The sequence below is a fragment of the Erpetoichthys calabaricus genome, chromosome 17, assembly GCF_900747795.2.
Source record: "Erpetoichthys calabaricus chromosome 17, fErpCal1.3, whole genome shotgun sequence".
Taxonomy (NCBI): Eukaryota; Metazoa; Chordata; class Cladistia; order Polypteriformes; family Polypteridae; genus Erpetoichthys; species Erpetoichthys calabaricus.
Genome location: NC_041410.2, coordinates 92,190,113 through 92,478,470, shown reverse-complemented (window position 1 = coordinate 92,478,470; position 288,358 = coordinate 92,190,113). Strand labels below are relative to the sequence as shown.

Here is a 288,358-nt window from a genome sequence, read left to right as displayed (position 1 = left end):
CATCTCCCAGACACACGTGTGACAATATATATATATATATCTCTATATATATAAAATCCCTATGTGCGTCCAGGTGTCCGTGTGTGGGTGTCTTCTGGTGAAGTGCGCATGCGCGGGGCACGGTACGATGCGCGATATTACTGTCAGAGAAAGTTAGAGGCGTTTTATGGAAATACAAACCAGTATTACTGCAAGAGGAAATTAAAGGTACACAATACAGTGACGCATATTACAGCCGCATACAAGTTAGTATTACTGTCAGAGGAGATTAAAGGCATATTACCGACGCGCACGCCTGTATTACCGCCAGAGAAAATTAAAGGTATATTACGGACGTACAAGCCAGCGGATGTACAAGACGGTATCCTTCAATAAGGGTGCGCACAAAAATGCGAGCCTCAAAAGGGCGACCTCAATTGGGCGCAGTGAATAAAGGCGCACGTAAATAAAGATCTGCACCTTTGTTGCTCTTCACATATTCCAGAGCCATTTGAACTAAATTATCTACGCGCCCTTATTGAATAGAGCCGTACAAGACAGTATTACTGTCACAGAAAATTAAAGACACACAATACACGGCGGCAGCCCACGAAGAACGGTCAGCTCAGCAAGTAAACATCAACAAAAGAAAGGCTGAAAGAAAGAAAAATACGACCAACAAAAAGAATGAGCTCAAAGTCCCTTGCCATTTAATAAAGACTGTTCCTACTAATGTTTATGCACTACTGTTCTAGCGCCCATTACTGTAACGGGCTAAATGACTAGTATATATACTGTATATATATATATATATATATATATATATATATATATATATATATATATATATATACTGTATATATTAAATATATATATATATATATATATATTGTGAAAATGGTACTATATGGGTGCCCGACTAGACACAGTCTGGACACGGAGGTACACGTAAAATAAATAAACTATTTATTTTTTCTTCAAATGTGGGTGCACGTCTTCCCCATGTCCCACAGGCAGTACACAGTCCCTAAGCACCAACACCAAATAAAGCATACAATAAAGCACTCTCTCTTCCTCCACCACTCCTCCCTGTCAACCTCGTCCTCCTCCTCCTCCTCCTGATTTTGGCTCCTCGAATGGTGGTTGCTGGCCCCTTTTATAGTTCACCCGGTAGTGCTCCAGGTGCTTGATTGCCATGTTTCAGCTGCACTTCTGGGTGTGGCGAATGCACTGCCCATCTGGGCTCAGGAGTTCCAGCTGCAGCCCCGCCCACCCCACCCCAATGGCGCCTGTGTGACCCAACAGGGCTGCCCCCAACTCCAACTCCCATGGAGCCCTGAGGGAAACCGAGGAAACGCTCCAACCCAGGGAGGCGCGGCCATCTAGTGTTCAGGGGGAGGTATTGAACCGTCCATGGCTGCTCCCCCTGAGCATATGACGAAGGGGCGTCTCGGCCTTCCACCACAATATATATATATATATATATATATGTATACGTATGTATGTATGTATGTATGTATGTATATATATATATATATATACTCATGCATACCAAGCAAAGCTGGTAGAAGAACACAAATCACAGAGAACAAAAAAATCTAAAAACCTCCAGTAAAAAAAACCAAAAACCAAACCAACCTCCATTGGACAAGACGTTTATTTGGCACCGGGCTGAGATGAGAACGTTCCCATGACTGGAAATCAGTTTTTTATATTACATTTCACAAATGCCTTTGTTCTGTTCTGCCCTTGGCGGTTCTTTTTCTGATGTTACTTTCTTTTTCTGTTTGTATGGACATACCATGCATTGCTTGTAACAAAACTGCATAAACAATGTGTTATTGTATCTAATGGGCAAGGTAAAGTCAGGTTTTATTGGTTGCTACCATACCATAGCAAACCATGCAATTTTCTAAGCTCACTTATCCTGAGCAGAGTCACTGAGGGATGGAATCTGTCCCAGCAAGCACTGGGTGTAAGGCACAAACAATCCCTGGACGGGGCGCCAGTCCATCGGAGGGGACGATTGATTGATTAATTATCAAAATGTAAAGATAAGACCTTCACAGTGCTGCCTCTGAGTATCTAGCCGTCAGTTACTGCTGTCTAACAAGACCTGCATAAAGGCTTCGGTGGGCCGCAATAAGACTTACAAAAGCACCGGTGATGCTTCAAAATGGGGGCCACTTCTGTCAGTCACTTTCTGTCATGTAACAAGACCTGAACAAAAGCTTTGTTTGAGCCACATGGCAATAAGTGACTAACAGATCCTGAAGTCCCTGCTCTAAAGAGCGATGATGGCACCTGCTGTTCCTCCATAATCTCGAGTTGTGGGATTGAGAATGTTACATTAGATCATAAATTTGAGGTCAGTGATTGACTGGCACCCAGTTCAGGGTTGGGTCCTGTCTTGCACCATGTGCTGCCAGGATAGGCACCATGACACCACTTTTGAGTAACTGGGAATTAATGATATTATGATATGTTAGAAATATGATGTTTGTAATGGGCGTCTTGTTCACAGGATGGTCTTGCCTTGTTCCTTATGCTGTTAGGTTAGGCACCAGCTTCCCATAACTTAAATGCTGAGTAAGTGGAATCCAGAATGTTATGTTATATGATCTGAAGTCTGTGACGGGTGTCCAGGGTCCTGCCTTGCAGAGCTGACAGGTCCCTAAGAAATTTAGAACCCAAGGACAGCTTAAAATTACAAATTTGTCCAAGAAAACAGCCCAATGCCTGATCAAGACAGAATTACACTGGAAAGGGTTAGGTACATACCATTAAAGCCCTGGTGGTGGGAGGAGTTGAAAATAGCCCAAAGTATCGCAATGTTTTTAAAAAGTAGCCCAAAGAACCCAAACCCATGAAAGCACATTTTTTCCCACAGACAACAATCAAAAATAGCCCATTTGGGCGAGAAAAGTTAAACTGCGGACATGCAACATTGCTGCCTTGTACCTTATGTTGTTAGGGTTAGGGTTAGGGTTAGGCACCAGTTCCCCATAAACTTAACTTTGAGTAAATGGAATCCAGAAAGTTGTGGTGTGTTACAAAGGTGAGGTCTGTGATGGACTGGCTCCTCATCTGTATATCTGACAATGCCCACGCTATGACCCGATCTGGACTGATCTGGCTCCTGCCTACCACACCCTGACTTGGATCAAGCAGGATTGAAAATGTTACAAACCTGAGGTCTGTAGTGGTGGTCTTTGTGCATTAAGAGTCCGCTGAAAGAGTTGCTAATGTCTGACCAAGGCTGAGCTGAGCTTGCGGGTTTTCTGTGACTTACTTGAGATAAGCGTCACCTTTGGTATTCCTGCTATATGATAAATGACGTCCTTCCCAAGTTCTTAGTTACTTGGATAATTTTAACAAATTATCGGGTTTTAACTCATACAAGGGTAAATCGAAAAGTAAAGGCAATTTGAAAATTACTGCAACGGATAGAAGCAGACTCACGGTGGCTTATGGGTATTTCGATCAGGCACAACTCAGCACTCTGCCATTAGTCTAATTGAATGAACATGGACGCTCTGCTGTGGGATTGCGCCATTGTTGAACAACGCGCCGTAATGAAATTTCTTTGGGCAGAGGGACTGAAACCTGCTGAAATTCACCAGAAAGGTCTGTGATGGGACTGGCATCCAATCTGGGGTGGGCCCCACCTGGCACCTTATGTTGGGATAGCTACCAGCCCCCCTGACTTTGAGTAATTGAGATGTTGGGCCATAAATCTGAGGTTTGTGACGGGTGTCCTGTTCAGAGGGTGGGTGATCAGGAGAAACGGCCATAAGGCAAAACAAAAGAAAATAAAAATAAACCGTAGCGGCCGTAATCCGCTGTGGACGCTAGGGGTCACTGTTGCCCTGCGAAACCCACCAGACATACGTCCAAGACACACTTGTAAAAAGCACCAAGAAGAATTTTAATATTTTTCTTCTAATACAGTGCACAAAGCACCACACTCGCCACAATTCTCCAACAATAATCAATAATCAATACAAATAGCAATCCTCCACTCCCAGCAGCTCCGTTACACCCCCTCCAAACTCCGGCTCAGCTTGCTGGGTCTGCATCAGTCCTGTAAATAGTCCATGACCCGGAAGTGTTCCTTCTCTTTTTCCAGGTCAAATACCACATCCTCAGTCCTCAAGTAGCCCAGAAGTACTGCGGGCTTCCGTCCTCGTGACTCCGAAGTACTTAAGGGTTGTAGTAAGAGTAGGAGTCCCCAGGTTATTTGTGAACTCCCCCTGGCATCACCCAACAGGGCTGAGGAAACGGACTCCATGTCCCAGGATGCCCTGAGGGAATCCGGGGGAACCGTTGCCGTCCAGGGGAGCTGCCACCTAGCGTCCCGGGGGAGGCAGTGTCCTGAAAAGGCTGCTCTTCTCCCTTCTTCCTGTCCTAGGACGATCCGGCCAGACTGAACTGCCGGCCGTCCATCACACTGCAATTAACAGACAATAAGTTGAAACCAGGCAATACGAGAAGAGAAAACACACAATAGATCAACATGAAATTGAGGATTTTATCTGCAGATCGGATAAGGTTCATAGCTAAAGGCTGACCTTTTACCCCAGTGGTTGATTAAGTCACAGACATGACCCCAGAGACTCCGCCCCTAGAAATGAGGGGCGTGACCCAGACAACAGTACACAACATGGCTTCTCTTAAAGGAAAAGGCTACAAAGCATCAGCTTCAGCCTAAATCATGAACAGTGTTAGAATGCACCGGCGTCCCACATCCCTGACTTTATGACGCACCACACTGGGGATTGTGTGCCATCGTTACAAGAAAGACAGAGCGGAACTGGCAGGCTCGGAGAATTAAACCTATTTAGTCTCAAGTGGAGGAAGCTAACCTCCGGTCATGAAGACCTAACTCAGGCCGAGGCATTAATAAAGTAGATCCACTTAAAGGTGAGTCACGCACTCAAATACACCACCGGACATTAAGGGCAAGTGCATTTAGAACTGAAACTACTCACAACTTGGTTCTCATGCTTTGAAGTTTGCGTCTGTCATATAATAATGAGATGTCTAATGGCTCAGGTTGGAAGTCATCTGTCGCTGAAAATAATTGGAGGGATCACTGGAATTGGTGTCAAAGAGTGTCATCAGTGCAGTGAGGTCCTCAGGTGTCTGTTCTTTATCTGTTTTATATTAACCTCCTTAGCGTTACATTTTATTTCTCAAAAAACCTGTGAAAAGCGTTGCATTTTTGGGCTTGAAAAATAATGTTTTTATTAGATCTCATCTTTCTGCTGTAAAATGTGAAAAACACTAAAAGTACAAAGTCAGAAAAAAGTATAATGATGTTACAAATAGTAATAATAATGAATCATAATAATAATACGAAAAGCACACTGCACATATGCAAGTGACACGAGTGTCACTGACCATTTCGGTTTCTCTGCCTGAAGACAGATTGACTTCATCATCACTGCTGATGAGATGCGTTTCTTACAAGACGCCATTATGAGGTTAGGAGAAAATCTGTGCCGCTGCCCGGGTAATGCTTGGACCTGATGCTTATGCCAGTTGCCAAAGTAACACGCGGCACTAACGCTGTTGGCACTTTTACAGCCTGAGTAATCCTTGGGCCTTGCATGTCCGTACTATTGGACGAGTGACGCTCGGGACTAACACTGAGGAGGTTAATGATATAGACTCCAATGCAGTTAGTAAACTTCTGAAATTTGCAAATGATACTAAAATTGAAGGAATGGAGAGTAGCAAAAACAATTCAGAAAGACATGGACAATCTTCAGAACACTTGGAAAGTGAAACTGAACTTGCATAGTGTTACATACCATCCAGAAGAACGTAAATACAAGAACATTGAGCTACAGGAAGCAACCTCTGGAAAGGGGATTATGTTGACATCACGCTTTCATTGTCTAAGCCGTGATGAAAACGTCAGGTTAAATCGTAAAAAACCGTTGAGTACAAATTGAGGGATATTATGTTCAGATGACGTGATGCGCTAGTAAGACCACATCTGGACCCCTGTGTGCCGTTCTGAACAACAAAAGACAAAGCAGCACATGAAGCCGTTCAGAGTAGAACAACCAGGACTTTAGGACACGTCCTACCGAACGTGACAGAATCTGAGAATTAAACGCGTTTCCAGCCCAATCCAGGTCTTCGAAATTCTCAAAGGCTACAATAGTGAAGATCCTACAGAATTTTTTCAACCTAAAGGTGAATCGCGTTGTCAAAGACACCATTGCAAATTGAGGGGGAGTTTATTCAGGACTGAAGCCAGGAATCTCTAATTTAGGCCAAGAGTTCTGGGATTCTGGAACAAACTACCAAGACATGGAAACCTTGAGAATCTGTAAGAAGGACCTGCATCAGATTTTTGAACAGCTTATCTAAACAAACAAACTCAATGGACTCAATGGTTTCCTGTTGTTTATCAAATTTTTTACGTTCTTACTGGGATTAAGAATGCTAGGTGTGAAAGAAACACCTTGACACCACAAAAAGATTTGGGGCAGCCACTCCGTATACTTGAAATTTCAGCTGAAAAGATCAAAAATATCAGCAGTGAGTTTTTACAGACAAGAGTCCAAAACAGAACTGACAAACAGAAGGAATATAGTGGGACCGGAAAGTGACGTCATCAGGCCTGGAACTGGAAGTGATGCCATCAAAGTTGGAAGTGATGTCATCAGACCTGGAAAACAGAAGTGATGTCATCGGGCCTGGAAAACGGAAAGTGACGTCATTGGAGACGGAAGTGTGGTCATCAGACCTGGAACCGGAAGTGGTGTCATCAGGTCCGGGCAGAATTTCCTGTGTTTGCTCTGCAGGGATAAAAGAGAAATGATTAATGCCCTCTGCCACCCCCTGGCCCAGTGTGGGATTACCTTTTTATGAGCCCTTCAGCTGGCTCCCATGCGCATATGTGTGACAATAAGTTACAAATCAGAGGCCTGTGATGGCTTGGCTTCCCATCTGGGTTGATGCCCAACTTGTTCCTTATGTTGGTTTCTCACTCCTTGAACTGTATGGGCAGGGTGATTAAATAATGGATGGAAAGAAGCTTCTGAAGCTGAAGGGGGCTTTCAAAAATAGAGAAACATCTCCATAATGTTAATTAGTTACAGGTAATTCAGGAACAACAGCTAGACACTTGTTGTGACCGAAAGGGGCCACTTCATCCAGGGGTTGTGAATTCCTAGAAGTGGATTTTCACTGCTCTTTGGAATAATTAAGTGAACTTTTAGGGACAGAACAAGCATTCACACCGGGGAAGTCCCGGGCCGCACAGCCTTACCCCGCATTAGTTTCAGCTCTTGCGCATATCCATTGGTCAATGGGATCATTCTGGTATTTCCCTTTACAAGACAAATGTTATGTTGTCCATTAAAGATCAACATAGAGAGGCCAGAAAGATAACCACTTAGCACCTTGAGTCACCGTTTCGAGGGGATTGCCCAAAATAGATTTTCCTTCTTGCACCAGAAAATAATTAACTTTCCTTCAGCTTGTCAGGCTGCCTTCTTGTAAATCCCTGACGTTCTGACAGTTTTGGCAGGCAGCCGCTGGTTAAGGTTAAAAGAACTTCCCTTTCACATTCCTGTTCTTGGGCACGATGGCTGCCTGGTGCCTCACAGCTCCAGACACTTGTGTCCAAGTCACCCGCTATGTGGTGTTTGCATGTTTTCCATGCCCTTATGGCTTTATCATCTGGGATTTCTTCAACATTCCAATGATGTGTGTATTGGCATAACTGGTATCTGTAAACTGGCATGCTGCCCATAGTCAAATAAAGTGGGCCAGCTGTGACAGAGATACTTCTGGTGTCAAACCTGCAGTCGGTCACTCATGATGAGGGCCTTCTTTTTTGGCTTGACTGGCTAAGCCTGATGATCTGCCTCTTCTGGCCTGAAGGGCAGGACCTGAGTTCTTGTCCTGGATGCCCAGAGGGACCCATATGAACAAAAAGCTAGTTACTGGTGGTAACTGAAGCTACATTATTTGGCATTTGGGGATACCCCGCACATCACACCTAGAAGGCTTGTTGGGCATCCCGTTCTAAAACCATGGGCATTGACATGGAGGTGCCACCTACTTTGTGGCTATAACAGCCTCCAGTCTCCTATCCACAAGGCTGTTGTGCCCATTTGTGATGTCATATCCTCACCTAAGAACGAGAAGACCTGGCTCACAATTGGAGTCTGTGATGCCCTGGTACCAGCAGCCATGGACACCACCTTCTGTTGGGACACCCCTTGTAGTCATGGGCCAGAGCGAGAGAGATGACAGGCGAGATTTTCAGTTCAACAGTGTAAGAGAAGTTTATTGGCAACAAAGATTTAAAGCGATAAAGTGCATCAGCGCTGCAATAAATGAAGAGCTTTATGTTTACTTGTGATGTTTACCCCGAGGTATTTAAACTGATCTGCGATGATAAAAGGGAATGTGTTCAATCTAATATTGTGTGCTTGAGAATTCACTAGAAAGAGCACACTTTTGTTCAAATTAATTCTGACACCTGAAATCTTTTGAAATTCTGTTAGTGCTGTTAGGACTACAGGCACAGTGATTTTGTGGGTCGGACAGATACAAAATCATATCATCTGCATATAGAGAAACTTTCTGTTCAAGTCCTTCTCTGATAATCCCCTTTATCTCATAAGTATTTCGACAGTGAGCTGCCAGTGGCGCAGTGGCTATTGCAAACAGCAGTGGTGACAAGGGGCATCCTTGTCTGGTACCTCATTCTAGTTTGAAGTAGTCTGAATTAATGTTGGTAATACAAACTGAAGCTTCTGGACTGGTATATAGTAGTTTGATCCATGCACAAATGTTCAGGCCAAACCCAAATTTCTCCAATATGGTGAAAATGTCAAATGCTTTTTCTGCATCCAACGATAATAATATCTCCTGGGTGTTAGACTTTGTGAGTGAATATATTACATTAAAGAGGCGTTGAAGATTGTAAGCTAAGTGTCTTCCTTTAATAAATCCAGTTTGGTCTTGTGATATTACCAAAGGAAGCACTTTCTCAATCCTTCTAGCTAGGACTTTTGGGGGTATCTTAACATCATTATTCAAAAGTGAGATTGGTCTGTGTGACGCACATTGTATTAAGTCCTTATTTTGCTTAGGAAAGACGGTAATAAAGGCTTGATGAAAAGTTTGAGGTAGAATGTTATTGTCTCTAGTTTCTGTAAATGTTGCTAATAAAAGAGGAGCTAGCTTAATTGAGAATTGTTTTAGAAAATTCGGCAGGGTAGCCATCGGGGCCTGCTGTTTTCCCATTGTGAAGTGAGTTTATAGTAATTCTAGTAATTCTGATACTGCCAGAGGTTAATCCAATTCCTCTGCACTGAGAGTATCTATTTGTGGTATCTGTAATACATCCAGATATGCATTAGATTGTGTGCTGTCTTCTTTAAACTCAGTAGAATATAAAGACTTGTAGTATTCTCTAAATGTGTGCATTATATCTTTATGGTCAATGATTTTGTCTCCGTCTGTGTTGGTAATTGCTGGGATTGCATTGCAAACTTCCTGCTTGTGGATTTGTTGAGCTAAGATCTTATTAGCATTCTCTCCGTGTTCATAGTAGTGATGTCTTGATTTAAAAATGAGTTGTTCTCTTTCTTTAGTTGTCAACAGGTTGAGTTCTGAATTCAGAGCCTGTCTTTTCCTATAAAGTGCCTCGCTTGGACACCTGGCATGTTCTTGATCTATTCTGGTAGCTCTGATATCTTCTTGGTTTCCAATTTATTTTTGTGGGTAAGTTATGAGATAATCTGTCCTCTTAAGAAAGCCTTCAGAGTTTCCCAGAGTATTCCTGCAGAAACCTCTGAGGGTGCATTTGTCTCTAAAAAAAAATCGATCTGCTTGGAAGCGCTGCAATAAATAAGTCTTCTTAAAACAAACCAAATCCTTAAAAAGCAGAGTGTTTAGGTGCACCCTAGAAAAGTGCATAAACAACTCAATGCTTTTGAAAACCCAGACAGTCCTCTTGAGGAATTCCTTTGCCTTTCTCTCTTCAGAATATCATAGCAGATCCCTTGTTACGAAGTCCTCTGCATCCTGATCTGCCACCTCAGCTGGTAACATGCCGACCTGAACTTCCAAGTCCATCGTGGATCACCACGGTGTTTTGTCCTCAGCAAGGTTGCTGTCACACTGTGGATCCTCCTGTCTGCTTCCTTCTGTGGTGGCTCTCCATTCTCCTCTGCACTCTTTTCTATTCAGCAGATTTGAACACAGCTGCACACTGGAACTTCTGTCCCCAGCCATCGGTCCTGCTCCTTAGGTAAATGAAGAGAGCTCATGCTTCATGTCTTCTCACCATCAAATACTCCAAGTCAAACTGATCTTCTCATGAGCCATCACTCCTGTGTTCTCATATTGTTTCTCCCCCACAGCCTCTTTTATATTGCAGTCACCACCGTGGACTCTAATTACATCATCCCTCTCATCCCATAATTAACTGGACATGGGTGGCTGCAGCCCCTGATGTATGATCCACTTGTCTGAAGCGGCTAAGCCACTGGGAAGGGCGCTCAGTGCAAGCTATTTGAGTTCCTCTGCGTCTTTATGGACCTTACTTTGCACTTCATGTAGAAGGAGTGGTGGTTCTGAGATCAGAAAGGTTTGCCGGTTAAAAATCCCGTCAATGCCAGAAGTGATTATACTCTGTTGGGCCCTTTAAACTGCAATTATTCCGACCAGGGTATGATGTTAACCTGCATCCAGCCCTACAAGCAGGTCCTCCAACTCGCCTCGGACGTGTGCACGAGAGGCAGCCGATGGGCTTAACTAAAGAGAATGATAAGCCGGAATGGGGGGTGACGATAAGCACTAATGGCACCTCTTCTTCTTCTTCCTCTCTAGACCCTCAGCAGAAGTCCTCCTGATACCCTCATTCCTGCCTCCAGTACTGGCCTCACTTCCGGCCCCTTGGAGATGACCTCACTTGTGTTTCCTACCCCCAAAAGCACGCCCTTCCTGCCATCCCTCTATAAAACGGACATACTGCAGATACAATTCCATTCAGTTGTGGACTCAGTCTATGGAGACAACTCATGGTGTTATTTATTTACTGGCCTCATCAGTCAAATATTAGGGGGTGCTTCCACCAAACATTTTGTCTTGGTTTTGTTCCTTTCTTAAAAAGGGAAAATAAGGGAAAAGGATTGGCACTCCAACCACTGTAATAAAACCTCACGCTGTTCCGTTACATTCAAGCTAGTTGCATGGCTGCCCTCAGGTCCTAATTTGACATCCTGAAGTGCTTCATCATGTCTCGTTTGCGGTGATACGCTATATCAGTGCAGGCCCCCGCTGGAACAGAAAAGGACCTCCAACAAACTGTTGCCACCATGTTGGAAACCCACAATGGTCTCAATTGTCTTTGTGTGCTGCAGCATTAACTTTAGCCATCACTGTAACCAAGGTGTCTGGCCCAAACTTTGGAAAACATCTCCAGATCATTCTTCCAGCACCACCAAACTTTACAGTACAGTAGGCCCTCTGCAGATTTGTCCGTCAGACTCCAGATAGTGAAGCGGGACTCCTGGGAACACAACTCCACCTCTCCAGAATCCATTGGTGGCATGCTCTATGTCACTCCAGCTGACCCTTTGGCACCGCGCATTTCAATCTTTAAGCTTGTGGACAGCGGCCCGACCATGGCAACCCATTTCGTGAAGCTCCTGACACCTAGTCCTTGTGCTGATGTTGCTTCCAGAGGCGGTTTGGAACTCTACTGGGAGTGATGCCTCAGAGGAGAGGTCCATTTTTATGTGCTTCAGCACTCAGCGGTTCTGCTCGGTGAGTTTTGAGGGGGTCCACCACTTCATGGCTGCTCCTTGATGCCACTTCACAATAACAGGAGTTACAATTGACAGAGGCTGATCTAAAAAGAGTAGAAATTTCAATGGCAAGGGTGGCATCCTATGAGAGTGGCATGTTTGTAGCCACTGAGCTCTTTAGTATGACCCACCGTGGTGCCAGCGTGTTTGTCACTGGAGATTTACAGGTGTACCCTGTTGCCAGGCTCTCATTTGAACGTGGACATGTGAAGAAGCTGCGCTACCCACGGTGCCCCCGTCACAAAGCATTGTGTCCTTTTTTTTTTTTTTTTTTTTTACAAGATTCTCCTTAAATCCTTTATTAGCAAGTGCTTGATTTTAGCTCCGAGGCATTTGTTGACATGCATGTGTGGCATTAACGTGCAGGTGCTCGAATGGGTGGATTCTTTCCTTCTTCGTCAGGATGCCTTCTGAACGCTGAGTAAACAGCAAAGCCTCAGAAGGCCTTTCATCCACCAAAGCTCTTTTCAGCGCGACTTTGTTTTATTTTTTTTGGCAAGTTGCTGCGTGTCCTCGGCGGTGTTTGTGTGCTGCGCCACAATGGCGGCAATCAAACGGCTGCTCCTGGTCAGCAGGTCCAGGGTGTGCTGCCTGTTCATGCGCTGATCCCTTTATTTGTAAAGGGGATGGAAATGCCACATCAAAGAGCGACACGGAAACAGCACCGCAATGTTCAGGCGGTCATTGAGCACGCGGCACTCTGGGGGCTGCTTGCTTAAAAAGCTGCACAAGTAATCTTGCCCAGAGGATGAGGACAAATGTGTTGGTACCCTGCCACAAAAACAATGAAGTAAAGTGTCTCTGAAATAAGCTGAAACTGACACAAGTCACTGGCACCCATCGCTCTTCATTCCGTATTTAACCAAAATCAAAGTTGTGATTCAGCAGAATATTTCAAATGATAACACAGATGAAAATGGCGTGGACAAAAATGATTTTACAGGAATGGAAGTGCACTGCTTGGACAAAATTAAACAAGACGTGCATTGATGGTCTACCATCCATCTCACAATAGCAGGGAGAATTAACACTGTCAAGATGAATATCCTCCTTAAGCTTCTTTTTCTATTTCAAAGCATCCCCATACACATTAACAAATCATTTTTTAAGAAATCAGTTTCAATCATAATCCCCATTTATTTGGAATTCAAAACATCCACATGTCCAAAGGGCGACTCTCCAACGACACAAATCAGAAGGTGGCACGGCACTACCTCACTTTCAGTTTTTCAAATATACAAGCAATAAAAACCTGGACATTGACACATATAGACGAACAGACACAGGCTTGGTCTGCAATAGAAATGAAATCCTTCAGCACTTCTTTATATTCCTTGCTTTGTCAATATACTAACAACCCAAATGTCCTCCATTCACTCAGAATATGGAACCAATGCACTTCAAGTTAGAGAAGCTTTCATCTGTGGCGCCTCTACATGATAACCATCTTTTTCCACCGTCTCAGACTTAAACAGTTTTTAATATTTGGAAAACATACAGGATTAAATCACTTTGAGATTTGTACACTGATGACGTCTTTGCATCCTACGAACAATGACCCTCCAAATTCAGCTTCCCGCCAACATAAATTTTTCCACTCTCTCCAAATTAGAAACTTTGCTAAACAAAATCTGCCCAGTTTCCCTCACCTCCCACCTACTTCTGTTCCAGTAGAGATACTGATCAGTCTTGAGGACTCAGACAGCATTTCTCTAATATATAAAAACTTGGGGGCTTCGCCTCCTTCTTGCTTCATTGCCTACCCCCTGCCTGTGCTACATGCCAGCAACTTCTTGTCTCTGCCACTCGCAAACAACAAAACTTTTAATTCTCGCGGATACGCCTCTTCATTGGGAAGAAACACGACTTTTCCCTGATGGCGACACGAATTAGACGATCTACAAGTCTCTGACTTAAAGTTTAAAGCCGAACAATACCTACATACTTCTATCATATCACCTGTGTCCATATATTTGATCTCTTTTTGCTTTTACCTTTACGTCAATATCGCATTGAATTTTGATTCCGTATTTGGAATGACATCGTGACAACGCAACGTATAACTGCCCGTGAGTGAATATCGTTTCTTTCTCTCTACACGAACTGTGTCTGACAATAGCATTCACACAAATGAGAAATGACTGAACCGTGTGTGTGGCTGTAAATGTTTAAGATGTGGGCAGAACTTTTTCAAATCTCTTTGTATAAAGTCTTGTCTTGTGGGGCTTGAAATTTTCTGTCGTGGGATTTCACTTTCACCAAACAACAAATCTTTTAATTCTCGCAGATACACCTTTTCATTGGGAAGAAACATTACTTTTCCCTGATGGCAACACAAATTAGACGATCTACAAGTCTTCAACTTAAAGTTTAAATCCAAACAATATATTCGATCTCTTTTTGCGGTTCTGTTATTTCACCGAGTAATAATTTCCGTTTGTTTGCGCTAATGTGATCTTTACTATTATTTTTTGAGACTTTCGAATTTTCATACTTACATTATCTCTAACCTACACTGCATGTGTATCGTGCCAGCGTTTTTGAATTCTTTACGACGTTCTGCTTTGTCATCTACTCTTTGTCTTTTATTTCCGGCCCCAGGCTGTGGTTAAATCTCTTGGCATAAAGTCTCGTCTCGCAGGACATGAAAGTGTCTCTCTTCAAAAAATCATGTCTTGTCACAAGATAAAAAGTCTTGTCTCTCAAGATTTTTTTATTATAATAGAGAGACATTTTAAAGTCCCTTCCTTTCAAAGATCCCAGAGTACAGTGGGAAAAGGATCTCTCACTCAATATCTCAGAAAAGGAATGGAAGGCAGCCATGCGCAGAATTCACTTGAGCTCCATATGTGCAAAGCATTCAATTAATCAACTCAAAATCTTTTATCGAGCACATATGTCTCATTTAAAATTGGCCAGGACGAGATTGAACCTGTGAACATTGCAATCGAGCTCCAGCCTCACTGGGCCACTTGTTCTGTACCTTCACCAAATTAACAACATTTTGGACCAAAATATTTAAATGCCTATCAGACAGCCTTGGGGTCACAATCTCTCCTATTATATGAAGAGCTGTGTTTGGTGGGCTCACAGAGGGGCTTAAAGTGCAAACAGGCTGTAATGGCCTTTACTTCACTATCAGCACGTAGACTTGTCAAAGTCAAAGCGAACTTTATTGTCATCTCAACCATATATTGTGAAGCTCAGGGTCCACAGTGTAACAACATGAAGTGCAAATAAAAAATTAAAATTAAAACACAAACAAGACAAGACATTGTGCAAAGACAAGATTGACGCAATGTACAGGTTAGGGTTAGGGTTAGTTTTAATGCTAGTTTTCCTGGTCAGCTCCATAATATCGTTATAGTCTTGGGTCACACAGCTTAGTCATGTAAAAGTTACATCTAAATAATCCTTAAAAACACACACACGTTAAATATTATGAGTGTAATTTAATAAATAGAAAAAGTTCGCTTTCGTTCTCATTTCACTCCATTCACATTACAGAACGTGAACAGCCCAGCAATGCAGAGCAGTCACCCATTTTTGAGCTGCCTTGTGCCAATGCTGTTTTTGTTCATGTGTGACCTGCAGTCAGTCAATCCAACATTATTTTTCTTAAGTAGCGAAATTGCGAAGCTCAGGGTCCACAGTGTAACAACATAAAGTGCAAATAAAAAATTAAAATTAAAACACAAACAAGACAAGACATTGTGCAAAGACAAGATTGACGCAATGTATAGGTTAGGGTTAGGGTTAGTTTTAATGCTAGTTTTCCTGGTCAGCTCCATAATATCGTTATAGTCTTGGGTCACACAGGTTAGTCACGTAAAAGTTACATCTAAATAATCCTTAAAAACACACACAAGTTAAATATTATGAGTGTAATTTAATAAATAGAAAAAGTTTGCTTTCGTTCTCATTTTACTCCATTCACATTACAGAATGTGAACAGCCCAGCAATGCAGAGCAGTCACCCATTTTTGAGCTGCCTTGTGCCGATGCTGTTTTTGTTCATGTGTGACCTGCAGTCAGTCAATCCAACATTATTTTTCTTAAGTAGCGAAATTGCGAAGCTCAAGGTCCACAATGTAACAACATGAAGTGCAAATAAAAAATTAAAATTAGATTAAAAATAGAATTAAAGTTAAAACACAAACAAGACATTGTGCAAAGGCAAGCTTGATGCAATGTATGGTATTATGAAATCTAGATACATAAATATAGTCAATAAATATGTAATATAATAAATAAATAAATAATATAGATAATACAGAAATGATCAGTGTATGATAATAGCTGTTTAAGATCTGTGTAAACAATGACAGGTCAGAATGTTTCAAAGAATGTCAAAATGCAATGTGCAAAATCTTTAAAGGACGGTATGAGATTTCCAGTTCTTCTCTACATGCACACTCGTCTTTACAGGACAGTGGCTCACATGTATAAAAGTTCTGTTTTTCGAGGTGGTTGAGGCCGTGTGGAAGGTCCCAGGGGGCAGCCTGGTGTTAAGGAGTCTAACAGCTTGGGGGTAAAAACTCTCCTGCAGCCTGGCAGATCTGGCTTTGATGCTGCAGTATCTTCTCTTGGATGGCAGAAGTGTGAAAATTCCCTGTGAGGGGTGTAAGGAGTCCTGCTCAATGCTGCAGGCCTTGCGGACACTGCGTTTGTAAAATATGTCCTGTAGTGAAGGGAGAGGCACCCCAATAATGTTCTCTGCTGTCTTCACTATCCTTTGCAGGCGCTTGCGGTCGGATATGTTGCAGTTGCCGTACCAGACAGTGATGCAACTGGTCAGAACACTCTCAATGGTGCCTCTGTAGAACATGGTGAGGATGGAAGGGGGAAGACTTGCTCACTTCAGCCGCCTCAAGAAGTGTGGTCTCTGCTGGGCTTTCTTGATTAGTGATGAGGAGTTATGTGTCCATGTAAGTTCCTCAGTTATGTGCACACCAAGGAACTTGTCTTGTTCAACTGGAAGAATCCTCGCCCACTTGTGTTAAGTCAGTGGGTAACTGATGTTATATACTCTTTGAAATTGGAAAAAATCAAATTCTCTCTTAGAGCGTCTGTTTGAAACTTTTTAAAAACCTGGTAGGCTCTGATCAATAATATGTTAGAATAAGCATTGATACTGGGGGAGAAAGACTCCTTTCCCTCTTTACTACTCTCAAACGTTTGACTCTGGCTGTTGGCCTTCCTCTCTTCCTCATGGGTGGGAGTTGAATTGAATTTAGTTTTGTTAAGTCTGACTCGATTGTATGGAATGTTACAGGCTTTAAATAAATTCAATAAAATAGAAAAGAAAAAAAAAAAACTTGTTATGATCAGAATGTCTTGGCACGTCCGGAACTTGGGGGTCTCCGGTTTGAAGGACGACTGTCAGGAGTGACCCTTCCCTGGTGGCCGTCACAGAGCAGTTTCTTGGCTGTGCTGAAGTGTTCTCTCCATCCATAAAGCCCTTTCTAACTTTTAAAGCTTCGAAACGAAGGGGACTGGCACAAGCATGGTGGGTCAGCCACGAAACACACAGGCGACCTACTAAAGTATGAAATCAACAACATCCTGTCCTGTTTTATATTCAGCCAAGGGGCGCAAAAACTGAAAACCTGCCATTAGTCTGTTAATTCTGTTTCCTTGAAATAGCTATAAATATTCAGATTTCTGCCGAAGAAATGACATCAGGATGTTATTGTAAGAGAATACCCGGGATCCTCCTGCTCGGCTTTTACAAATATTTTTATTGTTCGCATCAACAATTGTGCCATTTGCTTTCAATCAGCTCTCTCTTCTTTATGTTGTAGAGCCGTGACAGAATTTTTTTTTCTCCAGTATCCCAGAGGACTAGTGGTGCAACCTCCCTGCAGCATTTCGGTGGATTCCTATAAATTATTTTATTTTTTTCGGGTGGTCCCGTGTAACAGTTTGTCTCGTGTCAAGATCCCATATATTTAAAGCTTTGGAATGGATTTTTTTTTTCCACAAATTGATTTAATCCAGATCTCTTCAGGGAAAAAAACAAAACAAAAAACAAGGCTCAAATTCTAAGTTTTACAATAAAGAAACCCCCCCATACCCCCCCCCGCCCCACCCCACTGGCTCTTTTGTCTGATCTTGTAGCAATCGCAGCACCTTATAGTGACACGACATTCCAAAAACCTGGGTTCAAATTTTGTCTGTCTGTGTTGAGTTCCCACACGTGAACATAGGGGGACAGTTTAAGGGCTCTGGTGATGCTAATTGACCTGCGCTGGCCCAGTGACACATGCCATGCAAACATGACAAGCCCAAAGGCTGCACCTGTCGCTGGGCTGCATACCGTCCGATCCTGCGGATGTTGTGTAGAGTGAATCTGCAAGACCCGAAGAACCGAGCCTCAAGAGATAATAAGGCAAGCCGAACAGAAGTGGGGGGCCGAATAGATAGATAGATAGATAGATAGATAGATAGATAGATAGATAGATAGATAGATAGATAGATAGATAGATAGATAGATAGATGCTTTATTAATCCCAAGGGGAATTCACATACTCCAGCAGCAGCATATTGATAAAAAACAATATTAAATTAAAGAGTGATAACAATGCAGGTATAACGGACAATAACTTTGTATAATGTTAACATTTACCCCCCCGGTGGAATTGAAGAGTCGCATAGTGTGATGGAGGAACGATCTCCTCAGTCTGTCAGTGGAGCAGGACGGTGACAGCAGTCTGTCGCTGAAGCTGCTCCTCTGTCTGGAGATGATCCTGTTCAGTGGATGCAGTGGATTCTCGATGATTGACAGGAGTCTGCTCAGCGCCCGTCGCTCTGCCACGGATGTCAAACTGTCCAGCTCCGTGCCTATTATAGAGCCTGCCCTCCTCACCAGTTTGTCCAGGCGTGAGGCGCACAGACGAATAGACGCACAAGCTGGGATAACGAGAAGAAGCTCCATCTTTGCCAGGTTGTGTGGAAGTAAAAAAACTAAAAACTTCCCCGAGGAAGACAGGACAAGTTCAGTCAATTACATTTTTTATTCAGCCACAGATGAGTACGTGAGGCAGAAGAGCAAAATTACATTTTTGTCCATTGGTTTTTATACCTTTCTCTTCCTTCCCCTTATTTCTGTAAAGATTAACATGATATCGTTTACTTAAGCATTTTATTTAAGTCCGCTAATGGGCTCTTATTTTTTTTCACTTCTCAGATTGACCCTAAAGAAGGAAAGGTCAGCTGTCTTGTGTCAAATAGACGCATTCCTAAGAAACTGGAAATTGTCCCAGGTCAGCTTGCTGGACCCTGTCTTATGACAGACGCCTGTATGAATAACCTGCTGTTATAAAAAAACGGCTTTGTCGGCTATTAACCCTTAGTAGCTGGCAAGCAGTTAATTTTTCTTTCACAGTTGTCCTTCAGAGAAAGACATCTGGAGACTCTCACCGATGCAGGGTGGTCCAATGGAGGGAACGACAGGTGCGGATGCGTATCATCACTTGTCACGTTTCAGTCATCATTTCTCTTCTCCCCTGGCTGGGGGTTCAAATTTTCTTGTCTCTTTTGTGCCAATACTGATGCTCTGTGCAAGAGAGCCTTAGAAGGCTGGCGTCCTTCAACATCTGCAATAAGATGCTGCAGATGTTCTATCAGATGGTTGTGGTGAGCGCCCTCTTCTTCACGGTGATGTTGGGGAAGCAGCATAAAGAAGAAGGACGCCCCACGCCTGGACAAACTGGTGAGGAAGGCAGGCTCTATTGTAGGCACGGAGCTGGACAGTTTGACATCTGTGGCAGAGCGACGGGCGCTGAGCAGACTCCTGTCAATCATGGAGAATCCACTGCATCCACTGAACAGGATCATCTCCAGACAGAAGAGCAGCTTCAGCGACAGACTGCTGTCACCGTCCTGCTCCACTGACTGACTGAGGAGATCGTTCCTCCGTCACACTATGCGACTCTTCAATTCCACCGGGGGGGTAAACGTTAACATTATACAAAGGTATTGTCTGTTATACCTACATTGTTATCACTCTTTAATTGATATTGTTATTATCAGTCTGCTGCTGCTGGAGTATGGGAATTATTCATAAAGTATCTATCTATCTATCTATCTATCTATCTATCTATCTATCTATCTATCTATCTATCTATCTATCTATCTATCTACCTATCTATCTATCTATCTATCTATCTATCTATCTGTATTCGTGCTTCTCTTGTGTATTTTGTAAGACTTTTCTTTGGGACTGTTAGGAATTGGAATATGCCTAGATTATGTCCTGTGTTTCGAGGGTGGTCTCCCCTGAGAGGGACAGTCACCATCGGGAACACTACATATATCGGAGGGCCTTCCACAGTTCCTGGCAGTTCATTTCAAACGCGCTGGGGAGTCGAGTGTTTACTGGGCTTTGTGCTTCATTGGTTCACGTGATTTTTGAACCTGTGCTCGGACTTTGACTTCGCTCTTGGATTCTGTGTTGGGACTTTGGTTACTGTGGATTGCTTTGCATTCTCAGACCATTCCTTTGTGCCCATTGGAGCTTCATGCAGGGCAGAGCCTTTTATTTAACGAAGATTTTTCAACAACAACAACAATATTTATTTCTGTAGCACATTTTCATACAAATGATGGACCTCAAAGTGCTTTACATGATGAAGAAAGAGAAAAAAAGACAAAATAAATATGAATTAAAATAAGGGAACACTAATTACTGTATTTTTTGCTCCATAAGACGCACCTGACCATTAGACGCACCTAGGTTTAGAGGAGGAAAACAAGAAAAAAAATATTCTGAACCAAATGGTGTACTAATATGTTTAATAAAATATAGCAGAATAATATTTCAACCATGTAAATTCAACAGCGGTATTAAACATCATCACTGTCATTAACAAATAAAGAGAGACTTTAAGGTTCAAGCACTCTTCTAGTTTTATGGAAATCCCAAGAGCTCCTCATTGCTAGTGTCAGAATTTATGAAGCTCAGTTGCTCACAATCACTTTGCAGGAGCATGGACCTATCATCACGCACGTTTGGACCAATGCTCCCTGAAGTTATATCGCCAGTCTAGTCCCATCTATATTTGCAATGCCACAAAGCCCTTCATCTCGTGTTTTGTTGTGAGTTTCCAGTTTGAAAAATGAGAATGCGGTGCAAGCACAGCCCTCGATTCAAAAAATTGCTCTGCATACCCGTTTGTCTCATCTGACAGTAGCTGAAAGGCAGCTTCAGGAAAGAACAGCCTGAAGTAGTCCAGCGGCTGGTAATCTGTCGAGTCCAACAAGCCATACTGTCTTGTGAAGTCCGGTAGCCAGTTTGGCTCCCATGGATCAATGTCTAGGTATTCCTCCCACACGAACCTTGCCATAGGTGCATCGGCTGCAAGGATGAGCTCAGCTGGGGCGGCATCAGCTGGTGTCCCGATCGGCTGATGCCAGTTCCTCACTCTCTTGTTCGATCTCGTGATCACTCTCAACAAAAGTCTGACTCAGTGATAATGCGCAAAACATTTGTTTTCTGCACTCGCTTCGCTCCCTCATGAGATGTCGATGCCATCTTGGCTTTGTTTACATTTGTTTACATTTCGCAACTCACGCACTCGCAAGGATTAGATGCCGAGTCAATGAGTCTAACATTCCTCCAAGCACAGAGGGAATGCCTGTAATGTAACAGTGAGTTTTGTCGCCCTCTACCCCTGGATGTCGACTTGGTCATGGTCTGTGACGCAATATTCGCTCCATAAGATACACGGACATTTCCAACGTTCTTTTGGGGAAAAAAGTGCGTCTTATGGTGCGAAAAATACGGTAACATAGAATAAAAGTAAGGTCCAATGGCCAGGGAGGACAGAAAAAACAAAAAAACTCCAGACGGCTGGAGAAAAAAATAAAATCTGCAGGGGTTCCGAGGCCACGAGATCACCCAGCCCCCTCTACCTAACATCAATGACCTCAATCAGTCCTCATGGTATTCAGGGTTCTCATGGAAGAAACTTGATGATGACGGTCATGTGGCCTTTAATCCATCAATGGAGGGACATCACGGTGCTTTGATCAGGTGCTGGTGGTGCAGAGCGTCACCACTGAAAACCGGAAAAAGAACAGAAGAGAAAGTAGGGGTTAGTACAAGGCCCTTTTCACTTTCTCGTGTGGGGAAAGTATTGGAATTATCCAAAGATTCGATGCTGAGATTTTGATGAGTCTCCACATTTTAGACCTCTGTGACTTTTTCGTATACGAAGTATAAGGAAGGTATTGTAATCGTCCAAAAATTCCATTTCGAGATTTTGATGAACCTCGACATTTTAGACCTCTCCAAGTCCGAAAAATACCATTTTTAGAAGAATGTGTGTGTGTAAATCAACGATAACTTGAGTACGCTTTCACTTAGGTCAACCAAATCGTGCATTCAATTATTAGGTACAAAACGTAGAATTCTATCAACTTTCCGCTATTCCGCTACTTCCAACCAGAAGTGGTACTTTACCTTTTATTCAAGCAGCTGCAGAGTCCGATTTATTCAACTTTATAATAATTGTTCAATATATTATTAATTTCATTTGATTTGTTGTGGATGGTTCTTGAATGTAGATAATATAAAAAGAGAATCATTGTCTTGCGGTTTACTCCTCAAATATCCATCCCCATATCTGAGTATACGAGAAAGTCTAGGAGAGACCACTCCCGATTTTTTTGTATCTAGGTGGGATTTTGATGGTATATCCCCCCCTAGAGGGCAACCTTTGAAATGCTATTGGGACACCCGAGTCACGCCAGTCATGCCATATCTCTGGAGGTTGTAATTCCCCGCCACTCCAGGGGTTGGCGCTGTGTGCTAATTAATGCCTTTTCTATTCCTTTCCCTCTGAGAGCGGTAACACCTCTGACGTCACTTCCGGTGTCCATCCTCCTCTTCCTTCCTGAAGAAGTTAAGACCAGAAGATCCGCCATCTTGAGAGAGTCTGGAACAATGTTTTTATTTCGCAATTATTGCGTGTTTTGTCTGTGATTATTTCACTTCAGTTTTACGGGGTTACCAGGGTTTGTCGTGGTCTGTCTGTTCACTTACACAGTATAGAGTAGCAATGGGACAGGATGCTAGGGGCTGGTGAGATCCAGTAAAATCCAGGGGGGGGGGCTTACCCGGTGTACGCGTGACATCTCTTCTCACCAGGTCATCATATTCACATTGCCTCTGGACATTCCTTTGCTCTCCCTTTCGATATTGTTGCACATTCATTGTTTATTAAAATGAATTGTTCTTTAAAAAAAATTGGCACGGTCCAGTACAGCATGCTGGGAGCTGTAGTCCGGAAGGACAGCCCTGTCTGGGGAAAGACCTCCCTGTTTTGTGGGACTTCTGCTTGACCCGGAAATGCTTCTGTCATCCAAGCCTATGACACTGGACGTATTCCCCGGGTCCTCCATTAAGCAATTGTTCTACCTAAGAAAGACATGGAAGAGGTGGAGAGAGGAAGGAGCAAGAATTTGATGTGCTCACTAGAAATTATATTTTGAAGCCAGGACTGTCTTGGTGCACTTAGTACTTGGAGGCTCAATATTAAAATGAATTATTCTTTAAAATTCGATAACTAAATTACTTAAAGATGGTGGTGGTTATAACAGAGCAAGATGCCGAAGACAGGACAATATGGAAGAAGATGATCCACAGTGGAAACCCCTAACAGGAGCAGCTGAAAGAAGAAGAAGAAGAAGAAAAAGAATTACTTAGTGATCTTTTGACCGTGGCAGAGTTTTTCTTGGTTTTGGCTTTCCATTAAAATAACACGACACAAGTTTAAGTCCAGCTGTTACCCAGTCAGCCAATCTGCACAAAACAAAAAGAAATTACTTCAAAAAATAAAATGATAAAGTGTCCTTAAGTTAGAATGCAACAGAGAGGAAAGAAAGAGAGGCAGACGTGGGCCAGCTGGCTTTTCGGCAATCCGTGAGCTCATTTCACTCTCTCCTCGCGTCCCCCTGTGCTGTCCTGTGGTTTCTGCTTCGCGTTCGGCTCCATTTTCACTACAGGAGTCTTCCTTCCACTCTCATTTTTACCGCATGTTAACAATTACCTCTGCGCCACAAAGCCTGTGATGCCCCGATGTGCGCCACTTTGGCAGATAGTTACGGGGGTCAGTTGCTGCCAGCGGGGAAGTTTGAAATTAAAATTCCTAATGGCGCATTCCCAGGGTGGTACAGAATGGGAAGGAAAGCCGTCGTCATCCCCCACCAACCCCACCCCAAAAAAAAATTGCTCAGTTGGTGGCAGACCCCTTTGTGGCTTCTCCAGCCGCATAAGACCTTTGTGGCGTCACACTGGAGGTGTGAAGTAGAGAGTCTTGGCAGGGCAATCCGTGTCGACATTTGTAGCGGAAATCTCCTTAAACTTCATTCTGTGTACATTTAATGAGCCAGCACGTGAAGCTACTCGTGTTCAAGATTCTAGAAAATATAAGAGTGGGCAGAGGCCCCACTTGTGCGAGCAACACATTGTACACAGCCTGTTGGGTGGACTGGCACCTCAACTGGGGTGAGTTGTAAATTCTGGCCCCTCCAGGACGCCATATTGGATGGACAATATAAATGGGGGTATTTCTCGGTTACTATCTCAGTTGGGTTGACATAATGATGGATGGTCGAGGGAGACAGTCTTCCTTCCCCAATACGATAAATGGCAGTATTCCATTGGCCTGGCCCCAGTACAGCATGCTGGGTACTGTAGTCTGGAAGGACAGCCCAGTCAGGGTCTATGAGTGCCGCCAGAGGGTACTGACTGGGGAAAGACCTCCTTGGTTTGTGGGATATCTGCTTGACCCGGAATTGCTTCTGTCATGCAAGCCTATGACACTGGACGTATTCTCCGGGTCCTCCATTAAAGAAGTTGTTCTACCTAAGAAAGACATGGAAGAGGTGGAGAGAGGAAGGAGCAAGAATTTGACGTGCTCACTGGAAAGAAGGGATTTCCTTGAATAACTTAATATATATGTTGAAGCCAGGACTGTCTTGGTGCACTTAGTACTTGGGGGCTCAGTATTAAAATGAATTATTCTTTAAAATTCATCCATCCATCCATTATCCAACCCGCTATATCCTAACACAGGGTCACGGGGGTCTGCTGGAACCAATCCCAGCTAGGAATGGGCGCAAGGCAGGAAACAAACCCTGGGCAGGGTGCCAGCCCACCGCAGGGCACACACACACACACACACACACATCCACACACACACACACACTAGGGACAATTTAGAATCGCCAATGCACCTAACCTGCATGTCTTTGGACTATGGGAGGAAACCCACACAAACACGGGAAGAACATGCAAACTCCACGCAGGGAAGACCCGGGAAGCAAACCCGGGTCACCTAACTGCGAGACAGCAGTGCTACCCACTGTGCCACCGTACCACCCTCTTTAAAATTCGATTTTTAATGGTGGTAGGTTATAACAGAGCAAGATGCCGAAGACAGGACGATATGGAAGAAGATGATCCACTGTGGAACCCCCTAACAGGAGCAGCCATAAGATGAAGAAGAAGATAAGAATTTCTTAATGATCTTAAAGATGAGTTTCTCTTGGTTTTGGATTTCCATTAACACTCAAGTTTAAGTCCAGCTGTTGCCTAGTCAGCCAATCTACGCAATCTGTCTTGGTGCACTTAGTACTTGGGGGCTCAGTAGCGCCCCCACTGGCCACAAGATATATACCAATTCAAGGCACAGGGTTTCACAAAAGTCAGAGGGGTACATCAAATAGTGTTTGGGGGGGGGTCCCCTTTGTGTTTCATGTAAATTTCACATGTGTATTGTCACACATGTGTACATGATAGACGGTTTACGGGCTCAAATACTTGTATTTCCCTGCCAGACCAGAGGTTGGCGCCGTCGTCTAACCATTTCTCCTTCTCCCCTGCGGACCAGCAGAAGAATCCTCCTCATAAACCCTTTTCCAGTTTTCCATCACTTCCTTTTCTGCTATTCACCTTACCGTGATGTCATTTCCGGTCCCCAGGATGCCACCCATCAATTACATCACTTCCTGTCTGCCTGTCGTTTGGATCGCGTGTCTTTAAAGGCCTTCTTTTTCAATCTCATATTTTTGGATCCCCAAACCTTTTTATATATTTGAAGAGCGGGGGCATATCGGTTCCCCCTTGAGGTGTCAAGCATGTTTTACTAAGGATTTCACACAATGATCAGAACCTGGGGTGAGCAAAATGATCAGGGGCTTTGCACCACTAATCTCGTGTATATCCAGGTCGGAGAGACCCCGCGTGAGGCCAGGGGCTGAGGTGACACTCCATGTGTAGAACTGCTTCTGCTCCTGATCAAAAAGAGCCAACTGAGGTGGTTTGGGCAGGTTGTAAGGATGCGCCCCCCCCCCCCCCCCAATCCGGGTGGCTCCCCCTGTATCTGCTCTGGGTGCGTCCCAGGACACACTTGGAGAGATTATTATATCTCACGGCTGCCTTGGGACCACCTGGGAAATCCCCAAGAAGAGCTGAAATCTGTAGCTGACGGGGGGACAGGGACCTAATTGGCCTGCTGCCGTCGGGACCCTCACTAGGAAGAGCATTTTCAGAAAATGAGACGACAGGAGAAGAAAACCGGTTTGGTTTGCTGCTGTTTGTCTTCCTTTAATACGCCGGATTCAAGAGGCCATGGCGGCCCCTGACAGGTGCACTTCGGTAGCCCATTCTGATGCCTCCTTGATGTGTCGGATTCCTGAATGACAACATCAGGCCTACTTGACATTTGGCTTTGTTTTTTTTTTTTATTTATTTTTTTGTTAGAATGACTCTTAACCTAGAAATGTAATAATTGTTTTTGAATGTTTATTTTTAGCACCGCGTACCTAAAATTTTCTCACAATGAATATTGACGAAGCATTATGCTGCGTAACAATCCTTCTTTGTTGTTTCTTTTTTTTTTTTATATTGCGCTCAGAGATTTAATGAGATGGGCTGCCATCTCGCCCAGGGTTGGGCTCCTCCATTACATTTATTCTTACAACGAGCAGGATATGCGAGTTTGAAAAATGTAGGGACGAACAGAGGAACAACTTCAGCTTTGGATTGCAAGAAAAGCCCTTACAGCTAATGAATCAGTTAGTTGTGAACGCGTCAAAGAGCCTTAGATATGGGGTGAGAAGTGCCGACCTCCAGGAGAGGCTCGGAGTAGAGCTCCGCATCAAGAGGAGCCGACTGAGGTGGTCTGGGCATCTGATATGGACGCCTCCTTGTGGAGGTTTTACAGGTGCAACCAGCGTGGGAGGAGACCTCAAGTAAGACCCAGGGCTCGCTGGCTCGCAGATGGCCGGTGAACCCCCTTGAGATTCCACAGTATGAGTTGGCGAGTGTGGTGGCTGGGGAAAGGGACGTGTGGGCCTCACTGGTAAGACTGTTGCTTCTGTGACATTGCTTCGGATGAATGATAGAAGACAATTACAGAAGACCTTGGTTCTCGATTCGAGTAGGCCTACGGAAAAAAAAAATCTGGGGTGGCCTCCCCTCGACTTTCTCACATACTTAGATATGGGGATGGATATTTGAGGAGTAAAGTGCAAGACAATGATTCTATTTTTATATTATGTACATTAAAGAACCATCAACAACAAATCAAATCAAATGAATAACATATTGAACAATTATTATAAAATAATAGCATAAGCCGCAGGGGACTGTGCTTTCTCCAGTCCTGTTCAGCCTATATACATCGGACTTCCAATACAACTCGGAGTCCTCCCACGTGCAAAAGTTCGCTGATGACACTGCTATGGTGGGCTGAATCAAGAGTGGGCAGGAGGAGGAGTATAGGAACCTAATCAAGGACTTAGTTAAATGGCGCGACTCAAACCACCTACACCTGACCACCAGCAAAACCAAGGAGCTGGTGGTGGATTTTAGGAGGCCCAGACCCCTCATGGACCCCGTGATCATCAGAGGTGACTGTGTGCAGAGGGTACAGACCTATAAATACCTGGGAGTGCAGCTGGATGATAAATTGGACTGGACTGCCAATACTGATGCTCTGTGTAAGAGAGGACAGAGCCGACTATACTTCCTTAGAAGACTGGCGTCCTTCAACATCTGCAATAAGATGCTGCAGATGTTCTATCAGACGGTTGTGGCGAGTGCCTTCTTCGACGCAGTGGTGTGCTGGGGAGGCAGCATAAAGAAGAGGGACGCCTCACGCCTGGACAAACTGGTGAGGAAGGCAGGCTCTATTGTAGGCACGGAGCTGGACAGTTTGACATCCGTGGCAGAGTGACGGGCGCTGAGCAGGCTCCTGTCAATCATGGAGAATCCACGGCATCCACTGAACAGGATCATCTCCAGACAGAGGAGCAGCTTCAGCGACAGACTGCTGTCACCGTCCTGCTCCACTGACTGACTGAGGAGATCGTTCCTCCGTCACACTATGCGACTCTTCAATTCCACCCGGCGGGGTAAATGTTAACAGTATACAAAGTTATTTTCTGTTATACCTGCCTCACACTCTCCACCTTGCACTTTTTAACTTGCACTATGTTTTTATCACTCTTTAATTAATATTGTTTTTATCAGTATGCTGCTGCTGGAGTATGTGAATTTCCACTTGGGGATTAATAAAGTATCTAGCTATCTATCTATCTATCTAGAATGTGAGATCAGTCTTCTCCTCCTTTTTTCGGCTGCTCCCGTTAGGGGTCGCCAAAGCGGATCATCTTCTTCCATATCTTCCTGTATCTTGCTCTGTCACACCCTTCACCTGCATGTTCCCTCTCACCACATCCATAAACCTCCTCTTAGGCCTTCTTCTTCTCCTCTTGCCTGGCAGCTCTATCCTTAGCACCCTTCTCTCAGTATACTAAGCATCTCTCCTCTGCACATGTCCAGACAAACACAATCTCACCTTTCTGACTTTGTCTCCCACCTGTCCCACTTGAGCTGACCCTCTAATGTCCTCATTTCTAATCCTGTCCATCCTCGTCACACTCAATGCAAATCTTATCGTCTGTAACTCTGCCACCTCCAGCTCTGTCTCCTGTGCCACCATCTCCAGCCCATATAACATAGCTGGTCTCACTACCGTCCTGTAGACCTTCCCTTTCACTCTTGCTGATACCCGTCTGTCACCAATCACTCCTGACACTCTTCTCCACCCACTCCACCCTGCCTGCACTCTCTTCTTCACTTCTCTTCCACAATCCCCATTACTCTGTACTGTTGATCCCAAGTATTTAAACTCATCCACCTTTGCCAACTCTACTCCCTGCATCCTCACCATTCCACTGACCTCCCTCTCATTCACACACATGTATTCTGTCGTGGTGGTCCTACTGACCTTCATTCCTCTCTTCTCTAGAGCATATCTCCACCTCTCCAGGGCCCCAATCTGCTCCCTACTCTCGCTACAGATCACAATGTCATCAGCAAACATCATCATGAGTTTGTGAAAAGTGCAGTGGCATAAAGGGGAAAAAGCAGAAGATGCAGCGGTGGAACCCCACAGACAGTCAGTGACACAGCAGAGGTGGAATTTAAAGGTCATACAAAATCAGAGTGGGTCATTAAGGTTTGTTATCTTGGTGATATGCAAAGCTCTACTGAGGGGGTGCCCACCAGGATGTGATGTGGTTGGCAAACGTTTAGAGAAGTACGACCATTACTAAACCCTATGGAGACTTCACTAAAAATGAAAGGGAGGACGTATTCCACTTGTGTGCATGCGCCTGTAGGCTGTATTGAAGTGAGACCTGGGCGCCACCTATTGGGCATGAGCATGTGATACAAATGGAAGATGACCACTGGGTAAAGCAAACTCTCGATCTATTAGTAGATGATTAGAGGCCTAGAGGTAGACCAAAGAAACACTGGACTAATGAAGTGAGAGGAGATATGAAGAAAATGCAGTTTACAGATATGCATGATAGAACCTGATGGAGAGGAAGAATCTATAAATATTAAATGCTAAGGGTTGTGTCTGTCTGTCGTGTGATTAAAATACGGAAAATACTGGGGCAAGAACCTTGATCTTGGTCCACTAGGCCATGAATGTAACCATCACTACATGCTGTGGACTGAATTCAAAGAAAGGGCGTCTGCTGTAATGCTGCCCTCTAGTGGACTAAAAGTAAGATGCCGATCCAGCTCATCTGAAGAAATGATCCTTTAGACTGGGTGGGTTAGGAAGTTACGAATCCATGAATTTCCAGTATACTTTTAGACATTGTCATGCATGTGTCTCTGAAGATCACCTTTCAAGTTCTTCAAGGGCATGTAATACCACCCCAGGCCGAGAGGGGGTGCTATCGCTAACAGTGTTGTCATTTTCTTCCTCCACAGCCTTGAGAAACTACCTAGTGAGGTCAACTGACCCTTCCCCTTCCAGTCCTGAGGCTTCAAAAAGATGACTTCCTTAGAAGGAGGCATCATTGACCAAAGAAACGACCATGAGAGAGGAGCTCCAAGCTAAAGAATAGTCTAACGGCAGAACCAAACAAATAGAGACTACTTGGCCATGTTACATTTATTTTATTGATTTCACGCCATCAGGTTTTTTTTTTAAACTGAATGGGGTCGTGTTGGCCCGAAACTACTCCTGTTTTTGTTGACCCCTCTTCCCTCGATCACCACAACGTGTACTTCTTGTCATTTATCCAAAATTCTAAAGGTTGTGTCTGTCTGTCACCTGTTTACTCGCAAACCACTGGGGCTAGAACGTTGACCTTGGTCTTAATCAAAAGCTTATGACGTGGTGAAGCACAAAATTTGGATAGCCACAACCTCCGCAAAGTTATTGGAGTTCGCAAAGGAGAAAGGAGAAGGGCAGCAGCGACATCTGCTGAGCATGAAGCGCATTGCTGAGGCCGCTCTCAGGAAGAAGAAGAAGATGGCGAAGAAGAAGAACAGCGCCAACTGCCAATCAGCAAGTACGGGAAACAGAATGCACACACAAAACACAGTGCTACACACGTGATGGCACAAACAAGAACTTCAGCGGCGACATCTCCTGAGCATGAAGCCAAACACAGGAGCTGACAAACAACAACGACAAGTAAGCCTGAATACAGAGCCATCAAGCAGCTGGCTAATACTACATGCCAGGCATAGTCCATGATACAGAAAGCAAGAATGACAATGACAGAGAAAACAAGGAGATTATCAAATACTTGCAACTTCCATCCATATGCAAACATTGCTTTCACATCCACACGTCACTGCCCTGCTTTGGAAAGTTCGACTGATGACGTGCTCACTGTGGAGAGCTATTTTTGTTCATACTGGAAACAAAAGAACGTAACAAAATGGAAACGTGCAGCGTGTTCTGTATAACCTGCCTTTATCTGAGGACTACAGTCTGTCTGTGCGTTTCTTACTTTGGGGTAAAATGACAGACCCACGTTATCCTGGAAACTAGTTGTAAAACTGAACTGTTGATGATGATGATGATGATGAGACAGACCAATTTACTTATATCACCACATTTGACAGATTTTCTTAGCAGATGCCGGAGATGGCAGTTTGGCTCCCTAGCTGTTCAGCCAGACTATTAACTTTCTAACTGTGCTAAAATGACATAAAAAGTGAATAAAACGCGCAGTAAAGCCGTCATTAATAAAAGCCATGGAAAGTGCTTTGTGCCAGCCTGCCACACCCATACTGGCCGGACCAGCCCATGCTAAACACCCGGCTCCCTCATGACGTCGCTAATTAAACATTTTCTCGCTGCACACACACACACACAACGTATGCTAAATATTTTGGCTCTTTCTTGCCCTCCGGCTATTCTAACTTATTCTTTCTATAGAAAACAAAGCAGGAAGTTTCATAAATCTGTCAGGATCAGTCAACACCCAAACGCGACAGTCCATAATACACAATGTGAAAATAATTTGTCTTCTGTTTTCATACATTTTTTTTAAATCCTAAAAATAGCCTACCTCTCTGTTAATCAGAATGCTGTTATGTGTTGAAATTTTTTTGCTGGTTTAACTGCTTGCAAATATTTCATTTATTGATTGATGTATTTATTTCATTTCAGACGTTGTCTTCCCTTGCTCTCTCTGTCTCTCATGTCTTTTTCTTTTTTTTGGCTGGTCTAAAGTTCAGAAGTATAATCCCGCATCGTGCGGTCATTACGATGCATTGTTGTGCGGCCATCGGCAGCCCAAATCATAAATTGAAGGAATCAGAAATATAAACTGCTCAAAAAAATTAAAGGAACACTTTGAAAACCCATTAGAGCTCAATGCTGTCTATCTCTACTGCTATGGACTGACATGGTGATGTGTTAGGAACGAAAGGATGGAAAGGAAAATGATCAACCGACAGAGAGAGGGCTGACCTCAAAGACACCCCGAAAATCAAAGGGAACAAAATGATGTGGCAGGCAGGCGAGTCCATTTGGCCAAAATTTCATTGCAGCAACTCAAAATCGTACTCAGCAGTTTGTATGACCCCCACCATGTCTGACAACGTCCTAATGAGACGACTGATGGTGTCCTGGGGGATCTCCTCCCAGATCTGGACCACTGAGCTCCTGGACAGGCTGAGGCGTCAGAATGATAATGTCCCACCCAGAGGTGTTCTACTGGATTGAGATCAGGCGAGTGAGCGTGGTGGGGGGGCCAGTCAATGGTATCAATTCCTTCATCCTCTCGCTACATGAGGCTGGGCATTGTCATGCACCAGAAGGCACCATATAAATGGCACACCTTGAGAAATAACGTTGGATTGACTGAATGCGGGTCACACATGAACAAAAACAGCATCGGCACAAGGCAGCTCAAAAAATGGGTGACTGCTCTGCATTGCTGGGCTGTTCGCGTTCTGTAATGTGAATGGAGTGAAATGAGAACGAAAGCGAACTTTTTCTATTTATTAAATTACGCTCATAATATTTAGCTTGTGTGTGTTTTCACGTTCCGTAATGTAAATGGAGTGAAATGAGAACGAAAGCGAACTTTTTCTATGTATTAAATTACGCTCATAATATTTAGCTTGTGTGTGTTTTCACTTTCCGTAATGTAAATGGAGTGAAATGAGAAGGAAAGCGAACTTTTTCTATTTATTAAATTTCGCTCATAATATTTAGCTTGTGTGTGTTTTTACGTTCCGTAATGTGAATGGAGTGAAATGAGAATGAAAGCGAACTTTTTCTATTTATTAAATTACGCTCATAATATTTAGCTTGTGTGTGTTTTCACGTTCCGTAATGTAAATGGAGTGAAATGAGAACGAAAGCGAACTTTTTCTATGTATTAAATTACGCTCATAATATTTAGCTTGTGTGTGTTTTCACTTTCCGTAATGTAAATGGAGTGAAATGAGAAGGAAAGCGAACTTTTTCTATTTATTAAATTTCGCTCATAATATTTAGCTTGTGTGTGTTTTCACGTTCCGTAATGTGAATGGAGTGAAATAAGAACGAAAGCGAACTTTTTCTATTTATTAAATTACGCTCATAATATTTAGCTTGTGTGTGTTTTCACGTTCCGTAATGTGAATGGAGTGAAATGAGAACGAAAGCGAACTTTTTCTATTTATTAAGTTACGCTCATAATATTTAGCTTGTGTGTGTTTTCACGTTCCGTAATGTGAATGGAGTGAAATGAGAACGAAAGCGAACTTTTTCTATTTATTAAATTACGCTCATAATATTTAGCTTGTGTGTGTTTTCACGTTCTGTAATGTGAATGGAGTGAAATGAGAACGAATGCGAACTTTTTCTATTTATTAAATTACGCTCATAATATTTAGCTTGTGTGTGTTTTCACGTTCCGTAATGTGAATGGAGTGAAATGAGAATGAAAGCGAACTTTTTCTATTTATTAAATTACGCTCATAATATTTAGCTTGTGTGTGTTTTCACGTTCCGTAATGTAAATGGAGTGAAATGAGAACGAAAGCGAACTTTTTCTATGTATTAAATTACGCTCATAATATTTAGCTTGTGTGTGTTTTCACTTTCCGTAATGTAAATGGAGTGAAATGAGAAGGAAAGCGAACTTTTTCTATTTATTAAATTTCGCTCATAATATTTAGCTTGTGTGTGTTTTCACGTTCCATAATGTGAATGGAGTGAAATGAGAACGAAAGCGAACTTTTTCTATTTATTAAATTACGCTCATAATATTTAGCTTGTGTGTGTTTTCACGTTCCGTAATGTAAATGGAGTGAAATGAGAGCGAAAGCGAACTTTTTCTATTTATTAAATTACGCTCATAATATTTAGCTTGTGTGTGTTTTCACGTTCCGTAATGTAAATGGAGTGAAATGAGAACGAAAGCGAACTTTTTCTATTTATTAAATTTCGCTCATAATATTTAGCTTGTGTGTGTTTTTACGTTCCGTAATGTGAATGGAGTGAAATGAGAACGAAAGCGAACTTTTTCTATTTATTAAATTACGCTCATAATATTTAGCTTGTGTGTGTTTTCACGTTCCGTAATGTAAATGGAGTGAAATGAGAACGAAAGCGAACTTTTTCTATGTATTAAATTACGCTCATAATATTTAGCTTGTGTGTGTTTTCACTTTCCGTAATGTAAATGGAGTGAAATGAGAAGGAAAGCGAACTTTTTCTATTTATTAAATTTCGCTCATAATATTTAGCTTGTGTGTGTTTTCACGTTCCGTAATGTGAATGGAGTGAAATAAGAACGAAAGCGAACTTTTTCTATTTATTAAATTACGCTCATAATATTTAGCTTGTGTGTGTTTTCACGTTCCGTAATGTGAATGGAGTGAAATGAGAACGAAAGCGAACTTTTTCTATTTATTAAGTTACGCTCATAATATTTAGCTTGTGTGTGTTTTCACGTTCCGTAATGTGAATGGAGTGAAATGAGAACGAAAGCGAACTTTTTCTATTTATTAAATTACGCTCATAATATTTAGCTTGTGTGTGTTTTCACGTTCTGTAATGTGAATGGAGTGAAATGAGAACGAATGCGAACTTTTTCTATTTATTAAATTACGCTCATAATATTTAGCTTGTGTGTGTTTTCACGTTCCGTAATGTGAATGGAGTGAAATGAGAATGAAAGCGAACTTTTTCTATTTATTAAATTACGCTCATAATATTTAGCTTGTATGTGTTTTCACGTTCCGTAATGTGAATGGAGTGAAATGAGAACGAAAGCGAACTTTTTCTATTTATTAAATTACGCTCATAATATGTAGCTTGTGTGTGTTTTCACGTTCTGTAATGTGAATGGAGTGAAATGTGAATGAAAGCGAACTTTTTCTATTTATTAAATTACGCTAATAATATTTAGCTTGTGTGTGTTTTCACGTTCTGTAATGTGAATGGAGTGAAATGTGAATGAAAGCGAACTTTTTCTATTTATTAAATTATGCTCATAATATTTAGCTTGTGGGTGTTTTCATGTTCCGTAATTTGAATGGAGTGAAATGAGAACAAAAGTGAACTTTTTTCTATTTATTAAATTACGCTCATAATATTTAGATTGTGTGTGTTTTCACGTTCTGTAATGTGAATGGAGTGAAATGAGAATGAAAGCGAAATTTTTCTACTTATTAAATTAGGATCATATTTATATTTATAATATTTAGTTTCTGTGTGTTTTTAAGGATTATTTAGATGTAACTTTTACGTGACTAAGCTGTGTGACCCAAGACTATAACAATATTATGGAGCTGACCAGGAAAACTAGCATTAAAACTAACCCTAACCCATACATTGCATCAATCTTGTCTTTGCACAATGTCTTGTCTTCTCTTGTGTTTTAATTTTAAATTTAAATTAAAATTTAAATTCTTTATTTTCACTTCATGTTGTGACACTGTGGACCCTGAGCTTCGCAATTTTGTCGATCTGTTTACTTGTATATGGTTGAGATGACAATAAAGTTTGCTTTGATTTTGATTAAAAAACAGAGGAGTTTAGTTAAAAGCTTTGTAGATGAGCTGTTGCAGGCCCACTGTTAAGGAGGGACCGGAGATGAGGGGGGAGAACCTGCCGGGGCCGACTCCACACGTGAGATGGAAACAATGGGCTTGCAAGGCTTTAGAAGTAAACGTTTTCAAAGACATTGTGGGCCAAGTTTAAGACCACTATGAAAAAGAGGTCTGTTAGATCTGTTCTTCTTTTGAACCATCAGCTAAACAAATTGATGGGAATAACCGATGTGTTTGAACAGAGTGTTCAATTTTAGGAGGCAAATACGCAAGAATTCTGGGAAGGAGAAGCAAATCTAAAGCAAATGTTAGGAAGGAGTATTCTTATCTATTAGAGTGTTCAGGTTTAAGCTTTGGTAAACTATCCAGTGGGTATATGCCTGTAAGAAGATGTGAAAAAGGAGCTTTTGAGGACTTGTTTAACTTGTATCTCATAATTAATTTGACATTAGTTCAGGTTGAAAGGACTGTAGTGAGAAGTTAAACAAAATGACACCTTTTATTGGCTAACTAAAAATATTACAATATGCCAGCTTTCGAGGCAACTCAGGCCCCTTCTTCAGGCGAGACGTAATAGAGAGACTGGAGTTCCCTGTGTTTATATACACACCAGGACAAGTAACAACATTGGAAAACCTTTAAGTGAGACATCTTAAATGTAAAAAATTAATAGACCTCTTTAGGCTAAGATTCATTTAGCAAGAGAGGAGAACAATGTATGGTCAAGACCTTTGGATAAGATAACTGTCCAACAAAGTCTTTTGAAGTTTCTGATGAGTTTGTCAATACAATGTGGGTCTTAAATGAATCTCGGTACATTCATAATAACTAACATGGTACAACACCCTAGTACTACAGGTTGAAAGGAAGGACGACCCGAAGAATTTATCAGTTGTCCAAATCTGACTCATATAAGTTACTAAAAGCAGCCATCAAGCCATCAAGTATAAAAGAAAGCACCCCATTAGAACATTTCGGAAAATTAGAAACATTTAAACAAGAACAGGCCATCAGTCCAACAATGTTCGCCAGCACTATCTGTTGAATTCTTCTAAAATATCATCAAGTCGAGTTTTGAAGGTCCCTAAACGTCTACAGTCCGCCACACTACTTGGTTGCTTGTCTGTAATTCTCTGTGTGAAGAAACACCTCTTAACGTTTGTGTGAAATTTACCCTTAATAAGTTTCCAATGGTGTCCCTGTGTTCTCGATGAACTCATTTTGAAGTCCCCGTCTCGATCCACTGGACTAATCCCCTTCATCATTTTAAACACTTCACTCAGGTCTCCTCTTCATCTCCCTAAAGCTCAACTCTTTTAATCTTTCCTCATAACTCATCCCCTGTAGCCCTGAATCAGCCTCGTCGCTCTTTTCTGGACTTTCTCTTGTGCTGTTATGTCCTTTTTGCAGTCTGGAGAGCAAAACTGCACTCAGTACTCCAGACGAGGCCTCACCAGTGTGTTATAAAGCTTGAGCAGAACCTCACACATCAAGGCGCTATATAACCTGACATTCTGTGATCCTTCTAAATGTCTTCTTATCACTTACTGCCTGCAGGTTGTTAGTGATGGGTCCACTATGACTTCTAATTCCATCTCATAAGCAACACTTTCAATTTTCAGACCTCCCACTGTGCATTCAAACTTAACGTTTTTACTTCCTACATGTAACGCTTTACAGTTACATGAATTCAATTTCATCGTCCACAAATCTGCCTAAGCCTGCATGCTGTCCAAGTCCCTCTGCGATGACGGATTCTCGATTATCTGCCAATCCACCTAACCCGGTATCCTCTGCAAACTTTACCAGCTTGTTATTTCTATTCCTATCCAAATCATTTATTGATATTAAAAATAGCAGCGGCCCTAATGCTGACCCCTATTGGATGCCACTTCTTAACGTCGGCCAATTCTGATGAGGTTCCTCACACCATCACCCTCTTCTTCCTGTTTTTTTGCACATATCCACACACCACACCTTGAGCTCCCACATTTTTTTAGTTTGACTCCCAACTTCTCATGTGAGATCCCATTAAAAGGGCCAGGATCAGTGATCTAATATGCACCACTCTGATCGAATTGTTTTGTTGGGACCACCAGCTTCTTAGTAAAACATGACCTCCCTCTTCTGAACCCATGCTGACTGCTCACTAACACTCCTGTCCTTGCCATGTGCTGCTCAATCTTATCCTTAAGGATTTCTTCCATTAATTTAGCCATGATGCTTGTTAAGCTTACTGGCCTATAGTTGCTTGGATCTGCCTGGTCACCCTTTTTAAATAATGCGATAACATTTGCCATTTTCCAGTATTTAGAACTTTCCCCAGTGTGCAGTGACTTCCCAAAAATGTGCATCAAGAGTTTCTATTTGCATTCTCTAACCCCCTTAAGCCCTCTTTGATAAATATCATCACGTTCTGGTGATTTGTTACATTTCAGCCTGTCTAATCGGAGCAGCACTTCTCTCTCTAAATCGCTCAGTGCATCCTTAGTAGTCCCTGTTACTGCAGTTTGGTTATCCACTTCATCACAGGTGTGGACATCACAAAATTTAGCATGTGGTAGATGTTATACAGCTTTTGAGAGAGGCAGGCGTGAGGAAGATGACATGCAGCTTTTGATATGACAATGCCGTGTTGGTATGAGAAAGACAGAGCCGCGTAGGCCGCACTGAAAACGTTCAGCTGTCCAAGGATGAAATTGCAGCCGAACAAAGAACAGGACAAAAGTTGCACCCTGATGGTGGCACATACCTTTAAGATATTGGAGTAAGAAGAATGGACTCTCTGCTGGTTCTACCGGACTCTCCCTACATAGTCCAACACATCTTTATATTGTTTTGAATGTGGAAGTGTCGTCTTTGAAGGCTTTCATGAGAGGTCTGGTATATTATAGGTGAAGAAAGAAAGAAAGAAAGAAAGAAAGAAAGAAAGAAAGAAAGAAAGAAAGAAAAAGGCCCTTGGCTACACTGTAAGTAGCAGGTTCAAAGGTGGCGAAACCGCAGAAAGCAGACTTTGATGTCCAGGAAATATGAGCACTGGAAAGACATCAGACGGATGAGCGAGTCGCTATTCAGTCGGATTTTATTATTTTTAAGCAGTGTTATAAAATGCAGCAGGTACACGGGCGCCTTTAGGTTGGCTCGGGTTTAACTTTCATCTTCTCGTGCCAGCCTCCACCGAGAGGGTGGGCCCGAAGTGGCCTGCCTTGTCGTTACAGTGGCCAATTGTTAATGGTGAAAGGGAGTCGGGAAGATTGGGTGACACCAAGGAAGAATATCAGAATCCCATCTTAGGGAGTAGGAATGCGGCCGCATTGTGAGGCGTTGGAAGGATCCTTGTCCAGAGCCGCGCTCGAATGGAGAGGATTGAATAACCAAACAATGTTTACATTTCCCCTCTTGGCCTAAGCGGATTGTTCACAGGGCACACGGAAAGCCTGAGTGCTTTCGGCGGCAACGTCAATGTCAGCTTTGTTGAACAAAGCACTTAGTATGAACAGCGCTGTCTGTGTGATAACAGAGACGAGGACCTAGTTGGGATCTTGTTAAGTTAATATTCCTTAACACTGGCTGAATGGCAGCATGGTGGGGGGGGGGGGGGGGGGGGAGAAGAGGAAGACTAAATATGGGAAGACAAAGCCAACGGTGTGATTCTATGCTGCTTGCTCTCTGGGTTCTGCCCAAGTTAAATGAAGCTGACTTGAAAATCATCATTTGGGATTTGAACCTGTAGCTTCTACATTCGAGGAGGTAGTTTATCCTATGTCTGTACAGACCGAGGGGTTCAACCTGATCGTTACTGGCTGCAATGGCACATCCTTACACACGGTGATCCAATTCAAAGGCCAGGCCTGTCCCACCGCTGCCACCAACGCAGTCGTCTCAACACTTAATGGACTGACTTCAGACAAAGGGCTTCTGCTCTAATGCTGCCCTCTAGTGGACTAAAAGTAAGCAGCCCGTCCAACTGGTCTAAAGAAATACTCTTTTAGCCTGGTTGGATCAGCCTGTCATGAATATGCCTTGTGAGTTCCCAATATATTTTTAGAATATTTATCTATAATTGTAAAATGGTAAGGGGTGTATTGGTCTATTGATTACTCACAAGCCACTGGGGCTAGCACTTTGAACTTAACTGAAAGCTTATGACATGATGCTCACTGGTTAAGCACAAAACTTGACAAGCAGCATCCTCCGAAAAGTTATTGGAGTTGGCCCATTTCTTACGGCAAACTGTGACATGGTGGAAAGGAAAAGAACAGAAGCGACATCTGCTGAGCGTGAAGTGCATTGCTGAGGGTGCTCATAGGAAGGAAAAGAAGAACCGCAGTGCCATCTGCTGAACGACAAGTAAGGGAAACAGAATGCCTGCACGAAATAAAGTGCTGGTAAAGCAAACAACGAGGGTGGCGGCAGCCTCAACAGAGTCATCGGGGTCCGCATTCTCCTTATGGCAAACGGCTCGAGATGGTGACATGGCAGAAAGGTTGGTCATGCCCTACCTGTCGTGCCAACACAGCCCACCAGTGGTTTAAGGCCAATTAGCTGTCCCGTCCCAGTGATGATTTAGAGATGTCATATTTAGGAGAGTGTATTTGTAATTAATTTAGACCACCATGCAGGGACCTGCTTTCACTTTGACATTAAAGGGTCTTTTTCTGTAGATCAGCATCAAAAAGCCAAATTAAACTCATTGTGATTCAGTGTTGTACATCAATAAAATGTGAAAACGTCCAAGGGGGTGAGGACTTACAAGTGCCTTAAGCATGGGAAAGGCGCTATACAAATAAAATGCATTATTATTACTCCATATGCATTTAACTGCCTCACAGGAGGGCCAATCTTCTTGGCTTATAAATCTTCCTGGTCCTTCTCTTTATGAAATATTTCTTTAACCTGAGGGAAACAATTGGGTGCAAAGAATGTAGAAGAAAAGCAGAACCCCCCCCCCCCACCAAAACACATAGGAGGCAGCGCCCAAGCTGCTCCCAAACCACAAAAATGTTGAGAAACGCCGCTCTCGAGGCCCTCTTGTCAATGTAAATCAAGCCAGGAGCGGCCACTACGCGTAGGAGGCGTCCGTTAACATGGGAGGCTCGCAGACTGGGGGTCCGTCCAGAAACCCTGTTACTAATCTATTGATGAGGCCCTAGAGAACCGAGTGTGTGTTACGACAGTGAAAAAAGGCACGAACACGCTCGCCGTTGTCAGCCAGAAGAATCTTTTGCTGTTTGTTTGACATGGGGATTTGTCTCAAAGCCTTGATGGAGCACAGCTTTGTAGCTGCTGCCTTCTGCCAAACGGCTCCAAGTGTTTGATTCATTTTTTTTTTTTTTTTGTTAAAGAGGGCCTTGAAGGTCTCATGGTTGGTGGGGGGGGGGGTCTCAAAGCTGGAAACGCTCGATAGGGATGTAACCCAGCTGGTTTGCACACCTCACTTGTCTGTCTGATCTCTTGGAGGTCTCTGCCTGCTTAGACCATGAAATTCAAACAAATGACTTCTACAGTTAAGCTGCCCTCGAGTGAAAGGCTTTAAGTTGAAGGAAAGGTAAATTCCTGTGAACCCAATGGCTACGTAGCTTTAAACAGAAGAAAGTAAACCCTAACAAGCTTCACCTTAATCAAAGTCCCTGCTTATGACAACAGGAAAGGTCGATGGCACCGCTGCCACCAGTGTACTCAACTCTGAAGTCCATCGGCTGAATCCAACAGCAAGGCTTACGTTAGAGTGCTTCCCCCTAGTGGATGAAAAACAGGCTGCGTAATACAAAGCTAAACTTGAACTTGATGTTAGCACGTTGGTCGAACTGCGACACTGTGCCGAACGACTGTCCACACGTCTAACTCAAACAGTAATTAAAACAAAACTACACGCTGAAACTGGGCTACAGATGGGCTGCACCCCCCCTCCACAACGATGTGTGCTCTCACTCTCCCGCTATATCACAATTCTGGGAACTTTTTGACTGCCCCTCGTATGTTGTATTGTGTTATGTTTTGTTGTGTTGAGTACAGTTGATTTCATATTATGTGATGTTGTATTATTTGATATGATGTTATTTGATTTTGTGTAATGCTGCCTTGCATTGTGTTGTGTAATGTTCTGTGATTTTGTGCTGTGTCCTTATGTACTGTTGTATTTGTCTTCCTAAAAATGTGCATCAAGAGTTTCTGTTTGCATTCTCTAACCCCCTTAAGCCCTCTTTGATAAACATCATCACGTTCTGGTGATTTGTTACATTTCAGCCTGTCTAATCGGAGCAGCACTTCTCTCTCTAAATCGCTCAGTGCATCCTTAGTAGTCCCTGTTACTGCAGTCTTGTGGTGTTCTATTGTTATGTTATGTGATGACCTATGGAGTTGTATTGTTATATAATGTGACGCCGTATTGTTTTACTGTGTTGTGTTATGTAATGTTATTTTATTTTGTGTTGTGTCCTTATATAATCCTGTATTGTTCTGGTTTGTTATTTTGTGTGTGTTGTGTTCTATTTTTATGTTATGTGATGATCAATGGCGTTGTATTGTTATATAATGTGACACCGTGTTGTGTTATGTGATGTTATCTTGTGTAATGTCATATTTCCTTGTCCCGTGTTGTGTTATGTGACATTATTTTATTTTGTGTAAGGTCATGTTTCTTTGTCCTGTGTGGTGTTGTGATATGTTCTGCGATTTTGTGTTGTCTTGTATCCTTATGTAATGTTGTATTGTTTGGGTTTGTTATTTTGTGTGTGTTGTGTTCTATTGTTATGTAATGATCTATGGTGTTGTATTGCTATATAATGTGACGCCATATTGTTTTGCTGTGTTGTGTTATGTAATGTTATTTTATTTTGTGTAATGTCATGTTTCTTTGTTCCGTGTTGTGTTGGGTGATGTTATTTTATTTTGTGTTGTATCCTTATGTAATGCTGTATTATTCTGGTTTGTTATTTTGTGTATGTTGTGTTCTATTGTTATGTTAAGTGATGATCTATGGTTGTTGTATTGTTATATAATGTGACACTGTATTCTTTTGCTGTGTTGTGTTATGTGATGTTATTTTGTGTAATGTTGTTTCTTTGTCCCATGTTGCGTTGGGTGATGTTATTTTATTTTGTGTTGTATCCTTATGTAATGCTGTATTGTTCTGGTTTGTGTATGTTGTACTCTATTGTTATGTTATGTGATGATCTATGGTGTTGTATTATTATATAATGTGACACGTATTGTTTTGCTGTGTTGTGTTATGTAATGTTATTTTATTTTGTGTAATGTCATGTTTCTTTGTCCCATGTTGTGTTGGGTGATGTTATTTTATTTTGTGTTGTATCCTTATGTAATGCTGTATTGTTCTGGTTTGTGTATGTTGTACTCTATTGTTATGTTATGTGATGATCTATGGTGTTGTATTATTATATAATGTGACACGTATTGTTTTGCTGTGTTGTGTTATGTAATGTTATTTTATTTTGTGTAATGTCATGTTTCTTTGTCCCGTGTTGTGTTGGGTGATGTTATTTTATTTTGTGTTGTATTCTTATGTAATGCTGTATTGTTCTGGTTTGTTATTTTGTGTATGTTGTGTTCTATTGTTATGTTAAGTGATGATCTATGGTTGTTGTATTGTTATATAATGTGACACTGTATTCTTTTGCTGTGTTGTGTTATGTGATGTTATTTTTGTGTAATGTCGTTTCTTTGTCCCATGTTGCGTTGGGTGATGTTGTTTTATTTTGTGTTGTATCCTTATGTAATGCTGTATTGTTCTGGTTTGTGTATGTTGTGTTCTGTTGTTATGTTATGTGATGATCTATGGTTGTTGTATTGTTATATAATGTGACGCTATATTGTTTTGCTGTGTTGTGTTATTTTGTGTAATGTCATGTTTCTTTGTCCCGTGTTGTGTTGGGGGATGTTATTTTATTTTGTGTTGTCTTGTATCCTTATGTAATGCTGTTGTTTTGCATATGTTGTGTTCATTGTGGTGCTGCATTGTTGCATTATATGATGACATATTTTTATGTTGCATTGTTTGGCTGTGCTGTGTCATGTGACGTGATGTTATTTCATTTTGTGGATTGTTGCTTTACATTGTGCTGTCTTGTGTTATGTGATTTTGTGTTGTGTTGTGTTCCTATGTAATCCTGTATTGTTTGGTTTTATTCTTTTGTGTATGTTGTGTTCCGTTGCTACATGATGTGATGACATATGGTGTTGTATTGTTATGTAACGTGATGTTATGTTTTTTATTGCATTGTTCTGTTGTGTTATGATGTCATGTTGTTATTTCTTTATGTTGTGTCATGTCAGGTGGTACTGTGTTGTGTTGTTTAAACCGAGGGGTCTCACTTCTGCACGTCCTCTCAGAGCGGTTTCTGCACCGACGTGCCACCAAGGAGCTGCCATGACATTTTCCTTCAGGCTTTCAACATTTTATGTGCTCATTGACCTTAATAAAGTTTTCAAATTGTCCCAGAAATGAGCTTCTAATGAGTTTTTCTTCCCAGGAAAACATAAGTTGCATATGTGTCCACTCCACGGCACGGAATCCATTTTTGGCATTAGCGTGAAAAATGTGGTACAAATCCGAAGTAAGGTTAGGGTAACAAAAAAAAAAATGACATGTGCTCGGGCCTTGAAAGGCAATAAATCTGTCAGAGACGCTCTATAAATTCAAGCCGGGGCTGGGCCCCAGATACAGAGTGCATGATAGAATGATTAGCAAAAGATGAAAAGCCAAATGCTAATAATAATAATAATGAAAGCAAGAACGAGAAACAGATACACGAGAGACGGGGGAGAGGAGCGGAAAGGAGGGCTGGCAGCACATTTGGGAATGGACAGGGCCGATAAGATCAGGCTGTTCTCAGAGAGGGAAGACCGCCACAAACCACCAGATGTCATTTCCTACAGTGAGTGCCCATTGCAAGGCACTGTAGGTTAAGTGGCACATGTAGGGTCCCATGGGGGCTCTGAGGTGACGATGGTCCTCTCTCTTTTTTTTTTTGTCATAAGCGCCTCGGGTTTATTCTCCGATGACACCTGCATGTGCTGTGTTGTCACACTGCTTCCCATGAGCTCACAGGGGCTTTTCAGATTCTATTTCCTTGAATGTATCAAGTCATCGTGTGCTCCTTTATTTCATCACGTTCTGTTCTTTATCTGATTACTTGGAAATTGCGTTCTTGTCTGTTGAGGCAGCACAGGAAGATCTAATTGGAAACTTTGCCTTGACTGTCTGGGAAGGAACGGTCTCCCAGTGGTCTGGCAGGGTTAACGCGGGTCCTGCAAGGTTTTAATGCTGGCAAAATTTCATGGATTGATGGAATTTCAGTTGAAGTTCATTAAAATGTTGTGACCACTTTCAGATTGGAAATACCAGGAAAGGCACCTGTGTCTGAGAAGAGGACCAGGGCAAGACGGAGATCTGGAGGCCTATATTCCTTGTCAGTGTGGACTGTAAGATTTGGTCTAACAGACTTGAAAAGGTGTGTGGCCTGTTAAGGATGTCACGGTGCCCATTCATTTCTTTAGCTTTTATTGTCTCAAACTCATTTAGGAATGAGTTGAATTTATTTGAAATTTTTCCTGTTTTATTATTTACACGACACAAATCATGGGTCACGTGACCACAGTCATTACAATCTGTAACGACACTATGACCTCCAGTATAAATATGACTGCAATTATCTTTCAGTTGGGTAAAAAATGAAAACACAACACTCTCTACTGTTAGTTTCCATTCACAGTGATTGGTTTGTTTCGGTTTCAATCTGTTCTCACTCTTTGACTTTGATTTTTGGTTTGCCCCCAGTGCTTCGGTTGCTCGTTATATTCTGTGATCATCCTTTCCCTGGCACTAACCACAGTTCTGGTTTACTTATTATCTTCCAGTCCTTCCATCACTAAGTCCAGAGACTATGTCTCATCACACTGGATGCTCGGCTGGAGAGCAAAGAGTCCATGGGAGGCCAGCAAAAGAAAGTGAGCAGGAGTTTGGACTTGTTATACAGGGGAGACCTAAAAAAGGCAGAAAGGGGTGGGAGACATCCATAAGCTCCACAAGTGGGCCCAGAGCTTCATGGACATGCCCATAAATGGCCTGACCCCAGACTGCCAGCCCCCAACTGCTACCTTACCTGCAGGCTTCATGTGTGAATCTATCTATCGTATAGTGCCTTTCATATTTATCTCTCTATTGTATAGTGCCTTTCATATCTATCTATCCTATACAATGCATTTCTTGTTAATCTATCTACATTTTTAATCTTGCCTACTATACCATCTATTTATCATATAGTGCCTTTCATGTCAGTCATATCATGCCTTTCATATGTATCTGTCATATACTGCCTTTCATATTTATCTATTATAATTGCCTTTTATATATATCATATAGTGCCTTTCATATCTATCTAACTATCTATCTATCCTATATCATGCTTTTCTTGTTAATCTATCTACATTTTTAATCTTGCCTACTATACCATCTATCATATAGTGTTTTTAATATATGTCATATCATGCCTTTCATATTTATCTATTATAAATTGCCTTTTATATCTATCATATAGTGCCTTTCATATCTATCTATCCTATATCAAGCTTTTCTTGTTAATCTAGCAACATTTTTTAATCTTGCCTACTACTGTAGATATACCATCTATCATTTAGTGCCTTTTCTATCTGTCATATCATGCCTTTCATATCTATCTCTCTATTATATATTCTTTATTTCCGGTTGTCTGTGGTGGCGATCTGCGCCACCACCACCTGATCAAAGCACCGTGATGTCCCTACACTGATGGATTAAAGGCCAGAAGTCCACATGACCGTCGTCATCATCAGGTTCTTCCATGTGAACCCTGAATACCATGAGGACTGATTGTGAGTTCATTGATGTTAGGTAGAATTCCTAGAAGGGGCTGGGTGGTCTCGTGGCCCCCTGCAGATTTTTTTTTTTTCTCCAGCCGCCTGGAGTTTTTTTTTTTTTCTGCCCTCCCTGCCCATTGGACCTTCCTTTTATTCTATGTTAATTAGTGTTCCCTTATTTTAATTCTTATTTATTTTGTCTTTTTTTTTTTTCTTTCTTCATCATGTAAAGCACTTTGCGCTCCATCATTTGTATGAAAATGTGCTCTAGAAATAAATGTTGTTGTGGTTGCCTTTCATATCTATCTCTCCTATACAATGCCTTTCTTGTTAATCTATTTACATTTTTAATCTTGCCTACAATATCACCTATTTATCATATAGTGCCTTTTATATCAGTCATATCATGTGTTTCATATGTATCAGTCATATAATGCCTTTCATATCTATCTATTATAAATTGCCTTTTATATATATCATATAGTGCCTTTCATATCTATTATAAATTGCCTTTTATATATATCATACAGTGCCTTTCATATCTATTATAAATTGCCTTTTATATATATCATATAGTGCCTTTCATATCTATCTATTATAAAATGCCTTTTATATATATCATATAGTGCCTTTCATATCTATCTATTATAAATTGCCTTTTATATATATCATATAGTGCCTTTCATATCTATTATAAATTGCCTTTTATATATATAATCATACAGTGCCTTTCATATCTATTATAAATTGCCTTTTACACATATCATATAGTGCCTTTCATATCTATCTATTATAAATTGCCTTTTATATCTATCATATAGTGCCTTTCATATCTATCTATTATAAATTGCCTTTTATATATATCATATAGTGCTTTTCATAGCTATTATAAATTGCCTTTTATATATATCATATAGTGCCTTTCATATTTTTTATATATATCATATAGTGCCTTTCATATCTATCTATTATAAATTGCCTTTTATATCTATCATATAGTGCCTTTCATATCTATCTATTATAAATTGCCTTTTATATATATCATATAGTGCCTTTCATAGCTATTATAAATTGCCTTTTATATATATCATATAGTGCCTTTCATATTTTTTTATATATATCATATAGTGCCTTTCATATCTATCTATTATAAATTGCCTTTTATATATATCATATAGTGCTTTTCATAGCTATTATAAATTGCCTTTTATATATATCATATAGTGCCTTTCATATTTTTTTATATATATCATATAGTGCCTTTCATATCTATCTATTATAAATTGCCTTTTATATCTATCATATAGTGCCTTTCATATCTATCTATTATAAATTGCCTTTTATATATATCATATAGTGCCTTTCATAGCTATTATAAATTGCCTTTTATATATATCATATAGTGCCTTTCATATCTTTTTATATATATCATATAGTGCCTTTCATATCTATCTAATGCCTTTCTTGTTAATCGATCTACTTTTTTAACCTTGCCCACTATACCCTTTATCTGTTTATCTATCATATTGTGTCTGGATCTGAATTTGCCAGTGCTGTGGCAGTACTGCTCTTTTTTTTTTGTTTACTTCTCTTAACAATGCAACAATTGTTTTGCACCAACGGCTGGATAAACTGGTTTTGAAGACTGAAGCCCTAAGTCGGTTTCAATTATCTTTCCATTTTTTTCTTTTTTTTTAAAACAATCGTTTCTAAGTCGCCATTGTTTTGTGGTGTTGCAAATGAGACATGAGAGGGTGCTTCATTTTCCTCTCCACGATCTAGAAGTGAATATTTTTATGTAATTCTTCCCATTGTCATTTTGAAGATCAGCGTTCCTGTTAACTGATTAAAAGGAAACAAATAACAGCAACAATGAGCGCTCAGCCAGGGCCATGGCCACAGGGTGTATAGGAGTGCCAACCGGACAACATTAAAGAAAAGCACCATGCGAAGGAGGATACTGAAGCAAAGCTTGAGCTGGGCATCAAACATGTGGGCTTTGCCTAGGTCAGTGTTGGCTTCTCTCTGGGCACTCACAGCCTAAAGATGTTAAGTAGGTGCTTTTCATTTACTCAGTGAATCCCGAAATGGGCTGACAGAGCTGGTGCCAGCTTCACACTCAGGGTTGGATATGTGATGCTGAAATTTTGTAAGACAATGGGCCTCCAATAGTATGACGTTGCTTTGCTGGGTGTATCAGAAGTACTGTGTAACTGACTTACTGCTTTGTAGGTTTTTTACAAAGGGTTGATATTATTGTCAAGCAGTGTGGTGTAATGGTTATAACTTCACAAACATCACAAACATTAACACCGCTTTTACAAAGCCCACACCAAAAAGCCATATAACAGAGACATATACACTGTATTTGTAATTCCAATAGATGGCACATCTCAAACAATAACATTGCTTTTATGAATCCCATACCAAATGGTATTTAACAGAAACATATGCATTACGTGGTGCACTGCAAACGTTAAGGCCGAGGTCTAAATTGATTATTTAGATTTCAATCCATCTTAGATGGGTAGCAAAGCTAGTAAAATCAGTAGTGCCTTTGTATCTGTGACGTCCATCTGGTTTCTATGTCTCTGTCATTCCAACAGATGGCACATCACAAACATTTTTAGAAATAAAATGTATTGCATTTATCATTCCAACAGAAGGATGATTTACAAACATTACCACTGATTTTACGAATTCCATACTAAATGGTATATAACAGAAACATACACATTGTATGTGTCATTCCAACAGAAGGTGCATCACAAACATTAACACTGCTTTAATGAATCCCATACCAAATGGTACATAACAGAGACATATGCATTATATGGTGCACTGAAAATGTTAAGGCTGAGGTTTACGTTGATTATTTAGATTTCAATCCATTTTAGATGAGTAGCACAGCTAGTAAAATCATCAGTGTCTATGTATCTGTGATGTCCGCCTGGTTTCCATGTCTCTGTCATTCCAACAGATGGCACATCACAACCATTTTTAGTAATAAAATGTATTGCATTTATCATTCCAACAGATGGCGCATCACAAACATTAGGCCGATTACTGTGTCCCTCTCATTCCAACAGATAGCACATCACAGACATTAACACTACTTTAACTAAACCCATACCAAATGGCATATAAAAGAGACATATGCACTGTATTTGTCCTTCCAACAGAAGGCGCATCACAAACATTACCACTGATTTTACGAATTCCATACTAAATGGTATATAACAGAAACATACACATTGTATGTGTCATTCCAACAGAAGGTGCATCACAAACATTAACACTGCTTTTATAAATCCCATACCAAATTGTACATAACAGAGACATATGCATTATATGGTGCACTGCAAATGTTAAGGCTGAGGTCTACGTTGATTATTTAGATTTCAATCCATCTTAGATAGGTAGCACAGCTAATAAAAGATCAGTGTCTATGTATTTGTGATGTCCGTCTGGTGTCTATGTCTCTGTCATTCCAACAGATGGTGCACCACAAACATTAACAGTGCTTTTTTGAATTTCATAGCAAATGGCTCATAATGGAGACATATGCATTGCATGGTGTGCTGCAAACGTTAACGGTGTGGTCTACTTTGATTACTTAGATTTGTACCCCTCTTGGACGGGTAGCACAGCGAGTATAATATGAAACAACTGCCACCTTATAGATCCTGCACCCTCGGTTTAACTCCCGCCTCTCGTTTTTGTCTGTGTATGGGTTGCATGTTCTCTCTGTGTCTGCCTGGCTTATCTTTTGGGCATTCCAGCTTTCTTCCCACCTCCCCTAAAGATGTGCAGGGTACGTGTGTGAGTTGGTTACATGTGCACGATCTGTAATTGCCTGCCATCTTGTCCAAGGTTGGTTTGGCAGGAGAAGCTCAGGTGTGACAGCCACCGTACATGGGATGACGCGAGTTTGACAAAACCTGAAATGAGGATGCTGAGGCGAGGTGGTTCAGACTATAAGGCAGAAGTATACGGACGCTGGAGGAGAAAAGATGGACGGGAGCCATAAAACAAGATCTCAAGGCGTGCCACCTCACAGCAGAAGTTATCGGCAGACTGAAGTGAATGGAGAAAGAGAACCCGTGTGGCTGACCCCTCTCCAGTGTGGGATTTAACAGCCTGCAGGCGAGCAGAAGGAGACCCTGTGATGGCCTTGCACCCTGTTCAGGGGGTTGTCCTGCCTTGTGCCCTATGCATGCTGGGATAGGACAAAGTATCCCCATGCTGTGACCCTGCTCTGGGTTAAGTGGTTTAGAAAATGGATGGATGTTTGAGGGCCTCTCAGCTGCAGTCTTTCTGGGTTCACTGGTTTGTATGTTCTCCCTGCGTCCTGGTGGACTTCATGTGGATCCTCCAGTTTCGGCCCACATCCCCTTCCCGTGTCATTTCAATGGATGATTAGGTGGGATGAGATCTGGAGCGTATTGTAAAGGGTGTGAAAGAGTGACGTGAACTCTGGCAAGGTAAAGTGCCAACAGGGCATCACGGGGAGCTGCGGCGGCTGTCCTGTGTGGGGCGCCTTTGCTCTGGTGTTGTCCGCGTGTTCATTTCCTGCCTACAAACACCATGGCTCTCGCTCAGCTCTGAGTTATCCTTCTGATGACAAACAAAAGAAACATAAAATTGCGGTATTTCGCATATTTGGCTTTAGCTCCGATTCCTCGTGCCACATGCAAATTAACTTCCCTTCATGTTGTAACTGGCACTAATTCTGTTTTTCTGGATGGAATGACAGTGCCACCCCAAGAAAAGGAAAGGATTGTTTTCATGACACGCCACATTCTGTACGTCCCCCTGTGTTTGGGTGTGTTGCTAATTATCAAGACCATTAAGATGCAAAATAATAAAACTGCTGGTTCAAATGTGTACCTGGGCGCAGCTCTGTGAGTGGGGGCACAGTAGGCTGGCATCTGCCAGACAGCAGCATAATGAACCAGCATCCCAGGATATTAACATGGATGTGTGCGTGTGTTTAAGTGGACTTTGCAAATGGCTGGCGTCCCACCCACAGTTGCTTCTTGCCTTACACCCAAAGCTGCCAGTGAAGGCATCAGCATCCTAAACTGGATTAAGTGGGTCTGGTAATGGTCTGTTACTCTTCCCAAAGTCCTTCAGTGCCACCAAAGTCGTTCTTCTGCACCATTCTGCCACTCGGCCCAATGGAGGGTCACTGGGGTCAGAAGCCATTACTGGCAGCTTTAGGGATAAGAAAGGAGGCAGTCCTGGAGAGGACCCCCTGACACACACACACACACACACACGCAAACAGAGCCGGTCTGGGACTGGCACACGAGTCAAACCTGGTGGGTCTGGGGGGCAGCAGCAGCACTAACCAGTGGGCCACCCCGACAGAAGAAAGAAAATGAAAACAGGACACCCGAGTGAACTCGATTCAAGTGCATTGTGAAAAACAGGAATGCCGACACACACAAATCCAAAGAAAGGACTCTAAATGTTAACACAACAATCATTCGATAATTAAAACGCCGCGCCTTCCAAAGAAAAACAAGCGACGGTGGCTTATGAAGTACTCAGAAATGCATATGAATGACGCAGCCTGCTTACGGGTCCATTATTTAAAGCGACTAATTGCCCAACTTGATCTTCTCATGTACTGTATAATGTCACCAAAAAATATGCTCGATTGTGCATTGTTACAAGAACAGAAAATAAAAATAAACACTGAGTCAACGCCACACGCTGACAAGCACAAATGGGGCTGCACTGCCCAGCCAGAGTGGCACAACTGAAGGCAGAAAAGGGGCAGAGACGTGAAAAGACACCCGGGAAGACCTGCCTGTCCGACACCACATTGGTGAAGTAACAATAATAATAATAATAATAATAACATAATTCATTAGAATATCTAATCAGGGTAAGCCAGACTAAAGCAGTGAGGCTGAAGTAGCATCTTGTACATAAGCAGGCACATCGATCCAACGTCTTGAGATCTTAGTGCACATCTATCTATTATATAGTGCCTTTCATATCTATCATATACTATTTTTCATATATCATTTACTTCCTATATTATAGCACCTTTGTCTCTCTATCTATATATTATGGCGTTCATACCCATTCATTATCACCTGTGCACGTGAGAGGCAGTCAACGGGCTTGACTACATCGGGTACGCCGGACCGAGGGTTGACTAGATGAACTAATGCCTCCACTCTCTCACCCAGGTCCTCTGAACAGAAGCCTACCTAATCTTACAGACCCCACCCAGTGGACCCTCCCCTTCCTCCTCACCACCTATCAAACCCAGCCACCCTCCTCTTCAGTCAGTCCGATCTTGGACGCAGCCCCGACAGACTACTCGCTGTTTGCTTGATTGCCTTTCCTTTGGAACCCTAAATCGTTTTTCTTGTTTCTTGGTTTTCTTTCCACACCATCTATAATATAGCACCTTTCATATCTATCCATCATATAGTGCCTTTCATATAACATATAGTGCCTATGATATAGCAATTCTACTTATCTATCTCTATATGGTGACTTTCACACCTATCTATCTGTAATTGACTGACATTCCTATGTACATATCTCTATATAGTGCCTTTCATATCTGTCTTTTAATCTGTCTATCATATAGTGCTTTTCATATATCAGAGTTTGTAAATTACAGCACCTTTATCATTCCATCTATAAAATTGTGCCTTTCCTATCCATCTATACTGCATTTCGTATCAGTTCATCTAAATACCCATCCATCTATAAAGTGCCTTTCCTATCTATCTGTCCATCATATAGTGCCTTTCATATCTATCTGTCTAGTGGATATAGTTCCTTTCATGTCTGTCTCTATCTATCTATCTATCTATAATATAGTGCTTTTCAAATATGCCAATAGGGACGCTGCTCTGTTGGGCTCTTTGAGCGAGACCCTTAACCTGCAATTGCTGAGTGCTTTGAGTAGTGAGAAAAGCGCTATATAAATACAAAGAATTAATTCTTATTATATAGTGCCCATATTATAGTAATCTATCATATAGCGCCTTTCCTATCTATCTATAATATAGTGGTTTTCAAATATCATAGAGTGCCCATATTATAGTACATCTATCATATAGCGCCTTTCCTGTCTATCTGTCTATAACATAGTGCTTTTCAATGTCTATATTACAGCACATCATATAGCACCTTTCCTATCTATCTATAATATAGCTTTTCAAATATCATATAATGTCTATACTATAGCACATTTATCATAAAGCACCCTTCCTATCTATCTAATGTAATGCCTTTTTGTTAAGAATAAATTTTGAATCTTGCCTATTATACTATCTATCTATAATATAGCGCTTTTCAAATATCATATAATGTCTTATATTATAGCACATCTATGTATCATATAGCACCTTTCCTTTCTATCTTTCATGCTTTTCATATCTATCCCTCAATAATATAATGCCTTTCATATCTATCTATTATATAGTGCTTTTCATATACATATGGTGCCTATATTATAACTCCTCTATCTATCCATTTATAATATAGTGCCTTTCATATCTATCTATTTATTATATGGTGCCTTTCCCTTTTATCTGTCTATCTGAATATAGTGCCTTTCATAACTATCTTTTTCTTTCTTTCTTTCTTTCTTCTCCACAGACAGTTCAGACACTTCAGCTCCGCTCCAAGCCCTTCCACTTCATTCTTGTTAGTCCAAGACCTGCCCCTGGAGCGTCCTTCAGGAGTGGAGACCACCAGTCCGCTGTGTTTTGACACATCCCCTGGACATGTTGAGCAAGTCTGTGGGAACGCTGCTGCCAGGCCAGAGACAAGGACTTCAGTAAACAAACACGATCCAACATGAAAGATTTATTTATGTGTGGAAGTGGAGTTCTGTGGGAAAAGAAAAGCCCTTCAATTATTCACCAAAAAGCGCTGGGTGAGCAGAGACAACTTCAGCAGCTGCGTCAAGTCAAAGAGGGCCGTCTGAAAACAAAGCTCGAAGAAGTGAAGCTGACCGCCCGCCCGCCCTGTTCGTGTCTGTGCCACTGTGCACGTCAGAAGGAGCACATACGTGTGAGGTGCAGCATTAGTAGTTCAAAATCTCAAGCCCACTCAGTCCAGTTTAGGGACTTGGAGGGCTGGATCTCACCCCAGGAGCATCTGGTACAAGGCAGGAACCTGGCCTGGTTGGGGAGCCAGTTTATCAAGCGCATCACAAATTTTAAGCAGGGCAGTGACAGTGGGAATATTCACAGGATTTTAGAGTTGCCGTCTAGAATTCCACACAAAGCGACGCGGGGTCCCGGTTATGTCAGAATGTTAGGACTGATTTAGGAAGTGCTGATGTATCCTTAGGGTGGCACGGTGGCGCAGTGGTAGCGCTGCTGCCTCGCAGTTAGGAGACCTGGGTTTGCTTCCCTCCCTGTGTGGAGTTTGCATGTTCTCCCCGTGTCTGCGTGGGTTTCCTCCGGGCGCTCCGGTTTCCTCCCACAGTCCAAAGACATGCAGGTTAGGTGGATTGGCGATTCTAAATTGGCCCTAGTGTGTGCTTGGTGTGTGGGTGTGTTTGTGTGTGTCCTGCGGTGGGTTGGCACCCTGCCCGGGCTTTGGTTCCTGCCTTGTGTCCTGTGTTGGCTGGGATTGGCTCCAGCAGACCCTCGTGACCCTGTGTTCGGATTCAGCGGGTTGTAAAATGGATGGATGGATGGATGGATGATGTATTCTTATTCATTTTTTGTTGTACCGGTTATATTACAGGCACCATTATTCTTGTGTACTGGTCGCTAGGACTCTCCATGTTCCTCTCGCTGTGACAGACTGCTTTTTAAGGTTGAGCCACATGTTAAAGGGGGTCTGAACTTTCTCATGTCACGTGCATTAACCTGGGAGGAGTCTGAATGGCCCAACTGAGGTAAGAACACCGACCACAGGGGGTAGGTGACCGGGCGATTACTAACCTTAGAAGACGAGTCCTGGGACGGACCACAACGTCACTTCCATTACACTTCTGGAGTTCTCAATTTAAACAAAGGTGGCGCTGGAGAGCAGAACTCTACCACCACCATGGAGTCTTTTTGCCAAGCGCTTACAAGAACCCAAGATGTCCCGAAGGTTGCCGGTTCGAATCCCCATCACTGCCAAAAAAAAGAGATGCTACTCTGCTGGGCCCTTGAGCAAGGCCCTTAACCTTCAATTGCTCCAGGGGCGCTGTACAATGGCTGACCCTGCGCTCTGACCCCAAGGGGTATGAGAAAAGATGCATTTCACTGCGTGTTGTCCTGTATAACTATATATGTGACAAATAAATAAAGAATTATAAAGAATAAAGAATTATGTCCTACGATTTCTATTTTTTCATGATTACTTTCCGTTTCATTGTTAAACGGGACACCTGGGAAGTCCCCCACCCTTTATGGTTTTCTGTCAGTTTCATTCACAGAATTACTCTCTACAATCAAGAAATGATGCCGCTCAAGAATTCACTTGACAGCAGTAAAATTCCTTAGGAATCGTTTTCAGGTTCAAATCACAATTCCATCCTCCAGGTTGCTGCGTCTTCAGCGACTCTCTTCGCCGGCCCCTTTGTCGGTCATTCCTGAAGATCGTCGCCCATCATCGTCTTTTTCCTTCCTCTTGGATTTCACCTTAAGACTCTTCCCTCGATCACTTCCGCCATACTTTCTTCTTCTTCACGATTGACAGGATGAGACCTCACACTTCTCCGACCTGATGTTGGACGTCTTCGCTTGCCCAACATATTTTCATCACACTTTGCCAGAGTTAATATTCGTAAGCTTTTGATTTCCTTACAAAGTCCTTTCACGTTGTCCACGACACACACCCCATGTGTTGCCACACTCCAGATGTTAACTTGTTAGTTTTCTTTTCTTTGAGCTTTGGTCACGGTGTGTAGTTAATACCTCTTTGTTTTCTTTTTGAAGGCTTCCTTGGCCATTCCAAGTTCCGATTTCTTTAGAACAACTTCCATCTGAGGGGATGAGGCTACCCAAACTCTTCCATGTAGTCAAACCTATCATTTTGGTTTTCCATCTTCTCTTTGACCAACACTCCTTATTCTAGAGCTGGATCTTTTCAAGCAGATCCACCATTAGGTTCTGTTTTTTTTTTTTTGACTTTGACCCTAGTTTGGGTCTCCAACTTCGAGTTTCTCTTGACAGTTGCTCATTTCTCTTTCCTGGTTTTGACGTTGATTTTCCCTGTGACCACATCTTCAGTTTATCATCTCATCCTCATGCTAATATCATTTAGCATGCTGCTTGACTATGATCTGATCTTAATGCTAGGCTTCCAGAGTCATCCTGCTTCTTTCCAGGTATATCGTCTCCTCTTTTCATGTTGAACCAGGTGTTCACAATGCACAGCGTCCTCAGTCTACAGAATTTAATCCAATTTTCGTCGATTGTACTTCTAGCTCCAAGACCGTACGCACTAACCACTGCATTCTAATTAACCCGTAATGACTATGTAATCACCACCATTTCCACTGTTAAGCATCTCTTCAATCTGCTCATAGACATCATCACCCTTCTCTTATTTGTGATCGGTTGTCGACCGTCCAAACATCCATTGGACTTTCAATCTAGCAAGTCTATGTGCTAGTAGTGTAGGAAAGGAAATTACAATTTGCTTGTCCTTCTCTAGTTTAAGCCCCTCTGGGAGCCCACCAAACACATAGGCATGCAACGATTTTTGTCCAAAATGTTGTTAATTTGGTGCAGGCCCAGAACATATAGCCCAGTGAGGCTGGAGCTCGATTGCAATGTTCACAGGTTGAATTCTGCCATTTTGGACCATTTTAAACGAGATAAACACGCTTGATTAAAGATTTTAGATTGAATGACTGAATGCTTCACACATATGGAGCTTGTGTGTATTCTATGCATGGCTGCCTTCCACTCCTTTTCAATTTGTTTAATATCCATTCTTCATTTTAGGCCTGCTTAGGCCAAAGCCTGCAGGTAGCAGTTGGGGGACTGGCCTGGATTGGGTTGAGACCAATCTCTATATTTCAAATATTTTGGAGTGAGGACAACCTTTGTATTTCACATTTTTAAGATTGGTTCCTCATTTCTAGGCCTGCTTAGGCCGAAGCCTGCAGGTAGCTGTTGGGGAACTTACTGGACTGGGTTGAGACCAATCTCTATATTTCAAATATTTTTTGGGGTGAGGTCGATCTTTGTATTTCACATTTTTAATATCGGTTCCCCACTTTTAGGTCTGCTTAGGCCAAAGCCTACAGGTAGCAGTTGGGGGACTGGCCTGGATTGGGGTCAGCCTCTTCTGCGCTGCCAGTGAAGGTCCTGGCCTGCTTTACAGGTCGCTTGGAGGCCTCACACACCCTTTCATCATGTCTGTGACTCACAACACAACAATCTGGTGGTTAGCGATGACAGGAACTTCTCCTTCTCCTCCTTGTTGTCCTTTTTCAGTCCACTGCCCTTTTCGATTAGTCACTTTCTCCAGTTATGTTTTTTTATTGTTCCTCACAGGGTTGGGGTGGAGGGTGGTGCCGATAGCCAGTGTTTTTTTTTTTATCTTGTAATTTCACACATTTTGTTTCTTTTTATAATTCTTCTTTTCCTTTTTAATGTTCACCAAAAACAGATTGTCCTAACACTCCATATTCCAGTCCACACTGCAGCTTCCTTCTCTTTACCTCATAAGAATTTTTCTTGATGACGGCCTTCCCTGCGGAACGTGGCTCCTTTAAGATACGATTGTGAGACCCCCACTTATGTTGTTCATCTCAATGCCATTTAGAGTGGTGCCATACCAAGGACAGAAAGTTAGCGTGGTTTCCCTTTGCCTTCCTCAACAGATGTGGCTTAACGTCGTACCCAGGGTGTGCCCTTTAAGAAGTTTACCAATCTCAGACCTTTTAGTGTTTTGACCCTTGCTTAGTCCGACTTCTCTTTTGAGTTTGTTCCAACATTTCTGGCACTCGGTTCTCACATTTTTGAGATCAAACAGTCACAGCAGTGGGCGAACCAAAAATCAAAAAATGAAACGCTGGGTCTACTTGAGCTACCGTTAAAGATCTATAAAGTTTATCCAACCGAGCGATACCGAAACACAGAACTACTGCCACACTCCTAGCATCGCGACCGCTACTATTATTTAGCGTCCTCTTCGTTACGCGCCGGTCATGTTACGAGACACGCCCACTTTCTCTGTATGCCCATTTCAAGACGTTCCTCACGCATGGTTAAGGTTAGGGTTAGGGTAGAGTTATCTTACTCTGGAGTAATGGCGACGATCGAGCAGGGTTATTGGTTATAAATTTACAAAACGTTCGGAAAACAGGTTTTCATTTTGTCATTATGGGTTATCAAGTGTAGATTGATGGGCAAAAATGACAAATTCACCCATTTTAAAATGAAATGTAAACACAATGAAGCAGTGCTGTGCAAGTTCACCCCTCCCAAGAACTCGCTCCAAGTTCAGTTCACGCAGATTCAAATGAATCCATTCACGTTCCTACTTCCCCATTTCAGTTTTGAACTCCTTCATGTTCAGTTCATTTTGTGTTTTTTAAGGAGTGAAAATAAATGACCCACAAAGTTTACTTTTTTCAATTTTGCATGCCTTATATTAGGCTATTACATTGTTATTTAATAAAATACAATAATTATGAAGACTTCTGAATTTAAATACACTTTATTGAGTTATACCCAGCAACAATCACGTCTAGCCATATATGCTAATATCCATCCATTATCCAACCTGCTATATCCTAATTACAGGGTCACGGGGGTCTACTGGAGCCAATCCCAGCCTGCACAGGGTGCAAGGCAGGATACAAACCCAGGGCAGGGTGCCAGCGCAGGGTGCACACCCACACACCAAGCACACACTGGGGCCAATTTAGGATCGCCAATGCACCTAACCTGCATGTCTTAGGACTGTGGGAGGAAACCTACGCAGACACGGGGAGAACATGCAAACTCCACACAGGAAGGACCCGGGAAGCAAACCTAACTGCAAGGCAGCAGCGCTACCCACTGAGCCACCGTGCCTCCCCTATGCTAATATCCTCCCGGTCAAAAAAGAAATGAAATAGATGCAAGTAAACATATAAATTACAGCTCTATTTTCAACCGTGTGACACAAATGGTGGGTCAGGGGTGGCGAACTCCAGGCCTGGTGGGCCGCAGTAGGTGCAGGTTTTCATTCTCACCCTTTTCCTAATCAGTGACCAGTTTTCACTGCTAATTCACTTTTTCTCCATCACTTTAATAGCCCTGTTAGAAGAGTTCAGCCCTCTGAATTGATTCGTTTCCTCATTAAATGACAGCTGAGCAGAAATGAGATGTGAAACGAGCCAACAAATGACCAGCTAAACTGGGGCTTCAAACTCCAACCACTTTCTTAATGAGAAGCCAATTCTTGCTGTTCATTAACCCCGTCATTTACTTCCATACCTTGTTGCTGCTGTCATTCTGCCACAGCACACATTTCGAACACTGCTGTTTTTCTGTTCTTTATAGGAGCACCGTCAAAATGTTTTGGTGACCTGAGAGATCAACCTTACCAAGGCCATCACCTCTCTGTAATTTCAGATATTGTGTGATGGGCACAGGGTAGCTGGTCATGTGGTGGCTTGTTTTCTGTCTCATTATTGTCTGGCTGCTAATTAAAGAAAAAGAAACAACTATGGGGCCTGAGTGAAGTTAATTAAAACAAGTAATCAGCAGCAAAAACTGGTCACTAATTAAGAAGATGGTAAGAATGAAAACCTGCAGCCACTGCGGCCATCCAGGCCTGGTGTTTGCCACCCCTGGTGTAAATGAACTAACCTGTTAAGCTGCTGGTCAAATTATGCTGCCCGTCAAAATTCGCATCACATATTGTGTGTCCAATGGGGAAAAATATAAAGTGGCCTCACAAAGTCCAACATTTTCCTAAAAGCGAAAGCAGAGCTTCACTGCGTGGGTGCAGCTTAAGCACAAGCAGGCGGTACACAGACAGGGCCGATATGATTTGATGTTATTTTTTCCGAATACAAATACATGGAAAAACATTCGAATGAAATAAATATTCATAAAAATCCACTATTTCTGCTTATCCGAATTAGCGAATTCGGCTCTGGCTCCACCCTTACATTACAGGATTAAGGCCAAACGTTTAATCAGGACCTAAACCCGATCCAGAGTGTCACGTAAAACTGAAGTCGCGCACGTTCAAGTTCTTCACTTGAAAAATACGTTACGTCAAGTTCACCGTTCTTAGAAGAAGGCGCTCTTTTGAACGGGTTTGTAGCGGTCAGGGGCCGCTAAGATTCACACCGTCCAGGCTGACGGTGATTTATTTATTTTAATATAAGAGATCCCAGGAACGTCCCCAGCCTTGGATCAACCCACACACACTCACAACAGAGACAATAAAGCACACTGGGAAAGGCAAACAATTAAGAGTACAGTAATCCCTCCTCTATCACATTGGTTGCGTTCCAGACCCCCCCGCAAAAGGTGAAAATCCGCGAAGTAGAAACCATGTTTATATGGTTATTTTTAGAATGTCATGCTTGGGTCACAGATTTACACAGAAACACAGAAGGTTGTAGAGAGACAGGAACGTTATTCAAACACTACAAACAAACATTTGTCTCTTTTTCAAAAGTTTAAACTGTGCTCCATGACAAGACAGAGATGACAGTTTCGCCTCACAATTAAAAGAATGCAAACATATCTTCCTCTTCAAAGGAGTGCGCGTCAGGAGCAGATAATGTCAGAGAGAGAGAAAAGCAAACAAATCAATAGGTGCTGTTTGAGCTTTTAAGTATGCGAAGCACCGCCAGACAACGCAGCTGCTAGGAAGGGAGCAATGTAAAGGTAGCCTTTCAGCATTTTTTTAGAGGAGCATCCGTATCGTCTAGTGGTGCGAACAGCCCCCCTGCTCACACCCCCTCCGTCAGGAGCACAGAATGTCAGAGAGAGTGAGAGAGAGAGACAGAGAAAAACAAACAATTAAAAATCAATAAGTGCCGTTCGAGCTTTTAAGTATGCGAAGTATCATGCAGGAAGCATATCGCTTGACAAAACAGCCAAATTTAAGCCCAGCAAGGAAGGGAGCAATGTGAAGGTAGTCTTTCAGTGTTTTTTGAGGAGTGGCCGTATCTTCTAGGGGTGCGAACAGCCCCTGTGCTCACAATATATTTGAGGAGTTTTATTTAATACGTAATACGCGCTCTGATTGTGTAGCTTCTCAGCCATCTGCCAACAGCGTCCCTTGTATGAAATCAACTGGGCAAACCAACTGAGGAAGCATGTAGCAGAAATTAAAAGACCCATTGTCCGCAGAAATCCGCGAACCAGCAAAAAATCCGCGATATATATTTAAATATGCTTGCATATAAAATCCGCGATAGAGTGAAGCCGTGAAAGTCGAAGCGCGATATAGAGAGGGATTACTGTATAATGAAACACAATTAACTAAATGAAAACAGTAATACCACCCCTGACCCCTTCGGCGATATTACATTTAACATATATACACACAAACACCACCCAGCAGAGTCCATGAAAACCAATCTGGATGAAAAATGGGAAGTGACGAAATTAAGCCCAGCGATCTGTAGGTTGAAAGGGTGAAGGAAAAACACAGTCCTACCGGTAGTTACTGAAAGGATGAAATCAGATGGATGGTTCAGGAGCGCTCCACTCTTCCGGAAAACCAATGAATCCAACACAGTCCTCAGTGCACAGGTAGACAGACGATCCAGACCCCAACAAACGAATACAGTCCGGGACACAAAGATTAATTAGAGTTCCAATAACAGCAGGCCGCACGACAGATGAACGCAACACACAACGCACCAAACAAAACAAAACGTTTTTCCCATTTGCCCTCTGCCCTCTTTTAAACCTCCTTTGACCCCAGGAGCCCCTGCAAGGACTGCTGGGAGATGCAGTTCTTACAAACTAGCACTGCTACAAGTTCATGCATGACACAGCAATGCAGTGTGTAGGACGTGAAGGGGTCTGAATCCTGTTCGGAGTCCTCTGTTTAAGCTTCCCTCGGCCACTGCATTAGTTAGTTCGCTCTTCAGCTCGTCTAGCGTTTTGCAGTCGTTTTGATTATTGCATTTATTTCTGGATTTCTATTCGTTTTCAACTTTTTAATTGTGGATGAAGGGTGTCAGCTTGGTTTACTTCATCAATTCCAATATTTCTGGAGTTTGTCGTATTTTGAATGAAGTGTTATTTATATTTTGTTTATATATATTTGTTCGTCTATTAATTCAACGACTAATTTTTCCACTAAAGTAAAGTTTTTTAAAGCCACTTCTCCTCAGATATCCACGGAGTGAAGAGCTGAGAGGAGAGCAGGAAGAAGAACTCAGCAGGTAAGAGAAGGAAAGGCCGAGATCTGGACAAAAAAAACAAAGATGGTGGGAGGACTTCTTATTCATCTGTATGCTGACCACTAGGTTCAAAAGAGAGGAACTTCTGTTCACCCGGTGATTGTCTTTGGATGTGGAGGAGGTCATACACCACATTCCCCAAGGCCTCACTGGAAATATCGGGTCATATTCTACTCAGGAGGCTGCATGCCTTCTCTCGTCTTTTCATCCTTCTTTGACGCTGTGCAGGGATGCTGCTGGTAAGGATTATGGAAGTTCTTCGTGATGGTGGTCGTCTAATTTCAACTGTGAAAGTCAGTTCATTTTTGCTGACTCACTCACGTCGTCGGTCTGCACACATGACTTGGGGTAACTTCTACAGGGAGAATGTGGTGACACGATTTTTGGAATGCAGACACTGAATGGAACAGACAGGAGAATGTCGAGGATGTGGCGCACTCGGCACATGTGATCGTTAATTTTTTTTTTTTTTCCAAAGCTTGATTTATTTTAAGAACAATATGATGCTAATTACATTCTTAACATTCTGCCAGAGCAGACCGGCTAGACAACACATGGAACTACGCAATCCTACTTTAGGTCTCTGTTTTGGCACGATGAGCAGTTGTGCCAAGTTTCCTGGCTGGAGGGTATATAGGAGTGAGAAGTTTGGCGTGCATTCATTTTCGGTGGTTTGTGTTAAAATACACAACTACGTTATGTACGGTATGTATGTGCACGTGGGAGACAACTTCAGAGCTCGTCGATTGGTAATACCACCCTGAGTCGAGTGCTGGCACTGCCACCTAATGGCTCTCCTCTTCTTCTACCTGCAAACCAGAAGATCAACACCACCAGGATATCTAATGTCACTTCTGGTGTCCGCTTACCTGAACCCTCCTCTTCTGCCCACCCTGTCTTATAATCATCTCCACCACCATCTTTCCTCAGCCTGTGTCTGGACTCACAACAAACCATTTCTACAAGTTTCAACAATTATACGGGGATCATCAGCCAAATCCCTTTATGATCTGTGTGTGTGTGTTATTTCTTACAAGATAGATAGATAGATAGATAGATAGATAGATAGATAGATAGATAGATAGATAGATAGATAGATAGATAGATAGATAGATAGATAGATAGATGCTTTATTAATCCCAAGGGGAAATTCCCATACTCCAGCAGTAGCATACTGATAAAGAAACAATATTAAATTAAAAAGTGATAACAATGCAGGTATACAGACAGTAACTTTGTATAATGTTAACGTTTACCCCCCAGGTGGAATTGAAGAGTCCATAGTGTGGTGGAGGAATGATCTCCTCAGTCTGTCAGTGGAGCAGGACGGTGACAGCAGTCTGTCGCTGAAGCTGCTCTTCTGTCTGGAGATGATCCTGTTTAGTGGATGCAGTGGATTCTCCATGATTGACAGGAGCCTGCTGAGCGCCCGTCGCTCTGCCACAGATGTCAAACTGTCCAGCTCCATGCCAACAATAGAGCCTGCCTTCCTCACCAGTTTGTCCAGGCGTGAGGCGTCCCTCTTCTTACTGCTGCCTCCCCAGCACACCACTGCGTAGAAGAGGGCGCTCGCTACAACCGTCTGATAGAACATCTGCAGCATCTTATTGCAGATGTTGAAGGACGCCAGCCTTCTAAGGAAGTATAACCGGCTCTGTCCTTTCTTACACAGAGCATCAGTATTGGCACAATACAATTGATGACACAATACAACACGTTCACGGAGGCTCATGGGTCATTGGAACACACACAGAGCTGCGTCTCTGCCTGTTAGTCTCGTTGAAGCCAGGGGTCAAATGAACATGGACGCCCCACCGCAGGATCACAACACTGTTGAACGACGAGCCGTTTCTGAAGGCAGAGGGAGTGAAACCTGCTAAAATTCACCGAAAGGACGTTGGTTTGTGCAGATCACTAAGCTGTTTGCGTGCCTGTCTTGTGCAAACGTTTCGATACCCCAAATCGTCATACACAATGGCGTGTGCAGATCCATAGCTGATATCCAAATGTGCAGCATTGGTCATCTCTGACGAAGACATGTCGATGTGGGCGTGTGTGCGCGATGTCAACCAAAAGGTGCTTCGTCGGTTACACTTGTTCTTGCCGCGTAAAACCTTTTTACCCGTTCGTGCCGTTTTCACTTCTGTGCCGAGCCAACATCCTTTGTTGAATTTCAGCAGGTTTCACTCCATCTGCCCAAATAAATCTCAATTATGGTGCCTTGTTCATCCATGGTGGAATGCCGCAGTGGGGAGTCCATGTTCTTTTGACCCTGGCTTTGACCAGACTAATGGCAGAGGTCTGTGCTGCATGTGCGTTCAAACTACCCATAAGCCACTGTGACCGGGTTGTATTGCGTCAGCTTCCATCCATTGCGGTGACAACGTAATTCTCAAATTCATCCATCCATCCATTTTCCAACCCGCTGAATCCGAACACAGGGTCACGGGGGTCTGCTGGAGCCAATCCCAGCCAACACAGGGCACAAGGCAGGAACCAATCTCGGGCAGGGTGCCAACCCACCGCAGGACACACACAAACACACCAAGCACACACTAGGGCCAATTTAGAATCGCCAGTCCACCTAACCAGCATGTCTTTGGACTGTGGGAGGAAACCCATGCAGACACGGGGAGAAGATGCAAACTCCACGCAGGGAGGGAAGCAAACCCAGGTCTCCTAACTGCGAGGCAGCAGCGCTACCACTGCGCCACCGTGCCACCCTAAGGATACATCAGCACTTCCTAAATCAGTCCTAACATTCTGACATAACCGGGACCCCGCGTCGCTTTGTGTGGAATTCTAGACGGCAACTCCAAAATCCTGTGAATATTCCCACTGTCACTGCCCTGCTTAAAATTTGTGATGCGCTTGATAAACTGGCTCCCCAACCAGGCCAGGTTCCTGCCTTATACCAGATGCTGCTGGGGTGAGATCCAGCCCTCCAAGTCCTTAAACTGGACTGAGTGGGCTTGAGATTTTGAACTACTAATGCTGCACCTCCCACGTATGTGGAGACCTGCTCCTTCTGACGTGCACAGTGGCACAGACACGAACAGGGCGGGCGGTCAGCTTCACTTCTTCGAGCTTTGTTTTTAGACGGCCCTCCCAACTGCGAGGCAGCAGTGCTACCCACTGCGCCACCGTGCCGCCCATTCATTCTCAAATTGCCTTCACATTTTTGATTTCCCCTTGCATATTACAGTTAAGCCAACTTGACATACCAAGTTTTTGAAGTTTCATATGGAAGGAACAACACAAAACGTGATACACGCCGTGTCAGTGATTCAATCATTCCACAAGCTAACCAATCTGTAATATGATTAAACATCGACAGGTATTTATGAAACCGCAGGAAACCAAGAAATACAAAGAAGTGGCGTTCAGCGTTCAAACCCAGCAAGGAGTTACCACAATTATGGGATTCAATCAGACACAACAAATGAGAGCAGAGACGGTGATGGAGAAGTAGTGGAGATGACAGATGGGTCTATCTGCAATGACCAAAGGGTCGACATTGGAAAAAAAAAAAAAAACAATGATTGTTTTTATTTTTAACTTAATCAATTAAACACATATAATACCGGGTACTTTGGTTATATTAAATATGATTAACAGGATGCCCCATTTTTGTAAAGTGAGCCCATCCTTGACAAATCTCTCCACATAGTGAACGTTCACAAAATCCCAGTATCTTTCCACATCGTTCTACCTTTCAGATGTTTCCACAGACAAGATCTGTCCGGTTTGAAGCTCTTCTGCTTACGGATACACGAGACAAAACTCATAAGAAGAGAAATGAGAAACCCTCGCTGTCAGCTGACGTCTGTTGCCCCCCCCCCAGTCTGGATAAGTCCGTCCTCTGTCTATGGCCATCCACCCATCTCAAATTAAATTCTTTGATCTCCTCCGTAACTTTCCGCCAAGTAAAGGAACGTCCAAGTCAACGACGGGCTGGGAAGTTCCACAATGGCGCTACTGTTTAGGGAGACCCGAGGAGCAGAAGGACCCTTTATGTTCAAAATGAAGGCGTGTAGTGTACAAACGTGACCGATGGCTTGAGATGCACCCGAGAAGGCACACGTTTCCTGTCTGGTTTTGTCTTTCAGGCGCACATTTTCTTTTTTGTTTTTATATCGTAGATCCAGGAGACCTACTGGTTCTTGTCTTGCATCTGATGTCGCTGGGGACAGACTGTGGCCATGAACTGGATTAAGGTGGCTCAACAACAGGTGGACCTGCTACTCAGGGATCAGTTCTGGGGTCTCTACTATTTAACATTTACTTGCTTCTCTTATGTCACATTGGTCACGCACATGACCTGGACTCTCATCACTATGCTATACTGTTGGATCGGTACTACAAATTTGACTTCAGTATGGATACCAGCTTTCATACGTCAGCACTGGTACCAAAATGGTTCATGAGCAAATAACAGATAGCTCCAAAATCTCCTTTTAACTTTACAACCTCCCTGGTGCACCGCACTACACAAAACTTCCCTCCCGATATCCATGAAGTCCCAATCGGATTGAAGCAATAAGGAAGGGGGGTGTGTCCCCTATATAACCCTGATCATTTAGTGGAGTGGGTAACGGGGTCTCCCGGGAAGTCCAGATCACATCAAAGCATTAAGGGGGTCCCCAGGGCTGTAGAGTTGGAGTTGTGGAGTCAGAAGCAATCATCGAGTTGTTGGAGTCGGGGAAAAATGTACCAATTCTAACTAAATGTAAATGGTAATATAATGTTCTAAAATTTCCAATTTCAATTGTATGGATTCGTTGGAACTATTTCTTCTTCTAGACTTTTGATAAAATATAGCCTCTTTTTTAATTTTGTAAGTTTTGTCTATGAAGAGGATGAAAAATGGAAGAGCCGTTGGTCCAGATGACATACCTGTGGAAGCATGGAGGTGTTTAGGAGAGATGGCAGTGGAGTTTCTAACCAGATTGTTTAATGGAATCTTGGAAAGTGAGAGGATGCCTGAGGAGTGGAGAAGAAGTGTACTGGTGGGCCGATATTTAAGAATAAGGGGGATGTGCAGAACTGCAGTAACTACAGGGGGATAAAATTGATGAGCCATAGCATGAAGTTATGGGGAAGAGTAGTGGAAGCTCAGTTAAGAAGTGAGGTGATGATTAGTGAGCAGCAGGATGGTTTCATGCCAAGAAAGACCACCACAGATGTGATGTTTGCTCTGAGGATGTTGATGGAGAAGTTTAGAGAAGGCCAGAAGGAGTTGCATTACGTCTTTGTGGACCTGGAGAAAGGATATGACAGGGGGGGCTCGAGAGGAGCTGTGGTATTGTATGAGGAAGTCGAGAGTGGCAGAGACGTAAGTAAGAGTGGTACAGGATATGTACGAGGGGAGTGTGACCATTGTGAGGTCTGTGGTAGGAGCGACGGAGGTGGGATTACATCAGGGATCGGCACTGAGCCCTTTCTTATTTGCAATGGTGATGGACAGGTTGACAGACGAGATTAGACAGGAGTCCCCATGGACTGTGATGTTTGCTGATGACATTGTGATCTGTAGTGATAGTAGGGAGCAGGTTGAGGAGACCCTGGAGAGGTGGAGATATGAGAGGAGATGAATGAAGGTCAGTAGGAACAAGACAGAATACATGTGTGTGAATGAGAGGGAGGTCAGTGGAATGGTGAGGATGTAGGGAGTAGAGTTGGCGAAGGTGGATGAGTTTAAATACTTGGGATCAACAGTACAGAGTAATGGGGAATGTGGAAGAGAAGTGAAGAAGAGAGTGTAGGCAGGGTGGAGTGGGTGGAGAAGAGTGTCAGGAGTGATTTGTGACAGACGGGTACCAGCAAGAGTGAAAGGGAAGGTCTACAGGACGGTAGTGGGACCAGCTGTGTTATATGGGCTGGAGACGGTGGCACAGGAGCTGGAGGTGGCAGAGTTAAAGATGCTAAGATTTTCACTGGAGGTGATGAGGATGGATAGGATTAGAAATGAGGACATTAGAAGGTCAGCTCAAGTGGGACGGGTGGGAGACAAAGTCAGAGAGGCGAGATTGTGTTGGTTTGGATACTGGGTATATTGGGAGAAGGGTGCTAAGGATAGAGCTGCCAGAGAAGAGGAGAAGAGGAAGGCCTAAGAGAAGGTTTATGGATGTGGTGAGAGAGGACATGCAGGTAATGGGTGTGACAGAGCAAGATGACGAGGACAGAAATATATGGAAGAAGATGATCCGCTGTGGCAACCCCTAACGGGAGCAGCCAAAAGAAGGAGAAGAAGTCTTTAATGTTTCTCAGTGTTTGTAGACCCCAACAACACTGCTACATAGATGACATTCTTATAATCTGGACCACAAGCGAAAAAGACCTTCTTTGCTTCCATAGGAATTACAATTCATTCCACCCCAACATAAAACTTAAATGAAATTATTCACTAACAGAAATCAGCTTTCTGGACACTACTATTTGCATAAAGGACGGTACCCTTATGACCTCAATTTTTCAGAAACCAACAGACAGACGGACATATCTAAGAAATGACAGTTTCCACCCAAAGCATATATGGAACTCCATCATCTAGAGCCAGGCAATACGTTACAATCGTATTTACTCAGACCCAATGGATCGGGACACACAACTGCAGAAACTCAGGACGGACTTCATCAAACAAGGATACAATCCCAAATCAACAGACCTACAAATCAGGAGAGCTACGGCTATACCCCAAGAAAACCTTCTGGAATACAAAGGTGCACAAACCAAGAACCGGGTCCCACTAGTTGTAACTTATGTGGCGAGCGGCTGGGGGCTGTACCCAGCCGGGACGCCTGGAAGGACCGGGAAAAAGACTACGTCTCCCCTGGACCACGAGGGGGCAGTCGCCCTGGTTGGTATGGGGACCACGGGAACAGAGCATGGAAGCTCAACCCTATTGGGGCCCGTGGTCACCGCCAGGGGGTGCCCGGATGCCTGAAAAGCCCTGGATGTCAGCACTTCCGCCACACCCGGAGGTGCTGGCGGAAAGAAAACCAGGGACACCCAGAGTGGGTTCATCAGAACCCGGAAGTTCATCAGGAGGCACCTGGAGCACGTCCGGGTGAGCATAAAAGGGGCCGCCTCCCTCCATTCATCAGCTGGAGTCGGGTGGAAGTGAACAGAGCTCGGAGGAGAGGAGTGGAGGCGGTGAAGAGAGGCATTATAGGAAGAGGCCTGGACTGAGGGTGCTTGGTGCTGGGGCACTGGGTTGTGCGTGGTACACTTGTAAATAGAAGAATGTATAATAAATGTGTATGTGGTTTTGAACCATCGGTGTCTGCCTGTCTGTGTCCGGGCTGTTTCCCACACTTATCATCCACATCTGGAAATACTTTGCAAAATTATGGTACAGAAAGACAATAAACTGAAGGATATATTCCCAGAACCTCCTCTCCTTGCATACAGACAACCACCAAACCTCAAACAACTGATTGTCCGAAACTCTATGTGTGGCTCAGCAGCAAGTGGCACATCTCCCTGCCTACAGAACTGGTGTGGCACCTGTGCACATATCTACACGACAGATCAGGTAGTTATAGCACGTTGCCAGCAGGAGCATAAAATAAAGGGTTCATTCACATGCAAATCTGCTAATGTGGTCTACCTAATCATGTGCATAAGGTGCCCGATGCTGGACTGACTATGTAGGGGAAACTGATCAGACACTGCGCCAGCGAATGAACTCACATAGATTTCATATCAGTCAGAACAGTGTTGATCTTCCAGTGGCAGCTGTGGCACCCAGCTGGGGTTCATGCCCGGCCGGGATGCCCAGGAGGACCGGAGGAGGGCTTGTGCCTCCTCCAGAACACGAGGGGGCGACTGCCCTGGTTGCTTTGGGGGCCACGGGTACAGAGCATGGAAGCTCTACCCTGTAGGGGCCTGTGGCCACCGCCAGGGGGCACCCCAATGTCTTGGGAGCCCTGGACCTCAGCACTTCCGGCACACCTGGAAGTGCTGGGGGGGGGAAGAGGAGCAGGGACACCCGGAGTCCTTCCGGTTGCGCGGCCGGCACTTCCGCCACACAAGGGAGTGTCGGCAGAAGAGTGTCGGGGAAGCACCTGGAGCCCATCTGGGGTGTATAAAAGGGGTTGCCTCCCTCCAGTCAAGGGCAAGATTTGGGTGAAAGTGGACGAAGCTCGGTGGAGAGGAGTGGAGGTGGACCAGAGACTGAGAAGGCATTGCATTGTGGTGGCCAAGGACTTAAGGGGTGATTGGTGCTGCGGCACTGGGTTTGTGCTCACCGATAATTATAAATAATGTATAATAAACGTGTGTGTGGTGAAACCATCTTGTCTACCTGTCTGTGTCCGGGCTGTACCCCACACAGCACACGTTAACAGTAATGGCCACAGCATAAAGGATCTGAGGGCCACTGTGCTTATGGGTAATTTCAAGACCCAACAGGAGCGGAGAGAAGGGGAATACAAACTTATGCTTACATGCAATACTCTACAAAATGGTCTGAATAGAGAAAAGAGTTTTATGACCAGATATGTGGACTAACAGACCGATTGACCAGCTGACCACATCAGAGGCCTATCTTACAGACAATGCACTTCAAAAAGAACCGTACAGGACTTACTCTAGTGATGGTAACCTTATCTCTACATTTTATTAGTTCATTGTTCTCTTCTTTCAGGGCTAATTCACCTAAGGTTAATGAATTTTGCTAACATTTGAACAAAAAAGTTGTTAAGATGAAAAAAAAAAAATCACTTTGCTGTCCCAATATAAGTGGGAGGATTTTTCAGTTTCCATGCCTGATGAAGGGGCCTTAGCTGCCTCGAAAGCCTGCATTTGGAATCTATTTAGTTAGCCAATAAAAGGTGTCATTTCACCCTACTTTCTCCTGTAACACACTTGAACTTTAACAGTAATGTGGTTTGATGATTCACGCTGGCGGTGATAAAGCGCCTTGCATTGTAAAAGGAAATGTTAACACGTTTTGGTCATCACTTGGGATTAAGTGACAAGCTCCAGGCTGTCCGAAGGAGGCCGGATGTGCAGAAAGTCCAAAGAGCAGAGAGACTACAATTCCTGTTTCTGAACCTCGGAGGCATGGAACAGACAAAGTGAGACCCTACACACACACACAGAGCTTCAAACAGCATTGGAGAATGAGCAGGCTGTAAAGCTCATGCACACCAAGCTCAAGCTAACTGGGCAGATTGAGACGCTGCGCGTACGTCAAGGTGATTGTGAGCAACAGCCCACCAGCTAACAAGGAGAAGGAGTGTCGATGGGGGAAATGAGGCTTTAACCAATCAGAATAAGGAATGTGAGGTACGCCACACGTGACCAGCGCGTGATTTTTCTGGTTTAACAAATCAGTGAAGTATTATCCTGTGTGATCAGGGTGCCTAATTTTTTCTAGCCAATAAGATGTATTCTTTTGTATTTTATAATCAGAATATGCAAATCTATTATATAAGCTGAGTGAGTATAAATGAGACTTGGCAGTGGTGTAGCAAGGTCTGGTGGCACCCGGTGCAGAGTTTAAACTTGTCACCCCCATGTCCACCAAAATATAAAATGAAATTTATTGAGAAAGCAATTTTTTTATTCAATTGGTTAAGTAAAGAGGGCATAATGTTAATTATTTTGTAAAGAATTTTTTATGAATTAAAAAAAAAAAAAAAAAAAAAAGTAAAATGCCTTTTTATTAATAAGCCAGTTTAATGTACAATGTAAGAAATCTTTTTTCATAGTGATAGTACCTAGTGCATAACTTTATTATTATTATAATACAATTTAATGAAAACTCAATTGTTTCGTTCTCTAGGCTCTAACCCAACAAACTGTACTTTAACATGATACTTAGAATCTCTTCTTTCTAACTTTTTGTTCAGCAAATTTTGAAATTGCTTTATCAAAATCGATACCTTCAGCTACACTATTTTTAATTGACAAAATGGCAAAGCTAGAGAGTCGTGCTTGGTTCATAGTGGATCTGAGATAATTCTTAATTTATTAGTTTGAGTTTCAAAAAACTCCTCTCACATGATGCAACAGAACAGATCAAGAGAACGGCAATGATAATTTCCCAATACTGCCCCTTCTTGGCCTCTGATTTGTCGCCAAAAATGACGCCAAATTGCCAATTAACCAGAATTGTGACACATGATTTCGTCGTGTGTCCCGGCTCGTATATATAGGGGCCTTAAGATAGTGGGATGGGGAGGGAGATATTGTCCGTTCGCTCGTAGAACGATCCTAAAGTAAACTTGTTTATGGTCGGTTCTAGAGCGGACAATACCTACCCACCCCACTGTCTAAAACGTTTCGCGCCGACTATATTATTATGATGTTCGGGTTAAAAATATCATCTTGTTGCACAGAACGACTTGGGGTGATGATATATTTGTGGCAGGGATGAGACAATGAGTCACAGGACCGGTTGTTTGTTTACTTGAGCGCCAGCACAGTTCAAAAGAGACGAGACAGAACACCCCCTCCAACCCACGCACCACACATCCATCCATCCATTTTCTAACCCGCTGAATCCGAACACAGGGTCACGGGGGTCTGCTGGAGCCAATCCCAGCCAACACAGGGCACAAGGCAGGAACCAATCCCGGGCAGGGTGCCAAACCACCGCAGGACACACACAAACACACCCACACACCAAGCGCCAATTTAGAATCGCCAATCCACCTAAGCAATACTACTAAATCATTATCATACATCATTCACCCGCAATTTGCTGCAATTAGGGATTGTTAATGCCCATGTAAATTATTTGACATGTTAATTTATGTAACAAAAAGGCGCATTAATACAAAACCGGCAATTTTTTGTCACCCCCTCAGAGCTGGTATCCGGTGCAGGCCGCACCCGCCTTCCTACGCCACTGAGACTCGGTACCTCTGCTCTGGGACCATCCCTCATGTTAGCTGCAGGGATATCCCTTTTCACAAAAACAAATAAAAATGGATGACAAGCTTCCTCCTGCCTGGTTCTCCGGTTTGATTATTTGCATCGATTACCTTTCTACCACAGTACAGTGATCCCTCGCTATATCACGCTTCGAATTTCGCGGCTTCACTCTATCGCGATTTTTTTCTCATACACGCTTACGTCACTACGCATGCGCTTTCTGAGAACTTTTATCTAAGCCCCACGATGGCTCCTAAACGTGCTGCTTTTTCTAAGCCTTCTGACAATAAAACTAAGCGCCGGAGTAAGATGCTTACCAACTCTTAGATATGATCAAAGATGGCAAGACCCTACAAAAGCCTCCTCACGCATATGAAAAGACCACGCCAGCAACTGCCTATCAAGATGTTCTTCAGCCACCCACTGCCTACTCCTAGTACTCCTTCAGCAGAAGAAGACAACGACGCACCTGCTGAAGATACTGCACCACCTGAAGACTCTCCTACTGAGGTCGTGCCGTCATAGGTTAGTGGTTGTGTGTAACAACTGTGTGTGTGTGTAATTAAATGTACAGTACAATAATCTACTATATAAAAGCGGTCGGGATTGTCCTTCCGTAGCGTAGCGGTATTCCGCTTCTCACAGACTTACTACTTGCGGTACGAAGCGACGCGATGTGAGCAGAGCTCTGGTGCTCCCATCGTTCCCTTGCTTTTGTGCGCGATGCGCTGGAAAAATAGACAAAATTATGTCTCTGGAAATAATTAATGTTGATGGAGTACAAATGCCTCACCGCGTAGTAAATATCAGGGGAGATGGTGCTTGCTTATTCTCATCTATAGCTTATTTAGTGCATGAAACTCCGTCTTTAGCGGTACAGATTCGGGCTGACATTGTACGACTTTGGACAGGCACTCGGGAGATGTTATAAATGGGCACTTTGATGTTCTCATTCCCTACACTTACATGCCTGATGTACACATGGAGCGCACACAAATTGAGGATAAAAGTCGGTTGCCTTAAAAGGCAGGTGAGCCTAGTAATAATATGATATTTGTAACGTCTAATAGGTCTTATTTTCTCTTATTTTGTCTAATATATTGGGTAATACGAGTGTAAAGGGTGTTACTTCATGTCTAGAGGGCTCTAATAATGTTAAAAAACGTATTCAGAAGGTCGTAAACAGGTTTTCTATACTCTTAACTGCGAAAATATTCGATTTATAAATAAAGAATCCTACTTCGCGAAAATTCATTTATCACGGTAGAGTCTGGAACGGATTAACCGTGATAAACGAGGGTTCACTGTATCTCGTCTCTCATGTGCTACACCTTATTAAATATAGACGTCTAATTACAAAGTGGAGTCGGTGGTACCATAAACTGAGGGGTTGGAGTTGAAGGTTTTGTGTTCTGACTCCACAGCCCTGGTCCCCCGTGAAGTTCTGGTTTGCGTCAAAGCATGCAAATTCATCTCTGCTAAATTACAGAGCCTTAAAACAACCAAGCTGCATCTTATCTCTCTGATCTTCTACTCCTGGATGTTCCTGCCCACCAGCTCCGACCACCTGAAGTCGGTCCTCTGTACTTACCATTCCTAGGACTGGGAAGAGTACAATGGCTGACGGAGTCTTTTCAGCTCCAACCTTGTGGAATGCTCTTCCTCGGAGGCTCTGACAAGTCAAGTCATGACTTAAAACTCATCTGTTTGCTAAATCTTTTGTATCATCTGTTTCGTTATTCTTTTGTTATGTATTTTAATTATTTTTTGTTACACTTCCTACCCCATCCCTGGGCTGTGAAAGGCATGTCTCTCTGAAATTGGAACTTGGATGAAGGAGCACCATGTCCAGATGAACCTGGTAAAGATGAACCTTCTTGCTATCCCAACATGTCCATCTATTGAGCACCCCACTTCTGTTCAGCTTGGCTTATTATCACCAACACCAGCCAACCTTAGGGTAGTGATCGATGCCCAGCTGTCCTTCACCGACCCATATTCGCTATGGTCTCCGGGTCTTGCAGGTTCACAGACCTCAGACTGTAGCTAATGGAGTATGTAGGACAACTCTTAATCCAGGCTTTGGCCTTGTCATGTCTTGCACACACTCTCTGCTGGCAGGAGTACCGACATGTGTCACGAAGCCGCTGCAGATGATTGAAAAAGGTGTTCAACCAGTTGAGGTGGGAACTTGTCACTTTTCTTTTCACATCCCTGTAGGCATCACACATGGAGTTCAAATCCCAGAGTCCTCAAACAAGCCTGAGTAGTCAGTGGGTCTGCACCTATAGAGGCACAGGTGAGGTCCTCCTGCTCCTTCTCAACCACTCGGGTCTGCTGATGCCACCTCTACGTGGTATCGAATCTCAATCCTGACTCTTCTTCCTGGCTGGTGTAATGAGGCGCCCACCTCCATTTGAAACTCTGACTCCCCCAGATGTGTTCAAGAAGTGCTTGAAGACCCTCGTTGTTTGGTCAGTTTCAGTCTAACTGATATTAGGTGTAACCGCAACTTTGTGGCATTTTGCTCACTTGTGAAGATCAATTTTGTCACCTTGTCCTGTCACACTTGTTCCCAAACAGTCCCCCAGACTGATGTTTACACGATTATGTTGACCTCTTTTGTAAGTCGCTTTGGGTCAAAGCATCGGACAAGCAAACAGATGTAAACATTTCTTCTTATTATCCTTATTATTGTACAGATGAACCCCGTCCAGAGTTAATTCCTGCCTTACACACCTGATGCCATTGATATGACACCCCATCCATGATGGGTTCCTATCTTGCTAGGTTCAAACTCCGGATGAAGGAGCTTTAAACAATGGAAGGTTATTGTTGGAAGGTTACATGTCATCAGATGTTAAGTTCAAATCTGTAATAATGGGTCAGGCTACCTACGTATATGGAGCCTCACGTGTGAGGTCCTCTACCCCTTCTTGACCACTCGGTTCTGCTGATGAATGGCGTCTGGTGACGCCACCTCTGCTTGTGTAGCTCCAAGCTGGTGGAACGAGCTGCCCACATCCATTTGAAGTTCAGGACTCCCTCCATGTGTTTAAGGGGTGTTTGAAGAACCTCTTGTTTGGCTGAATTTCCATGCTAAAAACTGAACCTGGATTCCAAGAATTGTCAGTGACCACCAAAAGTGACACTAAGTATGCATTGTCAAGATGAAGATTAACTAAGGCAAGCTCCAGCTGCAGAATATGCTGTGACGTCACAGCGACACTCATCCGGCTGGTTTAGGTGTGCTCCAGTTTGGAGATTCAGCACATTTAGCTGACGAGACTTCAAGTGACGTCATGATGACTAAGTGCTGCCACGGCCAGAAATATCCACATCAACAAACAAACAAGACAAGAGCCTGCATCCCAGTTTCACAATGAGGAAGCCAATTATTTAGAAAAGATTTTGCAATGCTTTGTTTACAAGGCCCTTCGTAAAGTAAATGTTTGTGAACTGAGCAAGACGCTCCAACGATAAGATGGTTTACAAAAAGGGGGCCGTGTGTGTGTGAGGAGCAGGCCATCCATTCTTTTATTAAGCAACCCGATGCAAATCACATAAGGAGCTGCTGGAACCGTCCAAGGCGGGAGCAACCCTGAACGGGATGTCAGGCTGTCACACAATCATTCAGAATTTAAAGTTAGCAAGTAACCCAACCTGCATGTCCAAGTAGAAAAGATGGAGGGTCTACACGGACACTGCAAATTGAATGTGGAGTGAGTCCGGAGGGGGGAATTCAAAACAAAAATGCCCCTGCTGTCGATACACAGAGAATTCGGTGAGTACTTGCTTTATGGTGGAGCCACACTAGTAAGAGGAAGACAGGTAATGAAACCCGAAAATGGGATCAGGTCGGAAAACCAAATGTGATTCGTTAGTGGGAGGTCAGTGAGATGGAAAGCGACAGAGCCGGGACGCAAAAAACAAATTCGAAGTCAAAGCGTCGGGAAATCTGTTACTAGAAAAACAAAATAAAGAATCGTTGAATGAAGCTAAGCTTGTTTCTTTGAATATCCTAACATGGATAATGAGATGAGCGTTATGTGGCATCGATGGCATCACACATCTTGGCACAACCCTGGCATCAGGCTGGCGCCTGGACAACCGGAAACCAAAACGGTGCGGCGCGCATCAAACAACCAAACAACGGCGTACACAAAGCTATAAATGAGGTCTAATCATAACGATTCACAGCCCCCCCCCCCACTCTCTGCACACTTTACAGAAATCTAAAAATCAATGCAATGTACAGATGGACACACAAGACAAACATGTGAACCCCTAGCTGAGATGTAGCAGTGACTAGCTGGGGGTTTGATGGCAATCCCCCACCCCACTATGAGCTCATGGCTCTCGGTAATTTCTACAAGTGTTGCACACCTGGATTTGGGCAGCTTATCCCTTCTTTCTTCCTGGCAGGTCGTCTTCTGGTCTGTTAACGTGGATTGGAAGCATTGGTGAACTTCTACCTTCAGGTCACTTCACGGCAGGGCTTTGACTGGGCCTCTCAAGGATCACTGGGCCCCCCCTGTTAAAAACTTAAAAAATAAAAAAGGGGTTTGAGCAATCCAGAATTTTCAAAGAAACAGACAATAATAATAATTCTTCACATTTATATAGCGCCTCTCTCATTGCTCAAAGGGCTTCAGTGAGTGTGGAACCCTCCCCCCAGATAATGCGATGGCAGCCATTTTTGTGCTCACCACACATTAGCTGTTAAGTGGAGAGAGACAGATAACCAATGTCACACATGTGTGCTTAGGAGGCCGCCAAAAAGCCCCAAGGTGAGTGATGCCACAAAAGATGAAGGGCTGATTGTGTGTACTAATGCGCCCCTCTCTCCATCAACAGAACCAAAGAAGACAAACCCTAACTCACCCCAATACTTCAGCTCTTCTCAAAATGGCTTCCATACAACAATCTCATCTCCAGACTCCACCGACGACGTCACTTCCGGCTCCTACTGATGATGTCACTTCCAGCCCTCCTTGATGATGTCACTTCCGCCTGTCTGTCTCCTCACAGGTGGCATTGCAGTGGTAGTGCTGCTGCTTTGCAGTAAGGAGATTGTGGGTTCGCTTCCTGGGTCCTCCCTGTGTGGACAGCGCTTTGAGTAGTGAGAAAAGCGCTATATAAATGTAAAGAATTATTGTGATGCCATTTCCCGTCATGATCATTTCCTGCCTCCATTTTTCTCAATATAAACTACTTGCATCCAGCAATATACTGTCAAATGCTCTCGTTTTTGATCACCATTGCCTCATGGTGTCCGACGTACATTATACGGGGTGTGATGAAATAAGATCACAAACATAATATAAAGTGTTGGGGAATTGCCCCGTATATTGCTTGCACGCAATAGATGGTCAAACGATTCAAAATTAAATCAAACATTCGACAAAAAACATGGGTATGAGCAGTTCGTTTTATACAGTAGGACAAAATGGCTACAGGAACTTTAGGTGGATGCGGAAATGTCGTCATCCGGAAGTGACGTCATCATCAAGGGACTGGAAGTGATGTCATCGGGGCTGGACAGAAGTCACGTCATCATCGCGGGACCGGAAGTGAAGTCATTGGGGCTGGGCGAAAGTGTCGTCATCATCGAGGGACCGGAAAAGTGACATCATTGGGACTGGATGGAAGTGACGTCATCATCGAGGTACCGGAAGTGACATCATCGGGACTGGACAGAAGTGACATCATCATTGAGGGACCAGAAAGTGACGTCATCGGGACTGGATGGAAGTGACGTCATCATCGAGGTACCGGAAGTGACATCATCGGGACTGGACAGAAGTGACATCATCATTGAGGGACCAGAAAGTGACGTCATCGGGACTGGACGGAAGTGACGTCATCATCGAGGTACCGGAAGTGACATCATCGGGACTGGACAGAAGTGACATCATCATTGAGGGACCAGAAAGTGATGTCATCGGGACTGGACGGAAGTGGCGTCATCATCGAGGGACTGGAAGAGTGACGTCATCGGGACTGGACGGAAGCGACATCATCATCGAGGGACCGGAAGTGACGTCATTGGGACTGGACGTAAGTGACGTCATCGGGACTGGATGGAAGTGACGTCATAAAAATAGGATCGGAAGTGGATGGGAAGCCATTTTCCATGGTGAGGTCTGTGAGTGAGTTATTTTTCTTCTTTGGTTCTAAAAAAGTAGAAAGAGAGGCATCAGTCCCACAATACAACCCTTTGTCTGATAATAAATTGCTCACCTCTGGGCCTGTTGACTGCCTCCGAAGCGCACGTGTGTGACAGGGGCCATTCCTCAACCCGTTCTTGGAGTTTTCCCCGAGTTTTATTTTTATCACACCAATTAGAGACAGGGGATGATTAGGGGGCCGTGGTGGGCAATTTAGTCAGGACATCGGGACACACCTTATGTCAGGTTTATACTTCACGCCACGCGACTCGAGCTCCAGTGGATGCTCCTGCCACGCAAGCGTTCTACTGTTCATACTTTACGTAAATCTGGAAGAATCCACCAGGTGGCAGTGCGAGATATCATCACGGTGAGAACAGGTTCAGCTTTGCTTGTGTTGTGAATTGCCAGGAATGTCCATTAAATTCCGAGGACACCTTACTGCAGTATCCCTGAAAAGGATGTTTAATGATTACATCCATCAATCCAGGGATGTGCCCATTCCAGCTGGCATTGGGCACAAGGCAGAAACAATCCCTGGACGGGGCATCAGCTCATTGCAAGGTGAATACAAGCACACACACACACACAGGGGTGTCATTTTAGGGCTTGTTTATACTTCATGCTCAGAACGCGTACGTGCCTGCATCATGGCTGCCACGTGTTCATTTGATGCGTCATCTGAGCAGGTCCTCAGAAATTAACGCGATGCGTGCACGACTTGCAGTACCAGCAAAAAGTCGGGGGGCGCAGTGTGCTAAAAGTTGGAATGTGACGTCAGAGTCTCTGGTTACTATCTACATGTGACAGAAAGCCGCTTTGCAGATCCTACGAAATCGGTGTGGGCGCTTCGATGTTTGATGAATGGTTCGAAGTGGTGAAGCAAAATGCCGACATACAGATGTATTCGTGGTGCTTTTATATTCAAGCGTCACATATTCCCGATCATAATGACACAATACGTTTTAAAAGTCTCACATACCGTCTTCTGTGCCATCTTTTATTTCTAGGGCTTCCTCCGGTCCAGGAGTTGACATATTTTCCAGCTGAGTTTCCACAGTGTGCTCCAGTTTCCTTCCAAAGACATGCAGATTCCATCCATCCATCCATTATCCAACTCGCTATATCCTAACTACAGGGTCACGGGGGTCTGCTGGAGTGCAAGGCAGGAAACAAACCCCAGGCAGGGCACCAGCCCACCGCAGACATCACAAACATTTGTAGTAATATACAGTACATTGCATTTGACATTCCAACAGATGGCACATCACAAACATCCACTCATCCATTATCCAACCCACTATATCCTAACTACAGGGTCACGGGGGTCTGCCAGAGCCAATCCCAGCCAACACAGGGCGCAAGGCAGGAAACAAACCCCGGGCAGGGCGCCAGCCCACCGCAGGACATGCAGATTTGGTGACACTAAAATGACGCCAGCGTGTATGTGTGTGTTTGTATTCACCTTGCGATGAGCTGATGCCTTGTCCAGGGATTGTTTCTGCCTCGTGCCCAATGCCAGCTGGAATGGGCACATCCCTGGATTGATGGATGTAATCATTAAACATCCTTTTCAGAGATACTGTGGTAAGGTGTCATTGGAATGTAATGGTTGTTCCTGGCAATTCACAACACTGCAAAGCCGAACCTGTTCTCACCATGATAATATCTCGCACTGCCACCTGGTGGATTCTTCCAGATTTACGTAAAGTACGCGCGCAAGTATAAACACTTCAACGCTTGCGTAGCTGGAGCGTCCTCTGCAGCATGCGTCGCGTGAAGTATAAATCCGGCCTTAGTGTCACCAAATCTGCGTGTCTTTGGAAGGAAACCCAGCAGGAAAACACGGAAACTCCAGGCAGGGAATACCAGCGACGTGCTACCGCTCTGCCACCGTGCCACCTCCCCTATGTGTAACTATTAACAGTATTCATTATTTAAATGAACTTAACGATTTATCTGTAAAATGTAAAATACATACGCTAATGCATTTCATCATGAAAGTGATATCAGGTATAAATCTAAGGATTCTAAATGTGCAGAGAGCTGGAATATCATACATTTAATGTGTTCTGCGTGCCGATCTATTGCTGCTTGGCGCTGCTGTCAGGTCAGGAGGAAGCCTCTGAAGCGTGTAGCGATTAACAACTGGGATGACGTTTACGACGGTCTGCTTTAATGATGAAGTAAACTACGAGATTAAAGCCGAAGGTCCACTTTCACCACATAATACCGTGTCCCTCATTTGTTCTCTGTATATTCTGATGCCGTTTTGAAGGTGCAAAAAAAAAAAAAAAAAAAACAACAAAAAGACGGCACAGAAGGTGGTATGTGAGACTTTTTAAAATGTATCGTGTCATTACGATGGGGAATATGCGACGCGTGAATATAAAAGCAGCAAGAATACATCTGTATGTCGGCATTTTGCTTCACTACACTGAACCATTCATCAAACGTCGAAGTGCGCACACCGATCCCGGAGGATCTGGAAAGCGGCTTTCTGTCACATGTAGATAGTAAACTGAGACTCTGACGTCTCATTCCGACTTTTTGCAAGTCACACACATGGGTCACGTTAATTTCTGAGGACCTGCTCATAGGATGCGTCAAATGAACACTGAGAAACGCGTGGCAGCCATGATGCGTGCGCGTATGCGTTCCGAGTGTGACGTATAAACGAGCCCTTACTCTTTATGAAGGACGCCCAGGGATCTTTTTTTACGAGCAGGATCTCGAGTTTACATCTCATAGGAAGGACGGCACCTTATTTACGCCAGAGAGTCCCTGGCGTGAGTGGGTAGCACGGCTGCCTCGCAGTAAGGAGACGTGGGTTCGCTTCCCGGGTCCTCCCTGCGTGGAGTTTGCATGTTTCTGCGTGGGTTTCCTCCCACAGTCCAAAGACATGGAAGTTAGGCGCATTGGCGATCCTAAATTGTGTGTGTGGGTGGGTGTGTGTACCCTGCGGTGGGCTGGCACCCTGCCCAGGATTTGTTCCTGCCTTACTCCCTTCAGCGGACCCCCGTGACCCTGTGTTAGGATATAGCGGGTTGGATAATGGATGGATGGAGTCCCCTGTCACTGCGCTGGGGTCCACATTCAGACTACAGGGTAAGCGGTCCCTAAGCTTTTTTTTCCTATGGGTGGTCTCCCATCCATGTAGCGGCCGGGTCCGTTCAAGCTTAGCGTCGGGTGGGTGACCTCTTCTGAAGTGCAGGTGGTACGGCTGCTGGCCAACTTTACTTGCAGACGAGTTTATTTGGGAGAGCGGACTTTTTGTGTTGGGGTCCTGTTCACGGTCCCACCAGTGCCTCCAGAGCCTGCTCTTAAGTTAAAGCACATTTCTTTTTTTTTCGACTGGCCTTGATATGAGAAGAATGTACACGGTTTACTTTAAACATATGCTGCCACTTGGCTTATCCATCAGGCCATCTAATAAAGACAACAGATGATGAATTTTCCTTGGCAATAGAAAGTATTTAAAGCAAGAAAGAATATCCAAGGATCATTGATGTAATTGCCTATTAAAAACGGTAATAATGAAAAATAATCCCCATTGGCTATAAAAGGCTGACAAATAAAAAAGGGAGTAATTCATTTTTAAACGGATTTTCTTATTCATCTGGATTAGAGACAACAACATGGCAACAATTTATCTGCTCGGCTTGCACTTTATGTTATTGCCTTCATTAGAGAGGATTTATGGGTCCATCAGATGTTTATAATAAATGATGCAACATTAAACAAAAAATGTAACTTACACTATTGGGGCAGACGACCGGGGACCGGGACGCCTGAAGATGGGAAGAACCGGCAGAGGGGCAACATCTCCCCTGGGGAGCAAGAGGGCAGCCACCCCTGGATTGTATTGGGGCCACGGATGGGGAGCTGGGACGCTCAACCCTGTTGGGGTCCATGGCCTCCGCCAGAGGGGTACCTGGACGATCTCGGAGCCCTGGATGGCAGCACTTCCGCCACACCAGGAAGTGCTGCAGGAAGTTCATCGGGGCACACCTGGAGCACATGTCCAATGGATGCTGAAGGATGGTGGTGGGATGACGGACTCGGGGCACGAGCCGCTTTGAAAGGTTGACCACTCATCCTGGTGGCCTGAGAGAAGCGATGAGAGGCACTGAGGCTCCTGGTCTTTACTTTCCAGTATTAGCCATGACTCATCGCCGACTTGGACTCTCACCAGAACAGCGCCAGTTTTTGATCGATTTATTTATTTGGATTAATTACTTAGGAAGCAGTTCACTTTGTTGGATGTTGGAGTTCGGTTAAATAAATTGCACAGATTGCTGTGGACTGTGTCCTTCATTGCCCAGTCCATCTCGATGTCCCAGGTTCTAGAGGAGACTGGCAGCTGTGGGGTACCTGGGCATCACTGGCCAAAAGGAAACGCATAAAAGATTGAGAATCTGGGAAACAAAACTCAGAAATCACAGCAAGGGAGTCGAAAACTGGCATATGCACTGTGGCGGAGGGCCAGCTGCTCAACCCAGCCGGGACGCCCAAAGAGGAGAAGGATGGGGGAAGGCAGCTACTGTGGGACACTGCCTCCCCCAAGATGCCAGAAGGCGAGTTCCCTGCATCTTTGCGGTGCCACAGATTCCCACAGGGCATCATTGGAATCTGTAGGTCGGCATCACAGTCCTACTGGGTACCGTGGGTGCTGCCAGGTGATGCTGCAGGAAGATCTGGGGATTTGTATTTCCCATATAGCCATTTGGGCTACTTGGGCTACTTTGGGCTTCCGACCCCGTGACTTGCGAGTACTTTAGGGCTGAAGAAAACCTCAAGTCTGACCCAGAAGTGCTGGTAAGTCATGGGGATGGAAGAACGGAAGCACTTCTGGGTCAAGGACTATAAAAAGGACTACTGAAGACCCAGCAAGCGAGCTGGAGTTGGGAGGTAGTAGGACAGAGCTTACTGGGAGGAGTGGAGGAGAGAATTCTGCTGATTATCGTTGTTTTGCCTGTGTATGGTGGCGGAGGTGCTGTTGGCCACTATTTCAAGAAGAAAGAGAATTAAACAACTTCAATTAACAACTAATTTTTCCCTGTGTTCAGTGCGTCCGTCTGTTGGGTTGAATGGGGCAACAGCGACCCCTAGTGTCTTACAGCACGTAAATTGCGTTTAAGTGGAAAGAAGTAATCCAAAAGACGGAAGAGATTTCATACGCGGGGATCAAAATGATGCACATATTCAAAAAAAAAAAAAAAATAAAAGTTTAGTTGAATCCAAACAAATTTGGACAAACCAGGAATCGCACGTCACAGACTGTTTATACTGGCCTGGAAATGACACCATGCGTCGCACACTTCTGGGTGTCCCGCTTCCCAACCGTCAGGACAAAATGACTCCATGTGGTGTCACGGAAAAACACGATTGAAATAGGACATGTCAAATCGAGAAACAAACGTGACCTCACGATTCTTTCAACCTCCAGGATGAGATCAGACCAGAGTTTCTCACCCTGTCTGTCTGTAATGGCACAATTTCTGTAAGTAAAATCATCCCACGGCGCACCACTATCTTACTAATCACAAGCACATCATATCTCATAGAGGGGCTCAAGTGCCCGATGTGCGGGGAGACTACCAGAGTAGCAGCTCCCAGATCAGCGTTCGCAGACATGGCACTTAGTGAACACGTTGCTGGCATCTCCCAGCTGCTTTCTTCCTTTTGCTCGTCCCCCCCCTCCCCCCGGCCCACCATCCCTGTGAGGCTCGTTGGTGACCACACAGCCAGGCAGATGGACTCAAGCAGCTTGGAGACGCACCTGAAATGCTGTGTCCTCAACATGGCGATCGCGCAGCTGCTTTAATGGCAGTTTCTCCAGGTAGTCCTGCCCCAGGAGGTTCAGACTGAGGGTAGCTCGATTAAAGACTACAACACGCTGCTTGAAAAACACTGGATTAGAGACATTGAAACCACCAGAAAGGAATTTTTAATTATTTCCTGACGTCAAGGAAAAAAAAAAAAATTGGGAAATTATCAGATTTGTAAATATATTTGGGGAAACGTTTCAGGTAAGATAACACTTCTGGTTAGCTGAAATAGCCCAAAAGTTAATAAAAATCAATGTTTTTGTACCTAATACTTGTACGCAAAATTTCGCTGACCTAAGTGAAAGCGTACTCAAGTTATCGTGTTTACACATACACACACACACACACACAAAGACACAATTCCAAAAAAATATTTTCGGACTCGGAGAGATCTACTTACCTAGTGTACTAGAAAGTAAAAATCAGGAGTGGGCTCCCCTCGACGTTCTCGTACACTCAGATGTGGGGATGGATATTTGAGGAGTAAACGCAAGACAAGGATTATATTTTTATATTCTGTACATTCAAGAACCATCAACCACAAATCAAATTAAATTAATAACATATTGAACAATTATTGTAAAAGTAAAGTAGAATAAATCGGGCTCTGCAAAATTTTCCATGATGATTTTATTTTCATGAACAATTCAGGTAAATTACCACTTTGAGTAAGCGGAAGTGGGTCAAAAGTCGCAAGAGACTTTAGTAGTGTGTGTGACGTAATACAATTTCGATTACGTAAAGCAAAAATGTTCTCAAATATGTATGTGTTACCATTTGAATGTCAAACAGAAAATTGCGATCATTTCGAAAATCGGTCGTTTTTTTGAAAAAATGCAAAGAGACAAAAAATACTTTGAATGTGGTGCTTTACCGTAATATGATGGGGAATTATCAAATTTTTACATATTTTTGGGGAAATGTTTCAGGTAAAATAGCACTTCCGGTTAGCGGAAATAGCCCAAAAGTTTGATAGAAATCCATGTTTTTGTACCTAATACAGTGGAACCTCGGATCACGACCATAATTCGTTCCAAAACTCTGGTCGCAACCCGATTTCCTCCATAGGATTGTATTTAAATACAACTAATCCGTTCCAGACCGTATGAACTGTATGTAAATATATATATTTTTAAAGATTTTTAAGCACAAAAATAGTTAATTATACCATAGAATGCACAGTGTAATAGTAAACTAAATGTAAAAACATTGAATAACACTGAGAAAACCTCGAACAGAGAAAACTAACATTGCAAGAATTTACGCTACGAACCGCTCGCTGTAAACACTTTTTTTTTTTTTAATGAGTTTTAAGCACAGGGGAAAAAATGAACATTTAAAAAATCCTTAATTTATACAAAAACTAACCATAAACAACCAAGAAAACTAACCTTGCTTGAGTTGAGTTCTGGCATGAAGGAAGCGAGGAGGAACTGGGTGGAGAGGAGGTTACAGTTTTGAGGTAAAGTCTGTGACGATGCGGGTTCGCTGCATACTCCCATCTCGCTTCCGGGGGCCCTTAAACCCGTCACCGTCGGTAAAGTTGCCGATGAGCACGACCGTGAGGCACTACAATGGAGCGAGGGGATGGTGCAAAAAGTGCCAAGTGCTTTTATGAAAATCAACAAAACATCAATCAAAAACAAAGTCCAAATGAAATAAAGTGCAGTGCTTTCAGAATCCTTCAATAAATAAACAATCCCATAAAAACAGAAGTGAAGTGGAGGTTAAAATCCAATGGAAAAAAGTCACTCATTAAATACAACGAGGTTAAAACAATGCTGTTTAAAAACAAGCCGGGTGCATTCTTTAACTGGTGACCCCCCTGCTTCTCCCTATCCAGGCTTCACAACAGGGGAGCCTCTCGACCTGCAACTGTCCTTCCTTCTGGTCTGGAGGCCTCCCGATCCCTGGCTTCGGTCGCGCACTCTCCAGACCGAGACTTGGCTTCCCTGGCAACCAGGATGCCCACGTCAGGGAATTCATCGCCCAAGCATCACGACTCCTGCTGCCTTCTGGGCCTTATGTGGCCAGCTGTCCTTCTTCTGGTCACTCCAGCTCCTTGATCGCTCAGCTGGAGTGACCGCTTCCTTCTGTCCCACCCCTGCTTGGGCTCACTGTCCAGCTGCCTGCCTGCTCGCTCGCTCGCTCACACCAGTTCTTTCCACACTGCTTCCTGCTTACTTCCTCACTCCGCAACCTCCGTCTTTCTTTTCTTTTTTCCTCCCTTTAGCCGCCTCGCACTTCTATTTATGAAGAGGACGTGGCAGCTGTAGCAATCAGCAGCCCCGGGACCAATTACGGATGTGCACTTAGGGGAGAAATGCCCACACCATGAATTCCCCTGGAACTGCTTCAGCCACTCAACCACCACTCCCACTCGCTAAGCTGCAAGCGCGGCGATTATATATTTAAAACTGGCCTCTTGACGTGAGCTGTGGACCCGCTATACCACAAAGTCCCTCTGCGCGATGCACGTCTGACTGAGAACAATGTACTGTACAGGGAGAGACTGCACACGTGTGTAAATCACTGGCACGTACGAACCAGAAGGGAAACGAAATAGAGCACAAAGAGTTCACAGCGAATGCACAGGGAGAGACTGAACACGTGCGGAAATCATCGTCACGTACGAACCGGAAGGAAAACTGGCTTGTTCGTCCCCCGAGTGTGTAGTCGTGAACAGATGCAAAAGTTTGGCAAATGTTTTGGTCGTAACCCGATCTGTACATGTTCAGGGACGTCCGTGACAACTTTTGCGTAAAAGTACAGTGCAAAGCTTACGAAAAATTTACAGATGACAAGGATGAATGTCCCAGGGAGGTGTTTGATTTAGCAATCAATGTTCATGATGCCATTCTGACGACCAATGCCGTCTTTGTCTGTTCCTCTTCTTCTCCTTCTTCTCTTTGCTTCTTCTCCTTCCTCTGCTTTCCAAACCAAGGCATATTTATTATAAAGTTTCATGCCATGGTCTCACAGCACATGAATGTTCCATGCACCTGATTGGCTAGCTGTCAATATGATTGATGAATTTTGCTCAAGCTCTTTCCCAGATAATAAAGTTCTTTGATATTGCCTCAGTGTCCCTTTCCCAGGCCATAAACCCCAAAATGTTGTCCCAGATGTCCATCCATAAAGTAATCAATAGCCTGGAGGTATCAACTCAGCATCCTTTCCCAGGTTATAAAGTAATTGAGCCATCAGAATGTCTTCCTTTCAATGTTGGAAACAGCTGTTTGAAAGTGAGGTGTAAGAAAACCTGCTTTGATTTGTCTTAATTGTACTTCATCTGTTGTTTTATCTTGACCAAAATATAATGGAAAATTATACACCGTAACAATTCCAAAAATGGTATTTTTGGACTCGTGGAGATCTACTTACCTAGTGTACGAGAAAGTAAAAATCGGGAGTGGTCTCCCATCGACTTTCTCATACTCTTGGATATGGGGATGGATATTTGAGGAGTAAAGAGAAATCTACATTTTTGTACCTAATACTTGAAAAAGTGAAAGCGTACTCAAGTTATCGTGTTTACACACACACACAGACATAATTCCAAAAATGGTATTTTTGGACTTGGGGTGATCTACTTGCCTAGAGTACGAGAAAGAAAAATCGGGAGTGGTCTCCAATTTACTTTCTCGTACACTCAGATATGGGGATGGATATTTGAAGAGTAAACCACAGGACAATGATTCTATTTTTATATTATCTACATTCAAGAATCATCAACAACAAATCAAATCAAATTAATAATGTATTGAACAATTATTATAAAAGTAAAGTTGAATAAATCGGACTCTGCAGCTGCACGAATAAAAGGTAAAGTACCACCTCCGGTTAGCGGAAACAGCCCAAAAGTTGAGAGAAATCTACATTTTTGTACCTAATACTTGAAAAAGTGAAAGCATACTCAAGTTATCGTGTTTACACACACAGACAGACATAATTCCAAAAATGGTATTTTTGGACTCGGGGAGATCTACTTACCTAGTGTACGAGAAAGTAAAAATCGGGAGTGGTCTCCAATTTACTTTCTCGTACACTCAGATATGGGGATGGATATTTGAAGAGTAAACCACAGGACAATGATTCTATTTTTATATTATCTACATTCAAGAATCATCAACAACAAATCAAATCAAATTAATAATATATTGAACTATTATTATAAAAATAAAGTTGAATAAATCAGACTCTGCAGCTGCATGAATAAAAGGTAAAGTACCACCCCCGGTTAGCGGAAATAGCCCAAAAGTTGACAGAAATCTACGTTTTTGTACATAATACTTGCGAGCAAAATTTGGTTGACCAAAGTGAAGGCGCGCACTCAAGTTAGCATGTTTACACACAATTCCAAAAAATTGTATTTTCCGACTCAGGGAGGTCTAAAACGTCGAGATTCATCAAAATCTCAAAATGGATTTTTTGGACGATTCCAATACTTTCTCTACACTTCGAATACAAGAAAGTAAAAAGATAAGAGAACACAAAGACCTGCATCTTGTGATCGCACTGTGCATTCTGGGCATTAAAACTCTTAAGATTTTGAATTTGCCTTTGTATTGTGCATAAAAATGAAAACTGGACTCTTTAATTTTAGTCAGATTAAACTGGTATGCTTTTTAAAAGCCGAGCTTGCATGATAACTGAGTGATGATGCTTACGGCCAGCTCTTAAATTAACTCTGCAGAGGAAAGTGAGCGGCCATTAAACACGGCGACATTCGTCAATTCTGCTTCGTAAGTGTGACTCAACAAGCCTTTCAAAAAGGCTTCTTTAACACAACCGCCTTGATTTCATCACATTTCTAAAGTTGCAGAAACAAGATCTTACTAAATTAGCACATGTCATGACTAAATATGACACGCACATCAATGTCAACGTCTCTCTTTCCAGCAGACTCGGCACGTCGAAAGTTCATTGCCTTTGACTTCATGACTCATCCGAATTTTCTTGCTATTTTCAGAATCGCCACTTTATAAAAGGGACTTCCTTTTTCCTGACTGTAAAGACAAATAAAACTTTCCCTCATCCACTGTTTGACCTCCTGTGATTTTAAAAAATGCGTAGAGATGGCTGGCTGTTTAAATATGAAGGTACGGGCCTCGAGTGGCAGGCCGAAGGTCTGCAGCTACTTCAAGTTGGCGAATAAAGAAAAACGACTGATGGGTGCAGCAAAGGAGGACTTCAAGTCCAAAGTTTATTGTCGGGTGTACTCAGGATGGCGACATTCTTACTGCGTGTGCCCCCCCAACCAGAACATTTGACAAGAGCAAAAGACGCCCATAAACAACAGGGAATACGTGGCGCTCGTGACGCGAGAAACAGGCGACTGGGGATTCACAAAACTGACGTGAAAATTTACTTTGCAGGGGAATTGTGAAATGTGAAGTTCACTAAAGAACTTTCCAGAGTTTTAAAGTTATTTTTGGGGTGGAGAACAAGGACTTCTTCCCCCTGAAGCCTTAATTCACACTTGCGTGTTTACCGGCGTTCTTTTCTGCAGCTGTGTAAAGCGGTTTCCCTCTCGCCGGCGGGTAAAATCAACTCTGTTAATGACGGTCATTCACATCGGCGAGAAGGAGTGCAGGACGTTTTACAAAAATGTGACTTGCTGCTTATTTTCCATACAGAGACATTTAAGGGTGACTTTCACGCAAATGTTAGGGAGGTTTTTCTTCACACAGAGAACCACAGACACCTGGAGTAAGCGACCAAGTTGTGTGGTGGACAGCAGAGGTTTAGGGACTTTCAAGACTCGACTTGATGTCATTCTAGAAGAATTAAGCGGACAGCACTGGTGAGGTTTGTGGGGCTGAATGACCCGTCCTCGTCCAGATTGTTCTAATGTTCTGATACACAGATTTTCAGGACCGCCACCCCCACCTCCCGCCTTTCTTCCTGGGTGAATAGCATGGATTTTACTGGAGGAGAAACGCAATTAATATGACTACATTTCATGCAAAAAAAATGTTTGCTCATCCCTACGTGCCACGCAACATACTGTAAAGGAGGACATGGATGGATGGGAATCTCGGCCGGCCAGGTTGGTTGGTTGCTGGTAGTCAGGAGGTCCTAATAAAGGAAGGGCAGAGGGAGACTGCCTTCCAGGGTCATGTATACCCCACCATAAACTGGGTGGCAACATCCCTCCACTGAAGCTCACATTTGTGGAACCCGTAGAGCAAGAAGGGAGTTGTAGTCTGGATGGACGGCTCTGCTGGTCTACTTGGGTGCAGAGGGAATTGGTCGGGGCTACCGAAAGTACCAGGCAGCTTCCGCCTGACCCAGATGTTGGTGGCACAGGAAATACCCCCAGATCTGGGCAGAAAAGGGGAGTCAGAGTCAGGAGTGGAGTTGGACAAAACTCTCCTGGAAGAGAAGGACTTAAGACAAGAACTGAACAGTTTGTATGCTGGAAGAAGAAGAAGAAGAAGAAGAAGAAAGAAACCTGTGATAAAAGTATTCGATTCGATAAAAAGACTTTATTTGAAAACAGGACAGTGTTGTTGGGGTTGTGTCAAGGGGTTGTTGGCTCAACATACATAAACATCTACAAATATAGAAATACAATATCTATAGTGTATGTCTAACAATATACAAAAAGAGAACACGCATATACATATTGTCAGATATGCAAACAGGGAGAGCGTCTCCTCACAGGTTAAGGGGACACCAGCACTTATCTCTCTTCTGCTTCCCTTATAGACAGACAGATAGAGAAATACTCGCCATGGCACTGGAGAGTGGCATCTATTATGATTGCTATTCTTTATTACATTCTTTTCAGCCTATTTTTGCGGTTCTTCATATGCAGTCATACGTGTTTTAGATAGATATTTTAGTATAGTAGGCAGGATAAGATGGATAGATAGAGTAGTAGGCAAGATTAAAAATCTACATAGATTGACTATATGATAGATATTGTGGAGACTGGCTCAGACACAGACAGGCAGACACGCTCATGTCACCCAACACGCGTTTATTTACAATACTATTTACAATTACGGTGCCACAAACCCCAATCCTCCCCAAAGTCCAGGCCAACCACTCTGCCTCTTCGGACCGCCTCCTTCTCTCTTTCTATCTCCTTGTCCTGCTTCCACCCGACTCCAGCCTCGAATGAAGCTAGGCGGCCCCTTTTATCCGTAGCCGGATGTGTTCCAGGTGTGCACCGGCAATCCCGCGGACATGCCCTAGTGTGGCGGAAATGCCGGCTGTCCTCCTGGAAGCACTCCGGGTGTTCCCTCTCTTCTTCCCCCCAGCACTTCCTGGTGTGGCGGAAGTACTGGGGTCCAGGGTCCTTCAGGCAGAGGAGACACCCCCTGGCGGTGATCATGGGCCCCTACAGGGTTGGGCTTCCAAACCCTGTACCCGTGGCCCCCAATACAACCAGGGCGGACGCCCCCTCGCGTTCTGGGTGTCCGGGCTGGGCATGAGCCCCGTCCGGGTGCCACAATAGATAGATAGATAGATAAGAAAGGCACTACATAAAACACATGGATGGATTGATAGATAAGAAATGCAGTATACATATATAGATAAATAGCTACATAGGAAAGGCACTATATAACATGCATAGATACTGTAGAAATACAGAGTGATAGGAAATACATTATACAGATAGTTTTTGGTCATAGAATTAATCTTTTACACTATCACTCTAAACAGTGTCTTTCACTATCTATCACCTTTCTAGTTAATCTAAATTTTAATCTTGCCGACTATTCTATCTATCTTTCTTTTATATAGTGTCTTTTCTATCTATCTATAATATAGTCAGTTTATCTAGATTTTAACTCTTGCCTCCTACACTATCTACAGTATCTATCAACCACATTCCAAGTTGAGCTGGCCACCTCTCAGTCACGAAGTCAATGAGTGCGGCCCCCCAAACACGTCCTTATCAGTGCTTCTTTCTTCAAATGTCCCTGTAAACCCACAGAGGCAAACAACTAAAAACAAAAAGAAACCAACAAGCCTCTGACAGACGGAGGTGTCCGCCAGACCAGCCAATCACCCCTCGTGATAACAGAATATAAAAGGAGAGGACAATCATGAGGACAAATCCTAGGCAGGACGCCAGTTCCTGACAGAACACACTCTCATACACTGTCTCAGATCATTAGAAAAACCATGACGAGAACTGGCCATTCAGGGCATCGAGCTCACCCATCCTTTTCACCAAAATAATGTCAAGTTGAGATTTGAAGGTCCCTAAAGTCCGGTTGCCCACCAGTCACCCTAATGGTACATCTTTGGACCTGCAGGAAGGCCACATCACTGAAAAAAGTAAACAGAAATACTGCACATAGGAGGTGCCTGTAATCCAGAACTGAGCTGGCATCGCAGTGGTCCGAGTCTGCCAAAGCCCCTGCTGTCCTGCCATGCTAACTAAGAAATAAACAAAGAAGAATGAAAACAGAAACGTGAAAATCTAATCAAGTCAGTCTCTTTGTGAATGCTGCTAGAACATCTCCAGGTTAGTTGCCTTCCACATCAAGTGAGGAGGACTGATTTCCTCGCACATTTTGAGCAGGTGCTAACAGCTCCCCATTACGTTCTGGCAGGCGCAGCTCCGTCTTTTAGGCCTGCAGCAGTGGTGCCCCCCACTAATTCAGTAAGGAAGTGTGCAGGAAGGATGGCCACCATTGCATAATGTCTATTGTGTAACATTAAGAAGTTTGTGTGACAAATTTAATGTGCACAGCATGTTGAGAAGCTCGAGTGATTCATTATGGTAATTTATTATGTCTGGGCCTCGGATTATATGATGTTATGTGGTTTCTAAAAACTCTTCCAGAATACCTCAAACAGAAACGCTTAAGAAGAAGCCTCGAAAATGTGTTTGAACAGTAAAACTATAATAATAATAATAATAATAATAATACCACTTCCATGATTTATGATCTGTTTATGATCGTCCTCTCCTTTCATGTTCTGTCATCACAAGTGATGATCGGCAGGCCCGGCTGACACCCCGTCTGTCGAAAGCTCCTTGTTTTTTTTAAGTTGTTTGTCTCTGTGGTTTTTCAGGGACATTTGAAGAAAGCATTGATAAGGGGGGGGCCGCGCTCATTGACTTCATTACTGAGTGGTGGCCAGCTCAGTTTGAAATTGTCTATCTATCTAGTCCAATAGATAGTGAAAGGCACTATATACAGACAGAAAGAGAGACAATTAGATAGTGAAAGGCACTATATAGAGATAGAGAGAAAATAGATAGTGAAAGGCACTATATAGAAAGAGATAGATAGTGAAAGGCACTATACAAAGATAGAAAGATGGACATAGATAGTGAAAGACACTATATACAGACATAGAGAGATAATTAGATAGTGAAAGGCACTATATAGAGATAGAGAGACAATTAGATAGTGAAAGGCACTATACAAAGATAGAAAGCTGGACATAGATAGTGAAAGACACTATATACAGACATAGAGAGATAATTAGATAGTGAAAGGCACTATATAGAGATAGAGAGACAATTAGATAGTGAAAGGCACTATACAAAGATAGAAAGCTGGACATAGATAGTGAAAGACACTATATACAGACAGAAAGAGAGATAATTAGATAGTGAAAGGCACTATATAGAGATAGAGAGACAATTAGATAGTGAAAGGCACTATATAGAAAGAGAGATAGATAGTGAAATTCACTATACAAAGATAGAAAGATGGACATAGATAGGGAAAGGCACTATAGCTATCTAGATAGATAAATAGACAGACAGACAGATAGATATAAGGCACTATATCATAAATATATATGTAAGGCACTATAGATAGATAGATAGATAGGTGTGTAAGGCACTATAAAATAAATAAATATAGATTGATTCTATAGTCCTGGTGCACATCTCAGCTCAGGTCTCTAGAGCTGTGAAGTTGGAGCCATGGCTAAGGCTTTGTAGTTTTTATTATTTTTTTGGATTCTCTCTTTTTTTAAACTGAATAAACGCCTTTTGGTCAGCGGGTGTCTCAATATAACAGAGGACTTGAGGGATTCAATTTCCCTTTTCCAACATATTGTGACTGTCACAGTGAATTCTCCACTCGTCATCCTCCTTCACCACACATGAATTGTTTTCTCTAAGAACACAAATCACTAAGTGCCTGAGTTTAAAAACTTATTATTCTTATTTTGCTAGTTAAATTTCATTTAACACTGTAAATATTGTGTGTGCCAAAGCTCACAAGACTTTTAAACAGATTGCCTGTTAATCCACAGTGTGGATATCCTACAAATATAACAGAGTGGACCCCTGAGGAAAGCGTCTGAAAAACACACGACATTCAAAAACGCCGAGGGGGTGTAAAAACAACAATAAGAGGAATTGAGAAAGAACAGCAAACTATATCAGTCTATCTAGCTATCTGTATATAGTGCCTTTCACTGTCTATCTTTATATCCGTCTGTAAATAGTGCTTTTCACTACCTATCTATTATATATATATACTAGACATTAAGCCCATTACAATAACGGGTGCTAGAACAGTAGTCCATAAACATTAGTAGGAACAGTCCATATTAAATGGCAAGGGACCTTTTACCTCATTAAATGTTTTCCGTAAAATGCCTGTAATTTTCTCTGACAGTAATACTGGCTCTGCTGTCCGTAATATGCGTTTAATTTTCTGTGACAACAGTGGGCAAGCAGCAGATTCTCCCATGCAACTGATGTAATGTGCGTGAAAATAAATCTACTTTTAAAAGTCATCGTATTGTAATATCATGAAAGTTTGTATATTTAGGAAAACCCCTTCAACGACTGACACTTTACTGGGCCAAGCTTCTTAATCGCAAATCTGACATCCTCAGAGTGAACACTTGCACAACAATCGGGAAAGCTGGTCTCCGTATCCAGGGCCGGATTTATATGAAAAGAGGCCCTAGGCTATTCCACTTATGAGGCCCTTTCACCTTCCATTTTTAAGTTTGTAAATTACATGAGAGATAATAAAATACATCATTACTGTGATTAACCAATACATTTTTATGTTTGTTTATTAGTCAATTGCGTAGAATTTCTCCTTATTTTCGGTTCAGTGTTTTAGTGTTCACTGTTTTTAGACTAGTGTAATTTTAATTTTGCTAACAATTTGAATGTAGGCCCCTCTTGATCTTGAGGCCCTAGGCTGAAGCCTAGTTAGCCTATAGGAAAATCCGGCCCTGTCCGTATCTCAGCACCCGATTGGATTTTTCGTGTTTTCTGTTTTAGATCTTACCTCATTTACCGAAATCCGATTGGATCTGCCGCGCGATATTTTATAGGTCCCGCCCTCTCTGTCTTGTGTGACGCGTCAGGCGGCCTTTGAAGCATCGCACCGTGCCCCCCGCACCAGAAGACACACACACACGGACACTGGACGCACACAGGGGTTTTATTAAAGAGGATAGATATAGTTTCATATAGATTTTAAATAATATCTCTAACATCTATCATATCTATGTATACATTTAGTACAGTGTTTTTTTAATCCATTTATTATATAGCACCTTTCATATCAGCTTATAGATTTAATATATAGTGCCTTTCCTATTTACCATATATCAACTTTCATGTCTGTTTATAGAACTTGTATATAAGGCCTTTCGCTTCGATCTGTCATTCATCGTGGCACTGGAGACTGGCATCTGTTATGATTGATATTTTTTAAGTACTTCTGAGCCTATTTTGCTATTCTTTATATGCAGTCATAGATGGTTTTGTCATCTTTGACATTATCAATCTATTATATAGCGCCTGTATATCGATCTATCTCTGTTTATTACAGTGCTTTTCACTACTTAAATCTATTAATCATATACAGTAGTGTCTTTCCTATCTATCTCCATTTATTATATAGTGCTTTTCCTATCAGTCTGTCTATATACAGTGCATCAGTAAAGTATTCCCAGCGCGTCACTTTTTCCACATTTTGTTATGTTACAGCCTTATTCCAAAATGGATTAAATTCATTTTTTTCCTCAGAATTCTACACACAACACCCCACAATGACAACGTGAAAAAAGTTTACTTGAGATTTTTGCAAATTTATTAAAAATAAAAAAAATTGAGAAAGCACATGTACATAAGTATGTGCATGAGGTGTGGTGCTTGCATGTGGAAGATTTTGCTGTGAACAGACAACATGCGGTCAAAGGAGCTCTCCATGCAGGTGAAAGAAGCCATCCTTAAGCTGCGAAAACAGAAAAAACCCATTTGAGAAATTGCTACAATATTACAAGTGGCAAAATCTACAGTTTGGTCCATCCTGAGAAAGAAAGCAAGCACTGGTGAACTCAGCAATGCAAAAAGACCTGGACGTCCACGGATGACAACAGTGGTGGATGATCGCAGAATCATTTCCATGGTGAAGAGAAACCCCTTCACAACAGCCAACCAAGTGAACAACACTCTCCAGGGGGTCGGCGTATCGATATCCAAGACTACCATAAAGAGAAGACTGCATGAAAGTAAATACAGAGGGTGCACTGCAAGGTGCAAGCCACTCATAAGCCTCAAGAATAGAAAGGCTAGATTGGACTTTGCTAAAGAACATCTAAAAAAGCCAGCACAGTTCTGGAAAAATATTCTTTGGACAGATGAAACCAAGATCAACCTCTACCAGAATGATGGCAAGAAAAAAGTATGGAGAAGGCGTGGAACAGCTCATTATCCAAAGCACACCACATCATCTCTAAAACACGGTGGAGGGAGGCAGTGTGATGGCTTGGGCGTGCATGGCTGCCAGTGGCACTGGGACACTCGTGTTTATTGATGATGTGACACAGGACAGAAACAGCCGAATGAATTCTGAGGTGTTCAGAGACATACTGTCTGCTCAAATCCAGCTAAATACAGCAGTCAAAATGATTCATGATACAGATGGACAATGACCCAAAACATACAGCCAAAGCAACCCAGGAGTTTATTAAAGCAAAGAAGTGGAAAATTCTTGAATGGCCAAGTCAGTCACCTGATCTTAACCCAACTGAGCAGGCATTTCACTTGTTGAAGACTAAACTTCAGACAGAAAGGCCCACAAACAAACAGCAACTGAAAGCCGCTGCAGTAAAGGCCTGGCAGAGCATTAAAAAGGAGGACACCCAACATCTGGTGATGTCCAGGAGTTCAAGACTTCAGGCTGTCATTGCCAGCAAAGGGTTTTCAACCAACTATTAGAAACAAACATTTGATTTCCAGTTATTTCATTTGTCCAATTACTTTTGAGCCCCTGAAATGAAGAAGGGATTGTGTTCCAAAAATGCTTTAGTTGCCTCACATTTTTATGCAATCGTTTTGTTCACCCCACTGAATTAAAGCTGAAAGTCTGCACTTCAACTGCATCGGAGTTGTTTCATTTAAAATTCATTGTGGTAAAGTACAGAACCAAAATGAGAAAAAAGCTGTCTCTGTCCAAATATTTATGGACCTAACTGTATATCTATCTATCTATCTATCTATCTATCTATCTATCTATCTATCTATCTATCTATCTATCTATCTATCATATAGTGCCTTTCCTATCTATATATCTTTTGTTTTCCCAAGGGGGAAATTTACCTTTTTACAGACATTCAAGAGATATACAAATACGTTAACAAGAAGGTCTCCTGCCATACTCCACAGCATTACTAAACAGAAGAGAATGTCTGGCTTGGCTAAAGCGGTCCCGGTGACGCACTATAAGGGCGTATTGTTGTTCTGGGTATGAAGGAGCCCCTGTAGCATTGTTCATAACGGCCGTCTGGTTTGTCTTACTTCTCTGTTCTGCCATCACCTCCAGGGGGTGCACAGTGTGTCCCATCACTGAGCCTGCTTTCTTATTCAGCCTGTGGATTTGGTGGGCCTCTCTTGCAGGGATATTCCCGGACCAGCACACCACACTGGCCATCACAGAGTTATTGGATGTCACCACACAACCCTAAAGCAGTGCAGTCTTCCTCTGGCCTTCTTCCAAAGCCTCTCAGTGTGACCAGGACAGTCCAGCCTGTCATTGATGTGGAGTTTAAAGCAACAAGCACACTTAAGTTTGCTCTTCCACATCAGGGTCACTGAGGGACAAAGTTTATGTCAGCAGCCTCTGCAACAAGGAAGGAACCTACCCTGGGTGGGGTGCCGGTCCAGCACTGGGTGCACACACCCACCCACACCCACACCCACATGGGTCAAGTCAGAATCATGAGTTCACTTTTCAAATTCAAGAAGAACGCTGGAGAGTCGGGTATAAGAATCACATGGACGAAGCACAGCAGGGGAGCTGCGTCGCTCTGCCACTATGCCACCTCCACACTCATTTACTCTTTTGGAATCGGCTTCATCCACCTCAGGTTTATGGCTGCTGAGACGTTTATATTTTAAGGTCGTGCGGTGGGCAGCATATCTATTTCAGAACAGTGACAGAGCTTTGAGCAACTGCAACAGGAGGATTTGCGAGATGACAGTCGGAAAAATGAACCTGTTGTGATGGTTTCCTAATTGGAGCTTGGTCCAACTGTCACATTGTAATACTAGGTGTGCCATCTTCAGACAGTGACAGAGCCGAAACAGTCACTTGAACAAGATAAACAAGAATGCCCGCCAAAAGTATGTAGACACTTGCACACTTTTTAGGTGATGTCACTTTCATTTATAGCTTTTTAATAGAGGAAAAAATGTCACTCAGAAATTCGAGTTCAAACCACGACATCTCGGTTTTATTGTTTTTCTTTGGCCACGCCCCTTTTTTCCGGCTTCTCGTACGAGTGTCACGTAATTGGACATGCTGATCACCCGGGTACCCGTTTATTTTTCTTTTTCTCCTACCTTGTATAACATTCAGTTTTCAGAGTTATTATAAACTGACGTCACTTAATGTGACTTCACGTCAGGCGGGATGTCAAACTTGACGACTGCAGTCGATGTCGGATCACACGGCTGGCGGGTGTCGAATTACATGGCTGCATGTCGACTACCCAGCACCGAGTCAAATTTCCAAAGTATCGCAAGTGAAGGAGAAATGTTTCACACCAGCTACAGGGGACACTCGTTGGTTGCATTTCAGCCAGGGTCCGACCCCCAAAAGGTTTGGGTTCAATTTCATGTTTTAGGTCTTTTTTTGTGTGTTCATTTTTGCTTCTTTCATTTATGTTTGTTAATTTAGTTGATTATTTGTGGAACCATTGCAACTCTAAAAGACTGTGGACAGATCTGCTTGATATTACTAAATTTAAGTCAGAGTAGGTCGACAGATTAATCGGGTTAATATTGTCACACGTACAGAGCACACAAAAATGCACTTGCACATGCAAATCAACGTGCAACACGTCCCCACTCTCGAGCGCCACAAGCAGCGAGCATCACTACCTTACCGCAAAATGTCTGTTCTTTATTTCAAAACTTCTCTCATTTACCTCGACACAACTGCCTTCCTTACCTCAAAATGGCCGTCTTTCTTACCTTGAAACTTCTCTTTTTTCAAAATATTGGTCTCTCGTACCCCAAAATGGCCATCTTCTTTACTTTGAAACTTTTCTTTTTACAAAATGTCTGTCTTCCTTACCTCAGAATGGATGACTTCCTTCCCTTGAAACTGCTTTTTTTCCCCTCAAAGTCTGTCTTTTGCATCTCAAAATGGCCGCATTCCTTACCTTGAAACTTCACTTTCTTCAAAATGTTTGTTTTGCACCTCAAAATGGCCACCTTCCTTACCTTGATATTGGTTTTTTTCCCCTAATTATCTGTCTTTGTATCTCAAAATTCTCGTCTTCCTTACTTCAAAATGGCCGTCTTTCATAGAGTACCTAGAAACATCCGCCATTCACACCTCAAAATGTCTCTCTTCTTTACCTTAAAACATGTAACTCAAAGCTTCAATTTACCTTTTGAACCTCGTGTGTCCACACCTTGACACATCCACCTTTTGTACCTCGAAACGTCTCTCTCTGCCTTACCTCAAAATGTTTATCTTCTGTATCTTAAATTGTCCGTCTTTCTTACCCCCAAAATGCTCATCCTTACCTTGAAACATCTGCCTTTTGTACCTCGAAACTTCTGTCTTCCTTATCTAAAATAACACGTCTCAAAGTTATAGTTACAGAAGGCCAAGTGAAGACCAAGTGATGGCTGTCGTTACCCCATATTAGACTCTCTCTCTTTGCAGAAGGTCGATTTCAACATTATCCAGGATTTAGCGACTAATCTAAAAAGCAGTGCTTGAATTCGAAGTGGAGATAGATAGATAGACAGACAGATAGATTATGAAAGGCACTATATGATAGATAGATAGATAGATAGATAGATAGATAGATAGATAGATAGATAGATAGATAGATAGATAGATAGATAGATAGGAGATACTTTGTTAATCCCAAGGGGAAATTCATATACTCCAGCAGCAACATACTGATAAAAACAATATTAAATTAAAGAGTGATAAAAATGAAGTGCAAGTTAAAAAGTGCAAGGTGGAGAGTGCAAGGCAGGTATAACAGACAATAACTTTGTATAATGTTAACGTTTACCCCCCCGGGTGGAATTGAAGAGTCACATAGTTTGGGGGAGGAACGATCTCCTCAGTCTGTCAGTGGTGCAGGACGGTGACAGCAGTCTGTCGCTGAAGCTGCTCCTCTGTCTGGAGATGATCCTGTTCAGTGGATGCAGTGGATTCTCCATGATTGACAGGAATCTGCTCAGCGCCCGTCGCTCCGCCACGGATGTCAAACTGTCCAGCTCCATGCCAACAATAGAGCCTGCCCTCCTCACCAGTTTTTCCAGGCATGAGGCGTCCCTCTTCTTTATTCTGCCTCCCCAGCACACCACCACGTAGAAGAGGGCGCTCGCCACAACCGCCTGATAGAACATCTGCAGCATCTTATTGCAGATGTTGAAGGACACCAGTCTTCTAAGGAAGTATAGTCGGCTCTGTCTTTTCTTGCACAGAGCAGCAGTATTGGCAGTCCAGTCCAATTTATCATCCAGCTGCACTCCCAGGTATTTATAGGTCTGCACCCTCTGCACACAGTCACCTCTGATGATCACAGGGTCCATTAAGTGCCTGGTCCTCCTAAAATCCACCACCAGCTCCTTGGTTTTGCTGGTGTTCAGGTGTAGGTGGTTTGAGTCGCACCATTTAACAAAGTCATTGATTAGGTCCCTATACTCCTCCTCCTGCCCACTCCTGATGCAGCCCACCATAGCAGTGTCGTCAGCGAACTTTTGCACGTGGCAGGACTCCGAGTTGTATTGGAAGTCCGATGTATGTTGGCTGAACAGGACCGGAGAAAGTACAGTCCCCTGCGGCGCTCCTGTGCTGCTGACCACAATGTCAGACCTGCAGTTCCTAAGACGCACATACTGAGGTCTGTCCGTGAGATAGTCCACGATCCATGCCACCAGGTATGAATCTACCCCCATCTCTGTCAGCTTGTCCCTGAGGAGCAGAGGTTGGATGGTGTTGAAGGCGCTAGAGAAGTCCAGAAACATAATTCTTACAGCACCACTGCCTCTGTCCAAGTGGGAGAGGGATCGGTGTAGCATGTAGATGATGGCATCCTCCGCTCCCAACTTCTCCTGTGTTGCAAACTGCAGAGGGTCGGGGGCATGGTGGACCTGTGGCCTCAGGTGGTGAAGCAGCAGCCGCTCTATGGTCTTCATCACATGTGATATCAGAGCGACAGACCGGAAGTCATTCAATCACTAGGACGTGATACCTTTGGGACTCGGGTGATGCAAGATGTTTTCCAAAGCCTCGGGACTCTCCCCTGTTCCAGGCTCAGGTTCAAGATGCGCTGTAGAGGACCCCCCAGCTCCAGCGCACAGACCTTCAGCAGTCGTGGCGATACTCCATCTGGACCCACTGCTCTGCTGGCATGAAGTCTCCTAAGCTCTCTGCTTATCTGGGCCGCTGAAATTGTGGGTGGAGGAAAAAAAAAAAAAAGATGGGTGAAGCCCCAAGGTTTTTTCCCCTGACAAACGGTTTGTCTGAGGATGTGGCCCTGAAGTTGACACCGAGAACTTCACCCTGTTGCTTCGTCTAAATCCTCCACCTCAACGTTTTGCCTTTTCCAGGTTTCATTATGTTGGTTTGTTCAAAGGTTTGCTTTTGGAAGAGGGGGTCCAGAGAAGGCTGCCAGTAGATCCTGATATAAGATGCTTACATCGAGGGATGGAACACTTGAGAGAAGGCTGACATGGCTCGTCCAACAGGACAAATTAAATAAATGGACTTTCGAAATGAAGAGTATGACTCGGTGGTCCACACTTTCATGTTTTTGTTTGAAAACCTAGATGCGAGTCTCCGTTTTTGCCTTTCGTCCTCACTAGCCCAGCACTGTTTACTCCCAGTAAATGGAGAGTTTTGAAAATGCCATCCAGGGCCGCATAGACTTTTTGAAAACGGTGGATTGGCGCTGCAGTGTGGATGGGCGTAAACGAAAGATTTTGAAAACGCAGACTCTAGTTGTGCATGGATTGGTTCATGCTAATCACATGGCTCTTCCCTGATTGGGTCGTTGATCGCTACACTTTCTCAGCCGCGTTGCTCGTGTTCCTCTCAAAAAACAACTCCACCTCATCGTCAGTCCGGTGCTTTTCGTATCCGCCATTCTCTGTTCTCCGCATGTAAACGCAACCTGCAAATGACTGTCTAGCGTGGAGGACACTTCGTCCAGTGTAGGCAGGCGGCTACATCACCTGCATTCTCAGTTGTATTAGGGTGGGCAGAGAAACTTCCATTGACGATGTAAAAACAGGCGGCAGTGCGGAAGGAGAATGTTTTCTTTTAAAAATCGTATTTTTAAATGAAAACATAGCACGACTCTGAAGGACTAATTGTTGTTAGCAATTTTACCAGAAATGGCGTCACATGATCTCATCACCACAACGGTATTAATGTTCGACGAAGTGCAGTTTCTGGTTGTCTAAGTTTGTCAATATTGCGGCATATCTTTGTGGGGTAATTGGAGGAGACTTTAGAGTAGTCAGTTCTTTCGACATTGAGATTTGGTTAACAATTTTTTGCCTAATTGGATAATTGGTTTCTTTCCGATTTTACGGCAACGCCCGCACTCGCGATTCCGACAACATTTTTTACTCTCCTCGTTTCCTGGTCCATTTTATTTCCAGCTGGCAGAACAGACGACAACCACCGTGCCACCCTGGGACCTATAAATATGGGTACATCTACCGCTAAAGAGTGTAAGGGAGACGCTACTTACCGGCTGTAGGAACCTACAATAATTTGTATATCACAGGAGTGACGACAGCCCATTGCGGCAAGTGATTAAAATACTGCCATGGAAGGAAACGAGAACTTTTTTTGAAATACCAACTCATTTAGTTTCAAAGCAGGTAATAATACCTTAATCAGAGACAGAGGAGACACCGGAGTACGAGTTACCAAATATCTATTCCCAGAGGGCTAATTGCAATTCACAGCTGGTAATTGTACATCAATAAACTCCCTTTGGAATGTCAAAGAGAAAAGCCTGAAAGAACCTGAGAAGGATCTCCACTGAGACAAAAAAATAAAATAAATAAATAAATAGAATGCACGTGGTTTCAGCTAAAAGCAAAACACCTTCGTCTGGAGTTTTTGAGGAAATGCTAAGCTGACAGGGAAAAAAAAAAACCTCAGGAAAAACAAAGAAAGACACTGGGATTGTGAAAAATCAGAAAAACACCGATAACAAGATTTGAGTTATGATGAAGGGTTTTGAATGGGATTGGCTTCAGTGTCCCCAATTTAGGAAAATCAAGGAAGATGTGGACAGAGAGGACATTAAAAAAAAAAAACGGTGGGCTTTCACATGCAGATAAAGCTCAGGCAGCTGGATGGATTGTATTTATGGCTATGGTTCAAGGAATACTCCACCTAAAAACAGAAAGCAATATTACCTCACACTACTAATTTCACATAATCAACATGCCAAGCCATCTAGTCATACAGTATGCTCAAACTGTCCCGTACACATGTATCTTCACTAAAATATCATTAAACTAGCTGGGCTGTCTATCTAAGATGGGCTGAAATCTAAGTAATCAACGTGGACCTCAGTGTTAACATTTGCAGTGCACCATCTGTTGGAATGTATTTTGTAATGCATGTAGTAATAAAACGCACTGCATTTGTTGTTCCAACGGACAGTGCATCACAAACTGCTTTTACAACTCCAATACCACATGGCGTATAACAGACACATATGCATTGCTTGTGTCATTCTAACAGATGGCGCATCACAAACATTAACACTGCTTTTATGAATCTCATACCAGATGGCATATAAAAGATACATATGCATTGCATGTATCATTCCAACAGATGGCACATCACAAACAACTCCAGTATAAAAATGTCTTGCATTTGTCATTCCAACAGATGGCACACCACAAACATTAACACTGCTTTTACGAATCTCATATCAGATGGCGTATAACAGAGACATATGCATTGCGTGTATCATTCCAACAGATGGTGCATCATGAACATTAACATTGCTTTTATGAATCTCATACCAGATGGCATATAACAGAGACATATGCATTGCGTGTGTCATTCCAACAGATGGTGCATCACATACATTAACACTGCTTTTACGAATCTCATACCAGATGGCATATAACAGAGACATCTGCACTGCGTGTGTCATTCCATTCTTTGGGATGTGTGAGGACTACTGAGAGAAAGTCAAGCAGAAGGAGGGCACCATTTCACCGTGAATGTGACTGGACCAAGATTTGAACCTGCAGAGCCGGAGAGCTGGAAGGAGGCCAAGCTAAGTGCCGTTCCGCCCTGCTGCTGAAGTAAAATTCAGACATAATTTTGGGCATAAAGCATGTTATTGACTTGACTCTGTACTTTGGCTCATATTGTGGACAAAGCCGCCATTCTTTCAACAGATATTGTCAAAACTCTTTCCAAGATGACTGGTAATTACGCCCACCCCAACTCCATCAGTCTCGTCTCTACGCTCGCCGTTTGCACAAAAGCAAGAATTCCATTTTAACCAAATGAAAATGAACCAATATGAAACAAGGAAGAGCTGGGGACAGCTTTATAATGAGGGTAAATTTAACCGGAGTTCAAATATTAATCCTGCTGTTTGGGGGGTGTTTCTATAGAAAATGAAAAAGGACCACAAGTAAGTCATGGCAATCAGTAAGACCAAAAGCAAAGCAGGCCCACAGTGGCTTCCGAAAGTCTTCAGACCCCCTTCACATTCTGCACACTTTATGGGGTTTCAATTTAAAATGAATTTGCCATTTGTGCCCATCAATCCACACTCAATGACAAAGTGACACTGTGTTTTCAAACAGGTCTGCAAATTTATTAAGAAGTCCTAGAAGTCTTAAGACCCTTTGTTGTGGTCCTCCAAATTCTGCTCGGGTGCCTACTGTTTGTTTTCATTCTTCTTGAGAATTGTCAAGAACTTGACTGGAGTCCACCTGAATTGACTGGAATTCCCTTAGAAGGGCACACATGGGTGTACCAGTGAACAGAGGGTCCCACAATCCACATGGCATGTCAGGAAGAAAACCAAAGCCATGAAATCCAAGGAACTCTCTGTAGACCTAAATGTGGCGAGGCATCGACCAGAGCAAGGGGACCAAACCACTGGAGATGTGTTGAGCGTCCACAAGAACAAAAATTGTGAAATGGGAGAAGTTTGGGACCACCAGGACTCGTCCTGGATTTGGCCGTCTGGACAAACTGAGTAAGAAGGGTCTTGCACGTAGAAGTTGACCAAAAACCCACTAGTTACTCTGACGGAGCTTCAGGGTTCATCTTCCGATATCAGAGAACCTGTCAGAAGGACAACCATCTCAGCAGCACTCTATCAATCAGATGTTGACGGTAGTGGGTTTAGATGGACGCCACTCTTGGTTAAAAGTCATTTAAAGGACTCTGGGAATTGAAGAATAAAAATTCTCTGGTCTGATGAGACAAAAACAGGACCCTTTAGGCAGAAGGCACTGCGTCTGAAGATTCAGTTTAAGCATGTAGCAGTGCTACCAGTGGAAGGACTCCATTTCCCAGCAACCCCGAAGGGTGAGCATCATTGGATGTTTGAAATGGGTGTTGGGGCTGCTGGGGACAAGAAGGACCACCAGGAAACTTGAAAAGGGGCAAGTGGAGGTCGGGGTTTCTGTGTATGCCGTGTATCCTGTCCAGCGTAACCACCGTGAAGTCATTTGTACCCAGGATCGTTTCTCGCATGGATGAATGGACCGTCTCATGCCTGCCTGTCAGGTGACTAGTGATGGATTATCATCATGCGTCTTCAGAGGGAACGCTCCCTTAAATCTCATCCCATCTCCGCTCAGGACTACCAGCAGGACAGATTAATTCATATCTTACGAAAGCTGTTCTCGGGATCATCATCTTTACTCCATACCATTTCATCCGTGTTTGCCGCATCGGAACTGTGGTAAGGACATTGTCATACGTGTTTATCATCGGGATTGATTGTTGTGTGTAATATTTATCGCCGAAGGGGAAGGAGAGTGTCATCTTGTTTCTATTGTTCATATTTGTACTTAATATACGCAGGACGTTCAAAAAGTTTCCACACTTTTATATTTTCGTTGGAAACGGTGAAGGCGGGAGGAGTAGTCATTGGTCGTGTCTGAGAGGGTCATGTGACTAGTTCTGGCTGCCCTTGCAGTTTAGTGTAAGAGTTGTCATCCTGTGGTGAATGAAGATGGCTGTGAAACTTATAAACTGCACCAGTGAGGAGCAGCGATGTGTCATACGCTTTTTGTAGGGGAGAAGGTGGGCCGGGAGCACAAATTCATTCTCCACATGTGTGCTCAGTATGGGGAGTCGAAGAGTGGTCTATGAGTGGATTGAAATGTTCGAAAACAGCCGAACTAGTGTGACAGGTTTAGAGTCCTCCGGGCGTCCACCTACAACCATGCGACGATGATGATGATGATGTGGTTATGTGGTCAACCGAAAACATTTTTTGCTGGTGGCATTAAACTGTTGGTACGATGCTGGGAAAATTGCAAAGACTCCCCCAAAACTGGACAGCTGACAGCCTGGTCTGATGAGTCTCGATTTCTTCTGAGGTTCAGGGATGGTAGACACCAACAGCAGGAATCCATGCGCTGCTGGTGGTGGTGTTGTAATGGTGTGGAGAATTTTGTGGCACACTTTTTGGGTCCGTTAATCATAACTGAAGGCCTCAGTCCATTTCAGTGTTGTTGCTGACCATTGGCATCATTCATGGCCACAATTTTCCCACCTTGTAACGGCCGTTTCCAGCATGATCATCATATGTGCAATGTCACCAAGCAGACTGGTTTCGTGAGCACGATGAGGAGTTTGGTGTTCTTCAGTGGCCTTCCCAGTCACCAGATCTGAATCCAATGGAAGATGTTCGGCTTGTGGCGGAACAGGAGACCAATCTGTCCAAATTGTGTGGTGCTATCGTGTCAGCATGGTGCAGAACTCCATCTTGTGGTGTCCATGCCATGAAGAACTGAGGCTGAAACTTTCTGTTCATATATTCTATATTATATATATATATATATAGAATCCAACGCCTGTCTGTATGTCTGTCTGCTTTCATGAGAGAACTACTTAACGGATTTAGATCGGGTTTTTTTCTAGAATTAGCTTGAACATTCTAGTTCATTTTACAACTTCTCTGATCATGCTAAGTATCATAGTTCGCTTGTGAAGCAGGGCCTCCTCACTCACATGCCAACCTCGGAGCGCACCTTACCTCCACATAGCTAGCAAACGAGAGAGCTACTTAATAACCCGATCTAAATCTGTTAAGTAGTTCTCTCATTCGCTAGCTAAGTAGAGGTAAGGTGCACTCCGAGGTTGGCGTGTGAGTGAGGAGGCCCCGCCCCTTCCACTCAGCCTGCTGCGTGTCTCTCGGATTCGTTCAAATAAATCTGAACCGCAAGTGAACTGTGATACTTAGTGCGATAAGAGAAGTCACAAAATGAACCGGAATGTTCAAGAAAATTCTAGAAAATATCTGTTTTCTAGAATTTTCTTGAACATTCCGGTTCATTTTGTGACTTCTCTTATCGCACTAAGTATCACAGTTCACTTGCGGTTCAGATTTATTTGAACGAATCCGAGAGACACGCAGCAGGCTGAGTGGAAGGGGCGGGGCCTCCTCACTCACACGCCAACCTCGGAGCGCACCTTACCTCTACTTAGCTAGCGAATGAGAGAACTACTTAACAGATTTAGATCGGGTTATTTTCTAGAATTTTCTTGAACATTCCGGTTGATTTTGCAACTTCTCTCATCGCACTATGAATCATAGTTCGCTTCAGGAGCAATACATTTGTGCTAATCTGAAAGAGAGGCTGCTGGCTGAGGGGAGGGGGAAGCGTGACGTCAGGAGTGGGGGGCCGGGCAGGGCCCTCCTCACTGTCCTGTTTTCTGAGCCACAGGGGATGGCTAGTTCTTAATAGAGTTTAAGAAAAGTGCGGAAACATTTTGAACGTCCTTTGTAGTTCACACATCGGTTTGATTCGTGTGGCTGTCTGTGAGGGTGTGCGGGTCGGGCCAGAGCCGGGTGCGCTCCTGGAATCCCCACTGAAAAAATAAATCAATCACCGGCCCATCGACGGTGTGAACCTGAGGGGCACCGGACTACGAGAAAAAGAAGATTAAGAGGAGACCTGACTGAAGTCTTTAAAATTATGAAGGGAATTAGTCCAGTGGATCAAGAAGGTGACTTTAAAAAGCGTTCATCAAGAACACATTTGGAAACTTCTTAAGGGGAAATTTCACACAAACATTAGGAAGTTTTTCTAAACACAGAGAACGATAGGCACTTGGAATAAGAGACCAAGTAGTGTGGTAGGCAGTAAGACTTTAGGGACCTTCAAAACTCCACTTGATGTTATTTTAGAAGAATTAAGTGGACTGGACTGGTGGGTTGTGTTGGGCTGAATGGCCTCTTCTCGTCCAGATTGTTCTGATGGAGAAGAGCAGGCACTGGTCATCACCTGCCTAATATCATCTCTACGGTGAAGGAAGGTGGGGCAGGTTCTTGCTATGGAGGCGTAGGAACTGAGCAAAAATAAGGGACTGACCAAATACGGAGAGGTCCTCGAGTGCACACCTTTCATCATGACAATAACCTGAAAACATGCAGCCAAGACAATACCGGACAATCCTGTGAGTGTCCTTGAGTGGCCGAGCCGAAGCCCAGACTTGAACCTCACAGAAGACGTGTGGACCGACTTGAAGGTGGCAGTTTACAGACGCTTCCCATCCGACCTAAAGGAGCTCGAGAGGATCTGCCAGGAAGAACGGGATCAGCTGCCCAAATCCAGGTGTGCAACGCTTAGAGAGACTTGACGTTGGAATTGAGGGGCTTCTACAAAAGTACTGATTGAAGGAGAAGGAGGGATTTTGAATGAACTTGCAAAGCTTTCTGGACGACAGGTTCTCTCTTTGCCATCCCGGGTTACTGAGTGTCTAAGAGCGATGGGATGTACCCCCGTGAAACAAAATCTACAACATGATAAGCCAGACAGACAGCGAAGGGGGGTCTCCACACTTTCTCACTCCACTGTAAATGAAAATCTTAATTAGCGGCACGGATGAAGGACCCCACTGCATCAAATTCACCAAATGTGCTTGACCCCACACTGGCTGGCCAGACTTGTTTATAGCTCAAGGTTAACCTCACTGCCCCCCCCCCCTTTTTCGCTCTCCTCCTCCTACCTGCCTAAACACACAACCCTCCTGGCCTCGTCTTGAAATCACAAGAGAGGCCTTAAGATAAAAAGCTGCCACAAGAGATTACTGGAGCAGCTCAGCGGGAGGAAATTCCAGGCACTGCCCTCCACTCTCTCATGCCTCAGTGCCCTGTACATCTGGCATGGAAGAAGAGGGGCTTTCAGAGGAAAATTAATACTTAATAAATCAACAGTCAATGACCGGGCTCTCCTTTTATCAAGCATGTGCTCGGTGCACTCATGCCGAAACTATTCCGGGGTCTTGTGTTGCTTTGACTAATTCCTTATCCGACACGTTCACAGCGAAAGTGAAAGTCGCCAAGGTCATTCCAGGAACTTCATTATCTAAAAACGGGCAAACAGGCCCACATGCTGACTGCTTCCTTTTGCCATTTAAAGCTTTCACGTAAATTCTTAACTCTTACAAATTCATCCTTAGATTAGGCTGGTTACTAAAAAAACAAACAAAATGGTTTGGAGTTTTTGGGCTTTATCTTCACTTTCGAAATAAGTTTGCTCGTTCCTTTGTAATTTTGGGAACATTTCCTGCCACATCCTGTGCTCATTCAAGCTTTGTACCCACTGTGTCCAGAATTGACTCATTGTGGATTCCCGAGAAGCAGAGGGTGGAAGGATCCTTCAGTTTTACACAGAAAGTTTCAGCCTCAGTTCTTGGTGGCATGGATGCCAGATAATGGGGTTGTGCACCATGCTGACACGATGGCACCACGCAATTTGGGCAGATTGGTCTCCTGTTCCACCACAAGCCAAAAGTCTTCCATTGGATTCAGATCTGGTGACTGGGAAGGCCACTGAAGAACACCGAACTCCTTGACATGCTCATGAAACCAGTCTGCTTGGTGACACTGCGAATGATGATCATGCTGGAAACAGCCGTTACAAGATGGGAAAACTGCGGCCATGAAGGATTCCAACAGTCAGCAACAACACTGGAATGGACTGAGGCCTTCAGTTATGATTAACGGACCTAACAAGTGTGCCATGAAATTCTCCACACCATTACACCACCACCTGCAGTGCATGGAATCCTGCTGTTGGTGTCTACCATCCCTGAACCTCAGAAGAAGTCGAGACTTATCAGACCAGGCTGTCAGCTGTCCAGTTTTGGGGGGAGTCTTTGGCCACCGCAGCCTCAGCTTTCTGTTTTTGTCGGACAGCACTGGAACCTGACATGATCTTCTGTTGTAGGCCACCCTGACGTGGTCATCTGCTGTAGGCCACCCACCTCAAGGTTCAACGTGTTGTGAATTCTGAGATGCTTTTCTGCTCACCACAGTTGTATGGAGCTTTTTATGGGGGGTTTGTGTGGACCCTGATCCCAGATGTCCAGCCCAAGATTTTCTCAGACAAGTATTGTAAGAGGTCTGTAGTCCACCCCCAGATCTTAGATAGTCCAGACTCTCTACCTTCCTTTACACTACATGGATGACTAATACTAAATTGAAAAGTGGAACTTCTCTCCCTGGGATGGCAAATTTGGAAAACTCCAAGATGGAGCAAAGATCAAAACACTCAGTCTGGTAATATTGGTTTTAACAGAGTTGGGGGTTCAAGTCCCTTATTAAGTACTACAGCTAACAACGATGCCCCCTGGTAACAGAGTGGAGTTACCATAGCCTTTGTCTCAGCTTAAACCAGCCTTGGCCGTTGCCCTTTGACCTCACTCATCAACGAGGCGTTTCTGTCTGCTGTTCTGCTGCTCACTGGATGTTTTTTTGTTTGTCACATCAGTCTAAGCAAACTCTCGAAACTGTTGTGCATGAAAGTCCCAGGAGATGAGCAGTTAGAGAAATACTCAAACCAGCCCCGTCTGGCAACAACAATCATGCCGCGGTCGAAAGTCCCAGAGGTCACGTGTTTCTCCATTATGGTTTTGATGTGAACATTACCCAAAGCTCTGGACCTGTATCTGCAGGAATGTATGCATTGCACTGCTGCCATGTGATTGGCCGATTAGATAATTGCCTGGATAAGGAGGCGTTCCCAATTATTTTCTCAGTGAGTGAATGTGGATCCTTTGTGGCATCCAGTCAAGGTTGCTGGATGTCATGGGTGGCCTGTGCACTGGTACTGTGAGTGCTGTGCAGAGCGGAGGCAGAACCTCTATGTTCTTCCCAGTTGATTCTGGGGATCATCAGGGGTCTGTGTTCTGCTCCTACTCTGTTCAGAGCTTGCATGGACTGGGTGGGGTCGTGGGGTCCATCTGTTGGTGAAGAGAGATTCACTGATCTTGACTTTGCAGATGATGCTGTGATCTTCACAGAGTCAGTGGAGGCTCTGATCAGGACTCTTGAGAGACTGAGTGACGGGTCTGAGTGTCTGGGCTTGCGAAGGTCTTGATGAAAACCAACATCCAGGCCTTTAATGAACTCTTGGGCATGGCCATCAGCAGTGTGTCTGCGGAGACAGTGTCGACCTCATCATTGAGAGGTTTACTTACCTCGGCAGTGACATTCATGTCTCTGGTGGCTCTTCCTATGAAGTCAGTAAATAGATTGGGAGAGCCTGTGGGGGTCATGAGGTCACTGGGAAGGGGTATGTGGTGCTCCTGATATCTTTGCAAAGTCTTTAGAGTCCTGGTGCATTCTAGTTGTGAGACATGGATAGTATTCAGTGACCTGAGATGAAGACTGGACTCCTTCAGTGCTGTGTGTCTCTTCAAAGGGTCCTTGGGTACCGCTGGTTTGACTTTGTGTTGCTCATGGAGTCCTGAATGAGGCACATTACCTGCATTGCGAGGGAGCGTCAGTTACGGCACTACAGCCATATGGCACGATTCCCTGAGGAATCCGGCTCACAGGACCTGAGTGGGTGGGCCAGGCCAAGGGGACGCCCACGTAACAACTGACTATGGCAGATAGACGGTCATTTCCGATGAGTGGGAGTGGACTGCGTGTCTGCCTGGGGGGTTGCCAACGCAGATCATGAGCTGTTACATCGTGTGGTTGGTGCGTCAATGTGCTGCACGGGTGCATGCTCCCCAACCTGACCTGACGTGATTATCATTGTTATTAGAACGTATAATAAAAATGTTATAAACAGCATCTTCAAATTTCACCTTGGTCGATCGCTTTATTACAGTATAAGTATGAACTTAAATTACTGAACAAAAACAGGGTGGGGGGAAAATTTACTTTCAAAAAATTGCCACGGGGTAAACGGGGTGAAAAAGGCTTGGGAATCCCCCCGATCTAGAAAGTACCCTCGTAAAAACTACAATGCTAAACAAAGAGCCAGGAACACCTGACCCAAAGATCGTTAACTGAAAGAGCTTTGAAACAACGTCGTGTCCGCAATCTCGGACGTCCGTAGTGACCTTTAACCCGTGACAATTATGATGGAGTATCACAAGGTAACAATTAAATAAATGACGCCATCCACGCAAAAGAAACATAGCGTGAAAACAGTGCCAAAGTATTATATTTACTTCAAATAATCGCTAGATTGAAAACTGACCGATAGAGTTGGCAACACAAAATGGGGGCAGAATAGCCGAGCAAAATATAACAAAAATCCCATAGAAAAATAAAAAGCTGAAACACTTCACAACAACCAACCAAGGTGAACCACTTCATAACAGACAGATTATGTTCACTTTTGGGTGGGCCATCTGACACAATATATAATATGCAATGAGCATCAGTTCATCTGCCATCCTTTCTTTGTGTTTCAACCTTGTTGTCAGTCGTCGTGAGCTCCCCATGCCACATGGTAACTTGGCGCCATCTGGTGGTCGTATTTTGCTTTTGTTCATTCCGAAGATGTTTATAGCTATCCTGCTAATTTGACAACCTCGTGTTTTTTCGGTTTTCATACAAGATCAACAGATGCCGACAAGCTTGCGGGTCTCTTTGCAGGGCTGTCTTAACACATTGGGCACACTGGGCAGTTGTCCGGGGTCCACAAGAGCACAGGGGCTCCATGCTAATCTGTATATGATGATACTTGCTGAGTGGTTGTGTAGGTAGGGGCCCCAGTGGAGTGCTTTGCCCAGGGGCCTATAATGCTGTCAAGATGACCCGGTCTCTTTGTACCTGACAATCTTTTCTTTCTGCATATTGTTCTGATGGACCACTAAACAAAACTGTCATGGACAGCGTGGAGGCTTTGAGCTGCCTCGTCCTGTAACGGATCGTAAAAACACCGTCTCACCACAATTGATCTGTTGACCAGCAACTGACATTATGACTACTATTATGACCAGCAACTGACTATTATTACAGTTAATGGAAAACGCTAAGTGGGCAAAATGAAACCATTTCATTGAAGGACAGTCTGACAGTATCCATTTTTGCTAGGGTTAGAATACAAGTCCGGGCTTAAAAAGCTGCAGCCAGACACTTTTATTGCCAGCTACAAACTTCTCAGTTTTCACAGTGGGGGGCCCCTCATCGGAATGCAGACTGGGTTGCCTTATCTGATAAAGACTATTGATAACAGACCAGGTAACATCACAGAGACAACTCTCAGAGGTGCCAGCTGAACACCCAACATCAAACAATGGACAGTGACTCAAGGATAAAGTAACACTGATGCACAGAGCTCTGCAGCAATGGTCAACCCCAAGGAAGGGTGTACCGTGCACCCAACAGCACCACCTTTAATCCTGACAAAGACAGAGCTGTGATTATCACAAAACATAATCAATAGCTTAGAATTTGAACAAATTAACAAAATATATTGAAACAAAACAGTTAAACATACAAAAGTTAATTTGAAAGAATTCATATAAGACACTTGATATGACTGAGTAAGAGGCGGCATGTGATTGCACAGATAGCACAGTCTATACACATACATGCATACACACACACACACACACGTGTGTATGTATGTGTGTATTTTAACCCATGTGTGCATTAGAGACAACTTAAGGGCTCCAATAACTAATTCTTTGCCGTCTCAGGGGTTGGTGTTTTGCCCTAAGGCCTTTTCTCTTTTACCCTCTGCAGACTTGAAGATTGATGGCTGTAACACCAGTGATGTCACTTCTGGTGTCCGCCCACCTGGACCCACCTCTTCCTGCCAGAAGGACTTAAAACTGGAAGAGCAGTCATCTTGAGTCAGTTCTGCTACAAACTTGTGTCTGTGAAGACGTGTCAACAGTTATTGTGCACTTTCTTTTGTTATTCAGTAATTCAGTTATATGGGGTTACCAGGGTGGTACCCCAAATCTTTATTTTAGTCTTGTCTTTCTCTTATATACCATACATATACAGTGCATCCGGAAAGTATTCACAGCGCATCACTTTTTCCACATTTTGTTATGTTACAGCCTTATTCCAAAATGGATTAAATTCATTTTTTTCCTCAGAATTCTACACACAACACCCCATAATAACAACGTGAAAAAAGTTTACTTGAGGTTTTTGCAAATTTATTAAAAATAAAAAAACTGAGAAATCCCATGTCCATAAGTATTCACGGCCTTTGCTCAATACTTTGTCGATGCCCCTTTGGCAGCAATTCCAGCCTCAAGTCTTGTTGAATATGATGCCACAAGCTTGGCACACCTATCCTTGGCCAGTTTGGCCCATTCCTCTTTGCAGCACCTCTCAAGCTCCATCAGGTTGGATGGGAAGCGTCGGTGCACAGCCATTTTAAGATCTATCCAGAGATGTTCAATGGGATTCAAGTCTGGGCTCTGGCTGGGCCACTCAAGGACATTCACAGAGTTGTCCTGAAGCCACTCCTTTGATATCTTGGCTGTGTGCTTAGGGTCGTTGTCCTGCTGAAAGATGAACCGTCACCCCAGTCTGAGGTCAAGAGCGCTCTGGAGCAGGTTTTCATCCAGGATGTCTCTGTACATTGCTGCAGTCATCTTTCCCTTTATCCTGACTAGTCTCCCAGTTCCTGCCGCTGAAAAACATCCCCACAGTATGATGCTGCCACCACCATGCTTCACTGTAGGGATGGTATTGGCCTGGTGATGAGCGGTGCCTGGTTTCCTCCAAACGTGACGCCTGGCATTCACACCAAAGAGTTCAATCTTTGTCTCATCAGACCAGAGAATTTTCTCTCTCATGGTCTGAGAGTCCTTCAGGTGCCTTTTGGCAAACTCCAGGCGGGCTGCCATGTGCCTTTTACTAAGGAGTGGCTTCCGTCTGGCCACTCTACCATACAGGCCTGATTGGTGGATTGCTGCAGAGATGGTTGTCCTTCTGGAAGGTTCTCCTCTCTCCACAGAGGACCTCTGGAGCTCTGACAGAGTGACCATCGGGTTCTTGGTCATCTCCCTGACTAAGGCCCTTCTCGCCCGATCGCTCAGATTAGATGGCCAGCCAGCTCTAGGAAGAGTCCTGGTGGTTTCGAACTTCTTCCACTTACAGATGATGGAGGCCACTGTGCTCATTGGGACCTTCAAAGCAGCAGAAATATTTCTGTAACCTTCCCCAGATTTGTGCCTCGAGAAGGGAGCAGTAAAGTGTGTACGCCTGATGAGCCCAAATAAGGGCGAAACACGTGTTGCGTACTCTTGCATTATTTGACAGTAAACTATGCAACATATACATACACACATACATATATATACATATATATACATATATATATATATATATATATATATATACATATATATACATATATATATATATATATATATATACATATATATATATATATATATATATATATAAATACACACATACACATTACATTAGTTCCAATACAAAAGGAGAGTATAGCACAGGATTTACTTTATTATCGGATAACCGGTTCCACACTTGGATTGCCATACTGCTTTGGGTGACTCCTATTTGTGTTTTTTATTCTATAATGGCCCAGGGTTTGTCTGTATATCTCCCTTTAGTAGGAATTTTTGGGACTCTCAATTCATAGCAGAAGCAGACCCCATGTTGTGATCCGATATCATCCCGGGTATTGTCTTCTGTTTTTTTTGTTTTTGTTTGTCCTAGCTTTTCTCTTCAGCGCTAAATCCTAATATTTCGACTGGTCGGGTCTGCAAGATTGCTGCTGGTCATTTTTAGAGTCTGTGCAGCTGTTCTCCCAGTACACCTCGGTGTAAATGTTTGAGGGTCCATCACAAGTAAACACCTACTGCAAATAAAGGGTGATAAACCCAGAGATAGCAAATAACAATTTTTATTTAAAGAAATAAAGGTTGTCAAATTTTTGTCACGGTCAGTTCCTTAATATTAATAAGATAAAAGAAAGGGGGATTGGCGGCTGTAACAGCATTGTCAGCTTTGCGACGTGTTCCTACCTGGGAGCTGCGTAAGGCCACCAATAAAAATGACTGAGCGAGGAAAATAATCCTTCAGCATTTCTTGACTACAACATTATGGAGCAAACCACTAACGGCTTGGACACAACAACACATCCCGGCAGTAAATTCCTGAGGTTAATCGCCCTCTGAGTGAAGAAGCCCTATTGTTTCTTCGTCTTGTCTAAAATGCGCCTTTCCTCGACTTTATCCCATTACTTCTGGTACAGCTCCCAGTTTCTTGAAGTAAAAAAATAAAAAACAAAACACACACACACACAAAGCTTTAACCATGTTTACACCATTCAGGAATTTAAACACCTCGATTAGGTTACCCCTTGTACTTCTTAAACTGTACAGATTTGCATTCTTCTGCCGTCCCCTGTAATTAAGCCCCCTTAATCTGGGTATCAGCTATGTTGCTCTTTTTACCCCCATCCCCCCCACCACAATCATTTCAAGGAAAACAAATGGTTCTTCTACAGAGTTGTGACCAGAACTGCCCAAGGCCTACCAGGGAGGTATCTCCATCCACATCACTCAGGCCTCTGATTTTCTGCATTTGACGTTTGAATGCCCTCCTGCCGGCAAGAAGTCTGCTAAAACAGTCTCAGTCCCTCTTATTATCCGATGTATTATCCAAAGTTTGACAGATTCTGATGAAAACCTTGCACGCTTGGGCATATATTTATGTTTAGCACTTTTGCAGTGTGCCTAGTAGGGTTTGCGTGGTACACTGGTGCCGGTAAAGTATCAAAAATTCAAAATTTTAAAAATAGTACGGTACCCGCATTTCGGGATTCTTGGTACCGGAAGTAAATGTTGGCTTGCCTCTTAATCCTCCATAAAGAAATAAAGGTTGTCAAGTTTGGTCATGGTCAGTTCCTTAATATTAATAAGATAAAAGAGAGGGGGACTGGCGGCTCGCACAGCATTGTCGACTTGCATTTGCAATGCACTCGAGGAAAAACGCCCGCTTTGGAGACTTCACAAAACAAAACTGCACACTTCCACACATGAATGCAGCTCGCCTTATCGTTACTTCTTGTGGAGTAGTGGGGATACATATACCGGAAATCTGCGTACTACCTCAGGCACTGTAAGGACATTCAAAGTTTGCTGTAAAATTTGAGAAATGGTTGGTGGCGACATACGCAAATCAGCGCTTTTTACACGAAACATTACCAACACTTTAATTTTGGCTGACGGCGCGTGGTTTCTGGGCGTAGATGGCGCGATTTTGTGACATACAAAATTTGCTACACATATAATTCCGTCTCTGTCAAATCGCTAATCGCTTCCAAAACTTTCCGCCGTTCCATGGATGCATGTGCCGATCCCTGCCTGAGCGCCATCTTCCGGCAGCTCCTGGCGAGTTAAGGCGGCTCACGAGCTCTCCTAAATCATGGAGAAACTTTCGTAAATTAGGAGAACTGATTAAATAATCTTACTAGTAGGGCCAAATTGGCGTCACTCTGAGATTTTTGAGCCACTCTGGAATATTTTCCAACACTTAGGAAATACGGGCACTGGTTTTGACCCTTGCATACAGAAATCCTCATTGCATCTTTGGACCCGTTCCTTTTCGCCCTTGTGGCCTTGACACTTTAGCAACTTTTGGCAGTGCACCAACTTAGCGGGGTTCGGGATGGGTTGTCTGGTCACGTCTGGCGTTTGGTTATTTTTGAGGTTTGCACACCCTCACATCAGCCCTGAACCACATTAAAGTAGCCCTAGGAGACACAACCCATCCATTATTATCCGCTCAGCTTGCCTACTTGACCTGAGACGTCTTGTATTTTGAGACACGTTGGCATGGGCACTGGGCATTCAATGTGTGCAATCAAAGTGTCTGCATTTCTGAATTTTTACTTACACCTTTATCTGAAAAGAGATATTTTTTTGAAACATTTTTTTTTTCTTGCGGTACTTTCACTAAACTCTATAGCAGGGGAATTTAAACAAGGATTCCATTGTTTGGTTTCCTTGGCAATGACCCATAAACTGAAAAAAAATGAATTGTCTTTGCTTTATCTGGTAACTTTATCTGTGACACGTTTGGCAAAATACCAATTTTCGTTTTTTCAAGTACTACATACATAAATCTTTAATTCTATGATATCACATTAGCCTGTTGCTCAGTGAAATGCTGGCATGCATTTATGAAGGAAAAAAAAAAAAGTTAAAAGACTCTTTACATTCGTGACAACATTCCTGAGAACTGAGCCTGAGGGGGAGAAGAGAAAAAAAAAAAAAAAAAAGATCTTTTCGAGGATGGAGCAATGGATACTAGTCTTAAAATCAAATAAAAAAAAAAAGTCGAGCGGAGATCCAGGCAGAATAATAGTAGGATACGTCTAGTCTGCTCACAGGATTGCATGGCAGACTGTCACACTATGCCAGGCGTCATTATATCTCGCTCTGTGTGTGCGCGCGTCTCAAGCCACCAGAAATTCCTCTGAAACCAGAGATCCTGGCAGCAGGCCCGGAGTTAATAATTAATGCATGAAATGTGTACTGCTAGATATTCTGTCCATTCAGATTGAAATATATCTACAATATACGGTACATAGCAATATTACATATACATATAGTAATATACAGACAAGGGAGAATCGAAAAGTAAACAACTTACCCTTATAACACCAGGAACTGTGAGCAGATGAAGCTAATAGTTCTGTCACGTCTCCACATGGTCTCCCTGCAGGCCGATGCACTTCTTCTGTCACTCCACAAACTACTTCTTCCCTCCTTCCACCTTGCTTCTTCATCCCAGGTCCTTAACCTCATCATCAGAGGTGAACCTGCGACTGCGAAGAGCCCTCGTTATGTAGACCGATGATGCGACAGTAAGGGGGAAGACGTTCAATCTGCAGCTGCTGCCTTGCCTTCACCGTTATGGAGCAAAATTGCCAGAATTCCTCTTCTTTTGCTGCCCGTTGCAGGTTCCGGCTTCTCTCTAAACATTGCGCAGTACGTTGCACCAGTCACAAATTGTCTGTATTCTTGAAAATGTGGCAGAATAGAATCCCTTCGTATCCCAAAAGAAGGTTGTCATGATTTTCTTGGCGGTGGGCTACCATTTGAATTTCTTCTTTACTTGAGAAGACGGGCGTTTCCATTGCACGCTGTCACACACGTGCGCCTAGGTAAGGTGACCAGAATTTTTTGGGCCAATCCGGGGTCATGGGGGGGTTCTAGAGGAGCATAGACTACAAAGCGAAAGCTTATCACGTGATTTCTCGCCAAAGTTGCAGGATGCGGTAAAGCATAACCTCTGTCAAAACACTGCGCATGCGCGCCGAGTTCAAATTATCGTGGTGATGAGATACATTCAAAAAACTGAACAAGCTGAAATCGGGGACATGTTTCTGAGTGGGGACAGTTGTCCAAAAAAGAGGACTGTCCCCGGAAAACGGGGACGGATGGTCACCTTAGCCTAGGGCGCAGCCAAAGGGCCCAAATGTGCATGAAAGATAGAGGATTGGAACAGAATACTAACGCCTTTTCTCTTTTCTCAACAGAAAAACAATAATACTCAAAATACCTCAACTCCACGTCAATACGCCACTTCCAGCTCCCCGTAATGATTCCACTTCCGGGTTCCCTCGTCTAAGACGTCGCTCCCAGTCCCGTATTTACGACTTCACTTCTGACTCCCACGGATGACCTCACCTCCGTTCCCCGATGAAGACGTCATCTCTGTCCTTACCTTTCCACATCATTTCCTGCCAACTCATACCCGATTTCATTTCTTGTCAATTGTAAATAAAAGAACCCTGAAGAACTTCCTCTGTAGTCAAATGTCTGTTTTGTCCATATTCACTGACCTAGTATCAGTCTTTCAAGATAAGTCGGCGTCACCGGCATTATACGGTTTTGGTTTCTTCATAACGCTTTCTCTCTTGCTTTCCGGCTCACAGAGATGGACCCGTGTCTCATCTCCGTTGACAATCCGCTCCAAAACAGTTGCCTCTTCTTCATAATGCTTCAGGTATTGGGTCTCAATCTCTATGTGCTGCTGTTTGGGTAGCCATCTTGAGCAAACTTTACGGTACCCCAAGTTGTCATGCAATATGGGATGTGCAGATCCACAGCGGATATCCAAATGTGCAAAAACAGCACTCAACGGAATCCATCGGTCTTCTCTGATGAAGGCATTCACCATATCGATGTGGGATTGTGTGCGCGATGTTGATGGTCATCCAGATCGAGCTTCATTGGCTACACTTGTTCGTCCCACTTTAAACCTTTCTGCCCATTCATAAGCTTTCGTTGGGTTGTACCGTTTTCACTTCCACACTGAGCCAACATCCTTTGGTGAAATTCAGCAGGTTCCACTCTCTCCAATGGCAGATCACTGAATGGTGCGTCATCAAACTACCCATGAGCCATCCCAAAAGTGTTGTGTTAGCTTCGATCCATTTGCGGTTAATTTTTGATCGTGCCACGCACAATGCTGTATGCATACACTTTATACACGCTGATGAGCCAAAACATTCTGACCACCTGCCCAATATGCTGCTGTTCTTCTGTGTGCTGACCTGCTGAGATTTGGAGTTTACAAGACCTCTAAAGGTGACCAATGGTATCTGACACCAAAACGTTAGCAGCAGATCCTCTTACTCCCATAAACTGCGAGGTTGAGCCACCGTGGATGAGACTTGTTGTTCCAGCACGTCCCACCGATGCTCAACTGGATACAGATCAGGGGGGATTTAAAGATCAGAGCAACACCTTGAACTCTTCATCATGTTCTGTCCAAGCAATCGGTGTAGCAGGGTGAATTATCCTGCTGAAAGGTGACACTTTCATTGGGTAATACCTGGTCTGCAATGATGTTTAGGTAGGTGGAACGTGTCAAAAGTAACATCTAGCAGCCACAGCACATGCACTTCAGAAGAGGTCGTCCACCTGAAGCTGAGCATGTTCGGGCCCGGCCAGGTCTTGGATGGGAGACCATCTAGGAAAAGCTTGGGTTGCTGCTGGAAGAGGTGTTGGTGACACCAACATGGGGTGCTTAACTCTGTAGATCCCAATGCCCCCCCAGTGCAGTGACGTGGACACTGTGCTGTAAAAATGGCGCCGTCCTTCAGATGAGATATAAAACCGAGGTCCTGACTCTCTGTGGTCCTTTTAAAGAGTAGGGTGTATGCCGATGTCCTGGCTAAATTGACCACTTTGTCCTGGTAATTCTGGCCCCCTAATCAACCCCTGTCTCTAACCAACTGTCTCTCACCCCACCACCATCTAACAGCGTAAGTGTCATGAGTGTACTGGTACCAAAATGGTTGCCGTCACATCATCCAGGTGGATGCTGCACATTAGTGGTGTCTGTAGTGGCTCCCCACTCACTCAGTAAAATGCTCCGAGTAGTGAGAAAAGTGCAATATAAATGTAAAGAATTATTATTATTATCTACATGAAGGTTTTTCCAAAGCCTCACAACTCCCTCAAGTGGCTTACATAAGCAATTTGACAAATGAGAGGAGGCCGTTCAGTCCAACAAGCCTGCTTGATCTTCTTTCACAATGCATCCCAGCACCATCTCTCACCAAAGTAAAATGACGCACACCTAACCGTCTACCATCATGTTTTCACTTTATCATTATGGGCTGTTGAGTGCAGACTGATAGGCAAAAAAAAAAAGGCAGATGTATCCATTTCAAATTAAATAAAGCTTGCAGAAGTAGAGGGGTCTGAAGACGTCCTGAATCCACTGCCCGCCACTACCAGATGCCACTCTACTCTGTAAAGCGATTTCCTTCTTTGCCTCATATAAGGGATTGACGTGGATTCTATTTATTTATTAAATCGATTTGTCTTTTTAAATTCACACAACACTTATCTCATCTGATCAGGACAATAAATAAATGTCACTGGTTCCCAGATGAAAAAAAAAGGAGTGAAAAGAACAAATCTGCTTCAAGACACTCCACGCTGAAATCCAATAATTAGCTCTTTGAGCGAAGACGGCAGAATGCCACTTGAGCTGATCGCCTCAAAAGGCACTTACCTTGACAAGGTACGCATCAAAACGTAACCTAAGGCCAAAGACAGTTGACACAGTCGTTTATTAACGTCTAACGTCAAGACAGCAAACCCTGGACTGACACCACTAAAGCCCTCGAAGGGGGTCTTTCAGCTAAGTCCATTTTTCACACCGAGTGCACTTGAACAACGTTACGTTTATGCTGAGCGCTGTCCCGAAATTCTCGTTTTTTTTTTACTTCAGTAAATAAACATTGCAATCCCCCCCCCCATCCCCCCCGCCACCAAAATACCTCTAATCCTTTCGGGGCTGGAAGGTCATAAAACATTTGGAGCAACTCTACCGTCCAAATTTTTCAACGACCAGATGCCACAAAGGTAATCTCTAAGGATGCAATGAAGAAAAACAAACAAACATACGTGTTAGAATTCACTTTTTCTTGTTTTAATTCACAAAAATTCTTACATTTTACAAATATGCACACATGTTGCACTATTTAAGACCCCCGTCACCCTTTTTTTTTTTTTTATCTTGACAATCATAGTCTGGAAGACTTCAGAAGACCGATTGGTATTGAGGTTTTTCGAGTTTTTAATGTCTACAGAGGTCTAGTTTGTGTCCTGGCAGCCAGAAGCAGCACAATATCCGAAGAAAGGCCGATCGACGTTCCCCTTTCAAGTTTTAGGTTTTGCTATTATTCTGAAGCCCTTCAGTTATTCAAAGTGACCGAATAGTATCCAGAGTCCGAAACTTTGTGCGAAAAAGAAGTGGGGGGAGAGGAGAAGGAGAACATTAGGAATTTACAACAAGAATGAAAGACAATCAAACATACATTTTTCTTGGGGGGATTTTTGGGGAGGAAAAAAAAACAAACAAACTTAATACCCCATTATTTAAACCCATTTAAATTCCAGCAGCATTTTGGGAAAGGGGGGGGGGCCTATCTTGGGAGCACTGAGATGGAAACCAGTTCTGGACGAGGTACCCGATCATTGGAAGCTTCCAAGGGTGTCTGTGGATGGCGTTTGTCAGGCTGGAGAATGGCCCATCATGCAGAGATTGTACCTACCTTGTGTGCCCAATGCATGCTGGGATAGGCCCCCATTTCCCTACAACCCTGCTGCTTCAGTAAAATGGATGGATGAATGTTACACTCGCATGCGTTTTATTATTTCTTTATGACTCTTTCATGAGACGAACATGAGATGCGAAATGTTACTTCTGATGATAAATCCACAGACCACAAGCATGACAATCAGCTAGCAAAGACTTAATTCAGCATCTTGTTTCTTTGTTTCCAAACCCAGGAGGTGAGTTTCAAAGACTGAAATCTAAAGCTATGTCCACACTGCTACGTTTTTCATTTAAAAACAACGTTTTTAAGTAAAAATGATGTTCCGCCCACACTTGTGGTTTTACAATTTTTATAAAAGTTTATCTCTGCCCACACTAAAATGTCCGAAAACGCATATGATGTAGCTGTGGGCAAAAGGAACTGTCCTCCTTGAAAGGATGGCTGCTTCACTGGCCACTGGATTTATTGCAAAACTGTAGCGACTGGTAAAATTATTTGCCTTTTGCGGATTTATGCAGCATTCACACTGTACAAAACACCAATTTAGATGCAGGCAAGTTAGCTTCACAAGCACCATGGAAAGCAACTCCTCTATGTCTGTTAGGCTGGAGCTTGGTTTCCTTCAGTAAAGGTTGGCCAATCAGGGAATGAGATGTTTGTGATCCAATCAGGGAAGGGACACGGAGTAAGCACAGACCAATCCGAGCACAATCAGAGTCGGAGTTTTCGAAACTCTCCATTTCCACCAATCCACACCGGTGATTTCAGTCACGTACAGCACTAGCGGACATTTTCAGAATTCTCCAGGGTTGAAACACCGTGTTAGTGTGAACGAAAGGCAAAAACGAAGCCCAATGTCCAAGTTTTGAAATGAAAATATAACAGTGTGGATGTCGCCTCAGTTGACACAATCGTTTGTAAAACTCCCAATGGCAGGAGACCAAATACCGTACTGCCATCAGAAAAGCAGCTCCATCAATTTTTTCCCCCCACTCAGTCCATTGGTGCCCCGTTCAGGGTTGGTTCCTGCCTTGCAACGCAATATTGCCAATCGTGAACTGGATTAAACGAGTTTATGCCACGTTACTGTCTAATCATCCTAGAAGTTAGGCATGGAAGTTGCACAATGGTTTTAAAATAAGACAGAATGTTCAAAAACAAAACATTAATGTTTAGTTATTCATTCGCTCATTTCAGTTATTTCATTTTCTCATTTATCCTTCAGCGTGTCACATGCTGCAGAGATAGACTCCGCCCCTTCCCTAAGGACATATAATACTGATAACGCATCTTATTTATAGACAGCTTTTCCCACACTCAAGGTGCTTGCTGTGTCTGTGGTCAACTTTCGACCTTAATCAGCCCGTTTCTCTCGCTTTTTCTCTAGGAGCACGCACAACCGCTACGTTCTCTCCAAAGTAGAGCCGCGTGCAGGGATTTGCTTTTTATGGGCTGAAGGTGTGCCAGGAGCCCAAAATCCATAGATAAGGAGACCGTGGTTAACCACATTGGAGTGTTTAATACTTTTGAACTTCTCCATCCATTTCTAGACGCCCAACCATGTCCACAACCGACACCACATATCAAGCAACTCCATACCGCAATTCTGACGTACTGATGAAGATTTCGGCTCCTGGTACACCTTCAGCCCCTTACTTTATGCCACTATTTAAGAGATACATTTTTGCTTGCCGTACTTCTGCGTAACTCAATAGTGTGAGAGTTCTGGAAGGTTCTGTTATCATTGAATCGGACAATGAAGCAGAATTTACAACCTGCTGGACTACATACACGCAGGTCCAAAAACATCTGTACCGTTTTCATAATTTTTGCTTAAACGAATTTTCTTGAAGAAACACGGTGGCTGCTCGTTTTCATCTCTTTGTGGGTATAAATACGTCCATTTTTCCAGCTATTTTTCCTAGAATGTTAACTGCAGAACAGCCAGTCTGTATGTTTTAGGGCGATGTCACATTACGCAAGTTTTTGTCGTGTGGTAGGTCAGATTTTGCCGATTGCAGTTGCTGATCTCATCACTGCACCATGTCAAATTTCACGACTGATTATTGAAGCCCAAGTCACATTTGCCAGCGTTATTGTGCTCACTTCTTGATCTGACCGCCAATAGCGTGCTGCCTTACCGAATGCTCGATTCTTGATCTGACCGCCAATAGCGTGCTGCCTTACCGAATGCTCGATTCTTGATTTGACCGCCAATAGCGTGCTGCTTGACCGAGCTGGTGATGTATGAAGGGTTGTCATGTAAAACATGAGAAATCAGACAGACGAGCTTCTCTTCTGTATTTTTGAGGTTCAAAATACGTGTGTTCCTTATTCCTTAGTGGTACATTCTATGTATTATACTTCCAGGTGCACCTTCATTGGATGCAAGGAGCCCACCCATCCGACCAGAGAAAATCAAACCGGTTTGATTTTATCCTAGCCAGTTGCAGACTCGTTGGTCTCAGTCTTTGGGTATATCACATTAGATGACTGACTTCACTGAAGCTACGTATTATGTAGGCTACGATGGAAAAATCGCTGGAAAAGTTGCCTAATGTGACATAGCCCTAAGGGACTGCCGGTTTGGTCTTAGAGTGAAGCTTTATAATTTTTGCTCACTCCAGCTGGAACAGCAGATCAGAGTGACTTTATTGGAATCTATTAATCTCAAAGAACATTTAAATTACAAAACTGAAACAGCTGCAGACGTGGCTACGGTCACAGGAGGAAATGGCACACCCTGTTCTACATAGCCTCCCCTTCGGAAGTGTCCATGTTTTGTTGTCTTGTGCATGCACAGTTGACGTACACAGGACCGTGCGGACACAAAAATCTGGAAGCATGTGGTCGCAGACTTGCATATCCATGCAACATTTATGTTATGTGGACCCTCACGGCTAAGCGGATATGCAAATTATACAAAAAAAGATAGAAAAGGTAACATTTAAGTGAGAAGACTATGGCACCGAGGGCAAGCGAAAAGACAATCTATCACATTTTCAGATTTTAGGTTCTTGTTTAGGGTGCTGGCTTTCACACACAGTTTTATTTTTAATTTTTTTGAGATCCAGTTTTCAATTAGTGGATGGCAAAAAGGTTTAGTCTTTCCCAGCAGCACATGACAGGAGCTGGCCTAGAATAGAACGCCAATCTTTTGCATGGCACGCTCACCCAAACCAACCAGGTTTAGAGAGGCCAATTTGTCTAACGGGCCAGGGATATTTTAATTTTTTTGAGATCCAGTTTTCAATTAGTGGATGGCAGAAAGTTTTAGTCTTTCCCAGCAGCACATGACAGGAGCTGGCCTAGAATAGAACGCCAATCTTTTGCATGGCACGCTCACCCAAACCAACCAGGTTTAGAGAGGCCAATTTGTCTAACGGGCCAGGGATATGAGAGGAAACCAAAGTACCCATAGAAAACCCAAACACACACACACGTGTAGAAAGTGTAAACTCCACCCTGACATTGAAAGAGTCCAGAACGGAACCGGGGGCCCTCGAGCGGCGAGGCAAACCACAGCCTCCTCACGTCGGCCACTTTTACATTTACCTTGAATTATTAAAAAGAAAATTAAAAAAAAATTAAAAAAAAAAGAGGCATGGGACAAAAAGGGTGACACTGGATAACGTACTACTAGAAGGGCAGGTTTAATTACATTTTAATGCAAACAGGTTAAAAAAAAAAAAAAAAGAACATAGTTTTGTTTAGGGGAAAGAAAATTAAATTAAATTAAAAAAAAAAAAAAGACATGGTCCCGTTATTTTGTGACTACACTTCCTGACAACTATTGAATCAAAATGAAGGACCTTTCCGACTCTCGCTTGGGACACTTTTATTATTATTATTTTTTTCTTGTTTACGTTAATCATCTCATACTGTTTTGTCATTGCATGAGCACATATGTGCACGCACACACAAACACACACTCACTAAAGAACCCACGTCAGAAAAAGCACAAGACGCCCCCCAGTACAATCATATTTCCCATACATTTTGATACTAATGTAGTTGAGAACTGTAGCAATTTAAATAATTTTAAAAAAATATCTGCTGTACATTTATAACACAAGTATTTACATTAATTCTTGCCAGTTTTAAAGACAAAAAACCTATTGTCTATACTTGGTAACTGATGCCAAAGTATCTATAACTAAAATATTAAGAGAAATGAATAACGTGGGGGAGATTAATATGGGCAACTACATGTTAATATAACTTCATGTTGGTATAAAAATAATAAAAATATGTAGGATAAGAAACAAAAAAAAGGTTATATATATATATATATATATATATAAATATATATATATATACATACGTATGGGTGAAGAAAATAGCTCCGACAATAACAATATTCTAACATTGTGCTATTTGGAAACTCTTTTTAAGACTTGAAGAATTTGCAAACTAATTATTGGTCCGTGTATTAATTAATGACCACCCAATGGGAATGCAGAACCAAAATCTGGATTGTGGGAAATTAAATATTAATAAAAAATAAAATAAAATAAAAATAACCCCTCCACATACACCCACCAAAACAAAAAACCCTCCTCTCTCTTTGCAGACACACAAAAATAGATCAACTATGTATAATTTATACCGTAAAGTTCAAGATACAACAATGCAAATGAGGCTTATAAAAACATTTTGCTTCCTTCAAAAATACTGTACATAAAATTTTCACGTCTTGGATCACAACGGAATATTTGGGAAAGGTTAGAAACGATTGGCCGCTGAAGTGCCGTGTCTGTGTCGTCGTGTGTGTGTGTGGAGCTCCCGGGGTGGATGGATGCACCTCTCATAGCCTTCTCTGATTTCTTTGGAGGTTGTGACCACTTCATTGTTTACTCCTTCTAATAAAAAGTTATTTTTAATACAATGTAATCAAGGAGCATTTGTACAATGCTCTAACCTATCGAAACAAAAGCAATCAAATGTAAATCGGTCGCACTTTTAACAATAGCAAGGGGGGAAAAAAAGTTTGAAACGAGTAGAAATGACATACTTTGACTTCACTCACTACTAAGATTTGTAAAATGAAATTTAGCTTATGTCTGTTGAGTTAATAACAATAGTAAAACAATTCAGAATTCATTGTTGGCCTACGTTGAACAAACGTCAACTGCAATGCCAGTTAGTAATAAACCGGTGTGGTATACTTTTAAAAACACAATAAAGGAGCCATTAAAAGAACACATTCAGCTTTAAGCTATCGTTATCAAACCTACCTTCAGATGTTTTTCTTCCCTTTTAAAGTGGTAGTGGGTGGGTGGTGGGGGGATACCTTTATAATTTAGCTTTTGATTGTGTGGTTTTTTTTTTTTTTGTAAAACTTGGATTAAAAAAAAAAAAAAAAAAAAAAAAAAAAAGAGCAAGACTTACAATATTTGACATAAAAACAGTATACCCGAGCTCTGAATTAAAAATCAGAAATTGCATAGGATATACATCACATCAAAGATAACGTTCTCCCACGGATGCAGTGTTCCTTTGTCGGTGTAGCTTGCAGGAATCAGATGTTGTCAAACTTGTGTTTTAGAAAGTCTTTCATGACCTTGGCAATTGGCAAGTCCTCGAGCAGTTTTAAATTCTGAAGACCTATACACTGTCGAATTTTTATCCGGCACAGGTCCTGTAAATTTCTCGGCTGCCCTGAAATAAACAAAAGTAATGTTAATACTTAGAATGCACACATAGTCCTTTATGGTCTTATAATAATAATAATAATAATAATTTTTATTTACACTGCACATTTCTCAAACCTAAGGACACTTACACAGACCCCTTACCCTTTTCTTAAAGGGAGTCTGTCCACTTGCTATGAATCTGTTATTCCAACAGATGGCGCATCAGTAACATTAAAAAAGCTTTTATAAATCCCACACCAAATGGCATACGCACTGCATGGTGCACTGCAAACGTTAACGTGGAGGTCTATGCTGATTACTCAGACTTCAACCCATCTTAGACGGGTAGCGCAGCTAGCAAAAGGATATGTATCCGTGAGTTTGTCTGATTGTTAGGTGCCTGTCATTCCAACAGGTGGCGCATCACAAACATTAGCACTGCTTTACGAATCCCATACAAACTGGCATATAACAGAGACATATACATTACATGGTGCACTGCAGATGTGAACGCTGAGGTCTATAGCGATTACTTAGATGTAAAAAAATCTTAGAAGGGTAACCCCGCAAGTAAAATAATAAAAAGATGTGTCTATGTATCTGTATGTCTGTCTGGTTGCAGCCTCTATCATTCCAACAGATGATGCATCACAAACATTTGCAATAATAAAAAGCATTGCATGTCATTCCAACAAATGATGCATTACAAACATTTGCAGTAATAAAATGCATTGCAATCGGTATTCCAATGGATGACACATTACAAACACTTGCAGTAATAAAACGCATTGCATTTGTCATTCCAATTTGGGTTAGAGGAGGAGAGAATTAAAACAAAACTGAGTGCCCTTATGAACAATGCTGCACATCCTCTCTCTGAGACACCAACACGGACAACTTTCAGCCAATGAATCATTCAGCAGAAGTGCATCAAGAAACACAACTGGGTGTCCTTTACACGAATGGCAAAACGCCTGCATTGTGCCTCACAGGGAATGGGACTGCCAAGTCAAACGTTTTCCTCCTTTTTACTCATTCTGGTGTGTGTTCAGACCATGTAGATATACACTCACCGGCCACTTTATTAGGTACACCTGTCCAAATGCTTGTTAATGCAAATATCTGATCAGCCAATCACACAGCGGTATCTCAATGCATTTCGGCCTGCATACATCGTCAAGATGACCTGCAGAAGTTCAAACCGACCATCAAAAGGGGGGAAGAAAGGTGACTGAAGAGACTTTGAATGTGGCACTGCTTGTTGGTGCCAAATGGGCCAGAAACTGCTGATCTACTGGGATTTTCATGCACAACCATTTCTAGGGTTTACAGAGAATGGTCATAAAAATATCTAGTGAGTGGCAGTTCTCTGGGTGAAAATGCCTCGTTGATGCAAGAGGAGAATGGCCAGACTGGTTTGAGCTGACAGTAACTCAAATAAGCACTTGGTGTGCAGAAGAGCATCTCTGAACACACAGCACATCAAATCTTGAAGCAGGTGGGCTACAGCAGCAGGAGACCACAGCGGGTGCCACTCCTGTCAGCTAAGAACAGGCAACTGAGACTACAATTCACACGGGCTCAGCAAAGTTGGACAACAGAAGATTGGAAAAACGTTGCCTGGTCTGATGAGTCTCAATTTCTGCTCAGACATTCGGATGGTAGGGTCAGCACCATGAAAGCCTGGATCTACTCTTGCCTTGTATCAACGGTTCAGGTTGCTGCTGGTAGTGTAATGGTGTGTTAGCTCACTCTGGGCTCCCTTAGTACCAACTGAGCATCATTTAAGTGCCACAGCCTATAGTATTGCTGCTGACCATGTCTGTCCATCCAATTCTTTTTATGACTGCAGTGTGTCCATCTTCTGAAACTGGTATTGACATGACAAGTAATATAAAGTAACGCACATTTAATCATTCATTTTCTGAACACTCTCTTTCTTGGCAGGGTCCTGGTGGGGCTGGAGCTAACAGCAGGTTAGTTAGGAACACATCACGGTGAACACAACCACAGGCCATCTCACGTTCTTACTGTCACAATGGGGCTGCTAATACAGTCAAATGGTGATTAAGGAAGAGCAAACTGGAGAAGAGCTCTGCACACACAGGGAGAAAAGTCCAAACCTGCAGTGATCAGACTGAAAACTGGACCGAGACTAATGGAGTGGTGAGACAGAAGAGCCTAATCCAGTGCCCACCAGGCTGCCAGAGCAGGCTACTACGCATCCATTTGTCTAAGCAAAGGTGTAAACCTCCCTCTGTGCCAGCAGGAACAACTGCTGAGCCAACTTTGGCTGGAACAGCAGCTCATGGGAAGGAACAGCCACGATCAGCCACTCCTGGGAAAAGCAGAGCAACCAATGAAACTGAAATGTAGGATTTTTGGAAGCACACTGGATTGTTCAGAGGAAAGTCACAAGGATTTTGAGAAACAAAAAAGAATGAATGCCACACAGCCGCCAAACCAAGCTGAGAAACAGAGCCAGGCACCTCAAGTTGTGGCATCCACTCTGCCAACTCATAGGGTTAAATGCCATGTTACCTTTAGCATAGTTTGGTGGGGAGCAGGACTTTGCGACCCTTCAAATGTTGACATGTCGTTTTGGACTATCAAGGAGAATAAGATGAACAAGCTTGTTGGGCTGAATGGCCTGTTCTCGTCAAAACTGCTTAAAACATCTTAGTTTGCAGGTTAGTGTAAATTAATGACTGTAAACTTCCCAGGCTCAGTCCTGTCACTAACTGACAGCTTCTTCCATCTTGAGAGAATGGTGGTTGCAACTACACACCTCATTATCTGCTCAAATATTTACCACTCCAACCACTTGTTTCTTTTTTCCTTCATTATTAGAAGATTTGAAAAATCAGAGGTGTCAAATCCATGGCTTCACCTGCTGTACATTAAGCTGCACTTTTAGAAGTAAAATATGGGATGTGGAATGAAATGAATAGATCAGATCTTTATATATAAAAAATATATATATATATTTTTTCAATCCCCAAATGTGCTGCAGGTGAAGCGCAAATGTGCACATACAGTCATATGAAAAAGTTTGGGAAGCCCTCTTAATTCTTTGGATTTTTGTTTCTCATTGGCTGAGCTTTCAAAGTAGCAACTTCCTTTTAATATCTGACATGTCTTATGGAAACAGTAGGATTTCAGCAGTGACATTAAGTATATTGGATTAACAGAAAATATGCATCATAACAAAATTAGACAGGTGCATAAATGTGGGAACCCCAACAAAGATATGGCATCAATACTTAGTTGATCCTCCTTTTATAAATCTAAGAGCCTCTAGACGCTGTCCTCCTATAGCCTTTGATGAGTGTCTGGATTCTGGATGGAGGTATTGTTGACCATTCTTCATACAAAATCTCCCCAGTTCAGTTCAATTTGATGGACAGCCTACTTCAAATACATCCCATAGACTTTCAATGATATTCAAGTCAGGGGACTGTGACGGCCATTCCAGAACATTCTACTTCTCCCTCTGCATGAATGCTTTTGTAGATTTCCAACTGTGTTTTGGGTCATTGTCTTGTTGGAATATCCAACCCCTGCGTAACTTCAACTTTGTGACTGATGCTTGAACATTATCCTGAAGAATTTGCTGATATTGGGTTGAATTCATCTGACCATCGACTTTAACAAGGGCCCCAGTCCCTGAACTAGCCACACAGCCCCACAGCATGATGGAACCTCCACCAAATTAAACAGGAGGTAGCAGGTGTTTTTCTTGGAAAGCGGTGTTCTTCTTCTGCCATGCAAAGCGCTTTTTGTTATGACCAAATAACTCAATTTTTGTCTCATCAGTCCAAAGCACTTGGTTCCAAAATGAATCTGGCTTGTCTAAATGAGCATTGGCATACAACAAGCGACTCCGTTTGTGGCGTGAGTGCAGAAGGGGCTTCTTTCTCATCACCCTGCCATACAGATATTCTTTGTGCAAATTGCGCTGAATTGTAGAACGATGTACAGATACACCATCTGGAGCAAGATGTTCTTGCAAGTCTTTGGAGGTGATCTAAGGGTTGTCGGTCACCATTCTCACAATCCTGCTCATATGCCGCTCCTGGATTTCTCTTGGCCTGCCAGACCTGCTGGGTTTAACAGCAACTGTGCCTGTGGCCTTCCATTTCCTGATTCCATTCCTTACAGTTGAAACTGACAGTTTAGACCTCTGAGATGGCTTTTTGTAGCCTTCTCCTAAACCAGGAGACGCAACAATCTTTGTTTTCAGATCTTTGGAGAGTTGCTTTGAGGATCCCATGCTGTCACTCTTCAAAGGAGAGTCAAAGGGAAGCACAACTTGCGATTGACCACCTTAAATACCTTTATATCTCATGACGGGACACACCGGTCTATGAAGTTCAAGGCTTTACGAGCTCATCCAACCAATTTGGTGTTGTAAGTAATCAGCATTGAGCAGTGACAGCCATTCATATCAGCACAATGACAAGGGGACCCACATTTGTGCACAGCCAGTTTTTCACATTTGATTTAATTTCATACAACTAAATACTGCGTCACTAAAAATCTTTGTTCGGAAAACACTGCAGTACTCAGATGTTCCTAGGAAATGAAAGACATGCCACTGTTATTTTTGTTGTTGTAAGGAGAGTCAATTATTGTGCAGGCTGAGAGGGGTTCACAAACTTTTTCATATGACTGTAACACTCAAATTGACCTCCATAATGAAAACATCTACTGAATCAGTTTCCTCAACATCAGTTCTACAATGCTAATAGTCAGGCCATGTTTGATTCAGGCTTCTGCTAAAGTTATCGGATCCACAGAATTGCACCCTGACACATACAAAGATGGACGGGGAGACATTCCTCCAATAATGGTTCAGGTGGGCTCAGTCTGAAATGTGCACATCATTTTCAAACTTCAGTCATAATACTTTCCCTATAAACAGAATAGCTGTCCCCCCTGCGGTAGGAGTGAAACAGGACAAACTTTAAAAATCAAAAAAAAAAAAAAATCAATAAATAATCAGGCATCGCTAGCTAAGTGGAGGCAAGTTACGCTCCAACACGTGGCGACAAGTAGAGCGACTTGAAACCGAGGCTGGCGCGTGAGTGAGGAAGATCCTACCCAGCTCCCCACTCCTGAGGTCCCGCTTTCCCCTCCCCTCGGCCCTCTGCGTCTCTCTTGGATTTGTGCAAATAAATCGGTACCGCCAGCGAAATGATACTTGACGTGATGACAGAAGTCGCAAAATCAACCGGAATGTTCAAGCAAATTATGGAAAAAAGCCTGATCTCAATCCGTTAAGTAGTTCTCTCGTGACAAGCGGACAGACATACAGAAGGACAGACGTTTTTTTTTTTTATATATATATAGAGATATGTACAGCAGGTTAGGTGGACTGGCACTGCTAAACTGATTCTGATGGGCGTGTGTGCGCATGTGTTTGACTTGCGATGGGATGGCGTCCTGTTTATGGACTGTTTGTGCCTTGTGCCAGCTGTTTGGTCAAATAGGCTACAACTTCCCAGCATCCCTGGTCTGTATAGGCCGTGTCACGGATGTGCGACTGGGCATCCTCTTCCATGCTCAAATGAGGTAAACGAAGCCACTCTATGATGAGAGGGGGCTCTGTTGCTAAGGGTACCTTCTCTTTTCCTATGCAGCTCTGAGAACACACCCAAGTGCCCTGAGCAGGCTTTGTCCCTACCAGTTAGGATGCCATAAAAAGGGATGGGTCCTGGAAGGTGGCATCTCACTTACAATCAGGACTTGAGATCGAAGGAGTGCCCAATCGAAAGCCTAGGAAATATGATATTGGCAGACGTCTCTGTACTGGCCAATTTTCGGTCAGCGTCTATTACGTCATTTTTGTTGCATTTCTTATGTTACGATTATTGGGTTGGTAACTCAGAGATTCTCCTCGTTTTGATCAGGTGTCGTAATGCCAGTCACAGCAGGCATAGAAAATGGCTGGCTGGCTAATGTTCCCCTGTAAAAGTTAAAACTACTGGAGTGAGATTGCTCAAAATCAGCAGGCCTAATTTGGACTGAGCGATTCATTCTGGAGATATCACATCCGCAGCGTCTCAACCCGGCACAGACACACATATAGACTGGCATTATTCTGAAAATGGTCAATGAAAATACCGTCTCAAGTCACGATACCTTCTCTATTATTATACATAAATAATCATAGTTTATGGACATAAGGTAAGAGGTCAATAGTTACCGGAAAAGCTGCAGTTTCCACAGGGTCTTCCTTTTCAAAATGAAATAATGTGTCATGTTATTTCTAAACAGACGGCAATTCTAAGAAACCATTTGAAACCAAACAGATAGGTCAAGTGATCTTACTTAAAATACGCCGAACTGAGGAACTAGGAAATCAGCCATTATCGTGTCCCTATTAAGTACAACTGACTGCTGATGTTAAGGTCATGCCCAGAAATCCCTGAGCTACTTAGGCAACCATTTATGTCCAAGATAGTGGTATCTTGTCTGGAAGATTTACTCATTCTTGATTGCTCCTGAATAAAATTGGGGATTAGAGGTCCTGCCCCTAACACTCTCCTGAAAGGCTCTGAATTTGATTTGCAGACTACCCGCACTACTAAACACACTGGAACTGCTTGCTTCTAGGGGTCACAGATGTGTGTGATGGTGCAAGGACAACATGGACTTGTAGGCTAACACGAGAAATGTAAGATAACACGGCAAAAATGCGTCTATTACTCAGATTCTGTTACGCAACAAGACTTTAAAGGTCTTAATAACACAAAGTATCAATAAAGTGGCTACCCACCTCTGTAATGGTCAGAGGTGGGCTCAGATTAGACATACTGTACTTCTCTTATTGTTGCATTCTTTACATTAAGAATCTTTTATACTCGCAAGTACATTTTACCAGGCTGCTGATATGCCACAGGATTGTATGTAAATACAATTAGTCCGTTCCAGACCGAACGAAGTGTATGTAAATATATCTTTTTTTTTTTTTAAGATTTTTAAGCACAAAAATAGTTTATTACACCATAGAATGTACAGTGTAATAGTAAACTAAATGTAAAAACATTGAATAACACTGAGAAAACCTTGAACAGAGAAAACTAACATTGCAAGAGTTCGCTGTAAAAAACGAGTTTTAAGCACAGGGGAAAAAAATGAAAATTTTAAAAATCCTTAATTTATACAAAAACTAACCATAAACAACCAAGAAAACTAACCTTGCATGAGTCGAATTCTGGCATGAAGGAAGGGAGGAGGAAGAACTAGCCACTCGTAGAATAGTTTTGCAGCAAATCGCCACGAATTTTCCTGGCTTTCTCGCGTAACATCGCCTTGCTTACGCTACCCCCCTGAAAGTTGCTTCTCGTTCAGCCACACTAGCAACAGTTTTTCCACCTCTTCCAGCACTTGAGGCCTCTGCTTGGTTAACCCTGTAACTCCTTTTGCAACATCAGCTGCTTTAATGGCCTCTTTCTGCTTTAGAATAGTCAAAATCATAGATTTTGACTTCCTGTACTCGGTGGCAAGATCAGTAACACAATAATTTCTTTCTTTAATTTGATTTCAATTTTCTTTGAACCTTTCTTCTCACCAACACTACCACTCTTCACTTGCTCAGAGGCCATGGTTGACTGCAAAATTAATGCAAACGCACATGAAATAGAGTACAAAGAGTTCACAGCAAATGCACGCCCGTCTGACCGAGAACAATGTACAACACGTGCAGAAATCATCGGTGCGTACAAACCGGAAGGGAAACTGGCTCGTTCGTCACCCGAGTGTGAGGTCGTGAACAGATGTGAACGTCTGGCGAACTTTTTGGTCGTAACCCGATTTGTACGTGTTCCGAGACGTTCGTGACTCGAGGTTCCACTGTACCTTTTTTGAAATTAAGGAAAGTTACCTTAAACAATACATTTCATAGGTGGTGTAGTGATAGTGCTGCTGCCTCACAGTACGGAGACCTGGGTTCGCTTCCCAGGCCCTCCCTGCATGGAGTTTGCATGTTCTCCCCGCGTCTGCGTGGATTTCCTCCCACAGTCCAAAGACATGCAAGTTAGGTGCATTGGCGATTCTAAATTGTCCCTAGTGTGTGCTTGGTGTGTGTGTGTGTGTGTGTGTGTGTGGGCTGGCGCCCTGCCCGGGGTTTGTTTCCTGCCTTGTGCCCTGTGTTGGCTGGGATTGACCCTGTAGTTAGGATAATGGATGGATTGATGGATACATTTCATTATTTTTTACAGCCAAGTTCTATAAAATCAATATTTTTCTACCTTCAGGAAATTCTCCCTTTTACTGTATTGTTCCTGGTGAACCACATACCTTTGAACAGGAGGGAAAAACAACTTAAAGTTAGCAGACTTATTTTTTCCCCTGCATGCTGAAGGTTTGTTGAGGTTATGGAAACTGATTTATGGTGGGTTGTATTCGATATGCTGGCCCACCTGTAGGACACCATACACTGCAAAAGCAAACTTTACTTCCCCACCAGGCAATGTGCTGTAACTTCCTTAAATACTGAATTGTTTTCAATGCGTATAATTAAATGGTACATGTTTGCTATTGGTTATTACTTTACTGATGCAAACTGCATACTGGGGTTTTGCCCGGACAATACTTTCTAATGGTTTGTTGATTGGTGTATTTATTACAGTGCATGGATTTCTGGTTATGGTTAAACATTCCCTTCTGTTGGAATGTGTTGTAGAGAAAAAAAGTTATTTACTACAACGTTATACCGTAGACTGTCACCTTATTTATTACGGTAAAATTCCGGCAACCCAGCTGCCAGTACTTTACCGTAAATTTAACATTATTTTTTTGTTACAGTGCAGAGATGAATTCACAGGACAGGCTGCCGACAACACAAGGCCTCACAGAGCCTCCAAATATCGGCATCCATGAAAAACAAAAAACATGAAAGGTTAACAAAACAAACCCAAATGCGCAAAGGAAAGTTCAGAGATGCATTCTTCTGCATGTTACAAAACCTCAGAATAAGGAAAATAGGAGTTCAATTTAAAACAACCATTAAAAACCACCCTAGGCTGGACGTGGCCCATTCCTCCTCTAAATGCGACTCAACAGGTCAAACCACGGAGAAACGACAGAGCCTTCTATGATTTGTCCTTGACTTACCCCTCTGCTCCAAAGTTTAAAATAACAAATCAAACAATTCAGACATTGTGATTAAAGTGCACATTGCAGACTTTCATTTAAGGGGAATTGCAGCCATTTTGGTCACACAACACTTTCTTCACATGGTTCCACGATTCCAGGGCACCATAATGTTTGGGACAATTGACGTCACAGGTGTTTGGGATTCCTCAGGTGGGTTTCGTTGCTTCATAAGATACCACGGCTTGCTTCTACCCTTTGGAGACTGTAGCTGCCATTGTTCAACATGAAGGACAAGAGCTGAGACAATGAAAGTCAAAGAAGCCATTATGAGGCTGAAAAACAAGAAGAAAACCATTGGAGACATCGGGAAGACCTTAGGATGACCGAAATCAACTGCTTGGAATATCATGAAGGAGAAAGAATGCACTGGTGAGGTCAGTAATCACAAAGGGGCTGGTAGGCCAAGGAAGACCTCCACTGCTGATGACAGAAGAATCCTCACAATGGTCAAGAAAAAGACCCCAGCGCCTGCCTGACAGATCAGACACAGTCTTCAGGGGGCTGATGTGTGTGTCTGTGTGTGTCAGAGACGATTATCAGCAGAAGACTTCAGGAACAGAAACACTGAGGCCACACTGCAAGATGAAAACCACTAAAACAGGATGGCCAGGTTACAGTTTGAGAAAAAGGAGTCTGCAGAATTCTGGGAAAAGGTCTTGTGGACTGATGAGACGAAGATGAACCTCATCAGAGTGATGACAACAGCAAAGTGTGCTGATGAAAAGGAAATGCCCGAGATCCACAGCAGACCACCTCAAACATGGCGGTGGGGGTGTTATGGCTTGGGCATGTATGGCTACCACAGCTCCTGGCACACTCCTCTTCAATGACGATGGAACCTTTGACGTCATGATGAATTCTGAGGTGTTCCAGAAGTTCCACTAGGTGCCTCCAAACGCAATATAATGACGCTTCATCCTACAACAAGTTAATGATCCAGACACACTGCGGAGGCCACACAGGAGTTTTTCAAAGCTAAAAAAAATGGAAAATTCTTGAATGGCCAAGCCAACCACCCAATTGAAATCCAATTGAGCAGGCCTTCCATATGCTGAAGAGAAACCTTAAGTGGACAAGCCCCCCACCCAAAAACATGCAGGAGCTGAAAATCGACACCATTAGAGGCTTGGCAGAGCATCACCAGAGGAGATCCTCAGCACCTCGAGATGTCTAAGAGTCTCAGATGTCAATCAGTCATTGCATGCTGGGATATGAGACAAAGTCCTAAATGTGACAGCCTTAACAGACCTGCCATTGCTGTGTCCCAAACATTATGGTACCTTAAAATGGGTTGGTGTGACCGAAATGTATGAAAATCTTCGTAAATGAATTTCTCCCATGTGTACTTTAATCGCGTCTGAATTGTTCAATTTATAATTTTAACCTGTGGCGCAGTGGGGGGGGTGGGGGGGGGTCTGGGGGGGAAATAAAAAAAAAAAAAAAAAAAAAATTATGGAGGGCAGAATTAAAAATAATAGTTCAGTTACTATAATGATTGAAAACAGCATTTGCACTGGCCTGTTTCACATGAATTTATCATGCAATGATAACAAAATTCTTGCAGATTGGTGAATATGCTTATCTGTGATAGACGCCACCCGATCCCAAGTTTAATTAGGGTCAGCGTTACGTCTTACGTTACTCGAATAGCCAAACGTAAATGGCACGGACAAATGGGTGGAAATGAGACGGCTTGTTCCGTGAACAGCTGCCCCCTCGGCCTAATCTTTAACTATCTGCCTCCTCACTGAGGTTCATGTGGAGCTGCTGCTGCTGCTCCTCAAATCTAAAGATCTGATCGCCTGAAAATCCCAACACAAGTGATGATGCAGAAAAATGACGGAGATGGGAATGCCCCGTCCAGCTTGGTGGGCTACCACTCTGATCCTTTATTCCGATATTACAAAAAAAACAGGATGTTCTTTCTCCAAGTTACATACTATAGAGATTGAAATTACCACAAAATATTCATCATGACTTAATCTCTATTTCAATCTCGTGAAGAAAGAAAATACCGAAAAAGGAAGGTACTGGTAGGTAGTAAGAAAGGCACCCATAATCCCTTTTTACGCTGATCAAACAGGTAGCGATATTTGAAAGACATTATATGGGACAATCACGTAGGAGCCGATGCATCTCACTGGTATACAATACGATTTAAAAGAAAGAAGTGAAACAGAAGTCAGTAGTGCATCTGGCTAAACCACAACACAGATTTACTTTGAGGGTTCCGAGTGTCTCAGTTGTATGTCAATTTATAGACTTCATTCTCTTATAGAGGAGAAAAAGAAAGAAACGCAAACAAAGACTTGCTGGGTATCTCCCTTTCGTACAGGTGTGCGACTCCAACTTCACTGACAGAGGAATAATACCACCTGTATTCCGTATATATATTGTGATTACCTCATGGCTACTGCTTATTTGTTTTGTAAATGTAATCAATAACCTGGGTGCAATTTGATCACTTTGATGTTGAGCACAATAACAGATCTTTTCCTTATAGGCGGGGCAGATTTAAACACTGCTTGCCGGCACAAATCACTTTGATATCTTGATATCAAAGTGCAGTGGACAGAATGGAATGCCGCCATTTGTGCAAAATAAATCATTAAGTCTTTATGTAATACAGCTTATGGCGGCCCTTGTTTTTTTTTATTCCCCCTTATGCTCTGGAATGTAAAAGGAGGTAAATTACAGTGAAACCATTTCAAGCAGCAAACGCCTGAAAAATGATTACACCGTGTTTTTTCTTTGTGTTTTAAGAGGCACAAAAACAACGCTGCTTCTTGACACAATGTGACAGCCGAAACGTGAGGGTGAACTTGCAAGACGCTGTGGTGGATGGCCGGGATGCCCCTTTGGCACTGGTTCCGGGGGAGTAGCCATGGGATGCACATTACGTCCTCCGGAACACTTGGTGGCAGCCCCCCCCCTCCCTGGGTTACGTTGGGGACCACAATTATGTTACACTGGAGCTCATCCCTGTTGGGCTCCGTGGCCACCGCCAGGAGGAGCTGCAAGGCTTCCTGAGCCCGTGTGGGCAGTAAGGGCTCATTTATATTTCACGCTCAGAACACGCATCATGGCTGCCATGCGTTCATTTGATGCGTCCTCTGAGCAGGTCCTCAGAAATTAACGCGACGCGTGCGTGAGTTGCAGTACCAGCAAAAAGTCAGGGGGCGCAGTGTGCTAAAAGTTGGAATGTGACGTCAGAATCAGAATCAGCTTTATTGGCCAAGTATATGTACACATACAAGGAATTGAACTCCGGTTTTACCTAGTATTGTCTCTGATGCTGTGAGATTGACTTAAGTGTTCGTCAGAGTGATGGCCTGAGGGAAGAAACTGTTCACATGTCTGGTAGTTTTGGAGTACATCTGCAGTGATGTTTTCTGCCCGTTTCCTGACTCGAGATCTGTATAAGTCCTGAATGGAGGGCAGATCAGCACCAATGATTTTTTCTGCAGTCCTGACTGTCTGTTGTAGTCTGTTCCTGTCCTGTTTTGTGGCTGAACCAAACCAGACTATGATAGATGAACAGAGAACGGACTGGTTTGCTGAAGAGTAAAATTGGATGAGCAGCTCCTGAGGCAGGTTGAACTTCCTGAGCTGACGCAGGAAGTACAACCTCTGCTGGGCCTTTTTCACAATTGTGTCTATGTTTGGTGCCCACTTCAGGTCCTCGAAAATTGTGGATCCCAGAAACCTAAATTTTTCCACAGCAGACAAAAATGCTGTTGAGTAGTGTGAGAGGGGGCAACACCGGGGGGCTCCTCCTGAAGTCCACTGTCATCTCCAGAGTTTTAAGCTTGTTCAGCTCCAGGTTGTTTTGACCGCACCAGAGGGCCAGCTGTTCGACCTCTCGTCTGTATACAGACTTGTCACTGTCCTTGATGAGGCCAAATGACTGTCATATCATCTGCAAACTTCAGATTAACAGACGAGTCTCTTGAGGTGCAGTCATTTGTATAGAGGGAGAAGAGCAGAGGGGACAGGACACATCCCTGGGGGGCGCCAGTGCTGACTGTTCATGTGCTGGATGTGATATTTCCCATTCTCACTTGCTGCTTCCTATCTGTCAGGAAGTTTGTGATCCACTGGCAGATGGGAGCTGGTACAAAGAGCCAAGTGAGTTTGGTGTGGAGAACTTCTGGAATGATAGTATTGAACGCTGAGCTGAAGTCCACAAACAGGATCCTAGCATATGTCCCTGGAGAGTCGAGATGTTGCAGGATGTAGTGCAGTCCCATGTTGATTGCATCATCCACTGACAGAGACCAGAGTCTCCGTTTACTATCTACATGTGACAGAAAGCCACTTTGTGGATCCTACAAGATCGGTGTGTGCGCTTCGATGTGGTGAAGCAAAATGACAACATACAGATGTATTCATGGTGCTTTTATATTCAAGCATCGCATATTCCCGATCGTAATGACACGATACATTTTAAAAGTCTCACATACCGTCTTCTGTGCCATCTTTTTTTCTAGGGCTTCCTCCGGTCCTGACAGCAGCAGCAAACAGCAATAGATCACCACACTGCGCACATTAAATGTATGATACTCCAACTCTCTGCACATTTAGAATCCTTAGATTTAAACTTGATATCACTTTCATGATGAAATGCATTAAAGTATGTATGTTACATTTTACAGATAAATCAGTAATTTCGTTTAAATAATGAATACTGTTAATAATGACACACATGGGGGTGACACGGTGGCGGAGCGGTAGCACTGCTGTCTCACAGGGAGTCATGTCGCTGGTATTCCCTGCCTGGAGTTTACATGTTTTCCTGCTGGGTTTCCTTCCAAAGACATGCAGATTCGGTTACACTAAAATGATGCTAGTGTATGTGAGTGCTTGTATTCACCTTGCGATGAGTGGATGCCTCGTCCATGGATTGTTTACGCCTCGTGCTCAATGCTAGCTGAAATGGACAAATCTCTGGACTGATGGATTTAATCATTAAACATCCTTTTCAGAGATATTACAGTAAGGTGTCATCGGAATTTAATGGATGTTCCAGGCAATTCACAACACAGAGAAGCTGAACCTGTTCTCACCTTGATAATAGGTGATGAGCTCGGAAGAGTGGAAGTGGACCAGAGAGAGAAGAGGCATTGTGAGGCCTGGACTTTGGGGTGATTGGTGCTGCGGCACTGGGTTGTGTGTGTGTTTCACTTGTAAATATAGTGTAAATAAAAGTATTGTGGTGCTGAAATCATGTCCACCTGTCTGTGTCCGGGTCATTCCCCATCTTAATACATAATTCGCCTGCCTCCTCACTCACTCACGTCCGTCCGAAGCCGAATGCGCAGTCACCCGAAAAACCTTACGAGACTGACATCCAACCCCAACATCGCGGTAGGCGGCGGATTTACGACCGCAAAAATTCAAAGAGAAAGGTGACTTCGATTAAAGCTCTAGAGGCCTGAAAGGCGATTTCGACTACAGCTCGAGGCCTAATGACGCATTCTGATTCAATTACGCATTCATTCAATACACCTATATCAGGTTTGTGGTGCTTATACTTATTACTATTCCATATTGTACTGGAACATTCATCATTCAATATTATACTATAGGCCTGGAAAATTCATCAACTTACAGTACAAGCCTGTACAGTAATGAGTAAAGCGGACTACAATCATTACAAAACAACTTCTTCGTTACTTATCATTTGTTCTTCATACACTGCTGACACAAACTCGATCCCGTTTCATCTTATGTTGTCGAAACGGGCTCTTCGTCTAGTATACCATAATACTGCAATTACCGTATACACTCATGTATAAGTTGGGTCTTGAAACCCGAAAAATCGATCATAAAATTAGACCCCGACTTTTTTTTTTATATCTTCTTGCTTCCTTTAATCTCACATCAGTTTCTCAGGTGCATTGAAGTTTGTTGCAGCAGCGCAGTTACCAATTTCTTTTGCTAATTCAACGACATTTAATTTAAAACCATCTTCATATTTTCTTCTGATCGAACGCTCCATTGTAGATAAGGGATGCTCTTTCGATAAAGGTGTGAGATACAAAAACACAAATCACTGCAATTGCCGCTTCGGAATAGTTTGGGTATTACCGTGTGGTCATGTAGGCACAATACATAGAAAAAAATAAAAAAGGCCGTGTGCTTCGAGGTGACTCTCTCAGGTGGGTGTCAATACATCATAATCTCTTGGACCAATAGCGTGAGTTTTCCGCATTCGACTTATATGACTGACGTTATAAAATACCAGAAGTTATACGTTAAAATCAACTCCTGACTTATATGCGAGTATATATGGTAGTTATAAATTCTTCTCGTCAATTGCTATTGTAATGACCTGTTTTATGATCAGAAAGATCAGCATCAGAGCAGTAAATAATTACTGAATATTATGGGATAGTTCGGGTAAGGTGGTTCCTAGGGGTGCAAAGCCTACTGACTCTCATGTCTGAATTTTCTTTTTTTACTGGCAAGCAAAAGTATGGGAACATATGACTGAAAGGTGCACCTTGTTCCCCAAATGTGTCTCATTACATGGAATAGCTAGCTCTGAATGTGAAGTTTTGGTTTTAGCCTTGGGTTTCACCTGTGAAGACTGCATTTGTTGTTGATAAACCAACATGAAGGCCACAGAAATGTCTATGAGAGAAAAGCAAGCCATTCTGAAGTGGAGTCAAGAGGGGGAAGAAAAATTGATCATTGCACAAATATGGCGGAAGGCCAATGCACGCTCAAAAGAGAACGATCTTTTGTATTCAGGTGACACGACTACACTTCTGATCCACTCAGGCCTGCTGAAGACCAGTGTCAGGTGATGCTGCCACTTCTGGGTATTTCAAGTGTAGCTCCTAACTAGTGGAACAAGCTGCCCACATTCATTTGCAACTGGGGCGCCTTGGATGTGTGCTAAAAAGCGTTTGAAGACCCTCTTCTTTGGCGGATTTCCATCTAACTGATGATGCCTTTGTTCAGTTTTTGTAACTTACGAATTGTAACTCGATGGCATTTTGCTCTGAGCTCGTCACCTGTGATGGTCAATTCGTCCCGTCACATTTGTTCCCAAACAGTCTCGCAGCCTGACAGGCTCTCAGTTATGTTGACCTCTTTTGTAAGTCACTTTGGATACAAGCAAATAAAGTAAAGGTCTATAAAAAAAAAGACATAGTGAATATTTTTTCATTGAAACATTAGAGACTCTCAAAACCTGAGAGGATGAGGAAAGGAAAAGCGGGTAAGTGTGCTGTACTCTTCATGTCAAGACTGAATTGGGAATGAGGAGACGAGCTGTTGTGCTCTGTTCTCCACTACACCGAGAGTCATATGACAGACTAAAAACTACTACTTGTGAAAAAAACCATACTTCAAAATATGAGAGTATATAATACAAAATATAACTGAAGCCAAGAATTAGTAGTTAAAAAGGGAAAAATAAGGAACGTACTTGTGACTTCCTGTAGAAAATCCAGACATGGCCGGGTTGCACCTGATATACTCACAGACACAGCAAGTGGGGTCTGTCCCTCATAATTTCGGGTATTAGTGTCTGCCCCATAGGTGTACAACATCTGAGCACAAAGAACGTCATCTTGAGAGCAGATAAGTGCAAGGGTGTCTGGCCATCTTCTAAACGGCCGAGATTCGTGTCTGCCCCTCGTTGGAGAAACATGCGGCAGTACGAGTGGTTGCCTTTGATCACGGCATAGCGCAGCAGAAAGCCATTCTGGATATCGATGTTGGCATTGTGGTCCAAGAGGATTTTCACACAGCTGGAGCGTTCCCTGATAATGGCCAGCTGAAGCGGCGTAGTGCCTTTATCACTAAGCGGATCGACCTCGGCCTTGAACTCCAGCAGGAGCCTGACAAACGAGTCTCTTCCGTAGTGGGCTGCAACGTGAAGGGGAGTCCAACCGTCATTGCTTTTGGCATTAATAATGTCACTTCGGTACTCGGATTCCAACATCAAGCGCGGCAATCCGTGCCCGGCCGTGCATGGCAGCATAATGCAGAGCGGTGAAGCCTCCAATTAAGTCTTTCACTGTAGGATCAGCTAAACAGAGGGGAACGACAAGACAAGAAAAAGGAGAGAAATCATTAGCTGTATTTAAATGAAAAGTGAAGTTGAACAGATAAAGACAATGAAAAGCAAAGAGGAAAAAAAAATCACTTTCTGAAGAGTAGATCTTTACATAAAAGGGTCAATCTGTCTGGTATATAGTTCTGCTATAAACAGGCTTCAATGTTCTTGTCCTAATAGGCTACACTAGAGGTCCCAAGTTCAGTTCTGGGGTATGGCTGCTTGTGGATGCAGGTTTTCATTCCAACTTGCTTCACAAATTAATGGTTTAGTTTCACTTCTAAATGGTCCAATTGTTTAGTATTTTCCTGGTCTAATTATGCACTCCGACACATGCTCTAATATAATTTACATTAATACAAAAATTCAGAAATTTGTACTCTTTAAAATGTTTATCTATGGTGTTTACTCCTGTAATTGTTTCCAAATATTGACATTAGTGAGCAGTGCAGACATGGGTATAAATGACACTCAATACTTGGGTATGGAGCGACTTCTGAGTAAACTTCACTTCAATGGTCAGCACATATAAAAAGAGCAAAAGATTAAAAAAGCAACAAAAAGAATACTGTTGTAAAAGGCGCTATATAGCGCCTGACCCGGCACCGACTGACACAAGAGGCACGTGTAAAAACACACAAGCACTTTTATTTTTCTTCAGCTGGAGGGCATGTCTTCCCCGTAATCCCTCCAGCCACAACACTGTCCCAAAAGCACTAAAGGCAACACAAAACACTTCTCCTCTGTCACCACCACTCCTCCCAGGCAACCTCGTCCTCTTCCTCCAGATTCTGGCTCCTGAGTGGTGGATGCTGGCCCTTTTTATAGCCCACCAGGAAGTGCTCCAGCTGCTTGATCACCGGTTGCCAATTGCACTTCCGGGCGGGGCTGTAGAGGTGTCCATGTTGGCTCTGGAATCCATGCAGCACCCCCTGGCGGCCACCCCAGATCCCCACGGGGTTGTGGAGAACTCCATTTCCCATGGAGCCCTGCGGGAAACTGAGGCACCAATGTCACCCAAGGAGGCTGCCACCAAGCATCCCGGGGGAGGTACTGAGGAGCCCATGGCTTCTCCCCCGGAACATATGCAGTAGGGGTGTCCCGGCCGGGTCCCCGTTACACCGTATATACTTGCGTATAAGTCGGGTCTTGAAACCTGAAAAATTGATCATAAAAATCAGACCCTGACTTATACGACCTTCTCTCTTTTTTTTTTTTTTTTACATCTTCTTGCCTCCTCCAATCTCGCTTCAGTTTTTCAGACGCATCGAATTTTGTTGCAGCAGCGCACTTACCAATTTCTTTCGCCACTTCAACGACGCTTAATTTAAAACCAGCTTCATATTTTCTTCTGATCGAACGCTCCATCGTAGATAAGGGATGCTCTTACGATAAAGGTGTATGAGGGTGTGAGATACAAAAAAAACACAAATCAGTGCAAACGTCGCTTCAGAATAGTTCGGGTATTACTGTGTGGTCACACGGGCACAATTAATAGCAGAAAAGGCCGTGTGCTTAGTGCTTACTCTCTCAGGTGGGTGTTAGCATATCGTAACCTATTGGACCAATAGTGTAAGTTTTCCTCTTTCGACATATGACCGACATTATAAAATAATGGAAATTAACGGTAAAAATCAATCTGCAGGAGAACTTAAACGCGAGTATATACGGTAATTCTTGTCACACATACACATGCAAATGCTTGATACATCTCTCTATTATAAAAAAAATCTTGGAAGGCGGCGATACGTGACAATTTGATGTCAAGCGAGACAAGGCAGTGAGACAAAAGGACAGCTGCTGTACAGGTTTTTTAAATGATCGACGGGCCACGGGACAAGCAGAATGCACAGCTTGGCAACAGCAGCACATCCGACTGCATCTCCTTAGCGTACGTTCAGCCCCCCCCCCCCCCATCACAATGTGAGTGGCAGAGGGGCAAAGTGGCTGGATCAAAAAGCAGCCTGGGGGTTTGGGGAGGGTTGAGCAAAGCGAGCAGGGGGCAAAGCCCCCTAGTTTTCCTAAAATTCTAACTTCGTTTTGTAATTTCTGGATTGACACACAAAAATGGTAGAAATTAGGAAATAAAGTTGTTTAATAAAAGGCATGGGTCCAGTTATAAACAGAAGGTGCTTGGGATGGACACCTGCAGTTCAGGTGGTCCGCAGGACTGAACTTATGCACCGCTTTGCCAAGCCCTGTATTACCAAGTAGCACGCAAATGAATGCAACATGAAGTAGCGCCTCTGCTCAAACATTCAGTATCATTTGCACTCGTGTCTGCACTTTTAGTCACCAATTGTCAATATCTGTATACAATTTAAGGAGCAAACTCCCCAGAAATGAGGTGAACTGAAATAAAAATGGAAAAAGAAAGTTATATGTTAAAAGCTATGACAATGTGAGAAGTCAAGCAAAATGACGCCTTTTATTGGCTAACTAAAAAGATTACAATATGCAAGCTTTCACGAGGCAACTCAGGCTCCTTCTTCAGGAGAAGACGTAATCTGACGTGATGTGAAGAAGAGGCCCGAGTTGCCTCGAAAGCTTCCATATTGTAATCTTTTTAGTTAGCCAATAGAAGGCGTCATTTTGCTTGACTTCTCACTTCACCCATAATGGTTAACACGGTACAACACCCTAGTACAAAAGCTATGACAAAGAAAATAAACTTCTGAAATTGTTCTAAATACAAACGTCACACTAGAAAATATTCATGAATGCAGGATAAGAAAAGACAAAAGGCCAGCTAAACAATTAGATTGAGGAGGCACAAGTGGGACTCCCCCGATTTGTGAAACTGACTGAAATGAATGGCCATAGCCAAAGTGGGACCTCAGGACTGAACTTGGGAACTTCCGGGTTGACACAATCGTTTTTTTGAAGTTCCTACAATAGTTTGATGGACATTTATTAACATACTTCACAGAAAATAAAATCGTCCTCCATCCGTAAGGTACAGTTCTGTCACCTCTGGCTACAAATATAACAGCAAGTCCTGTTACTTGCAGAAATTCTCAGATGAGTCCGCACTTATGGGGCGTATTGATAAAGGGGGTGAGGCAGAGGAGAGGAGTCAGGGGGAGGACTCTGTTTATTGGAGCAGAAAGAATTTGTTGGCATCTTAACATCAGTAAAACCAGGAAACTGCTTATTGACTTTCCATGCACCAAACAGCCTCTATGTCTGTTCACTGTTCAAGGAGTGGATGTAAGGGGTGGTCCACTCCTACAAGTACTTGGGGGTCCACATTAATGACAGGCTGGATATGGTCTTGGAGCACAGAGGGACTATAGAGGAAAGGGCAGAGCAGGCCCTATTTTTTTTTGTTTGGAGACTCCTTTAACGTGGGAAGTGACATTCTTCACATCTTTTACAACGCTGTAATGGCTACAGTGATTTTCTCCGCTGTGGTATGCTGGGCTGGTAATATCACATCAAGAGAGGCCCACCGAATTAACGGGCTAATTAAAAGGGCAAGCTCAGTTATAGTACGCACTCTGGACCTCCCAGAAGTCTTAGCAAAGGAGAGAATGAAAACAAACTGAGTGCCATTATGAACAACGCTGCACCTCCTCTCTCTGACACAATAACACTGAGTCTTCGAGCCAACTAATTATTAAGCAGAAGTGTGTCATGAAACATGAGTGGGTGGGGGGGTCCTTTATAGCAACAGCAATGCACCTGCATAACGCCTCACTGGGAGTGGGACAGCCAAGTCAGAAGTTTTCTTTCTTTTTAATTTTCTTGCTCTATAGTCATTCTGGCATGTGTATATATATTTATGGATTTACTTATCTAACTATTTTTATGTGTACTTATTTATTTATTTTTGAGCAAGCCCCTTTTCCATCTCCTTGTTCCAAAAATAAATTTAATATATGGTTCCCAGATAGGGGACGTGGCAGATATTAAACTGAGAAGAACAGATACTACACTTGACCTTAGCCAAAAGGCTGAGAAGCCTTTTATAGAGCTTCTGTAAAAGGCCAAATTTCTCCCTGGGGACAAATAAAATTCTATCCATCTGATCAAAACTCCCGTAACATAGCCCAGACTTGCAAATGGCCAGTTAGATCACTGCAGCACTGGGCAAAAGGCAGGAATCGGCGCTTGGGCACAAACAGCCATAACTTACACTTACCAGGCTAACCCCTTTAACACGGGCACCTTTATAATGTGGGAGCTAAACCAGAGAAAAAGTCACGCAGACACGGGGAAAATACGAAAAACACCCCTCACAGTAAATTACCAGGATGGGTTTTGAACACAGTCTACTGGTGCTGTGAAGCAGCAGCATCCAGATCACCACGTTTTATCACAAATAAATATGTTTCAAAATATAATATATACACAAAACTATTACGTTTTAACATGAAATCATAAAAAAAATCCCTAAATCTCACAGAAGTCTGTGCCTGAGATCAAAAATGAGCTTTATTATCTTCATCATATCAGCTACATGATAGTCATCCTCATGTAACCTTATAACAATAATAAAAGAATAGTTAAATAAAGAGAAGGCCATCAACCCGTAAACCTAAGAAAATGCATCAATTTTTAAGACAAGTGCTGCCATCTACTGGTACAAATTTTTCGACAGCTCATCATTGTTAATACAAATTTCTTTCTTTTTTTTTTTTAAATATACAAAACACACAAACTAACTCACTTTTTCCACATTTATTTTATTCCAGATATGCTGCAGATAACCCCAGGGCCATTAACTGACTGACAAGGCGCTACATTCACTTTTTTGTATGGTGTGGGTGAACGAACATACATAAAACATATTTTTCCCCAACACAATAAGGCGATTTGCAACAGTGTCCTGTTCTGGTAACAAAATCGGAGCAATTTATTGCACTCGTATTACAATGAGGGTACCTGCCAAGAATGATTCCGTTAATACAAAGCATAGGTGGTACTGTTTCACTCCCAAAACCCCCTTGCAGCATAATGAAACTGCTACACAGCATCCCCCTCCAACCAATAGCCAATCAAGATGAAGGGGATTCAAGGCACTCACTGCTTAATGGGGAACCCCCAACCCCAGTTGTCAATTGTGTGTTCTACCTTAATGACGCTTCACGGAGGACAACCCACCCCTCTCAGCTCTGAATGAATTAATCCATTTGGAAGCTGCACATACTGTATGTTGTTCAAATCCACTCAGGGTTTTAAAAACAACAACAAAAAAAATTCATAGGTGGCATCATGCTGCCACTCAAAGTTTCAGACCTGTGTAAAAAATACAAGTATGGTGAATAGACTTAACCAGACACACAATGTAAATATTCACCTAGCTACACATAGCTGGGTTATATCCTACAGTGTATACAGTGGGTTATGAAAAGAATCCCCCCCTTTGAAATATTCCCATTTTGCTTGCTTTACAGCCTTAAATGAAAACACGCAAACCAGTATTTTTTCCAGGTTTACTTACTCAATGCAATCTATAACATCCATCCATCCATTGTCCAACCCGCTGAATCCGAACACAGGGTCACAGGGGTCCGCTGGAGCCAATCCCAGCCAACACAGGGCACAAGGCAGGAACCAATCCCGGGCAGGGTGCCAACCCACCGCAGGACACACACAAACACACCCACACACCAAGCACACACTAGGGCCAATTTAGAATCGCCAATCCACCTAACCTGCATGTCTTTGGACTGTGGGAGGAAACCGGAGCGCCCGGAGGAAACCCACGCAGATACGGGGGAGAACATGCAAACTCCACGCAGGGAGGACCCGGGAAGCGAACCCAGGTCCCCAGGTCTCCCAGCAGTGCTACCCACTGCGCCACCGTGCCGCCATCTATAACATCCAAGTGAAAGATATCACAGCTACAGTTCAGAAGAATTTTAAAAAATAAGAAATACTGACATTGATAAAGGATCCCCCCCCCCCCCCCCCCCCCCCCCCCCAAACTCAATCAGGTGTAAGTGCCCACCATTTCCATTGCAGACCCTGGTTACTGGCTTCCTTCCCCCTGTGCTCAATTGTAATGAGTGTGATTAGTGAAGCTGTTCCTGGAGCATTCATTCCCTTCCTTGGTAGTGTAACTGACAGCAAACAACTGACTGTGGGTAGTAAGCCACTTTCAAAAGATCTCAAGGATAGAGTTGTGGACAGACATAAGGCAAGAGATGGAGACAAACAAATCTCAAAGGCTTTATCAATCCCAAGGAGCACAGTAAAGTCTATCATAAAGAAGTGGCAAGCGTTTGGTACTACTAGGACCCTCCCTGGATCTGGCCAGCTGTCGAAATTGAATGGAAGAGCAAGGAGGAAACTGGTATGAGAGGCTACCAAGAGGCCAATGGCCACTTTGAAGGAGTTACAGGATTTGATGGCAAAGAGTGGTCATTAATGGTGTGCATGTGACAACAATTTCACAAGTGCTCCACAATTGTGACTTGTTCGGAAGGGTTGTAAGGAAAAAGCCACTTCTCAAGAAAGGCCACATTGAGGCTCGTTTGAGCTTTGCCAGAATGCACCTTGAAGATTCTGATACCAAGTGGAAAAAAGTCTTATGGTCAAAATCAAACTATTTGGCCTCAATACCAAACGGTAAACCAGTGCAGCTCACCATCCACAACACACCATACCTACAGTACAGCATGGAGGGGGCAGCTTCCTGTTGTGGGGGGCCTGGGGCTCTCGTTAGGGTAGCAGGAAAAATGGATGGGCAAAATACAATCAAATTCTGGATGAAAACCTGCTACCCAATGCCAGAAAGTTGACGATGGGCAGAATGTTCACCCTTCAACACGACAACGACATGAAACACACAGCAAAACTGACCACATAGTGGCTGAAGGAGAAAAAAAAATGTCCTGATGTGGTCAGTCAGAGCCCAGAGCTAAAGCACACTGAAAATCTGTGGAAAGACTGGAAGATAGCAGTCCACCAATGCTCACCATCTTGAACAGTTAAACTGTAAAGAAGAGTGGGGGGAAAATATTACTCAAGCTAGGTGTGCAAAGCTGATAGAGAAGACTCCCAACAGACTCAAGGCTGTCATTAAAGCAAAAGGGGGTTCAACAAAATGACACTGACATTGGGGGGTGGTCCTTTATTAATCTCAGTAGGTCTTGTTTTTGATTTTTATAATTTTTCTAAACTGTAGCTATGATATCTTTCACTTGAATGTTAGAGGTTGCATTGAGTAAGTAAAGTTAGGAAGAAATATTTTTTGTGTGTGTTTTCATTTAAGGCTGTAAAGCAAAATAAAATGGGAATATTTCAAAGTGGGGGGGGGGATTCTTTTCTATACCCCCTGTATCTGGGTTATATCCCACAGTGTATAAAGGACGTTGTATCTAGTAAGAGCCTCCTATGTAAAAAGGCAAGATTAAAGAAAATGATCCCACCTCCATGTTCCAGAAATACCCGGACACATCGCTCTTTCCCTCGTGCAGCGGAGAAGTGAAGTAGGGTCCAACCATTGGCATCTCGGCCGTTGGGAGAGTACCCCTGCTCCAACATCTTACGCACCGTGTGAACATCTCCTGCTGCTACAGCGGCCTGAATTTGTAGTTCTTCTTGCAGCTCGGGGTTCCTTCTACAGTGATGGTGTAGCATCCTTGTACGTCTTGTTAGGGGAGATGCATCAGGATACGAAGAAGATTCATTAACTTAAGAAGAAAAATAATAATAAAAAAAAGACATTAATACTTCAGAGATCATTGAAGTTGTTACCACTGCTTGGTAAAACAAGGCCAATTAATCAGCGCCACAATCATATTGCATAGTACTGTTTGTCAATAGCTTGTCATTCACTTTTTGGAGTTAGTTTATCAATAGGATTATTAAAATAAGTGCAGTATATATCTTGACATGCTGGAGATTATAATTTTTACTTTCTTTATATTACAGTGCAACAACAGGAGACCTGTGTCTTTATCTTATGAAATTCCTAAGTCATGGAACAGTTTCCATTTGGGCATGACTAGAGAGTTTTATATGATAACGGCACACTGCACGAATACACTTGACTTGAGCATTCCTAGTTTTCATCCTCTTTCTCTGTACGTTTACCATTAGTTTACTCGGAGGCTGATGCACTTGGCCCGTTTCTTCTCTTCTTCCGTCAGCACCTTTTTGCGCTTAAGCTGATTAAGTCAGAGTTTGTGTTGCAATTACTTAGTAAGTTTTCTTTAATTTTTCACTCTTCAATCTGCCTCAAGAATGATTTAAGATATGAAGCAGGTAGGGGAAGTGACGGCGAAGGTGGTGGGGATGAGAACGGCGCACGTACAAATGTGCTGCACGGCCTCCCTGCTGCCCCGAGTTGATTCTACAATAAAATAAAATAAAAAGAGGAATAACCTTGGAGGTAAATCATCACCCCGAAAGTGGATCGTAGATGTCACGTAGTATATGTGTACCAAATTTCAGGTCAATAGGTCAAACGGTAAGCTGCCACATTTTGTCATAAAGAATATACTCTCTGGTCACTGGTCTTGTTCGTTCTAGCTACTCTCATGCGATCAGCGTCTCTTTGTTGTCACTGGATGGCATTTTGCTCTTTGTTGTCACTGGATGGCGTTTTGCTCGGTCTCATTTGCCTTTGCAATTCTGGCACAGTTTGACCACTGATTGCCGATGTCGATTAGCCCCTTCCTCAGTCTCATTTGCTCTTACGATTCTCTTTCACTCTGTGTTAGCCTGTCGTAAATGCTCAGTGCGCTCTTCATAGTTTTCATATTCTTGCTCTGCACGTTTAGCATTCGTTTGCTCAGAGGTTGATGCGCTTGCTGCTTCCTGAGCTGCTCTTCTTTTCTTCTCCACCCTAGCGGCCCGCTGCTTCTCTTCTTTAGTCGGCATCTTTTCACATTAAAACTGAGGAAGTCAGTGTTTGTGTTGCAATTTCTCAGTACTGTATCTTTAATTTTTCATTTAAGCTGGGACTTAAGTCTTCAATCTGCCTCAAGAATGATTTAAGATATGAAGAGGTAGGGGAAGTGACAGCGAAGGTGGTAGAGATGAGAACGGCGCCCATACACATGCGCTACACAGCCACCCTGCTGTGCGCTGCCGAGAGTTGATTCTACAATAAAATAAAAATAAAAAGAGGAATAACCTTGGAGGGCAATCATCACCCCAATAGTAGATGTCACGTAGTATATGTGTACCAAGTTTCACATCAATAGTTCAAACGGTTTGCGAGCTACAAGTGATTTAAAATCCTGGACAGACAAACGGACAGCCACGGTAGCATATTATATATAAAGATACCGCACAGTTAATACTTCTTAATGTTGTAAAAGTAAACGTTTAAGCGCATTCTGAGCAAAGTCATTCAAAGGTCTTGCCCAAAGGTGGGACATAAAAGCACTTTCAGGTTTGCCTACCATACCACTAAAATGACTGACTGTTAAGCAATGCAAAGACTTTGAAGTTGTATTCTGTTCACCTCACAATATGGAAAGGCTGCCAATAGAATGACAGACAATTACAAAACAATTCTTACCTGGGACAGTCGTCTCTCATTTATACATTACCTAACTCGCAATTTTAAATTCAAGTACAAAACAAACAATGCCAGCCTAAGTACACCAAAAAGCAAGTGAGAGGAAGATAGAATTCTAAAAGAATGGTTCTTGACAATGTGCGAGCCTCTTTTGAATTTTATAACTAATTGTGGAGTGCCCAGCAGATTACTTTCTCCAGGGATGCTGCTGACCGGTGATTTTGGTTTTTCTCTCCTCTTTGGTCAAGTGGCCACAGTTCAATGAAAAAGTTAATGAACAGATACTGTTAGGATCCACTTACGCTAATCAGTTTGGACCTGCTTTCTGATTCTGTGTGTTTAAACAAACTTTATATGTGTACTTATTATGTGATTAGTAATTGCATTTATCTCTGAACTCTGGTCTCTGGAAGGTTGCAAGTTCATATCCTGTTACTGCCAGAAGGGATCCTACTTGGTTGGGCCCTTATCCTGAAAATTGCTCCAGTGTACAAATTATTTTTTATTTTTTGGCTATTTTATACATCTCTTTCTATATATCTATATATATATAAAATTCTTCTCGTGTTTGAAACGGAAATTACGTATGACCACGCGATAGGGAAGTTACGTATGACCACAAAACATATTCTAATACAGGAACTAATCACTTCGTTTGTGGACGCCATTTTAATATCATCTTTACGAATTGTTATTATTTATGTGAGAGTTATTTTACCGATTGTTGAAAAGAAGTAAACACAAACACGCTGATCTATCCCATGGAAGTGCACCCCGCGTCGCCCTCTCCCAGCCCTCCTCTCTGGACTATAGCGCTGAGCTGTCCGCCGCCAGGCACGTTCTGACAGAGAAGTTTTATTTATTTGTCCACGTGACAGTTGCGGAAACTACCACATTGTAACTTTTTTTAGTTGGCAGTACTTGATAGTAGAAGAGATGAGGAAAACAGCTTTGCATCTTTCTACTTTTTAACTGCGGCGAGCTGTAAACAATGTGCGTGAGAACAAAGTGGACGCTGGGAGGCGCGGAATGTCGGGCTGCTCTGCGGGGTCGAGAACTTCGCAGTTTCGGGCAGCATCCTCTCTTCTCGCACTGTTTGTGACACTTCAAGTGCCCCGTCGGCTCCTGGGAGAGTGAAAATCTTTGCGAATGAGTGTAATCGGCGCCATCGAAGCAGGACACTGTTTGTAAATTACCCTGCACTACTACTTATGGACTGTCCCTTAAGGTGAGTTCGGGTCACTGAAAACCTGCAACATTCAAGGTTCCTGATGAATTATTTTAAGAAGTAAATCACAGGCATGTAGTGCAAGGTTGTCAGGCAGAAATTTGGACGATCACATAGAAAATGTGATTTCTATACCACAGCGGTCATGTAGCGCCTTTCACAAGGGATCTACTACCGAGAGATAATCCAAATATGTTTTAGCTGTCGTTAGTACTACTTATCTGTTGTGTTATAGCGCCTTTAAAATGTAGTTTACCCCAAACCACTCCAGTAGTGCTCAATGTATCTTTACTTCTTAAATGTTAATGTTTTACTGTTTAATAACTTATAGACTACATTTTATTTTTTTTTCCCCTTGCACTCAGTGAGCGAAGCCACTGGGTAATCAACTAGTTATAATATATATATATATATATAAAAAAATCCAACATCTGTCTGTCTGCTTTTCAAGAGAGAACTACTTAACAGATTTAGATCGGCTGTTTTGCTGTAATTTGCTTGAACATTCCAGTTGATTTTGCGACTTTTCTCATCGCACTTAGTATCATAGTTCGCTTACAGTAGCGATTTATTTGCACGAATCCGAGAGAGACGCGGCGGGGCCCTCCCGACTCATGCGTCAGCCTCGGGACGCATCTTACATCTGCTTAGCTAGCGAATTAGAGAACTACTTAATGGATTTAGATCAGGTTTTTTTCTAGAATATTTCTTGAACATTCCGTTTGATTTTGCGCGCTAAGAATCATAGTTCGCTTGCAGGAGTGATATATTTGCTGTAATCCGAGACAGAGGTCGCAGGGTGAGGGGGGGAAGTGTGACGTCAGGAGTGGGGAGTTGGGCAGGGCCATCCTCACTGTCCTGTTTCACTTCTACGAGGGTGGAGCCACGGGGCATGGCTAGTGTATGTGTGTATATATATTTGCAGCTGGGAGATCTGGTAGGGGTTGAAAGCTCAGGAATAAAAACTACTTTATGATACATGATTCATTTTTTCTCCCTTTGTGGATCTCCAGCTGCAAATATGCAAACCGTATCACAGACCTTCTCTTCCATACGTATATATATATATATATATATATATATATATATATATATATATATATATATATATGTATACACACACACACACACACTGTATATAAATAAACTTGTACAAGATGACAGCAATTTTTCAAGAAAATGAATTGGGACGTGGGACACAGAGAATCCATAAATCACACATGATTGTAACAAGGGAGACAATAATTAAATAACACAGCTCGGGACATGTAGCCAGAATCGTGGCAAGAGAACAGAGTGGAAAGTCAAAAGCCAAGACAGGTACAAGAAATCCCGAGACATAAATTGTAATTAAAGGGTAGAAAAAGAAAATTGTTTTAACCAGTATATTAAAAAAATTTACAATATGAAATGATGGCAAGTATATTTCTTTTTCATGAATTCAAAAAGACGACAGAAAGTTATTATAGTCATTATAGTATAAAAAGTGTAACAGCGCATACAATACCAAGTTATCTATTTATATAATGAAACACTAAGCTCTGTGCGTCCCGTTCCTCAGAGCAATCCGATTGGCCAGTTTGGCTTTGGTGTGATTGGCCAGTTTGGCTTTGGTGAGGTTTATTTTAAAAAGACAAGAAATCTAAATGTAGCTTGAGTAACATCAACTTTTTAGGCCTCAGAATTTTACTATGTGGGTGACATTTTGGTGTAGTTTGATTTTACTGTAATCCCCGGTGAGCATTAGATCTTCTACTTACCAAGTGTGAATCAAGTGGGATAAGGATCAAAGCCTTTAATTCTGAAGATGTGACTTCCAGAAGTACACGGCTTGCTTTCTGTAGGCGACAGTGGAAAGGCTCTTATCTCCAGAGAGGAATTTAAGTAGTTCTTGACAAGTGTTAAGGAGAGCCTGAAATTAACTAACGGACTAGTGCATCATTAGTAGTAATACTGCCACCATTCTACCATACACTGGTATTAACTGATATTCATTTTTTAGACAAAGGTCTCAACGTAACATTTAATCTATGCGCACATCCTTACTCATGGTCGAAAAAAAGAAAAAAAATTCTGTCGTTTTAAAACAATAAGATCATGGGTACCAGAGACTCCTATGCAGGGTTTTTTGAGCTCACTATAGACAGACACTTTTTTGTTCTCAAGTGTTACTAACACTTTACAGAAGCTTGGGAGAAAGAGAGAGGAAAAAAATATTTATATAAATGGATATATATTTCAGGGGTGGCCAAAAGTAGGTTTACAGGTGTAACATGCAAAAAACAGGCAGGTTATGATTATTGCAATAGCTTTACAAAGAACAAATCAAATCATAAAAATAAATACAGTAATAAATAAAAAAAAATACAAGAATAAACTTGCATACTCACAACTGTAAACCTAATTTTGCCCACCCCTAAAAAAAAAAAAAAATTATATATATATATATATATATATATATATATATATATATATAAATCTGCTCTATTAATAAAAACACTAAGGGTTGTGTGTCCAGTCCCTCGGAGCAATCTGATTGGCTACTTTGGCTTAGGTGTGATTGGTCAGTTTGGCTTTGGTGGTGCAAAGAAATAGGAAGTTTAAGTGTGAGACGCATGAAGAGTAAGTAGTAAAGGTGCATGCCGAGAGAGAGTCGCCTTCAAAGACAGAGTATAAAACCAGAGAGGGAGACAGAGAGAGAGAGACAAAGGAAAGGCACCTCGAAAATAATAACAGAGTCTGAGAAGCGGGCATTTTGGGAAGACGCTTTGGAAAAGCGGTGCCAGTTAAGAGACATCCACGCATGCAAATACAGAGGAAAAGGTGCTGAAAGTACACTTCGGGCAAGAGCAAATGTTTTCAAACTATTCTATTAGCAGTCTTGGACAGGTACCATGGCTAGTACTTAAATAAAAAAAAAAAACTTTTAATGCCTGTCATGTGAACACAGTACAATTAAATTTTTATTTGGATATCCGGCATGGGTGATTGACACTGTATAATACAAACAAGGAGTATAACACGGTCTAACAAATTCAACATCAGACAGAAGATACAAAAATCACACACAATGTCCGCTAATGGAGATGTCACTCCGAGCGGCTCGAGCAGCCTTGCGACTCGAGGATAAAAGCTGTCCTCCCTGAAATCAGTGGTACAAGTGTTGGTAGTATTGAACTGGGGATGGTAAAGGTCTAAGACTGTTTAAGGCTCTGTGTGTGTCATATACGTTCTGAACAAGACACAGCAGCGTGCCAGTATTATTCTGTGTGGACTTCACTACCCTCTGTAGTTCTATGTGCTCCTAAGATAAACGCAAGTCGTACCACAATTTCCTTTCAAATCTGCTTAACTTGAAAGACTAAGCGAGGTTTACTTACCTTGGCAGTGACATTCATGTCTCTGGTGACTTTTCCTATGAATGTCAGTAGACGGATTGGGAGAACATGGGGGGTCATGAGGTCGCTGGAAAGTGGTGTGTGGCGCTCCCGATATCTGCAAAAGGATGAAGGTCCAAGTCTTTAGAGTCCTGGTGCTTCCTGTCTTGCTATATGGTTGCGAGACATGGACGCTATCCAGTGACCGGAGACTTAGACTGGACTCTTTTGGTACTGTGTCTCTCCGGAAAATCCTTGGGTACCGTTGGTTTGAGTCCCGAATGACGTACATGACCTGCATTGTGAGTTACGGCACTACGGCCATGTGGCGCATTTCCCAGAGGGTGATCCAGCTCGTAAGATCCTCATTGTTGGGGACCCGAGTTGGCTGGACCAGGCCAAGGGGTCGTCCACGTAACACCTGGACTGCGGCAGATAGAGGGTCATTTCCGGACGGTTGGACTGGACCGCGTGTCTACCTGGGGGGATGCCAACCGGGATCCTGAGTCGTTTCATCGTGTAGTGGGTGCAGCAATGCACTGTACTAGTGCCTGCTCCCCAACGTGACTTGAAAGACTAAATAGAGATGTCTTGCTTGACCTGTGTCTCATAAGAAAAATTTCCTGTCTTATTTATGATACACACAGACAACACAACTCTACCATCTTTCTGGAGTCTATATAAAAGGAGAAACAGGATAAGCTATTAAACTATGGAGAACTGCATATACCAACACCTACACTTAATTAAAAGCATACCATTATTTAAAAGCAAAAAAAAAAAAAAAAAAAAACCTTCACATCACCTTGATTTGGGTTTTCATGTACAACAAAGGTTTATTCAAACACAATGCAAAGTGACCTGGTATCTTCATAAAGAAAGCAGAAATGTGGGAACAAAAATGACAATTTGTTCCAAAGTGTTCTTTGTGCGTTTCTACCCATTGTGTGACTCCAGCTCATCATCTACAAGGTCAAATGGAGCAAAAAAAAAAAAAATAGAGTATAACCACAAGTCCAATACTTTTTATTATTAAATTACTATTTGGCTGAGCTCTTTATCCATGGTGATTTAAAACATCTAAGAGATACAGTGCATCAGGAAAGTATTCACAGCGCATCACTTTTTCCACATTTTGTTATGTTACAGCCTTATTCCAAAATGGATTAAATTAATTTTTTTCCTCAGAATTCTACACACAACACCCCATAATGACAACGTGAAAAAAGTTTACTTTAGGTTTTTGCAAATTTATTAAAAATAAAAAAATTGAGAAAGCACATGTACATAAGTATTCACAGCCTTTGCCATGAAGCTCCAAATTGAGCTCAGGTGCATCCTGTTTCCTCTGATCATCCTTGAGATGTTTCTGCAGCTTCATTGGAGTCCATTTGTGGTAAATTCAGTTGATTGGACATGATTTGGAAAGGCACACACCTGTCTATATAAGGTCACACAGTTGACAGTTCATGTCAGAGCACAAACCAAGCATGAAGTCAAAGGAATTGTCTGTGGACCTCCAAGACAGGATTGTCTTGAGGCACAAATCCGGGGAAGGTTACAGAAAAATTTCTGCTGCTTTGAAGGTCCCAATGAGCACAGTGGCCTCCATCATCCGTAAGTGGAAGAAGTTCGAAACCACCAGGACTCTTCCTAGAGCTGGCCGGCCATCTAAACTGAGCGATCGGGGGAGAAGGGCCTTCGTCAGGGAGGTGACCAAGAACCCGATGGTCACTCTGTCAGAGCTCCAGAGGTCCTCTGTGGAGAGAGGAGAACCTTCCAGAAGGACAACCATCTCTGCAGCAATCCACCAATCAGGCCTGTATGGTATGCTCCAGAGCGTTCTTGACCTTAGACAGGGGTGACAGTTCGTCTTTCAGCAGGACAATGACCCTAAGCACACAGCCAAGATATCAAAGGAGTGGCTTCAGGACAACTCTGTGAATGTCCCAGCCAGAGCCAATTGAATCCGATTGAACATCTCTGGAGAGATCTTAAAATGGCTGTGCACCAACGCTTCCCATCCAACCTGATGGAGCTTGAGAGGTGTTGCAAAGAGGAATGGGCGAAACTGGCCAAGGATAGGTGTGCCAAGCTTGTGGCATCATATTCAAAAAGACTTGAGGCTGTAATTGCTGCCAAAGGTGCATCGACAAAGTATTGAGCAAAGGCTGTGAATACTTTTGTACATGGGATTTCTCAGTTTTTTTATTTTTAATAAATTTGCAAAAACCTCAAGTAAACGTTTTTCACGTTGTCATTATGGGGTGTTGTGTGTAGAATTCTGAAGAAAAAAATGAATTTAATCCATTTTGGAATAAGGCTGTAACATAACAAAATGCGGAAAAAGTGATGCACTGTGAATACTTTCCGGATGCACTGTACAATCGATTCCATTACTTTCGTTCCATTACTTTCGCTCTTCCAATTGGGGCACAGGCAAGTGAAGTGACCTGCTCACGGTCATGCAGTGTAACCAGTGGGATTTGAACCCAGAACCCTCAGGGTTTCAAGTTCAAAGCCTTAAACACTACACCATACAGCCCAGCTACTTTAGAGATATTTTACTTTGCTGTCTGGGGAAAAAAAGCTACAGCTCATATGGGAGTTGAAAAGAAAAGGCTAGAAATTGAAAATTACTCGGTAAGCGTTAACGGATAGGAGCTGATACAACACAACATGTTTGTGATGGTGCAGGAGAAGTTCAAACATGCACAGTGCAGCAGTCTGCCATTAGTCTAGGAAGCCAAGGTTAAATGAACATGGACACCCCACTGTGGGATTGCAGCGTTGTTGAACAATCCACTGTAGTGAAGGCTTCTTTGGGCAGAGAGAGTGAAATCTGCATAAATTCACAGAAGGAGGTTGGTTTGTGCTGACCAGTAAGCTGTTTGGGTACCCATCTGGGGGCAAACTTTACGGTAGGTACCCCAAATCATTATGCTCTATGGCAGGTGCAGATCCACAGTGGATATCCAAATGTGCAGCAACAGTGGACAATGTTGACCGACAGAGAAGACTGTCGGTCTTCTCTGATGAAGGAGTTTGCTATGTCGATGTGGGCTTGTGTGTGCAATGTTGGTGGTCGACCAGATCGAGCTTGGTTGGTTATACTTGTTCTTCCTGCTTTAAACCTTTCTACCCATTCAGGAACTTTTTGTTGAGTCCAACTATTTTGAACTTCAGCGGGTTTCACTTGCAATAGCATGATGTTTAATGAAAGTGTAATCCCACAGCAGAGTGTCCATGTTCAGTTGACCTTAGCTTCAACTAGACCAGGGGTCCTCAATCACAGTGGCTGCAGGTTTTTGTTCAAACGTGGTTGTTTAATTAGAAAGCAATTCTTGCCAATAATTTAATTTCATGGCTCGTTAGTGCTTTAACTCTGCTATGTCAGGTAATTCTCATATCCTTGATTTTCTTCCCCTTTCTAAGGATATCATCCAAATGATTTGAAGGCTAAAATGGGTAAGTAATTCTCAGTCCTTCACTTTTTTCTCTTCACTTTCCTTCCAAGTATTTAATTAAACCCAATAGTGCATGATAAATACACACAGGTGTAAATGGTAACAAGCTAAATGGAGAAATGCTGGTTTCTTTTGTCATTTGCATCTTATTGCTAATTAGGAGCAATTAAAAACCAAGAATACCGCTGTTTACGACTAAAATAAGCAATAAGGGTTCAAAATCTTAACGAGCGAGACAACTAAAGTGAAGCAGAAGTGTTACTTGAGCAATAAGCGCTTCTTATTAAGCAATTGGGTTGGAGCAAAAACTTGCAGCCACTGCGGCCCGCCAGAACCATGATCGAGGACCCCAGAACTAGACTAATGGCAGAATATCGCAATGTGCGTTTTCGATCTACCCATAAGCCATTGGAAGTGTGTTATATTGTGGCAGTGTCTAGATCCCCTTGTGGTTACCGTATAATTTTCAAATCGTCTTTATTTTTTGATTTACCCTCATATTTTCAGACTCCTCTCTACTAATAACACTGGCTCTGGAAGCAGACTTCATGATTTGTGATGACGTCTTTAGAACTCAGGAGCAGTGGCACAGGACCGATCACAGATTAGTGTGGGGATGCCTGCATTATGGGAAGTGTATATCAAATATTTGTACCAGTGGTCACAAGATTTGTTTCAATGGAGCTTTGTGATGCAGGAAAGAAAAATAGTGATTGCTTGTGTTGCCTACGTGCACACGGGAGGCAGTCTATGGGCTTAACTAAAGGTAAGACGCCGGGGTCAGAGTTTGACGAAGCATGCTAATGTCTTTTTACCCTCCTCTTCAGACTTCCAGAAGGAAAGACCAACCAAATCCCAACCAGGTTCCACTTCCATCTCCAGACCATGCCCTTCTGCGCCCCACTGGACCCTCCTCTTCCTTCCCAGCACCTATAAAGCCAGTCAGTCCCATTCTGGACCCAGCATTTTGTGACTGCTCTATGGAGAATTCACTTGATACTGAACCACAATATATATGGGGTGGAACTTCAAACATTTTTCCTGTTATTGTGTTTTCTTTCACTCTTGCAAGTTTCTAAGAACCTTATGCAATGTACCCCATCTTCTTAATTATTTCAGCTGACAAGAGTGGCCAATGTGAGGCCTCGTTGTGGAAGGAGTTTCTAATATGTCAGAAAGTGTAGATGGAAGATCACCTAAGTAGCTATCAGCAAGGGTTGGTATAGGCAGATTCAAAAAAGGCAACTGTCAGGGAGCAAAAAGCAGAATCTCACTCACCCTCCTCGAACTGGCAGTGCAGGAACCATCTGGAGGAACAGGTTCTATGTATCTAGATACTTTATTTTATTGTAGAATCAACTCTCGGCAGCGCATAGCAGGGCGGCCGTGCGGTGCATGCGTATGGGCGCCGTTCTCATTCTCTACCACCTTCGCTAATCATTCTTGTGGCAGATTGAAGACTTAAGTTAAAAAAAAAAATTAAAGAAAACGTACTAAGTAATTGCAACACAAAAACTAATTAATCAGTTTTTAACGTGAAAAGATGCCAACGAAAGGAGAAGCAGCGGGCCGCTAGGGTGGAGTAAAGAAGAGCTGCTCAGGAAGCAGCAAGTGCATCAACCTCTGAGCAAACGAATGCTAAACGTACAGAGAAAGAGGATGAATACTAGGAATGCTCAAGTCAAGTGTATTCAGGCCGTTACTGGTATATATATATTATTGAATATTTGTGTTTCTTTTCATTTTCCAATATATCCATGTTTGATTTTACATATCTGTTTACTGTTTTCTGATTATCTCGTCGTGTCCGGAAAAAATAAGACAACTTGTAAGGAGTACGGCTTGTTATTAGAGCAAGAAATCTCAGGTAATCCAAGGAATAAGTCTTGGTAGTGAGTGTAGTGGCCGGTCTGGGTAAGGGGTCGGCCGTTACAACTTGCTGGAGTGTTGTGGACGGATGGAGAGAGAGGTGGAGGTGGGGGGGGTGTATTTTTGTTTGGGATTGCTTGTGTAACCTTTTGGAGAAAACCTATGTGAAGAGTTTGATAATAATTATAATAATAATAATAATAAAAAAAAACTCTGTTTTAAACTTTTGACTGTATTTGTGTTAGTTGTGTCCAGGAATTGGGGGTCGGTGCCACCAATACCGACTATGGGTAGTTATCAGTGGGTGGACTAGTATCGGAGAATCCCCACATTTGTTAATTACCCTAAGTTCTTGTCTATAAGCCGCGGCTTATCTAAGGAAAAAAGTTGTGAAAATGAAAAAATAGAATATCGGCTTATACATAAGTCCGGCTTATACATCCATCGCGGGGGTTGCGTTCCACAGCCACCCGCGAAATAAGAAAATCCGCAAAGTAGAAACCATATGTTTATATGGTTATTTTTATATTGTCATGCTTGGGTCACAGATTTGCGCAGAAACACAGGAGGTTGTAGAGAGACAGGAATGTTATTCAAACACTGCAAACAAACATTTGTCTCTTTTTCAAAAGTTTAAACTGTGCTCCATGACAAGACAGAGATGACAGTTCCGTCTCACAATTAAAAGAATGCAAACATATCTTCCTCTTCAAAGGAGTGAAGCAAACAAATCAATATGTCTGTTTGGCTTGTAAGTATACGAAGCACCGCGGCACAAAGCTGTTGAAGGCGGCAGCTCACACCCCCTCCGTCAGGAGCAGGGAGAGAGACAGAGTTTGTTTTTCAGTCAAAAATCAGTACGTGCCCTTCGAGCTTTTAAGTATGCGAAGCACTGTGCAGCATGTCTTTTCAGGAATCAGCTTTACAAAAGATAGCAACGTGAAGATAATCTTTCAGCATTTTTAGACGAGCGTCCATATCGTCTAGGTGTGCGAACAGCCCCCCTGCTCAATCCCCATACGTCAGGATCACAGATAGTCAGCGCAAGAGAGACAGAGAAAAGTAAGCTGGGTAGCTTCTCAGCCATCTGCCAATAGCGTCCCTTGTATGAAATCAACTGGGCAAACCAACTGAGGAAGCATGTACCAGAAATTAAAAGACCCATTGTCCGCAGAAATCCGCGAACCAGCAAAAAATCCGCAATATATATATAAATATGCTTACATATGAAATCACAATTTAAATGACCGCTACGCGCGCGTGTTGACTCGGCGACGCCCAGAGCAGAAAGAACGCGCTCCGGCCGCTCCAACCGCGCCATGCGGGGAGTGAGAGAGACGCCAATATCTCACACTCTCTCCCCCCTTAAAGAAATTAAATGGGTGCGAGTGAGACCACTGACCTCCCTCCCTTCTATTAGTTATAGGTTATAGTACGTTCGGCTTATCCATGAGTCCGGCTTATCTATGATACGATTTTATTTTAAAAATTCGTATGATTTTTGGTCTCCGGCTTATACATGAGTCCGGCTTATAGACAAGAACCTAGGGTAAATATATTTTTAACTGCGGTGGGCTGGCGCCCTGCCCGGGGTTTGTTTCCTGCCTTGCGCCCTGTGTTGGCTGGGATTGGCTCCAGCAGACCCCCGTGACCCTGCAGTTAGGATATAGCGGGTTGGATAATGGATGGATATATTTTTAAAATGTAATGCTAAGAAGCATCTCTGGGGGTCTTTTCTGCCCACTGCTATCAGGCAATTCAAGTTAGGTTAGAGGAGACAATCCTGCTACTCAAATCAGTGCTTCCACCTGATGTATTCATTACGTTTGTTTTTATTTATTTATCGATTGGCTGTATTATCTGTCATGTGATTCTGTATTCTTGTTTCTTTTTTTTTTTACATTTCTGCTGCACGTTTATCTAATCCAGGGATGGGCAATGTCAGTCCTGGAGGGCCGCAGGTTTTTGTTCCAATCCAATTTCTTAATGAGATGTTAATTATTGCTGATGAAGAACTTACAGCTCAAGTGACATTTTGATGCTTCATTCTAGTGGTCTCTCTCTTGTTAATTGCTTATTTCAGTCTTACACAGCTGCACTCACGGTTTTTATTAGCAACTAGCCGTTCCCCACAGCTCTGCCTGCGTAGTAGTGAAACTGGACAAACTTTAAAAACCAATAAACAAAAAGGTATCGCTAGCTAAGTGGAGGCAAGTTACGCTCCAAAACACTGAGGTAGACCGACATCCCACTCCTGACGTCATGCTTCCCGCTCCCCTTGGACTGCAGCCTCTGTCTCGGATTAGCGCAAACATATCGCTCCTGCAACTGAACTATGATTCTTAGATCGATGACAGAAGTCACAAAATTAACCAGGATGTTCAAGAAAATTCTAGAAAAAAACCCGATCTAAATCCTTTAAGTAGTTCTTTCGAGAAAAGCGGACAGACAAATGTTGGATTTTATATACTAGCTGTTCCCCAAGGCTCCGCCCGCGTAGTAGTGAAATAGGACAACCTTTAAAAATCAATAAACAAACAGGTATCACTAGCTAAGCGGAGGCAAACAACGCTGCTGCAACGTGGCTTGAGGTAGAGCGACTCGAATGGAGGCTGGTGTGTGAGTGAGGAGGGCCCTGTCCAGCTCCCCACTCCTGATGTCATGCTTTCCCCTTCCCTCAGCCTCTGTCTCAGATCAGTGCGAATATATCGCTCCTGCAAGTGAACTATGATTCTTAGCTCGATGACAGAAGTCACAATATCAACTGGAATGTTCCAGCAAATTCTAGAAAAAAGCCCGATCTAAATCCGTTAAGTAGTTCTCTCATTTGCTAGCTAAGCAGAGGTAAGGGACACCCCAAGACTGGTGTGCGAGTAAGGAGGGCCCTGCCCCCTCCCCTCGGTCCGCTGCGTCTCTCTCAGATTCGTGCAAATAAATCAGCACTGCAAGCGAACTATGATACTTTGAGTGATGAGAGAAGTCACAAGATCAACCAGAATGCTCAAGCAAATTCTAGAAAAAAGCCCAATCTAAATCTGATAAGTAGTTCTCTCTTTTGCTAATTAAGTGGAGGTAAGGCCCTGCCCCCCCTCCATCGGCCCGCAGCCTCTCTCTCGGATTAGCACGAATAAATCACTCCTACAAGTGAGCTATGATACTTGGCGTGATGTGAGAAGTCGCAAAATCAACCGGAATGTTCAAGCAAATTCTAGAAAAAAAAAACCCAATCTAAATCAGTAGTAAAGTAGTTTTCTCATGAAAAATGGACAGACAGACAGACGTTGGATTTTATATATTGTGGCGGACTGCTGGGGGCTCATGCCCAGTCAGGACGCCTTGAGGATGGAAGGACTAGGAGAGGAGCAGTACCTCCCCTGGAACATGAGAAGGCAGCCGTCCTGGTGGGTGTTGGGACCACGGGAAGAGGGCTTGGAAGCTCAACCTTGTGGGGACCCGTGGCCACCACCAGGGGGTGCCTGGATGGCTCAGAAACCATGGTATGCAGCACTCCCGCCACACCAGGAAGTACTGCAGGAAGGGCATCAGAGAGCACCTGGAGCACATCAGTGTGCATTGTAAAAGAGGCAGAGCTTGCGAGAGAGGAGTGGAGGCGGCCAAAGAGTAAAGAAGAGAGAGAAGAAGAAGCAATGGGACTGAGCTTTATTGGGGTTTGTGCACTGTGTGTGTTGTGCTGAATTGGAAAAGCATGAACTTGTGTAAGTGTGCCTCTTGTGTCTGTCTGTGCCGGGTTAAGGGCTGGTATAGCGCCACCTATTGTCACAATATATATATAATCTATATATATAAAATCCCTATGTGCGTCCAGGTGTCCGTGTGTGGGTGTCTTCTGATGAAGTGCGCATGCGCGGGGCACGGTGCAACGCGTGATATTACTGTTAGAGAAAGTTAGAGGCATTTTACGGAAATACAAACCAGTATTACTGCGAGAGGAAATTAAAGGTACACAATACAGTGACGCATATTACAGCCACATACAAGCCAGTATTACTGTCAGAGGAGATTAAAGGCATATTACCGACGCGCACGCCTGTATTACCGACAGAGAAAATTAAAGGTATATTACGGACGTACAAGACGGCATCCTTCAATAAGGGCGCGCACAAAAAGGCGGGCCTCAAAAGGACGACCTCAATTGGGCGCAGCGAATAAAGGCGCGCGTAAATAAAGATCTGCACCTTTGTTGCTCTTCACATATTCCAGAGCCATTTGAACTAAATTATCTACGAACGCCTTTATTTGCCGCGCTCAAATGAGGTCGCCCTTTTGAAGCTCACCTTTTTGTGCGCGCCCTTATTGAATAGAGCCGTACAAGACAGTATTACTGTCACAGAAAGTTAAAGACACACAATACACAGCGGCAGCCCACGAAGAACGGTCAGCTCAGCAAGTAAACATCAACAAAAGAAAGGCTGAAAGAAAGAAAACTACGACCAACAAAAAGAATGAGGTCAAAGTCCCTTGCCATTTAATATAGACTGTTCCTACTAATGTTTATGCACTACTGTTCTAGAGCCCGTTATTGTAACGGGCTAAATGACTAATCTTATATATAATTCGCCAGCCTACTCACTCACTCACGTCTGTCCAAAGCCAAATGCGCAGTCGCCTTCTGCGCATGTCCGAAGCCGAATGCGCAGTCACCTTCTGCGCAGCTGCCCGAAAAACCTTACGAGACCGGCATCGCGGCAGGCGGCGGATTTAAGGCTGTGAAAATTCAAAGAGAAAGGCGACTTCGATTAAAGCTCTAGAGGCCTGAAAGGCGATTTCGACTACAGCTCCAGGCCTAATTACGCATTCTTTCAATACACCTATATCAAGTTTGTGGTGCTTATACTTACTACTATTGCACTCGTGCCCGTTTCATCTTACGTTGTCGAAATGGGCTCTTTGTCTAGTCTATACATATATAAAATTCTTTTTTGCGTTTGAAACGGAAATTACATATGACCACAGAGGAACAGGAAAAACATTCTTAATAAACCTGACTCTTGCCGAGAGAGCGAATGGAGACATAGCTCTGGCTGTAGCGTCATGGGGAAATCGCTTCTACATTATTAGATGGAGGCCGTACAGCACATTCGGCATTGCAATTACCATTAAACCTTGCTCACGATGAAAATCCAATTTGCAGCATACACAAGGGCTCTGGAAAGGCAAAAGTCTTGCAATATTCAAAGATAATAGTTTGGGATGAGTGCACCATGGCACATAAGAGCTTATGAAGCCTTGAACCGAACAATGCAAGATCTCAGAGATCCTACCAAATAATGGGAGGTACTGTCGTTTTACTCGCAGGACATATTCGTCAAACATTACCAGTTATTCCACGAGGGACACCAGCGGATGAACTCAACGAGTGTTTAAAATCCGTGCTTCTCCCACGGTCAGTTATATGTCGCGTGTTCTCGGGTAGGTACACCAAAAAATGTATACATTTATGCATGTAATGGGCAAACAAAAAATGTAGTATACTCGAAAGCACTGCAGTAGTACTCAATGTATCTTTACTTCTTAAATGTTAATGTTTTACTGTTTAATAATTTATAGGCTTCTTATATGTTGTTCAAATTCTTTTATCAAAATATTTTACTGTTTATATGCAATGTGCTTCTTATATATTACTTCATATTCTCATATGATAATGATGTTAATAATGTTGTTTATATTGCTTTCTGTGTAATTCTAAATGCTCTTTATTTGTTGAAAAATAAAATTGGCAATTAAACTTATTTTATAAATACTACATTTTATTTTTTTCCCCTTGCACTCAGTGAGCGAAGCCACTGGGTAATCAGCTAGTATAGATATACGATGCAAATGACAAAGGTGCCAGCAGTTCTCCATCTAACTTATTTCCATTTACACCTGTGTGGATTCTTCATACACGATCTGATTTAATAAAACACTTCAGAGAAAAATGTGACAGACTGAAAATGATAAATAATCATTTAGAGGATTTCCTTGGAAAGGAAAAAAAGAAATCTACGATACAAGAACAGTACATAGCAGACTAACAACGAGCCATAAAATTAAATAAGATCTGAGAGTGGCAATTGTTTCTAATTAAGCAACTGGATTGCAACAAAAACCTGCAGCCACTGCGGCCCTCCAGGACTGACATTATCCACCCCGGTCTAATCTAATCTAATCTAATCTAAATAACTACTTGTGTGTGTGTGTTTTATGAAAATCATTGCACGCACATTATAGTCACATCGCACAAGTGCCAAGGCCAGAAACAACTGACACTCCGTGATCAAGGCACTCACACACACCAATAAGTTTGTGCTTTCGTGAATCATTCTGAGCAATATCAAATGTATATGGAAACTTACCTTGTTTCAACTTTCTTCATGTTTAACCCACTTTCTTCTGAATATTTCACACATTATGAATCTTTTTGCTGAAACACACATCTTCTGAAAGCTTAGGAGTTCAAAAATCTAGAGAGAAAAAAAAAATAAAGCTTAATGTAATACAGTAGATACTTTATTTGCTCCAAGGGGCACATTTGACTTTTTACAGCAGCTCTTTAAATAAATAAAGACATAAAATGATGGATATATAAATACACACACACCAGAATGAGTAAAAAGGATGAAAATGTAAAAAGAAAGAAAAACGTCTGACTTGGCAGCTAACAGTGATAGTGAGGCGAGTAAGTAAAAGAAGACCAGCACACTCGTCCTTTATATTTTCAACATCATCTAAACTTAATTTTTGAGGAATTTCTAATACAATGCCGTCATATTTACCCATTCAGAATATCCATCCTTCCATTATCCAACCCGCTATATCCTAACTGCAGGGTCACGGGGGTCTGCTGGAGCCAATCCCAGCCAACACAGGGCACAAGGCAGGAAACAAACCCCGGGCAGGGCGCCAGCCCACTGCAGGGCACACACACCCACACACCAAGCACAGACTAAGGACAATTTAGAATCGCCAATGCACCTAACCTGCATGTCTTTGGACTGTGGGAGGAAACCCACGCAGACACGGGGAGAACATACAAACTCCATGCAGGGAGGACCCGAGAAGTGAACCCAGGTCTCCTAAGCTACCACTGTGCCACCATGCCGCCCCATTCAGAATATTTAAAGACGTTCAAAATAAAAGCGAACATCACACCAAAGGAGCTTCCTGGTGCGAGCGTATCCACTTCTCGGTGGCTGATGAAGAGGCTCGTTCTGGGCCACATAATTAGCCAGCGGTGACGTATGAACAAGCAACTCTGTGGTTTACTGTTCGCCACCTCAGCCACAACACCTACATGAAATGAATCCTTAGCAGGTTCAGAATGACCTAATCAATGATCAACATTATCTCTCTACTATAAAAAAAAAAAATCACGGAAGGAGACGAGACGCGACTTTTTCCAGAGAGACACTTTCACATAAAACGCGTTTTTATTTTAAATGATTGACTAAGGTGAAAAGTCGGCATCACGTCACAACTCGGACAATTCAGTCAGCATTGGTTTGTCGGCATTGTCCGAGTTCGTTAAGCGTTCACAAGGTATTTCTCATTCGACAACTCTGATTTACAGTCTGACCGAGGTCACGCCAATACAGCAGAAGTCTGAGACCCTTGGGTTAGCTGGCCATCTTTTTGCTATGCTTTGGCTGCTAGTTAAGGGGAAAAAAAAAAATTAAAGAAATTGAATCATAAAAAGCAAATCAGTTAAAATGAAGTCGGCTCCATTAACAACAGTAACCAGATATTAATTAAGAAGGAGGCCGGAACGAAAACCGACAGCCGCAGCTTCTAGGATCACAATTTGACACTCCCGATGCAGACAGTAAATGCTTTAATAAATACTCTGCTGCCATAGCAGTATTAAGTTGCATGGTATTAGATTTAGTGACTTTTACACTAACAAAACAAACACACAACATAAGGACAACAGTAATTATAAATTTCCCAATGGCCTCCAAACAACCACTTTACCCACAATCCCCTATCCATCAAATTACTACAGAGAACTCATTTGATCAAGATGCACGCATTTCACAGCTTGTGGATTAGTGTGATGATGAAACCTGGTGGTCTTGCCTCAACTACAAAGAGCCAAGAGAAGCTTGTGACATCTCTGTAAGGATCTTCATGTTTCGATCTGCATAAAGAGGTGGTGACAGCCAATTGATTTTGGAAAACTGATGCACCTCCATTTTTTTTTTTCCCTCACTGCTTTCTGTCCATACTGCCAAAACAAACTGTGATGGCCAAATTCAAAACTCTTTCAAGGTAAAGAAGACAGAACTTTCAAAGGTAAGGTAGCTGTACTCACAAATCAGAGAGTGGCGGCGGGTTGCATGTCGATCAGCACACAGTAGAGAATTTCCCTGTACTCTGTATATGTGACAATAATCAATAATGTGATACCTTATTAAAAGGATAAGCGTCTATGCATCCAACTGGCTGCTATGTCTCTGCTATTCCAACAGATGGTACACAATAAACATTAACACTATTCTTACGAATCTCATACCATATGGCAAATAACAGAGACATATCATTGCATGGTGCACTTCAAATGTTAATGCTGCTGTCTACATAGATTACAGTATATACTCGGGTATAAGTCGGGTCTTGAAACCCGAAAAATCGATCATAAAATCAGACCCCGACTTATACGCCTGTTCAAAAATACGATAGTTTTACATCTTCTTGCCTCCTCCAATTCCACACCAGCTTCTCAGAAACATCGAATTTTGTTGCAGGAGTGCAGTTACCAATTTCTTTTGCCACTTCAACGACTTTTAATTTAAAATCAGCTTCATGTTTTCTTCTGATCGAACACTCCATCGTAGATAAGGGATACTCTTTCGATAAAGTTGTGAGATACAAAAAACACAAAACCGTGCAAATGTTGCTTCGGAATAGTTCAGGTATTACTGTGTGGTCACCTAGGCATAATGTTTAGAAAAAAAGGCTGTGTGCTCCGTATTTACTCTTTGCATATCATAATCTCTTGGACCAATAGCGTTTAGTTTTCCGCATTCAACTTATAAAATACCGGAAATTATATGGTAAAATCAAGCCAGACTTATCTGCGCAAGAACTTAAACGCGAGTATATACGGTACTTAGTTTTCAACCTGTCTTAGATGGGTGGTATGGTAAGTAATGCAATAAAAGGACAATTGTATATATCAATAGGTCTGTCATTCCAATAGATGGCACCTCACAAACATTAACTCTGCTTTTATGACTCCCATACCAAATTCCACATAACAGAGACAAATGCATTGTATTTGCCACTCCAACAGATGGTGCATCACAAACATTAACACTGCTTTTACAAATCTCATTACTTCCTTGTGAGACCCCCAAACCTGTTTAACAATCTCAGAGAGAACAGCTTCTGGTAAGCTCTCCCCTGTGTCCATCTCTGTGTATCTGGATACTTCAGGTTCCTACTAAAAGTCCCAAACTAGCATGATGTATTAAATTGTGTCTTTAAAATGACCATTTATGACTTGAGTGTGACAGGCAATAAACGTACATCTAACATTCAAGGGTGGCTTTCTGCATGAAAATCCTGACACTATAATCGATCAGCTATGGTTTCCTGTACTGGAAAAAGTTCAATTAATTTTCAATTTGTTTAGCACTCCTCACTGCATGCAAATCAAGAGTGCTTACGCATATTTATGACTATAATGAACTAAAAGCAAAACTACTGAAATCGTGCATTCCAATTACATATAGCAAATATATTCTCTCTCTCTAATATATATATATATTATATACACACACACACATACATACAGGGTGGCACAGGGAAACTGGAAATTTTGGTAGTAAGTGTTAGTTACCTTGGGACATTGGCAGTTGTTTGGGACCAATGAGACCTCGTTTAGAACCCCATAGCCATTAGTTATAATGGAGCGGTGGAGTGGTGCACAATGAGCATTCGCTGTGAAAGCCTTTTATAAGAATGGCGATAGTGAGACTGCTGCGGAAAGAGAATTTTGGCATTACCACCAGTTAGGATGTCACGATTGTGTCCTGTCTGCTCATGCAATTACAACATGGGTGCATAATTTCGAAGAAACCGGCTCTGCCTTAAAATAAAAAAAAAAAAAAAATCCCCAGGTGGAGCCACTTTGCATACTGCCTGCCCGACAATCGATGGCAGCTATTTGACGATTGTTTGGAAGGCGCGTCACTTCACACAATGGTGACATTCCAAGGCCTCCGAGATCCCCCAGATCTCACTGCTTGTGATTTTTTTTCTGTGGGGACATTGTAAAAGCTAAGCGTACCGCACACGTCCTGCAACCACCGCTGAACTAAAAAGGAGGATCGAAGAGGAAATCGCTGGCCTTCCTCTTGACATGTTACGTCAAGCAATGCAGAATTTCCACAACAGGCTGTCAGAATGTGTACGGAGAAATGGACAACACCTTCATGAGGTTTTCTTCAAAACAGAAAATGAATATTGATTACCATCATTAACTGCATAACCTGAGTAATACATTTCATCATTAAATGCATTTTGTAATGTGTTTTGTGTATTGATTTACAATATAATAATATTTACAATACAATACAATATAATTTATTGTATTGTGTATTGTATTACAAAGTTATTGTCTGTTTTTACCTGCGTTATTATCAATCTTTAATTTAATATTTTTTTTGTATCGGTATGCTGCTGCTGGGGCGGCACGGTGGCGCAGTGGGTAGCGCTGCTGCCTCGCAGTTGGGAGATCTGGGGACCTGGGTTCGATTCCCGGGTCCTCCCTGCGTGGAGTTTGCATGTTCTCCCCGTGTCTGCGTGGGTTTCCTCCGGGCGCTCCGGTTTCCTCCCACAGTCCAAAGACATGCAGATTAGGTGGATTGGCGATTCTACAAATTGGCCCTAGTGTGTGCTTGTTGTGTGGGTGTGTTTGTGTGTGTCCTGCGGTGGGTTGGCACCCTGCCCAGGATTGTTTCCTGCCTTGTGCCCTGTGTTGGCTGGGATTGGCTCCAGCAGACCCCCGTGACCCTGTGTTTGGATTTAGCGGGTTGGAAAATGGATGGATGGATGGATGCTGCTGCTGGAGTATGTGAATTTCCCCTTGGGATTAATAAAGTATCTATCTATCTATTATACACTCACACACACACATATACATGTATATATACATATATATATATATATATATATATATATATATATATATATATATATATATATATATATATATATATATATATATACACATATACACACACACACACACACACACACACATAGTGGGTATAGAAAAGAATCCCCCCCTTTGAAATATTCCCATTTGTTTTGCTTTACAGCCTTAAAACAAACACACAAACCAACATTTCTTCCAGCTTTACTTACTCAATGCAATCTCTTAACATCCAAGTGAAAGGCATTACAGCTACAGTTCAGAAGAATTTTAAAAAAATCAAAAACAAGCAATCCTGAGATTAATAAAGGACCCCCCCCCCCCCCCCCCCAAACTCAATCAGGTGTAAGTGCCCACCATTTCCATTGCAGACCCTGGTTACTGGCTGTGCTCATTTATAATGAGTGTGATTAGTGACGCTGTTCCTGGTGCATTCATTCCCTTGCTTGGTAGAGCAACTGACAGCAAACAACTGACTGTGGGTGGCAAGTCACTTTCAGAAGATCTCAGGGATAGAGTTGTGGACAGACATAAGGCAGGAGATGGAGACACAAAACATCTCAAAGGCTTTATCAATCCCAAGGAGCCCAGTATAGTCCATGATAAAGAAGTGGCAAGTACGACTAGGACCCTCCCTGGATCCTCCAAACTGGATGGAAGAGCAAGAAGGAAACTGGTGAGACAGGCCACTAAGAGGCCAAAGGCCACTTTGAAGGAGTTACAGGATTTGATGGCACAGAGTGGTCATTAATGGTGTGTATGTGACAACAATTTCACAAGCGCTCCACAATTGTGGCTTGTTCGGAAGGGTTGCAAGGAAAAAGCCACTTCTCAAGAAAGGCCACATTAAGGCTCGTCTGAGCTTTGCCAGAATGCACCTTGAAGATTCTGATGCCAAGTGGAAAAAGGTCTTCTAGTCAGATGAGACGAAACTCTTTGGCCTCCATACCAAATGGCACGCCAATGCAGCTCACCATCCACAACACACCATACCTACAGTAAAGCATGGAGGGGGCAGCATCATGTTGTGGGGGGCTTGGGGCTCTCATTAGGGTAGAATGAAAAATGGATGGGGCAAAACACCGTCAAATTCCTGCTACCCAATGCCAGAAAGCTGAAGATGGGCAAAATGTTCATCTTTCAACACGACAACGACATGAAACACACAGCAAAACTGACCACCCAGTGGCTGAAGGAGGAAAAAGTGAATGTCCTGGTGTGGCCAGTCAGAGCCCAGAGCGAAATCACACTGAATATCTGTGGAAAGATCTGAAGATTGCAGACCACCAATGCTCTCCATCCAATTTGACCGAACTTGAACAGTTAAACTGTAAAGAAGAGTGGGGGGCAAATATTACTAATCTAGGTGTGCAAAGCTGATAGAGAAGAATCCCAAAAGACTCAAGGCTGTCATTAAAGAAAAAGGGGGTTCAACAAAATGACATTGACATTGGTGGGGGGGGGGGGTGATCCTTTACTAATCTCAGTAGGTCTTGTTTTTGATTTTTTATAATTTTTCTGAACTGTAGCTGTGATGTCTTTCATTTGGATGTTAGAGGTTACATTGAGCAAGAAAAAGCTTGGAAGAAATATTAGTTTGTGTGTGTTTTTATTTAAGGCTGTAAAGCAAAAAATATGGGAATATTTCGAAGGGGGGGGTTCTTTTCTATACCCATACACACACACACACACACATACTAACTATAGGAAACCATGGATTCTGGCACTTCAATCAATTAATTGTATCGGTTGTGCATTAGCGGCTAAGCGAGTTTCATTTTTCTCTGTGGTTTCGTTTTGCCGATGCGCTCGCCTCACTTGTGTATTAGCAGGTAAGCGAGTTTCTTTTCTCAGCATTTCACTTTGGAGATGGAGTCACTGTCTTTGAGCTCCATGCTGTAGCCTCGCACTTCTGAGACAGAAAGACAGACACTTCCATGTGTAGATGTTTATATATAAGATACACACACACATGCCGCCATTCAACAGCTTTAGACACACCAATCTGCATATTTTTGGGGATGCGGGTTGAAAACCTGGAATAAGAACCCACGGAGAACATTCAACCTCCAGCAGGACAATGACGTGTGCAATTCAAACTGCCAGATGCATAAGGCGGCAGCAGCAGTACCGACCACTTCAGCACTGTGCTGCTGCCCTTTAATGTCACACTTTTAAAAGGTCTGAAGCATACACACCTGGCAAGTGATGCCACTCATAGAAATGCTTTAACAACAACAACAACAAAAAAAAATTAACATTACATTGGCAAAGCTGTTTAATCTAATTCTGGGTCTGGACCCGGTGGGGCTTTTGTAACATGGGCTGCCTTTCCAAAGGGGGTTACAGTTGGGAGTAAATAGTTAGAGCTTTAGCTTCTGTGCCACTTATAACATTTGCAGGAATCTTAAATTTATATTATACTGTATATATATTTTTTTGTTCTGCTTGTGCAAATATAACTGATGATGAAGCACACCTTTCGATTCAATAAAATCAATAAGATATTGATGTATTATTGCCTTCTATTAGATGCTTATTAAGACTTATATAAGGGAGCATTAAAACTGTTACTTTATATAGCATCCTTCTATAGCAAGCACCATTCCAATGCACTCTACAAGTAGAGATTCATGTTTCATGTTTGTTGCAGCTGGACCACACATAGGTTAAATGCCTTGCTCTGTAAAAATCAGCGTGTGTCCCAATCTCCTCCTCCTCCTCAGGGGTCTCATAGCGAGACAGACAAGGACATTAAACCAGTAAGCTTCAGGTTTATAATTCAGTTCCTTAGCCACTACACCACAGTTCCTACAATCAGCTACTTTAATAAAAGGATAAGTGTCTGTCTGGTTGCTATGTCTCTGGTCACTCTAACAGATGGTGCATCACAAACATTAGCACTACTTTAATGAGTTCCATACCAAACGGCATATAACACAGACATATGTATTACATGGCGCACTGCAAATGTTAACACTGAGGCCTACATTTGTTACTTAGTTGTCAAGCTGTCTTAAATGGATAATACAGCTAGAAATATTACAAAAGGACAACTGTCTGTCTAGTTGTGAAGTCTTTGTCAAAGCACTGATTTTACGAATCCTATACCAAATGGCAAATGAAAGACATATGCATTGCACTTGTCATTCCAACAGATGGTGCATCACAAATATTAACACTGCTTTGACGAATCCCATACCAAATGGCAAATAAGGGTAACATATGCATTACATGGTGCGGTGCAGTGCAAACATTAACACGGAGGTCTATGTAGATTACTTAGGTTTCAACCAATCTTAGATGGGTAGTACAGCTAGTAATATAATAAAAGGATAAATGTGTGTCTGGTTGTTATGTCTCTGCCATTCCAACACATGGTACATCAACAATAACACTGATATCATAAAAGCCATAGCAAATGGCAAATAAGAGACATATGCATGGCATCTGTCATTCCAACAGAAGGAGCATCACAAATATTAACACTGCTTCTATGAATACCATGGCACATGAGCACCTAATGGAAGGGATTTTGCATCCAATTTTGCCACCATCCTCTTTTCCACATCGGCTTACAGCGTGTCCAGAGTTCGCCCTGTGAAAGAGCAGGCTTTCCCAATAAATGTGTCCGAGCATTGTGCTTCTTTTGAGGTCAGGTTCCTTCCTCGGGAGACCACATCGTAAAGAAGACCACACTGGCTACTATGGACTGGTAGAGCATTTCCAGTTCAGGTTTGCTGCACACAATAAAAGACCTGAGTGTCTCCTTATCAAGTACAGTCTGCTCAACCCTCGTTTCATTTTTTTTAATTTAGATTATGAGAATGAATATTCCATGTCAGTTTTGTGTGTTATTTCTTCAAGTATGTCAACTTAATCTGTAAGCCCTGTTTGCAGGAGGATCTACTACATGCCTGTTCGAGTATGTTCAAGAAGTCAACAGTTTGGGGTGTACTTACTTTTTCACACGACCGCATTTGGCATGTCACCTTTTTTGCTGTTCATTCTTCGGGTCTGCGTTTAAAACGTTATCAAAACGGGTTGCCTCTTAGCATTTTTAAAACTTGACTTTTTATTGTAATTGACCTCACAAGACGCTGCGCTCCCAGAATACACCTTTATGCCCAACCAATGACAGCATCCGCACTGATTTTAATTCGCCGATGATGTACAGTATAATGGTCACCTCCAGCTATTTTCCAGCACAAATGTTTATGCCATTTAAAGTTCCGGATACTAAAAGAATCTCCATTCCAAACACTGTAAAAAGACACGGCAAGGTCTGCAGAACATTGCAAAGCCGGCTGTGAACCCGTCCCATCTTTGATGAGCGGTTCCTTCAGGAATCGGCGAACAGCTCCGAGCTGAATAATTGATGAGAGACTTGCACAATACAAGTGCAAGGCAACCCTGTGGCTACATGTCAGCCGGCGCCGCACTTGTCATTTTTCTTGCACTAACATCACGTTTTGGTGAATTCCTTTCACCCTTCCACCACTGTAGGCCATGCACGTAAAAGCTTCATAGCACTAGTGATCTCCAGCTTCCAGGCTTCAACTTATCTAAGAGCCGATGCGAACCCGAGAGCAGAGCCGAGCAGAAATGGGCTACCGGTACACAAACAATGGACTATTAGCCGCAGTTCTCCTGGTGGTTTCACTTTTTACAGACTTCCGTTGGATCTGCTTCCAGTTGTTTAAAATGCTGCACACATGAGAACAATGAGAGTCCTGCTAGACAGGACTCTGAGATCGCGGGTTTGAATAAGCACGAGCGCGAAAAAAAAGCAACCAAATCCACACAAAAAGACAAACCGTTCCGACTTTACCTTTCCTCACTCCAGACTCAAATCTCTTTGAGTTGTTGTTTTTTTTTCTTTTGGTCTTTCTTCCACCGACGATTTCAGTAATCCACCAACAAGCACGTCGCATACATTTTCAAATTCCGTTAGGATAAAGTTGATATGATGTCTCTAAACGGTCGAATGCTGGTTGATAACGGCGTAAATTAATAATTGATTAAATTTGTGTACACTTTACTGAACCAACCCCCCAATACTGGGGGTTATTGGGGAAGGAACTAGTTTAGTTCAGCCAATCGCAGGGCTTCTACCGGAGCGTTACATCTGCCGTATGTAACACAGCTAGAGAGTCGTAAAACAGGACGAGGTTTGCGACATAACGACGGGTTGTCATGTTCATTTACGGCCCCACTCTTTCCTGAGTGAGATGTTTGATGATTGGCTTTTAAAAGAAAAGAAGCATCGATTCACGTTCCCGGTTAATTCTAGCAACTTACCATGTCGCTAAGGAGCATATAATCCAACTAAAACAGTCTCCTGTTCACGATTCTTGGCTTCGACGCTCCGAAAGTGCACGGGTTTATCTTTTTGTAAATTTTCATTTGGACTTCGTTTCCCATAATGCATAGAAAGCGGAAGCGCGTCACTTCGGGTTAGGAAGAAGTATAAATTCAGTTTGGACTTCGCTTCCCGTGATGTATTGCGAGCGGAAGTGCGGCACTTGCTTTTTTTTTTTTGGGTTCGGAAGGATTTAAAACAAAATCTCAGTTGGACTTCATTTCCCATGGTGCATTGTGAGCGGACCTGCTGTTTGAGACTCGGAACGTGTTTGGGTATTTGACTGCGTGATTGTTTAGTTTTGAATTGCTTGTCTTTTTTAACGACTTTCCCGATAATTACACAAAATAAATAAGTAACTGAAGAAAGACTTTTTTCGGAGGTGGAATTTATGCACTTCATCCATGTTCGTTAGTATAAAATAATATTTATGTGGAAGGAGTGTTCTTACTAACATATCAGTTTAAACTGCTAGAGCACGTATGGTAAACTCACGCTTCATTAGTTGTGCAGCTTTAAGATTTTCCTTTATTTTAAAGTTATAAATGCTTCCTGTTTATCAAAGCAAGATTTACTGTACATTCGTCTGGAGATTGTTTCACGTTGTCTGGGGCATTGTCGTACATCTATCGTATACCAATAATAATTTTTATCTTGCCCATCATGTCTTAATGCAATTTGAGCATTTTTTTTTCTTGTGGAGCAGATGCTTGCTTTGGCATCTTTTAAGGAACTCGTACCTTTTTTTTTCTTAAACGCTTGCTCTGCCGCCAGTGGTTTTAAATATTTTATACACATAAATATAACTGTACTTTTGTTCAATCTAATGAAGTGTGGACAGCGGTATGTAAAAGAAATGGTAACTTCATTACTGAGCTAGTACGATGACCCACTGTTGAGTGTGTCTGCCCCATGGCTTCAAGTCCCAAGCCTAGCAGGCACTGTGTTGGTGTTACCTGTTCTTTCTCTAGTTGCCGATTCCAACTTGTTCCTGCGTGGGGTTTTGTGCGAGTATCCCCGTGATGTACCTTCACATTGGCCGTGGTTGGTTCCCTCATCATACTCCATGAGGTCATAAAAGGCTTCCTGATCGGGTTTAAGTGGTTTTGAGAACGCTGTTTTCCCTGCATTTTTATTATATGATTGATGGGAGACATTGCTGTCAAAATGTTCTCTCTCTGGGTCAGGGATCTTTACTTGTGGTCGTGAAGGACTGCAGTGGTCTGTGGGTTTCTATTCCGACCCAGTGTCCTAATTAGAAGACAGTCCTTCTTGATAGTGAAACCTGGTATGTAACTATATGGCCTTTTAGTTCTTTTATTTTATCCATGATAATTTTTTTAAAATTATTTTTTAATTATACTGAGTTTCCTTTTCTGAGAACATTTATCTGTATGTTTTGTGGACCGGAACAAATTTGCACTTTACTCTCCTTCCCGTTTCTCTCTTTTATTTCTACACGTTTTATTAAAACGGTCCAGTAACGGCGCACTGCACAAATACACTTGACTTGATCATTCCCAGTTTTCGGACTCTTTCTCTGTACGTTTAGAATTTGTTTGCTCAGTGGTCTTCCTGAGCAGCTCTTCTTTTCTCCATCCTTAGCGGCCCGCTTCTTCTCTTCTTCTGTCGGCATCTTTTTGCGTTAAAACTGATTGTCAGTGTTTATGTTGCAATTACTTAGTACATTTTCTTTAATTTTTCACTTAAGATGCCTCAAGAATGATTTAAGATGTGAAGAGTTAGGGGAAGTGGCGGCGAAGGTGGTAGTGATGACAACGTTGCCCGTACGCATGTTGCGCGCCCCGTGAGTTGATTCTACAATAACATAAGAACTAAAATGAGGAATAACCTTGGAGGTCAATCATCACCCAGAAAGCGGATAGTAGACTTCACGTAGTATATATGTACCAAATTTCAGGTCAAATGGTTTGCGAGCTGCAGGTCATTTAAAATCCTGGACAGACAAATGAACAGCCGCAGTAGCGTATTATATATAAAGATACCTCATGATGGGTGGCACAGTATCTCCTGGTTAGGAGACCTGGGTTTGCTTCCTGGGTCCTCCCTGCATGGAGTTTGCATGTTCTTCCCGTGTCTGCGTGGGTTTTCTCCCACAGTCCAAAGACATGCAGGTTAGGTGCATTGGCGTTTCTATATTGTCCCTAGTGTGTGTGTGTGTGTGTGTGCCCTGCCGTGGGCTGGCGCCCTGGCTGGGGTTTGTTTCCCAGAGGGGGCTGGGCAGTCTCATGGTCTAGTACCCCTGCAGATTTTATTTTTATTCTCCAGCCATCTGGAGTTTTTTTTGTTTTTTTCTGTCCTCCCTGGCCATTGGACCTTACTTCTATTCTATGTTAATTAGTGTTGTCTTATTTTAATTCTTACTTTGTCTTTTTTTCTCTTCATCATGTAAAGCTCTTTGAGGTACATTATTTGTATGGAAATGTGAATTTCCCCTTGGGATTAATAAAGTATCCTATCTATCTATCTATCTATCTATCTATCTATCTATCTATCTATCTATCTATCTATCTATCTATCTATCTATCTATCTATCTATCTATCATATAGTGCCTTTAATATCTATTAATTGGATATAGCACCTCTATCTATCTATCTATCTATCTATCTATCTATCTATCTATCTATCTATCTATCTATCTATCTATCTATCTATCTATCTATCTATCTATCTATCTATCTATCTATCTATCTATCTATCTATCTATCTATATGTTATTGTTTCCTGCCTTGCGCCCTGTGTTGGCTGGGATTGACTCCAGCAAACCCCTGTGACCCTGTAGTTGGGATATAGCGAGTTGGATAATGGATGGATACTTCATGATGCACATTCACAATTTCAAATGGAACCAAGTTAGCCAAAGATTTCTTTATTTGTAGTTTGTTATTAACTGGTGGCTAGTTAAACCTTCTTTCCATTATGTTTACCCCTGGAACAACATCTTTTTTTTTTAATTTTATTTTTATTTATTTTTTTTGTGGTAGTTGTCAACATTCTCTTAATATCTAAAGTAAAGGTTAGTCCATTGTACTCACTTTGGTGTGTTGTGATTGGCTGTTTCAAAAAACGAACTGCATTTTTTTGTAAAGATCAATGAATAAAGTACACGGCCGTTTCCAATGCAAAGTTGTCATCGTCAAGGTCACATGGAGCTGTGCGGCAAAGGGATTTTAGTAATAATCTGTACCTTAGCTCATGTTGTTGTCAAATGTTATTGCAGAAAATGGGCTAACCCTTGCTAGTTTTGGGATAGATGTATTCTAACTCATTTAAAAGCAGCGTGGCTTTTTTTAAAAGTGACTTGTCTGTAGCAGTTTGTTGTGAAGTCTGAACTTTCCCTCTTTTTCCCTTTAGTTGTATTCAGTGGGCAGTCATGTGGTCATCATTTGAGGAGCTCCTATGTGACCCACTGGACCTCCAGGTAACTTATAATTCCAGTAACACCCTATAGGGGGAAAAAAAATAACCTTTTTGCATGCATTGTACCAAAGTGTTTTACAGTGAATTATAATCTGAAAATAGCAACAGGTAAGTTCCAGTTCTGGAATGTTGACAAAAATACAGTATATTGTTTGCACTTTATTTTTAGGGAACCATAAACGTTATGCACATGTACAACCTTTAAACTGTGTCTGGATAAGAGATTGGGACAGCTTAGCTATTAACTAAACAAATGAGCTTGGTCTACTGAATGGTCTCCTCATTTATCAAATTTCTTATGTTCTTGCGGTAGAATTGTCGGTCTGTCTGTTTTTAACTTTCTTGTCACTGCCTTTTGTGTATGTTGTTTGTTCCTCTTTCTACTCCTATTTACGTTGTACTCAAAACAGTACACCTATATACTGTATAAATTTATGCTATGCAGATGTATCAATTCTAATATGCCTCGTGTGTTATTAATCAAATGAAACATGGGTAGCAATACTTGCTGTCCAGTGGATTTTTCTAGAGCAGGGGTCCCCAACTCCGGTTTCGGAGGGCCCCAGTGGCTGCAGGTTTTCATTCTTACCCTTTTCTTAATTTAGTGACCTGTTTTTGCTGCTAATTTAATTTATTTTGAATTATACCGTATATACTCACGTATAAGTTGGGGTTTTGAAACCCGAAAAATCGATCATAAAATCAGGCCCCGACTTATACGCCTGTTCAAAAATACAACACTTACATCTTCTTGCCTCCTCCAATCTCACATCAGTTTCTCAGACACATTGAATTTTGTTGCAGCAGCGCAGTTACCAATTTCTTTCACCTAATAATGTAAAACCATCTTCATATTTTCTTCTGATCGAACACTCCATCGTAGATAAGGGATGCTCTTACGATAAAGGTGTATGACAAAAAAACCTAAAACAGTGCAAACATTGCTTCGAAATAGTTCATATTTTACTGTGTGATCACATAGGCACAATACATAGGACAAAAAGGCAGTGTGCTTCATGGTTACTCTCTCAGGTGGGCTTTAGCATATTGTAATCTCTTGGACCAATAGCGCGAGTTTTCTGCATTCGACTTGAACGACCAACATTATAAAATACTGGAAATTATACGGTAAAATCAAGCCCCGACTTGTACGTGGGAGGACTTAAATGCAAGTATATATGGTAATTTATAATTGACTTGCTCTTGAAGACTCAGACCCCTTAATTGTTTCTTTTTCCTTAATTAGCAGCCAAACAATAATGAGATACCAAATTAATCAAAACAGGACCAACATTGAAGGTTGAAAGATGAAGGTCTCAGGAATGCTGATCTGCTCAGGTCCCCAAAACATTTTAAGCGATGCTCTTAGAAAAATCAGCAATTTTGGAAATGTTTGCCATTGCACAATGAGAGCAGCAATAAGCCATGGAATTAAAGAACGGGTTTAATTAACGACAAAACTCGGCACCTAATTAAGCAACTGGTTGGAGTGAAATTGGTTGGAGTTTGAGGCCCTGACTTAGTTGGTCTTCTGTTGGCTCACCCACTTCACATTTCATGTCTCTTTGGGTGCCATGTAAGGAAAGAAATTGAGAAATTTAGCGGAACACATTTTGGGGGGGGGGGGGGGGGCAATTAAAATAGAAGTTAGCAGCCAAAACAGTGTACTAATTAAGAAAAGGGGTTAGAATGAAAACCTGCAACCACTGGGACCCTCCAGGTGCAGAGTTGAGGACCCCTGTTCTAGAGTGAGGCTTAGTGAGATGGCTTCAGCATATCTGTTCCTCCAGTGTCTGTCTTGACATTTGTCTTTGAGACTGGCCAGCCATGTTGTGTGTTGTGCTGTGTGTGTAGCATTTCCTTCATATGAAGGCTTGAAGTTATACACAAAATTAGTTCACGCCATTTCTTTAGTATTATCGGTGCAAATGCCAGACTGAAGCTTCTCACGTGAGCTTGAAGCTGTTCTGCAACTACTTTTTTCAAGCTCATTTAAAAATAAGAAGGTTAATGTGAAGTACTTCTGTAATTATTAAGCAGTTTTAGGCCTAGCTTACATTTTATTTTTCACCCTTCATTTTAGAACATTAAGAACAGGCCATTCAGCCCAACAATGCTCACCAGTCCTGTCCAGTTATTTCTTCCAAAAAAACATCAAGTCGAGTTTTGAAAGTCCCTAAAGCCTTACTGTCTACCACACTACTTGGTCGCTTATTCCAAGTGTTTACTGTTCTTTGTGTAAAGAAAAACTTCCTAATGTTTGTGTGAAATTTACCCTTAAGTTTCCATCTGTGTCCCTGTGTTTTTGATGAAAACATTTTAAAATAAGTCTCGATCCACTGTACTGATTCCTTTCATAATTTTAAACACTTCAGTCAGGTCTCCTCTTACTCTTCTTTTTTCTTAAACTGTAAAGGCTCAGCTCTTGTAATCTTTCCTTATAATTCATCCCCTGTTGCCCTGGAATCAGCCTAGTTTCTCTTCTTGGGACTTTGTCTTGTGCTGTTATGTCCTTTTTGTAGCCTGGAGACCAAAACTGCGCACAAGACTCCAGATGAGGCCTCGCCAGTGTGTTATAAAGCTTAAATATGCTTTATATGGTTCATAGGGTAAATATGGTCACATGTGTAGTGAAATTCTTACTTGAATGTGCTAATCAACAATGCAATACAGCACCGGTGACCAGCTACGTGATCAGTTAGGAGTTTTGAGGTAAGCTTTATATACTAGCTTAACTACTTTACAGAACCTCAACACATTTAGTACTGTCACATGTACAAAATACAGCGTTTAATTCTCACCTGCATGTCCACAACCAATACGAAATATTCTAATAGAAAAGACAGCTTGCCTATTGTACTCCTTATCTCTGTTCCCACACACTTTCAGTGTAGGAACCTTGTGGGGGAAATAAAACCTGAACAGCAAGTGTTAGTCTTTCATTAATGGTTTAAGCAAATGTATTTTTTGTAGACTATAAAAGGCTGATTTGGTTTTCTTTAAAGAAAGTTATGGGCTAAAGCTTGTTCTATTAATTCTGTTGTGCTGAACAGCCATGAGGTTACAGATGTGTTTCGTAGAATGAAAAAAAAGTCCTATTTCCAACTCCTGCTTTTTGAAATATTTTCTAATATTTGTTGACAGCACTTCCAAGACTAACTAAGCAAAGTTTAGACAATGTACTGTTGAGTATTCTGTGTACTGCAACCGCCTGTTTCTAGTCTTACCTTGGAGACTGGCAAGATACCTGCTTATATGTACACCAGTTGTATGTTGTTTGTTCACAGGTGGGCAGCAGGGCTTACCCCTCAGATCTAGGGTTATGGGTTTGGTGCATTAGAACTGCGCCAGTCAATAAAGATCTTTTGATAATGTCAAGAATGGCTGCTGCCTGAACAGGTAGGCTTCATTTTAGAAGTGGAAATGTCACAAAGTCCATTATAAATATCACTAATTTGTTTTCTGAATTGTCAACTTTGCATTTTAGAAAACTGGAACTTGTTTCTGAATTGTTAATCATGTATTGTAGATGCCTAAAATTTGAATGATGACTAATAAGAATTTTTATTTTAGGTATGTGAAGTCATTTTTATGATTTAAAAAAAAAAAAAAAAATTAGGTATGGCTCGTCAAAAGAAAGCAGTAAATATTTAAATGGTTTTCCTTGATGCACACCACAGTGTGGTGCAGTGGTAGGTAGCACTGCTGTCTTGCAGTATCATGGGTACACATCCTGGGTCCTCCCTGTGTGGAGAGCACTTTGAGTAGTTAGAAGAGTGGAATTATTATTAATGCAACTTGTTTGGAAAAGAGAGGTCCATTTTTACAAAGTTATCGTCGTATATAGGTTTCCACAGACGCAATTCTAAAATCAACCTTTCTAGATGTTTTGAGCATCATAGAATCAGAAACTAAACTTAACTTGATAGCACATTTTGGATCCTATCACCAAAACCCCTAGCACATGGAAGTAAAGGTCACAGTTTCGAGCTTGGTGACTGCAGTAGTATTGCTCATTACAGTTGGCATAGGTCCTGGTTCTCTTGTTTGTTTGCTTAGTTAAGCAGGTTAAAAAAAATAAATCGTTGGCTGGGTTTGTATTTGGAGATTGACGTGTATTGCTATTTTTAACAAAGTTAGGTTTATAGTTGAGCAGCAGACAACTTTCTAGAAATAAATTGACATTTTTTAAAATATAATTTGTCATTGAGTGATCAAATATATTCTATGTGTTGTCACATACGTGCACATGGGAGGCAGCTAAAGGACTCAAATAGTAATAATTCCATGTCTGACCAGAGGGTGGCGAGGTGCACTGACATTTTCTGTCAATCCTCAGCAGACCATTCACAAGAAATTCCCCAGTGTTCCGGCCCCTGTGGAGACGCCACTTCCGGTTACGATGACCACGACGACATCACTTCCGGTTCTGGGGACCTGTGATGATGTCACTTCCTGCCTAGACCTTCAACGCCGCCATCTTTGCCAAATGTCATCATTTCTGATTTGGACATTGAACCAGACACAACTCCTCCAAAAATTAACCCTTTTGCAGCCATGGCATAATACACTGGTGGCTGCCCCTAAACCTTTTTTTATGTCTCCTGATCATTCTTATGACAGTCTAAACATTTTTAGCAGATTTGTCAGTTTCGTACAAAAACCAAAACATAAATAACTTTTTTTTTATCTGTTTTGTTTTTGTCTGTTTGTCTTTTGCAGATGATAAAGTCTCAGTAAACATACCAGTTTCAACTTCACGGTTGAGATGAGTGTCAAGAATACTGAGATGTGATAAACAAGAACTAAGAAAGCAACAAAACAAATGCAAAGCTTCAGCACAACAAAATGAATGACGGAGTAGTTTTACAGCAGATCTACAAAAGCCTGCACTCTGGCGCCCCTATCAATATGGGAAGTCATGAATTAGCGTCTCAGATATGTCCTGGTGGTGTGGGTCAGCATCTTAAGACTTTTGAAAATATGAATGTCTGTCGCAACACCGAGTCCAGTGACATTTGTGATCCTCCACTTTCACGGCTTCAAGGAGTACTTGACAGCTCAATGAGTCACCATCATCAGGAAACTCGACAGAATGAAAAACTGTGGCTTCAGCTAAGCCTGATTGAGATGTTAAGCTCCACTGTGGTATCGAACATCACAGAAAAGACCCGTCAGGAAGGGGGTACAGAAGTGCTGAGGATATTACTGACAGAAATGAATCTTATGGCAAAACTTGTAAGTTGACTTTTTTTTTTTTTTTAATTGTTACATCTTATATTACTTGTATTCAAATTTTTCATATTTTAGTATGCCTTTTTCCCCAGATTTTTAGAAAAGTGCCTCATTTTTACATTGATTAAAAAACATATTTTCAAGAAAAGACTGGGGGGTTATGAGGGCGGCATAATGGTGCAGATGTCAGAGCACTGTGACAGCTCCAGAATCCTGCAATGCGAATCCTTGCTCATGTGTGCCTATTTGGTGGTTACACCTTCTCCCATTTTCAATGGGGTTGTGGGGGCTTGTGAGGCTGGGGATTCTTTTGGGAGCTCAGGGTGCTCAAAGTTTTATGTGTTAGGATATGTGGGCCTTGTGGTACACTGCTGCCCCATTTAGGTCAGAATTCAGAAATCACACGAATCTGTTGAATTCAAGTTACCTTGTGAATTTTGCATATAAATGTCTATGCATAGAAGTGTGTGTGTCTGTCCGGCCCGGATGTGAGTGGTGGAGTCGGGGTAAGGGCTCCACCTCCGAGGATACGCAAGCGAGGTCAGCTCATTGGCAAAATGAAACCTCTGAAGAAAGCCACTCGCTTAGTGGCTAATACAGAAGCGAGACGAGTACATCGGCAAAACCGTATCCCTTTTACTATTCCTTCTGCTGCTAATACGCAAGCGAGGGGAACATATCAGCAAAAGGAAACCTCCAAAGAAAGATAAAGTTGCTTAGCCACTAATACACGAGAGGCAAGTACATCGGCAAAACGCTATCCCTTTTACTTTTCCTCCCTCTGCTAATACACAAGCGAGGGGACCATGTCAGCAAAACAAAACCTCTGAAGAAAGACAAAAGGCACGTAGCCGCTGTTATGGTGTATAAAATCTACAAATTATTCTGTAGATTATTATATTTTGCTCAGTCCCAACAAAATGAATTCAGATGTAGGAGACATTATAATAAAAAGGCATATCCTCTTCCATTACACCTCACTTTTATAACAGTTGTTCACAGCATAGTGCTAAAATGGTTTTACAGCCTGGGAAAGGAAGACTGAGTCGATGCCTCAGGATATTGATTACTTTATGGATGGACATCTGGGACAACAATTTGGTTTACAGTCTGGGAAAAGATAGATTAAAGAATTTGAGCAAAATTCATCCATCATATTGACAGCCAGCCAATCGGGTGCATGAAACATTCATATGTTGTGAAACCACGGCATGAAACTTTATAATAAATATGCCTCATTTGAAAGCAACATCAGAAGAAGAAGAGAAATAGTGATGACGGAAGAGCGATGTCCGAGAAGAAAACAGGCACGTGTGACCAGTTTTCTTCCGATTGTCAGTTAACAGCATTTTCATGAACCTCGATTGCTAAATCAAATGCCACCCTGCGACATTCATCCTTGTTATCTGTAACATTTTTCGTAAGCTTTTTCTAAAGATAAAGACATATCTATAATCTATCCAGACTTTTCAAATCAGGTTTATTTTCTATTATTCTTTGTTCCAGTGGTATTATTATTATTATTATTATTATTCCTGTAATAAATACCATGCTGCTTTTAACTTTCTATGCTTTGTCTTAATGCCTATAGATTGATTGAAGTAATAAGTTAGATTTCTTTGAGCACCTGGTGCAGCCGGAGGGTTGCCATTTCCTCTCTGCTGCGAGGTTTATTAGGGCTGAGGGTGAGCGCTCCACTCAATATTAGGGAACCGTATGTAAAGTAAGGTATTCTTGGCTGATAAATGACCTATAGTCAAGAGTCCTGAGCCTTTGTATGTTTAAATGTATTCTTGTAGACCAAAAGTAATATTTAGGTCTGAGATATCATTAAAACATTGTATGCTGTTTGTGCCGGTAATAAGTAAGTCTCTTGAAGTGCTGAGTGACAGGCTGTGTTATTCCTAAAGCACTTGTGTGGTTTAAAGTGCTAAGGTTAATCAGCGTGTGTGTGTCATTCATGGGGCACTGTTGTGATTATAGTCTGTGTGTATGCGTATAGCTATGTATGTGTGTGTTCATCTTTAAGTGCAACAGTAGACCAACCCAATAATGAACTTCGAGTACACTTACCCTTGAGAAAACAGGTAAAGGGTAAGTAGAGGGAAATACTACGACTTGCCATGTGCGCCCAAATACGTTGCGTGTGTTAAAGTTTTCTGTGAAGGGCTCCCTGTTTAAACGCGGCTGCCAGTCGTGAACTGGGCCCTTTGTCGCACAGCATTGATTTTTTATAAGGGAAACAAAATTACAAAACAAAACCCTTGGACATTGGGAACGGCCTACTCGAAATCACTGTCCGAATAGTAATTATGTGGTGGTGGAGGAGCATTTCTGCTTCTCTCCGTTAACAGTCAGTCTCGTTTTCATAACGCTGTCGTTTCCTCTCACGATCTCTTCTCAACCTTTCTCCAATCTCGCAGGTTGCTTTGTGGCAATCCAAAGAGTAAGGAAGAACCAATGCTTCTTTCTTGAACTCCAAATGCCGACTGATGGAAAATCACAGAAGTGTGTCCGACTTATATACTCTGACTGCCGACTCCAAGAAGTGGGTGAACATTCGATTTGGACGAAGTGCTGCCAACGACGGTCGATGGAAACACAAAAAACCACAGTCTCGACAACGAAGCAGGTGTCGACGCCAGATCTAAACACACAGCACGGTGTCGACAGTGTTTGTAAACAAAAGTAACAACCAAGGTGTTGTGTATTCAGCCAGTACAAACAGCACGTAGTCTCCTTTAGTTCAATCCTCTTTAATAACCACACTCCAACCTCATCCAACGATCCTCCCTCTCACTTCCTCTCCTCCATCTCTACTGCCCTCTACTGAACACAGCAGGAACACCACACAAGGCAGTGAATTCGCGGACAAACAAAGATCAAGATCTAAGTGAAGATTATATATAAAGATAAAACACAAGCGATGTGAGCACATCGGGCAAATGAATCCTCCCAGGAGAGAGATGCCCAGAGTAGTTCCTTTCAATCACCTGACATCTCTACATTTCAGTTTTTTTTCTGACGATTTCAATAGTTTCTAGGACCACGGGCTTTTTACAGAACGGGCTTATACAGCTATTATTATTATAATCTGCTTAATATAATTTTTTACAGATTTGTTATTTGAAAGTGTACATTTCCATGTCCTTTTTCACCAACACCAGATGTTTTCTGAATAATCTCCTTAAATCCAAGTTTATTCGTTTGTTGTAACCAAAGTGTGTAAATTGTTAGTTTAGTATAAAAATGAATTAAAGCTTTGGTAAATGCATACTATGAGATAATACTAGTTAAGAGATTTTAAAAATGTATACTCTTTTAAATATTGATCATTTTCTTTTTACTAAGCTAGATAAACATATGGCAGTACTTTTTCTATTTTCGTGATGCAAATTGGTGGGTCACCGCCCCCACTGTCTTAAATTATTAGACTGGCCTACCCCAACAACAAATACTAACCTTAAAGTTAGTGGGGGTGGAGCATAGCTACCTATAGGTCCCTAATGTTAATGTTCCCTTTGGGTGCGTCACGATAATATAAAAGTACCCATATGGCATATCACTTGTGGTGTTTTACAGCAGCTGATGAAAACTGTCTTATTGATTTTGCGGTGTAATGGATTAATATTTTTTTTTTTAATTTTTACGGATAGACTTCTATGTTTGAAGATCATGAAAAGTTGTCATCCCATTTGTCAATGAAGTGTGCATCATCAGTTGTGCTTTATGAAATTTATACTAATGTAAGTATATGAATAAACTCTGCCAAAGTTTTCCTTTCTTCCTACTTGACAGAATAGTAGTAGAAGTAGGACTCAAAACATAGTGTTTGTTTTGATTTCGTTACAGTGAATATGGTGAAAGTTCTAAATTATATGTTTTTGCTTTAATAAAATCTATTTTTTCTTATCAGACTTTTTACAACATGTTGCAGGTGTACATCTCCATTAAATATATAGGGGGACTACATCCTGTGCCATCTGTCTTCTCTAACTCCAGTTAGATTGGACACTAAAATATATTTGGAACTTAAATATACGCAGGTACTGTTGCATAGGTTTTACGGAAATTTCGCCCCAGCATGTTTCGCCCCCAGTACATTTCTCCTCCATGATATTTCTCTCCCACCCAAGTAACTTCTAACACCTATACCCAGACATTTTGAGTGTTCAAAGTTTCTAGAAAAAATAAAGTGAATAATCGTTCTCAAATGCAAAAAAAAAAACAAAAAAACAAAAAAACATACCCCGTGAAGGCAACAGTAGACATTTTCTTATAGTCCATAAGCAATCATTTTAACACAGACACCCTTCGATGTATTTGTCAAGTTTTTAAAGATGAGTCCATGCATGTTGCTTCTTGTGGACACTAACATTTAGAAAGTAGATATTCTAACAAAACAATATGGTATCTTTTACAAAGTTGTTTTTTTTTTTTTTTTTTTTTTTTAAGAAGATAGTGTTATTTGGGGGGGTGTTCAAATTCTGACTTTGAAGCATTTTGGAAAGAGGTGAATGGTAATGTATCATCTAGGTTTCATGGAGCAGCATCCTGCTAAAAAGTTCTTTTGAATATGGGCCAATCCTTTTATGAAGGGATGACCCTGATGAACAGCGATGGCCTCATATCCCTTAGGATCCAAATGATGCTCAATTTGTATTGAGGAACCAATTGTGCACACCTCCATAGTACACACTATGGTAATGCTTTATTTACAGGGAAACCTGTGCACTTCAGGTTTTATTTAACATTTCTATTTGTTTCTAGAACGTGTTTGATGATGTCTGGATCCAAATGTGCATGGAAACAATGAAAACGGGAGTTTGTAGTAAGGCGTTGTATGGATGTTTATGGTCTTTGACAGCTGTGATAAAAGGAATTATTAAAGGAAGATTTGGTGATAAAAGAAGTAAGTAAACTTTCCTAATGATGTGTGGACACTGAAAATTGACAACCTGTGTGGGACTGGTTAAACTAAGCAAGTTTAGAATATTGTGGTTGCATTTAACATAAGATGTACAACTTATTTGTATATGTGTATTTTAAACGCACCTGTTTTATTTTTGGTTTAAGAGTATTTTCTGGAAGCTAATGGAGTTACACAAAGGCTTCTCAATGTTTAATACACAGAACAGTAACCAAGAAATGGTTTTCCTGGATTACCAATGGTAATGCAGCATATACAGCTCAAATCCCATAATAGCGAATACCAAAGTAATGAAATTTTCAGAATAATGAGATACTATTTGTGGGCCTGGACAAATGTTCATATGACATTTTAAATGAATTTTGTTTTAATGAAATGTAAATTTCAGTATGATTTAACTTTTTTTTTTTTTTTTTTTTGACCAAAAATGGCCACTGACGATAATAGTGCGATGCAAAAAATACTTAATGTATGTGAATTTCAGTATCGATCGATCGTTCGCTGTGCTTACATTTTCCGCACTGAGTCTTGGGGAGTATCTCAAAGAAAGAGACTGTGTGTTGTGAAACTTTCGGCTCGGTGAGAGTGTAGACACTGCATCACACAGGTGCAGCCAAATTCAGAGTCGGTACTCCACCTAGCCTCCTCAGTGCTTTTCTTTGAGATGAACAGAAAAAGTGAAAAACTGCGTTGGTTTACACTGAAAGAAAAATTAACAATCCTAGTAAAAGCATTCGTAATTTGCCCTTGGTTTACTGTTTACCAGAGTCGGCGGAGAAGCCACGTAGCTGTTCTTGCATCGCTGCCATGAGAGATGGCGACCCCAGTCACAATAGTACAGGGTAGTGCAGGGAAATAGGAAATTTTGGAACTTAGGTGTTGGCCACCCTGGGACGTCAGCACTTGTTTGGGACCAACGTGACCTTGTTTAGAACCCCTTGCCATTAGTTATAATGGAGCAGTGGAGTGGTGCGCAACGAGCATTCACAATGAGAGCCTTTTATAAGAATGGTGATAGTGTGACTGCTGCGCAAATTCAGGCGTCATTACCAGTTAAGACGTCATGATCGCATCCCGTCCGCTCATGCGATTACAACATGGGTGCGTAATTTCAGAGAATCTGATTCCGCCTTAAAAAAAGAAGTCCCTACATGGAACCACTCTGCATACTGCCCGACAGTCGATGGCAGCTATCCGGCGATTGTTTGGAAGGAACGTCATTTCACGCAATGGTGACATTCCATGGCCTCCAAGATCCCCCAGATCTCACTGCTTCTGTGAGGACATCGTAAAAGCCCAGTGTACCACACACGTCCTACAACCATTGCTGAACTAAAAAGGAGGATTGAAGAGGAAATCGCTGGCATTCCTCTTGACATGTTACGTCGAGCAAGGCAGAATTTCCACAACAGGCTGTCAGAAGGTGTACGGAGAAATGGATAACACCTTCATGATGTTTTCTTCAAAACATATAAAATTAAGTATTGATTACCATCATTAATTGCATATCCTGTACCATAAATTTCATCATTAAATGTATTTTGTAACGTGTTTATTCCTGCATTGAATGTCAGTTGAAAATTTCCCATTTCCCCCGCCACCCTGTATATGTATTTTCCCTATATTCATTATAACTAAATGGGTTTCGTTATAACAGTATTACACTTTTTCATATAGTCTGTCGTCGTCCTAGTGGCAGGGTTTTGTGTTAATTCAGTGCTGCCTGTGCCTGAGTTGGAGGTGCATTTTCTTCTTATGTATTAGTTTCCCTTGTACATGCAAAAGAAACATGCAGGTGAAATTTCTAAATAGGCCCAATAGTGTGAGTGTATGCATGTGTGATCCCTGCCATGGACTGGTGTCTCCCCCAGGATTGATCTCTGCTCTATTTGTAATGCTGCCAGGATGTACCATGGGCCACTATCAAGTTGAACTAAGTTAAGTGGTTGCAGTGATGAATGGATAAATGGATTGTATGTAAAAAATATTGTAACAGAACGGATAGAACAGTGAGACAGTAAAAGGCAAATCGTCATCTGCCATCATCCTTTCTATTACAATTTTAAGTATTAGAAGCTACTTGACTTACAGTTTGTGTAGGAGATGGAAAGTAAAATCTATCCATTTGTTTGGCTTTACACAAGCACAGAGAAACAAAAGTTAGCATCTGGTGCAGCCCAAGCCTGATCTGGATGCTTAGACCATTGTCAGTAAGAATTACTCATATAAGGCCAAGTAACCTTGTATATAGTGGGTTTGGACACACAAAAGGAAATGAAAATCAAAATGCCTATTTGAGTGTTTCTTTATCAAAAATGCAAAGTCACTCATAGCTGTTTTAAATTTCCTGTTTTTCAGGCATCTTGAAGGATCTATTCATTACATTCGACCCTGTGTTTAATAGTTTATATTACGCCATCTTGTCTCAGTGCCACAGAGATACCAGTGTGAACTCTGTATGCTTGATCTCCTTTTTTAGTTTACTCGAAGCAATGACTGCCACCGCGTTGCACTTCAGTCTGTTGCAAACCAGTCCGAGGCTTCTATTTCTGCAGGCGCCAGCAGTGCTACAAATCATTGATTCACCAGTCCAGTATTTAGTGAAAAAGACAATGTTGCTCTTAGTTAAGAGGTGCCTGCTTCGGAAAGCAGGGGAAGATTTCATGAACATTGAAGTAAAACCTTTACTTAGGACAACCGATGATGTGAACGATAATCTGTATACAATGGCAGATGCCATACTGCAGTCTTTAAGTTCAGGCTGGCTTCAGCAAGTCCCCATCTGTTCACACCCTTGCTACTTTGGAGGGTCAGAAGTTCTGGGGAAAAATGCAATGGAAGGCAAGCCGGATCTGATCATGTTAAGAGCTGTGAGTCTGATTATTTTAAAATCACTGGCGTACAAGACCAGTAAGCCTTCTGAAACAGGTATGTGTGTTTTGTTTTCTTTTTTTTTAAATGTCGCATACCAGAATTTTTGTGTTCTATATCAATATCGGTGACATTTCATAATAATTGATAGCTACTCATTACCACAGCAAATTTGACTTTTTTTGGATAAAATAGTTTAATTAAAACCTTTTTTTTTTTTTGCTTTATATTTTGTGAACAATATTCCTCAAGGGAGGGAGAGAGAGGCAACTAAGTGTCAAATAAAAAAATCAAAAGTCACCAAAAATGCAAGGAAGGTTGAACAAATGGTGGGAGAAAATTGTGCAAGCAGACCTTTTTAGTCCTTACAGTGCCAACAGAGTAGCTGGGCATTTTCTGAGTTTGTGAGTAAAGCTGTCCCCACTGTTTGTTTCATTATCCAAATCGTATTATATAATATCTATTGTTGAATTCTGCTCTGTACTTGTAATATTTCTATTGCACTCTTATATTGTATTAGTCATCCCCCGTGGCTTCGCCCACATATTAGTGAAACAGAACAGTGAGGAGGGCCCCGTGTAGCTCTCTACTCCTGACATCACTCTTCCCCCTCCCCTTGGCCCACAGCCTCTGTCTCGGATTAGCGCAAATATATCGCTCCTGGAAGCAAACTATGATTCTTAGCGCAACCAGAATGTACAAACAAATTATAGGGGAAAAAAAAAAAAAGATCTAAATCCATTAAGTAATTCTCTCGTTCTCTAACTAAGCGGAGTTAAGGTTACGCCTCGAAGCAGATGTGCGAGTGAGGAGGGCCCCGCAGCCCGATGAGTCTCTCTCGGATTTGCGCTAATAAATCAGTACAGTAAGCAAACTATGATACGTAGTGCAATGAGAAAGTCGCAAAGTCAATGGAATGTTCAAGCAAATTATAGAAAAAAAGTGGACAGACATACAAAAACTATAAGAAATTTTGCAATTGGACCACGAAATTTTTAAACCCATTTCTTAGTGAGCACCTATGGGCCAATAGATATGATAGATCTATCTATATCATATCTCTATTTACATCTATATCATCTATCTATATATATATATATATATATATATATATATATATATATATATATATATATATATATATATATATATATATATATATAATATAATGTATGGGTGTTTACCTACCAGGTAACGCTTCTGGTTGGTCAGCAAGTCGGCTAACATCCGCCACGATGCCCTCAGTTGTGAGAAGCAGATCATAGAATGAATGTAATAACCCCGATCTACATGCTGTCAAATGAATGAACCACACGCCGTGGCGCAACATTAGAGGCTTCGCCTCTGGCGCTGACGTCCGAGGTTCAATTTCCCGAGAGGGGGGTGCAGTGAGTGTGTACGCCAGATGAGCCCAGAATGAGGGCGAAACACGTGTCGCGTACTCTTTGCATTTATTTGACAGTAAACTATTTCAACCATTCTATGATCTGCTCCTCACAAACTGAGGGCACCGTGGCGGATGTTAGCCGACTTGCTGACCAACCACAAACGTTACCTGGTAGGTAACCACCCATACAATCAGATTGTGACACAGACTACGAATGCAATGAATATATATATATATATATATATATATATATATATATATATATATATATATATATATATAAAATATACAGTGGTGTGAAAAACTATTTGCCCCCTTCCTGATTTCTTATTCTTTTGCATGTTTGTCACACAAAATGTTTCTGATCATCAAACACATTTAACCATTAGTCAAATATAACACAAGTAAACACAAAATGCAGTTTGTAAATGGTGGTTTTTATTATTTAGGGAGAAAAAAAAATCCAAACCTACATGGCCCAGTGTGAAAAAGTAATTGCCCCCTGAACCTAATAACTGGTTGGGCCACCCTTAGCAGCAATAACTGCAATCAAGCATTTGCGATAACTTGCAATGAGTCTTTTACAGCGCTCTGGAGGAATTTTGGCCCACTCATCTTTGCAAAATTGTTGTAATTCAGCTTTATTTGAGGGTTTTCTAGCATGAACCGCCTTTTTAAGGTCATGCCATATCATCTCAATTGGATTCAGGTCAGGACTTTGACTAGGCCACTCCAAAGTCTTCATTTTGTTTTTCTTCAGCCATTCAGAGGTGGATTTGCTGGTGTGTTTTGGGTCATTGTCCTGTTGCAGCACCCAAGATCGCTTCAGCTTGAGTTGACGAACAGATGGCCGGACATTCTCCTCCAGGATTTTTTGGTAGACAGTAGAATTCATGGTTCCATCTATCACAGCAAGCCTTTCAGGTCCTGAAGCAGCAAAACAACCCCAGACCATCACACTACCACCACCATATTTTACTGTTGGTATGATGTTCTTTTTCTGAAATGCTGTGTTCCTTTTACGCCAGATGTAACGGGACATTTGCCTTCCAAAAAGTTCAACTTTTGACTCATCAGTCCACAAGGTATTTTCCCAAAAGTCTTGGCAATCATTGAGATGTTTCTTAGCAAAATTGAGACGAGCCCTAATGTTCTTTTTGCTTAACAGTGGTTTGCGTCTTGGAAATCTGCCATGCAGGCCGTTTTTGCCCAGTCTCTTTCTTATGGTGGAGTCGTGAACACTGACCTTAATTGAGGCAAGTGAGGCCTGCAGTTCTTTAGACGTTGTCCTGGGGTCTTTTGTGACCTCTCGGATGAGTCGTCTCTGCGCTCTTGGGGTAATTTTGGTCGGCCGGCCACTCCTGGGAAGGTTCACCACTGTTCCATGTTTTTGCCATTTGTGGATAATGGCTCTCACTGTGGTTCGCTGGAGTCCCAAAGCTTTAGAAATGGCTTTATAACCTTTACCAGACTGATAGATCTCAATTACTTCTGTTCTCATTTGTTCCTGAATTTCTTTGGATCTTGGCATGATGTCTAGCTTTTGAGGTGCTTTTGGTCTACTTCTCTGTGTGAGGCAGCTCCTATTTAAGTGATTTCTTGATGTGGCAGTAATCAGGCCTGGGGGTGGCTACGGAAATTGAACTCAGGTGTGATACACCACAGTTAGGTTATTTTTTAACAAGGGGGCAATTACTTTTTCACACAGGGCCATGTAGGTTTGGATTTTTTTTCTCCCTAAATAATAAACACCATCATTTAAAAATTGCATTTTGTGTTTACTTGTGTTATATTTGACTAATGGTTAAATGTGTTTGATGATCAGAAACATTTTGTGTGACAAACATGCAAAAGAATAAGAAATCAGGAAGGGGGCAAATAGTTTTTCACACCAGTGTGTGTGTGTGTGTGTGTGTATGTATGTATGTATGTATGTATGTATCGATCTATCTATCGATCTTGTATATATTAATAAAATCTATAATCAAGGCCATTCTATCAAAAGGCATGGCCTGTTTAAAGCCCATTGCGGCACTCCTTGTGTGATTTTTGGGCTACTATACAAAAAGAAATTGTATTGCATTATCTATTTCGCTGTCTTGGCTGCCTTCCTTCCAACAGTGAGCTCTTGTTTATAACTCCTTCTTGAAGTTCATTAAAAAGAAGCCCAGACTATATATTCATATACTTGGTGTTCAGTGCTTCGGTGTAAAGCTCTTGAGTTTACAAGGCCTCTGTTTTCTCTTAGCACCACTCTTGTCCCAGAGTCTCTGCTACCTGCCCTTCTTTTAACCAGAGGGGACATCTCCTAAGCTGCCTCATCTTTCCTTAATTAAGTAGTACCCCAGCATTTCTTTACTCATGTAGTTTACCTGATTTTGGTCGTGTAGTGTTTTTCTAGTTCTCTTAAATCATGTGCTGTTCTCCCTATAAGCAGTCATCTAATCATGCCAGCTGCTGAGGGTCTCCAACCCCGGTAGTTATATGCAAACCCCTGTTGTGTGCACCTTCTGTCATTTCTCTGTTTGCCAGGCAGGTTGTTAGGGATCTCCCTCCATGATATCTTTGACTTTGATAGGGTTGGCTCCTCCCACAAACCTAAAACAGCCCCTAGGGTTTCGTCCACCTGCTGGAGGTGAGAGGGTCATTGGCAGGGTATTGTGGTGTTTTTTAATTTTGTGGTTGCTGGTTTATTCCTGAATATGAATAATTTGAAACTGTACATTTTATTAGATTTTACTTGTACACAATACAAATTGTATAGAATAAGTTTTATGAGACTGTCCTTGCAAGCGATGCGAGAGAGAGCAAATGCCTAGCATTTAAAACCTACCATTATTCTGTTGGCCTCTTTACATTATATTTCTTGTTTCTCTTAAGTATTAGGCAGAGGTTTTCAATATTGCATTGTGGCACAGTGGGTAGTGTTGCTTCTGCAAAACTCTGCATCAACTCTTGAGTGGTATTGCTAACCTAGCTGGAGCCCTGAAGATGTTCCCTAAGTTCATGTACTTGACGGTATACTTAAATACAGGAATAAAGAAGACACATTTTTATTTATATACAGTATAAATCTAAGTGGAACTCTTTATATGTACTCTATGTTGAACTCCTATTAACCCAAATATGTAATTTTTCACCCAATATAAGCAAAGAATTGTCATTGTGTGTACGATATATTTTTTTTTTCCCCCCGTTTTTCTTGTGATCTGTTATGCCTTAAGTGACCACTAGAGGGTAGCCGTGTTAAAGATTTACCTGTTCGCTTGTGTCTGAGAGTAGTCTGTTTGTTTCTTTTTTCCCAAAGATGATGACCACACAATATTTTTATTCTTGTAGGAGTTTTATTGAAGTTAATATGGTTTGTGGGTTTTTGTTGAATTTTTTAATTCAATGAAATATCCAATGCACAAATATTATGATTGGTTTAAATTCAGTTAGAACAAATAACTGTCAGTTTGTTGTATTAAGTAAATTTCATTGCAGCCAACTCTCTCTCTCTCTCTCTCTCATATGCACACACTCACTGTGTTGACCCTGACAGAGTAAATTCAGCTTTGAAAGCTCCAGTTGCAGAAATAGAGAAGTGATTATGTTGTGTCCTTGTCTGAGTGAAAGCATCATCTAAGTAACGTGATGGGAATGGTAAATATGCTCTTCATTGCAGGTCTTTTGATTGCAGTGGATACGGTTGATTCGTGTCAACATTTGAGTCACCTCCTAAAGTTTGTGATGAAGCACCTTCCTCCTCAACTGCTTCACCACAGCTGTGCCTGGGTATCGGTGGTATTTATGGAGCAGGATGATGATATGATCGAAGCGGCCAATTCTTTACTGGCCATATATTTACATTTTAGAAGGTATGTTCATTTTTTTTTTTTTTTAGTTATTATTAGGGGGTGGTCTTGATGCATGTTTCCCTTCATGACAGCCTCTTAAATAATTAAACGTTATACTAGATGCAGTATTGGTAAAAGACCGATAAATTAGTTACAGCAAAAGAGAGGAAATATTGTTTGTGTACCTTCAGCACCTTTCCTCTGTATTTGCATGTGTGAATATCTCTTATCCGGTGCTCCCTTTTTTGAACATGTTTCCATTAAATCCTGCTTTTCAGACTTGGTCATTATTTTTGAGGCACCTTTCTCACCTCCTTTCTCCATCTTTGAAGGCCTTATACGTCTTTTATTCCACCTGGTGCATCTTCCACTCTCACTTCCTCAATTATCACATCACCAAAGCCAAACTGACCAATCGGATTGCTTGGAGGGACTGGACACACAGACCTTTTTGTCTTTTTATTATATAGTAGATTTACGTTGATCACTATGAAAAACACAAACACTTTACAAAGCAAATTGAAGAGCTCAGTTCCAAAATCATTTAAGTACAAAAGATAAATTTTGGAGATAAATAGGAAAATCTGGGTCCATAAGCAGATTTTGAAACTAAATCCCTAAAACTATAGCGCTACATTGTTGCAATTAGCAGGTTTTGAAGCTCAAACATATTTTTGGGGCATGACCAACTGCATGGAAAGTCACAATCACGTATTCACTAAATTTTACCAAAAGGTGTAATTAGCAGATTTTGGAACTCACGTCTTCAATTGTAACCCGCCTCAATGATTTGTAAATGGTGGCTAACACTCCTAATCTGATTCATATTGATGGTAAGAGGCGTATACTGAGACTGAGAGAGTAACTGTAAAAACATTTGATTAGAAAATGACTTAAAGGTGTATGGCTCTCATATTAAAGGGTATTTTAGTTAAGTATTTGTGCACTTACTCAGTACTTTTTGTGATGTTAAATTTTAACGTCATGAAATATTCTCCAGTGCCTGTGTACACCTACTATATTAATACAGTCTTTGTTTTTGCTGTGACAGTAGATGGCGCTAAACCAGCGCTTAACCCGGCACAGACAGACACAAGAGGCACACTTACACAAGTTCACGCTTTTTATTTTCTTCTTCAGCACAGTACAGTCCTTTTGCACTTCATACACCGTGCACAAATCGCCACAGATATAACTCAGTCCTTTCTCTTCTTCTCTCTATTGCCGCCTCCACTCCTCCTCGCAAGCTTCGTCCTCTTCCGCCCGACTCCGGCTCCCTGAAATGGAGTGAAGTGGCCCCTTTTATAATGCACCCGGATGTGTTCCAGGTGCTCCCTGATGACCTTCCTGCAGCACTTCCTGGCGTGGTGGAAGTACTGCGTTGGCACTCGGAAGTGTACCTGCTTCCTGGTGTGGCGGAAGTGCTGCATGCCATGGCTTCTGAGCCATCCTCCAGGCGCCCCCTGGCGGTGGCCACGTGTCCCCACAAGGTTGAGCTTCCAAGCTCTGTTCCCATGGCCCCAGCACCCACCAGGGTGGCTGCCTTCTCGTGTTAGGGGAGGTGCTGCTCCTGTCCCGGACCTTCCATCTTCCAGGAATCCCGACTGGGCATGAGCCCCAGCCATCCACCACATTGCGTCCTATTTTATTCTCAAGGGTGACACCATGAGTAATACTGTTACCTCACTCCTACAGAGGAAACTGGCACTCAATTGGTTCATGTGTAGAGTTTGTATGTTTTCAGGGAGTCTACTTGGACTTTCTTGACTGGCACTCCAGCTTTCCTCCCACATCTCAAATGTGCATATTCTGTGAACTGCTGACTCTCAGTCCTGCGTGATTGTGAGTTCTGTGATTTTTAAAAAGGTATTAATTTTCAATCCTGCAATATTAGGTTCTGGTCACCAGCATTCTTAAGCCGAACTGAACAGGTTTAAAAATGGAATGTTACTTTATTCATACTTCATGTTTTTTAATTATTAAAAATATATCTGCTTTATTTGGATATGTCAGAGACATAGGTCAGAATACAGAACAACATTTTATAGGGTTTTTCACTTTCTTGTATACAAAATATAGGGAAAGTATTGTAGTTGTCGGGCGGCACGGTGGCGCAGTGGGTAGCGCTGCTGCCTCGCAGTTGGGAGATCTGGGGACCTGGGTTCGATTCCCAGGTCCTCCCTGCGTGGAGTTTGCATGTTCTCCCCGTGTCTGTGTGGGTTTCCTCCGGGCGCTCCGGTTTCCTCCCACAGTCCAAAGACATGCAGGTTAGGTGGATTGGCGATTCTAAATTGGCCCTAGTGTGTGCTTGGTGTGTGGGTGTGTTTGTGTGTGTCCTGCGGTGGGTTGGCACCCTGCCCAGGATTGTTTCCTGCCTTGTGCCCTGTGTTGGCTGGGATTGGCTCCAGCAGACCCCCGTGACCCTGTGTTCGGATTCAGCGGGTTGGAAAATGGATGGATGGATTGTAGTTGTCCAAATATTTTGATATTGAGATTTTTATGAATCTTGACACTTTAGACCTCCCTGAGTCTGAAAATACTATTTTTGGAAGTGTGTGTGCGTAAACATGATATCTTGAGTACGCTTCACTTAGGTCAACCAAACTTTGTTTTGTACCTAAATACTGTGTAGATTTCTATCAACTTTTGGGCTATTTCCACTAACCGGAAGTGGAACGTTACCTTTTATTTATTTATGAAATTATACTAAACATTTTTTGCACTGTCTTTTTCTAGCGATGACTTTACAAGTACCCAGGTGTGCTGATAACAGGCGTTTCTTTCAGTTGAAGCACAGCCTGGTTGTGTTAGGACTGAATTGGCAAAAGGTATAAAGTATCAAAGTAACTTCTTTGCCATAACTTGGATGATTTTGATCAAGCATATCAAATAACATTTGTTTTTTTTTCCCCTAATATAGTTTATATTATCGTGTAGATAGCTGAGCAGAACTTGCTGGCAATTTATATTGTATACACATAAACAGATTAACCTTTGTGAAATTACTGCTTTTATTAACCTTAGATCTCTCTTTTAATTGTAAACGTCTTTTATAATCCTTCAGTTGGTGTTTATTTTGTGTCGCATTAAAGTTTTAAAAGATTAGGTTACTTTTTGTCCTGTTTTCCTTTTGTCATTATGAATATGCTCATTTATAGTTGTGGAGTCACAGGAGTCTGAACAGCATTGGGTGTGAGGTGGGGGCCAACCCTGGGCAGAGTGTCAGTCCATTGCAGGGCGTACACATACCAGTCCCACCCACCCACAAGGCTAATTTAGATTTGCCAATCAATATAACTTGTGTACCTTTTGAGGTGTGGCAGGAAAGAAGAATAACCTAATAAAGCCAGCACAGGCCTGTGAAGAATGTGCAGAATTAAACCCAGGATTCTGGACCTTTTGAGGTGGTCACACTAGCCCTGAACAACTAGTGCGGCCCTTGTTGTATTTTAACAGAGTAGAAGAAAAGTAAAAACTGCAAAGAACAGGTAAAAGCCAAGTATTCTAGAAGTCCATAGCCCCAGGACGGGTCATCGAGGGCCAGCATTTTAATTGACTGAAGAGTAACAACGTAGGAACTTTTGCTCCAACTGGGAGAGCTTTGCACTTTGCACATGATGAGGAAGTGAAGGTAGCAGCCCTATGACTTGTCCAAAAAACAAAAAGGAGTTCAGACTACTCCTATACTGAGAAGTAATGATTTGAAATGCCTTTAACAGAAATAAAACCTCTTTGAAAATTGCTGTATACAGTTAGGTCCATAAATATTTGGACAGAGACAACTTTTTTCTAATTTTGGTTCTATACATTACCACAATGAATTTGAAATGAAACAACTCCGATGCAGTCGAAGTGCAGACTTTCAGCTTTAATTCAGTGGAGTGAACAAAACGATTGCATAAAAATGTGAGGCAACTAAAGCATTTTTTGAACACAATCCCTTCATTTCAGGGGCTCAAAAGTAATTGGACAAATTAAATAACTGGAAATGAAATGTGCATTTCTAATACTTGGTTGAAAACCCTTTGCTGGCAATGACAGCCTGAAGTCTTGAACTCCTGGACATCACCAGATGTTGGGTTTCCTCCTTTTTAATGCTCTGCCAGGCCTTTACTGCAGCGACTTTCAGTTGCTGTTTATTTGTGGGCCTTTCTGTCTGAAGTTTAGTCTTCAACAAGTGAAATGCCTGCTCAATTGGGTTAAGATCAGGTGACTGACTTGGCCATTCAAGAATTTTCCACTTTTGCTTTAATAAACTCCTGGGTTGCTTTGGCTCTATGCTTTGGGTCATTGTCCATCTGTATCATGAATCAATTTGACTGCTGTATTTAGCTGGATTTGAGCAGACAGTATGTGTCTGAACACCTCAGAATTTATTCGGCTGCTTCTGTCCTGTGTCACCTCATCAATAAACACTAGTGTCCCATTGCCACTGGCAGCCAAGCACGCCCCAGTCGTCACACTGCCTCCACCGTGTTTTACAGATGATGTGCTATGCTTTGGATAATGAGCTGTTCCATGCCTTCTCCATACTTTTTTCTTGCCATCATTCTGGTAGAGGTTGATCTTGGTTTCATCTGTCCAAAGAATGTTTTTCCAGAACTGTGCTGGCTTTTTAGATGTTCTTTAGCAAAGTCCAATCTAGCCTTTCTATTCTTGAGGCTTAAGAGTGGCTTGAACCTTGCAGTGCACCCTCTGTATTTACTTTCATGCAGTCTTCTCTTTAAGGTAGACTTGGATATCGATATGCCTACCCCCTGGAGAGTATTGTTCACTTGGTGGGCTGTTGTGAAGGGGTTTCTCTTCACCATGGAAATGATTCTGCGATCATCCACCACTGTTGTCTTCCGTGGACGTCCAGGGCTTTTTGCGTTGCTGAGTTCACCAGTGCTTTCTTTCTTTCTCAGGATGTACCAAACTGTAGATTTTGCCACTTGTAATATTGTAGCAATTTCTCGGATGGGTTTTTTCTGTTTTCGCAGCTTAAGGATGGCTTCTTTCACCTGCATGGAGAGCTCCTTTGACCACATGTTGTCTGTTCACAGCAAAATCTTCCATATGCAAGCACCACACCTCAAATCAACTCCAGGCCTTTTATCTGCTTAATTGATAATGACATAACAACGGACTTGACCACACCTGGCCATGAAATAGCCTTTGAGTCAATTGTCCAATTACTTTTGAGCCCCTGAAATGAAGAAGGGATTGCGTTCAAAAAATGCTTTAGTTGCCTCACATTTTTATGCAATCGTTTTGTTCACCTCACTGAATTAAAGCTGAAAGTCTGCACTTCAACTTCATCTGAGTTGTTTAATTTCAAATTCATTGTGGTAATGTACAGAACCAAAATTAGAAAAAAGTTGTCTCTGTCCAAATATTTATGGACCGAACTGTAGAACTAAACGTCATTTTATGTTGCTTTTGAGTAACAGTAAACTGTCAAGTTGTATTTTTTTTTGTGTGTGCTAATTTTTTGTTTGTTTTTTTGTTGTTTTTGTTTTTTTTATTTTTTTTATTTTTGCAGAGTAAACGACAGTCATCCTAAGAGTTTCCTTCAGCCTAATCATGATTATGGCTGCAACCCACACTGCCTCTTCGTCCTTTTCCTGAGGGCTGTCTCGTTTGATCACGCTGTTCTCCTCGACTTCTTGATTTCCGCCGAGACGTGCTTTTTGGAGTACTTCATCATGTATTTAAAGCTACTCAAAGGAGAATGTCAAGAATTTTATAACACTTGTTGTTTCTGTGATAACGTACCATGTGAGAAATACAGCAACACTTTGCCTCTGATTTCTTGTCATGATAAGAAAGCAACTACGAGTCCAATTAACTTGGGATTCCGGGTTAAGCAACCGGAGCAGAATGAAACAGCATTTCCTTTAATTCAGAGCTTCCCTGGAGCGAAATCTTTTGAACATCTCAGTCCTAAGAAATTTAGCAGTCAAGAATATCCAAGTTGTGAAAATGTGAAACCCTTGACTTTTCCTCTGGTTGACTATGAAAGCTCCGATGAGTCTGATATAGATTTTGAATGTTTAGAAAGCACTGAACGACACAATCATGGAAACGACAACAGGACAACATGTCAGCTAGTGGAAGAAACCGATCAAAGGGAATGTCTGCCCTCCTCCTCGAGTGAGGTGAAAATGTCTCATAGTTGTGCAAAGCAGAGAAGTACTTTCTACAAATCCATCCGGTGTCTAGTAGAGCTCAGAGAAGCTATAATAAGACTACAGAGAAAAAATCTCTTTCCCTATAACCCAAGTGCACTCCTAAAACTGCTGTTGCAAATTGAAACACTAACTGGCTTAATTCAGAGTAAGAGTGAATCGTAAATTACACGGGGGTTGGGGAGGAGGGGTACCTATGGTATTCAACTGGTAATGGATTTTAAGGAATGTAAAAGGTGTTCTACTCTCGGCACTTTTTTCAGTTGAAACTTTCTTGTAGTGACTCTGTTCCATTAATATTATGGAAGTAAATTGTCTTTTCAGGGACCTTTTGAGTGCTGGCTTAGAGGCCACATTGGTGAAGGGCTGCGCAACTGCAGGACTTTACACCTAACTGTTTACTTAGGTTCATGTGTGACCCACTTCCATTGTACTGTTCTCCATTCATTCCGCTTTAGTTAATTATTGGCACTGGAGCATATAAGTAAAGGTAGTTTGTTTTTCTATTTTTATTTTATTTTGTGGGTGTATAGGGATTTGGTAGTGCTTACCAAAGCTGCTTCCCATGTATAGGCCTGGATTCCAGGTACTCCTTTTGTGCATTTTGCACATTCTCCACGTATTTGCATGGATTTTCTCATGCTGCTCAAGTTTTATCTCCTATTCTGAAGATTTGTATGGTATTTTGACTGGTAAATCAGAGCAACCGGGCCAGAATTCAAAGCAAGTCTCCTGGAACTACAAGACAGGAACCCCAGCCACAGCACTACTGGTGTCTTTATAACCGTTAGGCTTGCCTTCTGCTGTTGGTGAATAAAAAGTAAAATATGTTGTTCAACTGAGTGGGTGAACATGCAGTCCCCTCCACAAGTATTGGCACACTTGGGAAAGATGAGTACAAAGGTTTATATAAAAAAAAAAATCATCACCTTTTCGTAAATTACTTTAATCTTACACTGAAAACAATGAGATAAATTCAGCCTTTAACCCCTTGTTGCCTAAATTTATTTAGTTATACAGTAATCCCTCCTCCATCGCGGGGGTTGCGTTCCAGAGCCACCCACGAAATAAGAAAATCCGCGAAGTAGAAACCATATGTTTATATATCATGCTTGGGTCACAGATTTGCGCAGAAACACAGGAGGTTGTAGAGAGACAGGAACGTTATTCAAACACTGCAAGCAAACATTTGTCTCTTTTTCAAAAGTTTAAACTGTGCTCCATGACAAGACAGAGATGACAATTCTGTCTCACAATTAAAAGAATGCAAACATATCTTCCTCTTCAAAGGAAACGGAGAGTAAAGCAAACAAATCAATAGGGCTGTTTGGCTTGTAAGTATGCGAAGCACCCACGGCACAAAGCTGTTGAAGGCGGCAGCTCACACCCCCTCCGTCAGGAGCAGAGAGAGAGGGAGAGACAGATAAAAAAATCAATACGTGCCCTTTGAGCTTTTAAGTATGCAAAGCACCGTGCAGCATACTTAAAAGCTGCACACAGAAGGTAGCAACGTGAAGATAATCTTTTAGCATTTTCAGACGAGCGTCCGTATCGTCTAGGTGTGCGAACAGCCCCCCTGCTCACACCCCCTACGTCAGGATCACAGATAGTCAGCGCAAGAGAGAGAGAGAAAAGTAAATTGGGTAGCTTCTCAGCCATCTGCCAATAGCGTCCCTTGTATGAAATCAACTGGGCAAACCAACTGAGGAAGCATGTACCAGAAATTAAAAGACCCATTGTCCTCAGAAACCCGCGAAGCAGCGAAAAATCTGCGATATATATTTAAATATGCTTACATATAAAATCCGCGATGGAGTGAAGCCGCGAAAGGCGAAGCGCGATATAGCGAGGGATTACTGTATATAAAAAAGTGAAATTTGTGTTTTTGCTGTCAAGCAGGTGCTAAATTAAGGGGCAATTTGTTCATCTGAATAGAGCAGAAAAGCTGCTACGTATTTTTATCTTAGCACAACTTTCCTCAAATTTGAAGAATTTCTCAAAATTAGCAGCCAAAAATCCACATGCACCGCCACACCAACACTTCACTTCCATCAGGTGGATGTAGTTTCCACTGTGACTGCTAGATGGCGTGACCAGTGCTTCCAATACGAGCCTTGGTACGTATTGAATACGCATCGACCGGCATTGGCGGGAAACATACGCCACCTTGGCTGCATTCAGGTTTGAAACGATTTTACGACAATCCCCTACAAGGGGTTAACTGAAGTTATTTTGAGAAAATAATTCCTCCTTCGATTATTATTATTTTTTTTTTTCCTCCCAAAATCCTAAATGCCCTGATTATTGAAACCCCTCCATTTAATACTTTATAAACCCTCCATTTGCTAATAAAATGACCTTCTATAACAACTGATCCAGTTTGTGAGTATAGAGCTGGGAAATTGAGACCATTCTTCTTAACCAAATCTCTCCAGAGCATCAAGGGTCCTAGGGGCTTCTTTTGTTTACTCTTCTCCTCTACTCACCCCACAGGTTTTCAGTGAGGTTTATGGTCCGGGGACTGAGAGAGTCAGAGAGGTTAGGAGCAGGCATTGATACAGCGCATGGCCGCACTCACCACATGACAAAGCAACTCAGGATCCCAGATTAGTACCCGAGTGCAGTCATTCAGCGGGTGACACCTCAGCACCACACTAGTTCAGATGGAATTAAACCAATGAGAGGTTTTTAATGGTGGTTGGAGTAGCCAATTCTGACACTAACCTCCTGGTTATTCCCTGCAGGTTGGAAAGGCCTACATGCAGGGTTGGATGCAGATTAACGTCATACCCAGGATGGAGCCATTGCACGTTAAGGGCCTTGCTCAGGGGCCCAACGGCGTAGTCACTTCTAGCGTTTACATGATTTGAACTGGCAACCTTCCGATTACCAGTGCAGATCCCTAGCCTCAGAGCCACCACTTCGCCCATACTGGGGACTGAGACGGCTTGATTTTGTGTTCCTCTAGCCATGTTTGTGTTGATTTGGTCATTATTTTTTAATAATTGACTCATTGGAAGATGGAACAACGGCCCCATTTTAGTTTCTTGGCAGTGACAGTCAAGTTTAAATTTAAAATCTCCTGGTATTTCATGGAGTCCATGATGCCATGTGCCCTACCTAACCAGATTCCCAGGACCTTTTGGAGGAAGAACGTCCACCATACTTGGCAGTGGTGATCAGGTTCTTTTTGGTATAGATGTTCTTTTTACACCAAACTGTATTATATGGTTCCATCAAAGTTCCAGTAAACTCCCAGCTGCTTGCTTATGTTTCTGGTTAAACGACAGGAAAGGCTTTTGTCCTGGCATGCCTTCCGTGTAATCTGTGCATGGAGGTGACATCTGATGGTAGTTTTGGAGACTTGGTGACCCTAAGATGCCACTTTGTCTAGTAATACATAATTAAAGAACAAAGAGCCCGTTTCGACAATGTAAGGTGAAACGGGCACGAGTTTGTGTCAGCAGTGTATGAAGAACAAATGATAAGTAACAAAGAAGTTGTTTTGTAATGATTGTAGTCCGCTTTACTCATTACTGTACAGGCTTGTACTATTAGTTGATGAATTTTCTAGGCCTATAGTATAATATTGAATGATGAATGTTCCAGTACAATATGGAATAGTAATAAGTATAAGCATCACAAACCTGATATAGGTGTATTGAATGAAGGCGTAATTGAATCAGAATGCGTAATTAGGCCTCGAGCTGTAGTCGAAATCGCCTTTCAGGCCTCTAGAGCTTTAATTGAAGTCACCTTTCTCTTTCAATTTTTGCGGCCGTAAATCCGCCGCCTGCCGCGATGTTGGGGTTGGATGTCGGTCTCGTAAGGTTTTTCAGGCAGCTGCGCAGAAGGCGACTGCGCATTCGGCTTCGAACGGACGTGAGTGAGTGAGTGAGGAGGCAGGCGAATTATGTATTAAGATTGTTTTTGTTATAATATTATTATGTATGTATTATTCTGTAATTTGTAATAATAATCTCTCTTACCATCCTGCTCACTGTACGTGAGGCAAAATAAGCTTGGGTCTTCTTCCAGGCATGTTGATAACAGTCCCAGTTGATTTGAACATTTTAATTCAATTCACCCTAACAGTTTAGAGATGGGAATGTTCAGGTGAGTAGCTATTTATTTATACCCATTTTCTGACTTCTGAAGGTAAGCACACTTTTTCCTCATTTGAATTACATGTGTCTCTTCGCTTTCCCATGTCGATGAATGTTTAAGGGAATTTGGCCTCTGGGACACCTCATTTTTACTCCTGAGTGATGCAGGATGTCCTGGGTTATTACTTAGAAGTTCCCATACAGTCTGATGAAGTTAAAGTAAGATGTACACTATTGGTCAAATGCTTTAGAACACCTTTTTATGGATTTGCACTTAGTTTAATGTCTTAATGTTTCATGAAATCAAGGCATAGAACAAATAAACAAAGGCAAATAATAAGTTAGTGAATCATTAAGTGTACAAAATTTAATTAAAATTGTTTGATTTATCGAAGTGGCCACCTTTTGCTGATAAAACAGCCAAACTGTGGTAGCCATTTTGATTCAGAATGCAAGTCACCATCTCGGCCTCCAGCAAAAGAATCCCAGACTATCACATCTCCTCCTCCATGTTTGACAGTTGAACCATCCTGTCACTAACTTGATGGCGTACATACAAACACCCTGCGTGATGAACTGAGGATTTCAAATTTGGATTCATCGGTCTATAAGACTTTCCTCCACCCTGCAGGGGTCCACAGCCGCTATTTCAAGGCCCTGTTGTGTCCTTTAAGGAATGGCTCTCTTCCTGCCACTCGCCCTGTCAAACCTGCAGCACAAAGTCTCCTCTTTACGGTACACACTGACACTTTGCTTTTGTCGACCTGCCTTGTTGTGCTGTGAGGCGCCTGTGATCACGCAAGGTGGTGACCCTCAGAAACTTGCCTCCTGGTGTGGCTTGTGACTCTGGCTCTGCCAGATCTCATCCTATCAGAGTTTCATCCAGTTTCTAATGGCCTTTGGATTGTGTAGGACACGGGTGTCAAACTCCAGTCCTGGAGGGCTGCAGTGGCTGCAGGTTTTCATTCTAACCATCTTCTTCATTAGTGACCAGTTTTTGCTGCTAATTAACTTCTTTTGCCTTAGTTTAAATTAGCATGAATCAGGCCCCTTAGTTGTCTTTTTTTCTGTAATTAGCAGCCAAACAATAATGAGACACAAAACAAGCCGCCACATGACCAGCTGTGCCAATCACACAATTTCTGAGAATAAAGGTGATGGTCTCGGTAAGGTCGAACTCTCAGGTCCCTCTTGGAAAAAACAGAAAAATCAACAGTTTTGGAAATGTCTGCTGTGGCAGAATATGAGCAGCAACAAGCCATGGAATTAAAGAACGAGTTTAATTAACAGCAAGAATCAGCTTCTCATGTAGGGATTGGTTGGAGTTTGAAATCTCAGTTTAGCTGGTCATCTGTTGACTCGTTTCACATCTCATTTCTGTTTGGCTGCCATTTAATGATGGGATTAATTATCTATTTATCTAAGGGGAAATTCACATACTCCAGCAGCAGCATACTGATAAAAAGATAAAGACTGATATACTTTAATGAAGAAAGGAATAAATTCAGATGACTGAATCCTTAAAAACAGGGCTATTAATAATGAAGGGAAAATAAGTTCATTAGCAGTGAAAACTGGTCACTGATTAGGTAAAGGGTTAGAATGAAAACCTGCAGCCACTGCGAGCCTCCAGGCCCAGAGTTCGACACCCCTGGTGTAGGACACTGCTGGACTCGGACTTTTTTTGCAATTTCTCTAAATGTAAGGACTGCACTTCTAAGGGTAATACTATAATTATGTTTTTGTCTCATTTCATTTGTAAATTTATTATTTTCTTGCCATTATCACTGAAATATTGTCCCAGTAGGGTGTAGTGACACGGTCTGCTCCAACTCTGCTTTAAGACATATAGAAGGTTTTTAATGAATCAACAGAAGTGGGGACACCTGTGCAACTTGCAGGGCGTCATTTCCTTAAATTGCTGCTGAACATCTGTAGGTTTTGTCACCTATTAGTTGTTCCTTGCAGAAGGCCCATTTGTAATATTCTGCAATTTCCTTTTTTTTTTTTTCAGTTTTTGCTAACTTAAACTTTTAAATTGAAATCTCTAGTGGTTAACTGCTTACCTTTTCACCATTTTAGGTCATTCATTGCATTTCAACTGATTTTACATTTGAAGAAAAACTGGAAAAACCGAAGTGTTCTAAAACTTTTGACCAGTGGTGTAAATTAAAAAAAAAAAAAGCTTCAGTTACATTTTGTTTATTAGAATATCTTGCGCTACCAGTAATTGTGGCACATGTGCTTTTGTTAAAAAGTAATTATTTCTTGATCAGGGATTATTCTTCTCAGAATAAATTTACATCAGTTAAAGGTTGGATTTCTCGTTTTTCTGTTCATGATTAAGGTAATTGGTTCATGAAATGGTAATTTTCTTTATAGCCCTAATTCCTTCTCTTTTCCTCGTGTGCCAATAATTGTGGAGGTGATGGTTCATTGTGCTCATACTCGAGCTTTATAAATCTGCAAATGGGAAACCCTGCTTTGTTTTCAATTGGGCGCTTAGTTTTATCAATGCTAAAAAATGTAAAATGCAGATGTGGATTCCTGATGAAATTTTCAGAGTAGATTTTATTACCTGTGAATTTGATGGAGCACTTATCTTTATGTGAGTGTGTGTCTTTAAAGTGATTTCCTTTTTCAAATAGAATTCACTTCCATTTCTAGGTGCAGCTTACTCTACACAATTTTCTATATGGCACATTACTTCTTTAGTAAGTTGGAATAAAACTGTCTGCTGTAAGTTGTATTGCAGAATGCAGTTTTTTAAAAATATTTTCATTCTGTCTATTTCCTTTCCTGTTTTTTCTAATTTGAAGCCAAGCACATGTGTATTGGATGCAGGACACAATCCAAACCCTAATGGGCCACAATTCCATCACAAGGTGCACTGCTACTCCTTCATATGGTGTCAAGTTAGCCATAAGAACGAAAAATCACATGATGTGAAAGTACCGTTGAGTGCAGAAATGCCTTACCGTTTATAGAGCTGAACGTGCCATGTTTGTGACATACCTCTGATGTTACACTCTCAGACGTGCATAATCCAGTTTAGGTGCCAGGAGATGCCAGTGCTGGGCAGGTTGAGAGTTGCCAGTCATCCTAACATGCATGTCTTTGGGATGTGGGTGGAAAATTGGAGAAGGGACAAAATGTACGGACTGTGACCAGCATAATTTTGCATGCATCTTTTCTATTTAGGAAACATCAGTGCTAATGACTGCAACCTGTGCAGCCCCGTGGACAGAAATAGACCCGGATTTAGATGTCAATATGCATACAGTCATATGAAAGTTTGGGAACCCAAACTCTTAATTCTTTGGATTTTTGTTTATCATTGGCTGAGCTTTCAAAGTAGCAACTTCTTTTTAATATATGACATGCCTTATGGAAACAGTAGGATTTCAGCAGTGACATTAAGTTTATTGGATTAACAGAAAATATGCAATATGCATCATAACCAAATTAGACAGGTGCATAAATTTGGGCACCCAAACAGAGATATGACATCAATACTAAATTGAGCCTCCTTTATAAATCTAACAGCCTCTAGACGCTGTCCTCCTATAGCCTCTGATGAGTGTCTGGATTCTGGATGGAGGTATTTCTGTCCATTCTTCCATACAAAATCTCTCCATTTAAGTTAAAGTTGATGGACAGCCTGCTTCAAATTATCCTATAGATTTTCGATGATAGTCAAGTCAGGGGACTATGACGGCCATTCTAGAACATTGTAATTCTCCCTCTGCATGAATGCCTTTGTAGATTTCCAACTGTGTTTTGGGTCATTGTCTTGTTGGAATATCCAACCCCTGCGTAACTTTAACTTTGTGACTGATGCTTGAACATTATCCTGAAGAATTTGCTGATATTGGGTTGAATTCATCCGACCCTCAACTTTAACAAGGGCCCCAGTCCCTGAACTAGCCACACAGGCCCACAGCATGATGGAACCTCCACCAAATGTGACAGTAGGTAGCAGGTGTTTTTCTTGGAATGCGGTGTTCTTCTTCCGCCATGCAAAACGCTTTTTGTTCTGACCAAATAACTCAATTTTTGTCTCGTCAGTCCAAAGCACTTAGTTCCAAAATGAATCTGGCTTATCTGAATGAGGATTTGCATACAACAAGTGACTCTGTTTGTGGTGTGAGTGCAGAAAGGGCTTCTTTTTCATCACCCCGCCATGCAGATGTTCTTTGTGCAAATTGCGCTGAATTGTAGAACGATGTACAGATACACCACCTGCAGCAAGATGTTCTTGCAGGTCTTTGGAGGTGATCTGTGGGTTGTCTGTAACTATTCTCACAATCCTGCTCATATGTCGCTCCTGTATTTTTCTTGGCCTGCCAGACCTGCTGGATTTAACAGCAACTGTGCCTGTGGCCTTCCATTTCCTAATTCCATTCCTTCCAGTTGAAACTGACAGTTTAAACCTCTGAGATGGCTTTTTGTAGCCTTCCCTTAAACCAGGAGACTGAACAATCTTTGTTTTCAGATCTTTGGAGAGTTGCTTTGAGGATCCCATGCTGTCACTCTTCACAGGAGAGTCAAAGGGAAGCACAACTTGTAATTGACCACCTTAAATCCCTTTATATCTCATGATTGGACATACCGGTCTATGAAGTTCAAGGCTTAACGAGCTCATCCAACCAAGTAATCAGCATTGAGCAGTGACAGGCATTCAAATCAGCAAAATTGCAAGGGGACCCACATTTGTGCACAGCCAGTTTTTCACATTTGATTTAATTTCATACAACTAAATACTGCTTCACTAAAAATCTTTGTTTGGAAAACACCCCAGTACTCAGATGTTCCTAGGAAATGAAAGACAAACCACTGTTATCTTTGTTGTTGAAAGGAGAGTCAATTATTATGCAGGCTGAGAGGGGGTTCCAAACTTTTTCATATGACTGTATTTTCATATGCTGCCTTTGCAAACTTCAAAATTTAACATGTGAACGGTTTAGGTCTTTGATATTGAAAATGCCTTCTGCTGTTTGTGATTTAAAAAAAAAAAAAAAATCCTATGTATTATATCGTTAACTGGTAAAAATGCAGAACTCTCAGAAATAATTAACAGAAAGCTGACTTAAAATTCACTGGAGCTGCCATTTAATTAAATGGCCCATTAAATTCTTTGATGGCTTAGCTGATAGTGTTTTGCCCCCTGGCAAAGCGCTTTTTCTTTTTTCTTTTTTTCTTCACTCGGCACCCAAGCAACTGTGACTGTTAGACGTGTCATTTTCTTTACATGAATAGCGAGCCGTTCAGACTGCTTCATATGCAGGAACTGGGACGACCCACCCGGCACTGTGACCCTCTGTAATCCTTAACAGTGGACAGACGCTACTCCTGTAATACTCGAATGTTGGGGGAGATCACTCTGTACTTCATTTTCAATTGGCAGCCTTAATGCTTCAGCTGCGTCAACTTTAAACGAATTAGTTTATAAAATTGGCTCCCTGTCAAGGCTGCTCCTTTGCCAAAGTTGTTGAATGTTCTCTTAATTCTCATTTGTACAGACTTCCTTTACCTGCCCATTGAGCTGGAAGGGTAGTGTTGGAAAAGTTTAATCTTCTTATAATAAAGTCCATGCTTGTAAGTTGTGCGTTACCATCAGATATTGACTATAGGTGATGTGTTAAATCCGGTGGATCCATTCATATGCTGTATATCTGTGCAGTACCCATCAAAAATCTGGCCATTGTATTGATTTAAAAATACAGCCAAGACACTACAAGTGTGGCTTATGGCTGTTACTTTATTCTTATAGCTGATTAGCATTCACACACGGCTAAGGGTAAGAAAAGAACTTGACCATTAGGGTGCTTAAAGAATGGCTGCTGAAAATGGGGTTTTGTAACCATATGTGAATAATAAATCAAAATTCAGTCATTTCAAGCCTTGTGCCCAAACTTTTAACTGGGGGTGTGTGTGTGTATACAGGGAGAGCCAAAATTATGTTAACATTTGAAAGGCGGAAACAATTTATTCACAAAACATACTTCATATGTGCAAGATGATTTACAGGAATGTCTCAACCGGTTATGTGGAACATAAATTGTCCACAAAAACTGTATATGAGTGTATATACATAGCAGTACCATTAGTGGTAACATAATTTGGACTCCCCCTGTGTGTGTGTGTGTGTGTGTGTGTGTGTGTGTGTGTGTGTGTGTGTGTGTGTAAAATTGGAAAATCGTACACATCTAATAATGATATATGCTTACATTTTACATTATTCCTAATGATTTGCCACATTAAATTCAATTTTCATGTAGTTATATTTTTCAATAACCAGCAACAAAAGCCAAATCAGCAGGAAAAGCGGGAATTGGTCAAATGCAGAAATGGTTTACTCATGCGCAGTTGTATATAGCTTGTTTAATAGTATGTGGCTCCGATGACCTAATGATTTTATTATTGCTTATTATTTATCTGATGTCTTCATCCAAGGTGACTTGCAACATCTGATATACAGCTGACTACATTTCTTTTGTTTTTCTCCAGATGGAGTGCAGGCAGTGAAGTGACTTTTTTATGGCCACTCAGAGTTTATAGTAGGGTTTGAACTCACAACCTCGGGCTCAGAAGTTCAAAACCTTAACCACTGTACCACACTGCCTGACAGTAACTTTAGTTCTTGGTAAAATATACTACAAACCAGTAATGACGCACTGCACGATAACGTGCAGTGAATACACTTGACTTGATCGTTCCTAGTTTTCATCCTCTTTCTCTGTACGTTTACCATTTGTTTGCTCAGAGGTTGATGTGCTTGCTGCTTCCTGAGCAGCTCTTCTTTTCTCCACCCTAGCGGCCTGCTGCTTCTCCTTTCGTCAGCATCTTTTCGCATTAAAACTGATTAATTAGTTTTTGTGTTGCAATTACTTAGTACGTTTTCTTTAATTTTTTACTTAATCTGGCATTTATGTCTTCAATCTGCCTCAAGAATGATTAGCGAAGGTGGTAGGGAATGAGACAGGCGCCCGTATGCATGTGCCGCACGGCAGCCCTGCTGCGCACTGCCGAGAGTTGATTCTACAATAAAATAAAAATAAAAAGAGTAATAAAATCAACACCCTGAAAGCAGATAGTAGACGTCACGTAGTATATGTGTACCAAATTTCGGGTCGATAGGTGAAGCGGTTTGCGAGCTACAGGTGATTTAAAATCCTGGACAGACGAATGAACAGCCGCAGTAGCGTATTATATAGAAAGATATTGTGTACTTGGTTGCATAATATGTCTGATACACCTGAATAACTGTTGGCACTATAACTAACGTCAATTGCCTTTCAAAATTTCCTGGGTGAAGTCAGGTAACACTGTGTGTGTGTGTGTGTGCGTGTGTGTGTGTATGTATATACTAGCTGTGCTGCACATGCAAGACCGGTTGAAATCCAAGTCATTAACATGGTCCTCAGTTTTAACGTTTGCAGTGCACCATGTAATGCGTATGTCTCAGTTATATGCCATTTGGTGTGGGATTTGTAAAAGCAGTGCTAATGTTTGTGATGTGCCATCTGTTGGAATGACAAATACAATACATTTTATGAAAAATTTTTGTGATGCACCATCTTTTGGAATGAAAGATACATGGATGGACACACAGAAACTTTTCCTTTTGTTAAGGTGGATAAATACCACTACAGTTATATACAACCTATACAGTAACTGAACTTTATTGTCTAGGGTGTTATGGCTGTATAGTTCTTTGTGCTGGTTCCTTGTAGCTCCAGCATGCAGAGTTTGAATCCTTTAGCTGCCTGGTGTCTGTAGTTCACTGATTCACCTCAAGTGAACTTGACATTTTTTTTTTCTCCCCCCTTTCCTCTTCAGGTACTCGAGTTTTGCTCCAGTATCCCAAAGATGGATTGATTTGTGACTCTAAGCTGGCTCCATGTGAGTGTGTGCCATCTAATGAACTGGCATTCCATTCCGAGTTGTCGTCTGTCTTGTGCCCAGTGCTACTGGGAATGGCTGAATAATTTGCTGCCTGCAGTGGATTAATTGGGTTATGCATAGATAGATAAACCGACCAAATTAAAGAAGAAAAAAGGGAAACAAATTTAAAATACCGCAACAGAAAAATTCTTATGTGTAAATTGAAAAGGGAAGACGAAAATGAATCTAATCTTAACAAAATGCATTTTTTTTCAGTAATAGCCAAGACTTTTAATTTTTTTTAAGTCAAAATATTTAATTTCTTGTAAAGATTAATATATTTTAATAAGAGTTAAGTATTTTGCTGTGCGACTGAATCAGAAAGGAATAACCCAAACTAAGTGCATATGTCAATATATTTCTTAATAACAGACAAGGCTCCATTCTCTTTTTATTTGTACAGGTTTAAAGATTTCCCCCCCCCCCCTCACCTCACAATATCAAAAGATTTCACCCCATTCAGCGAGCAGAAGTCTAAAACAGAGTTTTCCTTCCCCTCCGAGTAGAGCTAGTCAAGCCGATTTTCATGGACAGCTCCAGCACACTCGAATCCTTCTGAAAAGCTTTCAGCCCCCAAGGTGAATGGTGTCATTTAAGAGCCGAGTGTCACCAGTGCTTGAAAGCTATTAAACACGAAGTGCAACTTGGCAGGGTGTGACTCCTCGGTGATTCTAACAAAACCTGTGTGACAACTTGGGCTTTGGTGATTTTTATTTTATTTTTTTTTTTCCTGCTGCCGCTGTGCGTCACTGAGCCACTTGGCTGTGAGAACGCAAGCACTGCGGTCTATTCTGGACTCTTCTGACCAGGCGTTTCAGAGTATCTCCGCAAAAGAGAGGTATGTCGGTTGGATTCCTTTACCATGCTGCTTATTAATATTTGATTTTATTTAGTCAAATGCAGTTCATCTGAGAACTTTAGTAAGTAAATCTGAATCTCAGTTCTGTAGTTACTGAGCTGTCTTCAACTTTATTATTATTTAGCGTTGCTTCTCTACTAGTAGCAAGTGTCAGAAATATCCTTGAAATGTTCTATTATAAGTCATGGCTTAACTCCTCTGTCCTAATCTGCTTTTCCCAAAAAAATGTTAATTTTAGAAATGCCTGATTGGTTTGGGGTGGGGGGGCAAATAAACAATTACTTTTAAAATGTTTTACTTAAGAGAGTGTTTGATCCAAGTTGATGCTCTGCAATGCACCTCTACCGATTTCACTTTAGACAAGAGATTATTGACAAAACCATTTTGTGAGAATACTTCTGACAGGCCAGTGCCAACATTTTTTTTTATTTTTGTTTGTTTCTTTCCAAGGATCAATTGTAGACTACTTTGATTTTACGCATGTCCTTAAACAAATAGGAAGTCATTTTCCATATCCTCTTGGAAGATTGTAGTTATCGGGTTTTGAATTTTTTTGTTGAAATCCTTTTTTAAGTTTAAATGTGTAACTTTTTACAGTGCAGTTGTTAAATAATAGAATAACAAGACACATTGTTCAGTAGCAGGGTGGCATGGGGTGGTACAAGGAGACTGGGGTTTGCGACCCCGAGTGCTCCCTTCATTGAATTAGGGTGTCATTTGAGTCCAGGTAGACCTGCGGTTTGGACTAATGGCTGTTTCCAAATTGGCCCGAGCGTGTGCTTCTTTTTTAATGTGTTCACCCTGTGGAGGACTGGCACCCCCCCCCCCCCCCTGGAGTTTATTCCTGCTTTGTGCCCAGTGTTTAGGGGAAAGGCTCCAACTACCAGCCCTGGTTTAAAAAAAGAAGAATGTGCAGTAGCCTGATAAACAGATAGATGGGGATAGTGGCTGTTGTGCAGGATTTGTATTTTACACCTGTTCAATCGGCTTAAATCATTAAAGAATAGATGGATACTAAAGGAAACTTTAAGATAATAAAGCAGACAGGCATTGTGGCACAGTGATTAAGTCGTTGGGGTTTGGACTTCAAACCCTGAGGTTGGGGTTTCAAATCCTGCTACTAATACAGTGTGACCATGAGCATGTCACTTCACCTGCCTGTGCTGTTCAGTTGGAAATCCAAAAAGAAATGTAACCAGTAGTATCTCTTGGATGTTGTAAGTCTCCATGGAGGCGGGTTTTGTTCCTGCCAGCTTCTGTTTTTATAATTTAGACTCCTGGGCTAATCAAGTGAACTGCTATTTCCCAGATTCCCTGTTTTGGGTACAATATAGAAATTAGAAAACTGAGTTTGGTAAGAAAATTTTTATTAACTCTTTGAGGGCTGAATATTTAAAAAAAAAAAAAAAAAAGTTTTCTAAAAAGCACACAAAGCAAGGGTTTCACACTGAAATCAACATAGAACATCAGTCGCTGTGTGCCGTGGCCGCCAATTCACCGGGAATAAGTAACGGGCTGGCTACCAGGCTGTCTTCGTGTGGCGGGGTGGCAGCATTTTGCAGTGTAAGTGGCAGACCCCCTACCCCCAGAGTGAATGTTGCCGTAGGTGCTTCTTCTAAACCAACTGGTTCAACGCTACGATCAGCTCATGTTGGTACCTCACATCCATTTTCGATCACTTGTATCAAAATTAGAGTCCAATTCAGCGATAATATACAAAATGTCATCCATGGAGTGTTTTGATTTACACACTCGCTTCTATCTCTTGCCAGATGTCGATGCCACTTTTTCCGCTGTTTGCTCCTTCGCTAGTCACGCGAGTGCAGGGAATCTCGGACAAACCAATGAAGCTAACTATCCTTCTAGCAATGAGAGTCCAAAACATTATGGCTGGTTTAGAGTTGATTACCACCGTCAACCCCTCCTTTGAACAAAGGAAAGAATTAAAATGTACTAAGCAGTTATATGGGCATAATGTATTTTTTTTCCGTATTTTTCATCTTGATTTTGTTTACTCCATTATTTTAAAATTAGTGGGTCTGACGCTAAAGTATTTGCAGCCTTTCATGATTCAGTGTGGTTTTCCTGGGGGTCTGTTCTGCTCATATTTAATTGTTGTTAAGATACAACGAAGGGAGCAGACTGCAGAGAGAAAGGGCAAAATAGAATGAAATCAACAAAAGAGAGTTAAGCATTTAAATCTGTAGCAAAAATAGAAATATTTCAAAATCTTTCTCTCTCTCTGTGTGTGTGTGTGTGTGTGTGTGTGTGTGTGTGTATATATATATATATATATATATATATATATATATATATATATATATATATATATATAATATAATAATTTTTTTTTTTTTTTATATATAATACTGTATATTGTGACAGATGGCCGGGACGCCCCTTCACCACATCTGCCAGGGGGACAAGGGTGGGAAGCCCCGTATCTTCCCCTGAACGCTAGATGGCAGCACCCCTGGGTTATGGCGGTGCCTCAGACTCCCCCAAAGCTTCATGGGGGTTGGAGTTCTGTGCAGCTCTGTGGGGATCTGCAGGCGCCGCCAGGGGGTGCTTCAACAGGAGCGGCTGGCCCCTTTTGGTCACTGGTTTTGCCTTACCCGGAAGTGCTGCTGGATGTCAGCAATCAACCACCTTGAGCACTTCCGGGTGTCTGATAAAAGGGAGCCAGCAAACACCACTCGGCGGCCAGAGTCGGTAGGAGGAGGAGGAGGACTAAGCTTGTGGAGGGGTGATGGTGGAAGAGATGATAGTGCTGTTGTGGTTTATTTGTGCTTGGGACTGTTGTGGCTGGTAGGGATTATGGGGAAGACATGCCCTCCAGCTGAAGAAAAATAAGTCTTCATTTTATACGTGCCTCCCGTGTCAAGTCTGTGCTGGGTTGGGCACAATATAGTGCCTATCTTGTCTTTTATCTTATCTTATCACTGACTCACTCATCACGAAATCTCCCAAACCATAAGGACTTGGGACTTGAAATTTGGAATGTAGGTTACCCTTGGCCCATAGATGCTCGCTAAGAAACGGTTTTAAAAATTTCGTGGTCCAAGCGTGTTCTGTCTGTCCACATTTCACGACAGAATTGCTTAATGGATTTAGATCTGGTTGTTTTCTATGATTTACTTGAACTTTCCGGTTGATTTTTGCGACTTTTCTTATCGCGCTACGTACCAGAGTTCGCTTGTGGTATCCGATGTATTTATGCAAATCCAAGAGCAGGGGGGCGAGGCCTTCCTCATTCACTCGCCAGCCTCTGTTCGAGTTAGTTTACCTCTCGCCACGTGTTGGAGTGCGCCTTGCCTCCGCTTAGCTAGCGATACCAGTTTGTTCAGCAGACATTACCAGCTACAGATTGTTAAGGAGTAATGTTGGACGCTTTGAGAGAGAGATTAGAGCTCCATGTGTTTTAGAGAGTAGCTGCTGATTGCCAGCGATATCACAGCCATGTGCTTTTCCCCTCACGCGGGGAACGCTTTCCCGTCAGAGCTGAACACGATCAGATACAGTGCCAACGTCTGTCCTGTTTAATTACTATGTGGGCGAAGCCACGGGGTACAGCTAGTGTCTTATAAATGTAAAAAAGAATGTAGAATAAGAGAAGAAAAAAACCCCAGCTAATTAAACAAGATCAGTGTTATCAGGTGTTGTCACTGATTATTAATCTGGTTGGAACAAAAACCTGACGCCACAGTGGGCTCCTATGACCGGCTTTGAGAACCCCCTGCTTTCTAAATAAATAGACTCAAGGATGGCTTCTGCGCTTGTATGTGATAAATGATAGATAATAAGTTAGATCTTATTATCACAATAAAAGAAATGCACAGATACAAAGATTTGAATGCTGCAGTGAAATGCATGCATAGGTAGAAAAGCCATGTTGTGATGTAGATGGATAGTGAAAGTTGCTCCCGTATATAAGAGATTCCTTTAGCGGTTTCAAGCAAATAGCAGGTAATTTCTGTCATTTGTATTGTAAAATGTAGATGAATATATGAAAGGCTCTGTATGAGGAGGGTCTTAAGGAAGAGACCACCGTAAGGGAAGGGAGCGGAGCAATTGATGCAGTTTTTGCATTGAGACCACTCCTAGAGAAGCCCAGAGAAAAACGGAAAAGTGCTCACATGGCATTAATAGATTTGGAGAAGGCTTATGAGAAGAGTGCCGCATCAAAAGGTCTGGATTTGCATGAGAGAGAAAAGAGGACCAGAGACGTATGTGAGGATTGTCCAGGAATTGTATGATGGAGTGAGGACTCAGGCTCAAAGCAGCTTGCAGTTCGAAGAGGTCTTCACAAGGGATCTAATTTCTGGTGACGGATGTGTTGAGTCAAGGAATAAGAGACCAATCCATCTGGTGCTGACTTTTTGTGCGTGACATGGTGTTGTGTGGCACCAGAAAAGAGGTAGTGGCGAGGAGTCTGGAAGAATGGAGAAAAGCTTTGGAAGGAGTGGAGATAAATAGGAAGAAGAAGACTGAATATGGGAGGGTCAATGATGGTCAGGATTGAGAAGTTAGCCTGCAGGGAGAGATTTTGAAAAGAGTGGAGAAGTTTCAATGTTTAGGAACAGTGGTAGCCCAAGATGGAGAATTAGAGACCAAGAGAACCCACAGAGTGTAGTGTGGATGAAACCATTAGAAAGGTATCAGGAGTGTTGTGTGATTTGAAGAATTAAGACAAAGGTTAAAGGTCAGATTTTGAAGACCAGCAATGCCTTGTGGAACTGGGTAGTCAAGGGAGCACAAGAAAAGAACATGGAGGTGATAGAAATGAGGATGTTGAGATGGACGTATGGAGTTACAAAAACAAAAAAAGGGCAGAATAAGAAATGAGACAATCAGTGGTGCAACAAAAGTAGGAGAGTTATCTATAAAGACCCAGGATAGATAGGTGTGATGAGGAACGGACCATGAACATGTGGGCAAAAGAGTGATGGGAGTGGAAGTCCAGAGGAAGAGAAAGCGAGGGAGGCCAAAGTGTAGGTGAATGGATAAAGTAAAAGAAGATCTGAAGGAAGAGGGCTTGACGAAGGAGATGGAGGAATGAGCTGCGTGGAGAAGGCTGATCAGGCACATGGACCCCACAGAGAAGTGGCAAAAGAGGAAGAAGAATATGATAGATATGATTGTCACAATATAACCAAGGTATTGAAGATATGAAAGGCGTTTTGTGAAATGAATTGTGAAAGTATATGGGAGTTTCCTTTAGCTGTTACAAGCAAATGACCGATACGATTTGTGTCATATTATTAACAGGTAGATGCAGACATTATATACCATAGGTAGATATTAAAAACGATGTGATGGGCAGATGTACAATGTTTATTATTTTAAAATTTAGATCACTTTTGTAGCGCACCACATATGCTCTGTAATATTATAACTGACAAATTAATACCATATTCATTTTTCTCAACTTGCGTAATTATTGTCCATATCATGGAAGGAGAGTCCATTGCAGGGGTCAGCAAAGTCAGTTCTGCAGGGCCATCGTGGCCGCAGGCTTTAAAAAAACTCAATTTATAAGTTAAGAGGTCAGTTATTGCTGTTGAAGCATGTATTGCTCGAGCACCATTTTTATGCTTTATTCTAGTCATGTCACTTGTTAAGGTTCAGCTTAATTTAGAATTGAATGGCAGTGTTCACCATTCCTTAATGCTCCTTATCAGCAATAAGACCTCGATAACTAGGAAGCAGCAGTACCCCATTTAACTTGTTTCTGTTTACCGTGCATGTTCATCGTGAACCATCTAGTTTAATAAAATGTTGAAAGGAAAAAAGTGAAGGACTGAGAATTGCTCATCCATTTCAGGCACAAATAACACGGGTGAAATTCTAGGAAAGGGATAAAAAGAAAAATCTAGGATATATAAGAATCGCTGGTACATGTGAGAACATTTTACATTTCTTAAATTTTCAGTTCCGCGCATAGTATGACTTTGTAAATAATTTAACATATATTGATAATCTTACAGTTGTAACAAGCCGTCAAATTAAACCGGATCAGTTATTAACAAGGACTGGTTTCTAATTAAGAAAAAACCTCCCAGCCACTATGGCCCTCCAGCCCTGACTTTTAACAAACCCCCTGACCTATTGCAAAAGAATTGGGTTCAAAGACGTGTTCCGACCCCCGGGCTTCAAGCTGGTTCATTTTAAGGCACACTTCTGCACACTCTGACGCACGTTAGGACAATATGGGGTTGGTGATCAACTTGCTTTTTTTTTTTTTTTTTTTTTTTTTTTTTTTTTTGATTTGTGAGAATAGTGAAGAGCCTGGAAAGAACACAGACAGACACACGATGAGAATGGTGCACAATCCAGTGAGATTTGAACCCCCCAGTCCTTGGAGCTGCATAGAAGCAGCCTAATAAGGATTTGCTAAAATGTAACAGATTGGAAATAAAATTCTTTTCTGTTCTCTATTGTGTTAAGTTTGGCTGATTTTGTTGTAGATATACGGATGGCTTTAAGTAAAATATCGCAAGTTGACAGAATTGGCTGTACCAATCTGGACCTGAGTGCCACTTTCTGACCACTTTTATTAGGTACACCTTGCTATTACCGGGTTGGACCCCCTTTTGCCTTCAAAATTGCCGTAATTCATCATGGCATAGATTAATCCAAGGTGCTAGAAACATTTCTCAGGGATTTTGCTCAATATTGACTTGATAGCATCACGCAGTTGCTGCAGATATGTCCGCTACACATCCCATGATGTGAACCTCCCGTTCCACCACATCCCAAAGGTGCTACGTTGGATTGAGATCTAGTGACTGTGGAGGCCATTTGAGTGCAGTGAACTCCTTGTCATGTTCAAGAAACCAGTCGGAGATGATTTGAGCTTTGTGACATGGCATGTTATCCTGCTGGAAGGAGCCATCAGAAGATGGGCACACTATGGCCATAAAAGGATGGACAGACCAGGTCAGCAACAATACTCAGGTAGGCCGTGGCATTTAAACGATGCTCAGTAGATACTAAGGGGCCAAAAGTGTGCCAAGAAAATAACCCCCACACCATTACACCACCAGCCCGAACCGTTGATACAAGGCAGGATGGATCCCTGCTTTCATGTTGTTGATGCCACGTTCTGACTCTACCATCCAAAGGTCACAGCGGAAACCAAGACTCATCAGACCAGGTGACTTTTTTCAATCTTCTGTTGTCCAATTTTGGTGAGCCTGTGGGAATTGTAGCCTCAGTTGCCTGTTCTTAGCTGACAGGACTGGCACCTGGTGTGGTTCCCTGCTGCTGTAGCCCACCTACTTCAAGGTCTGAAGCGTTGTGTGTTCAGAGATGCTCGTCTGCCTACCTCGGTTATAACGAGTGCTTACCTGAGTTACTGTGGCCTTTCTATCTGCTCAAACCAGTCTGGCCATTCTCCTCTGACCTCTGGCATCAACGAGGCATTTTTGCCCGGAGAACTGCCGCTCGCTGGATATTTTCCCTTTTTCGGACCATTCTCTGTAAACCCTAGAGATGGTTGTGGGTGAAAATCAGCAGTTTGTGAAATACTCAGACCAGCCCGTCTGGCACCAACAACCACGTCACGTTCAAAGTCACTTCAGTCACCTTTCCTCCCCATTCTGATGCTTGGTGTGAACTCCAGCAGGTCGTCATGACAACGTCTACAGGCTGAAATGCATTGAGCTGCTGCCACGTGATTGGCTAATTAGATGTTCACGTTAACAAACAGTTGAGTAGGTGTACCTAATAAAGCCTCCGATGAGTGTATACTGTATGTTTTTTGAACTCTCTTTTGCTATTATATGGAAGAGGGCAGATCTGACCTTTTACCTAGCAACACAAAGACCAAACCTTAATGTTTGCTATTCACTTTGGGAAGGCCGCCTGTGAACAGGTCAGAGCGTTGGAGACCTGCGTCTTTTGTTTTGGTGATGTTGATCTTCTTGTCCCGGTATTTGACAGATCTCTACAAACAAAATGCTTAGAAACAAACTGCTTTCACTTGTTTAGGATTAAGGAGTAAGTTTGCTGACAGTCAGTGCTATAATTAGAGCGCATTGAAGTGGCATCATCTGCTCTACTTTGCCCGGTTTCATTCCTTTCCAGAATTGTAGGGTCTACCGCTTCTGCTCTCCATCCTTCCATAGCTGATGGCTTGTAGTTGTCAGGAGGCATGAAGAGAGATGGGAAGGACGTGTTGACCTAGCTACTTTGTGTAAAGCTGGCGTTGCCTTACAAGACTTCTAGTCGGTGGAGATGTCAAACTTAAAGACAGCAGTTTCTGATCTCGTCTCCTGAGGATGTCGGATTACACATCTAGGAATCGCAGATAATAATAATAAAACATTTTATTTATATAGCACCTTTCCCATGCTCAAGGCACTTACAGAATATAATAAAGAACGGCAGCGTATACAGTATATAGCATTGTACAAACCAGATAAATAAATAAAGAAGATTAAGACAGTAAATTCTGAAAAAAAAACCAGACAACATAACTGATGGTCTCGCACACACACATACAGGTTACATGAGCATCTTGACAGAGAAGTAAACTGAGAGAAGGCTAATAAAGTCAAGTAGAGCTAAAAGCCTTCCTGAACAGATGAGTTTTGAGTTGTTTTTTAAAAAGAATTCATGGAGTCAGCTGACCTGATTAATTTCGGTAGGTCATTCCAGAGTCTGGGCGCTATACAGCTGAAGGCCCTGCTGTCACCCATGGAGTGTAGATCAGTGTGGGGTACAACAAGATTGCCAGAATCAGAGGACCTTAGTGAGCGGACAGGCACATAGTGATGGAGAAGGTCACTGATGTAGTTTGGCGCAGGTTATTTAAGGCTTTGTAGGTTATTAGTAGGATTTTATATTCAATTCTGTAAGACACAGGGGGCCAGTGAAGACGGAGCAGGATGGGTGTGATGTGCTCGCTGCTGCTGGTTCGAGTAAGGACTCTTGCAGCTGAGTTTTGAATAAGCTGGAGCTGTGATATAAGATTAGAAGGGGCACCTGCCAGTAGGGAATTACAATAATCGATGCGGGATGTGATAAAAGCAGGGACAAGTTTCTCAGCATTAGAGAAGGAGAGGAAGGAGCGAACACGGGATATGTTACGGAGGTGAAAGTAAGAAAGTTTCTTAATGTGATTTATGTGGGTGGAATAAGAGAGGGCGCAATCAAAAATGACACCAAGATTTTTTTTACAGTAGAGGCAGGTCTGATGAGATCACTGCCAAGATGGACTGGGAAGGAGCTCATTTTATTAAGTTGCATTTTAGTCCCAATTTACAGGAGTTCAGTTTTATTGCAATTTAATTTTAAAGAGTTCTGCTCCATCCAGGTTTTAATTTCACTAAGGCAGGTTGTGAGCTGAGAAAGCTCTGATGAAGTTCCACTTTTAACATTGAAGTAGAGTTGAGTATCATCTGCATAAAAATGATAACCCAGTCCATAGCTATGGATAATATGGCCAAGGGGAAGCATATAAATACAGAAAAGCAGAGGACCGAGGACAGAACCCTGAGGGACTCCTTGTGTGACTGGCACTGAGTTGGGTCTGCTGTTGCCAAGTCTAACAAACTCTTGCCTATCAGTCAGATAGGACTTGAACCACTGGAGGACTGATGATGCCAAAGGGCACAGGTTCTCTTTTTCTAAGTATCGCACCCTAAGTAGCTCTAGACAGCCAATAAAGAGCCAATTAAAAGAGACTGTGGCCATGCAAAGGCTTTCCAGGCACAGTGAGTTCAGCCGCAATCTCATTTTCTTTTAATTTTTTTTTCCCATTCTGTCTTGTGGTCTGTTAATCACAACATGTGACGTCAGTGAAATCATTCTGTTCGGTTTGTGTGGACCAAACCAGCCATGTTTCAAACTCCTCACAGCTTCATTATGTGCACTGTACTTCTTGGGTGCGCACTCATTGATTATCCTTTCTCATTCTTCACAGCGCCTGTCCCTACAATTTAAGATGAAATCAAACCTTTGTGGGTCCGAGTCACCGGGTATGGCACACTATAAAACCGCATGTCAACGGTGTATCGGGAGGGGGGCGCACTGCGACTCTCATGACTTGCTAACATTACTTAAACAAAGTCTGACTGAGGATTACTGGCAAAGTTGTGTAATATGACGTGGCCTCAAGTGCAACATTATATAGGAAAACTCTGCCAATTACTTTAGTGTCTTTGCCCACCATTTAGTATCCCTTAGTATCTATACTGTTTTTTTTTTTTTTTTTTGGACTGAAAAGTACTAAACAGTGACCAAATCCTAAAAAAAAACAAAATTCATGTCCTTGACAAGTTGACGTACCGAATATACTTGTGTATCAGTCGAGTCTTGAAACCCGAAAATCAGACCCCGACTTATATGCCCGTTCAAAAATATGACACTTAAATTTTATTTATTTTTTTTAACATCTGCTTGTCTCCTCCAATCTCGCATCAGTTTCTCAGATGCAGCGAATTTTGTTGCAGCAGTGCAGTTACCAATTTCTTTCACCACTTAAACGACTTTTAATTTAAAACCAGCTTCATATTTTCTTCTGATCGTAGATAAGGGATGCTCTTACGATAAAGGTGTATGAGGATGTGAGATACAAAAAACACAAATCGGTGTAAATGTCGCTTCAGAATAGTTTGGGTATTACCGTGTGGTCACAAAGGCACAATACATAGAAAACAAAAGGTCGAGTGCTCCGTGGTTACTGTCTCTGATGGGCGTTAGTACATCATAATCTCTTGGATCAATAGCGTGAGTTTTCCGCATTCGACTTATACGACCGTAAGTATATATGGTAGATGTTTTCATAAGCAGAATAGAAAGTTAGTTTACATAGCTACTTAGATAATGGAAGGTGTTGCTCTGTGTGTCAAAATTCCTTTAACGTGCTGGTTTGAGGTATCTGAGGTTTTTGGTGTAAGTGGGCAAGCATAAAGTTGTCCAATTTCCTTTTAGATGTGTTGCAGTACAAGAGCAGCATTAAGTGGACATCTGTGGAGAACTGCAGAATGTTTCGGTCTTTTGACACAGCTTATAGGCACCAAGTGTACAGAAGTGGTCAAGAAAGCGAATATGACGTTGGGTTGTGTCTCACAACAATTTTATAACGCGTTACCGAGGTCTTATATGGAGTACTGTTGGCTAATTTGGTCTCCATCCATCCATCCATTTTCCAACCCGCAGAATCTGAACACAGGGTCACGGGGGGTCTGCTGGAGCCAATCCCAGCCAACACAGGGCACAAGGCAGGAACCAATCCCGGGCAGGGTGCCAACCCACCGCAGATTTGGTCTCCATATCACATAAAAAAAAAAAAAAGCCATAGTAGTGCTAGAGGAAGTCCAGAGAAAAAGCCACTAGGCCAGGGGTCACCAACTCCGGTCCTGGAGGACCACCGTGGGTGTAGCTTTACATTCTAACCCCTTTTGTTTTAATGAGGGCCCTGTTTGTGCTGCTAATTTAACATCTTGTGAATTCATTTTAATTGACTTCAAGATTTGTTCCCCTGAATTTCTTCATCGTTCCTCGGAATTGCTTCATTTCTTTCCTTAAATGGCATCCAAAGAGAAATGAAATGTGAAGTGAGGGAGCCAACAGAAGACCAACTAAGTCTGGGCCTCAAACTCCAACCAATTTCACTTCAGCCAGCTGCTTAATTAGCAGTCAATTCTTGTTGTTAATTAAATCCATTTTTTAATTCTGTGGCTTGTTGCTGCTGCTTTCGTGGTGCATTAGCAGACATTTCAAAAATTGTTGATTTTTCTAAGAGCACACTGTTAAAATGTTTTGTGGACCTGAGCAGATCGACATTTCTGAGACCTTCTCCTTTCTTTATTTTCAGATATTGTATGATGGACACCAGTTGTTTTGGCTCATTTTGGTATCTCATTATTGTTTGGCTGCTAATTAAGGAAAAAGAAACAATTATGGGGTTTGAGTCTTCAAGAGCAAGTCAGTTCAAATGAGTTCAAAAGAAGTTAATTAACAACAAAAACCGGTCACTCATTAAGAAAAAGGTTAGAATGGAAACCGGCAGCCACGGTGGTCCTCCAGGACCCGAGTTGGCGACTCCTGCACTAGGCGATTCAGGACTTGAGAGGTCTGAGCTGTGAGGAGAGATTTTAGGAGCTGCAGTGAACTGGGGTGGTTTGGCCTCACACTTGATGATGTAGTGGTGGGCACTCAATTAAATTAGCTTTGAGAACGTCATGTTTTATTGTATTAAATACTATGGTGCCACTGTGGTTACTGTCTGCATGGAGATTGCATGGTTGCTTTGCTTCTAAAGACATGGAGAGTAGGGTGATGGCCAACTCTAAACTGGAGTGAGTGGACCCAGAGCCCCATAAATACTCGTGTCTAGAAGGATCTCCAATGTGGACTAAACAGCTTCAGACCATGGATGGGTCAATGTGTAACAGAAAACAATGACAGGCCAGAACTGTGTGCTTAACTTAGGAAAACAGAAGGCTGTCAAGGTGCGTTTCAGGAGTTTTCCTCAAGCTGAGTCCAAGTATTAGTGGAGTTCTGTTTGAGGTCTACTTGATTAATGGAGTTTCAAAGCCCAGTGCAGCTGAATGATTAGGTATGAGGGCAATCCCAAAAGTAAGGCCTCCTATTTTTTTAGAAATACAAACAACCGTTTATTTTCTATAATGTTTACATCATTTTAAAGGTTAAAGACTTACTTGTTTTTCTACATAATCGCCATTTCGGTCGATGCATTTTTGTAGACGCTGCAGTAGTTTTAGAATGCCCAGGTCATACCAGCTCGCCACCATGTCCTTCAGGAAGCGTTGAACCTCATCTTTCACCTCTTCGTCGGAGCAGAATCGCCTTCCGGACAAATGTTCTTTCAACTTAGGGAACAGGTGGTAGTCACTGGATGCCAAGTCCGGACTATAGGGTGGGTGGGTGATGAAGTTCCAACCGCCGATCTTTATGCATGTTTTCCTCAACCTTCGCGACTATCTCGTCGGAAATTGACGGTCTCCTGCGCGAACTTCGCACTTGGCGGTAGCGTTCAACGGGAACTCCATTTTCAAGGGCTGCCAAGCCAAGATTGAGCATCCCAGCGAAGCCGCACATGCTTGTTTGGGAGTGGAGGAAGCACCAGTCACAACAGTGTGGCCAACAGCAGTATGAACAGTTTCTCTACGTCCCAACCGCTTTGGAGACCTTACTTTTGAGATTGCCCTCGTATTTTGGTAAATTCTGCATTCAATTCGTGCGGGGACCTCCTGAACTCAAATGAGTTCCATTGATTTTTTTTTTTTTTTTCTTTTTCTGCATCCTACTTCATCTCTGCAGTAACTTAGTTGGTAGCTCACCATGCCTAAGAGACAAAGCCCCACAGCACTTCAGCACAGATGTTCTTAAGGCCTAGCTTTCCTAATGGGTTCGACAGGTTCAGGAAGTGCAGAGATGTTAAGTGGTCTCTCACACACACACACGCGCGCACACACACACAGTAACTGGAAAGAGCAGCCAACAGCAATGTGGCCCAACCAGTTGTAACCAGAGTGTCCTGCTGATTAACCTTGAAATCCGGTATGTTACTTTGTCGGATCTCGTTTCAATGCCTGAAGGTTTTCATAACAAAACATAACTACCTCTGACCTGCATCTTGGATAAATGTACCTTAGCCTAGTGATTGTTTACATGACTGAACCGTTTTTAGGTCTCTGTGCGAGTATTGGAGATCGAGTCCTTCGTCTTAGATGTCCGAAGGGTTTGGGGTGAAAGCAACAATTTACACAATGCATGTCCCCTCTGAATATAAGATGATATTATTGTTCTATTGGCCTGGCCTGGAAACATCTGGGAATTCCCCACAAGGAGCTGGAGCCTCTTCTTGGTGGCCTGGGGCCTTATTTATAAAAACCTTTGTGTGGATATGAGTATGAAAATATGCACATGCCACAAAAAATGTGTCTTGCACATGTTTTCACGCAGCTTTGTTGTTGTTCAATGCCATCCTTGTATGGGAGGGTTGGTGGTGATTTTTTGCTCCCTTGGGCTAATAAGGTGGCAGGTGTCCGACTCTTTCCACCTCGCTGATAGCAAGCCATTTCCAAGTTAGACCGGGCACTAACCCTGCTGTTAGCTGTAGTTGGCCTTTGCCACCTCAAGGTAGTCCTCCACCCATCTAGACACAAGACCCACTGCTGCCCAAGTCTTTGCCATTCTTGTCCAACATTTTCAGGGCCCCTGTTGAGCCTGTCCACCTCGTGTAGTGCCCTACATGGTATTTCGATTACTCTTCACCACTGATGGCGTAGTCCCAACAGGCAATCCTCTTCTTAGTCGTTCACTCCTCCACCATGCTGAGGTGAGAGTCAGTCTTTGAAATAGTATGCATATTACCCTATATAAATCCCAATAATCTGGTAAATGGGTGGCCAGCAATTCAGGCCTAAAATCCAACATTCCTAAAGTTTTGGAAGAAGAGGAGTCAATCTGGTTTGTCCACTTCCCTTGCTCTTTAAACCATAGAACGAGTAAAACAGCAATTCTGCAAAGAAATAAAGCATAAAGTGTTAGGGACAATCTCCTAGTTATGCTACCATGGGTGCCCGGAACATATTACTGCACTCCTTGAACCCCTCAACCTTCAGGCAGCCCTTCTGCAGTCCATGAACAACAAAGATCAACAGTGTCCTCCTCCTGTGGGTTGTAGGCTTGTGTGCTGTTCCTTAAATTAGGCAAGTGAGCTCTGGCTTCTTGTCAGTCATGCCCAAGCTTTTCCTTGATTAGACATCTTGGCTCTAACTTCTTCACATAGTGACCCTACGAGTCATGGACTTGTGTGTCTTCCTGTGAAGTAGGCAAGTGAGTGCTGGAATCCAGTTAATCGTGCTGAAGCATGCCCTTTAATTAGACATCCTGGCCCCAACGTCTTCACTTGGTGACCATGCGATGCTACCTGTCACCCTGCCAGCCACTAGTTATCAACTTCTATGCAACATATGGTATCACTCCACCACACCATAGTCCCCATCAGCTTTAAAATGACCCTGACAGTTTTGTCACACGCCCTTTCCCAGAGTGAGCCCCTCTTACTCAACACCTTCTTGCATACCTTGGTCTTTTTAACAAACAGAACAAAGCCTCCATTTTTTTTTCCCTCATGGAAGTCGCTTTGTTCTGCTTTTGTGTGTGTTTGTCAATTGCTCCTCTCTGATGGCTGTTTGTCGTAACTGAAAGCAGAATTAGCTTGTTTGTGAGACGGAAGCGTTCAGGCTGTTGTTGAGGTGTTAATGTCTGGCGTCAGACCGGTTTTGTTCGGGCAAGTTGAGTTTTGTCTTTTTCTAAATCCATGCCTTTATACGCCCTGACCCCCCAGCTTATGTAAATTGACTGTTGATCTCTCCCGCTATTGTTGGTAGATTATGACCCACCTAAAAGACATTTCTAAAGCACCCCAGGACCTTTGGCAATTGGGTGAGCAAATAATGTGAAGTGAAAGGAGTAGTGTGCTGACAGATGGCCACAAAATGATGATCGCTGAGTTGTCAGATTCCTTCTGTTTCGTGGAGATCAAAAGGGAAATGGAACAGAGGTGTGGAGACTAAGTTCTGGAGTTATTAGCGGAATGGATTCTTTGCTCAATGCCTGTGAATTTCAATTATTAAACTTCTAACAAGATGCTCTCTGTTTCTGTCCTAGTCATGTTCCAGGTAATCGATTCAATTTGAAAATCTTTGGTATCTCTTGCCCTTCATTAATCTTCAGCGTGTCTCCTCGTGTGTCTTCACCTCTCTTGACCGGTGTTCCCATAAACTCTGCTTGTCAGGCTCTGTCATTTCAAAGCGCTTTGCTCGCCTCCTGCCTGCTTTCATACTTCTCGTCTTTGAGGGTGGCTCGCAGTGTGCCTCTTACAGATTTACTGTACTCCTCCTCGTGTCCCACACTCACACTTCCTCTTTTTTGATTAGATCAACAAAGCCAAACTGACCAGATTTCTCACAGGGACTAGACACACACACACACCTCTTAGTGCATTGTTATACGGGTGGTCTTTGGGACAAAAACAACCCGAAGACTCCCTAGCAATTTTACTATATTTGTGAACTTGGAGAAGCGTTGGCTAACTATTAACTATTGCCCAATGAAGAGAACCTGGACCCGCCTTGTGCTAGCTGCCCCACTGACTTTCGTAAGAAGATGCTGGCGATACCAAATTTTAGCTGTATCGCTGACCTATGAGTCTTATTAATCATTGTCTCAAGCAGATACCTCCAGATCAGACAATATTTTTAGTGAAAACTTCAAGCTTTGCCCTCCGTTGCTGAGGTGTTTCACTTGCACATTGTTGAGCCACAGAGATTTCTTCGTTTCAGTGTTGTGTCTCTTCATCTGTGTCATTAGCACAATGTTGTTGTGGTGCGGCCGCGTTTGCTGCATACAGATCTTTTGCAGTGAGAAGTGAGGTGCTTGCATGTGCCATCTAGTGGCTGTGGTTAAGCATGAGCAGAGCGGAGCAGACTGCTCCATATATTATATATAATATACACACACACACACACACACACATATATAATATATACACACACACACACATTCACAAGTTTTTCGTTTTATATATGTCTTATTGTAACAAGCGGGGTCACTCCACAAACAGGAAAATGGCCAATGTGATTGAAAATGGAGTTTTTATTGAGAAAACACATAAAGATCAGGAGAGGGAGAACTGGACGTGAGTCAGAACACACAGTACGGCATACGGTGAAGGTGTGAAAATGAAAATCTGCTGCTCCTTGGGCCTGCATATGTGAGCTTTGAATCCCTGTCTACCATGTGGATGGGCTCACCTGGTTGTCCATCTTGTAAATGCCAGCAAAGTATTGTCTTCCTCACCTTTCATTTCTCTATCTGCCTTTAGATATTTTAAACATCCCTGACCATTTTGTACTGCCTGTTGGGCTTTTGTTCCACTCTTCTCCAGACTCGACCATTTTGCCTTGAATTGGCTTTCAAAATCTGGAACTGCCTCTAGTGTTGTGGAAAATCCTAGTTATTGCTACCCTGGGTGCCCGAGACATTTTACTATTGCCCTTGAACCCCTCAACCTTCAAGCAGTCCATCACCTGTCCGTTAACTAAGAACAACAATGTCCTTCACCTGTGGGTCATAGGTTTGTGTGCTGTTCCTGAAATTAGGCTAGTGAGCACTGGCTTCCAAGCTTTTCCTTGATTAGACATCTCGGCCCTAACTTCTTCACCTAGTGACCCTGTCATGCTACCTGTCAGCTACTAGTCCTTTTGGCTTCTGCCTTGCCCACCTCGGCCTTTCTAACTTCCTTTACCTCTTTCTAAATGGAATGCCTGGTATCCTCGATGCCTACTGGGCTTCCATGTCTTCAACCAGGCGACCAGGCTCTTTGTTTTCTCTCATATACTACTGGATCTGCTTGTTGTTGTTATTCAAGGGTCCCCAGTATATTTATGGAGGCTTATATCCCCCTATTGGCCACTGGCATGTCTAGTCCTTTACCCCAGTTAGTTTGGATTTACTCTTTCTGGAAGTTTCCCTATAAATAACATTCATTAAAGGACCATCTTCAGAGGAGGATGGACCTGTGTGAATCTCTTGATTTCCGATGGCTGGTCCATTTAAGTAATGGCTGGCCCAGAAGGAGTAGGATTTCTGGGATTTGGGTAGAAGTGATGTCCATGGTTGGTAGTGGTTGCATCAGGGGGCTTTCTCCTCCACTCTAAAAGCAAAGAGGAGAGCAAAGTTATTGACTGTGTCACCTGGTTACCTTTCCCCTTGGTTTTTACCTGGTCAGAGCCACCAAAAAGCTTCCTAGGCTTGTGTTTTTGACAATATGGTAATATAAAGAACTAGCCACGGTACCTGCCGAAGATGGGTAAGAGAATAATTAAAAAATATTTGCTCTCTCTTGCTCTCCATGTATTTGTGGATGTGTACTTCTCTTCACTGGTGCTCCCTATCTCGAGTGTGTTCCCATAAAGCCTGTTTCTCAGACTCTGTCATTACTTTTTCACCTCCTGTCTGGTTTTATACTTGCCGTCTTTGAAGATGATTCTCTCCGCATGCTTCATCTACTTTACTCATTCACATGTCTCACACTTCCTCCTTCGTTGCCTCACCAAAGTCAAACTGACTGTGATGGTGTGGGTCGGTTCCACACTACTGGTCCTTCCGGGGAGCCACTTGAACCCGCTACTGCTGATAACATACCCAATGGATGAGCCAGCAGATGAGAACACAACACACAAACATAGCAAGGGGTAGCTGAAAAAATTGCCTTGGTGTTTTTATTAAAACCAGCAAAAAAGTGTCCATAAAGTGTAGTGCGCTCTTCAATAAATAAGTAATCCTTAAAAACAGTTGACAATCCGTGAGATTAAAAATCAAAAATAAAATGAGAATTAAAAACGAGAGACAGCCAACAGTCAATGGGTCCTTCATGATCTGTTGGACAAGCCCGTCGCAATTCCTTCTTCATCTTCCCAGCACACCCATTGAAGGACTTTCTGACCCCTGTCTTCGCTGCCTCAAGTGGTGTTGGCCAGACCGCTCGGGGTCAGTTGTCCTCCCGTCTTAATTCTCGCTCCCCTGGCTTAGCTCGGATCCCTGGGGTAAGACTCTCGATAGCACCCACTCCTCAACAATATTCAGAGGGCAGATCGACCACTACAACACCGATCCTTCATGGGGCTCACGCCCACGCGGCCGTTCACTGCACTGGCTGGCTGGCTGGCTTGTCCTGCCTCTTCCACCACAATGCTATTCTCATTTCATATTCTCTTTTCTTTCTCGTTCTTCTTTTTTCCTATTTTTTTTTTTGTGCCGGCTCCCCCTTATATGCCCCCGTGGGTGCAGTTCCTCAGTCGCACACCGCAGAAGACCTTTGAAGCAATTGAGACAGTCGGCACCCTCCTGTGCTGGTGTGTCTCGCCCCAATTACCTCACCAACCTCCAGCAGCTGCGCAAGCACACACCTGTGGAGATTAAGCTGGCCATTTTATTTTATTTATTTATTTATTTATTTCTTTATTTGTCTATCTTACATAGTGAAAGTAAGATACGTGTCTATCTATTATATATTGTCTTATCTATCTAATACAATGCCTTTCTTGTATATATTGCCTACTATAGCACTATCCAATCAGCTATATTCACTATCCAATAACCTATTGCATTATATAGTGCCTTTCACTCTATCTGACACTAACCTATTGGATCAAAGGAGGGACTGGACGCACAGACCTTAGTGTTTTAATATATAGTAGATATATGCAGTAAAAATATAAGATTTGTATGCTATGCACTCTTTATGTGCGTTTGTGTTGCTTTTGTTGGTGTTGTGTTAGTATTGACCGAGGAAACATACAAGTAACAATTTCGTTGCACTGAGTTCTCATGAAAGTGAAGCTGAACTTGAATATGAATATGTAACTGCGTTCAACAATGGGAAAGAGCCGGGGTGTAGATATAATAATGGCCTGGGGGTGTTTGTTGGGTCCACTTTTGCTACTGTTTTTCTGCTCTGAATTTCCAGTGCTTAGTTTACAGTCAACTATGTATAGTGGAGGTATGGTATATTCTTATTATTTATCTTATATGCTTGATGCATTCTTTTTGTACCTTAGAAATCAAAGTCTTTTAGGACACAACTCTAGTTCAGTCCTTTCAACCTTCATTTTGTTTTCCCTTAACTCTAAGAGCATGTTGGGAGACCCTTGGGGTGACTTCCTGCCTGCGTCTTATTGTGCCCGACAGTGAAGCCCCCCTCTTCTCACTGCTTTGGCTTTTATAGTTGTGTTTTTTTTTTTTTTTTTTTTTTTTTGTGGACGTAACCTGCAGAGGTGGCCTACCATGGGTCAACTTCCTGTTCTTGGGTGGGGTTAAACTTCATAAACTCCTGTTAGCCCCACTGATGATTGTTTTGGACTTTGCGCTTCCAGTTCCTTCCTGAGGAGAAATCCCGGGTGGAATTGAAGAATCGCATAGTTTGGGGGAGGAACGATCTCCTCAGTCTGTCAGTGGAGGAGGACAGTGACAGCAGTCTGTCTCTGAAGCTGCTCCTCTGTCTGGAGATGACACTGTTTAGTGGATGCAGTGGATTCTCCATAATTGATTGATAGATAGATAGATACTTTATTAGGAGCCTGCTGAGCGCCCTTCGCTCTGCCACAGATGTTAAACTGTCCAGCTCCATACCTACAATAGAGCCTGCCTTCCTCACCAGTTTGTCCAGGCGTGAGGCGTCTTTCCTCTTAATGCTGCCTGCCCAGCACACCACCGCGTAAAAGAGGGCGCTCGCCACAACTGTCTGATAGAACATCTGCAGCATCTTATTGCAGATGTTGAAAGACGCCAGCCTTCTAAGGAAGTATAGTCAGCTCTGTCCTTTCTTGCACAGAGCATCAGTATTGGCAGTCCAGTCTAATTTATCATCCAGCTGCACTCCCAGATATTTATAGGTCTGCACCATCTGCACACAGTCACCTTTGATGATCACAGGGTCTATGAGGGGTCTGGGCCTCCTAAAACCCACCACCAGCTCCTTGGTTTTGCTGGTGTTCAGGTGTAGGTGGTTTGAGTCGCACCATTTAACAAAGTCCTTGATGAGGTTCCTATACTCCTCCTCCTGCCCACTCTTGATTCAGCCCACGATAGCAGTGTCGTCAGCGAACTTTTGCACGTGGCAGGACTCCGAGTTGTATTGGAAGTCCGATGTATATAGGCTGAACAGGACCGGAGAAAGTACAGTCCCTTGTGGCGCTCCTGTGTTGCTGACCACAATGTCAGACGTGCAGTTCCCAAGACGCACATACTGAGGTCTGTCTTTAAGATAGTCCACGATCCATGCCACTAGGTATGAATCTAATCCCATCTCTGTCAGCTTGTCCCAAAGGAGCAGAGGTTGGATTGTGTTGAAGGCACTAGAGAAGTCTAGAAACATAATTCTTACAGTACCACTGCCTCTGTCCAAGTGAGAGAGGGATCGGTGTAGCATATAGATGATGGCATCTTCCGCTCCCACCTTCTCCTGATATGCAAACTGCAGAGGGTCAAGGGCGTGTTGAACCTGTGGCCTAAGGTGGTGAAGCAGCAGCCTCTCCATGGTCTTCATCACATGTGATGTCAGAGCAACAGGCCGAAAGTCATTCAGCTCACTAGGAAGTGATACCTTTGGGACTAAGTGTGTGTGTGTGTGTGTGTGTGTGTGTGTGTATATGTATGTATGTGTGTGTATGTATGTATGTATGTGTATATATAATATATAACCTGCTCTGCATGTGTATCGCGCCAACGTTTTTGAATTCTTTACAACGTTCTACTTTGTCATCTACTTTGTTTTTTATTTCCGGCCCAAGGCCTGGTTAAATCTCTTGGCACAAAGTCTCGTCTCACAGGACGTGAAAGTATCTCTCTGAAAAAGTCACATCTCATCCCAGTATTTTTTCATTATAATAGAGAGATATGTATGTGTGTACAATATAATAACAAAAACAATATAATTGGAATCAGAAAACTTTATTAATCTCAAAGGAAATTACTCCTGTTACAACTTAACAACAGACAAGGGACATGTTATACTAACAGCACGTAGAAAAGTAATCATGTAAATATAATAAAGTATAATAAATGTTAAGTATCAAACTAAAGTACAGAGTGTTGCACCTTAAGTTAATATTGCACATTTTGAGAACAAATAAGGTTATTCTCATGTGAAGAGCAGACAATTTATTGCACAAGAACAGATAGTATGTTGCACATTTCAAGCACTTGAAAAAATGTACTTGGATATCCAATAAAGAAAAAAGGGTAATAGCTTAAAGTGTGGGTGAGAGACCGGAAAAGGAGTTCTAGAGTCTGATGACTGTGGGGAGGAAGGATTTTCTGTGCTGTTCAGTGGAGCGCTTGATGCTGGTCGGTGTACTGCTGAAAATGCTCCTCTGTCCAACGACAACACTATGAAGTGGGTGATTAGCATTGTCAATAATAGACCAAAGCATAGACAGCATTCTCTGATCAGCCAGTTTCCAAGCTGTCCAGTTTCTCTCCTACCACAGAGGCAGCCTTCTGAATTAGTTTTAGTCTCCTGATGTCTGCCACTTTCATGCTGCTCCCCCAGCATGCCACAGCGAAGAAAATGACACTGGCCACCACGCTGTTATAGAACATCTGCAGCATAGTGTTGCGGACACTAAAAGATCTGAGCTTGCGTAGGAAATACAGCCTACTTTGACCCTTCTTGTATATTGTCAGTGAGTTCCTGGACCAGTCTAGCTTATTGCTCATATGTACCCCTTGATACTTGTACTCCTCAACAATCTCCACCTCCACACCCCTAATAGACAGGGGAGTGGCTGGAGATTGCGATCTTCTTAAATCAACTACCAGTTCTTTAGTTTTACAGGTGTTGATCTGCAGTTGATTCAGCTCACACCAGTCAACAAACCTGTCCACCTCCTTTCCTGTATTCCGTCCTGTCTCCATGTCTGATACTACCAACTATTGCAGAGTCATCGGAGGATTTCTGCAGATGGCAGCCCTCTGTGTTGTAACTAAAATCTGTACTGTACAGGGTGAAGAGGAATGGTGACAGAACTGTCCCTTGTGGAGGACCAGTGCCACACAGCACGGTATCGGACAGAGAGCCTTGTAGCCGCACAAACTGTGGCCTTCCCGTCAGATAGACATACACATTATTGATATATAATATGATTGTGTGTGTGTGTGTGTGTGTGTGTCAATGTATGTATGATAAATAGTGTGTGTGTGTGTGTGTATGTATATATGTGATATATATATATATATATATATAATAATATAATGTGTGTGTGTATATGTATATACTACACAAAGAGCCCATTTCGACAATAAGATGAAACGGGCACGAGTGGAAGTATAAGCACCACAAACCTGATATAGGTGTATTGAATGAATGCGTAATTAGGCCTCGAGCTGTAGTCGAAATCGCCTTTCAGGCCTCTAGAACTTTAATCGAAGTTGCCTTTCTCTTTGAATTTTCGCTGCCGTAAATCCGCTGCCTGCCGCGATGTCGGTCTCGGAAGGTTTTTCGGGCAGCTGCGCAGAAGGCGACTGCGCATTCGGTTTCGGACGGACATGAGTGAGTAGGCTAGCGAATTATATATAAAATGTGTGTATGTATGTGTGTGTGTGTGTGTGTGTGTGTATGTATATGTGTGTGTATATATATGTATATGTGTGTGTGTGTGTGTATATATATGTATGTATATATGTTTTTTGTATCAGTATGCTGCTGCTAGAGTATGTGAATTTCCCCTTGGGATTAATAAAGTATCTATCGATCGTCTGTGTATATGTAGACATTATCTCCATATATGCAGGTCTATTTTGCTTACTTTTATGTTTGTTTTCCTAAGTGACTTCATTGTTTTTTATTATTGTGTATTTTTTGTTACTCAACTTCTCAGATCGATCCCATTGATAGCGGAGTGTCCAGATTCAGATTTGAGCTGAAAACCAGAAGACAGAAGGACTTTCCCGACCAGCTGTAGTCATCAGTTGAGGTATGTGGACACCTCGGTTTTGTTAGCTCAGTAAGGTGGATGGTTGCACGTCCTCCTGCTGAGAGATGCTGCAGCAGCACATTCCCAAATCTCCACTATTGGTAATGTGGGTCTGCGTTCACTTTTTAGTTGTGGAGGAGTCCTTCTCCGCCCCGCTCGCTTTAGCATACTCTACTGAGAAGATTCGCTTTCACAGATAATTCAATGCTGGTAATTTAGAGCAGTTAGCGCCTTTCATCATTCCACTCACTATGAGTAGCTTGCTAATGACCACCAGACACTTAAACAGTGTAATAGGTGAGAAGAATGCAGAGCCTAATTGCAATATTTATTTCTGTTTTTAGTAGTTCAGAATTTTGAGGCTCTCAGCGCAGCATTAATTCACTCTTCTTGCAATGTGCTGTGCTATAGCAATGAAGTGTAACCTTCTCAAACCTGCTTTAATTAATTAAGGACATGGGGTACCTGGAGCCACTCCTGGTGATGAAATGAAACCAACCAACCATTAATGGGGCACACAGTTTGCTTTGTGTCATGGTGCATTGTCATGTTGGTAACAGTGATTATAGGATGGGCCAATTGTGGCCATGAAGGGACTCACACGATCGGCAACAATACTCAGACCGTCGCATTCAACTGATGATTGATTTGGTATTGACGCAGCCAAATTATGCCAAGAAAACATTCCCTACACCATTGGCTGCATGCTGTTGGCACCAAATTCCAACCCTACCATTTGTGTGCCACCACACACTGTATGTTTTTTTTTTTTTTTTTTTTTTCCATTCTTTAGTTGTCCGGTTTTGGTGGGCATGTGTCCACTGCAGCCTCGGCTATCTGTACTTGGCTGACCGGAGTGGAACCCGACATGGTCCTCTGGTGTTGTAGCCCGTGTTCATTCCGAGATGCTTTTCAGAAAAAGGAGTTTCTGACCACAGAGGTGCCGCTCACTGGATGTTTTTTGCACCATTTTGAACAAACTTTACAGACTGTTGTGTATGAAAATTGGTTATAGAAATACCCAAAGCAGTCGGTCAGGCACCAACAATCACTCCATGGTTGAAATCATTGAGATCACATTCATTTCCCATTCTGGTTTTTGATGTGGACATGTACAGGTCTTCCTAATAATCTATACACTGAGTGAAAATTAGTATGAAATATAAATTTGAAGTTGCCCATTCATAGGCTGAAGTTCCTTAGGTTAACCACCAGATGGTGCAAGAATTTCAGTCTTTTTTTTAAAAAAAGAAAAATAATCCTAACAGCTTTGTAGAATTCTTCTTGCTAATTTAGGAAAAACCAGTCGTGCAGACCAAAGGGAAACGTGCATTCAGCATGACATCTTGATACAGAGAAGAGTAGCGAATTGAAGACAAACTCCCTAGTCACGTCGATTAAGTGGATAAGGCCCAGAATGAATGGCACACTGGGACAGTTTATGTATGGGGAAGAAAAAAAAAACAAACAAGCTGGAGGTAGCAAAGGGCCTCTTCTTGTTCATAAATGTCCCTGTGTTCAAATATTACAGTTTTGAGACCAAGATAAAGTCGATGGCCCCTTGAGGAACCTAACTGCTTTCAATATTGGTTTTTCTGTTCTGCAAAAAGCCTTAAGCCTGCAAAGTAATTGCTACGGTGGACTCGCTTTGTATCATTAAGCCAATCTGAACACTGATGATGAAATAAAGGAGGCTCAAGAGAAGAGGAGAAAATACTGTAGTTGAAAAATGAACGGGAAGCGCAAATTTGTTACCGAGGTTCACCGATTTCAGACAATGGAAGGCATGCAGCGGAGAAAGAGGCTAGAAAAGGAGTCCGGGCCAGAAGAAGACCTATAGAGACCCTAAGCACTTCGATTTCAGTGACCCCATATGTGTCTAATTCAAAATATAAAAAATAATAAGCTGTAAAAAAAAAAAAATATATTTTTCAAAATGAAAATGCTTATACAGGGCTCTATCTATTGATATGGGTGTAGAGTAATAAGGGGAATCTCTGTGTGTAAATTCAAAACACATGGCATTAAAAATATCTGTTTTCATATAAAATTATCTAACAAAATGTGGACGATAATGGCATGCTATGTATTATTGTACATGCCATGAAATTATCGTACATGTTTGACAATTATACGTCAGGCAATTCTGCGCTGCACTCTCTCTCTCTGGATGACTGAATGGGACAGCTGACGTGACCAAGACGAGGACAATCACGTGAGCCTCGGTGGTCAGTGTGGCAATTACCAGATTCTAATTTTGTTGTATTCCCAAGATTAATACATAAATAAATTAATATATGTCATTAACATCAATAATTACTGTTGGATTAATGTGTGTGTGTATATACACACATTGTGTGTATATATGTGTGTATATATATATATATATATATATATATATATATATATATATATATATATATATATATATATAATATGTGTGTGTGTGAAATGGGCATGCCCTGTGGTGACTGACACCCCAATCCAGGGTCATTGTGTACCAAGTGCTACCAGGATTGGCTCCCGTTTCCTGCAACCTTAAATTTATTTAAGAAATATAAAGTATATATGTATTATATATAAAAATCTAATTTTTTCATTCAATATGGGATCCCCTTTTTGTGGAGCTGGTTCAGCTGCACCATTTGCAGTTTTGCACCATATAGTCCATGATAGGTCCCATTGCTGGATTTTTCTGTGGTGCCCTTCTTCCCTCGATGCCCTAAGCAAAGACTTGTTTTGCTTTAATGGTTAATCGAGCCTTGACCAGAATAGGTAGTAAAACTGAGCATACTGTATATAGGGTGCTCCTCGTGGTATCTGGCATTAAGCCCACTTAGGGGACAGTTGTTAGGTGTGCTGGCACTGACAAAACTCACCAGGCTAAATAGCACTAAGTGTGTTGGCACAGCCAACAGGCAGTGTTGAGCTTCATGGTATAGACGGCACTCGCCCCTTCACCATCGGCAAGTTTGCTTTGTTCCATCCGCAGCTGACAAAGTGCGCTGGCACCGAGGGGCACTCCTAAAGATGCATAGTTCAGCACACTTAAGCGTGAAATACATTTATCTTGCTGCCCTTTGGCGCTCCTAATGCTCCAGTTACTTTTCAAGATGTCTTGGAAGTAGTGGGCTGAAAGCTGTTGATGAAGTCCAGTGAAGCTGACTGTTGATGCAGCCATTATAACAAAGGTGGTATTTTATGAGTTTGCCCTTTTTATTCTGAAGTGTCTTTTGTTTTAATCGCATTTCCTTTGGTGTTTTTCAGGATGCTACAAGTGTTAGCAGAATGGTTTTGGTGGGAGAGACTGTGGTTTCCAGAAAATCTGACTTGGTCGGATTTTGATGACGACAAAGGCCATACCTATGCTAAGGTGTCCCACCTGTACGTCACCTTGCCATATGCCGTGGTGTTTATGGTATTGAGATACTTTTTTGAACGGTGAGTAACAGTTGTGCCATCAAAAATGCTTAAAGGTTTAACACCTACAGCAGCTGAAACATTTGGAGGGTGAGCATCTGAAGTGGCAACCCGAGTCTGTGACTTATGGCAACAGGTATTTCTGTTGAGGCCGTGAAGCTTGAACCAGGCTTTGTAGATTTATATTTGCCGTTGCCTGCTCTCATTTAAATTAAAGATTACTTTCTTAAACATTTTGCCTTAGTGGTCACTGTGAAAGGCGTTATAAGAACATTTGAAAACCACTTAACTTGCCTCCTCTTATTTAAGTTAACCACTGCTTTGTCAAATTCAGATTTATTTATAAAGCACATTTAACAACAGCAAAGAGCTGTACAGACTGAATAAAAATGCCAAATTGCGCTCTAATGTTAAACATTTTTATATAATTTTTACAAAATATGTTGGCTCAGTTCCCCAGCTCAAGTATGGTCTGTATGGAGTTTGAATATCATTTCTATGTCTGCGTGGATATTAATGATTCTTTACGTTTTATATGCCGCTTTTCCTGCTACTTAAAGCACTTTAAAGTGATGCTCTCACCACTAATGTGCAGCACCCACCAGGAGGATGTGACGGCAGCCATTTTTTAATTTTAATTTTTTAACGGGCAGAGTGGTGGCTCCGAGGCTAGGGATCTGCACTGGCAATCTGAAGGTTGCCGGTTCGAATCCCGTAAATGCCAATAGGGACTCTGCTCTGTTGGGGTCCTTGAGCGAGGCCCTTAACCTGCAATTGTTGAGCACTTTGAGTAGTGAGAAAAGCACTATATAAATGCAAAGAATTATTATTATTATTACTTTTTGCGCCAGTACACTCCCCACACATAAGCTGCTAGGTGGTGAAGTGGTGACAGAGAGCTAGTTGGAGACATTGGATGATTAGAGGGGCAAAATGAGCAGGCTGTGGTGGGCAATTTATCCTGGAGATCGGGATTCACCCCGCTCTACACAAAGGACGGCCAGGGGACTTTAATGACCACAGACAGTCAGGACTTCAGTTTTACGTCTCCTCTGAAGGACGGTGCCATTTGTATAGCACAGTGTACCCATACCCCCCCCAATCAATCAATGCTGTGGGGGCATTGGGATCCACATTCAGACCACAGCGTAAGTACCCTCCTGCTGGCCTGTCCAACACTTCTTGCAGCAGCAACCCAAGGTCTCCCATCCAAGTACTTTCTGGCTTAGCTTCAGGTGGATGACCTCACCTGAAGTTCAGGTGGCATGGCTGTTGTTCTCTCTCCACAAATATGCACAGATACACTTAATTGGCAAATCAGTTCATGCTGGTCGTAGAAGGTGCTCTGCATACAAGTGTGGAGGATGTTCTCATCTGCATGCTCCACAGAGTCTACTCCCACTTGGACAAAGCCGACATCTCGCTGGGGATTAGGCTCTTGGATTTCAATGCCTGTCACACCCATTCTGTTTCAAGTGTATAAAAAGCTCAAGTTTCATTAAATCATCCAATGGGTGTTTTGTTCTCTCGTTTGCATTTTCCAATAGATGTTTAACTTTTTAAGGTGGCATTCATGCCTCTTTCAGGTATGTGGCGGCACCCATAGGGAAAGCAGTTGGAATTAAAGATGCTGTAAGAAGAAAAGCTGCTGATAATCCTGTACTGGAGAAATACTACAGCAGGCACTCCAAAATGCCCTCACAGGTACGTCCAATCTCCTTTTAATCGGTATTGCTTAGCAAAGCCGAAGACCTTTAGTTGAGTGTGCTCCTTACTTCTTGTCATGGTTTCATGTTGCCAATCCTTGCTTCATTTTCATTTATTAAGCTCAATTTGGGCTTAGTGGGGTCAAGTTAATTAAAACCTCAGCTAACTGAAATAAGCGTGAAGAGCTTGGGCATGCAGGGGAGGTAGAGCTCATCCTGACAGCACTGAGCGTAGGGCAGGAACTGAGCTTGGCTGGATGGACCTTCATCTCATCACAGCTCACACAAGGCCAATGTGGAATCACCAGTTCACTTAACACAATCATTTATGGCAATTCCACTCCACTCATTACTTTTGATATAACTATCGTTCACAATTCAGTAGTTTCTTTTTGAAGAGGGTCTCTTTTTAATACGGTTAGGGATGGATGTCTTGCTTCAAGACCCCAGTTTGTAGCCTTGACCTTGTACGCAAGTTGCCTCAGCTTTGAAGAGCTTTGGTCTAGGAGTTGAAAACGTTCACAAGGTAGTATCTGATTAATTAAAAAAATAAAAAATTGACATCTTTTAGGGACTGTACAGTATGTATGCCATTTAAATGAATGCCTTACAGCAGCAATATTATAAACAAAGGGTATTTCATAAAGTGCCTTCAAAAGGTGAATTCCATGCTGGTTACACATTGGAATAATGATGTCTGCTTCTTGCCTTACACACAGTGCTGCTGGGATCATGTCTGGTCCCCCACAATCCTGAGCAGGTGTTAGAATGTTATGTCATGCCATAGGCCACGTGGTGGTGCAGTGGTAGCGCTGCTGTCTTGCAGTAAGGAGATTAGAGTTCAAGTCCCGGGTCCTCCCTCTGTGGAATTTGCATGTTCTCCCCATGTTTCCTCCAGCTTCAGTTTCTTCTCACAGTCCAAAGACATGCAGCTTATGTGGATGGGCATTCCTAAATTGGCGTTGGTGCGGGTGGGATTTCCCTGTGATGGACTGGCACCCTCACCAGGGATTGCAGCTGCTTTGCTAAGGATAGACTGCAGCCTCCCATGAACCCTGCTCAGCATTAGGTGGGTATAGAAAATGTTACGTTATGCCGTGTTACGTGGCACAAAGTCAAGAGTAACAATATGGTAGTTGTGTTAGGCCAGGTTTATACTTCACGTGACGCATGCTCCAGAGGACGCTCCTGCTACACAAGCATTTTACCGTTTATACTTGCGCGCGTACTTTACGTAAATCTGGAAGATTCCACCAGGTGGCAGTGTGAGATATTATCACGGTGAGAACAGGTTCGGCTTTGTAGTGCTGTGAATTGCCTGGAACAGCCATTACATTCCAATGACACCTTACCGCAGTATTACTGAAAAGGATGTTTAATGATTAGATCCATCAATCCAGGGATGTGTCCATTCCAGCAAGCACGAGGCAGAAGCAATCCCTAGACGGGGCACCAGCTCATCGCAAGGTGAATACAAGCCCACACACACACACACACACACACACACACGCATGCAGTAGTGACATTTTAGAGTCGCCAAGTCTGCATGTCTTTGGAAGGAAACCGGAGCACAGTGTTGAAACCCAGCAGGAAAACATGTAAACTCCAAGCAGGGAATGCCAGCGACGTGACTCCCTGCGAGACAGCAGTGCTACCGCTCTGCCACCGTGTCACCCCCATGTGTGTAATCATTAACAGTATTCATTATTTAAATGAAATTAATGATTTATCTGTAATGTGTAACAAACATACGCTAATGCATTTCATCATGAAAGTGATATCAAGAACAGTGGAACCTCGGTTAGCAAGTAACTTGGTTTACGAGTGTTTTGCAAAACGAGCTAAAAGTTTTAATAAAGTTTGACTTGATAAACGAGCGAGGTCTTGCAATACGAGTAGTATGTCTACTCTGTCTGCTGAGTGTCATGTGATCAAACTGAGCTGATGGTTCTTCTCTCTCTCTCTCTCTCTCTCTCTCTCTCTCGCTCTCGCTGCGGGATTGTGGGTAATCATCTCCTATTCTCCGGAGTCGGCGTGCCTTACTCACACAGTCAACATCCGTACGAGCGTATACTGTTTACTACAGCATTGTGACTGTGTGTGTGTGTGTGTGTGTGCTGTGACGTGTGAGTCCCCGTCTTGCACCTCAAAACATGAAGCTGAGTCTCGGTACTTTAGCAACACCAGCTTTATTCAGCTTGAAACCGCAACAGCGCGGTTATTTATGGTAGCGGGATCTGCCGCTCTCCTATACACAGACACAGCAGTCAGGCAGGGTCGTGGCCAAGTAGTACTGTGGCCTGAGCATTTATAATATTCCTTGTTTCTTCTATCATCCATTGACGGCAGGCGCTTATAGCATGTCCGCGATCTTTTTGGATTTGCTTTTACGACGAACTGCTACAGCGCTGGGAGACTGCGATCGCTTTGGGACGCTCTTCCGCGTGTCGCCCCGTTGGGTGGAATCCCACAAGAGTTTAGAAACTCACTCACACCGGCCGTGATTCTTTTCAAAGGTAAAGTGCAGGTTAATTTGTTTTATGTATTTTTACTTTATATTTTGTATTAATCATTTTTATATGAATAGTTTTGGGTTGTGGAACGAATCATCTGAGTTTGCATTATTTCTTATGGGGAAATTTGCTTTGATACACGAGTGCTTTGGACTGCGAGCACATTTCCGGAACGAATTCTGCTCGCAAACCGAGGTTCCACTGTATAAATCTAAGGATTCTAAATGTGCAGAGAGTTGGAATATCATACATTTAATGTGTTCTGTGTGGTGATCTATTGCTGTTTGCCGCTGCTGTCAGGTCAGGAGGAAGCCCCAGAAAAAAAGACGGCACAGAAGGCGGTATGTGAGACTTTTACAATGTATTATGTCATTACGATCGGGAATATGCAACTCTTGAATATAAAAGCCCCACGAATACATCTGTATGTTAGCATTTTGCTTCACCACATCGAACCATTCATCAAACATCGAAGCGCGCACATCGATCCCATAGGATCCGCATAGAGGCTTTCTGTCACATGTAGATAGTAAACAGAGACTCTGACGTCACATTCCAACTTTTAGCACACTGTGCCCCCCGACCTTTTGCTGGTACTGCAACTCACACACACGTCGCGTTAATTTCTGAGAACCAGCTCGGAGGACGCATCAAGTGAACGCTGGGAACGCATGGCAGCCATGATACGTACGCGTTCTGAGCATGAAGTATAAATGAGCCTTTACAGTCAGGGTTTTCCCACTGGCATGTATTTGTTTTTTGGTGGTTTTTGCTAATTTTGTATTGTTTCATGTTTGTATGTTGTTTCTATAGTGTTTATGTATTTAATCTTGTCCTTTGTGGGTGGAGCCAAAGGAGGCGGGGCCATTTGACATCACTGCTGATTGGTCCTCCTCCTGGCTTTATAGTCTTAGTCAGAATGTGTTGGGCTTGCATTTGGACTTTAAAAGTGAGCATTACTATATGTCTGTTTTTTTGGATTTTTTTTTATTCTGTTTGTTGTTCTGTTCTTGGATAGCATATTGGGACTTTGATCACCAGAGTGTCTTTTAGGCAACTCCTTTTTCCCTTAGTTTCCCCTCTTTTTTTTTTTTTTTTTTTTCCTGTTTTGGTATTTTTTGTTAGCAAATTCCCTATATGAATTGTCTTCACAAGCCAGAGTTTTTACAGTTTCTCTCCCTTGTATGCACACTTTTGTAAAGTTTACAACATTCTTTGCTTTTTGCACTTTTAAAGTAAGAGGACCTTGTTAGGCCCATGTAGGCCACAGCCTTCAGGTAGCAGTTTGGGGATTTGTTAAGGGAAGTGAAAATCCTGAGGCTAAGCTGCTTTAAAGTGGTGAGGTCTACACATTTGAATCCAGAGCAGTGTGGAGTACAGATCTGGCTTTTGTTTTTGTTGCTTGTGATCACCCTAATAGACCGGCTACCTAACCAGGACTGGTTACAGTTTAGTGCCCGATGCATTAAGCCTCAGCACCTTTGTGACCATGAAAATTAAGTGTGTTCAAAAACGTTGTGTAACTAAATGCAACTGAATTGATTATTGCAAGTTTCTCTAGCGTGATGATCCATTTTGGGCCTTACTAACCTTTGGTATCTTCCCTACTGATTTCAAGAAGTCTCATGTGATCCTGATTCTCAAGAAATTCTTTGCCATTTTTACCATCCTGCCTTTCTTCTGCAATTCCTGCCCAAGAATTTAGAATGCACATATCTCTTATCTCTCCAACTACAATCTAGTAGATCTCCCTTAATCTGGATTCTAGAAGGGTCACTCTACCAAGACTACACTGCTTTCTGTCACAAATGCTCTTCTTGAGTTGCTTCTCTTTCCTCTGTCCTTATCCTTCTCGACCTTTCATTGCCTTTCGATGCTGTCAACCACTCCTTGCTTAGCTGTTCTCGTAATACAGTAAACTCTGAATCTGTGGTCCTGCTTTGGACAGATTCAAGTCCTACCTTCCTGATCGATCTATTTGTGTCTCTTGCTCTAAATGCCTTCTCTTCTCCACAGAAACTCTCCACAGGCCTTAAACTTAACCTTAGAAAGTCAGATATCTTGTATATGCCCTCTGCTGTCCTTCGTCAGGATCGCCATTGAAGATGTCCTCCTTTCATCATCAGTCATAGTCAGGAATATTGAAGTGACTCTAGACTCCTCACTTTATTCCTTCAAATAGATTTCTTATCTAATCCTGTTTTTTCTTCCTTTGTAATATTCAGAGGGTTCAACCCTTCCTCAGTAGTTCTGCCATGCAGTTTCTCGTTCAGGCACAGGTTCTCTCTTGGCTGGACTACTGCCATGCTCTTGGTAGGGCTTCTTTCAACTGCTATTAGATTTCCTGACCACCTCCAGAATAAATCTGCTCAGCTGGTGTTCTCTGTTCCTCATTTCACTCCTACTGCTCCTCTGCTTCAGCATCTTCACTGTGTTCCTGTTGCTGCAAGGTCCACTTTAAAACTCTACGGATCTCTGAATGGTTCTTCTCCTCGATATCTCCAGTGTTTGGTCTCTCCTTATGTCCCTTCAAGAAGTCTCCGTTCGGCTGTCTGCTGACCTCTTCCCAGACGTGCCAAGACTGAACAATGCTTCTCCATAGCTATGGAATGATCTAATTTTGGCCATTTGAGCTGCACCCAATTACCTGATGTTTAGGCATTTTAGAAGATGCACCTTTTCATGAAATATTTTGGAACTTCTTAGTGTTTCTTCTGCAGTACAGTTGCTGTTGTACTGACTAAAGAGTTTAGGCTACTGATGTTTGTTTTTGTACCATATGTAGTACTTCTACTGCCTTATGCTTGATTGTTCTCTGTTGCTTCTGCTGTCTGCGCCTCCTAATCATTGTTGTATGTATCAGAACTTTCTAAGATGCCTTGGATAAAGGCGGCTGCTAAATAAATAATAGTAGTTTATTGACGACTCCCTTTAGGATGAACCAAAGGTTTATGAGCCTCTGCTAAGGTGGCAGTGGTGCCCAGGTGGTTAAGAAAGTAAATTTCAAAATAAAGGACTACTAATCAATCTGCCCCTTTTAACACTTCTCAGGACACTCCGTGTTCCACAGGTCATATTCTTGTGCTACACACCTAGAGTGCTTATGTAAAGGTGCTATACCAAATAATACTTAATTGACTTGTATAATGGATGGGTCTGCTTAACATAACATTCATCTCTTTTTTTACAGTCGGATATTGAAGGGCTGTCAAAAAAGAGCAGCTGCACAGTGAGGCAAGTGGAACGGTGGTTTAGAAGAAGACGAAACCAGGACCGGCCGGGACTGCTGAAGAAGTTCAAGGAAGCATGGTACATGAGTGGTTGAGGCACTTCATTTTTAGGAATGGTTCCGGCTGAATGGTGTCCACATATTCTCTTTCGCATCGCACATCAGATTTCCATTTTTACCGGATCTCTTGTGCCTGTAGACCATCTTAAAAGAGCCAATCGGCTTCCATCTTACCGCCGTTTTGTAACGCACCAGCCCCAAGGGGTTGATGCATTCACAGGGCCCCACACCTATTAAAACACTCCATTACTGCCCCCCTGGGTACGTGCTTGTTTCCTATAGTTGGAGGCGGTTTGGCCTCGGATCATATTACCTGCAGGCTGTCCGGTCAGACCCCAGCCAGAGAATTCCAGAGACGAGCCGGGGTGTTTCTTTATTCTCTTCGTGCTGAACATGTGCTCACAGCTGGGGAGCTGCAGCTTTATGTTCGCTCACCGCACAGGTCGCGTCTTATGATACACTAAATTGTGTGCCAACACTCCGCTTTATGAGGTGGAAAGCCTCCTCCAAATGGGCAGCGTTTTCAAGTAATATTTATGCTAACACTTTATTCCGCCTAATCAAATCATTTCTGCTGCTTTTAATCCAACGAACCGTTTTAGACCTAAACTATTAAGAGTCCTTAAGATTACTGCGCAGCTGCCTTTAACGTGCTTATGTTCAAAATTCTGTTTAGACATTAAAAGGGAAATGTGGGCAAAAAGCGGGCAAATGGGGTGGGTGGGGGAGAGACAACAGAGAAAATTTACTTCAGACCCTTTCCCTGTTTTCACATTATGTTATGTCTGGGACTTTAATTTTTCCTTCGTCTAAAAACAATCCGTAGCCCAGAATGACAAGGAGAAAACAGGATTAGAATTTTTTTTTTTTTTTTACAAACGTATTCTAAACTGCTTGGTCGTCCATGGGAATGTCAGGTTGTGACAAAATAAATGTTGGGGCGCCAGGCCAGGTGCCCCCATTTACTTTAAATAATAATAAAGGCAACAATCGTATTGTATGATGGCGACTAAACAACAAATGATAGCCTCCTTAAAGATTAGGGCTAAGTAACTACACTTAGGCAATAGAGGAGCTCCGTCTCTTTGGTTGCACAGTCCTGAAGTGGCGCCCCCTTCTGCGAGATCACGCGTTTATGGCTCAGGGACTGGAAGGGGTGGAGTCAGTTGGACTTTAATGGGTGGTTTCTTGGTAATGTATGTGAAGGGAAGCCAACATAGTTAGTGGCAGTGCCCCCTTTTGGAACAGCGTTGAACTACATTTACATTTACCTATTTGGCTTACAACATTCTTATATGTACAGTAATCCCTCCTCCATCGCGGGGGTTGCGTTCCAGAGCCACCTGCGAAATAAGAAAATCCGCGAAGTAGAAACCATATGTTTATATGGTTATTTTTATATTGTCATGCTTGGGTCACAGATTTGCGCAGAAACACAGGAGGTTGTAGAGAGACAGGAACGTTATTCAAACACTGCAAACAAACATTTGTCTCTTTTTCAAAAGTTTAAATTGTGCTCCATGACAAGACAGAGATGACAGTTCCGTCTCACAATTAAAAGAATGCAAACATATCTTCCTCTTCAAAGGAGTGCGCATCAGGAGCACAGAATGTCAGAGAGATAGAGAAAAGCAAACAAATCAATAGGGCTGTTTGGGCTTTAAGTATGCGAAGCACCGCGGCACAAAGCTGTTGAAGGCGGCAGCTCACACCCCCTCCGTCAGGAGCAGAGAAAGAGAGAGAGATAGAGAGAGACAGAGTTTGTTTTTCAATCAAAAATCAATACGTGCCCTTCGAGCTTTTAAGTATGCGAAGCACGGTGCAGCATGTCGCTTCAGGAAGCAGCTGCACAGAAGGTAGCAACGTGAAGATAATCTTTCAGCATTTTTAGACAAGCGTCCCTATCGTCTAGGTGTGCGAACAGCCCCCCTGCTCACACCCCCTACGTCAGGATCAGAGAAAGTCAGCGCAAGAGAGAGAGAAAAGTAAGTTGGGTAGCTTCTCAGCCATCTGCCAATAGCGTCCCTTGTATGAAATCAACTGGGCAAACCAACTGAGGAAGCATGTACCAGAAATTAAAAGACCCATTGTCCGCAGAAATCCGCGAACCAGCAAAAAATCTGCGATATATATTTAAATATGCTTACATATAAAATCCGCGATGGAGTGAAGCCGCGAAAGGCGAAGCGCGATATAGCGAGGGATCACTGTAAACGTCTATGCTTGGAAGTAGAGGTGGGCGGTATGACCAAAATTCTATATCACGGTATTTTTCTAACTTCTGCCGGTTTCACGGTATTAGACGGTATTTTTTTCCCCATGCATGAGTGAATGTTAACCACATTTTCCACTGCAATTACTGCAGTAGACTGGCTAAGAATAACCTATTAGACTGTTATGAGAATTGTACATCGTACAAAAAGACATTTTAATGTGCACACAAGTATTAATCCAGGTTTGCATGGCCCCATAAAGTGATAGTTTTCAAGGGGGGTGGCACTAAAGAGAAGGAATCACATTGCATGACAGATGCAGTCAAAATATAGAACCTTTTAATTGAACAAATTTTGCAAAAGCTTAAACTATGATTTTGACAACATATTTTCAACCATCCAAAGAGGCATTTAGACTTAGTAAAATATCCAGAGGTGTTTGTCAAAAGTTGTATTGCACTGAATATGTCTTAGAAAAGGAATAAATAGTAAATTTTTTTTTAAACCAACTACACTTTCTGTTAATGTTAACAATCTCTGTCCACTGACACGTTAAAGTGACTTTTTAAACAATTTTACCATCATTAAACTGCATAATATTTAAACTAATAAATAATAACAATAAAACACATAATAGTATTACTGATAGTTGCACCATTACTTCAAGGCTTCAAGCCCAGGTGCATTACACAGTATTCACCAAATTAAAATAAAATAAAACAAGTGCAATCTTGGTGATGACAATGTCATGACATCTTTACCAACTGTACCATCATTTAGGCAAACTGCATTAAAATGGACCTTGCTTCAAGCTAAGCTATATACATAAATAATAAAAACTGCAACTTGCATTTATAATGCTGTTTGTGGTATAGCCCTATGGAAGTGCATTAGGGCCACTGTGAAGAAGAAAAAAAATATGGACACGGAAGAAAAAAACAAACTATATGTCGAGAATAAATTCAACATGTTGACTATGTCAAGATTAAAGTCGACATTTCCATTTTATTCTCAGTTTATTTTAGAATTAAAGTAGAATGTTGTAAACTAAACTTCATCCTAAAATCAATGTTTAATTTACTAGATTTTGCTCAAACCCCGTCACAAGTTAATGCAGCACATCAAATACTTTGTGTTAATCACCACACGATAAACGTCTTTGTGAAATTAAAACTAGTTATTAACTTAGCCGACGGAGGGTTCAGAACTTTAAAAATATCTTTGTTATACATGTTTAATTATACCATCCATTCAGAGTTGCGCCCATCTCTGAACGGGTCGATAGCACATCGCAGAATGAATACAAGCAAAACATACACTAGCAAGTACAAAAAGAAGTACAACTTGGCTTGCAGTATTATCCAGTAGTATAGAAGCAGTATTTACACATCTGACCTTTTAAAACTAAAGTATCTCCAGGCGACGGATGTGACTCCTTTTTTTCGGCAAAAGTTCTTCTGTTCATCACATGTTCAACTTTACTTTTAGTTCAGTTTCGGAATGCTCTCTGTCCATTTTCACCACGCAGAATACCTATGCCACCGCCCACTATTTGGTGGTGTAGCAGTGAAAAAGAGCCGTACTGCAACAAATCTGTGTTTAGCGGTGTAGCAGTGAAAAAGCCTACGCGGAGGCCACAGACGTCCTCTGCAACATCGCCAACATCGCCCAGTCATATGGATTGAAAATAAACATAGACAAGACGAAAGTGCTGACAACAGACAGATCGCAGACAAATGTGCAACTCGATGGTGTGCAGATCGAGCAGGTCCAAAAATTCAAATACCTTGGGTCGCTGGTCCAGGAGAAGAAAGTGGCGTCCACAGTAGAGGTCCACAGTCGAATTGGTCATGCAACCGCGGCATTTGCTTCCCTAAAGTGGTGCCTGTAGAAGCAAACCAATATCTCCAACAAGACCAAAATTCGACTCTTCAAAACTCTGATTTTGCCAATTCTCCTCTATGGATCTGAGACGTGGACACTGCTCAAGCAAGACCTCAACAAATTCAAGGTCTTCCAAATGCGATACCTGCGACAAATCCTACGAATTTCACTCCGAGACCGAATACGAAATGAGGAACTCCGTCGCCGGGGTGATCAGCAGCCAACAATCGAGGAGCAAATTCAACAACGACGACTACAGTGGTTTGGTCACGTCTGCAGAATGGAAGGCAGCTGGTTACCACACAAACTCCTCTGGTGCGATCGACCCACCCAGTGGAGAATCCAAAGAACGGCACCAAAGAAAACCTGGCTCAAGCAGGTCGAAGACGATATCAGAAACCATCGACTCAGCCTCGACGAGGCTAGAACAGCCGCCATGGATCGCCTTGCATGGAAACGCCTGCAAAATGACATCCGACAACCATTGGCACCCACAGCAGTGTACGGGCTTAGGACCAGGTCCAGACCAAACGCCAGCTAGGGACCAAAGAAAAAAGAAGAAAGAAAGAGCAGTGAAAAAGGTCCCCACTTAAACAGTTTCCTGCTGTGCCACGTTCCGAACGTCGTTTAGGCAATTTAAACCGGTGTTGCGGTATAAGAGAAATCCATATCGTAAAAAAAATTAAAAAACAGTTTTCGGTATGAACCGGTATACCGCCCAGCACTACTTGCAAGTGTGTGTGTCTGTCTGTCCAGCCTGGAAGGCTACAGCATGAAGCTCAAAGAGCCGGCAAGGCGGTCCCAAGTTAACAAGTTGGAAGAAGAAAGAAGTACAAGGCTACAGCATGAAGCTGAAAGAAAGCGACTCTGCTGACGAAAGACTAACTTAGCCACTCATACACAAGCGAGGCAAGCACATCGACAAAACGAAACCTGTGAGGAGAGAGAAACTCTCTTAGCCGCTGATAGACAAGGGGGGGAGGACTCTGCATTTCAATTTTTTTTTTCCCTGACGATTTCAGTAGTTTTTAGGACCCCGGGCTTTTTACAGCAGGGGGCTTGCACAGCTAGTTATGATATAATTGGTTATGCATTTCTTTTAGTTTTCCAATTGGAGCACAGGCAGGTCAAGTGACTTGTTCTGGTCACAAAGTTTGAACCCACAACCTCAGGGTTTCAAGTCCAAAGCCTTAACCACTACACCGCACTGCTTACATACCTGGGAGGAACTTGGAAGGTTGACCCTTTTGATGTACATGCATAACCACTGAAATCTCCCGTTGACCCTTTGCTTTGGCTCAGGTGTGTCCCATTCTACCGCTGGTCATTCTGCACCTTGTTTGGAGTCCACCTGTGTTCAGTTCAGCTGACTGGACTGATTAGGGAAGGTGCACACTAGTCCATAGAAGTTTCCCACAAGTGAGCAAAAACCAAGCCGTGAGGTCAAAGGAACTGCCTGCAGAGCTCAGAGACAGGATTGTGATGAGACTTCAGATCTGGGGAAGCCTACAAAGACATGCCTATCTGCAGAATTCAAGGTTCAAAAGAGCACAGGGATCTTCAAAATTCTAAAATGGAGGAAGTTTGGAAAAACCACAACACTTCTGGAGACGAACCTTGGTAAGAGAGGTGATCAAGAACCCAATGTTCACTCTGTCCGAGCTCCAGAGAACATGTGTGAGATGCAAGAAACTTCCACACGGACAACAGTCACTGCAACACACCACCAATCTGGGCTTTATAGCAGAGTTGTCATGTGGAGGATTCTCCTCCGCAAAAGACACATATAAGCCGCCTTAGAGTTTCCCAAAAAGCACCTAATGGACACTCAGACTATGAAAAGGAATTTTCTCTGTTCTGAAGAAACCAAGATTAGCCTCATGTCTGGAGGAGACCTGGCACCACTTATCACCTGTACAGTACCATCCCAACAGTGAAGCATGGTGGTGGCAGCATCAGGGTGTGGGAGACTAGTCAGGGAAAGCTGAACAGAGCAAAGTCCAGAGATCTCCTTAATGAAGTTCTCTGGACCTCAGACTGAGTCAAAAGTTGACCTTCCACAGGACAAAGTGAAAACAGCACAGGAGTAGATTAGGGATACCTCTTTGAATGTCCTTCAGATGCCCAGGCAGAAGCTAAAACTTGTACCCAACTGAATATCAGTGGAGAGGCCAGAAAATGGCTGTCCACCGACAGACTCCATTCAGCCTGAGTGAGCTGGAGAAAATCTATAGAGTAAATCCAGGTGGACTGAAAGGTCTCTGTTCTAAGCATCGCATCTGAAAGAAACTAGGCACCACTAATCGCCCGCCTGATACCATTCTAACTGTGTATGGCGGAGGCATAATCAAGGACTTGGAGACCTGTCGTGGTCAAGGGAAAGCTGAACAGAGCAAAATGAGAGCGATCCTTAATGAAGTTCTGCTCTGGACCCCCAGACTAGACAGAAGGGTTCACCTTCCAACAGGATACAAGGCAAAGACAACACAGGAGTGCCTTAGGAACAGCTCTAGGAATGTCATTGATGGCTCATCCTGAGCCTGAACTTGAACCGAATCGAACATCTCTGGAGAAACCAAAAAACTGCTTGTCTACCAATAGTCTCCATATAACCTGAGAGAGCCTGATGGGATCTGCGGCGAAAAATGACAGAAAATCCCCAAATCCGTGTGTGTGTAGCTTGTCATGTCAGACCCAAAAAGACTTAAAGGCTGGAATCGCTGCCCAAGGGACTTCGACAAAGTACTGCGTAAAGGGGCTGAATACTTTGTGTCAATGGGATAGTTCAGCTTTTTATTTCTAACAAATCGGCAAAACTTTCTAAAATCCTGTTTTTGCTTTGTAGGGGATTGAGCGTTGCCTGCAGATTGGGGGGGGGGGGGAATAAATTTAAATGATTTTAGCACAAAGCTGTCGCATAACAAAAAGTCAGAAAAGTGAAGGAGTCTGAATGTACAGCGGAAGCTTCCCAGTTTGTCAGCCCCTTTCATTTACACTCCTCTTGTGTTTTTAAAGTACATTTGTGGCAAAGCAGCTCCTGTTTAGGGGGGCAATAGCAGGCTGTGTGAACGCATCCTTATTAGACTTTCAGTGGCCTGAATACCCATTATTAAAAATGGGGACTTTTGTCACAAGAATGTGCAGTTCCTCTGTATTGGGGGGGGGGGGGGGGGGGGTTATCAAATAAATTAAAAAAAAAATAAATAAAAAAACAAGAATCACAGACTTTCTAATAGCCATTTGTGTTTTACTTTTGCAGCTGGAGGTTTGCATTTTACCTTTTGGCATTTGTTGGAGGAATAGTCGCCCTGTATGACGTGAGTAATCCATAGTGTGCTCTGTTGTTCATTCCACCCTTTTGTTTCTTTATGTTAATATTTTTATCAGTTGATTGCATTTTACTGACCTTATGAAGTTACAGCACCTTTCTTCCTAATGTTTGGGACAAAGTCCACTTTTTTGTTGATCCCGACCCCAACAGTTTAATCACATCTGAAATGTCTGATTTGTAAATTTTAAAGTGCTCATTGCAATCTTTTTAAGGGGATTTGCATACATTTCAGTCACACTGTGGTCCCCCACCACCCCCACACACTTTTAAGGCAGCATAAAGTTTAGGACACTGCAATGGCAGGGCTATTAAGACTGTCATATTAAGGATTTTGTTGCATATCACTTGCATGCAACGACTGCTTGAAGTCTGAGATTTTCAGAACATCCCTCTCAGGGGCACCATGATGTTTACGACAATTGGTATCCCAGGTATTTGATTCCTCAGGTGGGTTTCATGGCTTCATAAAAGACCTCAGCTTGCTTTAGATTCTGTAGTTACCATTGTTCAACATGAGGACAAGAGCCATGCCAATGAAAGTCAAAGAAGCCATCACGAGGCTGAAAAACAAGAAGAAAACCATTGGAGACAAAACCTTTGGGTGACCTCGATCAACTGTCTGGAATATCATGAAAAAGAAAGAACTCACTGGTGGGCTCAGTAATCACAAAGGGGCTGGTAGGTCGAGAAATGGCAGAGGGAGAGTCGGAGGGAGTAAAGCTCGGTGCGATGCCCTGTACGTGCCGGCGGACTGGCAACGGGAACCCAAATGGGATCAAAGGGTTGCCTTCCCCTGCTGATGGGACGTCTCCTCCAAAAAGGGTAAGCCAGGAAACCGTCAGATTTTAGAAAGCAGCACCCAGGCTCGTGCTTTTCTAAAGAAAATGTTCGCCCTTGTGTTTTAAACTTATTTTTATGGAAATATTTATTTGGACTGTTAACCTCCCCTGGACACTCACTGATGTTACGGATTATTTATTTACTAACTGAAATACCCAGCGTTACCCGGGAGGAAAATAAAGTAGTTTTTTTTTTTTTTTTGTTTAATTGTTTTAGAAAAATATAATTATTTTTAAAGTGTTTTTTTTTTTTTTTTAAACAAGACTCACTAATGTCCTTGTCTTGCGGTCTTATCTGTTATCATCTCGGAACAGGCCAACTCTGTTTAATTTCAGAAGCAACAGGGGCGTGGTGGTGTTCAAATGTAAAGAAAGCTGGCAGTCTCCTCCAGTTCGCCCTCTGGTGGTCGTTCCAAGTGTCGACTGGATGATAACATGCATAGCGTACAAGACCGCAAGGTCAACCCCCCCCCCCCCCACAACCCTACCCTACCCAAAAGGGGGTGGATTAGGGTTGATTTCAACTCTACAGTATTTTTAGTCAACCAATGAGAAACGTGTGAACCAAGTTTCATGAAAATTGCTCGGCAGTGAAGCTGGAACATACATACACACACACATACATACATACATTGACTTCTATATCTCATCTGTATATCTATATATCTATATCTATATATATATATATATATATATATATATATATATAGATATATATATAAATAGAGATATATATATAGATATATATATATATAGATAGATATAGATATATATATATAATATATATATATATATATAGATATAGATATATATATATATATAATATAGTTTACTGTCAAGTAATGCAAAGAGTACGCAACACATGTTTCACCCTCATTTGGGCTCATCAGGCTTACACACCCTTCTGCTCCCCTCTCAGGGATCGAACCTCGGACGTCAGCGTCAGATATAGATATATATGTATGTATATATATATTATTATAGAGAGAGAGAGAGAGATTGGGATGTTTTGATGTGCTGACACATTTTGCACCAACCCCTTTCTGAATGTGTGTCCTCATTTGCCCGGCTCATCTCGGCACATGACTATCGATGGTAACAAGTTGATGAGGGTCCTGGAAGTGACGAGAGTGTGGAGCTAACCCGGACAGACAGAACAGACTCCAATGCACGTGCTAATGGGCATACAAGCAGCTTCTTTTGACTCTTCTGCCCAGCCTCCGCTTGCGCTCCGCACTTTCCAAAGTCACTAAAGTGGTGTAAAGCAACAGTCTGGTTGTTGTTTAACAACAATTGATGGACGTCACATTATGAAGAAGTACACTATTCGATATCTAAAGAATGTAATCGGCTAAGACGCTCAGTCCATATTGGATCGACTTCATCTCACATCCTCCTTCTCCCTCTGTGCTAGTACACTGCCATGTCTACAAACATCTTTCAGGTTGGTGGGTACAACTTTTTACACCCAGTAAGATGCATTCTGTTCATGCCTGAAATGGAAGATCCTAATTAAAGCTGTCTTGTATGCATTGCTCTCAAGTGTGGCTGCCTCTAGCTGGAAAGAATTTGGCCTTATTTTCTTAATTCTGTGCCGGTTGACACAGCTGTGACTACTAAGCCAGCGCTACGCATTAAGCAGGACGAAGCACAACGGAGAGAATTTTCCTCGGGAGATCCGTTGTTATCACTCATGACCTGAATGAAAATGGATCCATTGAGTTTTATGGCAGATGAAGAGGAATATCCTTAATTAAAGCTACAATAAAGTCTGTTTAAAGGGATTTGATGCTGATGGGCTTTGTTTCTGCATAAAGGTTTATTATAGGTAATTTACCCGTATGTGTGTGATTTGGATGATAATCTGTAGACTCCATCTGGAATCACATTTAATAAAACAATATTTTTCTTTCTTTTTTGTAGAAACCCTGGTTTTATGATACTAATGAAGTATGGAAGCATTATCCCCTTCAGGTATGAAGTACACTTGTGTGTTCTTTTTGAGAGCTTTGAGCCTATGGCACGTGGCCCAACAGATGAGTGTAAATGGAGACGCAGTGTAAACCCACGCAGTGGGCACCTACCTTTGAGTGGATGCCATCTAGTGGTGGAGCTGTGAAATGCATTCTACTTAGATTTCCAGATGGAGTGCCAATTTCCCCTAAGCACTTCAGCTTCCTCTGCGGTGGGCTGGCGCCCTGCCCAGGGTTTGTTTCCTGCCTTGCGCCCTGTGTTGGCTGGGATTGGCTCCAGCAGACCCCCGTGACCCTGTAGTTAGGATATAGCAGGTTGGATAATGGATAGATGGACTTCATCTTCCTTCGTTATCTCCACTCTCCCAATTACTGTCCTGCTACGGAAAGGTTTGGACTGAAACATTAGAACAATCTGGACGAGGACAGGTCATTTGGCCCAACAAAACTTGCCAGTTCTGTCCACTTAATTTTTCCAAAATAACATCAAGTTGAGATTTGAAAGTCCTACTGTCCACTTCACTACTTGATCACTTATGGTCCATGTGTCTGTAGTTCTCTGTGTAAAGATTACCTTCCTGAAGTTTGTGTGAAATTTACCCTTAATGAGTTTCCAACTTGTCCCTGTGTTCTTGATGAACTCATTTTGAAGTCACAGCTTTTGATCCACTGGACTAATTCCCTTAATAATTTTAAAACCCTTCAGTCAGGTCTCCTCCTCTTCTTCTTTTGCTTAATAAAAGTCCTAAAGAGATAAAGGGAAATCCCTCGCCTCCAAGTCATGGCTCAACTGGATAGGCTGCTGGTTACCCGCTCTGATGCCCTGGGTTCCCAGCCAGCCTCTCTGTACTGGAATAAGAAATGGGGACCACTGGGGTTTTGAGGAATGTCTTGCTGGTGACATTCAGGAACAACACGTACACATTGGGGTTGCTGTTTGGACCCCTGGGCATTTTATGGTCTCCATTGTTTGGGAGCTCTGTGCCATTTTCTGAATATTCCTGAGGAATGTTAGAAATGTGTATGGTGTTGAGTAATATGTTTAATAAGATTATGATCCTGACATTTTGGTGGTCTTACTTTGTTTGTGGGGGGGTTGGAAAGTGGCACTTTGGTATGTGTTGCTGCCATATTGACTAAGGGGTTCTGTGTTTAAATCTCAAACCCAAACTCTGTTTGCATATCGTAGGCTTGTCAGTGTTATGTGGATTTGCCTTGTGTTATTGTGAGGGGCATGCACCCCACCCAGGGCTGGTTTGTGCACAGTGTCCAGTTCTGATGAATAGCGTAATATTCCTAAACTGGCTTAATACTAGCAGTACCGAACACAAGTAACACTGGACATTGACCACTAAGCCATTTATACACACACACACAGGCCAAGTTGGAATTGCCAGTTAAGACAAAGAACCAAGAACTGAGGGGTAGAGGGTCCCACAGGGTGTCCCATTTAATTGTAATATCCAGAAAAAGGAAATATGGCACAGTCGTACCAAGACAACAATCTGCCTTTGGCGTAGTTTAAAAAAAAATTCTTCAAAGGTTTACAGGTGCTGGTCATAAAATTAGAATATCAGGACAAAGTTGATTTATTTCAGTAATTCCATTCAAAAAGTGAAACTTGTATATTAGATTCATTCATTACACACAGACTGATGTATTTCAAATGTTTATTTCTTTTAATGTTGATGATTATAACTGACAACTAATGAAAGTCCCAAATTCAGTATCTCGGAAAATTCGAATATTGTGAAAAGGTTCAACATTGAAGACACCTGGTGCCACACTCTAATCAGCTAATTAACTCAAAAGCCTTTAAATGGTCTCTCAGTCGAATTCTGTAGGCTACACAATCATGGGGAAGACTGCTGACTTGACAGTTGTCCAAAAGACGACCATTGACACCTGGCACAAGGAGGGCAAGACACAAAAGGTCATTGCTAAAGAGGCTGGCTGTTCACAGAGCTCTGTGTCCAAGCACATTAATAGAGAGGCGAAGGGAAGGACAAGATGTGGTAGAAAAAAGTGTACAAGCAATAGGGATAACCGCACCCTAGAGAGAGGATTGGGAAACAAAACCCATTCAAAAATGTGGGGGAGATTCACAAAGAGTGGACTGCAGCTGGAGTCAGTGCTTCAAGAACCACCACACACAGACGTATGCAAGACATGGGTTTCAGCTGTCGCATTCCTTGTGTCGAGCCACTCTTGAACAAGAGACAGTGTCAGAAGCGTCTCGCCTGGGCTAAAGACAAAAAGGACTGGACTGCTGCTGAGTGGTCCAAAGTTATGTTCTCTGATGAAAGTAAATTTTGCATTTCCTTGGAAGTCAAGGTCCCAGAGTCTGGAGGAAGAGAGGAGAGGCACAGAATCCACGTTGCGTGAGGTCCAGTGTAATGTTTCCACAGTCAGTGGTGGTTTGGGGTGCCATGTCATCTGCTGGTGTTGGTTCATTGTGTTTTCTAAGGTCCAAGGTCAACGCTGCCGTCTACCAGGAAGTTTTAGAGCACTTCATGCTTCCTGCTGCTGACGAGCTTTATGGAGATGCAGATTTCATTTTCCAACAGGACCTGGCACCCACACACAGTGCCAAAGCTACCAGTACCTGGTTTAAGGACCATGGTATCCCTGTTCTTGATTGGCCAGCAAACTCGCCTGACCTTAACCCCATAGAAAATCTATGGGGTATTGTGAAGAGGAAGATGCAATACGCCAGACCCAACAATTCAGAAGAGCTGAAGGCCACTATCAGAGCAACATGGGCTCTCATAACACCTGAGCAGTGCCACAGACTGATCGACTCCATGCCACGCCGCATTGCTGCAGTAATCCAGGCCAAAGGAGCCTCAACTAAATATTGAGTGCTGTACATGCTCATACTTTTCATGTTCATACCTTTCAGTTGGCCAACATTTCTAAAAATCCTTTTTTTGCATTGGTCTTAATTGATATTCTAATTTTCCGAGATACTGAATTTGGGACTTTCATTAGTTGTCAGTTATAATCATCAACATTAAAAGAAATAAACATTTGAAATACATCAGTCTGTGTGTAATGAATGAATCTAATATACAAGTTTCACTTTTTGAATGGAATTACTGAAATAAATCAACTTTGTCATGATATTCTAATTTTATGACCAGCACCTGTATATTACCTTTTTTACTGACCCCCTTTACCATACCAAGGCACCATACAACATGTATGATACTTTTCTGGTTCCATTTCTGTTTGGTTTTCCAATTGGAGCACTGGCAGGTCAAGTGACTTGCTCAGGGTCACAGAGAGTCAGTAGTGGGATCTGAACCCACCCACAGCCTCAGGGTTTGAAGTCCAAAGCCTTAACCACTCTAAGAAGTTGGTCCATGTGTGAACGCCGACTTCCAGTGGGACTTTGAGTTGTATGCCGTTGAGACCAGAAGGGGTGGGCTTGGATCCTACCAGACACGACCTCAGCAGTCCTCCAGGTTTTTCTCCTCCTCCACTTTAAAGGAACAGATGGAACAAAAGCTTCCAGTGGTGCCACCGCACTTAATTCATTCCCCACATTTGTCCAGCAGAAACCTATAAAATGCTTCGCCATTCCCAGGTGTTTGACCAAAGCCAGTTTTTAAAATGGAAGGAAGCTGAATTGTTTAAGTTTAAACAAAAAAATGATTCAACTCATGAGCTGCTCATCAAATTTAACCAGTGCTTCCATGGCACAGGGCGCAATAAACTGGGCCGCTGTAAGGCCTCAGTAATAAGCCAGTGTGACCCACCAAGAGTGGCCGCCAGTTTCATCTTGTTGTTTGATTTCATCAGTTGTATTTCAGTTTTTTTTAATACAATTTATTCTGTTCTGGTTTTGATTTTACAGTCTATGATGCCATCCCAGTACTGGTATTATGTGATTGAGATGAGTTTTTTACTGGTCCCTCTGTTTCAGCATCGCTTTTGATGTGAAAAGAAAGGCAAGTATAACCAAACAATGACATTTATTTTAAAGTGATCGTGACCTGCAGTACATCGTCATTAAATCATTGGCGTAAACCTAAAAATGTGACGTACAGTATTTTCAGAATTAGAGTAGCAGAACACTTCAAAGATGTAAATATTATAAAATGTCTGACCAGCTGCTATATTGTTGTTTTGATGTAAAAGCTGTACTCGGATTACATACTCACCATTTTATTTTATAAATGTATAGGCTGTGCTTTTTCATTTTTGGGACATACTGTACTGCCTTCCTTCTTTTAGAGCACACCATTTGTAGATTCTGTTAGTGAGAACTTTCCTCTTCTTTGATATTTTTTTTTTAGTTTTTCCGGGGTTAATGTTTGCTTGTCAATACATGTAGAGCTTTTTAAAAAGGCGGCTTCCATAGAAAGTGAGTGAATGAATGAATGGTTCTTTGTAATGTGAAAAACGCAGAGGAGAATTGCTAAAAGAGTAATCAAGTGGTCTTGAAGCGCAGAGTGACCAAAATAGATTTAGACACGGGAAGCAGTAACACTGTTGTTTAGGTTCTGATCTGTAAATAGAGTCAACCATAGCTATCGAGACTCTCGCCGACTCCTGAGAGCTTTGCAAATTGATATAGCCTTGTTAGCCCAGGAGATTAAACCTTAATCCCCTACCATCTCCACCTTGGCAAGCGCTTTGTCAAGTTTGGAGGTCTAATTCTTTTTCAGGCATCACGGTATTTTCCCTTTAGCTAATCTGTTTTCTGTTGTCTATCATGCTATTCACAGGACTTTAAGGAGCAGATCATCCACCATTTGGCAACCATTATCCTGCTGAGCTTTTCCTGGTGTGCCAATTACATCCGTATAGGGACCTTAGTTATGATCACCCACGATGCCTCAGACGTCTTGCTGGAGGTGAGCAGAAAATATCTACTTTAGCTGCATTCATTGTACTTCATCTGTTCTTTTGCATTGTCTCTTGCATTTAAAGGAAAGAGCAGCAGTTTAGCGTGTAAGTTAAGCAAAGAGCTATGAAAAGTTGTCCAGAAATTACTGGTAACTCAAAGCCTTTTTAAGCCATTTGTCTTCATCATTAAATTAAATTGTAATATTTTGAAATCCTGTTAAGCATTCACTCTCTCTAAAGGGCGTCTGTCTGTCTGTTATATAGTGCCTTTCATTCATCTGTATTATCTATCTATCCTATATAATGCCTTTCTTGTTAATCTGAATTTTTAATCTTGCCTCCTTGTTCTATCTATCTCTCTATCTATCTCTCTATCCCTCTATCTATCTCGTGCCTTTCATATCTATCTATCTATCTCGTGCCTTTCATATCTATCTCTCTATCTCTCTATCTCTCTCTATCTCTATCTCTATCTCTATCTCTCACCTTTCATATCTCTATCTATCTATCTCTATCTCTCACCTTTCATATCTCTATCTATCTATCTCTATCTCTCGCCTTTCATATCTCTATCTATCTATCTCGTGCCTTTCATATCTCTATCTATCTATCTCGTGCCTTTCATATCTCTATCTATCTATCTATCAATCATAAAATGCATTTCTTGTTAATTTATCTAAATTTTTAATCTTGCCTACTATGCTACCTACCTACCTTTTAGGGGGAGTCAAGCTAAGGTTAGAAAATGGGATTTATCAGAAAATGGAAAGAACCTTATCAAAACTGATAATGTCATTTCTCTGTATGGTCTCCACCCTTCTTGCGCCACCTGCCTGGACTCCAGCAGAATAAAAGGTTTTGTCTTGTCCTTGCCTCCACTCGTGCACTTGAGTTATGGTCGAACACTTCATGTCAAGGGGTACTACAGTCGCTAGTGCGAGTTACTCTGACTTGCTGGAGACCAATGTGAAGCCTGCTATTTGATCCAAGCAATGGGGACTGCTGTCTCAAGGAGTCCTTTTGCTGCAAGACAGGGACACATACACACTGCTAAGAACATCAAGGCGTGTCTGGAGAAACTGAAGTTTTCGGTATCGCCACATCCTCCTTATTCATCAGATTTGGGCACCGTGTGATTTCCACCCTTTTGGACCGCTAAAAAAAACATCTGGGTGGTCATCGGTTCAAGACAGACGACGACGTGAACAAAGCGGTGCACGAGTGGTGGCGAGGATGAGACGAAACCTTTTATTCTGCTGAAATCCAGGGATTTCCAAGGAAAGGGGGCGCAAGGGCATTGAGAAGTGTGGAGACGACATTGAGAAATGAATGACATGATCCGTTTTGTGAAGCTTCGTTCCATTTTCTGATAAATCCTATTTTCTAACTTTAGCTTGACTCCCCCTCCTATCTCTCGATCTAGCTATCTCCTTTCTTGTTAAACTGAATTTTAATCTTGGCTACAATACTATTGATCGATCAATTGTAGATTCATAAAGTCTTCAGATCCCTTCACTCTCTTCACACTTTATTATGTTATAGATTTCATTTTTAATGGGTACATATATCATTTTTTTCCATCCATAATGACAAAGTAAAAGCATATTTCAGAAAGGTTTATAAATTGATTGATTAATAATCAAAAACTGAACTTCAATCATTGGAGTATTTATATCCTTAATTCAGCATTTTGTAGAAGCTCCTCAACAGCTTTGGGTATGTCTCACAGATCTGGATTTTAGCGGTTGATCCCATTCTTCCTGGCAGATCCTCTCAGGCGGTATTAGGTTGAATAGGACGTGTCTGTTAACATGCCATCTCCAGGTCTCTCCACACGTGTCTGATGGGGTTTAATTCTGGACCACTCAAGGACACTCGCAGACCTGTCCTGAAGCCACTCCAGCATTATCTTGGCTGTTTTCCTCGGGACATTGTCATGGTGAAAAGTGAACCGTCGCCCTGTCTGAAGTGGTGTGCACCTCGGGTCCTCTCTGTATTTGGTTACATTTATCCTTGCCTCATATTTGACCAGTCTTCCCATCCCTGCACCTCCATAGCATGAAGCTGCCACCGTCATGCTTCACCATAGGGATAATATTAGGCAGGTGATGAGCAGTGTCTGGTCTTCTCCATAGTGCCTGAAGTTCTGCTCAAAGGTTTCAGTTTTTGTCCCATCACACCAGAGAACCTTCTCCCTCACACCCTCTGAGTCCTTTAAACTGTCAAATGCCTTTTACTCAAGAGTGGCCTCTGTCTAGACTCCCCACCATAAACACCTGATGGATGGAGTATTGCTGTGATGATCGTCCTTCCAACAGGTTTTCCCATCTCAGCAGTAGACTTCTGAATCTCTTTTAGAATTACCTTTGGGTTGTTCACCTCCCTGGCCAAGAGTCTTCTTGACTATGTTCGGCTGGATGGCCAACTCTAGGTATAGAGTCATTGTGGTTCCAAACTTTTTCCATTTTCACCATTATTGAGACCACTGTGCTTGTGGAAACACTTGAAGCTTTTAAAATGGATTGATCCTCTTGTCCCGACTGATGCAGATCAGGTCAGGGTGGGGAGCATGCACTGATACAACATGTTGTCGCACCCACCACATGATAAAACAACTTGGGATCCTGGTTGCCAACACCCCAGGCAGACATTGCGGTCCAGTCCCACCTCCCAGAAATGACCATCTGTGTGACGCAGCAAGGTGTTACATGGGTGTCCCCTTGGCCTGGTCTAGCTGGTCAGGTTCTCGGGTCCTGTGAGCCAGATCACCCTCGGGGAATCGCGCCACATGGCCGTAGTGCCGTAACTGATGCTCCCACACAAATCAGGTCACGTGCCACATTCAGGATCTGATTGAAATGTCACCACAATTTAATCACGGAGGTCTACAGAGAGTTCCTTGGACTTCATGGCTTGGTTTTTGTCTTGACATGCAGTGTGGATTGTGGGACCCCCTATACACAGGGACACATGTGGGCCTTTCTAAGCAAATGTCCAGTCAATTGGTGGTGTTGACTGCAGAACAGCAATCTTTCGAATAAAGCTTGAAAGCACTTGTTTTCATTTTTGGGCAAGTTCAGTAGTATGTGAGTTTCACCAAAAGCTCACCAGCACTAAACACTTCTAAAAAATGATGAGCATTCATAGTAATTCCTATTAATTTTTATTATTATTATTTTTTCTTTTTTTTAGTCTGCCAAGCTTTTCCATTACGCCAGATGGAAGGACATCTGCGATGCCATCTTCATCTGCTTTGCTGTTGTGTTTATTGTCACCAGACTGGTGATATTTCCATTTTGGTAAAGAAAAATTCTATATTTGTTACAAGACACTTTATAAGTTAATCTTTTATGAGTTTAGAACTGGCTTTTAATACAATATAGGCTGCTTTGCAAAAGCTATTAGAATTTTTATAAATTTGGAGAAGCATTCATATAAGGTATCCTCCTAAAATGTATACATTGTGATGCCCAGGGGCACCTACAGCTGCCCTGTCCCCGACACAAACAGGCAGGACACCAGTTGCCACACAGCACACAGTTTTATTTACAGTTTCCAGCACACACAGTAAAACACCACACAGTCCCTTTTGCTGCCAGTCCTTCCTCCTCAGGCTTTGTCCTCTTCCTCTCGACTCTTGCCATTGAGTGGTGGTGACTGGCTCCTTTTTATAGGGCACCCAGAAGGAGTCCAAGTGCCCAACAAGCTTCTTCTGGCAGCACTTCCGGGTGTGGTGGAAGTGCTGCCAAATAGGGCCCTGAAAAAGTCCAGGTGTCCCCCTGGCGCTGGCCGCTTGGCCCAGCGGGTTTGAACTTCCATGTTTACAACCCGTGGCCCCACTGAAAGCCAAGGGGGCAGCCCTTTGATGGTCCTTCCATACTTAGGGCTTTCTGGCCAGGTAAGGGCTCCAGCCGTCCACCACAACATGTGTTCATTTTCTACGAGGTTATAACTGGTTATTAATAAACATAGTCTGCTTTCAAAAGGCTATTCAATATTTCCAAATTCTGAAAGGCATTAAAGGAATAGCCCACCCAATAATAATGGGGTGAGTCAAAATTACAGTATGTTAACACTAATGGTACTGCTATGTATATACTTGTGTACCATATGTGGCACAAAAATTGTATACGTGTTGAACATGATGGCGAACAGGTTGAGACATTCCTGTAAATCATCTTGCACATATGAAGTATGTTTTGTGAATAAATTGTTCCCGCCTTTCAAATTTTAACATAATTTTGACTCTCCCTGTATATATTTTTCAATATGGTACTTACTGCATGTAGTTTTGAGGAGGCACGGTTCCCAGGTACACAGGCAGGAGCCATGTTGTCCGTCCATAGGTGAGCTTTTGCTCTCACTTCTTATTGTTAACTTCACATTGTCCTATATTAATTAATTTCATTGTGTCATTTTTATTTTGTTTTTTCATTTGATTTGTTTTTGCGTTTTGCCCTTCGGAGCCACCGTGTTTTATACTTCTCTCACGGTCTTTCGTTCCAAGATAAGAACATGCAATTACAGGCGTAAACTAAATGGGACTAGCACCCAGTAACCGTTAACGATAAACGGACTGTCGGACCACTGGGGTACACCGACCGTCTCCACTTGTCCCCTCCTATCTCGGTTGTGCCCTCTCCCTGTCCGTTTTCTTACATGACAGCGACACTTTCTCCCTGTCAGTTGGTTTGCGTGGCCTCCATTTCCCAGTTTTAAGTAAAATAATGTTAGTTGGAATACAATTACAGTAGAGTCTCGCTTATCCGACATAAACGGGCCGGCAGAACATCGGATAAGCGAAAATGTTGGATAATGGGAGTTGTTAAGAAAAAGCCTATTAAACGTCAAACTATGTTATAATTTTACACATTGCAAACCTAATAATCATGTTTTACAACAAAACAACAGAAAAAAATAACTGAAAAAATGAACTTAGTTACAGAATTGTCTGAAGTTAAAGACAGTATGTACTGTACTTAAAAAGTTCAGTCCTGTGATGATTTAAAGAAAATTTTGATTGTAGTCTGCTTTCCTGATGAGTGCCGTTTCTTCGCTGCCAAGTCTCCCCATCTTTGTAGCATCATTATGTCGAATCCTGTAGATTCTTCTTATTGCTCAATGTATTTAATTGGAGTTTCTAGAGCCTTAACTCCGTCACTCATATAGTCAACATCTGTACGAGCGTATACTGTTTTACTACAACATTGTGACTGTGTGTGTGTACTGTGACGTGCGAGTCCCCATCTTGCACCCCAAAACATGAAGCTGAGTCTCAGTACTTTAGCAACACCAGCTTTATTCAGCTTGAAACGGCAACAGCGCGGTTATTTATTGTAGCGGGATCTGCCACAGACACAGCAGTCAGGCAGGGCCGTAATACTGTGCCCTGTACATTTATAATGTTCCTTGTATCACCCATTGACGGCAGGCGCTTATAGCATGTCCGCGATCTTTTCGGATTCGCTTTTACGGCGAACTGCTACAGCGCTGGGAGACTGCGATTGCTTTTGGCCGCTCTTCCGTGTGTCGTCCCGTTGGGTGGAATCCCACAAGAGTTTAGAAACTCCCTCACACCAGCCGTGATTCTTTTCAAAGGTAAAGTGCAGGTTAATTTGTTTTATGCATTTTTACTTTATATTTTGTATTAATCCTTTTTATATGAATAGTTTTGGGTTGTGGAACGAATCATCCGAGTTTCCATTACTGTATTTCTTATGGGAAAATTCGCTTTGATATACGAGTGCTTTGGACTACGAGCTCGTTTCCAGAACGAATTCTGCTCACAAACCGAGGTTCCACTGTAATTAGCTGAGGTAGTGTCAGGAGCAACAAAAAATAGACTACGGTCACGCTCGCAACTTGCAGTTCTTGTTGCCGATTGATGCGTTTTTTTGTTTTATTTTTCTGTGGTGGGACGTCAGGTAATACGGAATAATCTTTGGCTACAGAAACCCCAGCATGCTGCATTCAATCCCGGCCAATCTCCCCACTTCTGCTGCTTGGCAGCTGTAAATTGGACCCCTTTGAACGTGTGAGCTTTTCTGAATTCTGCTGTCGCAAGCTGCGGCCTCCCGTGCCCCTCAAGTGGTGTATGCGGTATTGATAATGGACGGAGGGATTTATTTTTACATTAATCGTGTCTGCATGCAGCTTTCAGCACTGCTTCCTGTGTTGTTTCATTAATGTCTTCAATGTGCCGTGCTGAAATGCGTATAATTAATAGTAAATGCTTAATCTGATCTTTCTTAATTAACGTGATCCAATTGAACCTAATCTCATTTATTTCCTTTTAGGCTTATCCACTGTACGTGGATCGGTCCCCTCAAGTATTACCCACCGTTTTTTGGATATTACTTTTTCAACTTAATGCTGCTGGTTCTGCAATGTCTACACATTTTTTGGGCCTTCCTAATCCTTCGGATGGTGCAGAAATTCATTTCGGGAAATGTAAGTATCGGTCGATCATCTGTTGTGGGCTCATATGGGTGCCCCCTCTTTTTTTGATTCTGTGCCTAATGTCTTGTGCTTTTTCTGGATCAGTAAGCTGAATTCCCCTGCTAAGCAAGTGCAAGGTCGAAAGATGAAATCTGCAGCGCTGCACCTTTTACGTCGACTCAATGGAAATCAAACCTGAAGTCCACTCAGTGCAAACAGATTAAGAAAACGTTTAATCGCGTATCGTCGCTGCCAAATCCTCAATTACTGTCCACCTGGCTGGTTCCAGGCCAGCTGACTGACCACAAGTATTTTATGAGCCCCACGCTTAATCCCCCAGAGTCTGGCTTGAATGCCTAGGTAGTGGCAGTTAAAAGTGAAAAGCACATTGCTGGCCACATGAATGATCTGACAGCTTAATTAACAGCTTACAAATTCTTCAGTGTAGGTGGACTGTTGCAGATCATTTTACGGTTCACACTCTATTAACAGGTGCTCCGGGTTTTAATAGTCTGATGGCCTCAAGCTGCGATGCTGAAGCACAACAAAGCATCCGGAGGTGAACTCGGCCAAAGCGTGTCAAGACATCTGTATCTGAAGAAGATGGCTGTTGGCTCCTTCGAAATCATCGGAAAGCGTCTTGAGTGTTAGGGAGCAGAAATGATGGCCACCTTTTTAGAGGGATTACCAACATAAACCATCAAACAAAAAGTATACTTAACTAACTTAGAACTTTTACAAATACAGCAGAATTTTTCAATTGGGTTCATATCAGGAGAATTTCAGCCCACTCCAGAATATTTGTTTGATTCTCATCGAAAACTTTTTTTTCAGTTGTTTGATGCGTGACACGGGGGCCAGATCTTGTTCAAAAACACCAGACCGCGTGAAACGCCCACAAAAGGAAGACATTTTGCGATTGCTTCAGCTATTACGTTCCAGGACTGAAAAAGTTGGTTATTTCCCAATGGATCTGGTATTTTTCAACAAGATCTTGCCCCCTTGTCACACATCGAAAACAAGTGAAGAAATTTTTCGATGACAATCAAATGAACATACTGGAGTGGCCTGGAAACTTTCCTGATATAAACCCAGTTAAAAAAACTGGGAGACTGCGATTGCTTTGGGACGCTCTTCCACGTGTTGTCCTGTTGGGTGGAATCCCACAAGAGTTTATAAACTCACTCACACCAGCCATGATTCTTTTCAAAGGTAAAGTGCAGGTTAATTTATTTTATGCATTTTTGGACTTTGTGGAATGGACTGCACAAGCTCTAGAGAAGATGATTCAGGCCCTAATTCGAGTTTGGCACAGAGACCCCAAAGTCCTCCAGGACTGTTCACAATTGGTGGATTCCATGCCCAATGGCATCCAGATGCTTCTCCAGAGTCGAGGAGGTCCTATCATGTTCTGATGCGAGTACAGTAAGCCCTCGCTATATCGCGCTTCGACTTTTGCGGCTTCACTCTATCGCGGGTTTTATATGTAAGCATGTCTAAATATATAACGCGGATTTTTCGTTGCTCCGTGGATTTCTGAGGACAATGGGTCTTTTAATTTCTGGTACATGCTTCCTCAGTTGGTTTGCCCAGTTGATTTCATACAAGGGACGCTATTGGCGGATGGCTGAGAAGCTACCCAATCAGAGCACGCAGTTAAGTTCCTGTGTGCTGATTGGCTCAACGACTGTGCGCCAAATTCGATTCCGCTGCGTTAACTAGGAAGTCTAGTCTCGCTCGTTCAGCATCAACGTGTAAAGAGTTAACTTTTGCGCTCTTTTGTGTTTATCTGTGTGCATAGTCAAGCCCTTCGTTATGGCTCCAAAACAATGTGCTCCTGCTACTGCTTCAGGGGCCGTGCCCAAGCGCCAACGGAAGATGCCAACGATTGCTGAAAAGGTAAAAAGTTTGGATTTGTTTTATTGAAAAAGGAGGAAAAAAAATATAAGATCTACGGCCACAGTGTCCTTTAACCAGGGCGCAAGACGAGTTGTAAGTGGACGTAATAAGGTGGTAAGGTTTATAAACGTGTGGGAAGTGTTTATAAAGCCTTAAAATATATATACATAAAGTCGCTACTTCGCGGAATTTCACCTATCACGGGGGGCTCTGGTACGTAACCCCCGTGATAGGTGAGGAATAATAATAATAATAATGACTGTATATGAATATTATCCATAATGAAAAAACTGAGCAAAACTGATTGTTGTTGCTTTCAGAGTTTGTTTCAGTTAATTTGCAAAAGGCTGTAAGTAAATATAATTAATTTACATTTGTTAATAAATGTAATTAAATATAGTATACATAATAGTGATGATAATTATTTACACTTTCAGAATAAGACCACGGCTAGAATTAAAAAAATAACACGTTGCTATCGTTCACTCTCACCTGCTGACAGAGGTAACTAAAGTGGTGAAGGACGGCCATTTTAAGCATGTATGTTATTTATCCCAAAGTACGGGCATTTGTCTAATTTGGCCAGCGATTTAAATTTGATTTGAATTTTACTGTTTTTCCATTATATATATATATATATATATATTTGGTCAAACAGTTATGACTGTTGATGGCTGCAGGTTCAAGAGGCTCCCAGAATGCATCAGGGAACATGGTGCCGACCTGCACTGTCGCAACGTTCAGTTGACTGCCTTGTCGAGAAGCTAACTGCTGTCGCGTAGATGTGGAGACTCGCAGGCAAAGAGGTTGGCTGTGTTCCTGTTAACACCGAAAACAGAATTTGTCCACCTTGTGCCATCGCCTTCACATGCACCACACACATTAACCCAGTTAAAGGCTGAAATCTGCTTTGTTAATAATCCGCGTTTACATGCGCAAGTCCACTTCTGGAGTTCTTCTTTGTCAAAACGCTCCGACGTCATTAAAACGCACCAAAAAAAAAAAAAATGAGGCGTCATCTTCAACCACAGTGTTTCCTTAAGAGGCATTAGCTCTCTGGAAATGTGTTCTTTTATATTGCTGTGTTTTAATTAACCTGAATTATAAATTATTATAAATTAAAAAGGTATTATCCCACCCAGCATGCAAAATGACGGTTACAAGCTTACACGACAAGTTAGGATAATTCTAGCTCTTTATTGACGGTTTCACGCAGCATTACAAACGGGAAGCTTATGACAGACATATCAAGCCGTGGGACTCTTGATCTGTGCAGTCCGTCATCTTTCGTTGCCACGCTGAAAGGATTTTAGCCGGACAGAAGACATAATCTTCTGCTCGGCCTTGGACGGAAGACATACTCTTCCGCCCGGAAGCTTCAAAGTGTTGGTCGTTGGTCCATCCTTTTATTTTGGTTGTTCCATGCGCAGGGTGCGTTTCTCTGGTTCCAAACAAGGGCAGGAAGGATTTCAGCCCCACCTTCAAAAAATACAGGAATAGCACAATGCCTACATACAGTTCTTATACTCCCAATGAGGAAATAAGATGGTGTACTGACAGAAGACAAAAATATACTGGTCTGTCTTTAGGCTGACTATTCAATTGTCCAGTTGTCTGTGGCTATCTAGTCCTGTGCTTGGCTCGGCAATTCTAAATGAAGATGCTGTGCCCTGTGTACCATATTTGGTCTGCCTGTATGAATGAGTCCATAACAGTGGGCACAGAGAACAGTGACATTAAACTTAGTATAACACTCAGTGAATCCAAACATAAGCCCGACTCCTGTGATCATTTTTCTCGTGTTTAGTCAAATTGACATTTTATTTACAGTATAGGCTTCTGTTACTGGATTGCATGCAGCACACTCTTTTTATTTTTATGTATTTGTTTATTTTTGCTTGGCCATGCGACTGGTCCCTGCAAAGGACCACAAAGGAGTCTTTCTGTTGATCAGCGTCCAGAAAAGCCAAAATAAATTCACTGTAACTCGATGTCGTACAACAGTAAACTAAGAACATCCAAGGAGTGATTACTTCTTATGCTGTTTGTTTGTGAACTTGACCAGTGTTAAATTCCCATTTCAAAATTCCATTTGTTAAACTAATTGGGGGAAATTTTGCCCAAAACATAGGAAACCTTTGGAGGTCCTATATGATACGGTGCATTAAATGAGCAAATCGAAGACGACGGTTAACTGTGTTGTTTCTCGTTTCTTTCTTTAAGCTTGAGAAAGATGAAAGGAGTGATGAGGAAGAAGATGATGACGACACCACAGATGAAGATGAACATCAGCACAAAGTAAATGGCTTAATAAATAAAGAATGTGCCACCGCCAGTGGTCCATGTGATCACTGACAACGAGAAATGGCCGCGCTGCTTGCCGTCTGGACTTCAGGCCACACTGCATTGGGCGGGCAGCAGACTGACTGAAATAAATAAGAAATGGATTATTTAAGTGTGACGTGAAGCCCCTGGGACTGGGGGGCAGAGGCCAGAATTTTAAAAACTTCAAAAAACATGACATTCAGAATGTGAAAAGGGGGGATGTAGGCATCGTTATTATAAAGCACGGGAGCGTCGATCAAATTTTCAGCACAAGCATCAAGAAACAAGTCGAGCAATAGGACGATCCAGGAGAGAGAAGATTCGTGTCCTGCATGTCGTAATATTTACATCTGGGTGATAACATTTTGCGGTCTACATTCAATAATGTAGTCGGCAACAGAGGATGCCAAGGAGATCATTCATCTTTATTGGATCGCCTTCCAGACTGCCAAGGTAAGCAGCACACGCAAACCTTTATACAGCAGCGTAGCACAACACCGAGTACTTATTGACATTATCGGAGCATTACGGCTACCAGGGTACTCTTACTGTTATCTGCGTTCCATATCGCAGCTGACTGCAGAGGATGTAAAGGACGTTCTTCATCTTTATCGTATCCCCTGGCAGACTACCAACGTAACCAGAACCCACAAATCCTTATGAAGCAGCCTAGTAGAACACGTTACGTCATAAGTCTAGAATTTATGATTATCATCACAGCATTATGGCTACCACGGTGTCTAATGGAGAAAATCACTACTACGGTATTTACATTCAATAATGCTGCTGACCACAGAGGGTACAAGGAGGTCCAAAAGTCCACAGTTAACTAACAGGCGCAAATGTCTGAATTACAGCAGTCCAGTGGAGAAAATTACAACTCCCATGGAGAGCGAGGTCTGCTGGTCGTGAGGTCCTGAAGGATGAAGGGTTTTTCAGCCAAAGATACAACAACACTGCAAAATTCCATCACCGAAACATCTGCCAGTGCCAGATGGACATCGAGACCACAACCCCAGAATGTGTTACAGGAAATGAGGCGTCAGTCACTTGGGACACACCAACTGGACATCTTTATTAAAGAAACGAGAGGCCAACGGAGCCTGAATGACGGGTTCAGTCCCAAGTGATAACTCGTTGCTCAGATCAGAGAGAAAACTAAAGCTGATAAAGCGATATAAAAAGATACGCAAAACTGGGCCAAAGGTGCTGAGGTACACAGGGCTACTTCCAGGCCCATCTTGACATCCTACTAGTTAAAATCAAAAGAAAACCTCCGTGGATGTACAGTAGACATTACACTGCAGTCCTGTTACTTCATTCCACAGCCTGCTGCAAAACGGTGAATGGGAGTGTATGGATGGCACGACAGAAAAGCCACTTGACTTGACAAGACTTGAAAAAGGAGGCACAATGCAGTTACCACGCCACGCCAAGCCCACCCTGCAAATGAGAGCGAAAAAGCGGAAACGGCAGCACAACATCACTTCATGACAGACAGATGAGGGAAGACCACACCACCCAGGAGACGTTAACCCTGAGGGAACATTCCAGAAGAAAAGCTGCACCCACTTGGCGTTTCAAAATAAGAGCCACCACCTCATGCAATATGTCCCACCACTAGAAGTACCAGTGAGCCAAGGGATTTGAAAACTCCAGTGTATGGCCTCTTTTAGTCACCTAGAGTATGTTTTACAATTTACATATTTAATCTTTAATTATTTTTATTTAAGACAAAATAGTAAATATTACAATGTTATGACCCTAATGTATGTATTTTTGCTGTCATTTCAGTGGAGTGTATTTCAGTTTTAGATTACTTGAAGATATCACTGCAATGACATTTCACTCCAGTTTACTGAAGAAAATAAAGTTATGGAATAAATCTATGAAGATAATGTATGTTGCATATTTGTAAAAAACTAAGTTTATATCTTTGGACAGAGTACTTTCTATTATATAGTGCCTTTCATATCTATCTCTATTATATAAGTGCCTTTTTATATAGCGCTATCTACAGTACCTGTCTATCATCTAGTGTCTTTCATATCTATGTATTATATAGTGCCTTTTATCTGACTATCCATTGGTCTATTATATAATACCTTTCATATTTATCTATTATATACTCCCTTTTATCTATCTATTTAACATATAGTGCCTATTACCTATGCCTATCCATTGATCTATTATATAGTGCCTTTCATATCTATCTCTGTTATATAAGTGCCTTTTATCTCTATTTTATAGTGCCTTTCTATGTAGTGCCTTATCTACCCATCTTCTAGTGCCTTTCATATCTATGCATTATATAGTGCCTTTTATCTGTCTATTCATTGGTCTATTATATAATGCCTTTCATATTTATCTATTATATAGTGCCTTTTATCTGTATTTAACATATAGTGCCTTTTATCTGTATTTAACATTTAGTGCCTTTTACCTATGTCTATGCATTGGTCTATTATATAGTGCCTTTCATATCTGTATTATATAGTGCCTTTTATCTGTCTATTCATTGGTCTATTATATAATGCCTTTCATATTTATCTATTATATAGTGCCTTTCATATCTGTATTATATAGTGCCTTTTATCTGTCTATTCATTGGTCTATTATATAATGCCTTTCATATCTGTATTATATAGTGCCTTTTATCTGTCTTTTCATTGGTCTATTATATTTATCTATTATATACTCCCTTTTATCTGTCTATTTAACATATAGTG

The 288,358-nt window shown here is 42.3% G+C and overlaps 3 protein-coding genes, 1 long non-coding RNA gene and 1 other non-coding gene across 6 annotated transcripts; 2 read left to right on the top strand and 3 right to left on the bottom strand.

Moving 5' to 3' along the window:
- Positions 1 to 73,940: 73,940 nt before the first annotated feature.
- Positions 73,941 to 75,128, bottom strand: LOC127526124 (uncharacterized). The gene is made up of 2 exons (XR_007933744.1): positions 75,024 to 75,128; positions 73,941 to 74,035 (listed from the first exon to the last, which is right to left on the bottom strand). It is a non-coding gene; the product is annotated as an uncharacterized LOC127526124 (long non-coding RNA).
- A 50,048-nt stretch (positions 75,129 to 125,176) lies between these two features.
- On the bottom strand, positions 125,177 to 184,644 carry asb7 (ankyrin repeat and SOCS box containing 7). The gene is given in 7 exon segments (XM_028822802.2): positions 125,177 to 131,490; positions 148,066 to 148,212; positions 148,215 to 148,590; positions 148,592 to 148,671; positions 156,078 to 156,341; positions 174,477 to 174,584; positions 184,110 to 184,644. Coding segments are annotated over 5 exon segments (954 nt in total). The 5' UTR covers positions 156,289 to 156,341; positions 174,477 to 174,584; positions 184,110 to 184,644; the 3' UTR covers positions 125,177 to 131,350.
- Positions 152,483 to 152,666, bottom strand: LOC114668281 (U2 spliceosomal RNA). Its single transcript, XR_003718868.1, has one exon. It is a non-coding gene; the product is annotated as a U2 spliceosomal RNA (small nuclear RNA).
- A 118-nt stretch (positions 184,645 to 184,762) lies between the features above and the next one.
- lins1 (lines homolog 1) lies at positions 184,763 to 212,974 on the top strand. 2 transcript variants are annotated; one of them, XM_028823361.2, is made up of 8 exons: positions 184,763 to 184,915; positions 188,017 to 188,083; positions 192,805 to 193,320; positions 196,974 to 197,063; positions 198,088 to 198,229; positions 200,606 to 201,175; positions 206,173 to 206,365; positions 211,869 to 212,974. In XM_028823361.2, the coding sequence occupies exons 3-8, from the start codon at positions 192,931 to 192,933 to the stop codon at positions 212,677 to 212,679; spliced, it is 2,196 nt and encodes a 731-aa protein (XP_028679194.2). In that variant the 5' UTR covers positions 184,763 to 184,915; positions 188,017 to 188,083; positions 192,805 to 192,930; the 3' UTR covers positions 212,680 to 212,974. The 2 variants fall into 2 exon arrangements, with proteins under 2 accessions (XP_028679194.2, XP_051776390.1); XM_051920430.1 differs by lacking the exon at positions 188,017 to 188,083 and having other exon boundaries at positions 184,766 to 184,915; positions 206,188 to 206,365.
- A 12,139-nt stretch (positions 212,975 to 225,113) lies between these two features.
- cers3a (ceramide synthase 3a) lies at positions 225,114 to 287,527 on the top strand. The gene is given in 13 exon segments (XM_028822631.2): positions 225,114 to 225,405; positions 248,850 to 248,945; positions 252,213 to 252,386; positions 253,952 to 254,069; positions 259,775 to 259,893; positions 267,230 to 267,287; positions 270,064 to 270,114; positions 273,973 to 274,017; positions 274,019 to 274,066; positions 274,847 to 274,975; positions 278,160 to 278,266; positions 281,264 to 281,417; positions 285,528 to 287,527. Coding segments are annotated over 11 exon segments (1,134 nt in total). The 5' UTR covers positions 225,114 to 225,405; positions 248,850 to 248,945; position 252,213; the 3' UTR covers positions 285,660 to 287,527.
- Positions 287,528 to 288,358: the final 831 nt, after the last annotated feature.

Coding starts and splice junctions, on each gene's coding strand:
- lins1 (XM_028823361.2), top strand. CDS start 192,931: ATGAATGACGGAGTAGTTTTACAGCAGATCTACAAAAGCCTGCACTCT. Junction 197,064..198,087: donor TTTATGAAATTTATACTAAT/GTAAGTATATGA, acceptor ATTTGTTTCTAG/AACGTGTTTGATGATGTCTG. Junction 206,366..211,868: donor ATATATTTACATTTTAGAAG/GTATGTTCATTT, acceptor TTATTTTTGCAG/AGTAAACGACAGTCATCCTA.